Source organism: Onychomys torridus, chromosome 11 (assembly GCF_903995425.1).
Source record: "Onychomys torridus chromosome 11, mOncTor1.1, whole genome shotgun sequence".
Classification (NCBI taxonomy): Eukaryota; Metazoa; Chordata; class Mammalia; order Rodentia; family Cricetidae; genus Onychomys; species Onychomys torridus.
In genome coordinates, this window is record NC_050453.1 from 66,821,496 (window position 1) to 67,109,853 (window position 288,358).

Genomic DNA, 288,358 nt, shown 5'->3' on the forward strand with positions numbered 1-288,358 from the left:
TGGGGGTCACCACCACGTGAGGAGCTGTATTGAAGGGTTGCAGCATTAGGAAGGTTGAGGGCCCCTCCTCTAGAGGCATCAAGACTGACATATGAGGGGCTGGAGAGATGGCTCAGCTGTGCTCTTGCAAAGACTTGAGTTCAGTTCCCAGTACAGCTCATAACTCTCTCTAACTCCAGATTCAGAAGATATTATGTCCTTTCCTGGCCTCTGAGTGTACCTGCACTGTATGAACATACCCTCCAACACACACATAATTAAAAAAAATCTTTAAAAAATTGACTTATGGGGCTGGAGAGATGGCTCAGAGGTTAAGAGCACTGACTGCTCTTCCAGAGGTCCTGAGTTCAATTCCCAGCAAGCACATGGTGGCTCACAACCATCTGTAATGAGATCTGGCACCCTCTTCTGACCTGTAGTCATACATGCTATATACAAAACAAACGAATAAATCTTTATAAAAAAATTAACTTATGAAAGAAATCAACCACAGAACACTGGAAATCTCACTGACACCAGGGCTACATGTAACAAAACAATGTAGGTGTAAAACACTGTGGTGGTCTGAAAAAATGGCCCTAAAGGCAGTGGCACTATTAGGAGGTGTGGCCTTGATGGAGGAAGGCTTTGAGGCCTCTCATATGTGCTCAAGCCACACCCAGGGTCTCAGTTCACTTCTTATTGCCTTTGGATCAAGATGTAGAATTCTCCAGCACCCTGTCTGCCTGCACGCTGCCATACTCTCAGCCACCATGCTCTCTGCCATGATGATAATCGCTAAACCTCTGAAACTGGAAACCACCACCTCAATTAAAGGTTTCCCTTTATAAGAGTTGCCATGGTCTTGGTATACCTTCAGCAATAGAAACCCTAACTAAGACAAACACCTCAACTTCTGAAGGCCCTAGGAGAGTCAGGCCTATGTAAATAGCTTATAAAGTATCAGGATTCTCATAGCCCAGGGTCTTTGAGCCTGAGCTCTTTCTTAGCTTTTGGGATCACTTCCACTTTCAAAAGTATATTTTTTAATAAGCTGTCTATTCCTACCATTATGCATGTGTCCCTGGTCCAGTACTTTGTTCCCAGACACAAGAATCTGGGGGTCTCAGCAGGCTTCCTCTAGACCTGTCATATACACACCAAAGAGTGAGCGTGCAGCCTCAACAGACCCAAAGGGAACACACAGCACCTCGCCAAAACTACTCAGTCAGTCTGTACTGACACTCAATTGGCTCATGTTCAAGTTCTGGGCCTCAGTTTGCCCACAACGTGGGTAGAAACATCCCAGTTTTATTACCTCATAAAGCTCTAATATTCAAGAGCCAGTGAGGAGTTTCTATTCCTTTTAAAAATTGTTATCATAATTTTTGAAGAAAATTATTTCACGTGTATGAGTGTTTTATTTGCATGTGTGTCTACGTGCCACATGTGTGCAGTATCTGTGGAGGCCAAAGAGGGTATTGAATCCATTGGAACTGGTTTCAGACAGTTGTGAGCTGCCTTGTGGGTGCTGGGAATTGAACCCTGGTCTTCTGGAAGACCTGCTAGTACTCTTAACCAATGAGCCATCTCTCCAGCCCATGATTTCATCCCTATCTATCTATCTATCTATCTATCTATCTATCTATCTATCTATCTATCTTGAGATGGGTCTTATGTATGTCAGGCTGGCCTAGAACCTGCTATGTAGCTGAGGATCTTGAACTCCTGATTCTCCTGCCTCCACCTCCTGAGAACGGAGGTTGCAGGCATGCTCCACTACACCCTGTGTAGTATGGAGGCCCATATGGAGCCCACAGCTTTGTACTGACACTCAAATGCGCTACCAACTGAGCTGCATGCCCAGCCCCCATTGTGTGTGTGTGCGTGCACATTCTTCCTCACCTACTGGTACCTCTAGCTCCATGTGGGGACAGGGGTTGCTGGAACCTTCCCGAGTGCTCCCAGAGTGGCTGGGTTCTGAACTCCTTCTGTCCCTGAGAGCTCCAGAGCAGGGATGAGAGTGCTGTCCCACAACAGACACATTTGCAGCTGGTTGAGTCCAGTCCTGATGGTGAAATGAAGGGGATGTTTTCTTCTGTGATGGAAAGGCTTTAAAGGGGAAACACCGAGCTGCTGAGAGGAAGGGTGAGGAGGAAGATAGGATCATGAGGGACTGTCCACACTTCATCAACACATTAAAGAAGAGCCAGTTTCAATGCAACACTCTCCCAGCTGTTAGGACAGGGAGGCAGCGCTGGGGATGTGCGCAGGGCTGGGACAGGAACAGGAAGTGCCCGTTTCTGCCGTTCACTGCCTCTCTTGATAGTGTTAGGAACATCTGTTCCCAGACTCCTACCCAGCTTAGCTCAGCTTCCACCCAGTACCAACATATTCAAGACACATGCCTGGAGCTAGTGAAATGGCCCAGTGGGTAAGAGAACACTTGCTACTAAAGCATGAAGACACGAGTTCGAATATCCAGCACCCACAGCAAAGCTGGGCACGTGACCGTAATTTCAGTGTTGCGGGTTGGAGACAGGTGGATCTCAGGAGTTCCCTGGCTGGCCAGTCCAGCTAAAATCTCTAGCTTCAAGTTCAATAAGAGAACTTGTGTCAAGGGAATATGGTAGTGGGTGATAAAGGAGGGCATTGGTGGTACTCTGGTTGCCACATGGGTGCACACATCCTCATACACATGTGTATACCACAGCACACCAAATGATACATCAGAGAGAGAGAGAGAGAGAGAGAGAGAGAGAGAGAGAGAGAGAGAGGTGCTTGAATGCTCCTGCCTAGATTTCTAGATTATCTACATATTATTTAATATTTAAATCACTTCCATATTGGTTAATAAGCAGCCACTGCCTGGGGTTACCTTCCTAAAATCTCTGTATCTTCAGATCTTGGATAACCAAAGAGTTAACCACTGGCATTCCTGGGGTCCTAGCACTGGGTCTCTCTGATTAGTCATTACCAATGGCCCAGGTTTTAAGTATGTTCAACCCCTCTCCCCTTAATCTTCGAAGCCCCTCACAATCCAATTACCCTTTCTGCCGTACATGTGAGAGGCAGCCAGATGTCCACAAAAGTCAAGAATCCTCACATCCCTGTGGCAGACCTACACTCATCTTCTCTGAGGTTGCAAGAGGGCAACTCATTGTGAAATACCAGCCTGCAGCTTGACTCTGAGTTAATGCTTAACACATGACTCACTGTGGTTGATGAATAATGTTCCCGAATGCCCACATCTGAATCCTTGGGAATTCAGAACCTGTCAGTGTAGCTTTCCATACTTTCTGTGGATGAGGGGACTTTGTAGCTATGACTAAGTTAAGGATTGGGAGAGGGGTGGAGGAACCTGGATTAGCTATCCAGTGGGGCTAAGGCCATCACAAGTGTCCCTTTAAGAGTGGTGATGGGGAAGTGCCGCTATCCCTTGGAGCCTCTGTGTCCTTCCCCTCCGTTCTGTTATCTCTTCCAGTATTCCTCTCTTATGCAGCTTGTCCTGTGCCTCACAGCAAGTCCCCCTGGGCTGCCAACTTGCAGACATCTTCAGTAGCTTTCAGTTCCCTTCTCCCCCACTTCTGCAGCACCAAGACCACCTGAGGTTGCAGCCTCCCCATCAAATGCTGAAATCTTCTCCTTCCAGGGCCCCTTTCACCTGTCTCCTGAGAGAGCAGCTCTAAGTCCCATGCTCTAGTTTGATTTCTGCCACGGGGACAAAACACTGCTCAAAAGCATGTTGGGAGAGGAAAGGGTTTATCTGGCTCCTACTTAGAGGTCACAGTCCATCATTGAGGGATGTCACAGTAGGGACTCAAGGGGGAACCTGAAGCAGGATGCTTGTGGTGATGATGATGGTCTTAGCCACAACCACAGACAAACTACTTTGGGCAAAGGCTTCAACATGGTGATTGGAGCAATGCCCCTGGTTGGTTGCTAGGCAGCTTGGATATTCTTCCCTTGGGTCTGGGGAAAAGTGACAGATGTGCTAGTCCAGACTGTAGATGTATAAGTACTGCCATGGACCTACTGCTCAGGGATGCCTGTAGACTTTCAGATGAGGAGCCAGAAAAACCCACGTCACTACAGAACTGACATCCTGGGATTCTACAGCACCACCTCATTGAACATAGTTTGAAACACATCCATCAGTCTCCACTCTGCCTCTCCAGAGCCTGGGTGACACCTGTATACATCAGAAATGAATAGATCAATGAATTAATGTATGGATGGATGAATGAATGAATGAGTGAATGCAAGAGTGAGCATACACTGAACTGGACTGGGAGTAGAAAAGAAGAGGAACATGAATCATGTAAACAAGGTAGGAGATGTATGTGTGTGTGTGTGTGTGTGTGTGTGTGTGTGTGTGTGTGTGTGTGTGTATGTGTGTGTGTGTGTGTATGCTCATGTGCACATGTCTATGCCAAGGTCAGTGTGAGTATCTTTTTCAATCTTATTTTTTAAGATAAGTTGTGCTGGTTACTTTTGTTGGCTTGATACAGAGAAGGGTTATCTGAAGAAAGAAAACCTCAATTAAGAAGATGTCTCTCTTCATCAGGCTGGCCACTGCACTCAGTGCTTTCTTGATTAATGATTGATGTGGGAAGTAAGTCCTGCCCCACTTGGACAGCCACCTCTGAGCAGGCGATCCTGAGTGGATAAGGAAGTAGGCTGAGCAAGCTGTTGGGGTAAACCAGTAAGGGGAACTCTTCCATGGTTTCAGGTTCAGTTCCTGCCCCAGGTTCCTGCCTGGAGTTCCTGCCTTGGCTTTAGTCAGTGATGGGCTGTGATCAGCATGTGGAAGCCAAATAAACCCTTCCCTTTCCCAATTGTTTTTGGTCAGGTGTTTTGTTAGAGCAACAGAAACCACACTAAGACATGGGGTCACAGTGAACCCAGTACTCACAGATTTGGCTGAGTTTGTCAGCAACACCAGGAATCCTCTTTCTTCTGCCTCCTTGGCGCTTGATTTGCAGGCATGTACCTCCATGACCAGCCTTTTTACATGGATTCTAAGGGACCAAACACAAGTTCTCCTGCTTGCACTGCAAACATGTTCTGACTAAGCTCTCTCCCCACCCCCAGCATCAAGATCTTAACTAGTGTGTTCTTAGACTTAGATTCGGGTTATGAGCATTTTTGCATCAACGTTCATGAGGGAGACTCATCTGTAATTCTCTTTCTTTGTTTAATCTTTGTGTGGTTTGGGTATCAGGGTAACTGTGGTTTCGTAAAAATGAATTTGGCAATGTTTCTTTTGTTTCTATTTTGTGGAATAATTTGAGGAGTATTGGTATTAGATCTTCTTTGAAAGTCTGGTAGAATTTGCGCTAAAACTGTCTGGCCCTGAGCTTTTCTGGTTGGGAGACTTTTGATGACTTCTTCTCTTTCCTTCGGGGTTATGAGTCTGTTTAAGTTGTTTATCTGATCTTGATTTAACTCTGGTAAGTGGTATCTATTGAGAAAATTGTCCATTTCTTTTAGATTTTCCAGTTTTGTGGAGTGCAGGTTTTTGAAGTATGACCTAATGATTCTCTGGATTTCCTGGGTGTCTGTTGTTATGTCCCCCTTTTCATTTCTGATTTTGTTAATCTGGATGTTCTCTCTCTCTCTGCTTTTGAATTAGTTTCGATAATGGTTTGTCTATCTTGTTGATTTTTCTCCAAGAACCAACTCTTTGTTTCAGTGATTCTTCGTATTGTTCTCTTTGTTTCTATTTTATTGATGTCAGCTCTCAGTTTGATTATTTCCTGGTGTCTGCTCCTCTTGGGTGTGCTCACTTCTTTTTGTTCTAGAGCTTTCAGGTGTGCTGTTAAGTTGCTAGTTTAAGATCTCTGCAATTTCCTTATGCAGGCACTTGATGCTGTGAACTTACTTCTGAGCACCACTTCTGTTGTGTCCCATAAATTTGGGTGTGTTAGGAATTCATTTTCATTGAATTCTGGGAAGTCTTTAACTTCTTTATTTCTGCCTTTACACGGTAGTCGCTCAGTAGTGATTTGTTCAGTTTCCATGAGTTTGGAAGCTTTCTGTTGTTGTTGACGTTCAACTTTAATTTGTGGTGGTCTGATAGGATACAGGGGAGTATTTTAAATTATCTGTTTAGATTTGCTTTGTGGTTGAGTATGTGGTCCATTTTGGAGACTATTCCATTAGGTGCTGAGAAGAAGGTATATTCTTTTGTGTTTGGGTGAAATGTTCTGTAGAAATCTGTTAGGTGGAACCCTTTTCCTCATCCTGGGTCACCTCATCCAGCCTTGATGTCATGGTATATGCCTGGTCTTACCGTTGCATGTTATGCTGACTTTGGTTGATGTCCCTGGGAGGCCTGCTCTTTTTTGAGGAGAGACAGAGTCAGGGGTGGATCTGGGGAAGGGAACGTGGGGGCAGACAGACTTGGGGAAGAGGAAGGAAAGGAAACTTGTGTTGGATTATGTAGTTAGAGTTTTCCTGCCTGGCCCAGTCAGGACAAATCTCTCTTACCTGCCAGTCCCACAGTTGCTCAGACCCAACCAAGAAAGCACACAGAAACTTACATTGTTTAGAAACTGTATGGTTGTGGCAGGCTGCTTGTTATCTACTTCTTCTCTCTTAAATTAACCCATTTCTGTTAGTCTATACTTTGCCACATGGCTTGTGGCTTACCAGTGTCTTTACATGTTGCTTTTCATGGCGGTGGCTGGCGGTGTCTCTCCCCAGCCTTCTACTTCCCAGAATTCTCTTCTCTCTTGTCCCGCCTATACTTCCTGCCTGGCCACTGGCCAATCAGAACTTTATTTACACAGAGCGATATCCACAGCAGGATTATAATATGTGAGAGAAGAAAAAAAGAGCTTGATTGGTTCACTTTGAATGGTTTTAGTTTTCAATTATAGTCTAGTACATTCAGAAATGAGTACCTTGGCCAGGAGCTAACAGTGCAAACAGAACCTCCTTGGGGTGACAAATTCAGGTGTCTTGGGAAGGCAGTGTCAGGCAATGAAATTCAATTACAGATTAAGAACCGGGGGGGCGGGGCACACCAATATAAGTAAGATGAGCTAGTCCTTCAAACTCCATGAGGGACACAGAGGCTGGAGGCTCCTGGGAATGGAGGGGGGTCCACAAAGTATATTAACAATCTGGGGGACCCACCATCTATAGGATGAGATAGTCTTTCAAGCTCTAGGAGGAACATGGGAGCTGGAGGCTTCTGGGAGGGAGGGGGGTGTTTCACAGAGCACACCTCCTATGACTTTCTCACATAAGATTTTCACTGACCCTCCCACTCAGACTTTAAGCATGCACTCTAGCCATGCACAGGGGTGGGAATCATGGGGCCCACTAAAAGCCTACACATAGAGCAGATGCTTTGCTGAGTGTGTTGAGCTGGTGTGCAGATGGAGGGGCAGTAGGCTCAGGGTGTGGGAGACAGGGGAAGTCTGTGCTCTGGGACCTTGGCACTTGGCCAGAGTGGATTCTGAAGCAGGACATGGGCTCTATGAAGGTCTCTGGCTGCTATCACGCTGATCTTCCCAGAACCAGGCTGGGAGGTGAGAGAAGGAGCCCAGGCACTGAGGGGTAGCCCTGGGCTACAAAGCCACAGTTTCGGGCAAGTCCTAACCAGAGAATCAACATTTTTATTTATGCCCACAGAGGAGCAGAAATGGCATCAGGAGAACCCAGCAGGCCTCCAGCTGCTTCTGGGGGAAGATGTGGATCCTCTGGGGATGGGGCATCAGAGTGCCCATCTGGATGTGTCTTCCTGTAGTGGCTTTCCCTGGGGAGATGTGGTCAAGTGTGTATTCATGCCAGATAGAGCAATAGAGAGCACAAGGATACATCCAAGTTCATCTTGGTGAACCAGTGAGTTCATTGGGGTTCCTCATAGAAGCGGGAGTGACTTGGGCAGCTGCATCACAGGGAGGTTCACCCCAGCATGGCAAGGACTCAGGATAGTCATTAATTGTTACTGCTGGGTAACCTTGAGAAGGGGACTTGTGACTGTAACTTGTGACTGAATTCTTGAGCTCAGTGACTTGCATGAGTTTCCAGAGCCTTGTAAATTGCAAAGCGTCTAACCAGGAGGGAATGTTCTAGGTCACAGGAAATGGTTACAAAATATTCCTCCAACCATTCCGACTGGAGACTGGACTTTGGGCTTCATGCATGCTAGGCAGGGTCTCCTGCACTGAGCTACAGTCCTGGGAGCCTCTTAATTTTTTGAGACAGGGTCTTAATAAGTTACCAGTGCTGGTCTTGAACTCACTCTGCAGTCCACTCTGGCTTTGAACTTGTGATCTTCTTGCCTCAGTCTTCCAAATAGTGAGGATTATGGACCTGTGTCGCTAGGCCTGGTTCTCTGCATTCTTTCTTTAGTACTGTAGACTGAAGTATGTTCTCCTTATAGTCCTAAATTGGGCCAGGGATGTAGCTCAGTTGGTGGAGTGCTTCCTAAGCATGCATGCGGCCTAGGGGTTGACCCCCAGCATCACATAAACCCAGCATGGCAGTGCATGTGCTTATAGACCCAGAATTTTGGAGACAAAGGAAGAACAGAAGTTTAATGTCATCCTCCACTACATAGCTACCTAATGAGTTCAAGGCCATCCTAGACCACACGAGTTCTCAATCCCCTCGGTGTGGCTATATTTGGAGATGGGACTTACAGGGGATGAGTAAGGGTAAGTGAGGTCTGTTCTAGTGTCCTTTCTGTGTCTCTGAAACACAGCCTGACCAAAAGCAACTCAGTGGAGGAAAGGAGTTATTTGGCTCACACTTCTGGGTCACAATCTATCACTGAGGGAAGTCCGGGTAGGAACTCAAGGAGGCACTTGAAGCAGAAACCGTGGAGGACTGCTGCTTGCTGGTTTGTTCATAGGCTCCTGCTCAGGGGATTTCTTAGGCAGTCCAGGATCACCTGCATAGGCACGGTGCTGCCCCCATGAAGCTGGGTCTTCCTACATCAGTTAACAAGCCTGCCAATTCTTGCAGGTGTGCCTGCAAGCCAGTCTGATCTAGGCAGGCCCTTAATCCAGACTCCCTTCTCCAGGCTGCATCAAGTGGACAAAGCTTCCGAGGTCATAGGTCATAGGTGGGGCCGAGGTCCTGTAGAATTAGTGCCCTGGGATTCACTCTGTCTCCCTCTCTCCCTCTCTCCCTCCCTCCCTCCCCCACCCCTCCTCTGTCTCCCTCCCCTAGTCCTGCTACATGAAGATGGTCACCTGCAAATGGAGGCCCCTTGCCAGAAAGAACAGGCCCACATCTTGACTTAGACTGCCAGCCCCCAGAGTATGTATGAGACACTCATGTCTGTCTGATGTTGAAGCTCCCAGGCTACGATGGCAGCCAGAGCCAACCAAGACAACCAGCGATGTGTGCCGAGCACTCTACTCCCCTCAGCACTGAGAGAACTAAGCAATGGCCTGGGAAGAAGTAGTGGAGAAGAGATTAGCCGTGCCTGTGTTTCCAAGTGATGCACAGCTGTGGTGCTGGTGGTGGAAATCACGGGGGACATGACAGAGAACTGTGGAGCTGTTATCTATTCATGAGTTGTTTGTATGTGTGTGTGCAGTGTCTGTGTATGTATGTGTTAGCATGTATACGATGAGCACATGCACGTGTGTGCTGGTGTACATGCACATCTGGATATATATGTGAGTCATGGAAGCTGACATGATTGTATCTTCCCTAATCACTCTCCACCTTGTTTATTGAGGCAAGGTCTCTTGGTTGAACTCAGAGCTAGCTGATTAGCTAGACTCGCTAACCAGCTTGTGTCTGCACCCCTGTCTCTGTATCCTAAGAGCTGGGATTACAGCTACCATACACACCTAGCTTTTTATTTTTGAAGATTAGACTCCTGTTTTAAAATTACATGTGTATGTGTTTGTCTGAGTGTCGGTTTGCTCATGTGAATGCAGTGCCTGCCAAGGCCAGAAGATCCCCCTGGTGCTGGAGTTATAAGTGTTTGTGAGCTGCTGGACATGGGTTCTGGGGATTGAACATGCATCTTCTGAAAAGCAGCAGATGCTCTTAACTTCTGAGACAGCCCTCCTGCCCCCAACTAGCTTTTTAAGTGAGCTCAGAGGATCCAAACTTTTGTACTCATCTGGTGTCTTAGCTTGTTTTCTGTTCCTGGGATAAAACACCAGGACCAAAAGCGACTTGGGGAGGAAAGGGTTTATGGCAGTGCGGCTCGCAGTCCTTCCTGAGGGAAGTCAGGGAGGAGCTCGAGGCAGGAACGTGGAAGCAGGAGCTGAAGCAGAGGTCATGGAGAACACTGCTTACTGCCTTGACCCCCTCGCTTGCTCAGCCTGTGTTCTCGTATAACCCAGGTCCACCAGCCCAGAGGTGGCCTCATCTACAGTGAGTTGGGCCCTCCATTATTAGTGAATAAAATGCCCCACAGAGTTACCTTCAGGTCAATCTGATGGAAGATTTTTCTCAACTGAAGTTTCCTCTTCTTAAATCACCCCCCTTATGTCAAGCTGACAAAACAAACAAACAAACCAACAATAACAGCAAAACCCAAACCCCACTTCTGACTAACACATCTGCAGAGCACCTTGTCCATCGAGCCATGGCAAGTGCTATATGTGCCGAGCTGTCTTTTTATCCTGGAGCTAGTTCTTGAAGCAGGAGGGCATCATGTGTGGAGAAAAGACTGGGCTAGCAGAGGGGTGGGTGGTGGGTGGGTAGAGCAAGTGTGGGCAATGGCTCAGAGGTTCTTGGGCTATTCTACAATCCATCCTTGGCTCACTCCAGAGCCAACCGTTCTTCCTCACTATCTAGGGCAATGAACTGACATATGATGGCCCTGCTGCTTCCTGAGGGTGCAGCCTGACCATTCCACATGTTGCCCAGCTTGCTCTCAGCACTGTGGGGGAGGAGGGAACATGGAATCTGGAAACTCACATCAGTCACTAGACCCTGGCAAGAGGAGACACCCCTCCTACCCTACCCCTGCACCGCACAGCAGGGGCCCTGTGTGCCATGTATTCTGACCTCTGCTTTGTATGGGGTGTGTGTGGGGGGGTCTGAAATAGTTGGGACCCTCCATCCAACCAGCTCAGGAAACATCCACTACAACAGGGCCCCTGTCTTCCCAGGTTGGCTGCTTTCTGGGGACAAGGGCAACCATGTGGATCCTCTCCATGACTCCCAACGGGACAGCAGGATCCCATTGCTAGCAGAGGTGGACACCCGACTAAGGGACAGGCTATTCCGAGACCAAAGTGGGTGGAAATCAGCCTGAATGGTCCCAAGGCTCAGGACAGTATATAAATAGCACGAGATGAAGATTTTTTTCCCAGAGATATTATTTGAAAAAGTTTACATTAATTCAACATGTCATCTTTCCCGTGAGCCATCTCTGAGATCAGAAGCCTCGGCCAGGCACCCGTTCAACACTACGAGGGTGATTAGGCAGCATGTCAAGAGCTGAAATGATGGCATCAGGCAAGCGAGGACTCAGGCTTCAGGCTGAGGAGGCAAGATCCGAGCCCTTGGGCAGGACGCCTGTGCCTGCTTCCCAGTTGGCTAGTATGAGCTCGAGGAAGGTCTGGTTCAGGGGCAAGGTCTAGAATGCATTTTTCTGGGTTACTTGAACTACACAACTGCCCTCTCTGAGTTGTCCTCTTATCTAAAAAAATAATTGCATGCCCCTTACATATCTTCAAGGATCCATATCCGCCTCACCGTGTGTGTGTGTGTGTGTGTGTGTGTGTGTGTGTGTGTGTGTGTGTGTACAGATTTGTGTGGAGACCAGGGGTCAACCTCTGTTGTTCTTTGTACTTTATCGCTTTTACTTTATTTTTTGAGACAGGCTCTGTAATAGGCTTGGAACTTTGTAATTCGGCTAGGCTGGCTGGCCGACTCCCAGGGACCCATGTGTCTCCACCTCTCCAGTGCCGTGATGCACGCATACACCACTCCTGACTTTTTCTGGGGAGCCTGCTTAGGTCTTCACACTTTACTGGCTGAGCTACCTCCCCAACGCAGATTTTGTTTTTGATATTTCCCCCCCTCCTGTATTAAAATTATTTACATGAGGGCAAGCAAGAAGGCTCAGCAGATACAAATATTTGCTGCCAAGCCTGAAGGTCTGAGTTTGAACCCGGGACCCACATGGAGGAAGGAGAGAACCAACACCGTCAAGTTGTTCTCTGACCTCCATATGCATGCTATAACACGTATGAACACTCACATCCATAAATAAGTATTATACTAAGTATTTAAAATTTTATTTACACTACAAGAAAAGTTATACATACTAAAGCTTTACAAAAACACATGGGGTCATTTTCTAAAACCTAGTTTAGTGTTTTACTTAAAATGTTTCTCACTGGGTAGTGGTGGTGCACGACTTTAACCCCAGCACTCGGGAGGCAGAGGCAGGAGGAGCTCTGTGAGTTCGAGGCCAGCCTGGTCTCCAAAGTGAGATTCAGGAAAGGCGCAAAGCTATGCAGAGAACCCCTGTCTTGAAAAACCAAAAAAAATAAATAAATAAAGTTTCTCATTGCAGGATACATTTTTTAAAGTTCATTATATTGTTAAATAGCCATATACTAAATTTGACTTTATCTATCTATCATCTGTCTATCTATCTATCTATCTATCTATCTATCTATCTATCTATCTATCTATTATCTATCTATCTATCTATCTATCTATCTATCTATCTATCTATCTATCTATCTATCTTGGTGTCCAAGTCTATGCACTAATATTATATAGATTTATGTTACCACCAATAGACTCCAACCTGGGGAGGCAGCAGGACCAGCTGCCCAGCTTGGGCAGCTCAGTACCCTCAGATTTCAACTTCCGTCTTTGAAAACTCAGCACTACCTACAACGTTCTCCTCATCTGGAAGACTTCTCTGAGTGAGGCTGGTGTGAGGGAAAAGACCCCAGCCGGGGCATGTGTGCTGCCCCATTTAAGTCAAGGGGCTCGGTGGATGTCAGAGTCTGTCTCAGCCTCTGGGTTTTCTTCTAGAAATGAGTACTAGAAGTGTTGAGGATTTGATACACCTCAGGCAAAGGCTGGGCACAACACCAGGCACACCTTCGGCATTCAACAGATGGTGGTCACTCTGTGAATAATGAACACATAGTCTTGTGTGGGTAGATGTGTGGGGTATGGGAGCAAAATTCCATGTAGCAGGAGTCACCCTGGAGCCAGAGTTCTAGCGTGCTGTATTTCCTTATGGCAGATGCTTGACCAGTGTTTCCCAATGGACTGAACACTCAGCCAGAAGGCCAACACCAAGAACAGCTGGAGCCCAGAGGCTGGAGCCTAAGGACCTTGTTTCTCCTTGGTCACCTCTAGACCTGTCAGGCAGCTTCCTAGGACTCAGAGTGTGGAATGGCAGGTGGATGTCTAGGTAGCTCTCCTCTGCTCTCCTCTGACTGCGCCTCCAAGCTCCAGTCTGGGGGCACCAGGGCTGAAGGAGTAGCCTCTCCAACATTAGATCATCCCTACTCCGGCCTGATCTAACTAAGGTCCTAAGCTTTCAGTTTGTCTAATAACCTCCTGACATTAAATAAACAACCTTGCAAAAAGGAGTAATTTGTGAGACAGAAAGAAAACAAATACCAGGCAAGGACACGGAGCACAGTGATGGCGGCGGAGGCAGCCAGGCTAATTACATTCCTGGGCCCACCGAAGTCCGACACTGGCTCAGAGCATATAGATCTTGGCTCCTTTCCAATCTGGGAAGACTTCAAAAACACAGACCAAGGAAACTTTGCATTAGGCTGGTGGTGACGGCGCATCATTAGAATTCTGGGGGCATAGCTAATGCCATCTAGTTGCTAACACGATGCATCATTTTATGCTAAATAATTGATCATGGTGCAGAGATTGTGTTTGTGGAGTTTAAAAAAGTGATTAGAATGGAGAAGATTTCTGGATGGCAAGTTGCATCTGTAACCCAAAGCCTCTTCAAGCACACCTTTCAGGGGGGCCTCAGGACATTGGGGATTCTTGCCACACCAGAGCTGGGGTTAGCATCAGAGCAGATGGAACAGTCTGAAGCGTGGTGGTATAGATGGGGAAACTGGCCTCAAATAAAGCCAGCAAGTATCAGGGTGGGGGGCAGAGTCTTTGTAGTATCCTAGAGAGCTACACCAGGCTGCAACCTTCTTAGGAGCATTGCAGGAAGGCCAATGGTCTGTCATGGGAGAAAAGAAAATACTGTACCCAGCCACTGGTCCAAATGTTAAGTACTTCCCTAATGCCACGACCACAGGGTCTTGTTCTGAGAGCCGTTTGTCCTAAGGACTCACTCCCCTCAGCTTGGCCTCCTGTTTCTGCCTGGTGTTTCTCTACGGTCTCTTTCTCCTGCCCCTCTTTCTGTGAGGGTACACTCTCAGAACTGGGGCATACAACAAAAACAAACACTAACGCTGTGGGACAGCGGGCTATGGGAGCCTGTCAAGTAGCTGGGCTGAGGAAGGACTTAAATGGGTGGAGGTAGTGAGACAGACTGTCACTGCAGTTTCTAGGAAGCAAAACTATCTGGTACCCAACAGAAGTCACAATGTTTGTGAGATAAATGGCATGCCCAGAACACTGAGTTCAAGCTTGCACACCAAGTGTCCCCTGGGTGCCCTTGAGCAAACCTGAGCCTGCGTCCTTGTGAAAGTGTGAATCCTTTTGACCCTGACCTTGGGCTTCTCTGATGGTTAGTGTTAATTGTCTACAGGCCTCCAGGCACACCTGTGAGGGATTGTCCAGATCAGCAGTTCTCAACCTGTGGGCCTTGGCCCATTTGTCGGCCACATATCAGATATTTTACATGACAATTTATAACAGTAGCAAACTTATAGTTATGAAGTAGCAACAAAATAATTTTTTCGTTGGGGAGGTCACCACAACATGAGGAACTGTATTAAAGGGTTGCAACATTAGGAAGGTTGAGAACCATTTATCTAGATTAAAGTTAGCCTCTGAGAATATCTGTAGGGGATTTTCCTGGTTATGTTAATTAGATGGGAAGGTAGACCCACTGTGGGTGGCACCATTCCCTAGGCATGGCATACAAAACTGTGTAAGAATAGAGAAAGGGATCTGAGCACTAGCAAGCAATCATTCATGCTCTCTTCTTGTGACTGTAGATATAATATGTCCAGTTGCCTCATGTTCCAGATACCTTTATTTCCATTACATATGCACATATCCTAAAACAACCCCCTTTTAACCTTAAATTGCTTTTGTCTTCATCACAGAAACAGAAACTAAGGCAGCTTCTAAATCAACTATTTTCTGGCTGCCACAGAATCCCCCAATACCTTTGAAAGATGCTAATGTTGGGGCCCAACCCTTAGAAAGATTGATTGTATTGGTCCCAGACAGAATCTGGCCAAATGTCCTCTTAGGGTCTCTCTAACCATTTGTTTCTTTGGATTCTGTGTGTGTGTGTGTGTGTGTGTGTGTGTGTGTGTGTGTGTGTGTGTGCATACATGTGTATCTTAGTTAGGGTTTTTATTGCTGTGAAGAGACACCATAACCACAACAACTCTTATAAAGAAAAACATTTAATTGGGGCTGGCCTACAGTTTCAGAGGTTCAGTCCATTATCATCATGGTAGGGAGCATGGTGGTGTGCAAGCAGATGTGGTGCTTGAGATGAGAGTTCTACATCTTGCAGGCAATGGGGAAGTCGGCTGAGATACTGGGAGTAGCTTGAGCTAAGGAGACTTCAAAGCCCACCCCCACAGTGACACACTTCCTCCAACAAGACCACACCTACTCCAACAATCCACACCTTCTAATAGTGCCACTCCTTGTGAGATTATGGGGGCCACTTACATGCAAGCTACCACAATATGTATATGCATTCATATGCATGTGTGTGTGTGTACACATGTATGTAGAGGCCAGAAGACTCCTTCAGGTATCATTCCTCAAGGTTCTGTCTACTATCACCTTGTTTTTGAGACAGTGTTTCTCACTGGTGTGGAGCTCACTAAGTAGTTCCAGCTGGCTGCCAGGTAAGCCTGAGATCCCTCGGTCTCCATCTCCAGCGCTGGGACTGTAAGTGCATGCCACCATGCCCAGCTTTTTTCACAGTTTCTGGGGGTTGACTTCAGGTCCTCATGCAAGCATTTAATCAGCTGATTACTTATCCTTTTCTACCCCAGCCATTCTGATATGTGACATGAGTCTAGCCTCTGGAGGGGATGGGTGATTTGAGAAGGCCAATGTGGCTCTGGGCCAGTGTGCTCTGGCTGTGAGTAGGTCAACAGTTTTGAAGCATGAAGAAATAGAAGAGTGGTCATAGAAAGATTTTTGCTGGTACTGAGCACAGGGTGGAAGAAAAACACCGTTCTTCAATGGGTGCCACAGCTGGGTGGCTTGGCTGGAAAAATCCAGGGAGCACCCAGGACCCCCGAGACAGGTGTGAGTGAGTCTGAAGGAGGCAACCGTTCACGGCAGAGGCTTCCTGTGTAGAGTGGACGGAAGGAGGTCTTCTGTGTCTTGTTAGTGTGGAGCACACTGTACCCCAAGAAGTCAAATTCAACTACCTGCAGCCAAATTAATAGAAAGGGGGCAGAAAAGAGACTCTTTTTTTCACTGTGGCCACATTGGGAAGAAGGACAAAGGGCCAGTGATCCCGCTGGACCACTTTTGGTGTGCTGAAGCAAGATTAAAACTTAAATAGAGAGCCAGAGGCATGCACATCTAAGCAGTTCAGATGAGGGCGGTCCTGCCCACCATTGAGGTCATTGTTTGGACACCCGTCTCTCTCCTGTGTATTATCTGACAAGCTGTAAATCTCTTTTCTAGATGCCATCTTTTCTGTTTTTCAGCATGAGATTCCTGGCCAAACCCCTATTTCTTTGGACCCCCGATTTCAACAGTCTGATAGATTGAAGGACACAAGCATCTCTTTAAACTGTCTTCATTTCTGCCCAGGCGGTTTATAAGCACACATGTCCTGGGCAGGTGACCTCCTCATTAGCTGGAGCACTCCCTCAGGCCCCAGAGCTCTCTCTCTATTCCCTGGCATAATAAAATGTGGCATGCTTGTTAGTGAACTTGCTAGTAGTTCACTAAGACTGCCATCTCTGTGTCCCTGCCCTCTGAAAACCAACTGCTCAGGCCCCCACTGACTGTGATGGGTCCACAGATATGACCCCATTCCACAGACAGGGTAACAGAGGCTCAGGGAAGAGATGACTTGGCCAAGGTCATCTGTTCAGCCAGTAGAAGTCTCCTGAGCTCTGACTGACACAACCTGCAACCAGCAAACACCAGTGACAGGCCAAGATCCCTGGGCACCGTCCCAAATCTCCTGGGAGGACATGTGTTTGTTTTGAAAAGGGAACTTATTTTGGAATGGCCTTGTCCCTCTCAGGGTCTGACCTAACTGATTAACAACATGCTGGGATCTAGATGGTTCTGTCTTTTGTAGATACCACCCATCTGGGCTGCCTTTGTCCCCTGAGGGCCCATGGCCTGGCCACACCTCCAGCTGGCCTAGCTGGCCCAGTCTCTCTGTGATCTTGCTTTGGCCACCCACACAGTGTCTGGCAGAGATTGTTTTTAGCTAAAGGTCACAGCGAGTGGTACAGGGATCCCCAGGGAGGTAGTTCCAAGGATGCTTACAGGCGGCAGCCCCGTGTCCTGGGTCATGAGATCAGGAGGGAGGGAAGGAGGATGGGTAGAGTCAGGGTCAGAGCTCAGGCCAGAGAGCTACCCCAGCTGCCTTCAGGATATGCCCCAACAAGGTGGGCAAGGTGGTAGCCATCAGACTCCAAGCCTGACTGGGAAAATCACCCTCTGAGCTCATTCAGACTATCCTCTGGGCTCTGTTCAACTTAGGATGCAAGATTTGGATCCAGAGAAAGGAGAAAGGGAGTCCTCTTTTGTCCTCTGGGAAGGGCAAAATCAAGGAGACACTTGGTAGAGCAGCAAGAAATACTTGCTAAATGTTAGGATCCTCTTCATGGGTGCCACCCTGAGTACAACAAGGACATGGTGAGAAGTAATGGAGGAGCCATTCAGGGCAGGGCATCCTGCTGAAGACAGGCGAGAGCGAACAGTCATTGTTGGTAGAGGACTGGCTATAAAGGGTGGCCAGGAACTGAGGGCAGGAAGTCTCTCTAAATTGACTCAGGATTCTTTCTACAACTTGACAAGGCAGATGAGAGCATGCCCCCAAAGGAGGCTTGGCCAAGAAGAGGGCTCCAGGCTGGGAGATGGCTTGATCAGTAAAATGTTTGCTTTAGAAACATAAAGCCCTGAGTTCACCACATAAGAAAGCCCAGTGTGGTGGTGCACACCAGTAATTCCAGCACTGGGAAGGCAGACACCGGTGGATCCCTGGAGCTCACTGGCCAGCCTAGCCCAGCTGGTTGAGCTTCAGGTCTCAGTGAGAGACTGTTCCTGAGAAGGAACAGTAATCAGGGTTGTACTCTGGCCTCCAGAAGCACACATGCGCCTACACACGGGGACATATACAAAAACCACACAGCATATGTTTGTTTGTATGTGTTTGTTTGAAGAAAGCTCCAAGAGACCTGGAGCTTACAGGAACCAGAGCAGGCTAACTTGGTCTCCTCATGCTCAGTGTGGTCTTTTCCTGAAAGCCACTGTTGCCCAGCTCAGTACTTGTGTCAGAATCACAGATCCATGGCCCAGCCTTCAGAGTCCTGAGATCGGGGCCACATTCTGAGGACTGCTGTTCTGCCTCAGTTCCCAGCCTCACTGGAAAGGAATCCTGGGAAGAACGACCTTGGTCTTAGTTTCAAACAGCCTTACACTCCTGCCTCTGCATCTGCCTCTTTGTGCTACAGGCCTTGGATAAGACAAGACACTAGCTAAGTTCTTTACAGGGCCAGGAAGGCCTTCTCATAGGCTCCAGGTAAGAGCTAAATGGGTCAGCTGAGCATTTGTGAAGACCCTGGTCAGGCTGGTGCTCAAGATTCTTCTCTGGGAAGGGGAGGTCAGTGGTGCAGAGGTGGAGAGCATCCAGGCTTTCCAGTTCTCCCATGCTGTGCAAAGAGGTAAACTGAGGCTAGGAGAAGGCATGAGTCAGCAGGGGGCCAGGCTGGGAACTTCTAATGTCCTTTCTGCCAACATCCCCAGGCCCAGCTCAGTGAGTAACAGAAGGGATCCCCTCCATACCCACTGCCACCCGCTATGGAGATTCTCCTGGGGCTGGAACCACAGTGATGGAGGAGCTAGGTTCATAGTCCTCTTTCTGCAGGTGCATGGGACTGGCAGCCACCTGGAGCCTCTGCTGCCATGCCTAGCCCTGCAGCCTGAAGCTGCATTTCCCACGTGTTCTTCTTGTTTCCCACCACCTGAGTGAGCGCTGCTGGAATGTTATGGTGTTACCCTAGGGGCACCCCAGAACTATGACATTGACACCTCTGGCTTGATTACTCCCAAGATTTCATCAGCCCCTGCTCCCAGGCCGAGTGCTGGTCTGGGAGATCCATTCTTCACTGCAATTCCCTTGTCTGTGAGGGCCAGCAGTGCTCACTCAGAAAAAGGTTTCTCTGAATCTTTTCATACTCCCTGTAGGAGCATGGATGAGACTTGGAGTTGGGGACTCCACCTATGACAAAGAGGCTTCATGGAGGCCTCTTGTAACCTGGCGTGGCTTCCTTCTGATAAAAATTGGAGTCACCTGAACAGCAGCTGTACTAGACTTTGGCTGTCTGACTCCCAGGGTCCTCTGCTCTAGGATCCCTCATGCTAGCAAGCCTTCCTGGTTTCTACCTTCCCTGGGTAATGTTAGAATCCAGCCTGGGCTCAGCCCTTCTCTCACAAACACTGACAGGCATCTTACTTGTCTGTGAGTCCTTAGCGAACAGGTTTACAGGTGCCATGAAAGCTCACCTAGGGAGTGAACTCAAGTCTGAGGAAGCCACATCCCTATATCCTTCCCTGCCTCTTGCTGGGGAGCCAGTGATCCTCGCTGCCGGCTCTTGCTGTAAACCTGCCAGCATCCTCCAAGGGCAGAAGAGACATTCCTTTCTCTACCAAGTGGGCCTCTGACTTTCCTCAGAGACCCCAAACCATGCTGTTGCCTCTCTGTCTGTCTATCCAAGGGATTAAATAATTCTTCGGATAAATCCCTTAGTCCCCAGTGACCCATCTCGTGTCCTCTGGAACCACCTGCCCCATCCCAAATCTAACACTACCTTCCTGGAAGTCCCGCCCTCTCATGCTCCCCCACCCCGGGTTCTGTTTTCTTGGTTCTGATCTCACTGGGTTCCTCATTCCTTGGATTCTTTTCTTCCTGATTCTACCTTCCCTGAGTTCCATCCTTGATGATTCCTGCTCTTCTTGGTTCTGCCTTCTCGTGTGTCAGCCTCAATGGGTCTGCTCTCTCCAGAGAGGACCTTTCTGTCCTGTTGCACTCTGAGATGTTTGTGAACCCGGCTGCCCCATGCACTGCCCATGTGACCCCCCCCCCCCCCCCCCCCCCCCCCGCCTCCAGACTTTGCACCTGCTGTCACTTGTGTGCACTTGTCTTAGTTTGGGTTTTTATTGCTGCAAAGAGACACCATGACCATGGCATGTCTTACAAAAAAACAAAACAAAACCCACATTTAATTGGGGTGCTCACTTAACAGTTTCAGAGGTTCAGACCATTATCATCACGATGGGGAGCATGGCAGCCTGCAAGCAGACACGGTGCTGGAGGAACAGCTGGGAGTCTGACATCTGGCAGGCAACAGGAAGTCAGCTGACTGTCACACCTGGAAGCTTGAGCAAAAGAGACTCCAAAGCCCACCCCCACAGTGACACACTTCCTCTAATAAGGCCACACATCCCAATAGTGCCACACTTTTGGGAGGCCATTTCTTTCAAACCACAACTGTAACACAAATCTTAACAGGTCTTATTGATAAAAACAAACCTGAAGCCAGGTATTGGGGTGAATGCTGGAAGATCAGAGAAGCAGAACAAGCCACAGCCACTTCATCTCACCCAGTTCCTCAGTTGATCCTGTTTCCTCAGACTGGAAGCCTCTGAGTCCAAATGGATCTCAGCTGAACTGCTTCTCGAAAGCCTAAAAACGTAACCAGGCCCTAGTTCCTGGTCCTCACGCCTTATATACCATTTTGCTCTCTGCCATCATTTCCTAGGATTAAAGGCGTGAGTCACCATGCCTGGCTGTTTCCAATGTGGCTTTAAACTCACAGAGATCCGGATGGATCTCTGCCTCCAGAAGGCTAGGATTAAAGGTGTGAGTACCATAATTTTCTGGCCTCTATGTCTGTCTAGTGGCTGTTCTGTTCTCTGACTCCAGATAAGTTTATTAGGGTGCACAATATTTGGGAGAACACAATACCACCATACACAACATTGCTCTCTCTTTCTCTGCTTTGCAGGAAGCCCTTGAGGCCAGGGCATCTGCCTCAGTCTCTTGGGATGAGTTGTGGACAAGAACAGAGTAGGTGCCCAGGCACAAATAGAATCAGTGACCAGCACCCTGTGGTTTTGCTTGTTTTGTGCCCTGTGGAGTTTGTTGTTTTGTTTTGGAATAGCTGGGATGAATTCAGGCCATCATGTACTCTACCAATATGTACTCTACCCCTGTGCCACATCCCCAACCTAGGCTGATTGCCCTTGGAGAACAATTGTATGTGTTCAACACTTAGCTGTGAGCTATCTGCACCCCAGGATAGACTGAATGTGGCCCAACACAGAATCAAAAACTTACTTAAAACATTATGAGATACTCTTGTGGGGTTTTTGTAACTTGATTGTGTAGTCTTGAACATGAATTCTGTAGATGTAAAATAAAAAACCTAGACATTGGATATGGTTGTTGGTGCCTACACTCTGGAGATTATAGACCCATAGAGAAACTGGATGAATGTGTCCCCATGTGCCAGGCAGAACCTATACCTTACCTCCAAGCTTTATTGCATTTTTCCATTGCATCCTTTATTAAAGTGGAGATTGGGAGTCCATGGAATCCTAAAATTAAGCATTATGAGGCAAGGATGGGTCCTCATTTGATAAACCAACCCAGATTGAGATGACTCCATTCCCTTCCCTCTATACTTTCACCTACACATTTATCCACATCTATCCCTTTGTCCTGTCCTTAGTTAACCATCCTACACACACACACACACACACACACACACAGAGAGAGAGAGAGAGAGAGAGAGAGAGAGAGAGAGAGAGAGAGAGAGAGAGAGAGAGGTATCTTACTGAGCCTGTGGGTGTGCCCCCAAACTGTCTCCTTTGGGAAGGAGCCCACAGGGCCTGGGCTGCCACCACCAGTCACTGCCATCTCTATTCCAGGCATGTGGGGCTCCTTTACCTCTTGCAGTCCTCCAAAGACTCTCCAGTGATTTGACTCAAAGGAATCCTTTGATGTCCTAGATGACAAAGCCAGGCATCATTGAGGCTGCTGTGTGGTGAAGATGGCTCCCAGCAGACAGCACAGGAGGGGCAGCTGCCTGGCTGTCAGCACTCCTGGCCCTCTGAAGTATGTTGTCTCCGCTCCACGTGGATGTCTTTGTTGTCATAGCTGCTGCTTCCTGGTGTTGTTAGGTTTTCCTTAGGGATGTGCCTATCCCCGGGCCAGCTCAACCCCGTTCAGATGTAATAAGGAGGATGGACAGACTCCAGGTTGGCTTGGGAATATGAAAGCCCTACTTTGTCCACAGATGCCCTGGGCTCCTATATCCCAGGAAAAGCCCTCTGCCTAACCCAGGAGGCTAGTCCTCTGATCTCTGGAGACTGAGGTAGAGAGCATTGCTTATGAGGCCTTTTGCATGTCCTGGTTCTAAAGTCACCTCTAACCTTCCTGAGATGAATGTCTTTGGCTGTACTCAGTCTTGTTATCTGTAAAATGGGGATGATGATGATGATGATGGTGATGGTGATTACTATGATGATGACAATGCCCACCTACAAGGTTGCTGTTTAAAGATTGATAGAGCAGCATAATTCTGGCCCAGCACCAGGCACAAAGAGGATTCCAATAAGTTCCTGTTCCATCTTTTCCATAACGTAGGGGCTCTCCATCTGCTCCAGTTTCCTTTCTGTGCTGTGATAAAGCACTCTGACCAAAAACAACTTAGGAGGAAGGTTTATTCCATCTTACACTTCCAGGCCACCGTATATCATTGAGGGAATTTAGGGCAGGATCTCAACGAAGGAATCTGGAGGCAGGAACTGAAGCAGAGGCCATGGAGGAGTGCTGATTACTGGCTTGTTTCTCATGGTTTGCTCAGCCTGTTTTCATATACAACCCAGCACTACCTGCCTAGGGATGGCAGTACCCACAGTGAGCTGGGTCTTTCCACATCCATTAATAGTTAAAAAAATGTCTACCTACAGGTCTATGGAGACATTTTCTCAATTGAGAGTCCCTCTTCTAGTGACTCAACTTGGGTCAAGTTCACTCAAAACTAACTAACATACTTGGGGATCACTGGCTAGCCAACACAGCCTACTTGGTGAGCTCCAAGCCAGTGACGGGCCTTGTGTAAATAAAAACAAAAAAATGGCAGCACCTGAAGTGATGTTCAGTTATAGATTAAGTTATAAGAGATAGCTAGCAAGAAGCCTGCCATAGGCCATACATCTTATTTATTAACAAATCATAGCAACATATATTCACAGCATACATAAAGACATCTCACAGCATACAGAAAGACATCCCACAGCACCCCTACTGCTGGAGGGCCATGCACTCGGACATCACATGGGTGGTAGCGCAGGTCGCTCACATTAGCTTGTCTGGTCTCCACTTCTCTCCATAGCACCTGGGCAGCTCAGATTCTCTTTCTCTCCCATTTCTCCACGCATACTTGCTCACTGTAGTGGCGTCTGGTGGCCCGCACCCACTCATGCTGTGCTGTGGCAGGCTGGCTCTGCCCACACAGACTTGCTAATGGTCACTTACAGCAAAAGGAAGCAGTATAATTAATTTCAATAATATATATCCAAATAGGAGTCTTGGCATGTGATCAATATGTAATAACTTGATACTGTATTTTGTCTTCTGTGTTTGTGCAATGTCTCCAGATGCTGGTGTGTTGGTTATACCTTTAACACATATCAGTTTGTAGGGCACCCTCTGAGGGTCTGGGCTAAGCCAAAAGCATGTGTGGGCCTTTCCATGGTGGCCCTTTTATCAACTCACCTGTCAGTGACTGCCTTGAATAATGCAAGAGGTCCTCTTCTTGGGTCAGTTGCCGCTCAATCTTCCTATTGCTGCGACCCTTTAATATAGTTCCTTATGTTGTGGTGACCCCCATTCATAAAATTATTTTTGTTTCTACTTCAGAAATGTAATTTTGTTACTGTTATGAATCATAAATATCTGATATGCATGATATCTGACATGTGACCCCTGTGAAAGGGTCGTTTGACCCCCCAAAGGAGTTGTGACCCACAGGTTGAAAACAGTTGTCTTAGGACCTTCCCACTACCATCCGGTTCTCCTGCTGAAACATTTATGTGCCATAGCCCTGAGAAATGTGGTAATCTCGTCACTGGATAAGAGGGGCAAATGTGTCCATGGGAAAGGCGTGTGCACGCCATCTGATGCTGGCACCTGGCTGTGCACTGATAAAGTCATCACGAGTCACCAGAGGCCCAGGAGCAAGGGGGCCAGGCGGGAGATGGCGGTGACATGAGAGCCTGTAGTGAAAGGCCAGGAGCACAGAGCTGTCTGGGCTGAGAGATGAAGACAGTAGCGGGGATGGCAAGAGCGTCAGGGGTCCAGGAGGCTATGGGGACTTGCTCCAGGGCCAGGGCAGGGAAAGGAGGTCTCAGAGTAGGAGAAAGGCACCCCCTCTTAAAGGTGGGCCCCACCTGAGGTTTGTATAGGGTGTGGGGTGGTGAGAGAGCTTCCCACAGGATGTGTCTTTTGGAATCTAGAAAACGAGCAAGGTAGATTTCTGCTCCCTTCACGTTTCTGTTGTTTGAGTCTCTTACAGAAGTCTAGCACACGGAGCAGTGTTTATACTCTCCAGCTCCTAGCCTTGGAAATGGGAGGTGGGGCAGGCAGGCTGGTCTGTGGACATCCCTCTTACCTGGCTTCTGTAAATGGTGAGACCTCACTGTGAGGTACACTACTGAGACCATGAAGGAAGTATACAACTGGGACCATCTTTTCAGCTTGAACTCTTCTTACAAGGCCCTGTTCCTAGCCTGCCCCAGATCCTCCCAGCTCTGTGGAGCTTATTTTCCCAATCTCTCTCGACCCTTGACTCTACTCTTTCCGTCTCTATGGACTTTAGCTTGTTCTCCTTTCTTCCATTCCTCTCTCCCTCTCTCCCTTCCTTTTCTGTACTGGGAATTGAACCTAGAGCCTTTTGCATGCTAGGCAAGCATTCTGCCATTGAGCCACACTCCCAGGATTCCTCCTTTTGGTTTGGTTTTTGAAACAGGAGCCTCCAACTTTCCATGTCATCAAGGATGACTTTCGACTTTTGACCCACCTGTTTCTGAATGCTGCGGTTACAGGTATGCACCACCACCCCCGATTTGTGCAGTGCTGGGGATGGACCCTAGGGCTTTTTGCACACTAGGCCAGTGCTCCACCAACTGACCTGCCCCTCCAGTCCCTCAGCACTCTTAACTTTTTATCTTGAGACTAAACTCTCCTGCTTATTCTTGAATCCAAGAACTGTTCTCTGTAGCCCAAATGGCCTTGATTTTTACATTTTTCTTGCCTTGGCCTCCTAAGGCCCTAGAGGTGCAGACCTGAGCCACCCTTCCCAACTTTCTCTCTTCTTTCGTGCTCATCTCTGTGTCCCAGATTTGGATTAAACCACTCTCTCCTCAGCCTTTGGGACTTCTTGGTCCGTTGGCATGCTGTCAGCTTCTCTGACTTCCCCCAGACTGCCAGTGGGTAAGAAAATTGGTTCTGGGTCTCCTCTCTGATTGTCTTTGTGAGAGTGACAGTGTCAGGGAGAGTGATCTATGGCAGGCCTAGGAAAAAGATTCAAATCTAGAGACTGCTGGCCCGGGACAGCCATTCTTTTCATCCATCTGACGCATGCTCGCTGAGCACCAAACCTGGACCTACCGCACAGCATCCCAGATGACTGGTTACGCCTCCGTGGATGGGTTTTGGCTAATGGGCTAATGAATCAGGATCGTCCGAATGCTTCCTCCAGCACTGGTGCCCAAATGCCAGGCAGTTCTGTTCATGGACTCTGCGGGTAATGATCCCTTCCGAAAATCATAATCCATCAATCTCACCTCTCCACACCATCCATCAATGTTCTGGAATCCGCGGCTGTGTTCCCGTTCCAGGAGTTTTCAATCACTTTTCTTTCCCCCTGTGCCTGCAGAATAGTGCGCTGACACTGGGAAATTGTGTTTTGACATGAAATCATTATGTGTTTTCAAACCTCTCCTTCAACACTGGGCTTTTCCTGCCTCCTGCTCTGGCCTGACTTGTCCCTACTGTGAATGTGGTGGGAGCGCTGTACCTTTGTTGAGCCCGGGACACAGGGAAGGGATGCCTTCTGCCTGTTTTATTGCACCACTATCACACTGTAACTAATTTGTCTCCTCCAATCAGGGTCCTGATAGTCTATTTCCTCCAGCCTGTTAAGAGATTGGAGGGAGGGGCAGAGAGAAGGCATGAGGTTCCTGAACATCCAAGTCGTATCTTCAAGTAGGTGTGATTTTTAACTAAGGGGGAAGAGCAGTCAAGCAACCAATGCACAGAGGAACGTGGGGTGGGGGATGAACTGCTCAAGTGCACTGATGCTTTCTTGCAGCCCCTGCACCACCAGGGACGGTGGATCAGGGGGAGGATGCCTGCTGCCAGCCATGTCCCAGCTCCACTGTAGTGGTGCTAATAACTTTTTATGAGGTTTATTTTATTGTGGCACTTGCCTAACTTCTAGGAAACCATGGATTCAATCCCCAGCACCACACACACACACACACACACACACACACACACACACACACACACGTACAATATGTGTATGTGATATATGCACACATGTGTGTAAAAGAATGTGCACATGCAGAGACTAGAGAAGGACACTGGGCACCTTGCTCAGTCACTCTCTGTCTTTTCTCCTTGAGACAGGGTTTCTCACTGAACCTGGAGCTGGATTGGCAGAAAGTAAGCCACAGTGATTCCCCTGTCTCCAGCTCCCCACAAGACTGGGGTTACAGTCAAGTGTGAAGCCACACTCAGCTTTTTACAAAGGGGCTGGCAATTCCTGCTCCTGTCCTCAAGCAGCAATCTTACCTGTGGAACCATTTCCTCAGTCCCAGAGTCTAGCACTCAGATGAACGTTTCATCCAGTAATGCCTTAAATGCATTCCAGTTACTGACCTGGTGTCAGCCAAGGAGGGGTGCTTAGAAAAAGGTGAATGGAGCTGGGCTTCTGGAAAAGGATTGTGTGTCCATTCAATATTTTCCCCAATGTGTTTGTTTCCATGGGAAATGTTCTAAGTAATTCTCAGTAGCCCTGCTCTGCCAAATCTAGGCCTTTATGCTCCCAAGTGTATGATTGGACTGTATTTGGAGTCCTTCCTCCCCTTCTACATTTTGTGGGTACACTGGGATTGTACAGCAAGTCCCTTTACCCGCTGAGCCATCTTGTCACCCTATTTGGCTATATTTGGAAGATTCAGCACCATATCTCAGTGTCCTGCCATTTGGTGAGAAAAGTGAGCATCTTCTGGAGCAAATTACTAAACTTTTTTGAGCCTCAGCTTTCCAATCCAGGAAAAGGAGCCGTTAACACTACTTCTACAGTGTTTGATGTGAGAAGTAAAGATGGCAAATGTTCTCTTAGGGTCTACAGATGTGCATCAGTGATGGACCTGGCAATCATTACAGAGAAATGATTCTTGCCCAAAAGCACTGAGGTGTGGAAGTCACAGAGGTGCTCGGTTTAAAGCAGAATAGATGCCACTGGGTTAGTTTCTGCCAAATAACAATAGCTTACACCATAGGTGATGGATGTTGTGAGCATACTCCCAGAGTTCCCATCCAACTGGAGGGATGATGTCTCCCCATGTTAAATCGCCTTCTCTTTCTTTCCTTCCTAGAATAAATGGAGCCTTGGCCAGTGGTCAGACTGAAAGTCGAATTACTATGATTTCCAGTTAAAGTTCTTTGGGGGGATGGTCGCTGCTTGCTTCTTTTCTTCTGGCCTTGGAGGTGCCCTGGTTGCCCCTCTATTTTGTGAGGGGCTGATGCCATACAAGGCAGACTCCCAATGCTCTCCTTCCAGAGACCCTCTTGGCTTCAGACAATGCCTTCCTCCAGGGCTTTAACTTGTTTCTGCATTTGACTGAGAGGCTAAGCTCAGCTCTGTTCTCCCATAAAACGTATTAGTCTTAATCTTTTAAAAAAAAGTAAAAGACTGAGCATGCATCCCCCCCCCCCCTCTCTCTCTCTCTCTCTGTGTGTGTGTGTGTGTGTGTGTGTACATGTGTACACAGGTGCCCATGGAGACTGGAAGATGATGTCAGATCCCCTGCAGCTGGAGTTACAAGCAGTTGTGAGCTGTCCAACATGGGTGCTGGGACCTGAACTCAGGTCTTCTGTAAGGGTAAAATAAATACTCTTAACCACTGAGCCATCTCTTCAGCACCCCAAATCCATGACTTTAATATATATATAATTTTACATTTATGCATGTTCTCTTTGCATGTGAATCACATGAGTGGCTGGTGCCCAAGGCAGGCATCAGATCCCCTGGAACTGAAGTTCTGGATGGTTGTGATCCACCACGTGATTGTAGGGGAACTGAATTTGGGTCCTCTGAGAGAGCAGCCTGAGCTCTTCACTGATGAACCATCCCCCCTAGCTCCCTCATCCATGCCTATATTGGGTCCACCCTGATGACCTCGTCAAGTTAGGATTTGTAAGGAGCAGAGGTGAGGAAGCACTCTCCGCCTTTCTTACCTCTTTCAGAGTGATGGCCTCTCGGCTTTCCCAAGTCTTCGGGGGTCAGTACCACTCCCCCCCAGGAGGTCACTTCTCCTTTTGCAGGGGAAACCAGCAGAACTGGTGCTGAATCAAGGATGGGCTTCCAGAGCCTGTCTTGAGAATCCAGGCAGGTGGTGGGTGAAGCTGGCACCACAGGTATCTCCTCTTCTGAGCAGCAACAGTAGGAATCTAGTTTCCCACTCCAGTTCTGGGGATGCTGAGTCATCCAGTCAGCCCAGAGACATGCTGAGGATCCAGTGTTGAGCTGGTGAGAAGCTTGGACTTAGAAAATGGCTGTGGGATGGCTTGTGAGGGGAGACGAAACAACCCAGCATATACGTGTCTGTGCTTCTGGAGAAGAATGTGGACTAGCCTCTTCATTTTGGGTGTTGAGCTCCTTGTGGAAAGGTCCCACCTGAGGGCGAATGACTGCAGGAGACAGGGTGTTCAGTCAGTATGGCAGTCTGTGATGAGAGTTCTCAGGAAGGGGGTGCGGCTGGAGAGTTCACAGGATCCCTCATGGCAGCCTTCCTCTCCATGGCACTTTGTTAATTCATTGGGCCCTGGTTCCTGATTTCCACACTCTGACTTCATGATGGCACCACCTTTAGATGAGCGGGCTATGTCTCTTCAAGGGGAAGGAGTTGTCCAAGATCACATGCCTTGAAAAGGAGCAGCTAGAACTGCTTGGCTGTTTACGAAGCATGTCCCCTCACCCCACTCTTCACCATCCCTCTATGCCACAGGGGAAGAAGTGAGTGAGAGAAATGGAGGCAGAAGCCTTGTGTTGGAGACAAGACCAAGACATGGAGGGTTAGGCGGCAGGTGCTGGTAATGGCGGTCACAGCCCTGCCGAGGGACTGAGCCTCATGACGACTGCCTTCTGCCATGTGCCTGTTGCCTCCCGTCTGTCACCCGCCTCTTGGTGCCTTCAGAATAGGAAGGCTGTGTGCTCTGGCTGAGCATGAAACACGCAAGGGCGGATGCCAACCCTGGACATGGCCTCACAAAGCAGAAGTTGAGACAGCAGTAAAGAGGGATTCTGGAGAAGGCTCTTGGGAATTTCAGGAATCTTGGAGGGGTCCAGGAAAAGGGAGGGTTTTCCTTGAGGGGTCCCAGGAGGTGACCCCCCTTCCCCATCTACCTACATGAAAAGAGGAGGCTTTGGGTGCCCAAGGGAAGCCCCTGCTCTGCTCTGTCATGGGAACTTACCACCCCAGCATTCTTGTCAAAGCGCCAGGAGGGCTACCTGCTTTCTAGTTCAACGAGCCCCCCCTGGGGAAGGAACTTTAAAAAGGTTTCAAATCATAACAATGCTTTCAGCTGCTCAAACCCACAACTGTTTTCCTCCCCTCCATCACAGCAAGGGCACACGCAGAGGTGAGCAACATTGAGAAAATGCCTGTTTCTGCCTGTCAGACCAAGCAGGGACAATTAACCCTTCACTCTCCCACCATAGGGGAATCTTTAGATAACTGTTCCTGTAGTCACTTCACATTATTTCCTGTCTCTCTAGAGACATCAGGTTCCTGGGAGCTGGGGCATGTTTGTTTTCTGTTCTATGTGTCTGTTGTGAGCCATCCCCCATCACTCCAGGGCTATGCGCTTGGCTGTACTGCAGACTCCTCTTTGTACAGCCCTCTCACTTCCCAGCATGACCTTCCCTCAACTCAGTTTGCCTCTTCAAAGCCATGCTTGAACACTTTCTCTAGTGTGCGAATCACCATTTCCCTTGGGGATGTCCCTACCTCGGCACATAGAAACCTGCACAATAGCTGTTAATCACTGATTTCTAGGGCTGAGCACCAGGATCCACTACCATGGGATGTCAGTGGCGCTGTCCGTGGTGCTGAACCAAGGGATGGGCAAGCTAGAGCTTTCCCTGGGAATTGTAGGGGAGGAGGGGAACCCAGTGCCACAGGAGTCTGCTCTTCTAGGGCAGCAATGGCAGGGCTCTGGGTGCTGAGTGACAGCTGCAGAACCATGTCCCCAGGACAGTCTGGGACAGGACAGGGTTGTTGTTTAGCAGCGTCCAGATTCCACTCTGGGACCCCATTGAGGAAGCCGTGGGCTATCTGATTCATTCAGAAAAGTCTGTCACATTCAGAATGGATAGAAGGGGGTCTTCTGACCACAACTGAGAACCAACACAGATGGCACCCCAGGGATCCGGATGCTGCTGCATTCCATACCAGGTGTACCTCCAACCTTCCCAGACACCTGAGACAGCAAGCTGCTTCTATTTCTTATGAGATGGAGAGGGGCCTGCTTCTGGGACTGATGCCTGTAATGTGCTTGCGGACCTGAGTTCAACACCCCTCCCCCAAATCATGTTAAATAAGCTGGGTGTGGTGGCTTGTGGGTGCAGTGATCTTCATGTTGGGGAGACAGAGACAGGCAGATCCTTGGGGCTCATTGGCTAGCCAACCTACCTGCTTGGTGAGTTCTAGACAAGTGATATAGATCCTGCCTCAAAGCAAGGTGGACAGAGTTTAAGGAACTGCAGCTGAGGTTGTCCTTCATGTGTACCTGCACACACAGGCACAGCACATACACACCCTCCTCCCCATAAAGGATGTGTTTCTGAGGTTTGCGACCCCACATACTCTGGACAGCAGGGCCCCTCTTAGCGTTTCCTAGAGAAGTTCTAGGTCCTCCAGATGGCATTGCCGCTTCCAAACCTTCCATTTCTTTCCATTGCTTGTGTTGCTCACACAGTTCCTGTTGCCAGAAGGCTCTCCTCCCCATGCCTCCCTGCTCCCATGGTCAAGCTCACAGACTTATCCAGCCAGGCAGCAGGGAGAGCTCCTCCCCAAAACCTGGAGACTGATGCAACTGAAGCCTTCATTCTCTTTATGTATTCAGAGCAATATGATGGGTGAGGGTGCTACAGGATTAGACCCCCAGAGTGGGTCACGCTGTGTTATACTGTACCCTTGACCTTACACATGATACTGGAGTTGTTAGGTTCACAGACTGGGCCCTGCAGCCCTAACAATCCATGCTGGGCTACCATTCTCAACAGGGTAATTAAAGATACCAGTCATAGTGAAAAACAGAAAGAGTCATTCACTGTGGTGGCATGGGGAAGAGAAGCAACGAGGTCCAGTGTCTCTGGAAAATCCATGTTTAGGGTCCTGACATGAGGTTCAGGTTTAAACAGAAGGTGAGAGGTGTACAGAGCCAAACAATCCTGACCAAGGTGTGGCCCTGCCTATCACTGACCCACCATTGTCTGGGCTCCAGTCTCTCCTGCAAGGTGTTCTGACAAGTTGTCAGAACTGTGTGAACTATTCCTTGGAGACAAGCTGCCTCTGGCTGGCACCAGGCAACAGCCTTCTCCTTCTCCTGGCATGAGACTCCTGGGGAAGTTTCAATTCCTTGAAGTCTGTTGTCTCAATAGTCTGATAGTAGAAGGAACTGCACAGGTGTTTCTCTTTAGCATATTTCTGCCCCTGCCAGGATAGTTATGTAGAGGAGCAGGGAATTCCTGGCCACCTCTACACCAAGTTCCTCAGTTACACCTGCTACCTCCAATCGTCACAACTCACAAGGAGGAGTTCCAGTACTGTCATTTTGCAGTTGTGGGATTGGAGGTGTTGGGAGTGTAACTAAATCCCCGAGGGTCACATGACTCTAGGGTGGTAGAATCCTTTCTGCCCATGTTCTTCCCTGATTGGCTATACATGGGATCTGATCTGTATTGTTAAAGGGGCAGCATTCATAGCTGGCGCCTGAGAGGTTCCCTTAAATGGAGAGTAGCTACTGTTCTCGCCTTAGCAGACAGCCTTGGGTGTGGGCCCTGTGCAAGTGGTGGTTGTTTCAGTAGAGGCAAACAAGAATGGAGTGTAGTCTCTGATGCCAGGCAGTACAGCAGAGAGAAGAGGGCAGGCAGTCAGCGCTCTCGAACTCAAGATGCTGAGAACTAGCAGAAGCCAGCGGGAAAGACAATGACTCTAAACCCAGGAGTCCTCCACTGTGCCTTAAAAGCCACTTGGGATTGGATAAGTGACGAGGACAAGTCAGATGGATGAGCCCAGGTGGCCAGAAGCTGGGGGGGGGGGGGGGGGGGGGTCAGAGAAGACAGCAAAAATCATGTTAACTCCCTCTCATTTCTCTCACTGATATGAAACTTCTTGGTAAGAACTTGGATACATTTTAAAGAATAAAACACCGGTAATGTGGTAGAAAATTAAAAGCTGGATAAAGCTACATTAAGATTAAAATAAAGAGAGCCAGATAGATGGCTCATTGCTTAAGAGTGCTTGCTGCTCTTCCAGAGAGTATCCATACCAGGTGGCTCACAATTGCCTGTAACTCCAGCTCCAGGGGATCTGATACTCTCGTCCAGCCTCCTCAGGCACATGCACTCATAACTACAAACATCACACACATAATTAAAAACACATAAATAACTTTTTATAAAAAAAAAAAAAAAAGGTTAACACAAAGGACATTAGTTGGCAGAGAGAGACTGGGAGCCTTCCCTCTCCTGGGCTTGTGTGAGGAACAAAGTGTGTCTCTTTCTTATGCATCTGTAGAGAGTGGGATTTTCTTGCCCATTCTCTGTCAATCATGTGTAGCCTTTGGAGGTCTGGAGTGTGTGTAGTTTACAGTCTTTTTTTTTTCTGTCATCGACCTCTTTCATTTATTAATCTTGATGGCCCTCCTCTCCCTGTACTATTCTTTTTGTTTAATTTTTGGTAATTCATGTATGCATGCAATGCATTGTGAACATATCCATCCATTACCCCTCTTATGGCCCCTCCCACTCCTACAGACCCCTTTCTTCTTCCCTACTAGCCCCTCCCACCCCCATGTCTTACTTTTTGGGGCAGATCTTATGCAGGTAGCCATAGCTGCTGTATGTTTATGATTATGTTAGCTGTGTTGTATCCAGAAGGCAGGGTTTCATAGGACTCCTCTGTATCTTCTAGCTCATTCAAACTTTCTGCTCCTTTTTCTGTGATGTTCTCTTGGCCTTGGAGGGAATGATATGGCTGTTCTTTCCAGGGATGAGCACTCAACAGTCATTTACTCTCAGCATTTTGGCCAGTTATGAGTCTCTGTATTAATTGTTGTCCACTGCAAAAAGTGGCCAAGGCAGATAGTGGCATGGGTCTAAGGGTAGAAACATAAATACTTAGAAGGTAGATAGTGGCATGGGTCTAAGGGTAGAAACATAAATGCTTAGAAGGCAGCTGAGTTATAATCTATTTAGTTTAGCATCAGTAGTAAGCTCTGCCCTAAAACCTGTGACATTCCTCAGCTATAGATTTTCTCCCAGGTTTACAGTACCAGAATGCATTCCTTCCTATGGAGCAGGCCTCACATCTAATTAGAAAGTGGTTGATTGCCCCTGTGGTGGTTTGAAAGAAAATGCCCTCCAAAGGGAGTAGCACTATTAGGAGGTGTGGTCTTGTTGGAGGAAGTGTGTCAAGTGGAGGTGAGCATTGAGGTCTCATATGTGCTCAAGCCATGCCCAGTGAGACAGTTCACTTCCTGTTGCCTGCAAGATGTAGAACTCTCAGCTCCTCCAGCACCGTGTCTGCCATGCCCATCCTGATAATGGAGCGAACCTCTGAACTGTAAGCAAGCCACCCCAATTAAATATTTTCCTTTATAAGAATTGTTGTGGTCATGGTGTCTTTTCACAGCAATAAAAACCCTAACTAAGAGAGAAGTTGGTACCATGGACTGGGATATTGCTGTGATAGGTCAGACCATGTTTTTGTTTAGAGTAATATGGACTTTGGATTAGGAAAGCAGTGAAATGCTTTAATTGCTGCTTAATGGGCCATACCAGCAGGAGCCTAGAAGACAGTGGTGCTAAGAGTGATTTGAACTGTGGGAAACTGGCTCAAGAGGTTTCAGAGAAGAAGGATTCTAGTGTGTTGCCTAGAAATCTTTCTTGTGATATTTTGGTGAAGAAAGTAGCTGCTTTTTGCCCCTGTTTGAGAAGTCTACCTGAGGGTAAAGTGAAGAGTTTTGGATTAATTCCATTGGCAGAAGAAATCTCAAAACAGCCTAGTATAGATTTGTTGTGTGGTTATTAGTAATAACTCTAATGAATATTTATAACAAAAAGGAGCAAGCTGAGCAGGGTAAATTACAAAATGTAAAATTTGAGGAGAAAAGGAATACCAGAAAGTAGAAGGAAACTAAGTCCTGTGTTCAAGGAGATAACCAGATTAAGAAATGGAATATAGGGAGTGGTGACCTCAGGGCAAGATCTCATCCAGCTAAGTTTCCAATTTTTAAAAAAGGACTAAAGAAAAGCTTAGAGCCCAGTGTGATGGTGCATACCTGATAATCCCAGCACTCAGGGCAGAGGCAGGTGGATCTATGAGTTTGAGGCCAGCCTGATTTAACAGATTCAGTTTCAGGACAGCCAAGCTTAGGCAGTGAAGGAAACCATGGGCAACAGAAAGCTGGTGAAGATGTGATTGTACAAGGAAGCCATGTTCCAGCCCCACCAAGCACCAGAACTTGGCAGCTTCAGCATGTGATTCTGGCCTTAGAGTCAAGGATAAAAGAGAGGAATTATGGATATTTCTCAGTGACTAAGGAAAGCCACTGAGGCCAGTCATGTTTCAGGGGTATCCCTGAATGGAGGCCTAGAGAGGCCATTGATTGAAGCTGTGAAGTTGAAGCCTGGTTGGCCTTGGAGACCCCAAGATGTTGGAGATGCCAGAGCTGTAGGTATCTGTCAAGGAGAGCTGCTAACAGGGAGTGGGTCCAGCCCAAGAGAGCAAAATATGTTGTAGTCAACAAAGCTGAAAGGAGATGGAGATCTGAAGAGTGCTTTGATATCAGACATGGAGATGTAGAGTTTGGAGTTTGCCCAGCTCGCTTTCAGTCTTGCTTTGGTTCAGTATTTCCTCCCTATGCTCCCTCCCCTATGTTTAAGAATAGTAATATATATCCTGTACAACTGTATGTTGGAAGTTTATGATCTGTTTTTTGATTTTTATTTTGTTGGAGGATTACAGTTAGGAGATTGCATAAATCTTAGAAGAGACTTTGAACTTTAGACTTTTAAATAAGTTTGAGACTGTGATAGACTATGGGGACTTTTGAAGTTGAACTGAATGCATTTTTGCATTATGATATAGCTACAAGCCTTTAGAGGCCAAGGAGTGGAATGTGGTGGTTTAAAAGAAAATGTCCACCAAAGGGAGTGGCACTATTAGGAAGTATAGCCTTGTTGGAGTAGGTGTTGTCTTTTTAGAGGAATTGTATCACTACAGAGGTGGGCTTTGAGGTCTCCTATATGATCAAGCCACGCCCAGTGAGATAGTCACTTCCTGCTGCCTGCGAGATGTAACACTCTCAGTTCTTCCAGCACCATGTCTGCCTGCACACTGCCATGCCCATCCTGATAATGGATTGAACCTCTGAACTGTAAGCCACCCAGTTATAGATTTTCCTTTATTAGAGTTGCCGTGGTTGGGGCTAGAGAGATGGCTCATAGGTTAAGAGCACTGGCTGCTCTTCCAGAGGTCCTGAGTTCAATTCTCAGCAACCACATGGTGGCTCATGACCATCTATAATGAGATCTGGTGCCCTCTTCTGTATACATAATAAATAAATAAATCTTTTTTAAAAAAAGAGTTGCCATGGTCATGGTGTCTTTTCACAGCAATAGAAACTCTAACTAAGACAACCCTCAACCAGCTGTGCTAGTGTCCACCCATGGGAGCATCTTGCCTAGCAGGTCAGTGTTGCAGTACTTAGGACCCACAGCTGGGTAAGATCACTGTCTTCTTTCTTCCAGGAGCTGCCATAGCAGCTTTGAGCACTGTGAAGGCTAGCCAGCAGGGTAGAGACTTCCAGTTTCATTATGGCTTGGTTTGTGTGCCACATGCATCCCTCCTGCTACCATAAGTGCTAGATTGTCATAGAGGATTAACAACAAGGTTTAGAGTTCATCTGGCATCAGAGGGGTGCTCGGTGGGTGACAGATGCTTTGGCTGACCCCAGTGACTGTGAGGGCCCTGCTTGGTTGTCAACTTGACTACATCTGGAATGAACTAAAACCCAAACTACTGGGCATATCTGTGAGGGATTTATTTTCTTAATTAAGTCCTTTGAAATAGGAAGACCTACTTCTAATCCAGACCTTTGAGGTAGGCAGACCCATCTTTATTCCCTTCTGCTGGCAGCCTATATAAAAGACATGGAATTAAGAAGCTCCAAACAAGCTTTTAGCCTGCTGGTTCTCATTCTCACAGGCAAGTCCATTCCTTCACTGGCATTAGAATCCACTATTTCAGGATTCCAGCATATACTGAAGACCAGCTGAGACATGCAGCCTTGTGGACTGAACAGCTACTGGATTCTTGGACCTTCCGTTGGTAGACACTCATTGTTGGACTAGCTGGACCACAGCCTGCAAGTCATTCTAATAAATCCCCTTTCTATGTATATATAGATTTGTTCTGTAAGTTCTGCTCCTCTAGTGATCCTGAGTGGACAAAAGAAGCACTTCTCACTACAGGTAAGGACAAATGGGCTTCTTTGCTGACCCTTGGCTTCATACAATCAGAAAGGGACATCAGATGTGACCTCTCGACTGTCTTCTCCTCAGACTAAGTTAAAGGGCTTGATAGTCCTTGAGACTGAGATGATTTTTTGATGAGGTCAGTGGCCTGGTGATGGAGAGTTGGGGGACTAGTTGGCCCTGCCCAGGAAAGCTTCTCGACCCAGCAGCTGGTCAGCCTGGACAGGAGTCTGGGAAGCCGTGAGTTTGCTGGGGGAGTTCACCCAGGAACGAGTCTCAATTCTGAGACCTGAGGCCAGTGCTGATGTAGATGACAGTCACTGGTAGAATATGATAACTGAGAAGGTCTGGGTCATCATTCCTCCTTGAACTCAAGTGTGTGACTCCAGGGAGAAGCAGGACGAATGGCTATCACCTGGATCCCCAGTGAGACCAGACAGAAAGGGAAGAGAAAGCCCCTTCCTCTACAGTCTGGTTGAGGCTTCTCGCCAGCTGAGAACTGAGAATTCCAGTGCAGTTAACACTTATTATGACAGCTGCTGACATACAGGCAATACTCCCTTTCTACTTTCACATGAGAGTGTTCAAAGGGCAATGACCTGGGCTTTGAGAGCACATGTCTTGAGCATGGCTTTGCTTTTTTCCCAGGTATTTTCTGGGAGTCTTAGACTTTTAGTTGGTTTACACTAAACACAGCCTACCTCTCTGCATTGCTGTGACCTAGCCTTTAACCTCATCAGTTTTAACCTTGACAGGTACTCTAAGGATCTCACTGTGGTCCCATTCAGGTTCTTTGTAATCCTTTTAGTTCATTAGTTTCAACCCCTGTGCAAATCCTGGACCTGACTTTGAGTAGCCCGTGCACATGCTCTGGGGTGTGCCCTGCTCCCTTCTGAGCACCTCCCTTCCTGCTACCCCTCATGCTTGAGGCTATATTAAAATGCTTTGTACTGTCCAGTCCTGAAATTCCTTTCTGTGTTGAAGCCAAGGATTTGATTTTACCTGAGTTGAGGTCCCTAAAAGATCAAGGGAAGTCCTCAGGCTGCTGTGGGTGGTGGCAGGGGACTGGTTCCATTTCTGCCCTGACAGTGGTTCTGAGCATTCCTCAACTCAGATGTGTTATTTATATTTGGGATGCCTGGGACTCGGCACAGCAGCGGCAGTGCCGGCAACACCAGCAGCAAAGAGGAATAAAGATTTCTTCGCTTCCCTTCTCCTTTTCCTTATGTTGTTGCTTTGTTTTTAGAGGCAGGGTCTAACTGTGGACTTGAACTTGTGATCTTCCTGCTTCAGCCCCCGAGCACTGAGACTATAGGCATGTACCATCCATCACACTTGTCTTTTGCCCCTTTTAAGGATTTCTTTCTCAAAGGAAGCCAGAACTGAGGAGGAGACAAAGGACGGCTCCACAGGTGTCTATGGAGCCACAGAGAGGGAGAGATGTGAGACTTCCAGAAAGAAGAGAGAGGGACGTGGGGGTTCGGGAGTGTGTAAAGCAGTTTAAAGGAAGCCTCCCTGTGAGCTGGGGAGACAGCTCAGTTACTTGCCTTGAAACAACGAGTTGAGGCTCCAGAACCCACATTAAAAAACCTGCCGGCTTGTTGTCTCAGCTCTGAAGAAGCAACGACTAAGCAGTCCCTGGGGCTCACCGGCCAGCTAGCTTAGCTGAATTGTCAAATTTCAGGCCAATGAGAGACCCTGTCCTACAACACAAGGTGGGTGGTGCTTGAAGAATGAACATAAGATATGCTCAAATACACACACACACACACACACACACACACACACACACACACACTCACAGAGGGAGAGAAAGAAGGAGGGAGAGGAGAGAGAGAGAGAGAGAGAGAGAGAGAGAGAGAGAGAGAGAGAGAAGAGAAAAGAGAGAAGGGAAAAGATGCCTCCTTGCAAGGCTTTGCTCCGTGTGGGGCTGGGCACACAGTGGGTCCCTAACAGTCCTATCTAGCTAATGCACCGAATGAGGCCTCTCTCATTAGCTGGGAAGCACACACTGCTCCTTCCTGCATTCCAATCACAGGCAAGCCTGAGTGGAATGACAATCGAGGCTTCAGAGGCAGATGCAGGCATGGTGCCTGGGCGCCTCCTTCGGGAGCTCCTCTGCTGACTTCCTCAGCTATCTGGGGGCAGACTCTGCTCCCCCAAGCTGGAGCTGGATTGGGTCCCTTTGCTCTGGGAGTCCCAGCTACCTATAAGAGGGCTTGAGACCCTAAGGAAAGAGTGAGCCACTTGCAGGGGTGGAGGCCGCTCTTGAGTGAATTTTGTTTGCTTTCCCAGAACAGAAACTGAAAGCCTGTCCTGTCTCAGAATCCCTCTGGCCAATATGCCTGATCCCCTGGACTAAGGGCCGAGGAGTCCAGGAGTGTGGAGGGGGCTGAGGAGCCCGAGAGAACGGAAGAGGCTGAGGAGCAGAGCAGTGGGTGGCCCTGTCTTCCTCCTGGAGAGCAGCTGCTTTTTCCTTCACTCAATTCCAGTACATTTGATTCAGAGCCACAAGTGGCTGTTCCTCTCCAAAGAAGCATTTGAATTTTAAAAAGGGACCCCAGTGAGGAAACACTTAACCCAAAGGAATGAATATTTAATGCTGGCATTTCAGGTTCTGTCAGGGGAAAGGGCTCAGAGGGGCATTTCCCAAGGGTCCCAGCCATACCTCGGTCCCTGCCTTGGTGCTCAGCCTCCAGTCAACCTTCAGAGCCCTCTGGAGGCTGCAGGGGGCAGGAGTGGGCGATGGCTGAGACAACTCTTTGCTCCCCCAAGCTTTAAGGAACTTTTTGTTCTGAGGCAGGTGTCCAAGCAGCAGCTGGCTGCAGTGTTGGTGTTCTCAAGGGTAGCCCGAGGGCCACACTGAGTCAGATAGAAAGAAAGACCAGAAAGCTGTGGGCCAGAGAGATGGCTCAGGAAGTAAAGGTACTTGCCAGGGAAGCCTGATGGCCTGAGGTGGTTCCCTGAATCCTCTTAGTCAGACCTGACTCCACTGAGTCCTCTGACCTCCATACACATACATACCATGCTTGCCCCCACAAAACACATCATGCACACACACACACAAACACAAAAACAACAATAATAGAAGAAGATTGTGTTCCATGGTGCCTGTTCTGTCTCTCTGTTGGCCTTAACTACTGTCCTTCCCTTATGACCCTTTCTTATCTCCCCAAATCCACCCCAAAAATAATGATATAAGAGAGTTCACAGACAGCGTGGCTGGCAGGACCATTACCAGTCCCCCAAAATAATGACATAAGAGAGTTCACATACAGTGTGGCTGGCAGGACCATTACCAGTCTTGGAGTCAGGCAAACCCAGGGGGGTGAGATGCCCATCCTTTGGCTTACATTGTGGTATTGGCCAACTGACTCCACCTTGTTGAGATGTGGCTAGACTTTAGGTAGATGAAGTATGTATGGAAATACATTTTATGGCTGGCGAGATGGCTCAGTGCTGGCCTTGCAAGCACAGGGACCTTAGATCCATTCCTAGAGCCCATATAAAAAAGGCCGGCATGGCAGTGGGTGCTTGTCATCCTAGCAATAGTGGGCAGGAGGGTCCCTGCGACTTGCTGACCAGCCAGGCTCCCCTATTTGGTGAATTCCAGGCCAGTGAGAGACCTTGCCTCAAAAAAAAAAAAAAAGGTGGACAGCTTCTGAGGAATGACAGGTGAGTTGTCTTCTGGCCCCACATGTGCGCGCGCGCACACACACACACACACACACACACACACACGTCTACAAATTGTGGCTTTCTATTCTAGTCCTAGCCTTTCCCCCACTTTGGTCTTCCATTTTATAATATTCTATATTAGCACCAAAGGAGGCCCATCTACATATCTGTGTAAAAATGTATTTTTTATACTGGGTCTCATGTTTCCCAGAGCGACTTCCAACTTTCTATATTACTAAGGGCTGAGGATGACCTCGAACTTCTGATCCTTCTGTCTCCCAAGTGCTGAGATGACAAGTGTACAGCTCCAAGCCTGGCTTCTGCGGTGCTGGGTCTGGAACCGGAGTTTCATACATGGAAGGCACTGAGTTCAGCTCCAGCTCCCTGCCCCCTCCTTAGTTCTGTGTGCCTTCTCCTTGGAAAGGACAAAGCATGACTTATTTAGCAGTCCCCTTCTGATGAACATGGACACTGTTGACAATATGTCTGTGAGGAACAGTTCTGGGAAGACAGCTTTGTGTACTTGTGGTTTGGTCCAAATGTCTCATGGTTATGAGTCTGCTGACTCCTTGGGAATTTTTTCTTCTCCCTCCTCTGCCTGCTAAGGGTATCCTATGCACTCTGCTTCCCCCAAACCCTCTGGCTCTCCTCCATCTATATACAGGATACTACTCCCATCTTTTTTTTTTTTTTTCCTTTTTTCTTTTTTGTCAGGGTCTCACTACATAGTCCTAACTGCCTTGGAACTTGCTATGTAGATCAGGCTAGCCTCAGAATTATAGAGATCCGATTGTTTCTGCCTCCCGCATGCTGAGATGTGCCACCATGCTTGGCCTCCACCTTTTCTTTTTAATCTCTCTCTCTCTCTCTCTCTCTCTCTCTCTCTCTCTCTCTCTCTGTGTGTGTGTGTGTGTGTGTGTTGCCTATCCATTTTTTCTTGTGTGAATGCAAGTGCACACATGCCATGGCGTGAGTGTGGAGGCCAGAGAATAACCCTGGCATTGTCTGCACTTCCGCCTTTAGAAACAGGGTGTTTGGTTTGGACACGGTGTATGCCAGGCTAGCCAACCCAGGAGCTTCCAAGATTCACCTAGCTCCATTTCCCACCACACCAGAGGGATTACAGAAGCACACTGCTGTGTCCAGCTTTGATGTGGGTTCTGCATCTGGCTCAGGTCCTCAGGCTTGCATAGGAAGCTCTTTACACATTGAGCTGTCTCCCCCAGCCTCTCAATCATATGTCTGCTTGTCACTTCTGAACCGTGAACTTCTGGATGATAGAGGTTACCAATGTGTTCCAGGTGCCACCTCTTTCCACACAGTAGGGACTTTGCTCTTTCTTTTCCTTTTTTTTCCTTTCTTTTTTGCCATCATGAATAAATGCAACACGGGTCTCTGCCCTCAGGGAACAGGTGGTCCTCCAGAGGAAAGTCATGCACAAAGATAATTATCATTACAATGCTAGGCAGGAAACACTAAATGCCACCAGAGGTACAGATTAACTATTCTATAGGTGGTTCTTAGCCCTGACTGCAAATGAGTCACTTGGGGATCTTTTTAAAAACACCAGGACCTGGGTGCTGTCCTAGGAGTCTGCCTTATTTGATGTTGCATGGGGGCCTAGGGACTGGCAATTTATAACTGACTGAGGCCACAGGTGACAGGGTTCAGATGGGCTGCAATCCCATTCTACTCAGGGCAAAACAGTTAATGTAAATTCTCCGGTAGCAGAGCCAGATAGAGCCTGAGAAGGCACAATTTGTTCATTGTGAATTCTCTCATCTTCATTGAAATGCAGGCATTCAGGACATCATAGTTTACAGTTGGCAGCGGTCCCTTAAGAGTATTGTAGAGCTGAAAATTGCTATCACTTAGTATTTTCACTGTGGTTTTCCTATGGTAGGTACACAGATAAGCACATTTTCCCTACAGAAGCATACTGTGTGGCTTTGGAGCCTAGGAGCAAGAGGCTGTGCCATGCAGAGTTGTGTAACTGTGCCCTGCAGTGTTTGTGCAATGGCTAGATTGTCTGATGGTGCATTTGTCAGAGCACACCAGGCCTGGGAAAATGGCTCAGCCAGCAAAGTGCTTTTGCAGTGTGAGGATCCAAGTTTGGTCCCCACCTCTCATGTAAAAGGGCCAAGTGTGGCAGCACATGCTTGGAACCCCCAGTGCTGAGGAGTCAGAGACAGGGTATCCCCTAGAGGCTATTGACCAGCCAGTCTAGTTGAATCAGTGAACTCCAGGCCAGTGAGAGACTGTTTCAAAAAACAAGGTGATGAATCAGAAGTAAAAGGCCCTTGGTGCTCAAGAGGATGTGAGTTTGGTTCCCAATAGCCACATTAGACAGTTTGTAAACCTGTGACTCCTGCTTCAGGGGTTCTGACTCCCTCTTTTGGCCTCTGAGGATACCTGTACACATGTACACACACACACACACACACACACACACACACACACACACACACGTGGGGTGGGGGTAGGGAGATCTAATACAACATATCCAAGGCGAATGCTCCTAAGGGACACATTGACTCAGTCCCCAGGGATCTGCCTGCTCTGCCTACCTGTGGCTAGGATTTTAAGTAGGTGCTACCAGGCCCAGGTCCCTGTTCCCCACCCAGTACTTGTTGACCTAGGTCTCTGTGGGTCTTCATTAGGAATCCTGACTTTAATCTGATGCCCCTGACACCCACATGGGCACTTAGTGGAGTGTGGTTTTCATTGAGTTGTTTTATATGGAACATCCATCCATCACAGTCCTTTGGCCAGGGTGTGTAGAGTGACTCTAGAGGAACGGCAGAGAGAATTGTGGTCCATCTACCTGCCAGTGAAATAGGAATTCCCCAAACCAAGACTTTAAGCACTGGGCTAGCTGGGGCTGCAGAGCCTGAAATGGTGGTTTGCCCTTGGCCTATGCTGTCTGAGAAATGAGATGCCATGAAATCCCTACAGTCCTATACTTGTTACTCTTATTCCATCAAATCCAAACTGTTACACACACACACACACACACACACACACACACACACACACACACACAGAGAGAGAGCATGAGCCTAAGGGTAGGACATACACACCATTGTTCTCCCTGGAGTGATTTACATTCTATCCTACTGAAATTCTTGCATTGTTCAAAGCTATGATTCTTTCTCAACAGATACCTACTGAGTTTGCACCAACCTCAATATCATTAATGTCACTTACTCATTACCTGTTTCACCTGTGCCAATCCCATCTTTGAAGGAGATGACAGCTGTCTTGTGTTCAGCTCTGCTCCCTTAGCCTAAAGCTGGGTGCTAGAGTTTGGACCCTGAATGGCCTGCAAAGGACCATATAGTAAAGTCTTCCCTTTCAGGGTGGCACTACTGGAAAGTGGGTTGGGACATTAAGGAGGTGGCGCTAAGTGGGAGGTCTTTTGGCTATTGGAGGTGTGTCCTCTAAGGGGATTGGAAGACACAAGCACCCTCCACCCCTCTCAAGTAAACATATACTCACTCCTGCCATAATTTACAATCTTGCTCTAGGCCCAAAATAATGAGGCCAATCAGTCATGGAAAGCTTCAAAGCCACAAACCAAAATGACACTCTCTTCTTTTATAAGTTGATGAGTTCAGGCATTTTCTTACAGTAGCAGGGTGCTGACTAGCACACCTGTCATATGTGTAACTCACTACACTAATTGAAATAAGTTCCTATTAGCAAAACAATGTAATTAGTCATTCAGAAGGGCCAGTGCTCCAGGTGGGTGACAGGGATGATAAAGGCCTGGTGAGGCAGGGAGCACACATGGAAATCAAGAGCTTTCCAGAAAGCAAACCTCCTGATATTAGAATGTTATTAAAAAGAGAAATTGATCCCATTTAAAAGTCACTGAGTGAGTAACTACTATATAATCAGAATAAATTATATCCATGTCCTGTCTCCAAAGGAGCTCAGAACTTAGGTTAAAACAACCACAACAAAAAAAACAACAACAACAACAAAAAAAAAATCTCACACAAAACAAAGTATAACTGTTAGTTATTTGGCGCTAGAAACACGTCCCGAACACAACAAGACCACGGAAGAGTTTTATTAAAGTGGATAGAGGTGACAGGCCTGGGTGAAACACACGTGGGTGGGGAGAGAAGGGGGGGGAGGAAGGGGGAGGAGGTGAGAGACTGAGAGCCTGAGCGCCTGAGAGAGTCATGCAAGATGGCGCCGGCTTTTTAAAGGTTGGGCAGCGCATGCGTACAGGGACTCCTGTGTGTACTCCACGCATGCGCGTAGATTACATGGCTGCTCGCGTGCTTTACGCAACCACGTAAGGCCCGAGTCCCAGTCCCGCGAGATGTCTGACCCGGAGATGGCTATTCTACACCGGAAATAGTTAGGCGGTCCCCTGGGCAAGCCCAACCGTGTAAGCATGTAATTGTCTATCAATAACACAATGCAATACCCTGATAATATGATTAAGGCCTCTAGAAGCATCAAATGTAAACACGCAGTGCACGATGGTTGTTTGGTGTGATGGTTAATTGTCAACTTGACCTAACCTAGAACCAACTGGGAAGAGCCTCTCAGTGAGGGCCTGTGTGGATTAGGTTGGTCTGAGGACATGTCTGTGGGGTGTGTCTTGATTGTCTGAAAGGGCATGGCACTGTTTCCTGACTTAGGGCCCTGGGCTGGACAAGAGCAGAGAAAACTAGCTGAAGGCTCTGTGTGTGTGTGTGTGTGTGTGTGTGTGTGTGTGTGTGTGTGTGTGTTCCTTCTCTTTGCTCTTGAGTGGATGCAATGTGAGCAGTTACTTCAAGTTCCTGCCACTTCATTTCCCTGCCACGATGGGCTATGACTTGGAACTGTGAGCTAAAATAAACCTTTTCTGCCATGAGTTATCACAACAATAGACTCAGACTAGGACAATAGGCTTGTCTCAGTCATTGACTGAAGTCAAACACGTCATGAAGAGGAGATGATGGCTACTCTTAAGAAATTGGGAAGTCAGAGTAGGATGAGGTCACAAGAGATGACACTATGATTAGGAAGAGCCTAGGCTTTGAGATCAGCAAGACTGAAGTTAGAATTCCTGCTCTGTCCATTACTAGACATTACTCAAACAAATGCTTGTTAAGCATCTATTCAACAGTGACAGCAATGCTTATCTTCTAATGTATTAGTTACACCCTCACTGCTGTAACAAAATGCCTGACAAAGGCAATCGTAGACAGGAAGGTTTTAGTTTGGTCATGGTTGGAAGGTACAATCCAACATGGCGGGAAAGTCATGGAGGTAGTCATGTGAGGCAGCTGGTTACATTGCACCTACAGTCAGAAGCTGAACAAATGCCAGGGCTCAGTTCTACTTTCTCCTTTTTAATCCAGAGCTCGACCCATGCAATGGGACCACCCACAGTTGAGGTGAGTCTTTCCATTTCAGAAAACCTAATCTAGATGATTCCTTCCAGGCTCTCTTAGAGGCCTATCTCCTAGACGATTCTAGATCCTTTCAAGTTAACAGTATTAACCGTCATACCCCGTCTTTATGTGCTTGTGCCCATATACATGTCAGCATGCACTAATACATGTACCTTCTCCATACACATGTATGCACGAAAGGAAAAAGCCAAGTGCTTTTACACAGTGTTTGTAGTCTTCCTGAAGACCCCAGGAGGGAGGCTTTATAAATCCTCAACTTTGTAGATTAGAAGCTAGGGTTGGGAGAGGCTGAATAACTTACACAAAATCACATAGCTGGTAAGTAGTGGAGCAAAAGCCCATCTAGTCAGCCTCCTGTGTCTGTGTGAAATCCCACCATGATGCTGTTTCTAGAGGTGAGGACATGTTTGCTACGAGCCTGGGAAACTCCACCGTGAAACCGGAAATGCTTGCTAAGGAGAAATGCTTGGTGTGTACCATTGGGTTCTTCTCTAGACTCTGGGGCTCTGAGCAAGGTCCTGGCAATGCTCTGTCTTGGCCGCTGTCTGGGCTACTTGTCCTGTTGCTGTGGGAAAGTACTCCGACAAAAGTCACTTAAGCTAGAAAAGGTTTACTTTGACCTGCAGCTGGAGGGTGTACAGTCCAACACCACAGGGAAGACAGGAGTGTGAGCTGGCTGGACACCTCACTTCCATGGCTAGGAAGTACGGTGGTGCCCAGCTCACTTTCTTCTTTTTATACCTTCCAGGCCCCAGCCCCTGGAATGTTGCTGCTGCTCACCTTTCCACATCAATTGACTTGGTCAAGAGACTCCCTAATATTCATGCCTGGAGACTAACCTAGTTTATCGCTGAGAGGCGTGTCTGGAGGCTTGTGTCTTCGATGGTTCTAGATCAGCAGTTCTCATCCTATGGGTTTTGGTCTTTTGGGGGTTGAATGACCCTTTCACAGCAGCCTTATATCAGATATCCTGCATATCAGATATTTCCATGACAACTCATAACAGTAGCAAAATTACAGTTATGAAGTAGCAAAGAAATAATTTTATGGTTGGGGGTCACCACAACATGAGGAACTGTATTAATGAGTCACAGCATTAGGAAGGCTGAGAGCCAATATGCTCAATATTTTTAAAAATCAATACTAACCAACATAGTGTTGTGGAATAGAATAATTGTTTAACTATGTAAATATGTATTGCTCTTTCACCTTGCCTGCCTAAGGCACCTGATTAGTCTAATAAAAAACTGAACAGTCAATAGCTAGGCAGAAGTGAGATAGGTGGGACCAGCCAGCTGGTACCAGCCCAGCCAGCTAGACATGGAGGAAGCAGGAAAGCAGGATGGACAGTATATAGATGAGGTAAGCTAGCCTCAGGGCAGCACATAGATTAGTAGAAATAGGCTAATTTAAGTTTTAAAAAAGCTAGCTAGAAACAAGCCTAAGCTAAGGCTGAGCATTCATAATTAATAACAAGTATCCATGTCATGATTTGGGAGCTGGTGGTTCAAGAAAGCCTGTACAACACAGGTGTGTAATCAGTGTTGGGCCTAGTGCAAGGACACATTTCCCAGGTGAGGGTTTTCAGCTCTTCCCTCATTCTCAGGTCCTTATTCACAACTCATTCTTTAGGTCCTCATTCACAGCCAATTAAGAAACAGGATGTGAATTACAAATCAAAAGCTTGTGTCTATCAACAACTCTATCACCAAGAGAACAAGACAACCTGAAGTTCTTTTATAGATGACCTTCTCTGGGCAAAGAGAAACCAGCTACTTTTTGTGTTGGCAGCAAACTAGAGCTGTCCCATGCCCAGCTGGGGTGAGTGCCAACCCAGGATCCAACTGTAGAGCATCAACTCAGATAGGAATCCACTGTTGATTGTTCCACTTGAAGGAAGAGGCCTTTTACCTTGTAACCATACACGTCTGTAGCATTTGCGTAATCTATGTATGTCATTAGTTTTCTGGCTACAGTCCTGTTTTCCCACATTTACTTTTCATTTTCAAAATTCATATCCCAGACTTTCTTTCCCAGAAATATTTTTGTTAAGGTTAAAAATTTCAATTCCTGCGTGTATGTGTGTATCCCTGTGTATAGGTATGTGCATGTGGGAGTGCAGTTACCTGAGGAATCCAGAAGGGGCATTAGATCCCCTGGGGCTGGAGCTTCCGGTGTTTGTGAGCTGCCTTTTGTGGGTGCTGGGAACTGAACTCAGGTCCTCTGCAAGAGCAGTAAGTGCTCTTAATCACTGACATCTCTCCAGCTCCCCTGAAATAGTTTTAGTCTTAAGAGCAGTGGTTCTTGGGTTTTCCTTTTCCCAAAAAGCAAGTATAAAACATAACAAACTATTTTAAGCAAGCAAAGGAATGATTCTGTGTGTGTGTGTGTGTGTGTGTGTGTTATGTGTTATGTGTATGCACAGAGTATGGGGTTGTATAGTGTATGAGTGTGTATGCTGTATATGTGTGTTGTTTCACACACCAGTACATATGTCTGGAAGTCAGATGAGGGCATCAAGTATTCTGTTTTTTTTTTTTTTTTTTATCACTTTCCACCTTATTCTCTCTTTTTTAAATTAGGATTTATCTTAATTTTATTTATGTGTACATGTGTGTGCATGTTGGTGTGTGTAGTGCTGGCTGGTTTTATGTCAACTTGACACAAGCCAAAGTCATCTGAAAGGAGGGAGCCTCAACTGAGAAAATGCCTCCAAAGATCAGGCTGTAGGCAAGCCTATAGGACATTTTCTTAATCAGTGATCTGTGAGGGATGGTCCAGCCTATTGTGGGTGGGGCCACCCCTGGCCTAGTGATCCTGTGTTCTAGAACAAAGCAGACTGAGCAAGCCAGTAAGCAGCACTCCTCCATGGCCTCTGCATCAGCTCCTGCCTCCAGGTTCCTGCCCTGCTTGAGTTCCTATCCTGACTTCCTTTGAAAATGAATAGTGATGTGGAAATGTAAGTCAAATGAATCCTTTCCTCCTCAACTTGATTTTTTGGACATGGTATTTTATCCCAGCAATAGTAACCCAAACTAAGACAGGTATGAACAAATTCATGAAGTACCCAACAGAGGTCAGAAGAGGGAGTCAGATCCCCTGGAGCTGGATTTAACAGGCGGTGTGCGTCTCAGTAAATGGGTGCTGGGAACTGAACTTGGGTCCTCTGTAAGAGCAGAGAGTGGTCTTCATTGTTGTGCCATCTTTCCAGCATCTCTATCTTATTCTCTCGAGGCAGTCTCTCACTGAACCTGGAGCTAGGGTGACAACTAGCAAGCCCAGAGACCCTCCCGCCTCCACACCTTACTGCGCTGTGGTTTTAGGTGTACATGGAACCAAACGCCTGGCTTTTTATGTGGCTGCAAGAGATTCTAACTCAAGTCTCTAAGTTTGCACGCAAGCACTCTCTCATCCACTGAGCCAACTCCCCAGCTTCTGGGATTGAGTCTTGAGATGAGAAAGCCATATGAAGTGCATGTCAGAGTTTGCCCTGACTCTCTCCCGGGAAATGTCTTTTTTTGACTTAAGTACAAGGAGGTGGATCCCACAAAGAAGAGTGAAAGTGAGGATTTTATTGATCTGAGGAGGCAGAGATTAACGTGTAGGGGTTACAGATGTACCTAAAATTGGCAATGAATGCATGAGAGGGGAGGAAGGTATGCAGGAGGGTGGGGGCGGAGATCTACATAGGAGCAGCCCTTGTTTTCTTGGCTGAGGTTACATACACACAGGTTGTGATGCTGGCCACAGGCTGGCCAGAGACTGGCTTCAGAAGAGCTGAAAGCTTAATGGTGGGATCTGAGGTTATGCACTGCCTGGAAATAGTGAAGCTCTTTCACTGACAGCACTGGGTCACGTTTCAGGAGTAAGGAGCCTGAAGTCTAAGAAGGAAATAGAAATAAAGCCAACCAGCACTAGCTATACAGTTCAGTCAGTGGAGTGCTTGCCTGGCATGAGTGAAGCCCTGAGTTCAATACCCAATGCATAAATTGAATGTGGTGGTATGTGTCGGTAGTCCTAGAACATGGTAGATGGAAACAGGAGGATCAGAAGCTCAGGTCATCTTCAGCTACATGAAGAGTTTAAAGCCAGTCTGGGCTACATGAGATCCTGTGTTAGTAACAATAACAAGAATAATGTTAGTAATAATAACAAAAATAATGACTGTTTTAGTCAGGGTTCTCTAGAGGATCAGACCAATGGTGTGTGTGTGTGTGTGTGTGTGTGTGTGTGTGTGTGTGTGTGTGTGTGTGTGTGTGTGTGTGTGTGTGTCCTGGCTAGTTTTATGTCATCTTGATACAAACTAGAGTCATCTGGGAGAAGAAAACCTCAGCCTCCACAAGATCGGACTGTAGGCAGTCGGTATGTAGAGCATTTTCTTAATTTAGTGATTGATGGAGGCAGAGTCCAGCTCACTGTGGGCAGTGCCATCTCTGGGATGATGTAGCTGAAGTTTTCTCCAGTCCTGCCTGTCCTACAACCCTGCAGCCACTTATAATCACTCAGAAGCTTATATTAATTATTTTATATATAATATATATAATTATATTAATTAAAACTGCTCTGCCATTAGCTCAGGCCTACCACTGACTACCTCTTGCACTTAAACTCAGCCCATTTCTGTTAATCTGTATGTAGCCATGTGTTTCATGGCTTTACCTATGTGCCTGTTACATGTTGCTCCCTGGATGGTGGACTGGCGTCTGCCTTCCACTTCCCAGAATTCTCCTTGTCTGCTTATCCTGCCTATACTTCCTGCCTGGCTACTGGCCAATCAGCCTTTTATTTATCAACCAGTCAGAGCAACACATTCACAGCATACAGAACATCCCACTGCAGGATGATGCTTCTGGGTTCCCTAAGAAAGCAAGCTAGTAAACAGCACTCTTCTGGGGCTTCTGTTTCAGTTCCTGCCTCCAGGTTCCTGCCTGAGTTCCTGCCATGACTTCCCTCGGTGATGATGGGTTATTACCTGGGGGGTGTAAGTGAAAATAACCCTTTCCTCCCCAGGTTGCTTTCAGCATGGAGTTTCATCACAGCAATGGAAACCCTACCTAAGACAGCATGGATTTATTTTTAAAATAGTAAAGACTGTAGAATCTCACCCAAGAGCTGAGAATCTGGCTTTCTTGGTCCTTGAAGCTTAGCAGTCAGAGTGGCCCCACAGTGGCTGTCTCACTGGGGCATGGGGTGGCCTGCCAACTGGTAATGGCTGAGTCCACAGGGGCCCCATAGTCCCAGTGTGGCACCAGATGCCCAGAAGGTTCCTGGAGAGCTGCTGGTCCCTGGTTCACAAGGAGAGCTTGGAAATGCTGGCTCTGTTGTGAGGGAGGGAGTCAGAGGAGCAGCAGCAGCAACCGGGCAGATGCACTCAGGGCAAGAGGGAGGCCAAGCCAGCAAAGGGCCGAGTCCGTCCTTCTGACTTAGGCTTTTTATCTGAACTCCTGTCAGAAGGTACCCACAACCACGGTTTGCAAGGCAAACAGGACATTTCTTCAGCTGAGGCTCCCTACTTGGGTGATTCTAATTTTATGGCAAGTTGACATTAAAACCAACCCTAACAATCTACTCCTTGTCAACTTGATACACAAATAAATCATCATAAAGACTTAAACCTTAAGCAGGCACACATTGTAGTTAGAGTTTTCCTGCCTGGCTCACAGTCAGGACAAATCTCTCTTACCCGCCAGTCCCACAGTCGCTCAGACCCAACCAAGTAAACACACAGAAACTTATATTGCTTACAAACTGTATGGCCATGGCAGGCTGCTTGTTATCTACTTCTTCTATCTTAAATTAACCCATTTCTGTTAGTCTATACTTTGCCACATGGCTTGTGGCTTACCAGTACCTTTACATGTTGCTTTTCATGGCGGCGGCTGGCAGTGTCTCCCCCCAGCCTTCTACTTCCCAGAATTCTCTTCTCTCTTGTCCCGCCTATACTTCCTGCCTGGCCACTGGCCAATCAGAACTTTATTTACATAGAGCGATATCCACAGCACACACATACTCACACATAATAAATAAATAAACTAACTAACTAACTAACTAAATAATTAAATAAATAAATAAATTTAAAGTGACAGAAATAAATCTTGAAAACCTGATCTTGGCCAGGCAGTGGTGGTGCATGCTCTTAATCCCAGCACTCGGGAGGCAGGTCTCTGAGTTCGAGGCCAGCCTGGTCTGCAGAGCCAGTTCTAAGGATAGCCAGGCTACACAGAGAAACCCCGTCTTGGAAAAAGAAAGCAAACAAACAAATAAACCCCTCAAACCAACCTTATTCCTTAAGTCTCATGTTTATTTTATAATATAAGTGCAGTGTATGTTAAAATTCCTTCAAGTCCTTAAAAATCTCCATGTTTTAAAAGTCTCTGATCTACTCATTGTAAACTCATACGAATATCAAAACCAGCCACACATATTCCATACATGATGGAATATTCTTATATTCTTATTCCAAAAGAGAAAACAAGCAAAAAACCAAAAGTAACCTAGGCCATAGCAGTGAAACTAAATCTATCAAAGAAAACGCCAACCCTTGCAGCTCCAATGACCAGCATCTGGGCTCCAGAGAGCTTGGATATCAAAGTCCTTTGAGGGTGTTTAATCTTTTGGTGTCTCATAGCTTAAATATGATATATAGATTTGTGATGCCTAACCCCTAGTATTATCTCCATGGATGTTATATTTAAAAAAAAACACCACAAATATATACTTAATGTATGAACAAACATATTCTTAACAAATGGAACAAAGCATTCACTTTAATTATAATCCTTATTTCTGTGACTGGCCATGTGACCTAAGTTTCCTTCCTCTACTATGCACCCTGTATTTCCTCCACCCTCAGCAAGCACTTCCACAGATAGTTTTTCCATGGAAGGGTGCCCACACCTTCATAGCTGAAGGGTCTGTGCCCTTTGTCATCCTGCCTCGACTGGGTTGCTGTGGTTTTCCATTGACCTGAATCACTGCACGTGTAACAGCAAGAGACTCTAAAAGGATCTCCTCACTCCAGATGTAATCTTCCTTCACTGTGGAGAAGCAGAACAATTCCCCACTTAGTCTTGGGCAATCACCCCTCCTAACACTGTTACTCCTTTATTAGCTTGTGATTCAAGGACACCAGGAGCCCAAAATGGCCATGAGAACTTCTTAACTTCCAATTCAGTGGAATGTTTGTTGGGCCTCCTGGGAGAAGCATCCCTTCCTCGGGATCCAGAACACCTATTCCCCCAAAGTGCAAGGTTGCAGGAACATGGAGAAAATTGTTTCTACAGGTGACTAAGCGTGATAGTGGACCCATTCCTACCCATTTCTACCCCTTGATTCCTGGACCCATGAATCCCGGCTACAGGAGAAACAGTGACATATATTGGATGATGATTCAAAGCATAGGCTACCTTCTGGAAAGCCCTGCTCAGGTCCAGTAGGCTACTGACATTGGTGTTTTAGCTGTTTCTGTAAAAGGTCACTCCACCACTCTATCCTGCCTCAGGATGCTGGGGAACATCCTATGACCAGTGGATTCCATGGACATGGGCCCACTCTCACACTTCTCTGGCTGTGAAATGAGTTCTTTGAACAGAAGCAATGCTGTGTGGAATACTGTGATCGTAGGTAGGGCATTATGTAAATCCACAGACGGTAGTTTTAACAGAGGCATTACCTGTAGAAAAGTCAAACCCACAAGCAGAATAATTATCTGTTTCAGTAAGGACAGAGCATTGCCCTTTCTATGATGGAAGTGGTACAACAACAGTCAACCTGTTGTTAGGTCACTGACTGGCTACCCCAGGGAATGGTGCCAGATCAGGGGCTCAGGGTTAGTCTCTGTTGCTGGCAGATCTGTCACTCAGCAGAGGCCTTGGCCAAGTCAGTCTTGGTGAGCAGAAGTTGATATGTTGTCAAGCCCATACAGAATTTCCTTCTCTGCCATCATGGTCACTTTGTTCTTTGGGCAATGACAGGGATAGCTGGAGAAAGTGGCTGACTGTCCCCAGAAGGGGTCATCCTATCTACATGATTATTTACCTCTCTGCTCAAGTCACCTTTTGATGAGCATTTACCTGGACCCAAGGAAAGGATAACATCCTTTGTCCATTTGGAGAGCTCTATCCATAACTTTCTCCCTCAAATGTCCTTCCCACCCATTTTCCAATCACGTTCCTTCCAAGTTCCTAGCCATACAACCAAACCACAGGCTACAGCGCAAAACGGTAAACAATCACACATCTGGCCATTTCCCCTTTCAAATGACAAGCATGAGCATGTGTACTGCCCGAAGTTCTATGAACTACAGGAATTTCCTTTCGCCAGTGTCTGATGGGATGTGATGCTGCAGCTCTGTCCTTCAGAGTGGTGTCTGAATACCATCCGTAAACCCGGCCTTAGTCTTCTCTTCGTCCCCTCTGTCAACTGATCATAGGGCATATCCCATAAAGCCACAGGTGTAGAATTGGGGACATAAGTCACTGTAATGGAAATAAGAACCACAGACATTTGGGCAACTTCTTCATGTAATTTCCTTGTGTCCTCAGGACCGTCTTGGGCCCCATCACAAAAATGCCATTTCCATTTGGTGATATGTTGCTGCTATGCACATCCAACTTTATTACTTTATTACTCAGATAATAGATACCCAGTTCATGGCCAGCTTGGGTCACATGGTAACCCAGGAGCCCATTGTCAAACATTCAGTTTCCACTAAGGCCAAATAACAGCCCAAGAGTTGTCTCTCAAAGAGAGATTAGTCTGCAGGTGACAGCAAGGCTTTGTCCCCAGATCCCAAGGGCTTCTACTATGATTCACCTTTGGAAGACTTCCAAGCCTCCAAAAAGTATTCCTATCTCTCACTGACATCTCAAAGCCCATTGGGTCTGCTGAATCATATGGCCTAAGTGGTAGAGTAGCCTACAAGCAGCCTGGACCTGCTGAAGAACCTTCACTTCCAGGCTCCTACTCAAAGCCAGCAGATTTTCAAGTCACTTGGCATACGGGCAGAAGTAAAAAGTGAGGAATGTGCTGTCTCCAAAATCCAAATAGACCCACTAAGCATTGTGGTTCTTTCCTGGCGGTAGGAGGGGCCAGGTGTGACAACTTATCTTTCATTTCAGAAGAAAGATCTCTGCATGCCTCATACCACAGGGAAGAGGGAACATCAGCTGAGGAATTGCCTCCATCAGATTGGCCTGTAGATAAATCTAAGGGGCATATTCTTGGTTAAAGCTTTGTGTTAGAGGCCCTAACTCCAGCATGCTGTTGTAATTTCAGGAATGGCAGAAGAATCCTCATGAGTGATTTAGTTTGTTTTCTGTTACCATATCAAAAGACCTGAGGCCAGATACTACATAAAGAAAAGAGGTTTAGAGTCCTGAGAGATGGTGCCGAGGTTAGGAACACATTCTGCTCTTGCAAGAGGACCTGAATTCAGTTTCTAGCACCTGTGGGCACCCTGTGGGCAGCTCACAATTACATGTAACTCCAGCTCTAGGGGGGATCTGAAGTCTCTGGGCACCTACACTCCTATGGACACACACACACACACACACACACACACACACACACACAATGTGAATACCCCATGTGTGCCTATACTTATGCAAACACATACGCACACATACATACACACAAAAAGAGAAAAGACAGTCGAGAGCAAAGGGCCCTATTTAAATAGCCATTTTAGGTGCTCAAAGTCCAAGTTCCAGTGACTTCCTTGGTCCAGCCTATGGTGAGCCGGCCTTCTGGCTCTGTCACCTGGTGCAGGTCATCATAATATGAGCAAGTGTGAGAGGGACGGGCAGTCCCATGGGGAGACAGCCAGCTAAGGGGTGCAGAGGTCAGGCTTCCTCTTGCATGAAGGCTCTCTAGAGAACTAACCTGAGTTCTGTACTAGCTACTTCAGTCTCTTCAGGGGGCGGGACCTCCAATGTCATCGCTACCTCTTCCTCTGCCCCGACCTCTTAAGGGTCCCACCACCTTACCATCACTACCTTGGAGCATACGAATTTTGGGGAGGCTTCATTGAAGCTACAGAAGTAAACGAAGACATTTTGTTCTCTGTCACTGCCCAAGGTAGAAAGCAACATCACTGTAACCCCATGACTGCAAAACCACGCCAGCTTGAGATGTCCTAGGGCAGAGCTCAGGAGCCAGTCTCTGCACTTTCCTGGCCTTGATCTTGTTCATTGATATAAATGAATTAGTGAGCACATTGACCCGTCAGGTCACATCCATTTATTTGAATTTATAAGGGAAAGAGTGCAAGGTGGTGTTGAAAGGCTGCTGGCCAGTTGGCGGGAGCCTAGGAAGGGCTGTGTGGGCGCGGGCACAGAGTGCCCCATCAATCACATGACCCACTCTTACCCGGTGTCTGCTGAGGCCTGACACGGTGCTCACAAAAGTCCCTGGAAGCCAGATGACTGCCCTTAACCTTGCTGGGAGGGCGGTAGCCTCATAGCACAGGCAACTCAACAGATGGCACAGGTTGGAAGAGCCCATTGGTGTGATTGAATGCTAATAAGAGTTGTGGGCTTCCTGTGTCTTCCTCCAGCGGTGTGCTGGAACCATGGGCTTCTGCAGAGGATGCTGGAGCCATTGGAGGGTGTGGAGCGGAATAGGGGAAAATGCCTTTTCCTTCCTCCTTTGGTCCAGTCAGCTTCACCGGATGGATGGGGGAGGGGTGGATAAAACTCCACCCTAGGGTGTCCTTAAAGAAAAGAATGGGGCTGAGTAGATGGCTTAGTCGGCCAAAAAACAAACAAACAAACAAACAAAAAACCACCCTGAATTTGATCCTTAGAAGCCGCACAAAAAGCCAGGCGTGGTGCGTGTTCGCTATCAGCACCAGGAAGGTACAAACGGGGATATCTGTGTTCATGGCCAGCCTCGCCTACTTAGACTGTTCTAGGTTGAAGTGAGGGACCGTGTCTCAGAAAAAGGGGGTGCGGGAGAGAAACAGTGCCTGAGGAATGACTCTTGTGGCGAATTCCATGGCCTTCGTACACGTGTACCCCCTCACATGAACATGCATACATACGTGTGTGTGCACACTCACATAGCCAAAAGTGGCTGCAGAATCCCCAGAGGGGCTGGGTTCGACTTGCATTTTTGGCTGTGGAGCTTTGGGCATGACGAACTTAGAAAACAGAGCTGGCAGTGGGGGAGGGTCCCCAGGAGGGGGTTGGAGCTAATTGAATCCCAAGAACCCTGAATGCTCAATCCCCTAATAATGCCTTCATTCTCACCAGCCGGCACCTTCCACTGTGACACTCCTGAGAGCTGAACTGAGGGTGAGCAGTCTGGAAATGGTTCCCCGAGCTGGGGAGCACGTCTTTTTTTTTTTTTTTTTTTTTTTTTGAGTGGGGATAGACCAAGGTCAAGGGTCAGAACTAAGCAAGATGGGAATCCACCAGTCTGTCTCTGAGATGTGAGTCTCTCTATCAGATAGTCTCCTACTCAAGAGTCTGGTCCCTGCCACCCCTTGGGGGAGGGCTGCTGGAAGCACCTGACACCTCATTCCTTGTCACTTGTCAACTTTGGAACAATCAGTCTGCTACTTAACAGTTAACTGGCAAAGCACTCCGGGAGGCTGCATCCGATCCGTCTTTGTTAGCGCTAACAGGAGGTGGGTGTGGAGGTCTCATTGCGCCACCCCCCCTGCTGGTGCTGCACCTGGGGCCTGTGGAGCAATCACTTAGGCCCAGGGCAATCACTCTCTAGGAGCGGGGCACACTGTCACCTGGTACTTTGAACCATCTTCACAGAGCCCAGAGGGAACAGCCACTCTGTGTGTGTGTGTGTGTGTGTGTGTGTGTGTGTGTGTGTGTGTGTGTGTGAGAGAGAGAGAGAGAGAGAGAGAGAGAGAGAGAGAGAGAGAGAGAGAGAGAGAGAGAGAGAGAGAGAGAGAGAGAATCTCTGAGGAAGGGGTCCTGCAAGTAGCTGTCTCCCATGTGCATGTAGGATTATGTATAGTAGAGCCAGCCCCCTTCATGAGCAATGGGCAAAGTGTGGGTGCAGACCACAACCTTGCCTCCACAGCTCAGTCTAGCTGACAAGGGCAGACAAGCACCACAGTTAACCCCCACACCAGGATTTTAAGTGCTAGAGTAGAGCTTTGCCCAGGGAGGTCAGGAAAGGCCTCTGAGGTTCAAACATGGGCACAACACAGCCTGCAAAGGAAGTAGAGCACTGTGCTGCCAAAGGGGCACTGAGGTAAGGCGGCTGTGTGTGCAAAGGCCCAGGGGTGAGCTGGGGGACTGCATGTGTGCTGGCCAGGTGGAATGGTTTTTAACTATCATGTTTCCATTTGTTATATATACACGTGTGTGTGTTTCTACACATCATCAGTCATATTGTTCTCTCTTCATGGATTTACCTTGTTTCTCTGCCACCTATCCAATTGCTTCCCACATTTATCTATTGACTCATTCATCTATTTATCTACCAACCAATTCACCAGCCCATCTACCCATACATAATGTTCATCTATTGACCCAGCCACCTATGGGTCTACTGAGCTATCCATCCATCATCCATCCATCCATCCACCCATCCATCCATCTATCCATCAACCATCCACTCACCTATCTATTCATACATCCATCGGCCATATACCCACTTACCCACTCATCCACCTATTAGTTCATTTCTTAAAGGTTTTTTTTTTTTTTTTCCAAAATAGTTTAGCTCTAGCCACAGCTGGCCTGGAGCTACTGAGTGACCCAGGTTGGTCTAGAACTTACGGCAATCCTCTTTCCTGCACCTCTCCAGTATTGGGGCTATAGGCACAAGCTACTCTTCCTGGCCTAGAAGTATTGAACTTATGACTCAGGGTTTATGGGTCTTTGAAAAACTCTGATGCAACACTCAACATTTCCCCGACGTGGGAGGGGAGTACCTTCCTAACTTAGCTTAGTACCTCCAGCATTCCATACAGGCACCTCCCCAGGAAAAGGCAAAAGAACTCACAAATGCTGCAGCCTGTGCTGTTTGTATGAAATTTCGCTTCTCTTTGGTAGGTGAGGCCTGGCCTCTGAAGATAAACAGGGGACCTGGGAGGGGCTCAGGACAAACTTCAGCAGGCCACACCCACTGCTCTAGTTCCGTGTAATGGAGGCTCAGTCCTCAAGCCACACTGTTTCTGGAAGGTGCTGAGGCCTTTAGGAGGTGAGGCCTAGTGTGATGTTTAGGCTGTTGGCACATGACCCTGAACGGAGATTGTGGAACACTGGTCTCTGTCTCTACCTCTGCTTCCTGACCGCAACAACTGAACAGCATTTTCTGTCACATGCTCCCTCCATGATACTTTGCCAAAACCTGACCAAAGAGTAGTGGGGCTAATTGATTATGGACTGAAACCTCTGAAATGGAGCCAAAACAATGTTTTCCTTCTTTCATACTGATTGCCTTTGGGGGTTTGTTTCAGTAACAGTAAACTCTCCAATAGACTCATTATTGAGGACATTTTGTTGGTAGGGCCACATTCTTGGGGCCAGCTGGAGGCTGCTGTAGGGCCCATCTGCCTTGTCATTGTGGACCAGCCACAGTAAATAGTTTTGGTGTTGAACATACTTCTGAGCTGATAAATGCCAATGGAACTTTTGGGCAAGAGAAAAGTTATTACCACAACAAGGATGCAACCTTGTGCCAGGCTTGCCAACACCCTGGCCAATGGGTGCTGCACTATAGAAGCCAGGGGAAGCCTAGAATCCACTGAGGTGTCACATGAGTTCTGGCAGGTCTGGATTGGAACTTGACTACTGGGACTAGGGACTTAGCACCACAGGGACAGCACTTACCCTGAGAGGACGAAACCCTGAGTTTGTCCTCACCATCACATAAACTGGGCATGGTGGCACAGAGCTGTAAGTCCCAGTGCTTGGGAGCTCAGGCTCATCCTCTGCTACACAGCAAGTTTGAAGCCAGCCTGGGCTACATAAGACTCTGTCTCAAATAATTAGCCACAACAATTAACCAGCTGTATGGTTTGGGGCAGGATACATAACCTCTCTGGTGCTCAGTTTCCCAAACTGTAAAATGGTATTAATCTTGTGTGTTTGTGGGATCTCTGACTGTGGTGTCTTGAAAAACAAATCACTGCATAGCAAGAGTGGGCAATGGGGGTTTGAGTCAATACGATACATGTCATGGAAGTACAAGGGCTGAGTTCTACCCCAGGACCTGTGTATGAAAGTCAGGATTGGTGGCACATGCTTATAATCCCTGTGCCAGGTAGAGACAGCAAGATTCCTGTGGTTTGCTGGGCAAATGCATAGATGAGTTCCAGTCTTGTGAGAGGCTATCTCAAAAAACCAAGGTGGATGGTACCTAAGGGACATCACCTAAGGTTGGCTTCTGACCTCCATATGCATCTGCACACACGTGAACACATATCTGCACACATGTGTGCATCCACAAACACACACACACACACACACACACACACACACACACACACACACACACAGAGAGAGAGAGAGAGAGAGAGAGAGAGAGAGAGAGAGAGAGAGTGGGTATTGGCACATTTTATTTTTTTAATTTAATTTTTGTTTTTTTTTTTCGAGACAGAATTTCCCTGTGTAGCTTTGCATCTTTCCTGGAACTCACTTGGTAGCCCAGGCTGGCCTTGAACTCACAGAGATCCACCTGGCTCTGCCTCCCGAGTGCTGGGACTACAGGCGTGCGCCACTACCGCCAGCCTTGGCACATTTTATTTGTGGAGACAGGCAAGTGCATCAGGCCCCCTTTTGTTTCTCTGAAGGATAAGGAGAAATGCTACTGTGTACACGAGCCTGTGAACTGCCTCCCCAGAGTACTGGAGAGCGCTGTGGGCTTTATTTCAATGACGGTTTCCTTAGAACTCTAGATACAAAATGTTTGCAGCAAAGTGTGTGGAGTCCCACCACTAAGGGTTCCTACTTGAGGTCATAATCCTCAAGAAAGAATTTTCAGGGGCCAGGCGTGGTGGCTCACTCCTTCGATCCTAGTACTTGGCCAGGGGAGGTAGTGGTGGAGGCAGGCAGAGCTCTGTGAATTTCAGGCCAGCCTGGTCTACCTAGTGAGTTCCAAGCCAGCCAAGGCTACAAAGTGAGACCCTGAGCCTGTCTCAACAGCAACAACAATAGTAAAAGAAATAGATGAACGGAGGGAGGGAGGAAGGGAGAGAAGAAGGGAGAAAGGGCAACATACAAAAGAATCTTTTTAATCTGATGCAAGAATTCTGTAAGAAGTGGGTGCTGTGGGAGGGAGTAGGGGTGTGTATGTGCACGTGTGAGGTGTGAGCTGGGATGGGGAGAGGGGATAGGAGGACGAACAGCTGACAGTTAGCTACAGATCAAGGCCTTGTGAGGAGCTTTCTCACCTCTAGAATGCCTTGTGTAGGTAAGCGAGGCCAATGATGTGCCTTAAACACCCTCACATGCCAGGTTCTCCACAGACCTGTGTTACTTTGGGATCCAAATAGCAGGGAATTATTTGGAGCTGGGGACCCCAGGCTGAAGCAGAGTGTGTGGGTCTACCCACTGCTCTTTTGTGTCGGGAGGGGCTGTTCACACTCCTTAGTCAAGGAAGCATCTAGAACAGGAATTAGCACTCTTCCCGTTAGTGTCTTAGTTACTTTTCTATTATGGGATAAGACACTATGACCAAGGCAACTTGTGGAAGAGTTATTTGGGGCTTACAGTTTTGGAGAGTTAGAGTCCATGATGGTCGTGGCAGTGAGCATGGAAGTGGGCAGGCAGGCAGGAATGGTACTGGAGCAGTAGCTGAGAGCTACATCCCAATTGACAAGCATGAGGCAGACAGAGCTGCCTGAGAAGGGCCTGGACTTTAGAAACCTCAAAGCCCACCCCAAGTGACAAACCTCCACCAACAAGGCCACACCTCCTAATTTTTCCCTGAAGGTTCCACCAGCTGGAGACCCAAGTCATCTCCTATACAAGCCCTTTGGGGGCATTTTCATCACACCACCACAGCATCCCCCAGGGTACAGGAAGAGCCAGTGCAAATCGCAGGATCCCAGGCAAGGCAACCCTCGGTACTAGAGGCCTTCTGGAACTTCTCACCCACAGGATGTGTTAGTCACTTCCTTACTGATGTCACAAAAGACCTGGCGGAAGCATCCTAAGGAAAAAAGGGTTGTTTCGCTCACAGTTGAAAGTCCATCCAAGGGAGGCATGGCAGCAGCAACGTGAGCCAGCTGGTCACATAGTCTCTGCCGTCAGGAAGCAGAGAGAGCTTCTGTGCAGCTGTTGAGGAAGTGACATTGTGGATGTCTGTAACTGATGTGACCACACACCCACCCACCATCAGCATGGGTCTATCATCTTAATCAACTCCAGTGACACAAACCATCAAAACTGATGTATCTAGTCACATCAGCTATCTGATATTCCTTAGTCATTCAGTACAGTTGGCTGTGACTTGCCTTGTTAGAACCCTGGGGAAGAAGGCATAAGAACAATGGCATTTGGAGTCTCCCTCTAGAGCTTCTGACCGGGAAATGGCTAGAAGGCTTTGAAGAGCCTCCCTGGTAGTTCCTGTGGGCAGCCAGGGCTAGACATTCTGCTACTTTGGGACATGCCCTGACTGCCTTGTTTACTTGTTCATACACACACACACACACACACACACACACACACACACACACACACACACTTGTATGCTTCCTGCATGCGTATTTAAGTACACATGCTGTTTGCTTTCTCTCCTCTTGACTGTGTATGCACAGTGTGTGTCTGTGGCTATGGCATGCCATGGCAGCTGATGTCAAAAGATGTCTTTATGGAGTCATTCTATCACTTTACCTGGGCTCTGGGGACTGAACTCAGGTGGTCAGGCTTGCACAGCAAGCGTCTTGTCCAGCGGAGCCACCTTGCAGGCTAGGCCTTTTTCCTCCTCCTTTACTTCCCCGTTTTAGAAACTCTAGGCTTTCCCATGCTTTCCTCTCTGGGCTTCAGAGGGAAGGCAGGGCAGAGCTGTCTCTTAGGGGAAGGGTGGCTCCACTCTGCAGGGCCTTGCTCTTACAAGCCCTTTCGGAGGGGAGTCACTCTTGAGGAAGGCTCAGAGGTCATGTGTCCGGGTTTTGTCCGCAGCTCTTTTCTCCACAGCTCAAACCCAGTGACTCACAGGAGGGCTGAGCTGCAAGGTGTCTTCTCCGGAGCTCATCAAAAAGCAAACACTCAAGCACTTGAATAAGATAAGCAATTTGTGGCTTTGTAAAAAGTCAATGCAATTCAATTTAGGCCTCTTAAGGAGCGTGCGCCACTCACATTCATTGTTTCCATGTCTAACCTGCTTCGGTGGCGGTGAGACTGCTGTTTGCAGAGTGGGATAAAGTCCCCAGAACGAGTGACCTTCAAGCACCACACAAAACTTACAAATGAAGCTGTCGCTGAAAAACCTCATTGCTGCCTCAGCTCACAGCTCTTCACCTTAATATAGATTTGAGTTTTGCAAAAGGCAGATTATAAAACCAGCGATTCCCCACCCCCCACAAACACACATGCTTTTTTCTTCTCTCTAACCAAGAAGGATATGAATGCCATTCCGACTCCAAAGGCTGAGAGGCTCCATGTTTTAACCCCTGAAGACCCCTTTGGAGAGCAGCATAGACGCTTCAAGTAGACTTCCTCCCTTTCATGTGTCTTGGGGGCAGATGTGGGTTTTTCCTCTCCCGTCCCATCCCCTTTTGCCACAGAGCAGATTGCTCTTGGCTTCTTTATTTGTTCCTCATTGATTTTATTTAGAAAACTGGCTAATTTAGTCCCACCTTGGCAGACAAATTCAGGGTAAGCAAGAATATGAATACTAAAGATTTTTGGTAGACTCTTATCTGCTGCATAAAGTTTCTTTTTCTGTGTGTATGTGTGGTGTGCATGCACGTGTGTGTGCATGCTTTTGCATGTATTGGGGGCATATGTGTGTGGGTGTGCATGTACGTGGAGACCCGAGGTTGATCTTGGGTCTCATCCTCCACTTCCCTTCCACCTTACTCACTGACACAGGGTCTCTCAGTCAAACCCAGAACTCCTGGAGGCGGCTAGTCTAGCTAGCTGTCTCTCTCTGGGGATCTCTTGCTGCTGTCTTCCCAGGCACCAAGCTCACCTGGGATTTATGTGGGGTTCCGGTAGATTTGAATCCCAGCCCTCGTACTGGCACAGCAAGGGCTTCAACTGCTGAACACCACTCTAGCCCCTGCATCAGATTCTAAGCTTGTTTTTGCAAGTCTTTGAGGGCTACCCGAGTCACTTCACCAATGAGGCCTAGAGATGGTATTCAACTTTGCCAAGGTCACACAGCTCAGAGATGCCAAGCTAGAACAAATGTCTGGCAGAATCCTAAGCTCTGGTAGCTTTTTTTTAGACTCCACTTAAGTTTCTTCCTCGGTAACTCCTGGAGTCTCCATGTAAGTTAATCTTGGGTAGCCTGTTTTCATGGGAAATCTTCCTTCGGCTCATGTTCCTGGAGATCAAACTGAAGCCTTCTCAAATGTCTTTAATGATTGTTTTTTTTAGGTTTCTGCATCACTGTGAGGAACGGAGCCTAATGTGCCATGCTCCTGCCCTCCTTAGGAACCTCGTTTCCTCTCTCCCATCCCATTTGTGGAGAGCCCTGGCCACCTCCTACACACCTCCTGACTTCAGCAAAGCTGCAGGGCTCACAGTTGTGAGTCCTTAGTTCATGGCACAGCATGAGGGATGGGTCAGGTTGAGTCCTGCCTTTCTTCCTCTCTGTCTGCAGCCCAGGTGGCTCCGAATGGATGCTGGGGAGGCGAGGAGATAGAGATGAGTTCCTGTGGAGAACTACAGCCACAGATTGGCCACAGGCCTGATGGGCAGATGCCTGAAACTACAGTTAGCTCATTCCCACTCTGTCAGGAGCTGAGGCACCAGGGCATTCTCCACACACCCGCATCCTCAGGATGCCGATGTCATCATTAGGTTGTTTGCGTTGTGATTTTGAGGCCCTCTACTTTTATGGCAATCATGGGGAAAATGACCCTAAAAAGGTGATTTGGTCCACCATGGTTTGGGAGGGGAAAGGGTTCACCTTACTTCATGAATATTCCACAGACATCATAAATATTCATAAATTCCTTTAAACTCTACAACATTGAGCCCACTGGGCTGTTCTTTGCCTTGGATGGGACCACTACAGGGCTCTCTTTACATTGTTTGTTTTGCTTAGCCTTGCCCAATAAACTCTTGTTTAAACTCTATCTCTTTTACGTGTGTATAGTGTGTGTGTGTGTGTGTGTGTGTGTGTGTGTGAGTGTGTGTGTGTGTAATGTGCATGTATGTCTAATGAAGTTAGGGGCTGGTGTTGAGTGTCTTCCTCTGGCCATCTCCATCTTATTTTTTGAAACAGGGTTTCTTGCTGAACCTGGAGCTCACCAAATCAGTGAGGCTGGCTGGCCAGTGAGGTCCAGGGATTTGCAGCCTCTACCTCCCTGGCTGTGAGAGGCAGCATGTGCTGCCACTGGGGCCTTTTTTGTCAGTTCTGGGGATCAAAACTGAAACATTCTCTCCTGGAGGGTCCAGGAAAAAGCCTAAGATTCATCAAGGAAGTGAAAACAGGGCTCAGGAAGTCAACAAAATCACAGGCTGGAAGCTTCTGAAGTTACAGGATCAACAGGGTGATGTAAGCAGAGACAACTGCCAGGGAGTAGAGACTCTCTGAGAAACCACTATGTCTGCAGGTTGTCCGGGGGCTCTGGGGCTGCAGCTTTCTGTATTTTTGTCTGTGTGAATGTGTCAATTCCTGGAGTGACAGACAGTTTTTAGCTGCCATCTGGGTGCTGGGATTTGAACCCCGGTCCTCTGGAAGAGCAATCGGTGTTCTTAACCACTGAGCCACCTCCAGCCGCATGGGGCTGCAGCTTTCATGAGCTGCCACTCTTTCAGGACTGAACCTCTCAGTGGGGCCGCTGTCTTTGAGTCATCTGTGAGGATCCCCAGTAAATTCACGGGCTCACCGAGCTAGACTTGGATGGAATAGTGTTGTTGGTCTGCTGTTGGTGCCTTGTCTGCCAAAAATAGGTGTTTGTTGACTTCTTCTCCTGGAAAAGTCTTGGGGCAAGCTGGTGTGAGGCCCCATGATCGTAATAGCCCCAAGCCTGCTTCCCCCTCCCCTTCCTTTGCATAGAAAAGCTGTTTGATTTGGAAGCTATAGGGCTCTGGACATTCAGGAGTTCCCCAAATGGACTTGTCAATTGATGGATTAATTTGTTGATTGAACATTTTCCCAAATTAAACTTTCACAGTTTCTCTAGCAAAAGTCAATCTTTCTCTTGGGAGCATTCAAGTTTCCCTCTGGTCCTCTGAGGCATTCCAGCTTGTAGTATATGCAGCACACACCCCAATGATAAAGTCCTCAATAACTGCAGGAGGAGTTGGCAGGATGATTTAGATCTAAAGTCCGGAGCAAGGCAATTACATCTGGCTCCCAGCCTTACAAAATTGAAATAATCTTTATCTGAATTTTAAAAGGTATGCTAACATTATAACATCAAATGTCAAATGTGGCGATGACTTATGCTACCCATATGAGGGGTGACACGGACAGGGCAGAGCCTTAATATGCATGTGGCCACCCCTTAAAGGTTAAACACGCGTCTGCTGCGATCCAGTGAGCTAATTGTACTTTTATTGATCGAGGAGTTGGGAATCTGAATAGCAACAGGGAAATGAAATTCTTGAGGCCAGACTTGCTGCTGTGGGCCTTCCTCATCCTCCCTGGACAAATGAGACATTTGGAGAAGGAACACGTCTCTTGGGGCTTGCTGTCCTGCTAAATTATTTTCTGTTTCTCATTAATTCTTGTCTTCCTTTTGCCCACACCTCCCAGCCCCTTCATGCCCTCCCTTGCCTGTCTGAGTTGCATCAGCTGTCAAAATCTTCTGCTCTCCGAGGCTGGTCCTCGCTGCTCCCGGAGCTCCACCCTGTCTCAGCCCAGGGCTCCTGGGACCCAGTCATCAATGCTTAATTATATACCTCTGGAGTGGCTTGCTAATGATCTCATCTATGGTTCTTGGAACTCTGTCCATGGCAGACACTAGCTTTTGATAGGACAAACGTATTCTAAGTAATCTTTAGAACATATAAACTGATGCCTGTAAGAACTGCTTTACATCTTGCACAAGGGGTTGAGAATGTAGCTTAGTTGGCACAGTGCTTGCCTAGCATGCACAAAGGCCAGTTCCATCCCCTGCAGTGCTTAAATTGGGGGTACATGCCTGTCACCCTAACACTCAGGAGGTGGCGGCAGGAGGTTCAGAAGTTCAAGGCCATCCTTGACTACATGTTGAGTTCCTGGCCAGCCTGGGCATACCTTAGGAAAAAGAAAACAGGCAAAGAGCAGAAAGGGGTATTAACAAGGCTCAAGAGAGGCAAGTGTGTAGAGGATGTTATGTAGTTATTGCCGGTGAAGGAGGAGGAGGAAGGGAGGCTCCCTCTGGAAGCAAATAAAACTTACAAGGTTCTGGAAGCTCCTGGACCCTAACAATCTCAAGGCTCCTACCCAGTGCTATGTAACTAGTGATGATGGCTGGGGAGAGAGGATTCCCACCTTCTGGGGCACCTGTAGGGCGTGCTAGGAAAGCCAGTGATACAGCTTCGGTAAGTCTTCATCCAAGCTGGAGTGGGCTTTTCAGTGACTCAGCTGCCTTTGACTCTCCCACGCCCCTGTTAGTAACTCAAATATTCTCACCGTTTTACCAAACTTGCCTTGGGTGATACTGTTCCTTTGATCTGCCCTTGGTGTCCTATCTGGGGTGAACAGACATTTGTTCATGCCTCCTGGGGGAAAGTCAGACGGCATTAGAAGCTGGAGGTTAGAAGAGCTTTGCTTGTGTGAGAGACAGTGAGCTGCACTTTGATGTGTGGTTGTGTGTGTGTGCATTCGGGGGAAGATCCAGCAAATTAATGCCTTCACATACATGTACTTTATCATACATACATAGAACTTCAATAAAAATAACAATAATAATACAATCGTGCCTGTCTGTTGAGTCTCTCTAATGCCTCACGAGCCTGGAACTGTGTTAGCTTGCTTTCTTTCCTCCTTCCTTCCTTCCTCCCTCCCTCCCTTCCTTCCTTTTTTCTTTAGCACGCTCATGTGTGTGTGTGTGTGTGTGTGTGTGTGTGTGTGTGCACACTCAAACGTGCATGCATGTGCATCGAAGATCGATACCAGCTGTCTACTTCAGTCTCTCTCCACCTTAGTTTTTGAGACAGGGTCTCTCACTGACCCTGGCGCTCACCCCTTCAGCTAGACTGGCCGGCCAGTGAAACCCAGGATTCTTCCTCTGTCTGCCAAGGCTTGGATTACAAAGGCTTGGATTACAGAGTGTTAGCTTTGTATGTGGGAGTGAGGGTTCAAACTCAGGTCCTTGTGCTTGTGTGGTGACTAGTCTACCCCTAAGCCGTTGCCTCACCCCTGCACCAGCTTCCTTACCCAGGTCTCTCATCCCTCCCTTCTTCTCCCATCCTCAGCAAGCTGTAAGAATGGATTTCCTGCTTGGCAAGGTCATGCACGCCTTTAATCCCAGCACTCAGGAGGTAGAGGAAGGACATTTCTGTGAGTTTGAGGCTACAGAGAGAACTCCAGGAGAGCCAGGGATACACAGAGAAACCCTGTTTCAAAAAAAATTGTTTTTCATTTCTGCCTAATCTCTCTCTTCAGAGACCCCACTGTGCCACCAATCTGTCTCTGGGGCCTGAACTCCCCTCATAGCCCTGGAATGCCTCTCTGTCAGTCTGTCCAAGCATTGATAACTCCTCTAATAAACTCTGTAATCCCCTAGAACCTGGCTCAGTGCCTTCTTGAACCCCCACTCAAAACCTAGCTGGGAGAAGGGAGACAGGGAAGAGTTTCTCTAACAGCATTTACTGCTATGGCTTTATTAACAATAATGGAATTCTCAGTGTATCAAGATACGAGGACGAAGTACGAATATGAAGTACACAAAGGTTTTTCTAGCAAGTTGAGAACCAACACAGACGTTACTGTTGCCATGAAGTGTCAGTATGTTGGAGCAGACGTACTGGATTTAGCAGAGTCCATGGTTGCATCTGCAGATGGTCTAGTCTAGGAACCAGTAGTATTTGACCTTTCACCCCAGCAGAGAGAGTGGCAGAGGATGCTGTAGCTGAAGGAGAGAGGCTCCCAGCCTCTCTCTCCTTCCCCTCTTCCTTTCGCTTCCTCCTTCCTCCCTCCCTCGATCACATTCTTCCTCACTTTAATTCTTCCCTGCCTCACTGTCCCGCCTTCTTCTCTTCCTCTCTTTGACCCATTTCATGGAGCACTACCCATCGCCAGGCGGGCGCCAAGGGATGCGAGTGTGCTCCCTCCCGAGGCCAGGGCGCCACATCAGAGGCTCCAAAGAGTCAACAGCATGGGATACATCACGTGACTGCATTTGGAGGGAGAAAAGCAGAGCAGCTGAGAGTGTCTGCGGGGAGCTGGGAAGGGGGGGGGGCAGCGCCGAGGTAGTGCAGAGGAGATGAGGTTCCTGCAGGGAACAGACCTCTCCTGGAACGTGGGGCAGGAGCCTGAATATCTGCGGAGCAACAGAGAAAGTCCCAGATGAAGTCAGAGGAACGGGCCGAGACCAACTGCGAGGAGTTCGCTTTTACTCTGATTATCACAGGGCTATTTAATGGTTTGGGGTGGGCTGTGATGTGACATAGACCTTCTTAGAAAGGCCCCCAGCTGCTGGACATCCAGCTCATGGCTGGAGAGATGCAGGAAGGGGGCTCTACGGTGTCTGGGTAGAAGAGAAAGGAGCTTGGATGATGGAGAGATGTGGTGAGCACTTCTAGGTGCTAACAGGGTCCCCGAAAGGCCAATCCTGGGCCTTCTTTCAGCTGTAGATCCTCCGATGAAGGCCCCACTGCAGAAATTATAGTCACTCCAGAGACTTGACATTAACAGCAAGTCGAATGAGTTATTTTCTGATTCGCAGTGTTTCCAGTCTCCCACAACACCACAGGTCTCCAGGGATGTACGACACCTTTCATGACAAGAGCAGGATGATCTGGAACTTATATTCACGGCCAGTTCCCAGTCTGCTGCTCTCCAGAGCTGCTGATTATGCCAACGACATGTACAGAGCTGTAGAGCTGTGGGCATTTCTGGAATTAGGGTCTCAACCTGGGCCCTGGAAGCTCTTACAAGCAAGGCTCAGCCTCCTAGACCAATTATAGGCACAATTAATAGTGAAAGGCAGAAGAAAGTGGATTTATTCAATGTGACCACACTGGGAAACAGAACAAAAAGGTTCAATGACCCTTCCACAACCAAGTCCATCTTCAGGGTCCTGACACGAGGTCTAGGTTTAAACAGAGGGCAGGAGGCAGGAATGGCCAAGCCAGCCTGGTCAGGGTATGGTCCTGCCTGTCACTAACCCATTCATCCTCTCCTGCAAGTGTCCTGACAAGTTGTCAGAACAATGTGAACTCTCTTCCCAGTCTCCTCTCTGGCTGGCACCAGGCTTCAGCCTTTCCCTTCTCCCAGAACAAGATTGCTGGGGAGGGGTTAGAGGCCTGGCTCAGCAGTTAGAGCACTTGCTGCTCTTGCAGAGAACCCAGGTTCATATCCCATCACCCACAGGGCATCTGACAAACTATTTGTAACTCCAGGTCCAGGGGATCCAATGCCCTCTAGAGCCCCTCCCCCCCACAGGCATTGCATGCATCTGGTGCATAAACCCACATGCAGGCAAAATACTCAAACACATAAAATAAAATTCATTTAAAAATAATAAAATAAATAAAGATTCCAAGGGAAATTCTAATTACTGGAGGTCCATTGTCTCAGTAGTCTGAAAGTCAAAGAGAGAGAGACACAAATGTCTCTTTATAGTCTCTTTATTCCAGCTAGGTGACCACCATTTATAAATATGCATTTTGGAGGAGATCATTATAATGTTTTCTGGTGGGCTGGCAACAGAAAAGAATTTGGGTTTGTTAGCCTACAGGACAAACTCTGAAGTCTTCCAGGACTCCCAAGTGTCCCTGTTTCCCACCCCTGCTGAGCACTCCCTTGTATCGCCTCTCCTCCACCTTCCAGTTCCTTCCGTAGACACAGGACTCCTCCCCACCACCTGTCTGTCAGCTTGTCAGGCTTTTCCAGCCCATGAGACGGTGTCACCCACATGCAGAGTGAGTCCTTTCATTTTAATTAACTGGATCTAGAAATTTCTTCACAGACATGCTTGGAGGTGTGTCTCCTAGGTGATTCCCAGCGCTGACAAACTGAGAACGAGGGTTAATCATCACGGTTTTAACTTAAGATACCATTGATGGAGATTCTGTTGACTAGTGTCTGCATGTGTGTCAGTTGGCAGGGTGGAGGTCTGAAGCAGTCTTATAGAACTTCACCTTTTAATAAATTGTGCTGTTTGAGAGAGAGAGAGAGAGAGAGAGAGAGAGAGAGAGAGAGAGAGAGAGACTCCAGATCTGTCACTGAATAGGTCTTGCAGCAATAAGCAAGGCCTCCTTTAGAGCCATGAACACACTCTGTGCCTGTGTGTTCTTGTATCTGTATCTTGGTCTGTAACCATTATTCATCCCTAAAGTTTACCAAAAGAAAGTAGTGGGAACAGACAGAGGCAGCCTGGAACATCCATTTTTATTTTTGTCAAAAAACACAAGGGAGAGCTTAAATACTAATTGGGTCATGTCTAGAGGACACAGGACCCAGCTGGAGGAGGTTTCACTGCACAAATCTACGACAATTTGAGCATCAAAGAGGACGGTGTTAGTAATGGATATTAGCACACTGAAAAAAACTAATGAGTTTATCGTTATGAGAAAGGAGAAATGAGAAATGGGTGGGTGGGGGAGAGAATGAAAGGATATCAAGTTCAGTCTTCCCAGAAGAAAGCTGATTAATGAGGGTGGTAGGGACAAGAGAACTTATAAAATCACCGTATTACAACCAGCAATATAATTAATGATTTAGACGACCAGAATCAAGGAATTCTGTCAAAGGTCACTAGAGTAAATATATTCTCATGCACTGTAACTATCAAACACATTTGCCTACGGTTTATTGATGACAATATTCTCATGTTCCCAGTTGATGTCTGAGTCACAAGTAGTAATGAACCTTTCATAAACTATGTATTTTCTTCTGTATACATCTATGATAAAGTTAATTTGCAAATTAGTCACAATAACATGAATAACTCATAAAATATAACAAAACAAAAATAATATATAACTGAATAATATATAACAAAATCAATTATAATGATAAATACATTTTACAAGGCAAGATCTCCCCATGTAGCTGAACCTTGAACTCCTGATCCTCCAACCTCCATCTCATGATTGTCATCATGCCTGTTGTCTATGGTGCTGGGGTTAGAACCCAGGGCTTCATGCACATTAGGCAACCACTACCAACAGATGTGCATCCTCACCTCTGAAATGATATTATAATGAAAGTTATGTGAATGTGCTGTCTTCCTCAAAACTGTACTGTTACTGCACATTCTCACTTGAAGTAGCTACTTCCTGGCTTCTTCTTGGCTCCTCCAAACTTCTGACATCCCATTTCTTGCTCTCTGGGGACATTACTAAGTAAAGTGAGGGTTATTTGATTTCATGTACTGAAATTCAACAACAGTTGGTTTGGTAACCAAGAAGGCTGCTGAGTGGATGATAGGTAGGCAGTGTATACAGTGTGGATACTCTGGACAGTTAGGTGATTCAAATCTCAGGTGTGAAATCACAGGACAGTGCAGAATTTCATCAAGACTTCTCAGTATTACAAACAATTTGAAATTTATCTATTGTTGATTTCTGGGGTTTTTCTCTTAATATTTTCAGACAACAACTGATCATTATCTTAGGGTTTCTGTTGCTAAGAAGAGACACCCTGACCACTACAACTCTTACAAAGGAAAATATTTAATTGGGGCTGGCTTACAGTTGCAGAGGTTTATCCATTATCTTAACGGTGGTGTGCAGACAGACATGATACTGGAGAAGAACCTGAGAGCCCACAGGCAGTAGAAGCAACTGTGTGCTACTCTGAGCATGGCTGGAGCAAAGGAGACCTCAAAGCCCATCCCCACAGTGACACACTTCCTCCAACAAGGCCACACCTACCCTCACAAAGCCACACCTCCTAAGTGCCACTCCCTATGGGGTCCATTTTCTTCCAAGCCATCACAATCATGAACGACTGAAGCGACAATAGACGGGTATAAGTGCAATTATCTTGTAGAGAAATATCCTCCAACTGGAAACATTCCCTCCAGGAAGCAGGGGAGGCTCTTGAGCCTCAGGAAGTAAACACACTTCATTGTCTGGGGAAGGTGACCTTACAGGAGTCCAGAAGCCCTCTCCCTGGGGTTGTAGATTCACAGGAGTGCCTGTTGGAGTGGGACAGTCTCTGGCCAGCCTAGTCACTGAGAAGATTCTCAGGGCTTGGAGCTACCTGAAGTCCCGTAGAAAGCTCCAGAGATGCAGCACCATGCCCTGGACTCATCAGCTTCCATGAGCTAAAATCAACTTCTATCCATTGAGAAAAATGTAAAAGAGAAACTGGAGAGATGGTAAAAAGTTTGTAACTTCGGCTCTGGTGGTCAGGGGCGGGGGAGGGGGTGGAGAGACAAGAGGATCATGGGACTGGGCTGGCCAGCCCGCCTAGCCAAATTGGTGACTTCCAGGTTCAATGAGAGAATCTGTTTCAAAAAATAAGGTGGAGCACAATCGCGGAAGACAGCTAATTCCTGTCCCCACCCATGCACACAAATGCACACAAATGCACACGCATACACCACACAACATGATACACACACATGAACTGATAAGAAAAGGACTCTAAAGGGACCTAAGAGACAGATGCCATGGGTCAGCTTTGCTTAGCTGCTGGATAGAAGGGATAAACACTGTGGAACAATGGGAAATCAGCCTTGTCATTGCTAACTTAGAGTGAGTGCTGTGTGGTAATTCTGTAGAAGATTATCTCCATGCTCCACACATCTCCCTTGGTTCACCGAAGGCTGGAGTATCATGGCATCTGCAACTTAATTTCAAATGGTTCAGAGAGAGAGAGAAAGAGAGAGAGAGAGAGAGAGAGAGAGAGAGAGAGAGAGAGAGAGAGAGAGAGAGAGAATAATCTTGGTGAAGGGTTTTAAAATATGAAAAGTCAAAGGGGTAAGAGAAGAGGTATGGTGTAAGGGTATTTAAAAAGAAGTGGTCTAGAAGTCTGAGAAGGGCTGGAGATGGAGAAAGACGGGCCGAGTGTTTGTGGAATAAGGTGCCAAACAGGCTGCCATAAAGCAATGTTCCGAGACTGTCCCTCTCCTCCGTGTTGCACCCATGTTGCAAAGCCCCCACGCAAAACCAAGCTGTGGATGCAGAGGACACTGCAGCCCAGAGCAGAGCTGGCTAAGTAGTCAGAGAAGGCCAAGCCTGGTGGATCCAGTCCTCCTAGTCACAGCTGAGTACCTCGGAGGAGCACACTGCCCTTGAATACATGGCTGGGGAGATGGCACAGTGGGTAAGGGCATTTGCTTACAAGTATGAAGACCTCAGTTCAAATCCCCAGCACTCATACCAAAAGCTGGGCATGGTTATGTGTGCCCCTAAGCCCAGGCAGATGCAGAGTGGGTACAGGAGGACTCTGGGACCTCAGGGAGCAGCTGACATAGACAAAGGGCAAGCATCTGGTTCCATGGGAGTCCCTGTCTCAGGAGAGTAAGGTGGAGAGTGATTGAGGCAGATGCTGGCATTCTCCTCAGGCCTGTGCATGCATTCACATATCTGTACATTCATGTGTATATACAATGCACATAGCAACACACACACACACACACACACACACACACACACACACACACACACACGGAAATATGCCATCTGGTTCCCTTCAGCATCCATCTAGGCAGCTCCTGCCCAGCCCATCACAAATGACGGCATGCACTATAGGAGCAATGATCCCCTCCAACACAATAATTACCAAACACTTAGCGCTCTTTCTAAATGATTATATGTTTTATTTAAATATTTATCTTTCTCAAATTTGACTGAAAAATCTATAAGTAATTAGTTATCAGCCCAGTTACTTGGATGACAGGCAGTTCCCTTAATTTTCTATGCAGTCGACGGGGTTTTAACTCTAAAATTATTCTAGTCACAGCATCCTTCAAAGGTCTAAATGAAAAAAAAAACTTAAATGCCTTAATATCTTTGAGATTTGCAAAGATATTTGAGGATTTGCTGAGGGATTCGGTGTCGGATGAAGAAAGTGTTTTGTTAGTGCTGAGACTAACTTGCATCTCCACTTTGAAAGGAAATGTGGAATCGGAATGCACGGAGAGGGCTGAGATGAGAGGACGCAGCCGAGCAACCATTTGTATTTCTGCAGCCTGTGCCTTTGAGGCCTAGGTTACACTGGTTCAGAGGCATGTGGGAATGTGTGCTCCCTTCCTCTGGCAAGGGTAACCGCAGAGCACAAGGATAAAATGCAAACTAGCAGACACTAATTATAAGGGGTCTAAATTGTTATTGAAATGCAAATCCCCTCCCCAGCAAATGCTCACCCTGTAAGCAAGTGTAAGCGTAAATGGCAATTCTGTAGTGATGGCACTGTAAGTGTGTGTGGGGGTGGGGGTGGGGGACAACAGGCTTGTGCCCTGCCCTGAGTAGGGTTTCACCTCATTGGATATATTTTTAAAGACAGGGTCTCACTATATAACCCTAGTTGGCCTGGAACTTCCTATACAGACCAAACTCAAACTCAGAGATCTGTCTGCTTCTACCTTCCAAATGCTGGGATTAAAGGTGTGTGCCTCCATGTCTCGCTTCCCATCATTGGTTTGTCCTCATGATTTGCTGGTGTCCTGGGCTGGCCACCCTGGTCTGCTGTCCTGATCGGCCTGGCACTGGCCTCTGCCATTGCGAGAGGGGGTGCTTTAGGTTTTCATGCTCTGTCCTCATTTCCACAGAGTGGGGTAAAGAAACCCTAAGGGCTGAGGGGGGAGCCCCATAAGAAAGGTGCTGGTCTCGCAAGCACCAATCCTGAGTTGGATCCTGAGAACCTGCATATTTTTAATCCTAGCTCTGGGGAGGTGAAGTCAGGGGCATAACTGGAGCACCTTGGCCAGCCAGTTTAGCCTGCCTCTACTTAGTGTGCTCCAGGCCAGTGAGAGACCTTGTCTAAAAAAGAAAGGAAAGAAAAGAAAACGAAAGCAGAAGAAAGGTGGATGATGCATACCTGAGGCTGACCTCTGGCCACCATATGCTGTGTCTGTGCACCTACATACATATACACATATGTCTTACACACACACACACACACACACACACACACACACACACACACACCCCTTGTCTTTGGTTAAGTCAGTCAATCCTAGATATCTAGGACAGCTTTTGAGGCTGTGCTTCCTGTACAGCCAAGCCCACCCCCCCGGCATCACAGAGCCAGGAAGAAGCTCTGCGGCTGTGGCTCGGCTGTGGCAATGAACTTCACTTAGTTCTTCCAAACACCTCTGTCTGTAGATGTGCCTAGAATTATCGGTATCACATGATCCGGGTGTGGTAGTACATGCCTATAGTCCAGTACTTGGCAGACTGAGGCAGGAGGAGGACGACGCAAAAGCAACCTCCACACAAGCACTATTCTGTCAGGTAGGAGGTGGATATCAGTGGTTTTTGAATGGGCATTGTGGTACATGCATGTGCATACAAACATAAAACACCACTTCCTACAACGGCTAGGATTGTTTTTAGGGTCCTAAGACCCTTGTCTCAGTTATGTTTCTACCTGCTGTGGTAAAACCATGACCAAAAGCAACTTGGGGTAGAAGGTATTTATTTCAGTTTACAGTTCTCCACCCAGTCCATCATCTAAGAAAGCCAGGACAGGAACTCAGGACAGGGACCTGGAGGCAGGAACTGATGCAGAGACCATGGAGGGGTGCTGCTTACTGGCTTTCTCAGTCTACTTTCTTGTTGCACCCCAGGACCACCAGCTTAAGGGAGACATAGTCAGCTGAGCCCTCTCGCACCAATAATCAATTTGAAAAAATGCCCACAGGCAATGTGGTGGAACATTTTCTCAGCTGAGGTGTGCTGTCGAACAGGGTTGTGTGTTTTTTAAATCCCGTTTTGTTTTCTGGATGGTGGAGACACCAGCTTCTGGCAATTAGTCCCAAGGTCCACTGTGGCTCTCATAGGCATGAATGCATCTATCCATGCATGTCTGTTTATGTACACACACACACACACACACACACACACACACACACACACACACACACACATACTTATACACCTATGCCTGTATACACAGATGTGTGTGTCCATGTGTACGCATGTACTTATGACCTGTGTGTGCATGTAATACATGTCAGTTTGTGAGAATGCATACATACACATTTATGTACTCCATGCTCTGTCTCTTTGCATCCACAAAAGGGCCGGGATTGCTGTTGAGCTACTACTGTCTCTGAGTACTCAGTCAGAGAGCACCAGATTTGGGAGCAGGGCTGGGGCTGGTGTGGCAGAGGCCAAGGGGAAGGAGAATTGTTGATGATAGTGCATGCACTAGCCACTTGCACACACGTGTACCTTCCCATGTCTTAATGCATGAGTTCATTATTCCTCTTCACTCTTGTTTAGTAAATGATGAAACCGAGACTAAATCACCTATCCCAGGTCATCCAGCTCACAGACTCCAACAGTTAACACCGGGACCAGGCATCCTGGGACTTGAAATCTGCCCTACTAGGCTGTGAGCTGTGCAGGTAATCAGGTGAGGATCCCCACTGGGGGAAGGCAGCATGGGGCGACCACTGGCAGCCCATGACAGCCATGCAAGAAGTGGCCTTGCTGCCCATCAGGGCTTCAGAATTTCAACAAAGAAAACCATAAATCCAGATTGCAGGTTGTAAGGATTATGTCCTTAATTACATCACCAGCCTGTGATGGCGTCCCAGCCTAAAAAGCAGGCATGCCCTCTGTGTGTTCTCTCTTTTTGCTCTCTCTCTCTTTCTGTATTTTCTTCCCTCTGCGCAGTCTCTCTCTCTCTCTCTCTCTCTCTCTCTCTCTCTCAATAAAGCTCTAAAAAGGTAACTAAGGCTCATGATTTTTCCACCATCCAGCACTCTCCACCGCCAGCCACGAGTGCAGCCACTTAACCAACACAGATAAAATGCCCAGCTATAAGAAGGGCTGTGCAGGGCCCTAACAGGGTCAGCAGAGCACATGCCTATCATGCCTGAAGCCTGGACTTCCATCCCCAGCATGACATCAAGCCAGCATGACCCTTCATACCTGTAATTCCAACACATGGGACGGCAGGAGGATTAGAAGTTATCTTTGTTTACATAGTGAGTTTTGAGGCCAGCCTGGGCTACATGAGACCCTGTCCCAAAAAAACAAACAAACAGCAACAACAACAACAACAACAAAAACTTCACCCTGTGACCCCAAAAGTCAAAACCAAAAACAAAGCTTTGCAGACCAAATATGTCTACAGGCTTCTAGGCACGATGGCCTCCCAATTTACAACAAAGCAGATAAGCTCAGCATGTGAATGTGATTTTCCTTCAGCCATTCAGCCTATACCAGAACCCTGGAACCCAGTCATAATGCATCAGCCTGGCCTGGTACCAGCTGAGAGACTCCATTCGCTTTTCCCAGAGCACTTCCTTCTCTGTCTCCCTGATAACAGGAGTCTGAGGGGCCAGGCTTCTCTGTGTCTGGGTCCTCTAAGCCTATGTGTTGTACAAGAAGCGTACGTACACTGACCATGGTTTTCTTTTTCTTTTTCTTCTGGCTGTTAATCCACAATGTGGGCCCGAGATCTCACCTTACATGCCCCACAGCCTCTTTCTTTATGGCGGAGGTTGGGGCGGGGGCTTCCCACGCTCTAACAGGAAGGAGTAGGTCTTCCACAGCTCAGGGCAGGAAGCAGGAAGCAGTTTCACAGGTGAAGTTCTACACCGGGTTTTGCTTGCCCTTTCATGCACCCCAGAAGTCCCATTTCCACTGTGAGCCAAATGTCTGGAGAAACAGCTTTGCCTTCTCTGACTTCACTGAGGAGGAGTTGGGGTGCTCCGATGTGAGCAGGTGGGGAGAAGTGGATGGACCCGGGACGCATAGTCAGGTGATCCAGGTGACAGAGTATCGAAGTGCCCCCCACATGAGGGGCAAAGAAAGACTGAACCCCTACACTCCCTGCATGGGCTGCCTCCTGCCTTCCTGAGCCACCGGGTCAACTCTCCTGACCCAGATTCCTCAGAAGTATGGGCCAAGCAGAGAGACTTGGTGGAATGAGGATGTTGCTGAGGCTCCGCCCTTGAGCCGGACCTGCCACTTTTGAGGGTAAGAGGAACCTGCTGACATCCCCCCATAATGTTAGCCCTTTACCTTCATTCCATCCCCCAAACCTCTCCCTCCCACTTCCAGCCTCTCCAGGCCTCCCAACTGGCGGATGAAGCCACTTCCGGACCTGTCCTCATTCTGTTTACTGTCCGCTCCAGGTTCCGATTCGGCTCCTGTTCCTCTCGTGTATTTTCTGATCTATGTGGTTTTAGTTTTTGTCATCTGAGCACTGAATCCCGCTGACTGGCTGGTAAAGGCTTGGGCAGCCCAAACTGTGCCCTCAGGGGTGTGCCTTCCCTGCAGACCAGCCTCTCCCCTTCACTCACCCCTGGGTGTCTCCCTTGCAGGCTTCTGCCTACTGCCCAGTGTTCTCCTGCTTCTTCAATCCAGCCTACCCCCGCAGAACCCCACCTGACCCTCACTTGTCTGTTTGTCCGCCGATGGGAGCCTGGTTATCTTGCATCAGGTAGACTGACTCCAATCTGGTCTCTGGTTGTTGAATGGAGTATCTGGTCCCAGGGAAAGGGAGGGAGCTGGCTTCTGTGTGGTTGATTGGCTCCTGGGTTGATGGACCTATCATAGCTGGGTTTATTGGGTTGGTTCTAAAAGGCGGGCCTGCACTCCCTAAGAATCACCTGGAAGGCATAGCTCCCATCAGCTGTTGGGTCTGCAAGACTAGCTGAACGTTGTAGCTGAGCTGTGGAGTACCAGCTACGCAGGGGGAGAGTACACCCTGAAGCCGAAAGCAGGGAACACTCTCCATCCATCCTTATGAGCTTGCCTACCATAGGGTAGACAGTCAATAAACAAGGAAGTAATTAGCTACATGGCTCATTAGGAAGGGACTTATTCCAAGAACAACAAGAAGGAGGAACGGGAATGAAAGCTTGAGAGGGAGCGATTTTCCAGTCAGGTGGCTCGGAGAGGAATGGAGGCTGGAGGCAGCTGCCTGGGAAGGAACATCCTAAGCCAATGCAGCCATGGGTGCAAAAGCGGGACATGCCGAATCACACGTGGTACAGAGAGGAGGCTGGCAGCCAGCACGAGACTGAATGTGGGTATCTTAGTTTCATTTCTGCTCATCATGAGAAAATACTCCAATGAAAGGAACTTAAGGAAGAAAGGATTTATTTAGCTTACACCCCTAGCTGCTGGGATGTCAAGGCAGTGGGAGCTAGTCACACCCCCAGTCAGGGGTAGAGAGCAGTGGATCGATGCCTGGCTGCAAGGCCATGGCTCACACTCTCCCTTTCATTCAGCCCTTGAAATGCTGCTTGCATACTTTCAGGGTCTTCCCACTCAATTAACCCAACTAAGAACACCCCCCCCCAAGCCGGGCCTCCCCCCCCCCCCCCCCCCTGCACAGGCATGCTCACAGGCCAACCTAATCTAGAGAATTCCTCTTTGAGATTCCCTTCCCAGGTGATTCTAGATTGTCAAGTTGACAGTTAAAAGTAGCCATCACAGCAGATGTGCAACAGGACAGGAGCGGGTGGAGACAGGATGGCAAGGAGGACTTGTACAGGGAGAGAGACATGATCTGACTGATGCTGGAACAGGGCTGCCTCGACCTCTGTATTGAGACAAGATGGCGGAGGACAACGGCTACTTCTCTGATCCATGCAGTAAATGATGACACCCCTGTGTCAAGGGTGGGCAGGGGGTGATGAGGGCACCATTTGAACTCCAGATGTGATGAAGCATATGGGGTGTACGGCATGGAAGACTCCGGGATTGGGGTCCACAGAACCTGAGCAAAGGAGTTGTTTGTGTCTGATGTGGGAGACTGCAAAAGGAGTAGGCTTGGGAGGAAGATGGGATTATTGGTGGGCACTGATGAGTTCTCAGGAGTGTGCCCCAGGGTGGAGATAGAGGGGACTCATTATTAACTTGGCCCAGTGGTCCCATATACCAGCTAACAGATCAAATATTATTTACCCCAATGTCAACTCTGGAGCAGAATGTGGACTCTCAAGGATATGTAGTTGGCAAGCTAAGCTAGTTTGGAGAGTGGTTGCTGGCTGGAGGAAGGGACAACCAAACGTTGGTGTGCAAGACAAGGAACAGCCAACTACGTGAAAAGTTCAGTGTGGGAAGAATGTCCCAGTAAGAGGAACTGTGTTGAGGTCCTGTGGTCATAGGAAGTGTGGGGGCCCAGCGCATGTGAGAATGTGTGCGCTGTCTGGAAGGGCAGGAAGGAGCAAGGCAAGAGGAGAGGCTGGGCAGCCCAGTGATGGGCAAGGCAGGCAGAGTACTCAGAATCTGTACGTTCAGTTCATTGGTCATCATTTTAAGTCACGAGGTTTCCTTTCAGTGGCGAAAATCTGAAAACAGAGGGGAGCCAGCAGGGGTGCAATTTGGAATGGTCACATCTGAAGGGACGGTCAGCAAAGCAGTTAGTGAGAGAACCGGCAACCTTTGCAATAGCCAGGTGCGACTCAGACAGAAAGGGAGTATTGTGTGCTTCAACCAGGGATAAAAGCAGAAGGAGGCTGGGAGCTGTTACTGGGGCTGGAGAGATGGCTCAGAGTTTAAGAGCACAGACTGCTCTCCCAGAGGGCCTGCCTTCGCAACTGCCTGCAACTCTCCCTCCAGGTGATCTCATGCTTTTTTCTGGTCTCCACAGGTGTCCTTGAGCGCACGCTTATACACACACACACACACACACACACAAAAAAAAAAAAAAAAAAAACAAACAAACAAAAACAAAAACAAAAACAAAAAACCAAAAAAAAACGAAAAACAAAAAACCAAAAAAACAAAAAAACTTGACATCTTTAAAAGAAGTTGTGCAGCCATTATCAACCAACTGGCCACAGATCCTTATGCAGGTCTGTGTTTGTGCTGGTGCGCATGGGCATGCGTTCATCCAGAGGCCTGAGGCCAGGGTCTCTCATTTGATGAGAACATGTAGCCTATTTACAAATGTCCAAACAGTCTTCTGCTGGTTCCTGGAGTGGCAGTCCTGGCTTCTAAATGTCTGTCCACAATGCTGATCTGAGGTCACAGCTTGGAAAGCAGAGGGCTGGGTCCAGGTTGGAAGTTGCCACAAGTAAGGCAGCCTGTGAAGCTCCGCCCTCCCACATGCTAATTACCAGGTGCTGATGAGTCGGAAAAGCAGTCCGAGGCCCACCCAGTCCCTGGATGAGGGGTTAAAGGAGGTGGTTGTCTTCCTGGAACAGAAGCTGGCGAGATGCTGAGTGCCCAGGAGACTGAGCAAACAAGGCACGCTCACTGCAGTGAGCCAGGTGGGAAGAACAGAGGGGCAGAGTGCAGCTGGACCGTGCACTGAGAAGGATGAGGCGGCTTGGGGTACTCTACCTTCGCAACAGTTCTCAGAGAAACCTGAGGGTCCATAGCAATACTTTCCTGAGTTTCCTGTGACCCTTTTATGAAGGAATCTGGATCAGAGGTGAGACAAAGCTGAAAAACCCGAAAATGAAGAAACAACCAAAGCAAAACCAAACAAAACCAAAAACCCATGGAGAAGCTGGAGAGGTGGCTAGTCGGTAAAGTATGAAGACACAAGGTTGATTCCCAAAACTCATGAGAAAAATTGATGGGCATAATGGTGCACATTTGTAATCCAAACACTGGGCGGTGGAGACAGGCAGATCCTGGGGGCTCAGTGACCAGCCAGCCTAGCCTACTTGATGAAATAGAGCATCCTGAGGAAGGACACACCCAAGGTTACTCTTCACACACACATTCATTAAATCATCTCTTCATACCTAATGCAATAGGTCACACACTTTGAAAATAGGCTTCTGTCTGGAGCTGAACGTAGCCATGTACCTAATCATATTCTTAGCTGTACTTAATTGAGTACTTCTCATCAAGGGCCAGGATGTGCTAATGGTTTTACAGGCATTGTGACGTGATATTCATGTCAACTTGGTCATGTGGATTTTCCTTTTCTCACTTGACTGAAGTGGAAACTGTCTGTGGAGATGGGGCACAGTGTCCACAGTTACCCAGTTCACAGGCATTTGAACTTACACCTGCCTTGTCCCGAGAGTTCTTCCCTTTGGAAGCCTTGTGAGGGCAAGAGGCAGGTTCATCAATGACACTGACACTGAGGGAGCCCAGGGCATGGTCAAGGATGTAAGCTGGCACTCTGAGGTCTGCCTCTGAGTTCTGTGTGTCCTGCAACAACCACATTCCCATGTCTCCCATATGCTAGCCTGCTGGTCATTTTTTCTCCTCGATGTGATGGCTATCCAATTAATCTCCCCTGACAGGTGAGGAAGGGGTCTCCCCTGCTGTGGTCCTCAAGATGCCCTGATAGTAAATATTGATTTTGGGGACTGGGAGGACAGATTCTGAGCCAGACTGTGAGTCGGTTCTGAGCCAAACCACATCTTGAGTGGCATCCCATGCTGAAGGATGGTGTCGTGTTCTTTTGGCTGGCACACTGGGTGTGAGGGGAGGCTCAGCTCTCTGCAGACCACCAGGAAAAGGTTAAGATCTCCACACAGCATCCCTGATGCATGCTGTGCCCACTCTGTGAGGAGGGTGTCTGAGCAAAAAGTGGGCACTTCTGATTAATAGGCACAGGGTTCACCTCTGTGAGGACTGCCTGAGGGGCAGGCTCTTCATCTGTTGAGCTGTGTGCTTGGCACTGGAGCACAAGGTACCTCTCCACACTCCTGTCTGCCTAGGGAGAAGCTATGTGTCCCCAGTACTCCAGAGGGCAAAGCTGTTCATTTTCTGTTCCTGGAGTTGGTCTTCAGCTTCCCTGGAAAGACTAGAATGGCTTTCCCTAGGGAAAAGGTTCCAGTAGTGCCACCATTAAACGGCTCTTGGGGGCAATACTGGCATGCCCCTGCAGGGATAGCAGAAGAGTGGTCATTTCTGAGTGGTGCCTTCTGCCCTGGGGGTGGAGGAAAAAGTGACAAGAGGCCAAACACACCTCAGGGTGAAATGAAGTGAATTACTAGACTTCACTCCCTTTCTCAAAGGAATCAAGGGAGAAAAACCATAGTCCTAACAATTCCCAACTGCAGCCCAGACCCAGAGCCAGGATGCCTGGCTTGAGGAACAGGTGTTGGGCGAGTCCACTGGTCAAAATCTCAAGTGCATTTAAGGTGCTGTGTGGTTCTTTTCTACATACTGAAACATTCTCTTTTGGAAGAGGGAGGAGAAAGCAAAGAGGAAGGAGGTGGGACCAGGGACCAAGGAGCAGGAACCAGAGAGGAAGGAAGAGGGAACAGGGAGGAAGGAGGAACAGAGAAAAGGGAGGAGGGCAGAAGGAGAAAGGACCAGGAACTGAGAGGAGGAACCAGGGAAGAAAGAGGAGGGACCAGGGAGCAGGGAGGAAGGGAAGGGGAGGGGTAAAGAGGAAGGAGGGACTAAGGAGGAAGAAGGAGAGAGAAGGGAGGAGGGAGGATGACACAGAGAGTAGGGAGCAAGAAGGAAGAAAATCATAGGGCCCAGGAAGCAAATGCAACTCAAAAGGCTCAGGAAGCTCCTGAAACTTACAAGACTTCCAACTATCCTCAAGTGTTGGGTAAGCAGTAAGGATTGGTAGGGAGAGGAGACTTCTCAGTGGAGCTGCCTACATTTTGGATAGGGAACTCTAGGGATGCAGCTTTGGTGAGTCTTCACCCATGCTGGGTGGGTTTTTTACTGATACAGCTGTCATTCAGTCACCCATGCTTTTATATGTAACCCCAATCAACTCACTGCTTCAGGGGGGCTTGTTTCTTCAGTCTGTTGTCAGTGCCTTATCTAGGATGAATAGACGTTTGTTCACATCGTCACAGGAAAAGACATACACCACTGCCCTCTTGCTTGCTTAGTAACTTCTTACTCTGGGAAGTCACAGTCTGCTAGCATGAGCTGAGGTTCAGTCATTATCAGGCCTAGGCCACCACTAGACCAAAACCTAAGAGATGTACTTTACTATGTGGCCAGCAGAGATCAGAGGTCACGGCAAAGAAAGATAGACACAAGTCACAAGGGCTGACGTGGCAGCACACACTTTGTGCTGGCTGGTTTTATGTCAACTTGACATGAGCTGGAGTCATCTGAGAGGAGGGAGCTCAACTGAGACAATGGCTCCCTAAGATCAGGTTGTAGACAAGCCTGTAGGGCATTTTATTAATGGTTCATGGGGGAGGGCCCAGCCCATTATGGGTGGTGCCACCCCCTGAGTTGGTGATCCTAGTTTCTGCAAGAAAGTAGGCTGAGCAAGCCATGGGGAGCAAGCCAGTAAGCAGCACCCCTTCATGGCCTCTGCATCAGCTCCTGCCTCCAGGTTCCTGCCCTGTTTGAATTCCTGCCTTGGCTTCCCTCAATGGACTGTGGCTCTGGATAAAGTAAGCCAAATAAATCCTTTCCTCCCTCAGTTACTATTGGTTATGGTCTTTCACCACAGCAATAGTATCCCTAGGTAGGACTCAGCTGTAATTACAGGACATGGAAGGCTGAGGTAAGAGGATGGCCATGAGTTTAAGACCAGCCTGAGCCATGGAGTGGGACCCTCAAACACAAAAGCAAAACAAAAATATGCCTTTGATTTTTTAACGTTTTTGGTTGAGATTTTGGTTCTCAATAAGACAGTTTTGGCAGGTTAGATTAGCCACTTCTGTAGGAAATGGCCCTGCCCAAGGATCCTAGCCCACCTAGGGCGGTCACAGGTTGGTGCTGGTGACGGCCATCCTCTTGCAGCCTTTTGAGGGAGTCAGCTGGAACCACAGCACCCTCAAGCCTTCAGATGACAATTCCACTTGTCTGCTGACTGTGAGACCATTTCAGTCCCTGAGAAGATCAAGCACAGCCCCTTGCAGAAATCAAGACCCACAAAACAGTGACATGAAGCAGTTGTATTGAGCAAAAACACAGACATGAGGAAAACAGCTTTTATATCACTAAAGGGTTTTCAGTCTCTTAGACTGCATGTGTTTGTTCACAAGAGTCTTAAATTGGGGAAGTGGGAGAAAGCCTCGGAGGCTGACACCATGGGAGAAGCTTGCTCTCCAGGCTAGCTGTTTACCTCCAGGGTATGGATTCTGCTCTCTCACCCCATTCTCTCATATGCTGCCAGCTCATCAGACCGACATCGGAGTGTTGGGCCACAGCCCTCTCCCACATCATTTCTTAGTTTCATGGATATCGATGTCTACCTACATGTATGTCAGTGTATGTATGTATGTATGTATGTATGTATGTATGTATGTATGTATGCTTGGTGTCCAAAGAAGCCAGAAGAGGATGTGGGATCCCCTAGAACCAATACTTCTCAAGTTCCTTGTCCAGGGATGCCAGCTGTCACTCCAGACTCCGGGAGCTGTCCTGTTTCAGTGCTGACAGGATCAGAGGCAATTCACCCCTATTCCTGTAAATCTGCTTTGTTAAGATATTGCTGTTCTTGAAAATGTGCGTCTATGTCAATCACCTTTTAGTTTTGTAAAGACAGAATGTAGCTGGCTCCATAGTTGGCCAAGCTAGCAAAATGATAAGTGTTGTTTGTGGTTTTAAAGATGTTTTGATGTAAAAGTCGGGGTGGGGGGCACTTATTTGACATATTTGTTTTTGCCGGAGGTTAATGTTGAAGGAGGGTAAATTCTTGTTTGTTAGTATGGAAAAGCGTGCTTGTTTTTGATATGTAAATAAAGATGGCTGGAGCTATTCCGGGCCAGCCATTTGTGGGAAACTCATCTCGTCATTGGATAATTCATTTCTTTGTGCCAGCGCCTGCAATGACTGTCTCAGGACCCGAACCCAGGCCGAGGCTGGACCGCAGCACTAGCTAATAAGACTTGACACTCTGTCTTCTTGTTCTTTTCTCTGTCTCACCCCCCCCCCCCCCCCCACCCCCCCACCCCCCCATCCCCCACCCCCCGCCTGCCTGATGCTTCCTCCCCTGTGCTCACAAACTGTTTTTCCTGGCTGTCCTGGGGTGGGAGGAAGCTTCTGGGCCTGTCAATCTTTCCCCAAAGGGCAGAGGGCAGAACTAACCCCAGAGGCTTAAAAGCCCATTTGTGGCTGCCCGCAGGCTACCGAAAACTGCCCCACACCAGGAAGCCCATGGCCTGTCTGCTTGGCTGGGTTCCACCCATGCTTGCATGCTTGCTTACTGAGGCTGCGGCTCAATCCTGCTCCCAACTTCTCTTCACCTTGAGGACCCTTCCCCTCTGTTCTCTGACTCTGTAGCTGGATAGCCTGATCCTGGAGAAGATTCCAGGTTGGATCTGCCTAGATGGATATGAGAGGGGTTCTCGTGTATGCTCCCCTGCTTAGAGAGTTCCTGATTAGTCTTTTGTGAAAGAAACAACACACAGCCTAAAGAGATGGCTCAGAGATTAATAACACTGGCTCCTCTTGCTGAGGACCCAGATTCAATTCCTAGCATCCACAGAGTGGCTCACAACCATCTTTAACTTCAGTTCTATGGGATCTCACATCCTCTTCTGGTTTCTTTGGACACCAAGCATACATACATACACCGACATACATGTAGGTAGGCATCGACATCCATGAAACTAAGAAATGACATGGGGGAGGGCTGTGGCCCAACACTCCTATGTTGGTCTGATGAGCTGTCAGCATATGAGAGCATGGGGTGAGAGAGCAGGATCCATAGCCTGGAGGCAGACAGCTGGCTGGAGAGCAGGTTAAAAACAGAGGAAAGCTGTTCATAGCTAAGTGGTCCTGATCAAGGTGTGGTCCTGCCCAGCATTGACCCAGCATCATCTCAGCTCCAGTGTCCCCTGCAATGTGGGCTAAGAAGCTGTCAGAACTGTGTGAAATCTTAGTCTAGGAGACAAACCCCTTCCTGGTCTGGCATCATGTTTCACACTTTCTCTTCTCCCAGAATGAGATTCATGGGGGAAATCCCACTTTCTTGGAATACAGAATACCCCTGCCCTATTCCAAGCCCTTCTGGGGGTAACGTAGGCTGGCAGCTGGCATGCATCATGTGTTCTTCTGTAATTTTCACTCAGTGTGTGTGTATGTGAGTGCACACACACACACACACACACACACACACATCCCTAAGCACAATAGAGTGATACAAAAGCACTCTATTAAATGGCTGCCCAGCAGGCTATTAGGCTAACAGATTATGGAATGAAATAACACATCACCATTCATTCAGCTGCTCTTAGCTGACAGCCGTTTACACTTTGTGTCCTGCTATTACAAACATCAACTACGCTTGTAGAGATCATGTCCACTTCCTAATTTACTAATGCTTTAATTAGGAATGCTTTTACTTCCATGGGATAAATACTGAGAAGGAGGGCTCTCTTAGTTTTAGCACCTTAATTTTTAATAGGTGGTTTGAAAATGGCCCCAATAATGTTGATTTTTCACAGCTGAGCCAGCAGGAGGGATTCTCCTTTCTTTTGGGGTTGTGGGGAGATGTGTATATGTATTGTGTCTATGTGGGTGTAGATACAGTGCAGAGCCCTCCGAGTCCAGAGTCCAGAAGAGTCCAATCCTCAGAGCTGGTTGTGAGCTGCCATACCTGAGTGCTGGACATTGAACTCAGGTCCTCTGCAAGAGCAGCAAGTACTCTTAACTGCTGAGCATCTCTCCAGTCTGGTATTCTCAGTCTTTTAACATTAGTTTACCTAACAGGTCTAGAATAACTTCTCATTTTTATTTTATATGTTGGTAACTCATACAGCATTTGGGCGTATTTTATATTTATTGGTCATTTGAATCTAAGCCTCTGTAGATTTTCCTCCGTTTCTTAGTTTATTTTATTGGCTGTCTGACTTAGCAATTTGAAAACAACTATGTGTGTTTGGGTGTGAGTGGGTTGATGGGGATGGTGTGTGTGTGTGTGTGTGTGTGTGTGTGTGTGTGTGTGTGTATGTGTGTGTTGCTGTTGTGTAGCAAGTTCTACCTTGACATATTCCATGCTAGAGGTAGGCTCATTAAAACTCAGAAAGGAAACAACATGTGTGTCTCGGGAAGTTCTTAAAACTCACAAGATTTGAGTCTTGTAAGATTTACAAGGCATTTACCTCCTCAAGGGCAAGCTTAAGTATTGCTGGAAAAAGAAGTCTCTAACAGTCAAGTGGCCTGCAAGTCCTTTGGAGAGCTTCATTGTGTGCAGGTTTTGTGAGTTATCACCCATGCTGAGGTGTTCTTTTGGTCCTGTAGTTACCTTTGGGCTGTTCACAATCCTGTAAGCATCCCCGTACCTATACTCTGTAAGTAAACCCATTGGTTTGCTGAAAAAGTCACACAGCGGGTGCATGCACACAAGTATATGGGTGCATGTGCCCATGCATGCAGAGGAGGGTAAAAGATGTCTTCATCTATCACTTGCTACTCTACTCCCTCGAGACAGGGTCCCAAAGCCAGGGTTACAGGCACACAGAGCCAAGCCCAGCTGTTCATGAGTGTTAGGGGCTCAAACTCGGATCCTCACTCTTGCAAGCAATTGCTCTTACCCACCAACCTTGTTTGGTATCTGTTGCTGTGACAAAGCACAGCATGGGGAGGAAATAGTTGTACAGATTATAGGTTGCAGTCCACCAATGAGGGAAGTCAGGGCAGGATCCTGGAGGCAGGAACGAAAGCAGAGGCCATGGATGAACGCTGCTTATTGTCTTGTTTTCTGTGGCTTGCTTTCTTTTAAAAAATTGTTATTTGTTTTTATTTTTATCTTTTGCTTGCATGCATGTATGTGTGCATGTGTGTACCTGTTGCACAAGGAGACCAGAATAGGTTGTCAGATCCCCTGGAACTGGAATTACAATTGGTTGCAAGCCACTATGTGGGTGTTGGGACCCAAACCTAGGTCTTCTGCAAGAGCAGCAAGTGCTCTTTATCCCTGAGCCATTTCTGCAGCCCCTCAGCTTGCTTTCTTGTACAACCCAGGACCACCTGTCCAGGGGTGGCACTGCCCACAGTGCGCTGGTCCCTCCCACATGAATCTCTACTCAAGAAAATGCCCCCACAAATACATAGACCCCTCTGAGGAAGGCGGGTCCTTGGTTGAGATGTCTGCTTTGCAGGTGGTTATACTTTGTGTCAAGTTGATACAAATTAACCAGTGCGTCCACTGAGCTCTGTCTCTAGCCCAATTTGTGGAAAGATTGTGTGTGTTGAGTGGTTCTGTGCTACACGTCCTGGTGGTGTGTTTTAAGTTGCTCTGTTCTCCTGTGCTCTAAAACCTTGGCTCTCCCTCTTTGCTTTGGAGGATTTTCCTTGTCCTTACACCAAGTGCATAGGCATGGGGTTTTACTGGGTAATCTCCACTTCTCAAATCCTTAAGAGAATCTCCTTGGCTTTGGTGTCTTGGGATGAGAGTGATGTACCTCACATGCTGAAGGTCTGGTCCGGCTATGGAGCTGCTTTAGGGAGTTCTGGGGCCTTCCTCTTCCCACTGCAGAGACACCCAGATACCTAACCTGCCATCTTCCCACTGCCCCTGCTTAGTCGGGAGTACTAAAATTGCTCAGTGCGTTCAGCTCTAGACTGGATAAAAGCTCCCTTTGAGATACAGCCCTTCAGTTTCCAGATTCTTTGCTCAAGAGATTTTACATTCCCAGAGAATCCAGGATTTTCTTCATTCGGGAATATTTCCCATTGTTCTAGTGGTTTTCTTTCTGCTGGGTGATTCTGTTTTTGTTTCTAGAACTCCCAATATGCACCACGTCATCTTTTGTGGCTCTATCCTCTAGCTTTTTGTTTTAAAAAAATATTTTATTGATTTATTTTAAGTGTGTGTGTGTGTGTGTGTGCGCGCGCGCGCATGCGCGCGCGCGCGCGCGAGTGCATGTGAGTGCAGATACCTAAGGATTCCAGAAGAGGCTGCCAGAACCCCTGGAGCTGGAATTATAGGCAGTTGAGAACTACCCGACATGGGTCATGGGAACTGAGGTTGGGCCTTCTGGAAGGTAGCAAATACCTTTAACCTCTGAGCCAGCTCTCCAGCTTAACCTTTCACCATTTCCTTCCTAATTTTCATAACCCAATGTGTGTGCCCTGTGCACTGTCAGAAATCATTGCTGTGTGACTGACTCTCTGGGCCACTGTTGCAGGTGTTATGGGTTAGAATCTAGAAGGTACCTTTCAGAATTCCCAGGTTCTTGAGTCTTGGAACAACAACAAAAACCAACCAAACAAACAAAACCAAAAAACAAACAAACAAACAAACAAAATGGATCATGGATGCATACATAGTGGTAAAATAGAAGCAGTTTACTTTATTTAGTTAAAACATTTTACTTATAGGTAAGTGTGTGCAAGTGTGTATTCAGACCCATGTGCAGGTGCCCATGGAGGCCAGAAGAGGGCATGGAATCCCTCTGCAGCTGGAGCTAGAGGAAGTTTGGACTAGAACTCTGGTCCTCTTCAAGAGGAACAGGTGCTCTTAACAGCTGACACTCCAGCCCTGAGATCCGGTATTAAGGAAGAGAAAGACACTCCCAAGTGTGGAAAAAGGGACCTCGGGAAGGTTGGAGGCTCAAGAAGAACATTGGTTCACTAGACTCCTGACCTTTTAGGGAACATTTACACAGCTCCCACTTTCTCCAGATGGAATTCTGATTTTTTTTTTTTCTCCCTCACACATGCTCTATTATGAAGAGAGGGTTTCTGGTCTTTATCTGTGTCATTGATAATCCCCCTGCCTCCCATCCATCTCCTCTCCCTCCCTGCTCTCCTTCCCTGTCACAGGGGTTTTATACAGCGGCCATCTTTTCCTTTTTCTCAGCTATCATGTGTTGGGGATGAGGAATCCACATTTTCCCTTCAGAAAAGCTTTCATGTGTGCCCTACTCTTGGTGACCAAAAACTGCTCAGCTTTTCTGATTAGTACCAGAAAAATGGCTACAAAAATAGAGCCACAGATACGAAAGAAATTAAAGTATTTACATGCAAATTTGGGCCATCATTTGTGAAGTCTAGAAGAAATGGATAATTTCCTGCCAGACTCGTTTAAACGTTGACCTCAGAAGTGAACCACTTGAAGAGAGGATTAAAATGAAGAGAGAAGGAAGTGCCTGAGAGCCCCTACTCAGCAAGTAGCCGGCGCCATCCCAGACTTGCTGAGTATCGGGAGAGCCGCAGTCTTCCACTTATTCTCATGGGCTGCCCCGTCAGTGGGACCTTCGAACAATAGGAAAGGGGGATGCCTGAAAACACGCTGAGCTAGAGAGTAGCCTACATCTGGTTCGTCTAGAGGTTCTCAGGGTGAAGACCGCAGGAAGGGAAGACTTGACCTTTGCACTGGAACCCTCTATCGCCATAGTTGGATTGGGAGGCACCTTGATGCTCTTATGGCCCTTCAGGGTCATCCTAACCCACACAGAGGGGCTGGGCTTTTTCACCCTTGCTTCACCTGGGTAACAGACGGTTGTCTGTCCCGAGGAGGGCCACAGCTGTGGATATGCCAGGGCAGTTCACAAAGCGGTGTGCTGAGTGCCACCGGACTCCCAGGGGAGTCTGGGAACGCACTGTGGTACCCACGGCAGAAGTCCCTTTGCTCTCAGTGTCTGTCACTTTTCCGTCTCTGTGGCAAAGTTGCTGAAAACTCAAGGAAGGAATTTAAGGAAAGGGTTGTTTTGGGTCACGCTGAGAGTACAGCCCATGGCGGCGGCGTGGTGGCAGGCACGTGAGGCAGCTGCTTGTATTTTGCTCAAGTCAAGAAGCAGAGAGATGAAGGCTGTGCTCAGCTCACTTCCTTTTTACTCAGTCCGGGGACCCCAGGCCACGGGATGGTGCTGCCCACATTTAGAGTAGGTTTTCCCTGCCTATTAACTCAGTCTACAGAGTTACTTGTAGACCTGCCTAGAGAGATGCTTCCATGGTGACTCTAAATGCCATCAAGTTGACAATGAAGACAAACCGTCCTGTATCTTCAGCATCTCTGGCCTGTGGTTGGAAGATCCCAAGGGTCAGCAGATCTAGCAATGGGGAACAGGGGTGGGGTCGACCCTCACTACAACAGCAGCTGGAGGAGGGCTCTTCCCACTTCCTTCTGTTCTTCCAGTCCCAGAAGCTGGGAGCTGCAGCCACAGCCTGACAGGCTTGAGGAAGCAGACACAGAACGGAGTATCTCTGAAGGGGGACACATTCAATGGTGTCACTGTCCTTGCCATTGGGTGCCTGGAGGCGAAATTACTGTGTGAATTGAAGTTTTCAGGGGGAAAAATAAGCCTATGGAAATGATTCTATGAGCCTGGTTGGCTGGTTTCTTTTTTTTTCTCGTGTGTGTGTGTGCGTGTGTGTGTGTGTGTGTTTTCTTTCTGTTCTGGTGTGTTGGTTTTTGTTTTATCTTATTTTATCATTATCCCTTAGAAGCCTATTTGTTTTCTAATGAGATGGAGAAGGGGGTGGATCCTGATGGGTGGGGAGTAGAGGGAGGGGAAACTAATCAGGATATATTATGTGAGGGGAAAAAAACCATTTTCAATAAAAGGGAACAATGTTTTTAAAAACCTTCAGCTTGTGAAGGGTTAAATGTAGCAGATCAAAGCCAATGACCTTGGACTGTCTTTAGCCCTCCCTGATATCGGACCTCACCACCTGTGGCTGTCTAATGTGAAATCTACTAGATTGTGCCTGACAGAACCTGAAGCCTGTAGGAGAGATTCCCCCTTTACTACACCCACTTACAGGGTACTCCCACCATGTATTTGAAGTGCCTTGATTTATTGACTTATTTGTTCTGTTACCATAAAAACTTCACGAAATTGTTGCCACTGGAACACGGGATTTGGGATAAGCTGAATCATGTCCCTAGCTCCAGTATAAACCATCTCTCACTCCCTTTGAGGTGAGAGCTGTGCTTTGGCATTGACACCTGTGTCTGCTTCCCTGACCACGACCCTGGGAGTCACCTGACTGGAGTAGCCAGTGGAGGGAAAGAACAGTGAGCTAGCTCCTCCCCTGAACACCCCCTCTTCCATCGCCTCCTCCCCATCTCTCTCCCTTGTCTGTGAGAAACATTTTAATTTTTTTTTCTGTTGCTGTAACAGAATGCCTGAGACTGAGAGATGTATAAACCAAGGAGGTTTCTTTTAATATCTCAGTTCTAGAATCTGGGAAGTCCAAATTGAGTACCCACCTTTGATGAAGGCGCATAATGTACCAATTGGCAGGAAGTGGAAGGGAGGGTGTGTAGCTGGGGAGAGGGGTGTTTATGTCCTCATGTCACAACTACCTGTTTCCAGGGTAACTGATCCAGAACTCCCTCTCAGAAGCATCATTAACTCCTTGATGTGTTTGTTGTTGTCATTGTTTACAATGTCTTTTTGGCTCTTGTTTCGAGACCAGGTCTTTCATATTCTCCAGGCTGGCCTTGAACTCATTGTGTAATCAAGGGTGGCCTCCAACTTCTGAGCCTTCTTACTCCACCTTCCCAATGCTGGGATTGCCCATGTGCAACTCCACACTGTGCTGGTGCTGGGGGATGTCTGTCTGTGTGCTGGGAATATATGTTGTTCCCATTGGTTAATAAATAATCTGCTTTGGCCTATGGCAAGGCAGCTTACAGGCAGGTGGGAAATCCAAGCAAGCAGAGATACATGAAAGAGACAGGCGGGAAGCAGAGACCCCAGCCCGCTGTCCAAGGAGCAACAAGATGCTAGCAGACCAGTAATGCCACAGCCAGGTGGCAACACATAGATGAATAGAAATGGGTTAGTTTAAGATGAAAGAGCTAGCTAGCAAGAAGCCTGGGCCATAGGCCATACAGTTTGTAATTAATATAAGCCTCTGAGTGATTATTTTGTAAGTGGCTGAAAGAACTCAGGTAGGAGAGATTCATCTGGACCATGAGGCTAGGCGGGACAGAGAAACTTCCATCTAGTTACATGCTGGGGTCAAACAGAGGGCTTCATGCAAGTTAGGCAGTCAACTCTCTCCACTGAGATGTATCCCTAGCCTCACTAATCCTGTTTAACTTAGTCACCTCCTAAAGGCCCCACCTCCCCTTCCTACTACAGTGAGAGCAAACCTCAGCAGGAGTATCCAGGGAGAAAACGTACCCAGCCGCAGTCATGGTGTATTGTGGTAGCAGAGCAGAGACCACCAGCATGTAGGGCCAGTAGCCCTGATGGAAGCACAGGGGGGCAGAGTGGGGTTGGAAGCAGAGAAAACACTCCCTTTGGGGCCAGGGGGACATTTACTCAGTCCCCAGACAGGCTCCCTGGCTGGGAGTTCCAGCCCTGGACTGGGACCTGCAGGGACCTCAGGGGTTAGTAAGTGAGCTTCCACAAGTCCTTCCACATACAGCCTCAGTGTGAGTCATTCCCTTATGCAGAGCCCCCTGCCTGCCTTACACAGGAGCAGGTTGAGGACATGTTTGCTCAGTCTGAAGTGCTCACAGTTCTCAGTGATTTGGGTCCTTTGAAATTCAAACGTATTTGTGAGGCTGAAGTATGGAAGCACTTTTTTCAAGAAAAGGAAGTTTCCTCCAACCCGGCTGCCAGGCTATTCCTAAGCCTGGAGACAGCTGTGTTCTCTGAAGTATTCCTGACAGGGAGGAGCAGCGTGTGTCTGCCACACACAGACCTGCCTGGGCTTCTGAATGCACAGCTTCCTCAAGCTTCGCAGGAAGCGTGTGGAGAAGATGGAAGGGAAAGGCTATCGATGTCCAGGAAGCTCAGCCTGGATTTCAAAAGACCCCAAAGCAGACACCAAGTCAAGGACAGAATGCTTCGGTGTGCTCTGGGGCAGGGAGAGCTGTGTTTGCAACTGTTAGAGCAGCAAATGAGCTGAGGTTTGGGAAGGAAAAAGTCAAGGACAAGAGAAAATTAATTTTTCCCATTTTGTATGAAGCCAGAAAAATCCAAATGTGGATAGTTTTTAAGAGTGGTTGTGGGTCCCTCCCACAGGTGACTGTTTCTCAAGCCCATGGGGCAAGCAGGTGTGTGGCAAATGAGCTGTGATCAGAACATAGAACACAAAGGGCCCCCCTAGCCATGAGGGAGGCAGGTAGTAGGAGGACGTGTGGATGAGCCCTCCCCATAGGTCATGCCTGTGGCTGTCATTGCTAACATGTCAGCCTGTGTTGTCATCTCTGGCATCAGCTCCAAGTGTGAAAAGAACTCATTCACAGGCTGGAGAGATGGCATAGAGGTTAAGAGCACCAACTGCTCTTCCAGAGGTCCTGAGTTCAATTCCCAGCAACCACATGGTGGCTCACAACCATCTGTAATGAGATCTGGTACCCTCTTCTGGCCTGCAGCCATACATGCTGTATACATAATAAATAAATAAATCTTAAAAAAAAAAAAAAAAGAACTCATTTACGTTACCTCAAAGAACCCATGGTATAGCATCCCCAAGGATAATCAAAAGGGAAGTTGTCTTAACCTGGAATGATCTGTAGTGGTTGGCACAGGACCGGGTTGAACCAGGCAGTCTCTGTGTGATTCATTATGGAGCTGAAGCTCTTTCCTCCAAATGAAACCTTCCTATTTGAGGAAGGGCATTGGGATGGGGCAGCGGGGGACATAACACTCAGGAAGAAAACAAAACAAGCTCAATAAGCTCCTGAAAAGTACAGGATTCACAAGGGCCCACCAAAGGTTAGATGAGCAGTAACAGTGATGGGGAGAGGAGATTCTCTGTGTGGCAGAACTGCCCCCAAGTCAGGAGCTCCAGGGATACAGTTTTATGAGTCATTGCCCAGGCTGCAGTGGGTTTTTCAGGGATGAAGCTGCCTTTGAGTCACCCACCCATGCTCTTGTTGGTGACCTCTGATTCATATTCTTGTAAAGAACCTCAGAAAACACTTGTTCATCAAACTAGACTTAGGTAGAGTCCTTTAACTGGTGCCCTCTCTGGGGTGAATAGACGCTTGTTCACGTCTTCCCAGAACAGGTCACACAGCAAGGGCAGGTGGGCACAATGATGAATCACACCTGTTCTTACTTGAATGAGGTTTTTATGCTTAGATATTGGCTCAATCACACTAGGAGAATCAAAACAATAAATTAGGCCGAGGCTGCCGCTCAGTAGAGTATGTGTGTAGCATGTGGGAAGCCCCTGGGTTTGATCCCCATCACTGCTACACAAAGTCAATCAACTTGCTGTTTCTCTTCAGCTTCATCTGTAAAATTGAACAACATATTTATTTCTATTTAGAAAATTATTCGCAGGCACATACACACAAACTGTATACACACACACACACACACACACACACACACATACACACACACACACACACACACACGTGTGTGTGTGTGTGAGTATGCAAGTATGCATGTCTGAATGTGTGTATATGGGCATGGACTTTGTATGTGTACGTGTGAGTGTTCAGGTGTACACACAAGAGTGCACGTGTATGTGTAGGCCAGAGGCCAAATTCAGATATCATTTCTCAGGATGCCATCCATGTTGGTCTTTGTAAATGAGACAGTCTCTCACTTTTACCTGTAACTTGCTAGTAGGCTAGGCTGGCTGTCAAGGGGGCCCCAAGGATGCACCGACTTTGCTTCCCCCGCATGGGGATTTTAAGATGCATGGATTCTGGGGCTTAAACTCAGAGCCTTATGTTTGTATGGCAAGCAGTTCACTGAATGAGTCCGAGCCCCAACATATACTTTTGATATTTGTAAAATACAGAATTTGAATGTGTGTGTGTGTTGGGGGGTGCCTTTCACAGTGCCAGATGCCTTTAATCCAAGCACTCCGGAGGCCAGGGTAGGCAGATCTCTGTGAGTTTGAGGCCAGCCTGGTCTACATAGGGGATTTCAGGCTAGCCAGGGCTACCTAGTAAGACCTGGTCTTTCTCAATTATATCTGTGTATAGATACGATATGTGTGCATATATAATATACACGTGATGTTGACATACACACATAATGTTTACACATAAACAACACTCTGGCAGACTGAAACAGTGACTCTTGGTGGTGGCTGTTTATGTTTATGTTTGTGATGGGGTCACCATCATCTCTCTCTTCAAGAGGCAGGGATAGGCGCTTATGTCAAGGGCAGGTGGCAGAGGTCCCCAGGGCACCAATGTATTTGAACATCAAGGACTTTATGAAAAGGGAAAATTTAAGGTTGAAGTCAGTCTAAAAGGAAATCGTAAATCCTAAGTGGATTGACTAAATGAGAATGGATTGCCTTGATCTGGCCAGAGGGAAATTTAGGAGTTAGTGCGGCAATTACAGCACTCCCAGAGTTATAGGGTGCACCAGAGAGTCTTTACCCAATGCCCTGTAGCTGTAAGAGTAATTCACCAGCCTTGGCTGTATGTCTAAAGAGAGACTGGTTCAAGACCAAGCAGTTTTTTTCTTCCAAATTAAAAAGCAATTTACATCCTTAAATCACAAGCAACTCAGTTCTCTCTCACACTATGCAAATCTTATTCTATAGGCAGACAGACTGAGGAAACAGGGAAAAGAAAGAAAGAAGAAAGGGAAGGGAAGGGAAGGGAAGGGAAGGGAAGGGAAGGGAAGGGAAGGAAAGGAAAGGAAAAGAAAGGAAAGGAAAGGAAAGGAAAGGAAAGGAAAGGAAAGGAAAGGAAAGGAAAGGAAAGGAAAAGAAAGGAAAGGAAGCAGGCCAGAGAGATGCCTGAGTGGGTAAAAGCATTGTAAAGAATCTAAAGAAGAGCATAGAAAGTTAAAGGGAAGCTGGGCATTCTAGAAAGCCATCTAGGTGACCCATCAGCTTGAGATGACTGTCTTGATTGTGTGAACAGTGAAGGTGCTTCTTAGCCCAGCTTGGCTCTGCTAGACAAAGGCTGGCATGCCGTTCAGATTTAATTGTCAACTTCCCTTGACTTAGAATCACCTGGAAAGAAACTCTTAATGATGTAGATGGCCTGCCACCATGACTGTGGAGGGTTGTCTTAATTGTTGATTGATGTGGGAAGTCCCAGCCCATTGTGAGCAGCACCATTCCCTAGGCAGGGGTCCTGAATAGTGTAAGAGAGGAAACCACGGCCTGTATGCATTTATCTCTGCTCGGCTCTCGACTGTGGCTCTCTGCTCTCGAGCATGGATGCGACATGACTAGTCGCTTCAGTGACTGCCTTGACTTCCTCTCACTGATGGACTGCAACCAGGACTTGTGAGCCAGATAAACTCTTTCTCACGTTAATTGCTGGTTGTTAGGGTGTTTCTTTAAATCACAGACAACAAGGCAGCTCAGAGACTCATGTGTGGTCTTTGGCCTCTGGGCTGTGCTGGCAATGAGACTTTTCTTTGGGGTGCCTCAATGCCTATTATGGAAAACATCCAGTTGGCTTCTTCCTGCTCACCAGCCTCCTGTAGCTAATCACAATGCTGGAGAGAGGTGTTGGAAACCAAATCATGGGCTCGAGAGGAGGCTTGGTCAGTGAAGTGTCTGCCTGGCAAACACGATCTAAATTTGATTACTAGAACTCCTATTAGAACAACCCCCGCCCCCAAACCCCCAAAGCTGGCCATTGCAGTGTGCACTTGGTTCCCGTGCTGGGGAGGTGGGGATAAGTGACTTTTTAGGGCTCACTGGCCCACTAGCCTAGCCTACTTTGTGAGTACTAGGCCAGTGAGAGACCCTACCTTAAAAACTAAGGTACACAGTGCCTTTGAAACAACATTCCCCAGGTCTCTACATGCTCATGCAGACGTGTATTACCTTGTTGATGTGTGTTCAATTCACTGTCTTCTTTTTATTTAGTCTGGGATTACAACCTAAGGGACAATACCACCCACATTTAGTGTGGCTCTTCACCACTTAGTTAAACCTTTCTGGAAACACCCTCAAAGGCACACACATATGTACGTTTCCATGGTGATCCTACATCTTATAAGGCTGACACCGTGCGTACACGTATTGCCAAAAACACAGGCAAAAGAGAGCAAGAAATCTCTTTGCTGTCAGGTTAAATCCACCACTTGTAATTTTGAAGCATAAACAGGACAGCCTAGGGACGTCTCTCGAACTACCAGGCTGCAAGAGACATGCCCCTAGAATAAGAAAGCTGTCATTGTGCCCTGCACCCCGGCCCTCGTGAGAAAGATTGGTATGTCTGTGCAAGGAGACTTTGTCCTCTGTGGGTCACTGTAGGAAGCTCCAGGGAGCCTGTATCACAGCATCCATCAGTGACAAGAACACACATCAGTTGGAGAGGTTCGTTACCCTGGGCCCACATGTGCTAGGGAAGTAGGCATGGCACCCTTAGAGGCTACCTGCAAAGGAGGAGATGGGGACACCACCTGGTGCCAGCAACAGGAAGCACGTGAGTCACGGATGCCTGCTACCACCCTTCACCTTTGGGTATCACAGTCTTGAGATCCACACACAACCCACAAAAGTGGCTTGTACGAAAGGAGCCTGGAACAAGTCCTCCAGCCAGCCTGTGTCAGAATCTCCCAAAGTCAATTCCCCAGAAGATTCTGAAGGCCCAGGCTCCAGATCTCTGGGTCACCACCCCTCAGCACACCAACCCCTATCTAGAGCAGGGACAGCACCCCTGAGCCTGCGCCCTGGGGCACCTATGGTGGCCTCTTAGATCTCATGAGTGGGACAGAGGGTCTGTGAGCTACAGGAAGGGGAGAAATATGGGCAGCAGCCCATGGTGGCTCAGGTTTGGCTCAGGAGCCCTTTGTAAACATCTCCACAAGCCCTAGAGGGTCTTGGGTGCCAGATGGCACTTCAGAGAATTTCAAGAAGAAACCCAGGACCCACATGGGACCCAGTCTGGACTTCAGTGCCCTGCTTCAACAGAGCCCCCAGCTCTGGCTGGCCCTAGGGATCCAGGTCTCTTGTTCCAGGCTAGGTTTCAGTTGGGCAAATGGACCTGGTGTGGGTGATAATGGCTAGCTCTCTCAGGGGAGTCTGTGAGCTGCATAAGGTCACTCAACAGGATGGGTTGGACTCCAGGCCTTAGTACTCTGTGCAAGGGCAGGACTTCTAAACTTAGAGGTTTATCAGTGAGAACTAGGAATGTTCTTAAACCCATGTTTTGTCAGTCTGGGGACTCTGTGCTCAGGAGTATGTCAAGAAAGAACAGCAAGGTCTTAGGAGTCATCAGTCAAGGTGGAAATCCTAATTCCCTCACTTGCAGGTTGTGTGAGATCAAGCAAGCTCATTTGGTCCCCTCCCCCATGCTCAGGGTACACAGGTGTCACAGGGCTGTAACAAGCGATGGAATCCGGAGACTTGGAGTTCAGGTGGATGTGCTTCTGCTCTTTACGGGCTGTGTGACTTTCGTGAGGTACCTAAACTCTCTGAACCTTCCTTTCACCAGCTTCTAAATGAACTGAAGAACGCTCTCTCCCGGCAGTGTGACACTGAAACAGAATCAGACATTTTAAATACACACCACAGTGTCTAGAATGCTAAAAACATTTTTTCCATTTTCCTCTCATTTTTGAGATAACAGAATTACCTCATTTCTCCCTTCCCTTTCCTCCCTCAAATCCTGCTGTGTACTCCTCCTCATTTGCTTCCAAGTTCATGGCCTCTTATTTTTCATTGTTGTTACATGCCTACATGTATAGGTATATACATGTATATATTCCCGAATATAATCTGCTCAATCTGTATAATGTTACTTATATGTATGTTTTAAAGCTAACCATCTAGTGTTGGATAACCAATTGATGTGCTCTTCCCTGGGGAGGACTATTTATCCCACTCTAATATTCCTTAGATGCCCATGGTTCTCTGTGTGGGATTGAGGCTTCATGTACCCCCTCTCCCATCTGCTTTGGCATGTTTATTGTTATCCTTGTTCAGCTCACGTTTAGGCTTAAAAACTTTTTTTTTTTTAAAGGACAATGTCTCATGTATCACAGGCTGGCTTCGAACTCTTTGTATGGATGAGAACCACCTTTAACTTCTGATCCTCCTGTGTCCACCTCCCTGGGATTATAGGTGTGCTCCACCACACCTGGTTTATGTGGTGCTAGGCATGGATCCCCAGGGTTTGCGCCTGCTAGGCCAGCGCCATACCCACTGAGCCGTATCCCCAGCCTGAGCCCTCCTCTCCTTCCTTTTCCTCTTCAACCAGTGCTGGGGAGGGAACCCAGGTCCCTATGCATGCTGTCAGCAAGCACTCGACTGTGGAGGTTGGAGGACAACATGTGGGACCCGAGGACTGAACTCAGGTCACCAATCTCGGTGACTTTTACCTGCCAGCCATCTTGCTGGCCCACATACATTTTTAAAAGAAGGCTCTTCAGTTGCCTGAGAGGAGTGGCGGCTGGGAGTTCTCCATCCAGCCCTTAGCTGTCTCCCCTGCGGCAGCCTGCGGTCTCCTGCCCTGACAGCACGCACACTCATCAATCCTTCTCCCCACTAACTGCTCCAGTCATATTAATCTTCCGTGTTCCTTCTCATCTCTGAGCCTTGGCTCCGGTCAGGTGCAACTGAAGGGGCCCCCTCCTCACTGCCAAACCAGGATGAGCACCCTTTTCCCGAGCCTTTGTCAAATGAGACCGCCATTCTCCAGGTAGCAGAAAGGAAACAGAAGGACAAAGCCAGGAACCAGATTTACATATTCATATCCGTGCCATTGGAAGGGGGAGGCACTTAGAAATTAGTAACGAAGAACAATGCATCAATTTAGAATCAATAGGAAATGAACACACGTGGGCAGCTCTCAACCAGGGACAGGGGACAGTCAATAAACATATGAAAGAGGCTCCTTCCAGCTCATCACTCGGTGGCACAGCTTCATAGAGACACACGCTTTCCATAAGTTTATTTGCAAAGTAATGATGACAGTGCTCTGTGAGTCAGGGATCGGGAGGCAACACCATGGGGCACTGTTAATGGGCTGTCAGTCAAGTGAGCCTCTCTGGGGGTGCTGTGGCAATATTTACCAAATAGCACTTTACTTTTTAGTTTTTAAATTCCATTTTGTTTATTTTTTGCAGTTCTGGGAATTGAACCCAAGGCTTTTGCAAGCAAGGCAAGCAACTTCCACCGAGCTACATTTACAGCCAGCCTGCTGGCCTTCCTGCCTTTCTCTCTTTCTTTCTGTTTCCCTATCTGGTGCTGTCTGTCTGTCTGTTCTCTCTCTCTCTCTCTCTCTCTCTCTCTCTCTCTCTCTCTCTCTCTCGTGTTTGTTTGTGTGTGTGTGTGTGTGTGTGTGTGTGTGTGTGTGTGTGTGTGTGTGTCTTGAGACAGGGTCTCACTAGGTATCCCAAGCTAGCCTGGAATTTGTGATTTTTCCTGTCTCAGCCCCTGAATGCTGGAATTATAGATTTGTCACCACACCCGGTTTGTGTTTATGTTTCTGCCTCCACAGTGCTGAGGTTACAAGCACTTACCACTGGCCTTCTTCTCACATAGAGTCTGAGGCTTGAACTCAGGTCCTCATGCTTTCAAGGTAAGCACTTTACCAATAAAGCCATCTCCTAGCCCCAAAGGCCTGTTTGTTACTGTTGGACTTGAAGCTTGCTATGATACACCCATTTGCTAGAATGTCAGGTACAGGGGCATGCAGCCTATGCCTCCACGCAGGCACTGTGCTAAGTGGCAATGTGACAAGCTGAATTGTGATCTTATGCAGAGCCCGGAAAGGTAGGTACTTATGCCTTTATGTGAGCCGAGCACATCTGGAATGACTCATGGGAACCTTTCGTGGAGTCTGAGCTTGTGAATGAAGCAAGTGAGCAGGGCAAGGCAGAACCACCTCAGTCTATTCCATTGCGATGCTTTCGTTTTCTTCTTGTGTGAGAATCACTTTTGCAATGAAGGAATTTGGCCTCTGAGCTTTATGCAGCCCCACTATCCCCCCCCCCCCCAGCTCTGACAAAATGCCAGACAGAAAGCAGCCCGAGGGAGGTGGGGTTTGTTTGGGCGCACCTTCCAGTCATCAAGGTGGGGAAAGTATGATGACAGCGGTGTGAAGCAGCTGATCACACCACAGCCACTGTGGGCAGGCAGAGAGAATAATGAACATTGGAGCTCAGTACGCTTTCCCCCTTTTACACAGTCCAGGACCCCAGCCCAAGGGATGAAGCTGCCCACATTCAGGGGGAGTCTTCGACCTCAGTGAACCGATCTAGAAACTCTCCAACAGAGATGCCTGCAGATTCTAGATGCCATCAAGTTGGTAATCAAGATTAATAGTCACACCAGCATGTCTGAAGACCCTGTTTAGATTCTCTTCCACCTGGACCTCTCCTCCTAGGTGCCCAGGGACCAGCTATCTATTCGTCTTTTAACAAACCCAGGCAGGCAGCAGCGATGGGCAGGCCCTGGGAGGCAGAGCTTGGAGTCCCTGGAGTGGGGAAGGGTGCTTCCTGGAGCCCACATCACTTTAGAGTTCCTGTTTCACAGCCAGGCCTGTTCAGCCCATGGCCCACAGGCCACATACACCTCAGAATAGGTGTGAACACAGCCAGACATGAGGCTGAAAATGTACTTAAAGAATTATAGACTGCATCTTACAGTTTGGTTTTGTAACTTGATGGCATGGTCCTTGAGTGTGAACTCAGCAGATGACAGTATTAAACAGTCAGTGTCAAAAGGTTGGCCACACCTGCAGGTTCAGGCCTTTAAACATGGGTGCCCACGCTCTGCTTGGCCCTGAGCTGGATGAAGGAGCCATGACATCCAATGAAGGCTTTGGAAAACGCCAGCTACAGAGGAGCAGAGAGATTCCAAGGGGTCTCCTGGACCCGCTGGGGGGTGTGGTTGGGCTAGAGGGGACAGAGGTCTGGATTGAGACAACGGCTTCTAGGAATAAGAAATGATCTCAGCAGAATCTGGTCACAGAACCAGAAGCACTGGAGGAAGAAGACGGAGTCCCATGGTTTTCTATCTGAGTTTTCATGAGTGGATCATCTTGAAGGAAGAGAGGAGATATATGAATGAGAAGGAACGGCCTCGGCTTGTGTTGGGAAGTGGTATTCAGAGGATGGTGAGGCCACATCGCTACACAAGGTGGACAGTGTTCAGTTACAGGAAAGTTACCAGAAGCAATGGCAGTGGGAGGGCCCTTGCTCAGCTCCCGGTTGTAAGAACATGGACAATGACCTGTTTCTGCTTGGATGACATCAGCAGAAATAACGAAGTCTCTTTGTGCTGAGTCACCTGGGAACAGTCTTAATGAGGAGGTGTCTAGATTTGGGTGTCCTGCAGGCACGTGGAGGGATTGTCGTGATTGTTAACTGAGGTGGGATGACACCCTGAATGTGGAGGCCACCATTTCATGGGCTGGGCTCTGGACTGTTCCAGTAAAGTTCCTAGCTGAGTGCTGAGAAAGCAAGCAGGCAGCATGGGTTTGTCCGTTCCTCTGTGCCCTTGACGGGGGCTCTAGCGTGAGTAGCCCTCTGCCTCCGTGACTCACCTGCAATGATGGGCTGTAGCCAGGAATTGTAAGCAAGCCCCCTTCTTCCCCAGGCTGCATTTGCTCCTATCACAGTATCACAAAGGAAAGCAGAGCAGCCGTCAAGACACTTTTTAACGCAAGCTTTACTTAGGAACAAGAAAACACACGCTCGCTCTGTTTATTTTTCCTTTCGTCCTCTCTCCTGTCTTTGAGGGGAAACAAAGCTGGGGGAAACCACCCATCCTCCGCGGGGCACCATCCGTGCTGGGGACGTGGGGAACAGTGAAGAGAGAGGATGTGGATTGATGTTATTGTTAAGGGGCAGAGGAGAGGAAGGAACTAAAGAGGAAGCCAGAGGCAGGGAGCAAATGAAAGCCTTCAAGACAGAGCCAGAAAAATCAAGGAGATAGGGTGTTTCAGGAAGCATTTTGAGTTTAAAAACATTGTTGGGAGTGGGGCTAGGAGATGGCTAAGTTGATAAAGTGTTTGCTGTACAAGCATTTGGACCTGAGTTTGATCCCCAGGACCCATGTGAAAATGTGGTATCACATGCCTGTAATCCCTGTCCTGGAAAGGTGGAGACAGGTGGATCCTTGGGGCTTGCTGGTCAACAAGGTTCAGTTCAGTAAAACATTCTGACTCAAAAAATATTTTTTTAAAGCCCAGCCTGATGACTTAGCAGGTAAAGGCAGAAGTCAGATGAACTGAGTTTAATGCCCATAATTCACTGAAAGTTGGAAGGAGAAAATTGACACCACAGAGTTGACCTTTGACCTAAACATGCAGGCCATTGCATGTGTACCCCTCATCATAAACACACACACATTTTTATTATTTATTAACAATCATCATTCAATAGTTTTATTTATTAATTTTTACCAATATTTGTCATTAACATAGTCTTATTATTTAGTTTTATTATTTATTATTATTTGTAAATAATAAAGAAAGAAAGAAAATGTGGAACATGATTGAAGATGCTTGACATCAGCCTTGCGTTTCCACAGGCATGAGCACACATGTCACTTGTATCACTGCGCTGGTTAGTTTTCTGTCAGCCTGATACAGTCTGGAGTCATCTGGGAGAAAAGATCCTCAGTTGAGAAAATCAAACTGGTGTACAGGCAAGTCTATGGTGCATTTTCCTGATTAATAACTGACATGGGAAAGTCCCACCCACTGTGGTCACAATGCCCCTGGGGCAGGTAGTCCTGGTCTTATAGGAAAGCAAACTGAGGCCAGGTGGTGGTGGTGGTGACGGTGGCGGCGGCGGCAGCACAGGCACACGCCTTTAATCCCAGCACTCAGGAGGCAGAAGCAGGCGGATCTCTATGAGTTCAAGGCCAGCCTGGGCTAGAGAGTGAGTTCCAGGAAAGGCACAAAGCTACACAGAAAAACCCTGTCTTGATAAACAAACAAACAAACAAACAAACAAACAGAAAAGCAAACTGAGTGAGCCACAGAGAGCAAGCCATTACACAGCATTCCTCATGGTCTCACTTCAGTTTCCGCCTGCAAGCTCCTGTCTTAAGTTCCTGCCTTGACTTCTCTTTGTGACAGAATACAAAGTTGCTTTTGATCATGGTGTTTATCATAGCAACAGAAAGCTAACCCATGCACATATATGTGCAGACATCAGCTCACACACACCCCTGGATTTTTGAAAAGGGACATCAGTTAAGTGTCAATCACCTCTCCTCTCTTCTTCACCTTCCTCTCTCTTTATCTACAGATAAATTTATGATTTATCCATCTAGCTAGGTACCTACCTACCTACATGTAGTTCATCCATTGATCTATTTATCTGTTGATCTATTGATGTGTATGTCATCATCTATTGATCTATTTATCTGTTGATCCATTGATGTGTATGTCATTATCTACTGATCTATCATGTCTATCATCTCTGTCTGTCTCCACTTGGAGGCATGCTTGACAAGCATAAGGCGTTGTGTTTGGACCTGAAGATAATGCTTGGAGCAACTTACGTTTTACTCATATGAAAACTGCAAGGGAGCTATAAAATATTTAAGTAACAGCTTAAGGCTGAATGAAGTCACAAGGGAAAAGAATGATACATTTGATGGCATAAAAAAGGTAAAAGCTGTAGTAAAGTCTGAGGAGAGAGCTTGGGGACAAAGAGTAAAGGTATCTGCGGAAGACAATGGCCAATTTCTTTAATTTATGTTGAAAGAGTCATTGAGAAAAAGACTCTGGATGAGCAGATGTGAACAGGAAGCTCTCACTGATGAGAGTTAGTAGGAAAACAACTTGAGCCCAGCACATAATCGGAGACACATTCTAAACAGCTGAGGCTTTTTCAGTCACCTCTTAGGGGCAAATGAGCTTGCTGGGTCTTACCTGGGACATCAAGGCCTGGGGACAAGACACCCTCTGCTGCCTGGGACATCAAGGCCTGGGAACAGGACACCCTCTGCTGCAGGAGCCAGTGATACCATCCATGTTGTTGACAAGGTCTCTCTCTCTCTCTCTCTCTCTCTCTCTCTCTCTCTCTCTCTCTCTCTCTCTCTCTCCCTCTTCCCCTCTCCTTCCCCTCCCCTCCCCCCTTCTCTCTCTCTCTCTCTCTCTCTCTCTCTCTCTCTCTCTCTCTCTCTCTTTCTCTCGCCATGGCTGCCCTGGAACTCACTATGTAGACCAGGTTGGACTTGAAACTGCAGAGATCCATCCACCCGCTGCTGCCTCCTGAGTGCTGGGATTGAAGGTCTGTGCTACCACGCCTGGCAATACCATCTTTTTAGAAGGTAATCTGGGAACAGGTTAGCCAGCCCTTCAAATCCACATTCCACTTAACCCAGCAATAACTCCATCCCTGGCAGGGAGCCCCCAGGTGTGTCTGCACAGGTACTTCAGATTTGCAAGGACAATTGTAACAGCACGGCTACAGTTTCAATGACACCAACCCAGTACCTCCAACCAGGAGTTCTGGGGTGACTCTGCCACATCTATATTTCAAAGTGTCATATGACCATTTAGGGACACGACTCTTCTGAGCAGCACATGCTTAGCGTTATACACATGGATGTTAAGGAAAAGCTGATATTCTGTCTGGATTATCCCAAAGCCTTTTGGGCAAGTGTAATGCTCTTGGCAGGAACAAAGCTAGTCTAAAAAGGCATTTGTGCTCTTCCTTTTGGCTATCAGGCAACTGAGGTAATTAATGTACCCCAAGAAAATAGAATTTCCTCCCCAAGAAACTCATACTAGAAGAAGGAAAGGATGAAGCCTGGTGTCAGCCGGAGGGGGAGCTTGTCACCTTGCAGCACAGACTGATGTCTGGATCACACCCTCATCAGGACTGCTTGGCTATAAATAAATAGAGCTTGCCCCCTATTGAAACTTTTTTTTAATTTATTTTATTGTATGTATGAAAGTGCTATGCTTACATATATGTCTGTGCACTGTATGCTTGCCTGGTGACCTAGGAGGTCAGAAGAGTCTGCGGCAAGCCCTGGAACAGGAGGTATGGACTTGTGAACCACTATGTGACTGATGTGAATCAAATCTGGGTCCTCGGCAAGAGCAGCAAGTGCTCCTAACCACTGAGCCATCTCTCTAACCCAACTCTGGCCTTCTGTAAACCTACTCTTATGTCAGGACCCAGGATATGGACTTGGGAGTCACTCTTCTTTTGCATGTTTAATTGGCCTGTTGAGGATGGTGGCCTAGCCTGGCTAGTTACGGCTGCAGGGCCCAGGCTCTGACCCTGACAGCTCTGGGAACAGGAGCATTCGTGTGAAACTAGTGACCATTACGGCTGGAGGCACCCAGGAAGGGTTGGTCCATCAATGTGATAAGCAACTAAGAAATAAGTATTTGGGTTAGAACGTGCCTCTGTTGGGTTGTTTCTTTTTATTTAGAGACAGAGTCTCATGTAGCCTAGGCTGACCTCAAAGTCACCGTGTGTGGAGGATAACCTTGAACTTCTGATACTCTTGCCTCTAGCTCCAGAGTGCTAGGATTATAGGCATGCACCACCATGCCTGGTTTATGTAGTGCTAGGTGTTGAACTATGTTTTGTGCATGCTAGGCAAGTGTCCTGACTAGTTTTATGTCAACTTGATACAAACCAGAGTCGTCTGAAAGGAGGGAGTCGTAATTGAGAAAATGCCTCCATAAGATCTAGCTGTAAGACATTTTCTTAATTAGTGACTGATGGGGGCAGGCTGCCCATGCTCTGTGGTACCATCCCTGAGTTGATAGTCCTGGGTTCTACAAGAAAGCAGGCTCAGCAAAGCCAAGGGAGCAAGCCAGTAAGCAGCAGCCCTTCATGGCCTCTGCATCAGCTCCTGCTTCCATGATCCTGCCCTGTGTGAGTTCCTGTCTTGACTTCCTTCAGTGGTGAACAGCTCCATGGAAGTGTAAGCCAAGTAAACCTTTCCTCCCCAACTTGCTTTAGTTATGGTGTTTCATCACAGAAGTGGTAACCTTAACTAAATGTGGTGGTTTGAAAGAAAATGGTCCTCAAAGGGAGTGGCACTATTGGGAGGTGTGGCTTTATTGGAGGAAGTATGTCACTGTGGAGGGCTTTGAGGTCTTTTGCTTAAACTTCGCTCAGTGTTACACTTGACTTCCTATTGCCTGCAAGATATACAGCCCTCAGCTACTACTCCAGTACTACATCACATCTGCCTGCATATTGCCATACTCTGCCATGCTCTCTACCATGCTCCCTGCCATGATGATAATGGACTAAACCTCTGAAACTGTAAGCCAGCCCCAATGAAAAGTTTTCCTTATAAGAGCTGCTGTGGTCATGGTGTCCCTTCACAGCAATAGAACTCCTGGGTAAGACATTAAGACAGCAAGTGCTCGAGCAACAGAGTGTCATCCCTAGACTGTCTTCTGATGGAGCAGAGCCACTCGTGAGGGTATGGACGGTGTGAGGAGGCTGTCTAGGCAACTGATGAAAGCAGTGGCCCCTCTGTCCCCTTGCCCAGTGGGAACTGGGTCTTGAGCTACATGAGGCTCTGGAGACAGGCGACTCCATCCATCCGGGAGATAAAGACCATCAAAGGCAGAGCAGGAAGCACCTATCAATGAAGTTTGCAGGGAGGAAACTAGCTTTTAATTAATGGCAGCCCCTTTTATCAATGACAGCACAGCCACAGTCCATGCAGTGGAATCCTGGGATTCTTGCTTTGATTGCCTCTGAGAGCTCTCCTCACTTCAGGCTGCCTAGAAGAACCTCTTCAGTGGGTTTAGGTAGCCTCAAAGGGTCCCTCTTATCCCTGCCTTTAGATAGCTCCTCTTAGGTCCATTGTTCTGTGTGGCTTTTCCTGGGGTGACATGAATAACCATAAACTCACCTTAACTAGGGCACTGATGACAACTTCCCCCCAAACATAAGACAAAACCCATCCATGGCACCAAAGTCCACCTTAGTGAGCCAGTGAGTTTACTGGGGTCCCTTGGAGGAGTATAGCGAAGAGTTGCTCAGAAAAAAATTGGGAATCAATCTTCCTCAAGACCCAGCTACACCATTCTTGGGCATAGACCCAAGGAATACTCATTCATACCACAAGGATACATGCTCAACAATGTTCATAGCAGCATTATTTGTAATAGAACCTGGAAACAACCTAGATGCCATTCAACTGAAGAATGGATAAAGAAAATATGGTACATATACACAATGGAGTGCTACTCAGCAGAGAAAAACAATGACATCACGAGGTTTGCAGGCAAATGGATGGATCTAGAAAAAATCATCCTGAGTGAGGTAACCCAGACTCAGAAGGACAAACATGGTATGTACTCACTCATAAGTGGATACTAGATGTAAAGCAAAGGATAACCAGACTGTAACCCACAGCTCCAGGGAGGCTCCTAGTAAGAAGGACCCTAGGAAGGATGCATGGATCACCCAACAATGAAGAAATGGATGAGATCTACATGAGCTAACTGGAGGTGAGGGGGTAGGTAATGGAGGGCAAGGGATAGGGGAATGAGAGCTTAGGGGAGTGGGAGGTTCGATCTGGAATGGGAACAGGGTGGGAGAACAAGGAAAGAGATACCATGATAAATGAAGGCACCTTGGGAATAGGGAGAAGCAGAGTGCTAGGGAAGTTCCCAGGAATCTACAAAGATGACTCCACCATAGACTACTGGCAATGGTCAAGAGGTTGCCTGTACTGACCTACTCTGGTGATCGGATGGCTGAATACCCTAACTGTCATCATAGAACCCTCATCCAATGACTGATGGAAGCAGATGCAGAGATCCATGGTCGGGTCCCAGGTGGAGCTCCAGGAGTCCAATTGACGAGAGAGAAGAGGGATTCTAGAAACAAGAGATATCGAGACCATGATTAGAAAAAGTGCAGACACAACTAGCCAAACTAGTGGAAATGCATGAACTGTGATCCAATAGCTGAGGAACCCACAGGGAACTGGACCAGGCCCTCTGGATAAGTGAGAGAGTTGTTTAGCTTGAACTGCATAGGGGGCCCCCAGGCAATGGGATAGGGACCTGTCCCTAGTGCATGAGCCGGCTTTTTGGAGGCTAGTGCCTATGGTGAGGCACTTTGCACAGCCTTGGTGCAGGCAGGAGGGACTTGGACCTGCCTCAACTGAATGGACCAGGCTCTCCTGACTCCCCATAGGAGACCTTGCCTTGGAGGAGGTAGGAATGGGGGATGGGATGGGGGTGAGGCTGGGGGATGGGAGGAGGGAGGAAAGAGGAATCTGTGGTTGATATGTAAAATGAATAGAAAATCTCTTAATAAAAAAGAAAACAAGGGGCTGGAGAGATGAGTCAGAGGTTAAGAGCACTGGCTGTTCTTCCAGAAGTCCTGAGTTCAATTCCCAGCAACCACATGGTGGCTCACAACCATCTACAAAAAGAGATTTGGTGCCCTCTTCTGGCCTGCAGGCTGAACACTCATTGTATACATAATAAATAAATAAATCTTAAAAAAAGAAAAAAGATTATTTTGAAAAAAGAAAACAAAGAAAACAAACAAACAAACAAACAAACACCCCAGCCTCACCGTGGTGACACTGTGAAAGCTGTATCCTTGGGGCTTCCTGAACAGCTTGCTTGGCTAGAGGGTCTCTTCCCCCAGCAACCTTGACTCTAGTGAGTTTGAGCTTCTGAGATGTGTAAGTCTTGTCTAGAGTCTCATGAGCTTCCCTCTTCCCTCCAGGAGGAAATGCTTTGCTTTTCAGGAAACTGCTGCATAACAAGGTCCCACGGGTAAAAGCCAAGCTAATCTCTGTCCTGCCTCTGCAGGGAATCCTCTGCTTTGTGATTTGTGGCTCTGCTCCTGGGCCACTAGCCAGTACGTCATCAATCAGTCCTGCCCCCTCCCCTGCACTTCAGGGGTGTGAGAGCCCTCCATCCTAAGCTCCTTACTCTGTCCTTGTCCGGCCTTAGCTAGGCAGCTGCACTGGCCTCCTTGCTGGTCTTACCCTATGATCAGCCCACTGGCCTGGGTCATGCAGCTCTTGTAAAGTCTTGGGTCAGCCCTTTCCTTCTCTTGCTTTTCCTTTACCCCCTCCTCCCTTCCCCCAACCCACATTCAGTAGCCTCTGGGGTTGGATCAATATGAAGAGGCGAAGCTTCTTGTGTTTCCTCTTCCTGTGTCCTTGGACAACACCATTCCAGATTGAACTAAACCTTCAGGCCAGCTGGACCAAGAGCGTTTTGAAGATCTGGATGGCTCAAGCCATATCTCCCTGTTCCACGTCAAACACCTGTTGCATGGCATGGCCTGGTAGAACGTGCTAGGTACAATCTGTTGAAATACAGACTGGAAACACAGGAGAGCCTGAGGAGAAAAGTCAACCCTTGCAAAGCTGGGGGGTCTCCTGTGTCTGGGGTGTGAAGGTATTAGGTAGGGAAAGGGGCAACTTCCTTTCTCTTCTCAGACCAATGCTCCCTCTAGCAGCTCTGAGGCAGGGGCACTTCCTGTTCTCTGCGCACCACAGCCCCACTTCCAGATGTAGTTGCCTCAAGAAAGTATATATACAGGCTTTCCTCCATCCTTCCTGGCCAGCACTCACAGGAGGTCTGGGCAGGTAGTCCTCTGTGCAGAGCTGATGAGTGATGGGAAGCTCTTGAATTTATGGATGTGAGGGTTTGGGCCAACATTTCTTCTCTCCTTGGCCACCTCTAGGGTGGTCTGGGATGGCTTTCTTCTTGGAGAAGGCAAAGGTGTCCTTAGAAGCCATCCTTACCCAGCATTCAGTCTGTTATAATTAGATGTATTGCATACAAGACTATGCAGAAATGGGATGGGGCTGCAGTTAAGTTGGTAGAGTACCTGCCTAGGATGTACAAAACCCTGAGTTCCACCCCCATTACCACATAAACTGGCCATGGTGGTGCATGTCTGTGATCTCAGCACACGGGGTCAGAAGTGCAAGCTTGCTGGTCAGGCTAAAGATTCTGTCTCAAAAAAAAAAATTACTATATGTAAAGTTCAACTACCCATAAAGTTGAGGAGTTTACAAGAGGAAAGAGCAATGGTGTCTTGTACCAGTTTCTCAAGAGGTCTTACGGGCTGGCACATGCATGGAGACAGACAGCTTTGCTGCTTTGCCAAGGGCTCTCTTCTTCCTCCTATCCGAGCATCTTGGCAATCTCTTACCTAGCTAGCAAGTTGGAATCCCTCTTGTACATCCCCACCCCCACCCCGTCGCCACACTGGTGTCCCAACTTCTCTGTGTTAACGCTAAGATTTGTTTTTAGTCCTAACAAGAAGACCTAGTCCAGCCCTTTCTCATCTGTGGGAGGAAGCTGGCTGGGAAGGAAAGAGACCAGGATGCCACCTGGGGCCACTGTTTGAGCAGTAGGGATTAGAGCTGGGCCCTGACTGGCTGGGGTTGGTCTCTCATCAGCCACCTGGAGAAGTCATATCTTCCTGCCCAATGCTCTTACCATAAGCAGAGATGTGAGAAGGCGATGCCAACTCAGGAGGTGAACTTGGAATTCAGAGTCAGCCCCAGTTTCAGACTGACATCAGCCTGATGAGCAGCTCACTGAGTTGTGGGAAATAGTCTCGACTCTAAGCTTCCATTTTGTTCTTGGGACTGTAGAAGCTCATGGTATGATTCTGAGAATTTCATGTGTGTGAGAAACTGGTCATGGTTGGTGCTTAATCATAATTGGGAATTGCCTTTGCTCTCTTTTTCTGTGCCATCTGTCCGGGTAACTATGGAACCTGGGGAGGGGAGGCTAAGGAGGGAGTTTGTGGAAAGCCTGCTTGGATACAGATTCAGGGGTGGTTTTCTTCACGGTTGGAAGATCCACAGCCCGACAGTGCCTCCAGAAGAACCGGTGCGGTATCCTAGCCTCTCCTTTTCCTCTCCAGTTTAGATGTGCGGAGGGTGCGCAGCAGGGAGACCCAGGCCGGTGCATGGAGGCTGAACGCGGCCTGCAGCGCCCCCGCGTGCTAGGAGAGGGAAGGCTGATGACCTTTGCTAACTCGCTGCAGAAGGAAACCTAGGGAGGTCTTCAGCCAGTAAGGGAACAGCAGGCTCCAGGTGACATTTGGGGAAGCCATAGCCTGTAGCCAGGCTGGGGACCCAGCAAGGGAGATGGAAAGAAAGTAGAAATAATTAAATTAAATTTAGTGAGGTACCCTTGGGGTAGACACTAAACCGTCCCCAGTCACTGATGTATCAGGGCTCAAGGACCTGAGGTTTTGATCCAGATAGGTAGGTAGTGGCCGGATGAGGTGCCCAGCGAGGCTGAGAGAGCAGGCAGGGCATGAAGGTGCAGCCAGGAATCTTCTCCAGGACCCACGTCACCATGGCGACCCCGTGAGCCCACACCCTGCCTCTTCCTCTCTCCTGTACCGTGGTGCCCTCAGCGTCTTCCTCGCAAGTTCCTCTGTACACTGAAGGAGACAGTGTGAACCTGACTACTGACATTTCCAATCAAGACAGCGAGAGTGCACCCTCCCTTGGCACCTGTCCCTCCAATCTGCAGGGCTGCTGCCCTTGGCTTTTGTCCTTTGAGAAGACATAACAGAATCAGAGAACTCCCTGGTCCCCGCCCCAGATCTACCGGATACTGCATCTTCATTCAGTTTTGCCCTTGCTCTCTCCAATTGCCAAGAACCCTTTGCCTTCTATCTCTTTCTCAGAAGGACTCTCCTCCTAAGAACTGATGTCTTTCTCCTTAGTAATTGAGCCTCACTCTTACCCATCGACACACAAACAAAACTTACTGTATCATGTTATCAAATGCCACGCCCTCCCCACACCCACCTCTCTGTCAGGTGCATCCCATCTCTGCTCTTCACCCAAAGGTTTTCAAGACCTTGTCCTCTTCCTGTCTTCTGATGGGCCTATCGTCAACCACACACAGGAGCCCCAGGGAAACCAGGACTGAGAATCTGTGCTTAGGAGGGGCAGGATTCTAGCCTTTTTGATGATCCTAACTATATCGTTAAGAGTCTACTTGAACTAAAAATATTTTTCTACATATAAATACATATATTTCTATTTATAATATTTTATTGATGCATATTCTGTTTATAAATATTATAGCAACCAACTATAGAACCATGAAAATTGTTTTAAAATGGAAGAGGGCTAAATTTGGTGACCACACCTTTAATCCCAGCACTAGGGAGTCTGTGAATTTGAGGCCAGCTTGGTCTACAGAGTGAGTTACAGGTCAACCAGGGCTATATACCTTGTCTAAAGCAACAACAATAACAACAACAAAACCCCAAAACATTAAACACTCATCAATGGAGGAAAGCAATCATAATCCAAACACCAAAGACAAATGTGTGCATATGTATATGTGTGTGCAGGTGCACTTTCCTGTGCTGGTATACGTGGAGGTCAGAGGTTGATATGGAGATGTCATTGCTCAGTCACTCTCCATCTTATTTATACTGAGACAGAGTCTGTCAGTAAATCATAAGCTCCTTATTCCAGCTAGACTGCTAAGCATGGAGCTACAGAGATCCCATGTCTATCTCACCCAGCCCAGCCCTGGGGTGCAGGTTCACATCACCATACTGTCTTTTCTTTTGACACAGATTTCCCCCATACATGTAGATACTGTAAATAATCCATTCACACAGTGCACACCCACATGCATGAATACACAACCACACCCACACACATGAATGCATGCATGCACACACCCCTACATCCACATCCATGAACTCTTGCTTATACACACACACACACACACACACACACACACACACACACACACACACGTTGCTGCACCACAGTTATAGTTTCTGCCCTCAGTGCACTTAGGTAACAGCTACCCTCTATCCCAAGGTTGTCCCATTGTGGGTAGCCACTTGTTTCAAGCTCAGAGGACAGAGGAGTTCTAGAGATCTGGTCTGGTGGCTACATCCAACAAGGGATGGAAGGAAATTCCTCAGACTGGAAAGTAAGTTCTAATTCAAGGAAAGTAACAATTTAAGCCTAAAAAAGATCAATAGGTTCTGTAAAACACAGCACACTGTGTCTTTCTTCTAATGCTAGTTGTTGGTCTTTGAAGGAAGTTCCCCCCTGAGACAGGGTCTCCTTTGTCATAGGTTGGCTTTGAACTTGCTATATAGCCAAGGAGGACTTTAAACTTCTGACTGTCCTGTCTTCACCTCCATAGTGCTGAGATTACAGGCAAGGTCACCAAGCACAATTTATACAGTATTGGGGGTTGAACCCAGGACCTTGTGCATGCTAGCCAAGCACTCTACCAACTGAGCCACATCCCCAGCTTTCCATCTAGATTCTTAGACCATGGTTAATACTTGCTACCATCTCCAAAATCAGCACCAAGGATGTGTTTTAATGCCAGTTTTACATGTATGTATATATTATTTTGTTAGTATTTCTTTTACAGTAAATAAAAATGTGTATATAATTACTACCCTATAGGCTCTTTTTAAAAAAGATTTATTTTCATTTTATGTATATGGGTGTACCACATGCATGCAGTACACACAGAGTCCAGAAGAAGGCGTTAGATCCCCTGGAACTGGAGTTAAGGCAGTTGTGAGCCACCATGTGGGAGCTGGGACCTCTGGAAGAGCAGCAAGTGCTCTTAACCATTGAGCCACCATACGTTATTTTTTGTGTGTGAATTGGTGATTTGTATTCTTTGGGCATGGCCTCTTTTTCCCTCTGAATACCCCATTACAAAGGGGAACTGAAAAGTGTTTGAACAAATCCATGCATGTGATCATCTGCCGGTTGCCACAGACCTAGCATAACCTCATCAGGTGAGTTCTGTTTGTGTATGGTATTAACAAAGATCTCTGGGCCCTGTTTCACTCATTAGCAGCAATGCAAATCTGAATGCTTCTGGAGTCCAACATCATGCAAATGAAAAGGCACTCACTCAGAATTCCAAGCATGGGAGCTGGGTCCAGTGGACCGAGATACAGGTGCTGGGCCAGTCTGTGAGATGGAGGTACGAATGGAATGAAGGACCAGTGCATCACCGCTGTGCTCCACAAACACAGCACAGCTAGCTAGCACTGGTGAACATCACAAGCACACAAGTCAAGCCTTAGACTCAGCATGGTGTTTCTCTTCTTGCAAATGGGTTATGACAATATGTAGAGGGTGGAAACTACTCTTTAGGGGTGATGGCATGTGGATTATTTCCTAAAGGAGATGCAATTCCACTTGGGTCTTAATTTTCTAAAAATTGAGATACAGTCTGATGTAACCGAGGCTAGCCTTCACTGTGTAGTAGAGGATGAGCTTGAACTCCTGACCCTGTACCACCACACTGCATTTATGTGGTGGTGGGGATGGAACCAGGGCTTTGTGCATGCTAGGCAGACACTCTTTTAACTGAGCAAAAATTAGTTAAAATAGCATTTTCTTTTCATTTACTATTTCAGGTTATTTTCACAAGGAGGAACTGTTAGCAACATTTTACAGCCTGGGAAGCTAGGATCATCTAGTGACTTATTGTGCTGCTGTTGATGAATTAAAATGTGTGTGTGTGTGTGTGTGTGTGTGTGTGTGTGTGTGTGTGTGTGTGTATGGTGGGGGGGGCATTTACAGTTGAGCACAGGTGCCTGAAGAGGTCAGAAGAGGATGTCAGATTCCCTAGAACTGGAATTGGGAATGGTTGTGAGCTCCTTTATAGGAGCCGAGCAGTAAATGTTCTTACCTGCTGTGCCATCTCTCCAGCCTCTGATGATGCCCAGGGAGGCCAGAAGGGGTATCAGAGCCCCTGGAACTGGAGTTTCAGGTAGTTGTGAACTACCTAGTATTGGGGTGCTGGGCATAGAACCTGGGTCTCCTGTAAGAGCAGTAAGTGCTTTTGATCACTGAGTGAGCCATCTTTCCAGTTCCCTAACAGTTTTTAAAAGTGAGTTCCGGGGTTTCACACACTCAGGCCCACACACTAGCATAGTAAATGTTTTTTTTTTTTTTAATCCACTGAGCTATCTCCCTAGCCTTCAATAAGTGTTTTCTGAGTTTCTACTCTGGGGGGGGGGGGGGGGGTGGGGTAGGGTGCTGACAAAGGTCCTCATGCTTCTGGAGCTCAGAGCAGCCCTCAGGTGAAAAAACGATAGTTCACATATATCCTGTAACCTGGCACCATCTGCAAGCTAACCCCTAGGCAGCAGATGGCCAAAGACAAAGCCATGTGATAGTGATGGAGGGAGGAAGCTCTGACCAGCGATGAATGACTGAAGGGATGCTCAGGATGAAATATGGCCACAGTAACTTTCACGCGCTTATGAGTCAAGGGCATGTCCAGGAGCCTAGCCTGTGCATTTTAAGTGGGCAAAGCTATAAATAACAGGCCTACTAGCTCAGTGACACTCGGACACAGCATATCCCTGGTTGAGCTTTATTAATAACCCCAACAGAGTTAGGGAACCCACAGATCTCCATGTGGGCGGAGTCTGAAGACACTTGGGACCACAGTGTGACCTCTGCCGCGTCAGCGGCATTCCACACCTGCATCTTCATTATGGTTGCAGTTGTGAGAACCCCAGGCGCTCGTCCTGCAGCTCCACAAACTGTTCTCTGTTCCCAGGCAATTTACATCATCCAGCCAGATATTCCCAGAGCCTGAGACAGAGGAAGCAGGAGAGAGAAAGGAAGGGTGTTAGGTGAGAGGTCAGGATGGCTTACCAGTTCTCAGGAGCTCCCAGCTAGGGTGAGAGTCCAGTCGAGCCCAGGGCTCTGAGGATCTTATAATATCACTTACAATATCTCCGATTCTTCTCCCACCTCAACCACATCATGAAGGCCTCATGCAAATATTTACTACTTGATCCACACACTATGTGTGCACACAGCCTTCCATTGTCTCCCAAGCAGCTCGGCTCCCTTGTGTTACATCTGTATTTCTGCAGGGCCTAAGGTCTGCCAACCCCCCTCCCTCTGATAGGATCGAAACCAGATCGTTTTTGAGGCCAGCTAGACCCTTATTAAAGGCAACTACGGAACTAGGGAGATGGATCGGTGTGTACAGAGTGCTTGTTGTAAAAGTATGAGACCTTACACACAGGTGTAGCGAGAGACCTTGTCTCAAAGGAATAAGGCAGAGTGGCCTCTGCATGAGCAGAAGGTCTGTGCTTTGGGATGAGGTAAAGCAGAAAACACCCGAGGAGAGGAACAAGGGGAGCCGGCCTTGTGCCCTGCTGTCCAGCCCTGGCCTTTGCTGAGGCAGGAGTGTGGGGTGTGTAAACTCATTCCGAGTTCCTCAGGGCAGCTTCCCCGAACTGAGAATAGTTAGTCTTGCCACGATCTTTCTTTCTTCTCTTTCTCTGCTTTTGGTTTTGTTTAAGACAGAGCTCAGCTATGTAACCCAGAGCCCCAGAATGGCCTCGAACTGTCCATCACCCTGTCTCTGCCCCGAAAGAGTTGGAGTAACAGGTGCTTGCCATCATACCTAACTTCTCATGTGTTCTTTAAAAAGATCTTCACAGGGGCTGGGGAGGGCTCAGTGGGTACGGTGTTGCCACTCAAGCAGAATCCGTGTCAAAAACAAAACAAGACAAAACAAACAAACAAACAAACAAAAAACAGACACAGGACATGGTGGTGTGGGCTTGTAATCTCAGTGCTTAGGAGGTGGAGACAGGTAGCTCCCTAGTGCTCACTGGCCAGGCAGCCCAGTCAGATTAGTTACTCTGGGCCAGTGAGAGACCTTGTGTCAAGAAAACAAGGACCGAGAAACTTCTGAGGCCATTCTCTATTTTCCACACACATGCATGCTCATCCACATGTATACACATGCACATGTATATGCACACTTGTGCACACACACAGAGGTGGGGGGATCTTCAAGGCTAAGACCTCTGGCAGCTATGGATTTGGGTTTCCAGGTGTGTAAATGAACATCTGCCTTTGCTATGGTTCCATCTTCTCCCTCAGCTTTCAAAAGTCACACTTGTCCCCATTCCATAAACAGTCCTGGCCATATGGCATTTGGACTCCAAGTCTGGATAGACAGTGACCCACGGCAGTATCCAGAGCCCTTTGAAGCCTTTGCTGTCATTGCTGGGAATGTAACGGTGTCCTTCAGACAGGTGGCCAAGCTGGAAAGGGGTAATCCCAGAGCCCAGAGCTGCAGCTACTGCCAAGGTGCAGGCCTTTCCAGTTCCTTGAACCAGTGGTTTTCTTCAGCCCCAGCCATACTACATCACTTCACCAAAGGGCCACTTGGACATGCCTAGCAAAAATGTCCCTGGCTGCAGTCACTTACCACCTCCGAAACTGGAAATTCCTTTACCACTGGAGTAGCCAAGCATGCGGCAGAAGACAGTGGCGTCGTTATTATCCCAACCATCATCACAAATTGTGCCCCAGACGTTATTATAGAAAACTTCAGCTCGGCCTCGATTTGTGCCACCCGCAATCCGGACCATTAGGAAGCCTTCGCCTGCACAAGAACACAAATGTGTAAGGTGAGGTGAATGCTAGCCCACATTGGGGTGCGTTTTTCTGCTGCTCTTAGAGGTTCTACAGCTTTGGAGGAGGACGAGCCCTGCTTGCAGAATCTTGTCATTGGAGCTGGCAAGAATCCCCCCTTCAGCACCAACACTTCCTGGGGTATAGCTCTCCTTCATCCTGGCCTAGAGGTAACAAGTCACAGGGGCAGATGCCTCTGTGGGACTATGTCTTACCATGTGTTGTGGAAAGGGAAAAAAAGGTTGAGAAATGGAACAAAAGGAGACTGTAGAGGGAGGGATGGGGTGAATAGAAAGAGAGAAATGAGAAGATGAGAAAAAAGAAGGAAAGAAGTGAGGGAGGGTGGAGGGAAATGGGGGGGTGGGGAGATGAGAGAGAAGAAGGAGAAGAAGAAGGAGGAGGAGGAGGAGAAGAAGGAGGAGAAGAAGAAGGAGGAGGAGGAGGAGAAGGAGGAGGAGGAGAAGGAGAAGAAGAAGAGGAAGAAGAAGAAGGAGGAGGAGGAGAAGAAAAAGGAGGAGAAGGAGGAGAAGAAGAAAAAGAAGAAGAAGGAGGAGGAGAAGAAGAAAAAGAAGGAGGAGGAGGAGAAGGAGGAGGAGGAGGAGAAGGAGGAGAAGAAGAGGAAGAAGGAGGAGGAGGAGAAGGAGGAGAAGGAGAAGAAGAAAAGGGGATCGGAATGAGGAGGGGGAGGGAGAAAGGATGGGAAGAAGGGAGGGGTGCTGTCTGGGCCTCTGTCCACACACAGGTTCAGGTCAGAGATATAGCAGTCCTTGGAAGATAAGTACCCTCTCTCCAAGATTTTGCAACACTGAACCGACTCCAAAAGAAAAGTGAAAGCCAATAAAAACTCCAATTACCTTTCTGGCCCTTTTCTCCTGTTCGCCCTGGCTGGCCAGCAGACCCTGTCATGAAGAAAAAAACCCATACAATTTGATCCAAGATCTCCCTCACCCTTTTTTCCCACATCAGAACATACAGAGAGGGATGAGGGGTCAATTACCCTCCCCCAGCTCTGCCTGTGACCTGGCAACTCTGGGAACGGCTATCGGTGTCATGTGCACCAATGGTTGGCTAAGAGGACACAGGCCTCAGATGTAGCTAAGGGCTGGGAGTTAGGTTAGGGACAGACGTTTAGTGAGCAACAAGGCTGCGGGGAAGAACCATGGCTGGAGTGCTGCCCGAGGAGGCCGAGCATGAGCGGGAAGGCTGCGTGCTTGCTGGGGAAGCTTGGTTGTGCGTCCAGGACAATTTCTAGCACGGAAATTGACAGCTCAATAAAGATGCCTCCACCAGCCTCGGTTCTGAAGACCCCTAACCTTTAAGTCCTTGTCAAAGGCAGCACCTACCTTTTATCCCAGCATCTCCCTTGAGGCCTGGCCGTCCAGGTTCTCCTTTGGGGCCTATCAGCCCAGGGTTTCCAGTGTCTCCTTTTCTGCCTGCAAGGCCTGAGAGAAGATAGTTAGCCCCATAGATGGCCCACTCTGCTCCCTAGGTGGATACAAGGGCCTTGCTGATTAATAGATGAGTGACCCTTGACCATCAGATCCCCAGGTAACGGGCTGTGCAAAACGCAGCCAAGAATTTGGTCCAGTGGAGGGCTATTCTTGTTATCTGTTCTTCCACCTCAATGCCATTGAGAATGCACAGAAAAATATGGCTGGTAGAGCCCTCAGAAGATGACATAATTATGTGGAAGTTTCAGTCTTTCTGTGAGAATTTGCTGGAATGTTTCTAGGTTCCCGTGTCTAATTAGTAAGCCAAGATTGCAATAGTCTATATAGCTCACATGGGAGAAACCTCACTCTAGAAGTCTGTCTGAGTTCTGTTGTAGCACTTGCTGTGGTGTGGGTATGGTTTGCACACACCCAACTAAGTTTCTTGTATTGGAGATTAAGCCTCAGGCAAGGGGTGTTAAGAGGATATGAGCATGGCGGGAAGTCCTCCAGGCCATGTGAGGGCACTGTCTGCAGAAGAGAGCCTGGGACCCTGCTTCTCCAGCTTCCTGTCTTGCTTGAGGTAGTTCAGATGGTTAGTGGGCTTTTAGGCAACATATGAGAAGAGCATACTTGTATCCTTGTAGAAAGGAATCCCCACAAACACACTGTAAACAGCTCAGCAGGACACCCAGCTGCACAGAGAGTAATGTCAGGACAGAGGCATCCGCACCATGGTTCTCAGAGACCAGGCTAACCTCCTGGCTAAGGGGGCAGGACTGAACTTTGGACTGACCACAATTCCTCCCATGCTCTATAAAGTTTGCCAGCTGGAGATGAGGGAGCAGAGAGGCTGCGTCCTCTAGGATGTTGTTCCCTATGTTCCCAGCTTGCTGGCTGGCTGAGTAAATGTCAATCAGCTTAAAGATTCAGTTACAACAGTTGGGAGGCAGAGGTAAGCAGGTCTCTGTGGGTTTGAGGCTATCCTGCTCTACATAGCAAGTTCTAGTCCAGCCAGCACTACATAGTGAGACCCTATCTCAAGAAAAAACAAGGGCTGGAGAGATGGCTCAGAGGTCAAGAGTACTGGCTGTTCTTCCAGAGGTCCTGAGTTCAATTCCCAGCACCCACATGGTGGCTCACAAGCATCTGTAATGAGATATGGCGCCCTCTTCTGGCCTGCAGGCAAACATGCAGGCAGAACACTGTGTACATAATAAATAAATCAATCTTTAAAAAAAAAAAAAAAAGAAAAAACAAAACAAAACAACCAAAACCAAACAAACAAAAAACAAAACAAAAAATAAATCAAAACAAATAAGCAAATAAACAAAATGAGATTCAGCTCTTATCTTTGCTCATTGGTGTGTGTGGTGACAGGCAGTATGAACTTGGGTGTTGGCGACTGTGCCATGATCCTCCATTTACTTGTTTGTGTCTAAAGTAGACTGCTTTGGGCATTGTGGTGATGAAAAAGAAGAAGATGATGAGAAGTAACAGCAGGAGGGGAGGAGGGACTTGGGGAGCCAAGAAGGGCAAACAGATCAAGGCAGGGATGGGGGAGCCTTAACCCCCAAGAGGAGAGGAGATCACCCAGTTCTTTGGTGGCAGCATGGCCTGACATGGCTACATGCATTGCCCACCCTCCCTGGGCTCTGCCTCACTTCCTAACCATTTTAGAACACCAAGTTCCAGACATTTCCCCCTGGATCTTCCAGGGCAGGAATGGCAGCATGGGTGCCAAACCTCAGAGTCTCTGCCTCAACTTTGAGGGGTAAGGTCACAGTGTTCAAAGTCAATGAGGTTTTTATTTCCTCACACCCAGGCCTCCCCAGCCACCAACCTGAGAAATTAAAATAAAGCCAGCCCTTTACCTGGGACTCCTGATTCTCCTTTTGTGCCTTTCTGTCCTTGAATTCCTAAGATGGAAACACAGGGAAGGGGAGAGGATAATAAAACTTAGATATTAGACACTTTTAATCTTAGACAGCCTCTACCTTTGTCTGATTAATGCAGATGGAAGGGTACACTGCTCTCCCTGATTGCTTCGAACTTCACGGTGGTACGGAAGGGGAGACGGGCTGCAGACCGAAGACCAACGTGCTTGGCTGAGGTGGCAATGCGCTGTGTGAAAGCCTGAGGCACACAGACTCCGAAAGCCCTGGCCTGCCTTCCCTTCCCACTAGTGACCTGATTTGACTTTGAAGCCAACCCTTGTCCTCACTGTTTTATCTTTCATGAGATTTGCAGAAGATAGACCAGAAATATTTTGTAAATGAACATTTTGGTTCCAAAGACTGTGGTGTGGCCACCCAGAATTTTGGAGGTCATCATCTATAGTAGATGGGTTAACATAATTTGTGTGTTTGTGTCTGTGCCTATGGAGGCCAGGACGACAACCTTCAGTGTCCCCCTACAGGCTCTGCCCATCTTGTATTTCGAGACAGGATCTCTCACTGGGACCTAGAACACTCAAAGTAATTTAGGCTGGCTGACCAGTGAGCCCTGGGGGGCCTTCTATTTCTACCCCCCCAGCTTTGTTTATAGGAGCACAACACCATGTTTGCCTAATTTTTAGTGTGGATTCTGAGGGATCAAAATCAGGTCCTCATGACATGCTAGGCCAGCACTTATTAACTAATTTTTGATTACTCCCTGTGTCTCCAAGATGTGTAAAGATTCACGCGGAAAAGGAGTCTCAATGTTCAGAAAATGAAAAAATAATAGAGCAACCATGGGTCATTGGTGATTATTCCCTTTGAGGTTGAAGTGAGAGGTCCTCTCTCTGGCTACTCCATCTCTTCCACCCACATGTTTTAGTGTGTGTGTGTGTGTGTGTGTGTGTGTGTGTGTGTGTGTGTGTACCAAAGGACAACTTTCAGAAGTCAGTTCTCTCTGCCGTATGAAGACTGGGATAAAACTCAGATTGTTTGGCTTGGTAGCCATCGAAATTACCCATGAACCATCTCACTGGCCCCTCCTTCCCTTCTTTATTCCCCTTCTCTCCTCTCATTCCTCTATGAACTAACCTTTCACAGAAGACCCACTGTCTCCAGCACCCTTCAAGCATCCCCATGGTGGGTCATACTCTGTTCCTTTAGCACTTTACAAGTCCACACTGGTTTCTTTCAGATCAGTGGGGCTCCCCCTGGCAATTCTGCAGACCTCGGGGAGTACAATCTTACTGTGGGCCATTGAAAAGGAACAGATGATACAACTGCTATTAATGGCCACCTGTGTCTGCCCGGCCTCCCACCTGTGACATAAGGCAGCCTTACCATAGACCCACCCTACTACATCACCAGAAACCATGTGGAGCCATCACCTCCTTGCAGTGGCCTGAGGGAAGTTCCTTCCTGACCACCCCACCACTCCTCTACTTGAGTTTCAGACCTCACACAGTACCAGCAAGGAGAGCAGGGGAGGGGATTGGGTGGTCTCTTGAAGGGATTCCTGATAGAAGTGTTGGTCAGCAGCAAGTCCCTAACTGGCCCAGAACTCACTGATTCAGGCTGGCCTTTGGGCCCCTGATTCAGGCTGGCCTTTGGGCCCCAGGGATCTCCTGTCTCTGCCTTTGCCATGTTGAGATTACAAATGGGTGCCACCAAGCCCAGCGTGTTTTCACATGGGTTTTAATGACCCAACTCAAGTCCTCAAGAACTTTACCAATAGAGCTCACAGCCTAGCTCTGCCTTCCTTCCTCATTCCCTCCTCTGAGAATTCCTGCTTTTTCCTGGCCTCACAGAGGATGGAGTTTACTGATGACTCTCAGGGGCATGAGGTGATCCATCCAAGATCACAAAGGAGTGAATGGTATAATCTGGCAGTTCCCCAGACTCCAGCTCCCACTGTGCCCTGATCTGTCTTTGTCCACCAGTGAGCCCAGCTTGCCCTTTCCTGGAGCATCACTTAGCTTGGTCTGAATGACCTCTTTAGGCTCCCCTGAATGATGTCACTATCTAACTTCAATGTATCTCAGAATCCTCTGCATGTGGCTTGTGTGGGACTAGGAGATGGTTCAACTGGATGGGAACAATTCCTGTTGAAGCATGAGAACCTGAGCACAAACCCCCAGCTCTCATGTGAGAGTCAGGCCTGGACTGTGCACAGCTGTAACCCTGTGTCGGGAAATGGAGAGAGGCAGACCCTAGTAGATGATCTGCCAGCAGACAGTCTGGCTGAAACAGCAAGCTTCCGGCTCAATCACAGACTCTGTCTCAAAAGAAAAAAAGGTCTGGGATTGATATGGGAAGTTACCTAGCAAGCTCCTTTGGTGGCTTCTATACACACACACACACACACACACACACACACCAACATCCATGTAAACACTATTAACACCCATGCTCACAAGGGCACCCATATACATGAACACCACACACACACACACACACACACACACACACACACACGCAGACACACACACAAACAGCACACATGGACCAACATCCATGTAAACACTATTAACACCCATGCTCACAAGGGCATTCATATACATGAACACCACACACACACACACACACACACACACACACACACACACCACTCTCTCTCTCTCTCTCTCTCACACACACACACACAGCACTCACACAAAAACATCTTACCAGGTCCCTTCAGAGATGCTGATGAAGTGGGACTGGGGTGGGGCCTGATGGTCCAGGAACCTTCTTAATGTGACAGCCCTAAACAAGGGAAACTTGATTTCTCTTGGGTTACAATCTATGTTACTCCATATAACAAAGTCGGGAAAGTGTATCTTTGGGATCAGACATTGGGATGGACTTTCGGATCCACTGGGCACTAGCAGCCAGTGTTTAGTGAGAGGTTAGTCTCTCTGAGCCTCTGCATAATGTGCACTAACATGTGGGCACACATGTACATGGAGTGCTCATGTGAAGGCCACAGTTCATGTCAAGTGTTCCTCTTTATCACTCTTCTTTCAATCAAGGGAGGCTCTGGCTGAACCAAGCTTACCAGCTCAGGCTTGCGGAGTTAGCCCTGGAAATTCTGCCTCTGTCTCCTGAGGGCTGGAATTACATGTGGTCTCTATGGCAGCCTGGTTTTTACATGGATTATGGGGATCTGAACTCAGGTCCTCATGTTGGTCCTTATAGACTGAGCCATCTCCCAGCCCCATCTTCACTTCCTGATTACTAGGCATAGAAGATAAAACTCAGATGTGGGGCTTGATAGATCAAGAGCGTGGGGGTAAAGTTCCAAGCTCAGCAAACAGATCTCCCCTTGCTTATCATTAACCCATACCAGTGAAACTCAGGCCAAGCCAAGGCAATGTCAGTCCTCTGTCTTCATCCGAATCAGCTAGATATTCGCTTGAGAGATTCATGGCTTTATTTACAAAACGGGAAGGTCATGGCCTTGGAAACCTGGAATGCTCTATCAAAACTGGATAATTGCCACTGAAGCTCTAGTTTGGGGATTACCAACCTCCTGACAAAGAGGATGCTGTCCTCAAACATGAGGGTAACATCTGCATCACATCTGACAACTACCCCTCTGGATAATCATCCCAGAAATCACCAAATCTAATCTCTGTAGCCATTCATTAGCCCACAGAATTCTGGGAAGTCTGTGGAAGGCTCACATAAGGCAACAGATGCTGCCCCGAAGCAAGGTTCAGCCTTGGGTGAGCTGCCAACCCAAATGGTAATCATCCGACATTGTAAATTGAATATATAACTCATCCTTTTTACCTAAGGAGCCACACTTAATGGATGACTCATCAGATTGGACTGATGGTATTTACCACCTGCATGAAAAATGGGATGTAGACACACATTTAGACACCACATGAAGATGTTTGCCAGGCCCGTGAAGACCAATGAGCCACAGACTAAAATGTCAGTAATAAAATTGGCATGGTGTCTTGTGTATGTGCAGGTGCATGTATGTATGTGGGCACTTGTGTAAAAGTTAGTGTGGGGTCTGTGTGTGTGTACACATGTATGCATGTGACAGACAAAAGACCTCAGCTGTTGTTCCTCAGATGCTTCCTACCTTGATTTTTGAGACAGTGTCTCCCACTATCCTGAAACTTGCTGAGTAGGCTAAATGGGCTGGCCAGTGAATCTCAGGGATCCTTCTGTCTCCACCTCTACAGAACCGGGATTAAGAGCAAGTACCACCAAACTTGCTTTATTTTGACATGAGTTCTGGGGATTGAATTTAGGTCCTTGAGCTTGCTAGGCAAACATTTTATCCACTGATCTGTCTCCCCAACTCTGGTGAGGGGTATTGATGGAGTCTGGGGCTGGAGGGACTCAAAGGATAGAAAAATATACAGATGAGATCATGGCTCCTAACTGTCTTCAGGAAAGTCACAAAGATCACTCACTCAGAGTCCAAGGCTTGCTAGGAGGTACTGATGCATGAGTTAGTGAATGAATGAATGAGTCAGCCAACCACTTGACCAGTAGAAACTGGGATGGGCCAACTTTTACGTGTGTCCATAGCCCTGCCAAAGGCAGGGCACCCAAATTGTTTGACCCTGTTCAACCTTATTCTCTGACAGAGGGTCCTTGGACACTCTTGGAGACAGGAGCCTAGTCTCACTACTCTGCTCTCCATCCTCACAGAACTCTCAAGACTGCACAGGGCTTTCCAACTGGCATTTAGAGACTCTTCACTTGGAACATGTCTGTAGTCAGTCTACTGTATCCACCTACAAACCTAGCATTGCCACTGCACCCAGTGCAGTGGCCTGAACTTTCTAGACTAGGTGAGCATAATGCAGAATCCTGACATCAGAGATCAAACAGATTATCTCAGGGACTTAGCAAGTGGCCCACACTGATGAGAGGCCATGTGACAGACAAAACTGGCAAGTTGTTTACAACCCAACCACAAAATAGGAAGACTCTATGTTAGTCTGTACAACAGACTAGACTAAGTCTGTTAGTCTACATGACAATAGGATAGAATGATTTCATGTTAGTCTACATGACAAAATAGAATGTCTGTGTAAGTCTACATGACAGTATAGAATGTCTGTGTTAGTCTACATGACAGAATAGTATATCTGTAGTCTACATGACAGTATAGAATGTTTGTGTTAGTCTACATGACAGTATAGAATGTCTGTGTTAGTCTACATGACAGAATAGAATGTCTGTAGTCTATGTGACAGAATAGAATGTTTGTAGTCTACATGACAGTATAGAATGACTGTGTTAGTCTACATGACAGAATAGAATGTCTGTGTCAGTCTAGATGACAGAATAGAATATCTGTAGTCTACATGACAATAGAATGTCTGTGTTAGTCTACATGACAGAATAGAATGTCTGTGTTAGTCTACATGACAGTATAGAATGTCTGTGTTAGTCTACATGACAGAGTAGAATGTCTGTGTTAGTCTACATGACAGAATAGAATGTCTGTCTGTGTTTGTCTATATGACAGAATATAATATCTGTAGTTTACATGACCATAGAATGACTGTGTTAGTCTACATGACAATAGAATGTCTGTATCAGTCTACATGACAGAATAGAATGACTGTTAGTCTACATGACAAGAGAATGTCTGTAGTCTACATGACAGTATAGAATGTCTGTGTCAGTCTACATGACAGAATAGAATGTCTGTGTTAGTCTACATGACAGAATCTGGGAAAAAGGATCTTTGGGACCATACTTCAGGACAAACTCCCAGACCCACTGTGTATGGAGAGCTTCAGCTAAGCTGTAGAAAGGCTTGTGAACTGGCTTTCATGAGTTCCCTGGATTGGATCAGTGTTTCCAGCTGTTCCCAGGAGAGAACACAAGGGAAGAGTCTTTGCCCCCTGTTCTAATCCTAGGTGCTGATGTCACCATAGGTAAGCCCAGCTGGAACAGGGTTTCAGCTTCCTTCTGTGATGCTGCAGGTTTGGTTGTGGCATTCAAGGCTCTCTTGGAAACATAGGCAGAAAAGAACAATCCAGAGACCTTGGGCTCAAGGAGACTTAATATAGGAAACTATTTTTCTTTATCAGGAGCATCTGGAGCCAGAGGACAGGAGAATCTCTGCCCCTTGTGGGATGCTGGAGACAATCCTCCTTCCTGTCCATCCAGAATACCCAGCAACCCCACTCTCTACCCCTCCACACCCACTCACCTGTGTCTCCTTTGCTTCCCTTCACACCTGCAACCCCTGGACTCCCGGGGATCCCTGGAGGTCCTAGACAATAGACACCACATGGGCATAAGAATTGGGCTGGATAGACATTGGAATACCACTCCCAGTGTAGGGCTAAAGGGCCTCACCTTGTGGTCCAGTAGGACCAGTGCGGCCTGGCTCACCCTTGGCACCTGAAGATCCTACTGCACCAGAAGGACCTGGCATACCCCGCGCTCCAGGTGGTCCTAGAAGGTAAATGGTGAAGGCAGGGCTGGGGGTGAGTGGCACAAGGGCTCCCTACCCTCTGTGACATACATCTTCTAACACTATCCAGCCATGGTCTTGAGAAGTCACCTACTGCCCTATGGGTGAGAGAGACACAATGCCACAAACGTGGTCTCCTCCGTCACAGCTGTGGGATTGAAGATGGTAGACAGATTGAGAACTTCGGGTGGGAACACTGAGCTCTGCTCCTCAGCAGCCAAGCAGGTACACATGTAAAGAGGGTTATCATTAGAGTCTGTGCTCTACCAGCTGCTCTCTTCCTTTTAGGAACAGTCAGGTTTCTAAGCCCCTGTGGTACTCTGGGCTAATGCTATGATGAGATGAAACCTGGCATGGTGGTACACGCCTGTGATCCCAGCACTTGGGAACTGCAGAATCAGAAGTTCAAAGTCATCCTTAGATAAGTAGTGAGTTTTAGGCTAGCCTGGGCTACATGAGACCCTGTATAAGAAAGCAAGGAAGGAAGGAGAGAGAAGGAGGGAGGCAGGGATGGAAGGAGGAAGGAAGGGAAGGAGAAAGATAATGGGTAACTTTCCTTTTTTGACTCTTTCTGGGAACCACAGCCACTTTGTCCAGATGCCCACAGTTCCTACCTTGATCACCTTTGGCTCCAGGAGACCCAGCCAAGCCTGCAATGTACAAGGATTCCTAAGGATTCTGTACTCTTACGGGCTACCAGAGAGAAAGGCAATGCCTCCAGGTCTGCAACCCTACAGTGCAACCTCTTACCTGGTAGGCCTGGTTTCCCAGGGTCACCTTTGTTTCCCTGTGTTCCAGGGAGACCTATGACCCCTGTGTCTCCCTTCATGCCCATGTCCCCTTTGCTTCCTGCAACAAACAAATAAAAAAGAAATCAAGGTTGGACATGGGAGGAGGGTAAAGCAGCCCACTTAGGCGTTTGCCATCTTACTCAAATTCCAAGCTAAAATGCCCTGTGTTGGGGGTGAAACATCTGGTCACATCCCTCCAGGAATGAGCCCCTTCCCCAGTGACAGGGCACGAACTCATGATAGATTGGCCAGATGACCTGACACCAGTGACAGGTGGGATCCCGGGACCCCAGTCAGAACCACCACCCCAGAGAGAAGGATCACAGCCTAGGGTCACCCAGTACTTTGGGGGCTCATTTACTGTCTCCATTTTGTGGATTATCTTTCATAGCCTCTCAGACTGAAATCGGCACGTTCTGGAAAGCATCTCCCAGATGCTGAGAATAGCAAAGGTCGTTGGGAAAGAGAAAAACAATGCAGTGATTTCTGTGCCCGTCTGCGGTGCAGACACGGGCTTCTCTGGCACCCAAGATTTCAAATTTTCCACTTATCATCAGCATTCGGAACTCATTCAGCCAGTCCTCCCCCATGCCTCTGTCTCTCCCTCCTCCTTTCCCTTAGCACCTTACGCATATCAAGTGAGGGCAGCTGCCTTCCTGAAGGGCAGGTCAGCCAGGGTGTGGGCTGCACAATGGGCTTCTGAGAGCCACTGAGGTCACTTGGTTGACTGGGTGTGGACACTCAGCTTTGTTCCCACTGGGACCAACATGGGGTGAAGGTCTTAAAGAGGACTGTCACCCCAAAGCAAACTTTTCTGCTCTCTATTAGACTGGCTGGCAGAAATTTTACCAAAAAAAAAAAAACTCTATTCTCTAATATTGAAATGCACTGGTTTTGTAAAGTGTGTACCTGTGTATACATGTTCAAATGTGTGGGTACATGTATATGTGTGGTGCTCGTGGACATGAGTTTGGAAGCCAGAGGACCTTGGGCATTGTTCCTCAGCTGCCATCTACCTTTTTTTTTTTTTAGGCAGGGTCTCTCACTGGCCTTGGAACTCATCAGACAGGCTGGCCACTTAGTCCCTCCCAGTGAAGTCAGAATGGGGTCCTGATTAATTAGTGAATGACTCTGAAGAGGACAGCTAGAGCAAGAACCCTGGGTCTGAGTGAGTGAGGCTAGTTCAAGGCTTGGGAAGGAAGCTAGATGATTAGATGTAAAGAAAGAATGTTTCCTGGGACCAGGGAGCTGGTTCAGTGGGTAAAGTACCTGTTGTATAAGCCTGAGGTTCCAAGTTTGAATCCTAGTACCCATATAAAAAGCTAGGCTTGTAATTCCAGAGTTTGGGGGGAGAAGGCAAGAGATCCCTGGGACTGACTGACTAGCCATTGAGTGAGCTCCAGGTTCAGTGAAAGACCCTATCTCAAGAAACAAACCATAATGGAAATGTGTTGAATAAAAAAAATATTTTCAATAAAAAACAAAGCAAAAAGACAAAAAAAAAAAAAGAAAGAAGGTGGAAAGTGATGAAGACACTCAGTAGCAACACATGTACAAACATGTGCACACACATAAACATGATACACCACACATACATTAAAAAAAAAAAAGAGGGCTGTTCCCTGATGGGACATCAAGTGCTAATTAAGGACTGAGTTCCATATGCACAAAGACACCACCAAGGAGCAGGAGACACTTGGGTGTCCTTGCCTTATGAGTCCAAACAGTTCCATGAAAAGCATCTTGAAGGCTCTCACCACACAGAAATAAAAATGCATGGGCCACAGATAAGCCAACTATCTTGGGTCTATTAGCAATCACATACGTATCACACTGTCACCCACAAAAGTTTCAAAAGAACTGGAGTACAGTTGAGGCTTCTCTTAAACAGGCGGGCAGGAAGTTCTTGAGTCCTGTTCTCAGCCAGAGTGGGTAGACACAGGCTCCTCGACCCCTCCAGCTTCCCTGTGAATGCTAACACCCAATACAACCCTTACCTGGAAGGCCTCGGTCCCCTTTGTCTCCCTTGGTGCCGTGTTCCCCCTTGGGGCCGATGAGACCTTTGTCACCTTTGCTGCCCTTCTCTCCTTGAGGTCCTGGAACACCTGTGCAAGAACAGGAATGAGGTAGGCTCCAACTGTCCCACTGGGGATGGGCCCCTGGAGACAGAACAGAGTGGGAAGGGAAGGGATCTCCAGGGAAAAGCAGGGGGACACATTCATTAGCTCGTCTCTTTGATGGTCTCTGCGAGCTCTTTGAAGACTTGAGACAAAAAGGAGGGCAGGGCAGGGCTGCAGAGAGAACACATGGGGACAGCTGCCCTATGGGAAATGGCAGTGCATGGTTCCAGGAGAGGAAGCCACATGGATGCAGTCACCCTATGGGAAATGGCAGTGCATGGTCCCAGGAGAGGAAGCCCTAGTTACCAGTTGCTCCTTGCTTCCCTGGTGCACCCGTAAGTCCCTGGAGGCCTGTGAGATGAAAAGAAGGACTCAGTCACTGTGGTTTCTCTAGTTAGCTGACATTCTGGGGGCCCTGCAGTGGTACAGGCACCCCAGCATAAGCTCGGTATACCCTATACACAAATGCACAAGCAAGCATATGTGGCAGAGTACCAGGCAGGTTCAGATGGAGGTGATTGTTTTCCCAAAGGCTTGGGGTCAGTGCATGGCCATGGAAGGAAGGCTCTAGAAGAAGTCAAGTTGGTTTGGATCACAGCTGTCTCTCCAAGCAAGGTAAATGACCTTAGAAAAGACTCCTCAGCATCCCTTGCCTCAACACTCTCATTTGTAAAATGGGGCTGGTGATGACTGGGGCTCTCTGCAGGTGCCTCACTAATGCTCCTGTGCCGGGGACAAAAATGGAGTTGGGAAATAGCGTGCCTACCTGGGACACTGAGAGTTATAGGTGAGCATGCAGCACACAGCCTCAAGTGCAGGCCATTCCTGGGGGTTGGGGGGAGGACTGGTGCAGGATTGTGAGCCCAAAGAGAAATGGAGAGCCCCTGGAGGGTGGGTGAAGAATGGAAGGGGGAAGAGAGGCTGTTTGGCAAGGTGTGGAGATGGCTCCCTGGGATGCTCAAGCTCCAGCTTTCCCTCGGGGTGCCAGCTGCTCTTGGCTCATGAATTCCATGCCACCATCACACGTGCCAGCATCCCCCTCCTGTTAGGTTTGTGGTCCCAGGGAGCCTGAGAAGGTGCTGAGAGCCAGCGAGACTGCCCAACTTTCTCCTGAACTCTGCAGAGGAAGAGTGGGCCTCCAGACTCTGCCTCCATGGATGGCCTGGGCCTGCCCTTCCAAGTGGCCTGGTTGGCCGCAGTCTCTGGGATCTGGGGAACCTACTCCATGCCCCTTTCTCTCTGGGTGGGAAGAGGGGAGCCTAGCTCCCCTCTGAGTGACCTGCCTGCTGTGTGAGTGTGAGGCTGTTTGTGCATAGGGCCTGTGAGTATCTGCAGGTGCACACTCATGAGTATCAGTATACTGTGCATACATGTGAGCACTAGAATGTGTGCAGAATCCTACATGTGTGCATGAGTGTATGAGCACCTGATTGTGAGGATGTATGTGTGTGTATAAAGGTGTGCTCATACGTGTGCATCATTGCGTAGTGTGAGGATGCATGTATGCCAAAATGTGTGTCTATGCATGCATGAGTGCATGAGTGTATAGTGTGAGTATTCATGTGCACTTACACATGTGTTCACACATGTGCATGAATATGTGGCTCTGAGAGTGTGTGGTGTGAGTGTGAAGATGCATGCATGTGCAGGCCCCAGTGTTCACGTGTGTGCATGAGAGAATGTGTGGCTCTGTGTGTGTGTGTGTGTGTGTGTGTGTGTAGCATATGAGTGTGAAAGCACAATGAAGTGTGTAGACATGTGCTTACAAATGAATGTGTGTGAGTGTGTGAGAGCACATGGTGGTGCAGTGTGTGTGTGGGGGTAAGTGTCTGCGCATGATCCTCACCACACCTTAATCTTCTTTTCCAGTGTTTAAAGCCTCTTGGAAGAAGCCCTGCCCAGCCACAGAGCAGTAGGTTCCCCGGGACCCTGTGCACAGCCTTCCTAATGGAACCTGTTCTGGAAGTAGCTCTCTCTGCTCACCAGGCCCCCTTTTGTGGCTGCTGGGGCTCTGGAGGGGTAAGCCTGCTGTTCCATCTACTTCCCCTCTGAGTTAAACCAGCCGGCTCTGCTCATCCTCTGTCATAAGGTCTTAGGACTCCGATTACTCCGCTGCAGCAGGTTCAGCCATGGGGTACTGGGAGAGTTCCATGAAGGCTGACAGTCACTCCCCAGGCTTTTGTCTCCTGCAGAGAGAGCTCTGAATCTACTACTCTCCAGAGCCATGGTCTCAGCCTCTTCCTGAAAAACAGAAGCTAATCCATGGCCTAGCAGCCACCTCTGACTTCCAGCCACTATCTGGAAGCTGGTGTGGTGATGTAATCCCAGCACTCAGGAGGCTGAGGCAGGAGGCTGGGTTCAAGGACAGGCTGGGTCATTACTGGGCTCAAAGAACAATGGGCTGGGATGGCTGCTCACTCAGTAAGCAGGCACAAGGACTTGAGTTTGACTCCCCAAACCCATGTAAAACAGTTAGGAGTGGTGACATGTGCTTGTAGTCTCAACAATGAGGAGGCAGAGACAGGTGGATCCCTGGGGCTCACTGGCTAACTAACCTAATCTATTTGGTAAGTTACAGGCCACTGAGGAACCTTGTCTCAAAATAAAACCAAAATAAAAACAAAAGCCAAGGTGGACTGCACTGGAGGCATGCCGCCAAGGTTGACTCGGGCATCTACATGGACACATGTGTACCAGGACACAACACATATGTGCACATGGAGAGAGAGAGAGAGAGAGAGAGAGAGAGAGAGAGAGAGAGAGAGAGAGAGAGAGAGAGAGAGAGAGAGAGAGAGAGAGAGAGAGACAGAGAGAGAGACAGAGAGAGAGACAGAGAGAGAGACAGAGAGAGAGAGACAGAGAGAGACAGAGAGAGAGAGACAGAGAGAGAGAGACAGAGAGAGACAGAGAGAGACAGAGATAGACAGAGAGACAAAGAGAGAGACAGAGAGACAGAGACAGAGAGAGGCAGAGACAGGGAACAGCACCTCGCAGAAGTCTCAATTCCATCTTACTTATAAAGAAACCGAGGTGCACGGAGGTGAGGGAGGCAAGGTCACAATGGCAGGATGTGTGTGGATATCTTGGCCCCTGCTGGAGCTGCACTTTTCCCAGCAGGCTACAGCCTTGCAGTCCTCAGCAAAGCAGGTTCAACGGGTCTGTCCACACCCTACAGCCTGTCCAGGCTGAGGCACCATTGGGCAGTACTCCTGCTTGTGACTGCCCTCCCCCACAACCTGTGAGCCCACCCCAGGTCTCATACAAGCTGTCTCCCCTTGTGCAGACCCATCCCGGGGGTTTTAGGGGTTGGTGTGGGTCCTTGTCACTGAGAAAGCCCACTGTGACATCTACTCACCTGCCTCTCCCTTGATGCCTGGTGGGCCCTGGGGTCCTGGGACACCTGGAGATGTTAGGGTTAAAACATGAAGTTAGGAACCTTGGGGAAGATAAATATGAGGGCTTGCAGCTGGCTGGGTACAAGACAAACAAGTTGAGCAGTTAACAGGGAGAACAGGATTCTGGGAAAACCAAAAGCAGCAGGGCTGGTCTCAGCAGGACCTGGATCACCTCCCCTGAATCCTTCCTCAAAGTTCACACACAAGGCGCCATTACCTTTTGCCCTAATGAACTTCTCAACTTCACAAGTGAGTACACCTTGAAACCCATTTTCTACAGATAACACAGCTAACTGCAACAAACTCCACCTCCAGGGCTGGAAAATGGCTCGGCAGTTAAGATGTTCTTGCAGAGGATCTGAGGCCTGTTCCTGGCACCCATGTTGGGCACAGATGTCTGTATCCCCAGCTCCAGGGCATCTATCTGGCTTCTTCCAGTACATCATTCACATGCACATACTCCCCCCCCACCCCCCGCCCCACACACATACTCATATATACCACCAAAAACCCAAAACTTATCAAACCAATAATAATAATTTTTTAAAAACCAAGGGTTTTTAAAAAAGCAATTTTCTACCTATCTCAGGAAAAGGAATACCCCAAGGCACCCAGGAAGGCACAGAAGGGAAAAATGATAGACTGAGACACTGAGTCCAGACATAGGAGTGGCCAGTGTCTAGTGCCCATGGCTGGGACAGCTCTCTTCTCTTGAGGGTGTATTTCATTTTCTCCCTCAAAAATTATTTATGAGCCAGCGGTGGTAATCCCAGCACTCGGGAGGCAGAGACAGGTAGATCTCTGTGAGTTCGAGGCCAGCCTGGGCTACAGAGCTAGTCCAGGACAGGCTCCAAAGCTACAGAGAAACCCTGTCTCAAAAAAAAAAATTTTTTTATGTATATGCGCATTTGTCTGTGTGTGTATGCCACATGTAGGGGTACATTGAGGCCAGACAAGGGTGCTGGGTCCTCTGGAGCTGCAGTTATAGGCAGTTGTGAGCCACTCGACATGGGTGCTGGGAACCAAACCTGGGTCCTCTGCAAGAGAAACCAGCACTCTCAGAACTGAGCCTGCCCTCAGACCCCCTTTCTCCTTCCTTGCTTGGAAAAAAGAAACTTTAGCCACTTCTTCTACCAGGGTCCTGGTGTGATTTCTTCTTCCTGCCATGATTGGGATCAGAGGGAATTCAGAGCAAGACGTCTCTCCATTCATGACAGAAGGAAGAAGGATTCAGAGTATAGCTTGGAGGAGACGTTGGAAGAATACAAGGTCAGAAAGCAGGCTGAAACTGGGGTTCCATCGAGACCCACAACCCCCTTTTGCTCTCTTCTAGGCAGGTGGCCCAGGCAGGCCGGGGATCCCAGGAATACCTGGGGCCCCTTTTGGACCTGGAGGATGAAGAAGAGCAGGGATACCAACTGGTGGAGCAATAGTATCTCCTCGGCCTCTCAGCACACATCCACTGAGCCTCACAGGCAGACTAGCCCATGAAGGAAACCAAAGACCTGGGTGATCCTGCTTTCCTACTGGAGACAAGGAAGAAATGAAAAAGAGCAGTGTAGATGATGTCTGAGGGAGACTCAGCCACAAAGACTTGGCTTCAAGCACCGCTCAGGCTTGGCTGGGAGGCTGTGTCCCATATCTGTGTCGGGAAGTCTGTGGCTCTGGGGAGAGATGCTTGTGCTTGTAACAACTGCCTATACCTGAGGCAAAGCCAGGAATTTTGAGCCCCGTGCCCTTCTTCTGCCCTCTGTAGCTGTCAAATGAGCCTTGGTGTGTGTGTGTGTGTGTGCGTGTGCGTGTGCGTGTGCGTGTGCGTGTGTGTGTGTGTGTGTGTGTGTGTGTGTGTGTGTGTGTATGTGCTTGACCAAGCAAGGCAAACCGTGAACTAAGGAGAGAGACGGTAGCCTGATGGATGGGACCTGAGAAGCACAGACACCCATAGCTCTGGCTCCCAGCAAGCAGCACTGCTTAGCTCTTATAAATGTGAGCTGAAATTCAGGAATAAGCCACACCTATGGTGAAGGCTGTTGACCAATTAGAACATGTATGGTTGTGGAGAGTTAGAATGTTGCAGGTCCAGAGCTGAATTATCCTGAATTATCTTTAACCCCTCAAGAGCCATTTATTACTCATCTCTGTGTTTAGTTTAACATCCTGTGACTATTAGGTAAAAGCCTTCTGGAATGGACTATCAGACTCCTAAGCTTCTATCAACCCAAAGGCTAAGAATGTCATCAGATAGTGTGTGAGGCCTAAAGCAGGAGTTTTCCTGCTTTGCAGTTACCTACACACCCACCCGGTGTTCACAGCTACATTAAAATTTTTTTTTAAAGATTTATTTATTTATCATGTATACAGAAGAGGGTGCCAGATGTCATTAAAATGGTTGTGAGCCACCATGTGGTTCCTGGGAATTGAACTCAGGACCTCTGGGAGAGCAGTTGGTGCTCTTAACCTCTGAGCCATCTCTCCAGTCCTGCAGTTACATTTTTTTTAAAAAGTACATTTATTTATAATTTTCTTTTGCTCTGTTACTATCAAAATTTCAGGAAACTTATCACACTGGAACATGGTATGTGAGGTCATCAGAGTCTCACACACCATCTGTGGCTCACAGGCCACAGCTGCTTATATTTGGTTTCAGAATAAACCTTCTCTTTTCCCCTTTGATGTGCGAGTTGAGTCAACAACGCACACGCTGTTGTCATCACAACTCTCCAGGAGGGAGAGCAGAGCCTAACACAAGTAAGTCAAAGGCACTCGACAGGAGTGCTTCTGGGAGACAAAGAAGGTTCTGGAAACCTGGGACATTTGGGGAAGATGGGAAGAGGAGACAGGTGGACTGTCCCAGGAAGATGGCAAGGTTTGGATGCTGGAGAGAGGAGGCAATCATTTGGGACAAGGGGGAAGGCAGAGGTCCAGAGCTGGGGGTCCTCACTCCATGGGGTAGAGAGGTGGTCCCATGGAGGAGACAACATAGGGACTGAGCAGATCCCTGGAAGGTGAGCTGAACTTAGAGAAGACATAGAGGGCTCCCAGCTCAGGAGCCTTCCCGGGAATGGCAATGTAGGACAGGAAATGAACATACCTGGGGAGCCTCGTTCACCCTTAATCCCGAACAGCTCTGTGAGAGAAAAAGAGAGGGTTGCAGGCTGACCAGGGTGTGGAGTGGAGCTTGGGTTTGCTCCTGCGCCCCACAGAGAGCCCACAGGCTCTGCATTGGAAGGCTGGGCCCCCCGTGGGTCTTCCAGCCTTGGAGGTTTGAACAACACCTGGATTGTTTAGGAAGGTAAGCTTCCAAAGACCAGTAACCGGATCCCTGGAAGTTGAGGAAGTACAGAAATATTCAGATTGCCCCCAAATCAGTTTGCAGAGGTTCCCATGGTTAGGGGAAAGCTTGTCTGTGTTGGTCCAAAGGGCTCTTTTGCAGGCTGGGCATGTAGCTTGGTTGGTAGAGTGCCCACCCAGCATGCATGGAAGCCCTGGGTTTCACCCCCAGCACCACAGAAAAAGGTGTGGTGGTACCTGGATTCCGAGTGAGGTTGTTGACCTGCTGAAGTAGTTGCTCCTGGCCAGTGTGGACCTGAAGGAGCTGGGCCTGCAGGGCTCGCAGCCCCAGTGCTCCTGGTACCAGGTGTGTTTTGGGATGTGCCAGCTGCAGCGAGAAGAGTGGTTTGTCCTCAGCAGCCAGGGTTCCATTGTCTAAGCACATCTCCAGGATCTGGAGCCGCTTCTGCAGATGGAGAGCTGGGACCCCACGCCAATATGTCATTTAGGGGCCTCACTGAAGCCTGAGACACTGGGGCAGGTTCCTGGTATTTTGTGTCACACGTACATGACTTCTGTAGGGCATGGAGTTTCAAATACAAACTCTGTGTGCTGTGGGGAGAAGGAGACAGGATGGATCCCCCACAGTAGTGGATCCCTGGGACCTTTTGGCCAGGCAGCCTAGCCATCTGGTGAACTCCAAGCCAGAAAGAGACCCTGACTCAAAATAGACAATGCCTGATGCATGATCCTCAAGCTTGTCCTCTGTCCTCCACACATACGTGCATATGTGTGTACGTATACCCTCTACACATGCACATGGAGAGGAAGTGAGGAACAACCCAAAATTGTCATCTGGCTTCCATATGCACACACACACACACACACACACACACACACACACACAGACATGCACACACACATTCACAAACACACCTTCACTCTTCCATTACCTCGGTGGGTTTATAAGCACTGTGCCCTAGCAGGAGGGCAAATTACTCTCAGATGCCTCCACGCAGCCTGAACTCTGCATCCAAGGTGCGTAGGTGGCCAGTCTGTGAAGAACCACACAGGGTCAGGACCAGGAGCACCTCACCTTGAATGAACAGCAGGGCGGTACCTGCCGTGAGCAGGATCAGGTAGATGGCCATGACTGCCATGCAAACGGTCCCCCCATTTCTCTTCTTGGGCGCTGGACCTGGAATACAAGAAGAGAGGCGGTGACTTCCAAGGTGCAGAGACGGAGCCAGCCTGTGCCAGGTCACAAGCAGGACCGCAGGGACTCCGTGGAAAGTAGGAAAGGCATCGGAATCTTTCGCATCCCCCCCACCCCCGCCTTTTTACCGCAAGGCAAGAAGTTTTGCCATAAGGCAAGAAGTTCCCCAGCCATATGTATGGCTGGGGAGGTCTCCAGGACTTGCTGGCCAGCCAGCCTTGGTATTGAGCATCTGTGGAAGAACACCTGAGGTTGACTGCTGGCCTCATGCTCACGTGTGGATAACCAGATGGATAGAGCTTGCTCAGTCTTGAGCATCAGTGTGATGCCTGATCTGTGCTGCAGTCACCAGCGCTTACACAGTTAACCACTGAAGCTACGGATTTCATTTGCACAGTCTGGGATAAGGAAGAAGTTTATTCCTGTTTCCTAAACACTGTGTGAGGCTCAGGGAACTGAGTGATTTACTAGGACGTAAGCTGCAGGTATGCAGTTCATGACTTTACTTCCCTGATCTTTGGTTTCGTGTGTGTGTGTGTGTGTGTGTGTGTGTGTGTGTGTGTGTGTGTGTCGTCTGTCTGTCTGTCTCTTTCTTTCTCTGTGTGTATGTGAGTATGCCTGTGAGCATACATGTATATATGTATGTGTTTATGTACATGAAGCTATTGTGCATGCAAAACATGCTTGGAATAAGCAATTGAACAGAACAAGCATGACAGGGGTTCATGACCTTGCCTCAGCTCTATAAGGTCCCAGCTTACAGAATGTGCATTATGAGCGATCAGGAGTGTGCTCTTGTTATTGTCTCTTCTGTGCTCACTGTATACAGTGGTTCCTTGATATCTATGCAGGATGGCTCCAGAGCCACATAAACGTATCAGAAATACAGAGATTATTGCGTGCTGTGGGTTGGCCTTTTTGTATGCTGTGAATGTGTTGTTACCATTGGTTAATAAAGAAGTTTCTTTGGCCTATGGCAAGACAGGTTATAGCCAGGCAGGAAATCCAAGCAAAGATACAGGGAGACAAAGACAGAGTCAGAGCAGATGCTATCCAGCCACCCAAGGAGCAAGATGCCAGCAGACCAGTAATGCCACGGCAACGTGGCAAAATATAGATTAATAGAAATGGGTTAATTTAAGATGTTAGAATTAGGTAGCAATAAGCCTGAGCCATAGACCAAACAGTTTGTAATTAATATTAAGCCTCTGACTGGTTATTTGGGAACAGGTGGGTGGGAGAGAATCGTCTTCTGCAACTGACAATTTGTACAATATGAAGTGGGATTTGTACAATATTACGTGGGATTTTTTTTTTTAGTTGCCACACACAGTCCTGTGCAAGAGGTGGTGTGCAATGGGATGGGAAAGTAAACAATGCCAGTGTTGCAGGCATCAGAAATCAGGTGGGGACAGTAAGAGCAGTCATGAAAAATGTATGTTGCTGGAGCATGGAGGGGAACCTTGGAGAGAAGATGAACTGAACGGAACTGAAGAACTGACAGAATGTCACTGTGGAAATGGTCATGGGTGTTTGAACGCTTTCAGGGACAGCTGATTCTCCACCTGAAACCATGGAGCTCAGACCTAAGTGGCACCCTGTGTTCTCTGTGCTGAAAGGAAAGAATTGCCAACCACGAATTCTCCTGTGAATGAGAATATCTTCAGGAATAAATGGGAAATATGGATGGTCTCAGATGAAGGGAGAGTAGGAGAATTTAAAGGAACATATCAAACAGGAAATGAGAATAGGAGGCCTACAGCTTTAAAACAGAAAGAGAATAATAATGGAGTGGTTAGAAACAGGAACACACACACAGATACACACACACACACACACACACACACACACACACACAATCTTCGAGTTTCTAAAATCACACTTCATGGTTGAAACAAATACACTGCCTTCTTACATTGTGTGCAATGCATGTCAAGGAAATTCTTAAGATAATTGTATTTTTAAAGTGTAGAAGGGCATAAATGGAAATAAAATTCCTATACATGCCCTTAAGTGGGAAAAATACTAATCCCAACAGAATGCTCAGGCTTATTGCTACCTAGCTCTAACATCGTAAAATACTAATCCCAACACAACAACACATTGTGTGCAATGCATGGCAAGGAAATTCTTAAGATAATTGAATTTTTAAAGTGTAGAAGGGCATAAATGGAAATAAAATTCCTATATATGCCCTTAAGTGGGAAAAAATACTAATCCCAATAGACAGTGGCATGTTCTGTAAGTATATTACAATGCCCAGGGAAACCCCTAAAGAAACTACTGTGGTCTAAACATGCCGTGTGCCCCATTGCCTCACGTGTGTGAGCACCTGCTCTCAGGCTGGTGATGCTGCTCTGGATACCGTAGATCCTTTAGGAGGTAGAACCTGGCCTGAGGAAGTGAGTCGCTGGGGGCGGGCCTTGAGGCTTAACAACCTGTCCCTACTTTCTATTGACTCTGCGCTTCCTGAGCATGGATGTAATGTGGACAGCCAGCCACCTTCTGCTCCTGCCGCCATGTTTTTCCAGTTGTGGTGACTCTGTCCCTCTGGAATTCTAAGCCAAAATCAACTCTTTCTCCCTTAAATTGCTTTTGTCAGGGAATTTTATCACAGCAAGGAAGAAGCAGTCAAGACAAAAAGCACTCCAAGCGATACATTCAAATGGAATTTCAAAAGGTATTCAAATAATTCATTGAAAAGAAAGAAAAACCAGAAAGTAAGAAAGGAAAATAGGTAAAGCTAAAAACAGAAACTGTATGCTAGGATGGTCTGTTTAACCTCTAACATACTGATAACCGGTATGTCTGTAAATGGTCTCAGTCTACCAATCTGAGCACACACACACACTGGCAAGCTGAGTCACACAGCATGACACAACCATTTATTATCTAGAAGAAACCACATAGCAGAACTTAAAACGACAGAAAGAAAAACTGACACAGCTAAAAGGAGGAAGATACAAATTGATAAATACAATTGGAGATTTTAATTTTAGAACTCTGCTCTCAACAGCTGATAAAACTCAGCAAAGACGCAGAAGAATGGGATGCCATCAACGAACACCTAATGAACATTTTCAAAACACTCCATCCAATAACAGCCAAAGGCACATGCTTCTCATCACACAGAGAACGTTTACTCACCAAGACTGATCATATCTCAGGTCAAAAACAGACCTCAATAAGATGTGAAGAAAAGAAGGCTGGGGACTTGGGAGATGGCTCAGTCAGTAAAATGCTTGATGCACAAACATGAACCTCTGAATTCAGATCACAAGAACCCAGGTAAAAAGCCAGGTGCAGTGACGATTTTCCCTAATCCCAGCGCTGGGGGGGACAGACAGGAGGACTCCTCTCAGCCAGTCAGTCTGGCAGAGTCTATTAACTCCAAGTTCAGTGAGAAACTTCCAAACAATGGGGGCTGGAGAGTTGTTCTCTTCCAGAGGACCTGAGTTCAGTTCCCAGCACCCACAGTGGATGATTCACAACCACCTCCTTCTCCAGATAATATGACTTTTTTTTCTGGATGCTGTGGTTATACACATGTGTGCATACATACACAGGAACACACACACACATACAAAGATGAAAAATAATTTTTAAAAATTAATTAATAATATTAAGGCACATCCACATATCTAAAGCTAGTAGCACACAGTTGTGAGAGATACAGTGTTTCTCCCTTGAGACTTGGAAGAAACGATGTCCATTCCTGACCTCTTATTCAGTACAGTCATGGAGCATTCCAGTGCAATAAAACACAAAAAGAAACTAATAGACACAGCTTGGAAAGGAACAAATATATTCCTATTTGCAGAAGCAAGTGTCAATACAACAAACTCTTAAATAATCTTTAAAAGAAATCCATACACCTAATAAGTAATTCATTAAAGCTGTAAGATACACGATCAACAAATAAAATTCAGTGACATTACTATATCCTAATAAAAAGCAGTTGGTAACCAAAATTAAACATAGTATTGGGCTGGAGAGATCATGGCTCAGTAGTTAAGAGCACTGGCTGCTCTTCCTGAGGGTCAGAGTGCAGAACCCAGCATCCACATCAGAAGGCTCATAACCATCTGTAACTCCTCTCCATGGGATCCGGTGCCCTCTTCCAGCCTCCATAGGAACCCACAAGCACATACACATGCACACACACACACACACACATGCATAAATATAACAAAATAATTTTTTATCATTTTAATTTAAAATTTTATTTTAATGTAAATTTTTAAAAATTAACTTTAATTCAGAATTTAATTTAAAATAATATTTAATTTTTAATTTTTTTAATTTTAAAATTAAACTCCCCATAGTAATATTTTTGGTTAGTCCAAAGAAAATAAAATATTCAGATGTAAATCTAACAAAACAGATGCAGGATTTATATACTGGAAATTTCAAAATTCTACTTTGGAAAAATAAAACAAGAAGTGAAGAGATATACTATGTTCATAGGTTAAACATGTATGGGGTAAAGATGTTAATTATTCATACATTTATTTATAGATATAACACCATTCCTACCAACACTGCAGCAAGATTTTTAGGTAGTGATAGGTAGACATGCTAAAATGTGTGTGGAAAGGTCAGGCTATAGAACAAGTACAACAGTCTTGTAAAGACTGGAATGTAAGGAACAGCTTTGTATGATGTCGTAATCAAGACAGGGTGGACTTGGGAGAGGGCTAGTCATAGAATACGTGAACCATTGTTGAACCTTCCTTGAATGCCGAGAGTAAAGCCCATTTTGGGGTAGCATGTCATTCTCTTTATCTATTGCTTAATATGTTTTGTGAATATGTTTCCAAAACTTTTGTGTCAAAGATCATGAAATATATCGGTTTTTAATTTGTGGTCTATATGACCCTATTGACTGTAGAGGAACACACTTATCAGTATCAGCAAAAGGTTTCTCAGTGCTCAGTGACCAAGACTTAATTCAAAATGGTGCTATGAATCCACAGTGTGTCTGGTAGGGTTGTAGATGTTGCATGGTCTGACTTGGTCACATGACTTCCTTGAGCATGCCATCCTGTCACACAGTGCCAGTAAGCACCACCTAATGCCCCTGTGTGAGATCTGAGAACTTGTATGTTGGCTACCTGGTTTTAGTGTGCATGTGCCGTGTCAGTCTGTTCTTATGTAATGGATCAATAACGACGGAAAACAAAGATGGGAGATCAGCACTAAAGGAGTCTGTCCTCAGACGCTGTGGAAAGGAGATGCATATTCACATGGAGGTTTTTCATAAATAGCTGTAGCAACTTTACTTGTAGGAGCCCCAGGGAGGAAACAGTTGAACTGTGGTGCCTTCATACTGTGGGTCACTACTTATTCAGAAGAACCTACTACCTGGATCCCACTGTCTGAAGGCTCTCAGGTATGTGATAAAATTGGAAGTTCTGGTAGGAGAAACGGCTGAGTGGATCCGACGCTTGCCGTGAAACTGTGAGGATTTGAATTGGAATCTCCAGAGTCTGCCTCATGTTGGCTGCACATAGTGCTACTACTGTGGGAAGGGAGGAGAATACAGGGGGATCCCGAGAAGCTCAAGACCCCGTCTCAAACAAGGCAAAGGCTGAGACCTGACACCTGAGGCTGTCTTTGACCTCCACTTGCATGGCATGACATGTGCACATGCATATACAACATACACAAATGCACACACATGCATCGCACATAATATACATGCAAAAACAGAAAAAAATAAAAGCAAATCGTATTAATTTTTGTGTATGTGTCACACACACACACACACACACACACACACACACACACACGAACTTGCCATGGCACACGTGTGGAGGTCAGAGTACAACTTGTTGGAGTCAATTCTCTTCTACCATGTGGACCCTGGAGTTGGAGCCCAGGTCATCAGGCTTGGCAGCAACTACCTTTACCTACTGAGCCATCCTGCTGACCTCAAAACCAGTCTTTAGAGAGTTATATATGGGGCTGGAGGGATGGCTCAGGGGTTAAGAGCACTGGTTGCTCTTCCAGAGGACCCAGGTTCAAATCCCAGCACCCACATGGCAGCTCACAACTGTCTGTAACTCCAGCTCCAGGGGACCCAACACCCATGGCAAAACACCAATGAATGTTAAAAAAAAAAAGCAAAAGACAGTGGCAATATGATGCCATTTGTCTGGTGTTCCCAAATTAACACAAGAGTAGAGGTGGCCTTGGCAGAGTGAATGATTGCTTGTGAGGGGCTGAGGACTACCTGTGGCTTAAAGCAGAGTGGTAAATACACATGTGCGAGTCTGCCACCGCTGGGGCAGTGTGTCAGTGTCTGATTGTGGGGTTGTACCGAAACTGTGCAAGAAACTGCCTGAAGGGAACTGGGTGAGAGGTCACGAACGGCCTTCTTAGACGTATGTCCTTACTTTCTGTGACTCTAAATTATCATTTCACAACAAAAAGGTTTTTTTTTTTTCTAAGCTTCTACGGTAAAGACAGATGTTTCAAGACTTGAAGACAGAGCAACCAGATGCGGTGGCGCACACCTTAGTCCCAGAACACGGGAGGAGAGGGAGGAGGAGCTCTGTGAGTTCAGGGCCAGCCTGCTCCACAGAGTTTGCTCCAAGACAGTCAGGCCTATATAGTGACACCCTGACTCAAAAAAACAGAGGGGGGAGGGATGGACAGATGGAGGGAGGGAGGGAAGGAGGGAGGGAGGGAGGGAGGGAGAGAGAGAGAGAGAGAGAGAGAGAGAGAGAGAGAGAGAGAGAGAATGACTGTAAAACCACAGCAGCCACATCACCAGAGCTGAACTTGAAGGGACTTTGGGGTGAAGATGTGTCGGGAGAAGGCTTCAAGGTATCTTAGGTTATCTTTAGATCGGGAAGAAGGGGCATCTGGGGGTTGCTGCTGGGGGTTAAAGGTCAACATTATGGCAAACAGTTACAAAGCCTTTACTTCTCCATTAGCATTTGGGGTAGGTTCTCTCTGTCAAGAAAATGTGGAGACCCGGAGAAGGCTCAGCTGGTAAAGTGCTTGCTGGGCAAGTCTGAGGACCTGCGTTCATATCCTCAGAAGCCGCTTCAAACAGGACGATCAGAACATATACCTGTGAGCCCAGTACCCCCACAGAGAGACTGGAGGGGACATTAGGAAATCTCTGACAGCTGTGACCAGCTGGCGTGGAACACACAGTGCGAACAGCAGGTCCTGTATCCAACAGAATGGAAGGCAGGGACCATCACCTGAGGGTGAGTCACACCCAACACACACACAGTATTTGAAAGTGTGTGTAGGCACATGTTTACATGTGAGTTCTAGGAATTTTGGGGCTCAGGTCCTCATGCTAACACAGCTTCATAGCAGACTCCTGTGTGATTTCCCTCTCGCTCCCTTACTCTCTCTCTCCCTCCCTCCCTCTCCTCCTCTCTCCCTCTCTTTCTCTCTTCTCTCTCCCCCTCTCTCTCCCTTCCTCCCTTCCTCTCTCCTTCCCTCCTCTCTCCCTCTCTCCCCCCCCATAGAAGATGTCCTTGTTTTGTGTATGTTCCCGTTTGTAGGATGTGAGTATGCGCATGTGTGTAGATGTAAGTGGAGGCAGGAGTTGAAGTCAGGTATCTCCCTCAATCGATCTTCACCTTGATTTCTTAGACAAGATCTCTCATTTAACCCAAAGCTCACCAGATAGCTAGGCTTGCTGACCTGGGAGCTCCAGGGATCCTCTTGTCTCCACCCATCCCCAGTTCTGGGTACAGACTGATCAACACTGCCCAGCTTTTAACATGGGCGCTGGAGATCTGAACTCAGGTCCTCGCCCTTGTACAGTGGGCACTTAACCTGCTGAGCCATCTCTACTGCCCGTTCTGCTTCTTCACAGCTACTGCCTCCTTAGTCATTCTTGCTGCCAAGTACCCTGGCTCTCACCTGCTCTCTCCACCTGTCTCCCACCCACCACAGTGAGCAACCTCAGCTACAGACTGCACTCAACCTCTATGCAGCCCTCCAGCCTCTCACTAACCTCAGGGTAGGGTTCAAAGTCCTCCATCCCACCCTCAATTCCACTGCATGGAGCTTTTTAGATTTCTAAGGGCATTCCTTGAGTGTGTGTGTGTGTGTGTGTGTGTGTGTGTGTGTGTGAGAGAGAGAGAGAGAGAGAGAGAGAGAGAGAGAGAGACCTAGACATGTGTCATCCCTCCCCAGCCGCCAGCTGCCTCATCTCTGTGCCTAGTTTTTTCCATCCTTTCAATATCTGTGGTGTCCTGTGAAGTTTTTCAGCCTCAGCCAGTGTTGTTTAGAAAGGCCAGCTGAGGCAAAGCTTGCTCTCCCCACCCCAGTGTGTTTTCCTGGAGGCCGGCATCCCTGTTTATCAAGTATCCTTTCTCTGTGCCCAGTGTGGTGTCCAGAAGGTAGTAGGCACTGAATATATCTGGTCAGCTGAATTTTCTAGAATAGTGTATCTTAAAAACAATTCAGAGGGTGAGGATATAAGATCCGTCAGTGAAGGGCTTGCCTAGCAAGCATGAGGACCTGGGTTTTATCCCCAGAACCCGTTTGGGAAGCCTGCCATAGAGGCTGCAGAGAAGGCGCTGTGGTCAACAGCACTTACTGAACTGTCAGAGGACCCGAGTTTGGATTCCAGCACCCACATCAGGTGGCTCACAACCCCCTTTAACTCTAGCTGATCACTGTTGAAAGATGACTCTCATAGAATGTTCTAGAATGGGAAAAATCAGAGCTCTGCAGTGGCAATCAAGTCCACCCCTAACTTTAAATGCTACAAATGCCTGTAGATGTAAAAAGATACCTCGCCTATATAATGCTGAGAGGCCATTTAAAGCATCTTCAGAGGGCAGTGGCATAGCTCAGTGGGTAAATGCGCTTTGCCACCAAGACTGACCAATTGAGTTCTACCCCAGAATTCCATGGGATAGGAGAAGAGGACTGATTCTTAAAATTGCTGCCTGACTTCCATTCATTCACTTTGGCACACGCAACACACACACACACACACACACACACACACACACACACTCACACAATACGTAATAAACACTTTTTAAATATTTGAAAGTTGTACCCCATCTAAGTCCAACTAGAAAATGAAAAGTGTGTTCCCCGGTCAGCACATCAGCTATCACAGAAGCCCCTGGAGGGATATTAAAGGACTTCCACCCAAATGTATACACAGCTTTGGTTTCAGGGCTATGGATTTTCTTTTTGAAACAGAGCTTCACATAGTCCAGGTTAGTCCCAAACTGCATAGACGAAGATGGCCTTGAACTCCTCATCCTTCTTCCTCTGCCTCCCTGGAGCTGAGATCACAGGCAAGCATCACCCATTATGTGCTTGAGATCAAACCCAGGGCTTCATGCATGCTATGTAAGCCCACTACCATCTGAACTGCATCTCAGGCCTGGTGGGACTTCTTCACATCCTTTGACCTGTAGCATCATCTCTACACACACAGAGTGTGTCCTCATGAGACCCGCATTAAAGAAGGGGCATTTCCTTAATAAGCATCAGCATTTACACCAAAGAAAATATTTAAATATGACTTTTAAAAAGGACCAGACTTGAATCAAAAACCAACTACACACCAAGGGCACAGCATCTGTGGTCGGCTTCCCAGGAATTCCAGCCTGATGCCGTCTCACTAGTGAGAGTCAGGTGCAAAGTGCACCGGGTTACAAGCCTGCATCTCCTACAGTTTGGTCTCTTCTTGCTTCCCACCATCAGAGATGAAGTTTCTGGGCAATTGCATACTTTACCATTGATTTCGAAGGTCTCCATCATAGGGCACATGGCTTGATCAAACCCAGCTCCTTCTTCCGTTCTCCCCAAGAAGGCTTCTTCTTTAAGGGTTTATTTCCCATTGCTGCATTTTATAGGTGGCCGAAGCCCTGGAGCCAGCAGAAATGCTTCCCCAAGAGGAAGCAGGGCTCCCATTTAACTGCGGCAGCTAGCTGGAGACCCGCGCGACTTCCCTTTGGCAATGGTTCTTTAATTTGCACAATGTTTCCTGACTATGGGGATAAGGCTGTTCCTTAGTGTGTCGTTGATTTTTGCTTAAAAACCAGGCTGCTGACATGTGGAGCTGTTATGTGGGGAAGCTGACTATTCAGGGGAATTGAAGAGGCTTGGGGAAGACCCTCTTTGTCCTCAGGACCCTAGGTGACACCTAAGGAGCCCTTCTCTTCCTTTCCTCTGCCTTCCTAACCCCTGCATTCACACAGACCCAGCTAGCTATCCCAGGTCTTCTCCAGCCCACACTGGAATCCTCTTCTGACCCTCTTCAGGCTGAGTTCATCCTTAGACATAATGGGGCCCTGGATCAGCCTCAGGACCACGATTTGGGACATGCACCAAATCCAAACCAATAGTTTAATAAGGTCCCCATGTGGTTTATAGCACATTAACGTTTAGAAAACGGGCTGAAAAGATTAAAGTACCTGCTGGGCAAGCATGAGGACATAAATTCAGATCACCAGAACCTATTAAAAACAAAACAAAAACAAAAAAAACAACAATCAAAACCAGGTGTGCTTGCCATGTCTGTAACCCCAGAGATGGTAAGATAGAGATGTCCCTGGCCATCAGTCTGTCTAGACAATCAATGAGAGAGAGAGAGAGAGAGAGAGAGAGAGAGAGAGAGAGAGAGAGAGAGAGGTGGAGGGCCAAAGAGATGGCTCAGCAGGTAAAGACCCTTGTAGCAAAACCTGGCAACTTGAACTTGATTCCCAGGATCTGCATGGTGAGGGGAGAACCGACCCCTACAAACTATCCTCTGGCCTCCACACACATGTATGTGTACCATCACATACATGTGAACCCACATACACAACACACACAAAGTTAAAACACTATTACAGTCACCTGGGAGGAGCTTTCTTTAGCATACCAGTAAGGTTTCTGTACAAGCTTTCCATACCACACTCCTGTGTATTTGTGTGTGTGTGTACATGTTTGTGTACACATGAGCATGCATATGCATGTTATGCTTTTCTGTGCACTCTGTGAATGTGCATGCATGGGTGCATGCGTGTGTGTGTGTGTGTGTGTGTGTGTGTGTGTGTGTGTGTGTGTGTACATGCATGTTCAGTGCAGCTCAGTGAGGCCAAAGCTCTTTCCTCTTGTCCCTGTTGAACCTGTGGCAGGCCATGGCAATTAAGATGCAGATGGAGGGGTATGGTGTTTGCAGCAAACCCCACTTGATCCTCATGGCAGCTGTGGGATGGTAGAAACATCACTGTGCCTACCTTCCCCACATTTGCATAATAAGGGAGACACTGATAACTGCTGTATTACTGAACAAATCGTGTGAGTTCAGGGCTGGGCAATAAGGAGGGTCTCTGGCAAGTAGAAACAGCTAATTTGATGGAGATGTTGGTCCTATGCTCAGAGTATCTTGTTCTACACTATCCTGCAAGTGTCAGGACCTAAGTTTAATCCACAGAACCACATAAAAAGGCTGGGTGTCAGGGTTGGGGATTTAGTTCAGTGGTAGAGCACTTGCCTAGCAAGCACAGGCCCTGGGTTTGGTCCTCAGCTATGGCAAAAAAAAGAAAAAGAAAAAAAAAGGCTGGGTGTCATGGTGTGTCCTTAAATCCCAGTGCTGAGAGACAGAGACCAGTGGGTCTCTGATGCTCATTAGTCAGTCAGTCTGGCCTGCTTGGTGAGCACCAAACTCTCAGTCGGTAGAGCATAAGACTCTTAATCTCAGGGTCGTGGGTTCGTGCTCCACGTTGGGCGCCAGATATTGGTGAAATTATTAAGGCCACTCCACGTAGTTAAAAGGGAGGTTTATTTTGTGGGGTAACTTACAAATGAAGGGATAGGTAACAGGGTCTGGCAAAGGTATGGCGCAGTCCGGCAGTGTTCTCTGGAGAACTCTACTCAGTCTACCTCCAGCGTCCAGGGTCCCAGAGCCAAGAGAGACCTCTCCTCTCAATCCTGGGTCTTCAGCTTCCTCCCTCAGTGCTGCCTTGTGGTCGTGACCATTACTGAAGCCTCAATGGGGGTTGGAACTTCCAGGCCAAGGCTGGGATGGCTACCCACTACACTAGACCAAGCAGAGAGCCTGAGTAAAGAACAAGACGGATGGATGGTGACCAAGGGATAACGCTGAGCTTGTCCTCTGGCCTCTGAACACACATGTACACCCATGCACATTAAGATAGTTGGGATAGAAAGAGTTAAAGGAGAGGACTGGGTCATATGGAGGCAGCCTGCTAGCGGCAACCAGAAGCCCGGGGCTGTCACTGTTTGGCAGGGTTTGGGGCCTCCCTCAGGAAGGGAATTCCCAAAGCAGAGAGGCCTGCTCCTGGACTGCCCAGCCCCTGCCTTTCCCTGGCTCAGTGCCGTCCTTTCAGCAGTGGGTTGGGGCTCAGGCAGAATGCTGTATAAACCACCAAGCCCTGAGTCTAGAGGGACCACATAAAGAATGTCAAGTGTTCCTATGTCCACTGTAGCTACAGAGCCGGGCAGAGCCTACTTGGTGAGCTTGGGTTCAGTGTGAGATCCTGACTCAAAAATAAAGTGGAAAGGGCAGGAAGGTTTCACAGGTAGAAGGCACTTGCTGCTAAGCCTGATGGCCTGGATTTGGTTCCCAGGACACACATGGTAGAGAGAAGGAGCTGACTCCTGAAAATTCCCCCCCCCCACATGCTGGTATGCATACATGCACACACACACACAAATATACATACAACACACACAAAATGAAATGAAATGTGAACAACAGCTCTCTCATGCACACACGCAAATATACATACAACACACACAAAATGAAACAAAATGTGAACAACAGCTCTCTCATGCACACACGCAAATATACATATAACACACACAAAATGAAACGAAATGTGAACGACAGCTCTCTCATGAACTGTACAATTTCAATCAACCTGCTTACTTTCTCTGAGCCCGGCACAAAGCTGTAGTCCTTGAATACTTTGGCAAGATTTGTTATGGAGACAGGACTCATCACCCACAGCATGTAAGCTGCCTGTCACACAGTAGGTACCAAGAAGGTGTCCGATTTCCACTCAGAACACCACTTCTATAGCCTGTTTAAGCCGGTTCTCCACCATGCGTCCTAAGCCCTGGTCCCCCATGAGTTCCCAGGTTGAACCTAAGAGAAAAAAGTTGAGGTTCCCTGAGCAGAATCCTAGAGGGTTCCCATATAGAGGGCAGGTGGGGTGTCTCAGCACCTCCATCCTGTGTGGATTCCTTAGTTGATGGAATCCACTAAGAGACTTGCATATGTTCCTTTACACTCACAGTGACTGGATTCTATATGATGCGTGTGTGTGTGTGTGTGTGTGTGTGTGTGTGTGTGTGTGTGTGATGTGCCAGAGGACAATCTCGGTTGTCATTTCTCAGGTATTGTCCTGAGAGACCGGATCTTCTCTGGCCTACAGGTCCCCAAGTAGGCTAGGCTGGCCGGCCAGTGAGCCCTAGAGAGACAGCTGACTTCACCTTCTCAGCACTGGGATTGCAAGCACATGCCACTGTGCCTGATTTTGGGGGAGGGGGTCAAAGTAGGTTTTGAAGTCATGTTCTCACACCTATAAGGCAAATGCTTTATTAACCCAACTATCTCCTCAACCCTAAGATGAATAGCATTCTTATAAAGATTTATTTGATTATTTGTGTGTGTGCAGGCCTGTCTGTTGTGAGTGTAGATGCACACATCTGTACATGTGATCGGAGGCCAAAAGAGTGTATTGGGTATCCTTCTCTATCACTTTCTGCCTATTGCTTTAGGTGAAGTTTCTCTCTGAACCTGGGCCTCCAGTTTTTCCAGCTAGTCTAGAATCCAGTAACTCCTAGTGGTTCTTCTGGCTCCACCCATCTCCTCTTATAGACGTGTGCACTATGCGTATCTTGTTATATGAATGCTGAGCTCCAAATTCATGTCCTCATCATTGTGCAGCAAAAGCTCTTAACCACTGAGCTGTGTCTCCAGCCCAAGTAATATTTTAATGCAATATTTAAAAAATCCAATTGCATGTATGCCACCAGCAAATTACTATCATTTAAATAACAGCAGCATCGCCCTGTACTGAGAAATTCAGTCCCTGTGGGCCCTGGTCCTGTCCTCATATAAGTCCTGGGTTTTAACATCTTCATTACAGGGAACTCCAAAAGTTGCCCTGTGTGCCTGTAGGCTAAGGTAAGGATCAGAGGGGCTGATGAATGCGTGGAACATCTGTAAAGGGAGCACTCTGCAGAGGCTGGCATCACCTGTGGAGCCAGGCTGTAAGGGGCACTTCATACCTTGTCAGAAGTACCCTTCACAATCCTTTATACTCCCATTAGGCACAGAGCACAGGGTTCCAGGGATAGGTACAGTCTCTTCCCATGCTCCACTCAAACACTTTTTTTTGTCCAGGATCACAGGTCTGACTGTTTCTTCCCCAGATGAAGTAGCCTGTTTGTACCTGGGGAATGACTTGTTCAAGATGTCCAGGGTGGGGCTTTACTTTCCAGGCAGAGTGCATCTAATTGGACTGGAGTGTTGTGATGTGTTCCCAGAGGCCCCAGTGGAGTTATGTCCAGTTTTCTGATGTTCTCAGAAGTGACAGCCAAGGGCCTCACACTGCTTTGGTAAGATGGTAGGAATGAGGAAGGGACCCCAGACAGGTGTGACCCTACTGTGGGAGTCCTCTGCAGAGCTCAACATCCCACTACTGAGTGGGTCCCAGATTTGTTCACTGGTGAACTGCCTGTGTGTCCAGCAAAAAGAGCCCTGGGGATACTGTATGATGTGGTGTAGAAGTGACTAAGGCAATGCCATTTTGTCTTCATTCCATTTCGTGCCTGCTTAGACACTCCTCAGCCCTCTACCTCCCAACAGCCACACCTGCCTTGGCAACGAATTTGGGATTCCCATGACCTTGACTGTGGTCCTGATGTATTCATCAAAATAAGTGATGTTTATATGAACTAAGAATGACGGAAAAGGGTATAAATCTAAATTAATTGTCATGCTGTGTCTGAAAAAACTGTATTCTGCCTAAACAAATGTTGCAAGGCTACTCTGACCTTCATTTGATGTTGACAACATTGTGATTTTCGCTTGAAAAGCACTGTCCCCTGAGCTTTGAAGCAAAGAGACTCTGAGGCATTATCCTGCTCTTGATCCCTGGCCAAAATCAAAGGACCCTTGGTCTCTTGATTGGCTTAGTTATCGTGGTAGTCTGCATCTTTCCTGAATGGGCTATTTCAGTGTAAGAATCACCCCACCCAAGCCTCCAGCAGGTGGGCACACAACGCCTCTGCATTGACCCCATGTCCCCCCATCTCCCTCCACTGTCACCCCACTTGTTCTGTCATTTGTCTCAGGCCACCAATGCAGCAGGCCACAGGACCTGCCTGGATGAGAAACATACACAGGAAGTACACGTTGGAAACTTCTCCCCAGGGCCTAAGGGTGTGGCTCTGCTGCTGCTGAACAGGTGAAAAGCTGGGTTCTGTCTCCAGCAGAGCATACAGTGGAGTACCGTGGGGCACGCCTGCAATCCTAATGCTCAGGAGGTGGAGGCAAAAAGACCAGAAATTCAAAGTCATTCTAGGCTACACACTGAGTTCCAGGCCACCAGGGCTCTATGAGATCTTGTCTTTCAAAAAGAAACGTTGAAAAAGAAATCAGCAACACAAACAGCCATGGACAGTGAATACACTGAGTTATATCCACATCCAAACACCATGGGATAAGACCCACCAGGGACAAATCTCCAAACCTGGCCCGTTCTGTGTGAGGAGATGCAACTCAGAGGGGGCATAGGATATGATTTTATTCCTAGAAAGTTCCAGAACAAGCAAAAGTCATTTTCAGGATCTGAAAACAGAGCCCTGCTTTTGATGGGATGCTAACAGTGCAGAGTGTCCGATGTGATAAAGATATGCTGTATGATTAAGGTGCTAGCTTTAAAATACATTGAACTTTATGCTTGAAACAGAATGCATTTTGCAGTTTACCGTGGAAGTTAATTAAAACAGAAATTGAAAATGAGAGGCTGGAATCCTTGTCACTAGACTAGTTCAACAGAAGTTTGTCTTTTGGGCCGCTGGGATGGCAAGGTGATGGGTGGACCTTGGCATCCTGGAGCATTCCACCTGGTGTTTTGGGTTACAGCCCGACATTGTAGGGAGTCAGCGTCCTCCATACATGGGAGGGGGCAGGGTCCAGACCACAGCTGTGCTCAGACACCAGAAGAAGGGACAGAGAAGCCCCTGCCTAACCTACCACTCCTGGGTCTCTGCCAGGAGCACTTAGTCAAGAGTCACAGGGATCCTTGCACGTCAATATTCACTGCAACACTATTCACAACAGCTAAGTTACAGAACCAACCTGAGTATCCAGGAACAGGGAGATGGGTGAGGAAAATGTTTACACACACACACACACACACACACACACACACACACACACACACACACGGAGTTTGTCCAGCCAAACACAGTGAAGCCATGCCCCTTGCAAGAAAATAGATGGAACTAGAAACAGTTATATCCGTGGATTAAGCCAGCCTCTGAAAGACAATTATATGATGTTCCTTTCTCATCTTTATATGATGTTCCTTTCTCATCTGTGGCTCCAGTATTTTATAGAGATGTATACAATTATATTTGTATGTAGGGCATGAACAGAGAAGTGAGACTGCCTAGTGAGTGAAGGATGAAGGTATGAGAGGGGAAGAGGGGGACCAGGGAAATATGCTCAACACACAGTAGCGTATACTTGTATAAGAATTTGAAAATAAAATTCAAATAATAAAGAAAGAAGAATTAAACTGGTCTCTATGGAGACTCTCTGTGTGCAAGTTTCCAACTAGGGCTGCCACAGGGCAAGGCCAGTGTGGTCTTTCTATAAACTTGGTAAAACTTGGAGTCACCAGGGAAGAGAATTTCAAGCACGGATCATCTAGATCTGACTGGTCTAATGGCAGGTCTGTGGGTGACGATTTTGATGGTTAATTGATGTGCCATGACTCAGTCCACTGTGGGTGTCACCATTCTCTAGGCAGGGATCCTGGGACTGTGTGAACGCAGAGAGGGGGCTGATCACAAGCAAACCCGAATGCATTCATGATCTCTCTTCTTGACTGCAGATGTGATGTGACTGGGTGCTTCTCATTCCTGCTTCGACTCCCCTGCCGTGAGGGGCTGTGACCTGAAACTACAGGTCAGTTAAACTCTTTCTCCCTCAGGCTGCGTTTGGTCAGAACATTTTATCACAGCGACAGAAATGAAACCAGGACAGTCAGGAAGGCAGCTCCTCCCACGCAGATTTCAGAGACACAAGTTCTCCTGAGCCCGCACACCACACCCTTCATTACTGGAACACTTGATGACTTCATGGCTGACCAAACTTTTTATTACACCACTTAGAAAAGGGATTGTCAAAATGCGTTTTCATCTGTAAGAGGCACTGACATGTAATTCCATGAACAATATTGACCCTTCCCTGGAGCAGGTTTAGGGCATTATAGGAAACATGGTGTGGGAAACAGTAGCCATAAGTTACACACTCATAGAGTCTCACAATCCCTTATTCTCTCTCTGTCTCTCTGTCTCTGTCTCTGTCTCTCTCTGTCTCTCTGTCTCTGTCTCTCCCTCTCTCTCTTTGTGTGTGTGTGTGTGTGTGTGTGTGTGTGTGTGTGTGTGTGTGTGTATGGGGCAGTTACACACATGTGTGTATTGTGTGGATCCAGAGGACAAGCTAGGGTGTTATTCCTCTGACAACATCTACCTCTTTTGAGACAGGTCCTTTCACTGGTCTGGAAGTCAGTGACAAGGCTAGACTGGCTGGCCATTGAGCCCCAGAGACCCTTATGTCACCCTTTCCCCAGCACACATCACCACACATGGCTTTATAAAAATTGGATTCTGGGCTGGAATCAAGACACATTTGCAAGGCTCTACTGACTGAGCTGTCTTCCCAGGCTCTGTGCCCTTCCCTGTACTGGTCTTTTCTCCCTGCTGCACACCATGCCCTCCTTTGCTGGGACAATCCCAGCCACCAGGGAAAGAACTTCTCCACACTCTCTCTATTGGCATCTGATCCAAGGATCCTGCCTACTGCTCTAAAATTTCGTGAAAATTTCCAGGCTTCCATCAAGACCTAGCCCTCAGTGTGCTCTCCTCACTGGTCCCCATCACCTCCTCAGTGGTGTGGGTTTTTCTTTCCTCTACTTGGGTTTACGATCTCAGCTGGAGCACTCCTGATCTCAGAGCACAGCCCCTGGTATTTCTTCCATGATAAAGCATCAGCCCCTGGACTACTTCCCTATAACCTAACACCCAAATTTTGTTCACCTTTCTAGTAAACATCCTCAAAAGTCATCTATCCCACTAGAGTTAACTCCTCTGCTCCTGTACTATTGTCTGTCAACTGCTAAGGGGTTTCCCACCATCATTTGGCTGAGACTGCCTTTGCTGTTACACCAAAGGGCGCTTCAGGCAGCATTCATGGCTGACTCCTTAGCAGAGGCACTGTGTGCAGAGGTCACTCTCCTCCTTGACATAACCTCTTCAGTTCCTCCCAAAGACAGTACTTTTTGACAGTCTTCCAACCTTACTGATCTTTCTTCACTCATTTTATTATATTATTATATTGTTACTTTATATTATTACTTTTTTGTGGGGGTTAGGGGACAGGGTCTCATGCATCCTGGGCTAGACTTGAACTTGCTATGGAAGTGAGGATGACCAGGGAAATTCTGATCCTTCTGTTTCATCTCCTGAGTCCTGAGAGTGTAAGCGTGTGTCACCATGCCTGTTTTATGTGGTGCTGGAGATGGAACCCAGGAGTCTGGCAACCTGAGATCTGTGAACTTTCTTGGGGAGGTGAAAATGGAGCCTGATATTCTCCTAGATCCAGGGCCTGGAGCCGGGAAGTTACAGGCAGACTGTCCGTGGGTGGCTCCACATTTCTTTACAGCCAGCTGCTGTGGCTGTAAGAGGCCTCAGCAGCAGTCTGGTCTGGCTGTATGTCGATGTGTAAGGTGCAATGGCATGCAGGACACCTAATGACACCTCTGTCCCTGCATGCACAGGAAAGGGCCGGTGTACCCACCTACATTCCCATATAGTCTCAAGTACAAAGAGAGTCAGGCTGAGGGCTGAGGAGTGGACTCAGTCAGGAAAGTGTGGCCTGCATTTGACCCCTGAAACTGCATTAAAAACAAACAAATAAAGACCAACAGGCTGGGTTGGGGATTTAGCTCCGTGGGTTCAGTCCTCAGCTCAAAAAAACAAACAAACAAAAAAACCCCCAAAAAACAAAAACAAACAAAAACAAAAAAAACCAAACCAACAGGCTGAGTGGGGGATAGTGGCACATGCACAGGCATGCTTGTATGCACACCCATACCACACATACAATACACCCCCCCATATATATACACATCATACATATATAAAAATAAATTTTAAAAATATGTATGTGGTCTCTATTTCCCCTTCTCAGAGATCCATGTGTCCCACCTCTGGGTTCGTGGGTTGTAGCATGGTTATCCTTTATTTACAGTTAATATCTACTTATGAGTGAGTACACAGAAGGCTGGTCTTTCTGGGTCTGGGTTGCCTCACTCAGGATGATTGGGTGGAGGGGGACAGTGCTGAGAGAGATAACTGGAAAGGGGGGCTTTGTGGAGCTGGGTAGAGGCCCAATGCAAGGGAAACTTCCACAAGTCTACAAGGGTGGCCCCAGCTAAGACTCCGGGCAGCAGTGGATGCATAGCCTGGACTGCCCATCCCCTGTGATCGGATTGGTGACTCTCCCGTTGTCATAGTGACTGATGGAGGCAGATTCAGGGACCCAGGGCCAAACACTGGGCCACCTTCGAGGAGTCCTGATGAGGAGAGAGGGATTGTAGGAGCCTGATGAGGAGAGGATCAGGAACATGGCAGGAAAACCCACAGAAACCGATAGCCTGGCTCATGGGAACTCACAGTCTGAACCAACAACCAGGGAGTCTGCATGGGACCGACCTAGGCCCTCCGCATATATGGGACAGCTGTGTAGCTTGGTCTATAAGTGGGACTCCCAGCACTCAGAGCAGGGACTGTCCTGGTGCTTTGGTGGCTCTTGGGAACCTACTCCTTACGCTGGATTGCCTTGCCCAGCCTGAATACAGGGGGAGGTGCTTGGTCTTATTGCAACTTGATATGCCATGCTTTGCTAAAGGCCATGGGAGCCTGCCCCTTTCTGAGTGATTACAGAGGAGGGGTGAATCGGTAGGGGGGACAGAGGGGAGGAGAGGAGGGAGGGGAGACTGCAAAATACATTAATTAAATAATTTTTAAACAGGGAACAAATGTGTGTGTATGAAGCAAAACCTGAGAGAACGGAAGGGAAAATGGGTCCTTCAGCTCACTGCTTTCAACAGCAGGTCAGTCAGAGACACGGCCAGTGTCCTAGCTGGCATTGCTGCTGTGATAAAATACCCTGGCAAAGAAATTTAGGGAGAAAGTGGTTATTTCAGCTCACGACTCCGAGTTATAGTCCATCATTGTGGAGAAGTCATGACAGGAGCCACATTACATCTATGGTTGAGAGGAGGGAGGAAGGGAGGGAGGGAGGGAAGGAGGGAGGGGAAGAGAGAGAGGGAGGGGGGAAGGAGAGGAGGAGAGAGGTGGGGAATATATGCATGCCCACTTGTTTGCTTGTGCTCATCTCCATTTCTCCGTTCTCAAGACCCCTGACCTAGGGAATGGCACCTCCCACATTGGGCTGGATCTTTCCACAGACATGCCCACAGGGCAGCCCATGGTAGACAGTCCCTCACTGAGTCTCCTCCTGGGCGATTCAAGGTGTGTCACATTGACAGTTACAGCTAGCCAGCACAGAAAGTAAGGAGATTCTGGATCTGAACATCACAGTAAGCCAACCAGGCCTAACAGAACCACGCAGAAGCTCTACACACAGCGACAGAATACACATTCTATTCAACAGAGTGAGGGATGTTCCTGAGAGATGTTACAATAGGCTGGTCTCTATTGGCTTTACAAGGTAGATAAGCCAAGCATCTTCAATCAGAAGATGAAATTAGAAATCAATAAGTAAAGGGAAACTGGAAAATTCCTAAGTATGTGGACGTACTCTTAATGAATTACGTTGAAGAAAAGAATTACATGAGATACTAGAAAACACTGAGAGATGAGTGAAGGCAAAAAAACAACACGCCAAAGCTTACATATACTTACAAGTGGCTAGAGTTCAACTATATATTTGTGTATAGAAGGGGGATGACTATAATTGTGTGTGTGTGTGTGTGTGTGTGTGTGTGTGTGTGTGTGTGTGTGTGTAGTGCTGGGTAGATGGCTCAGTTGGTAAAATACTTGCTGCCTGAGCATGGAGACCTGAGTTCAGAATTCCACAATCTATGTAAAAGGCTGAAGGAGTCAGCACCCATCTATAATCCCAGCACTGGGGAGCTGGAGATGAGAGGATCCTTGGTGCTCTCTGGCCAGTCAGTCTAGCTGAATTAGTGAACTTCAGGTTCATTGAGAGACCCTGTCTCAATAAACAAGGTGGAAAGTGATTGAAGAAGACAGTTGACATTACACACACACACACACACACACACACACACACACACACACGCATGCACACGCACACACCACAAGTGACATTGACCAATATGGCCTCTTTCTTACCATTCCTTATTGAGTAGCAGGTCTTTAACCTCAGATAATATGCAGGGTGAGAATCTGTCTTCCTCTTTTCTCTGCCCACATCTCCATGAAGTCTGGGCTGAGAGGGACACTCCCTTGGGGGAAGAGCAGAGTTCATTCACTAGCTGTTTAGTGTCATATGACTCTAGGGATGAATAGAGTGGTCTTAACCTCAAACACGGAAGTGGGTGCTTGTGAAAGCGGACCTGGGGCTGCAAGTCTTGCCCAGGGTGGCTTCTCCTTTCATTTCTGGACACTGCTAGCCAGCAGCCCCGGCACCGTGAGAGCTGAGCTAGTGTGTGCAGTAGCTCTGTGTATAGAAGAGTTCACTGTAGGCTCACGGAGACTTGGTGTGCTGGCTGGTTCATAGGTCAGCTTGCCATAAGCTAGAATCACCTGAGACAAGACTCCCAATTTCAGAATCATCTAGATGAGGTTGGCGTGTGGCATGCCCGAGAGGGACTTTCTTAGTTGGGTTAATCGAGGTGAGAAAACTCATCCTGAATGTGGATGGCAACATTTCACAGGCTAAGTCCTGTACTGTGCAAAATTTATTTTGTTTGTAAGTGGGGGTGGGTGTGCAGGTGCCCACGAAGTCTAGAAGAGGGTGTTGGAACCCTTGGTGTTGGAGTTATATTTGTGAACTCACCAATGTTGGTGCTGGAAACTGACCTCAGATCCTCTTAAAGAGCAAAAATCTCTCTCAGCCACTGAGCCATCTCTCCAGCCCCTGAGGGGCTGTGTAGGAGTAGAGAAAGTTCACTGGGACCAAGCAGGCAGGTGGCATGGGGACATCCATTTCTTTCTGTGCTTGACTGTGGATGTGATGTGACTAGCTGCTAGAGTTCCTGCCTTGACTTCCCCACAATGACGCACTATATATTAGACTCACGGGCCAAGTCAACTCTCTTCTCTCCTAAGTTGCTTTCGGGCATGATCTCTTCTCACGGCAAGAGAAATGAGGCAAGGGTGCCTAGAGAGCACCAGGGAAATGAGGGAAGGAGGGCCAGATGCACATCATGTGACTAACATTTAATGTAGCTTTGTGATCAGCGTTATGATAAAGAGAAACCTGAGGTCATACTGCCTTCGTGTTGGCTGAGGCAGGGGCCTGGGTGCCTCTGGGAGATCCAGGATGAGGTCAGCTGAAGTCAGTAGATCAATGCTCACTGGGTAGTTGACCTGCGAAAGCTCAGAGGTGGATAAAGAAGTGCTTAGGCTTCCAAAACAGATAAAGATGGGATTGCATCCTTTCCTGGGGTTGCTACAACCAGCTGACACCACAGGGTCTTGGAGCTTCCCGGCATCCATCTCCCCTTCTAAGAATCTCCTAATTTCCTTGATGAGAATTGCCTCTTCTTGTCTGGGGATGTAGATTAGTGAGGAGAGTGCTTACCTAGCATGTACAAGGTCCTCAGGTCAATTCACAGCACCAAGTAAACTGGATGTGTTGGATCATGTCTGTACTCCCACATAGCAAAGCCAGCCTTGGTTACATGGAACTCTATTTCAAGAAATGGAGGGAAGAAGGGAGGGAAGGAGGAAGAGAGAGAGAGAGAGAGAGAAAGAGAGAGAGAGAGAGAGAGAGAGAGAGAGAGAGAGAGAGAGAGAGAGAGAGAGAATCAGCCCATCTTCCTGGCCCAGCAAGCAGAGTTGGGCCAACGTGACTCCTCACCAGTGTTAACCCCCTTCGCAGACAGTGGTCTAAAGCTCTCTTTCCAAGCAGCCTGCACTTGACCTTGGGCTGCCCGGGTTCCTGCCCTTGGCTATGACCTGCTTCTTTCCTTCCTAAGCTCAGTTCTTTCTGTCATGTGGAAGTCCCCAGAAACGATCACAGTCATTTCCTTCTGTCAAGTTGGCTAAATTTCATTTCTACTGCATGGAGGTGAAGAACACGGAGCCCTCTCCCTCGGCTTAAGGGGCTTCCAGGGTCTTGAGCCCTCTCTCTTCCTGTTCACCTCTTAGGTCCACATGCCTGGTGACTCTGGATTTCCCTTGGCTTTGTCTAAGGAAACCCCTCTACCAGGAGGTGGGGCTCAGAGTACTGAACAAGTATGTTGACTCAGTCCCCAAGAATCTTATTAACTACCCAATTCAAAGCCCAACATTACATTTGCTAACAGGTCCCAGTTTCTGAAATGAATGTGTGTGTTTGTTTGCATGTTCATGTGTCTTAGGTACATGTATGTTTGTGAGTGGAAGTCAGAGGACAGCCTCGGGTGTCATTCCTTAGGTACCATCTACGTTGCTTTTGAAGACAGCAATTCTCACTGGCTTGGAGCTTACAACATGGGCTAGGATGGCTGGCCAGCAAGCCCCAGGGATCTGCTTATCTTTTCTTCCTCAGCAGCAGGTTACAAGCATGGGCCAATTTAAAAATGTGTATTCTGGGGAACTGAACTCGGTTCCTCATGCTTGCAAGGCAAGCACTTTATCAAGGGAGCCATCTCTTTAGCCTAGTAAGGTTTTCTATTTTGTTCTAATAGTAGAATATTAATTAATTAATTAATTACAACAACAACAACGCAAACCTTTTAAGAAGACTACAATATCAGGAACAAATATCAAAGGGGGATGGGTAAAGGGTCACCTCCCAAAGAACCCTGAGGTGAGCTTCAGAGACAGGCCCTTTCTCTCTTCAGAGATGTGTCAAGCCAAGAATACTCCAAAGGTCCCCAATAGCTTTCTTTTCTGCTTGTTTCCACAACAGGTGGACACTGGGGGCGACTGACCTGGATTTAAGTCCCGTTCCTAGGGCTGGAGAGATGGCTCGGTGGTTAAGAGCACTGGCTGCGCTTCCAGAGGTCCTGAGTTCAATTCCCAACAACTATATGGTAGCTCACAACCATCTATCAATCAATCATCAATAAACAAATAAATACATAAATAAATTGGATCTGATTCCTCCTTCTGGCCTGCATGAAGACAGTGTTCTCATATAAGTAAGTAAGTAAGTAAGTAAGTAAGTAAATAAATAAATAAATAAATAAATAAATAAATAATAAAATAATCTTTAAGCCACATTCCTATGTCTGGGATCTTCCTCACCTCTGGAAGGCCAATAGAAGCAAAAGGCATGATGTATTAATATTGAAGAGCTAGTTCCCAGCATCCCTTGTTAATAGGTGGGGCCTGCTGCCACTGGAAACATCATGCTCCCTTAAAGGAGAAGCAGGAATTGCCCCACACCAAGAAAGGGTGATCCCATCCACCCCTCAGGGGGTCCCATCCACTCCTCAGGCACAGGCATCAGGAATGGCAGCCACAGACTGTGGGTCCTGCATGCTTTTGGCTCCTTTTCCCATGCCTGTTTTCCCAATTTGACTGGAATTTCTGAGAGTTCCCAAGGATCTTCTGGTCATTTCCTTCTCATATTAAATTAACTGAATGTGTGCAGATGTTAGTCACAATGTACTGCAGACCAGCACATGAGAGCTACAGTAAGGCTGGGAGGTGTAGTGTGGTGGTAGAGTGCTTGCCCAGTCTCTGTGCAATGGGAAAGCACAAGGCTTTTCTTCAGTCCTGGCTAGAATAGTCTGTGATGCTGGACCATCTCAGGCAGCACCCTTGAAGCTGTTCTGGATGCAGAACTCTGAGGAAACTGCAACAGAGGCACTCTGAGAGGTTGGATCACCTGGACCACCCATTTTCATTGGTGTCTGGTCCCCTTGCTCTGAAAACACACAAACTTTCAAAGGTAATATACATAATCTGCATTAACACAAGTACAGACTGTGCATTGTTCACAAACTGGTCAAAGATGTTGTTTTGTTTTATGTTTGAGCAGGTAAAATATACATCACCTGTCTTGTAGTTTTTCTTTTCTTTTTTTTATATGTATGTAGCCTAGATTTTCAGGAGATATCCCCCAGTCAAATCTAATCTTGGTTAACTTTGAAGGAGTTCATAGCTTTTTATTTCCTATGGAAACAAAAGCACAACCTCTCTCCCATCACAACATATTTTTTTTTACTTCCAGTGTGAAGCCTATACATCTCTAAAGAATATAGGCTGATTTAATTCAGTAGTCCCATCATAGTACAGTGTCTCTCAGCAGCTGCCATTTGCTCATCAGTGTTCAAAAAATTCAAAGTCAACAAAGCACCATCCAGGGTCCAGATAGCCTGTGTATGTCCTATCTTTATCTTTTTATCACTTTACTCTCTCTTTAAAGACTTTACTATTATTTTTAAACCATTCTTCTTTGATTGTCTATACCCATTTTTTTTTTTTTTTTACTGTATCTGTTTAAAGGTTTTCTTGTTCTGGACCTCTTTACTAAGTATCTGTAGCATTCTCTGACTATGTGAAACAGATCTTAAACTGCCATGTCAGTCACTGTGAGGTTCAGCTTATTGAATGGCATTGTCAGCTGACTCCGGCCTGCAGGTAGCAGCCAGTAGCCATGCCTCTGTATGCCTCTGAGCACCAACCCACCTGAGAGATCGCAGGACTAGGAAGCTACATCCACTCCTTGTCCAGAACCTTTCTTAGCTTCCTCGGGCCTTATGTTTGGATATTTGAACCCTCAAGTTGGATGCCATATGTAGATGGATTTTCTTTCAGCTGCTAGCTCACAAAAAATGACATGGAGACTTACTATTAATCACAAAAGCTTAGGTTTATCTCACTAGCTTTTATAATTTAAATTAAGCCATGTATATTAATCTATGTTTTGCCTCGTATTTTTTTTATCTCTCTTCCATCTTGCACCTCCTGTTTCCTGTCCTCTGGCATCTCTCTATGCCTAGATTCATCTCTTCTTCTCTCTCTGCCTGGAAGTCCTGCCTAACCTCCCCCGCCTAGCTATTGGCCATTTAGTTTTTCATTAAACCAATCACAGTGACATATTTTTACATAGTATAACAAAGTATCTTGCAACAGAGGGGAAGATATGCTGACAGGCCAATCTGATGTAGGCAGTTCATCAGCTGAGACTCCCTCTTCCCAGATATGTCTAGGTTTGTGTCAAGTTGACCAAAACTAACCAGCACCAAGACTCCCTTCCTCAGACTTACAAGCATGTCCAGCCAGCGAAGAATTTCTCCTCAGTGCAAAACTGTAAATTTACTTAAGACAGTGAGACTTTGTGTCATTTTTTTAAAGCTCAATTGCAGGTCTCAAGTCAGTGTTGCCGAAGACAAGATCTTTCTCAATGTCAGAAGATTAGACCTATCATATAATCGTTCAGCCTCATCCCAAGGCCTCTTACATGCTTCCCACCCCTTAGTAGGAGCAGCTCCATGCCCTGACCTGCTCAGATGTATGTGCTGCATCCAGATTCCTTAGACAAGCAACCCTGTGCTGGTATTTTCAGGGCTCCCCACTCAACTGCTAGCTCCCCACAGACAAACTGAAGCACAAACTTCAGGGCTTTGCTCCAGTTCAGGCAGAACTACAGAGCTAAGAAATAATTGAGAAATATGCAGGTTCCAAGAAGCAGCCACCATGAAATTTTCCAGTGGCCCAGACTGTGCATGCCCGGTATAAAGGGCAGAAGGAGGAAAGGGGAGCCCCACTTAGTCTCTTACTGACTGCTGAGACAGACCAGAAGCGTGTCCTGGGCTGGGTGTGGTAGCATTCATCTTCAGTGCCAGCACTGGGCAGGATGAGCTGAGGCCAACCTTGTCTACATAGTGAGTTCCAGTCCAGCCTGGGGCTACATAGTGAGACTTTGTCTCAAAAAAAAAAAAGGCCAATCTCACAAAGAAATCCAGATGGGCATTCTGGAGACCTGAACCCTGTTTTAGTCCAACACAAAAATGATCCCCAGGGCTGGGGAGACACTCGGCAGTTAAGAATGCTTGCTCTGGGCTGGAGAGATGGCTCAGAGGTTGAGAGCACTGGCTGTTCTTCCAGAGGTCCTGAGTTCAATTCCCAGCAACCACATGGTGGCTCACAGCCATCTGTAATGAGATCTGGCGCCCTCTTCTGGCCTGCAGGCTTAACACTCACTGTATATATAATAAATAAATAAAAATCTTTAAAAAAAAAGAAAAGAAAAGAAAAGAATGCTTGCTCCACCACCCCAAGGACTGGGGGTCGGGTCTCTGCACTCACACAACAAGCCAGGTAGCCCTGAAAATGCCTGTAACCTCAGCTCTGATGGGGAGCAGAGCTGGGGGACCATTAGGGGATGCAAGCTTCCAGACTGGTTTAGAAAACCCAGGCCCTAGGCTTTCAAAGGACTATTATGCAGAGTATGGAAGAGAAGGAGGTTTGCTGTCCTCTTTTGGGGCGAGTAGGCCTCACCCCAAGTACATATCCTCACACAGACATATAGATACTAAATAATAAATAAATAAATAAATAAATAAATAAATAGCCTTTGTTTTAAGTTGAAGAAAATGTGATCCTTTGAAGACTCTAAGGAAACATGCAGTGTCTCAAACCTGCATCCTTTCCCTGGCTGTGGGGGATAGTTCAGTCAGTAAAATATTTGCTACATGAACAGGAGGACCCAAGTTCGAGACCCAGAACCAATGTTTATAAAAACAATGAACAAACAAACTCCTGGATGTAAGTGAGCATGTGTAATCTCAGGACCGAGGAGCTGGAGATAGGAGCATCTCCTGGGCTTGCTGACCAGACATTTTAGCTGAAAAATGTAAGCTCAAGGTTCAGAAGAGATGCTGTCTGAAAATGCAGGGTGGCTGGCACCCGAGGAATGACAGCTAAATTGTCCTGTGGCCTCCATACACATGTGCAGTGACCCCAACCCCACTACATACACAGACATACACACAAGAATCACACACTTTCATAGGGAACCTGGACTATCAACTCATTAAACTAATGCAGGAGAAAGATGAGGATCTGACAACCATGACAGAGGGTGTACCTCCTCACTCCTCTGCCCTGCAGGAAAATCAAATACGTACAGATAGACATGTACAGCCATTCAAACCAGCCTGTACCCTTAGCTCCCCATTTTAAAGATTTTTGAGTGGGAAATGTAAAATAAACAACCAAGTGAGCTAGGGAAATGGCTCAGTTGGTAAAGCGCTTCTCTTGCAAATACAAGGTCCTGAGTTCAGTCCCCAGAACACAGGTAAAAACACTGAGTGTAGCATGTGTCCCTGTAATCCAAGCACTGGGGAGGCAGAGGAGGCCGGTCGCTGGGGGTTGGTAACCAGCTGGCCTTTGGCAAATTCAGACCAGTGAGAACCACTGCTTCAAAGAAACAAGATGAACGGCATCTGAAGAGACTCCTAAAGCTGTTGTCTGCTTCCACACGCATGCATGCATGCACCTGCACACACACACACACACACACACACACACACACACACACAGAGGGGAGGGGCTTGATCCCTTCCATCATTTGGTCTGACCCTACTTTCTCTTGTATGAGGCTGAAGTCTGGAGACTCACCATTCTGGGAACTGTACTGAGGATGGCGAAACCATGGAAAACCCACATGCAGAGAGTTCTGTTGTTGCTCGTCTACAAAGTTCCCAGGCTATTATTATCTCTCTTGTGCCATCTCCGATGGCGGAATGGAGTTAGTTGATGATGGTTATGCAAACTAGCTGCAGATAAGGAGGGAAGCAAAAAGTCCTGATGCAGAGTTTTGAAGAGCTGGGTGGAGGGAGCTGAAGTCAGTGCGTTTCCGTGTGCTCATTCTGAAACATGGCTTTAGAGTCAATCCCCCAGGACGTGGAAGGAAGCTATAAGCCAGCACTTGCTGGGGCAGGCTGGACTAGGTGTTGACCCAGATTCTTCACTGCAAACCTACCCTATGGGATGTCACTGGTTTGCAGAGGAAGAAACATCCATAGAGGCTAAGGTGATTGCTCATGGGATTGAGCACGAAGAACTGAGTTCCGTCCCTAGCACCCATATGAAAAAGCCTGAAGTGGTGATGCACACATGGAATCCCAGTGCTGGGGAAGTGGAGATGGGCAGATGCCTGAGCTCACTGTCTGCCAGCCGAGCTTACCATGTGAGCGCCAGGCCAGTGAGAGATTGTCTCAAAAGACAAGGTGGTAGGTAAAGTTCCATTCCTGGTCCCTTTGTGGTAAACAGAGACACAATTCCCACAAGGTCAAATTTCCTTTGACCTCCCTACATGCACTGTGGCAAATGCATGCCCCCTCCCTCACATTCAGCATAAATCCAACATAAATAAGTGAAAATACGATAAAAAATTTAGTGTTTGATTTTTTGCCGTTTTTTGTTTGTTTGTTTTTCAAGACAGGGTTTCTCTGTGTTTCTTTGGCTGACCTGGAACTCACTCTTTAGACCAGGCTGGCCTCAAACTCATAGAGATCTGCCTGCCTCTGCTCAGCTGTGAGTGCTGAGATTAAAGGCATGTGCCACCACCCAGCTTAAGTGTCAGGTTTTTAAGTGATGAACCAGATTTTTAAGTGATGGACCTGGTGAGACGGCCCAGTGAGTCAAAGTGGATGGTTCCTGAGGAACAACACCTGAGGTTGACCTCTGGCTGCCACACTCAAGTGCATACTCTCTCACACACTCACTCTCAGATGTGCACAGGCTGCTAGTCTTGGTTCAGGAATTCTAGAATGGAATCTGTCAACGTCTTGTGATGGAAGCTGAAGCTGAGGCTCACTCACTTCTCCTTTTCCTGCTTTACCAACAGGTGACTCCTTTATAAATCTGCAGTCAGCGCCAAGGTTACGCTGGCCATGCCCCTGTGTACACAGCTCAGCCCAGGGCGAGTGTTGGCTGGAACTGTCTCTCCTCTCTTGAACCAGTTTTCCTGTAATACTTGGCTTGTTTTTTCTCCATCACTTTCATTTCTACGAACCCACCCACCCCTAAGCTTGACAGACTGTTCTGCCAAATGTTTTTAAATAACAAATACTAGCTTTCAACTACTCAGATATGCTAAACAAACAAACAAACAAACAAACAAACAAAAATGAAAAACTTCAAGATTTTTGTTTTGCTTAGAGAATTCCCTCCTAAAGTGTTTTAAAATTTTCAATCAATTTATTATTAATAATTTGATATTTTTGTGTCTGTGTGCATGTTGTGTGTGAGGGGTGTATGTGCCATGGTGTGTTTGTAGTAGTCGAAGGAGAACCTTGGGGTGTTGATTCTACCCTTTATGTGGGTTCCAGAGATCAAACTCAGGTCATCAGGCTTGACCTTTATCTGCTGTGCTGTCTTGCCTGTCCTTCTTTATTGTTTGACAATTGCATACGTGTCTAGAACAGATTCTGATCGTATCCACCCCTATTACCCTTCGTATCCCTCTCCACTCTTGCTGACTCCTGTCTTCCCAGTAAACCCCTCCTCTCCATGTGCGTGCACACGCCCTTGCACTCACATGCTGGTCTTGAGCAGAGAGCTGTGCGTTTGTGATTACAAGCAGCCATTTCACGGCCCCCTCTCCACTCTCTGGCTCTTACTCATATATCTTTATACACCATCTAGACAGCATCCTTTTAAAAGTAGTTTAAAACATGTATTGTATGTGTGGGAGGTACATGCACATCATGGGACATGCCTGGAAGTCAGAGGATAACTTGAGTGAGTAGGTTCTCTCCATCCACCATGAGGGCTCCAGGGATTGAACTCAGGTCATCAGGCTTGACAAGTGCCTTCACCCACTGAGCCATCTCTCACCCTAGACACTTTTTTTTTTTTTAGTGTGGTTTCTAAATTAGATGGTGAGCTTTCTTATTATTCAGTTTTGAAAGTTCTTTATTATACACATGTTCTACAAAGATTTTTTTTCTCAGACTTGCCTTCTTTTTTTTACTGTCTTCTAAGTTTTAAAAAGGGTAAAGTCCACAGCCAGGTTTTATGTTGACATCCATGACCCATGTTACCACCAAAGGCCACAAGGATGCCTGGGATCTGGGCTGTTACCTGTGGCCATGTTGATGTCCGTGGGCCAAGTCACCACCCAGACCGTGATGATATGAGTGGCCTATACTGCCACTCAGCACCTTGATGACATCTCAGCCTGAGCTTCTTCCATAGACCACGTCTGGGTCCATGGCCTTACAGCAGCTGGGGAAGGCCCTGCAGATGCCTGGGGTTTGGTCAGCCACCTGAACCCATGCTGGTGTCTGAGAGCTATGCTGCAGCTGGGGCCATGGTGACATCCAGGCCTGAGCTGCCAGCAAGGGCCATGTCTGGGTCTCTGATCCTAATGCAGCTGGTGTCTGTGTTGAAGTCTATGGCCTGTGTTACCACAAGCGGCATAGGAATCATGCAAGTTAAAATCCAAGGACCATGCTGAGCTGGCCCTGCCCTTCACTGGCCCTGGGATAGCTAGTCTTGCCCCTTGATGGACACTGTAGAAGGAGAGCTGGCCCTACCCCCAACTGGAGAGCTGACCCTCAAACTCTGGAGAGATTGCCCCACCCCTCACCATGGGCACAGGAGAGTGGGCCCCAATGGCATGGGCATAGGAGAGCTGGCTCTATCCCTCACCTGAGGTAGGTGGTCCAAGGAGCCTGGACTGACCACCCAAGTCCACATCCTGGACCTTGGGTTGGCCCACCCTAACATCTACCCCATCTGTGGACCTGCTGGAGCACATGAAGGGACTGGTTTCGCAGAAAGATAATCACAGGATCTCCATGACTCTGGGCAAGAGCAGGATATCTGAGAGGAATTTCACTGAGGGTCCAGTGATGATGGTGTACCAGAGGCCAGGGGCCTTGAACCAGACCAGTGACTTGTGGCAATGAACATTTGCGAGTAGGGCTGATTGGATGAAAGGGTAGACTTCAAGACACACCACTGCTCCCAATGCCACTAGGACAAATGAAGAGGGGCTGGAGAGGCGGGAAGGTTACAGGATGGAGGTGGGTTTTTTGTTTGTTTGTTTTTTTAAAACTAAGTTGTTTTTCTTTTTGAAACACTGCAGAGGTGAGGGGCAGATGTGGAGGGACTGGGAGGTGAGCAGGATTTAGGTGCATGATGTGAAATTTCCAAAGAATCAATAAAGAATTGTGAAATGTATGTGTGTGTGTACACATATACATATGCATGTGTATACCCATATATGTGTGTGTGTGTGTGTGTGTGTGTGTATGTGTGTGTAAAGTACTAAAGACAAATCATATGGTTCTTTCAGATACAAAAAAAAACCCTCCATAAGCTAAATGATGCTCAACAAATTTATTATAAAAGGAAAATTCTTTGACGTTAAAAGGCATCTCTCAAAATCTGTATTAAATATCACACAAGATGATAAGGATGGGATGTTTTCCCTCAGCATCAGGCTGGAGGCAATCATGTCTAGTCTTACTGCGTCCACTGGAGGGCCTGTTGATGCCCTGAAGCAGTAAAGTCAGGGAGAAGCAAACCATGCTTGGGATAGACCGTGACGGAGCCAGAGTCACACCTCAGCAGCAAACAGCTGTGGTGGCGGCGGCAGATTCAAGGCTTGTGATGGCGAGCTTTCACTAGAATCACCCTGGAGGACAGTCTACATGAGAAATTGTCCTCCTTAGGTTGGTCTGTGGGCGTACGCATACATACATACATACATACATATATATATATATATATATATATATACATATATATATACCTATATATGTATATATACCTATATAGGTGTGTGTGTGTGTGTGTGTGTGTATACCTATATAGGTATACACATGCATATGTATATGTACGCACACACACACACTCACACACACACACACGTCTTGATGTCTTGATTGCCATTTGAATGTGGGAAGCTCACTCTGAATGTGAGCAGCACTGTCTGGTAGCGTCTCAAATAAAGGGACGTGGAAGAAAAGCTTTGCTCTTTGGCTTGGTTGTCCTTCACTCTTGCTAGCAAGTTCATCTACTCTGTTGCTGCCACCGCTAACTCCTTCATATTAGAAACAGTAAAGACTGAACACAAGAGGCTCTCCAGGAATCCTCCAGGCCTGCATTGCCAGACTGGGGCTGCTGAGATCTCCAGCCCCATGAACCTAGCAGCTACCAGACTCTCGGCCTCTCCCAGTGTGAGTTGGCCCTTGTTGAAGGATGTCCTATGTCCCAAGAGCGCCCATCTTCAGGTGGTTGAATTAAAACAATAGTGACCCTGAGGCTCGGCTGCCACATGGTCAATGCCAGTGGTCTAGTTCACAGCCCAGTGGTGCCAACAACATAGCCTTTCTGCTACCGGTTATATATCCATAAATACTGACACTTCCTTAATCCTGCACAGGGGGTTTGACCTGCACTGTACCCCAAATTGGGCCACATGACTATTTCTGAGTGTGTAGCTAAATCCAGAAGAGGACGAGGGATCTCAGTTACTTCAGGTGTGGGCTTCAGGCCTTATCCTTGTGAAGGAATGAAGGCTTTCCAGAACACATGGGCTTTGCAGGTTTGGGGTGCTGTGGTAGTGCAATTGGAGGCAGCTCCCACAAAGAAAAGTGGATGTTAGGGTTCTGGATTTGAAGGCAGGAAAGGGGACAGTTTAGTGGTGTAATATCTGAAGTGATCATTTCCAATGAAATTACTATTATCAACATATATAATTACATATCTAAGAAGCTAGAAATAAATAAAAGAACTGAAATACAATAAAAATATTAAGAAAATGTGCATGTGCGGAGGTTGACAACAAAATTAAAATGCAGTTACAATTTCTTACTGTAAATAGCTATCAATTTGAAATATGATAAGTAAAATATAAGAAGCTATCTCACTAATATTGCAAACAAAGAGATGAAATAGCTAACAATAAATGCATCAACAACAAAAAGTCAAGCCTTAGTTGGGCGATGGCGGCGCATGCCTTTAATCGCAGCACTCCGAGAGGCAGAGGCAGGCAGATCTCTGAGTTTATGGCCAGCCTGGTCTACAGAATGATTTCCAGGATAGCCAGGGCTACACAGAGAAACCTTGTCTTGAAAGACAAAACAAAAGAAAGGAACCCAGCTGGGAGAGGTGCTCAGCAGTTGGGGCCTGCTGCCCAGCAGGGGACTGGAGTTCTGTTCCCAATAGCCATGACTGGAGGCTCAATTCCAGCTTCAGGAGATCCAAGCCCTCTTCCCACCACGGGCACAGCACTCATGTGTACGTGTGCACACACAAGTGCACACACATTAAAAAATAAAATAAATCTTTTTCAAAAATAAATAAAGCCTCTGTATAAGAAAAAGTTCAAAATTCGACTAAAGTACATTTTTAAGAGATGTGGATTAATGATATGGAAAGAAGACCCAATGCTAAAATGCTGTCAGCTATTACTAGATAAATTTATAAATTTAATGTAAATGCCAAAGGACCTGAGGGTGTAACTCTCTGGAACACCATTCACCTTTAAGCAAAAAGGGGACAGATTTCAGAAAAGATAAACTTTTTAATAAATTACATTGGGGCAATTGGTCAGCAAACTGATGTCTCAGCTGCAGAAGCAAAAATTGAAAAACCCAGAAAAAGCCAACTCTTTTAGCAACTTTTAGAGACATTATTGGAGTATAAAAGAACTTTCCAAGCCAATTCAAAACCCAGGAACTATTTGAACACGTTAAAGTTCTAGCTAGCCAGAGAGGGAAACAGAAAGTTTTGTTTTAAAAAGATAAATCAAGAATAATTTTTTTAACAAAGCAATGGTTTCTCTTGGAATTTCCAAACAGGTGTGGGTTTACATTGTGTCGATTCACCCTTCTCCCCTCACCCTGCACTGTCCCATGCATGTCTCCCCACTGTCCTGTGCACTGTCTCCCCCACTGTCCTGTGCACTGTCTTCCCCACTGTCCTGTGCACTGTCTCCCCCACTGTCCTGTGCACTGTCTTCCCCACTGTCCTGTGCACTGTCTTCCCCACTGTCCTGTGCACTGTCTCCCCCACTGTTCCATGCATGTCTCCCCCACTGTCCCGTGCACTGTCTTCCCCACTGTCCTGTGCACTGTCTCCCCCACTGTTCCATGCATGTCTCCCCCACTGTCCCGTGCACTGTCTCCCCCACTGTCCTGTGCACTGTCTCCCCCACTGTCCCATGCATGTCTCCCCCACTGTCCCGTGCACTGTCTCCCCCACTGTCCTGTGCACTGTCTCCCCCACTGTCCTGTGCACTGTCTCCCCCACTGTCCTGTGCACTGTCTCCCCCACTGTCCTGTGCACTGTCTCCCCCACTGTCCTGTGCACTGTTTCCCCCTCTGTCCTGTGCACTGTCTCCCCACTGTCCTGTGCACTGTCTCCCCCACTGTCCTGTGCACTGTCTCCCCCATTGTCCTGTGCATGTCTCCCCACTGTCCCATGCATGTCTCAATTCCCCCTTCTCCTCCACTGTCCTCCTCTGTGCTTCTTGAATGCCTCTTGCTGGTCCCTTTTCCCTCAGATTTTCTCCTTCTGTTTGCATGTCATATGTATTCCATCGCCATTAAGAAAAATATTATAACATTTTTGCAAATGGCTAACTTTCATAATATATGAAGAGCACAAATAGAAAAAGGGACAAAACTTTTTCAGGGTGAAAAATTAGTCATAAATTACAAGATCTTAGAAAATGTCAAGGTACAAAAACAAAGAGCTGGGCAGACCATGAGTAAACATGTAGGATAGGGATTCTCTTGACTGAAGTTCTGGGGTGTGTGCTCCTTAGCCTCTTTTGATGGGCAATTTGGCTGTATGTCTAAGAGAGCGTTTATGTCATAGGTTTTTGGATATGAGTACAAGGACACTCACAAAGCAATGCTCACAAAGACAAGACTGGACACACTCTGCCTCCTCTGCCCCTAGGCAGATCTCAGTCTGAGATCCTAGCCTGCAAGAGTACCTGGCCTTGTCTCGGGCAGGGTCAAGCCTGGTAGAGTCTGGAACAGAGAAGTTGTACGTCATTGTTGATTTTCCACTTCGACACAGCTCAAAATAAAACCACAGGTCTGGAAGCCCAACGCTTCCATAAATAAAAATCTGCAGACTCATAGTTGGGTTTCCTACTTCAAGCGCCACATTTTAGAGAAAACAGGGGACAGAGGAAGTAAGGGTGGCCCCTTGTGGGGCCAGAGGACAGCATCTAGAAGTCTGCTCTACCTTAAGTGTCCCAACCTCTTGGCTCTCCAGTAGGCAGCAGGAAGCATCCCTGTGCAGTGAGGAGGGAGAGCATCTCACTGGCCCCTGGTCTCTAGGGGGCTTCTAGTCTAGCAAGGAGGCAGGCAGCCATGCAGAGAAACCAAACAAACAGCTCAGATGGCCTCTTGGTGCTCAGAGCACAACTGGTCCCATCCACTGGCTTTTCCTTCTCGTCAAAGTGAGGTGGTCAATGAGATGTTCAAATTAAGATGGTAAGAGTGTGGGTGTGGAAGAGAGGGTGTCTGAGTCAGGGGGCAGAGTGGGAGGTCAGAGTGAGGGGGGCAGGATGGGGGCATAGCAGTGGGGGATCAGCATGAGGGGGTCAGAAAGGAGGGTAGCAGTGGGGTGCTCACAGGGAGTGTGGCAGAGTGGGGAATCAGAGTGAGGGGGCCAGGAGAGGGGTAGCAGTGGGTAGGGGTCAGAGGGAGGAAGTCAAATGACATGTCCAAATTAAGGTGGTAAAAGTGAGGATGTGGGAGTGAGGGTGTCTGAGTCAGAGGCCAGGGTGGGAGTCAGAAAGGGGGTGTAGCAATGGGGGAACAGAGGAAGGGGGTCAGAGGGAGGGAGCGGCACTGTGATGAGAAGCACAGTAGCTTCCCTCTGTTTGGGAATCTCCCTTGTGGGTCCCGGAGCACCAGTGCAGGCTGACTGGGACCCCATCTCTGGAGCTTGGGAGCACTGCGTGTGGCCCTGTGAACCAGGCACATCAGCAGAAGAGATCTGTGCAAACCCCTGTGAGGCCAGGGGTTGTTTTCACATTGCAGAGGAGCTGCGGCTCCAGAGACATCGGACTGTGGCTTCAGAAGTGTTTGGGGGCAAAGTTGCTGCTCAGTCACAAACCCCCCGTTGTGACGTCAGGGGCTGCAGAAGGTGGTGGCCAGCCAAGCTCAGCGGAACAACTGTGCCTTTGAAACACCCTCCTGAGGCAGGATAGAAAAACAGAAAAGTCGTGGGGACCTGGGAAGGAAAGTGTCTCCCTGGTCAGACTTGCTGCCCAGGAGACTTGGACACCACTGCTGGAGTCCTAAGAACCTCTCAATTAGACAATGAATGAACTGTTGTTACCTGCCATCCAAATGGCCTAAAACCTTAGTGATGCTGACCGCGCTCCCATCCCTAACTCTAACAATGCCCTTGTAAAACCATCTTAGAGCTTTTTACAGGGAAGTTCTTTAACTCCTCACCTTGCTATGACTCTCTTTTGAGCAGTGTTAAAGAGGAGGAAGGATGCTTCTCCGCAGTTTAAAAACAGTTCCCTCGGGTGTGGCTTTATTCTGCCTCTGAACAGCTTTCTATTTTTTTTTAAATAAATGTTTTAATTGAAATAGAATTAAGTCACCCTCTGCCCCTTTATATTTTCAATAAATGCCAACTCAGGCTGGTGAGGTGGCCCGGTGGGTAAAAGTGATTGCGTACAGCCTGACAACCCATGCCTGGAACTCACCAGATGACAGGGGAGAACTGACTCCCAAAAGTCGTCCTCTGCTCCCCCACACGGGCCAACACACGCACCTTCACTCACATATACACAACAAACAAACAGACCCCCCCAGCTCCACTTCCTACCAGTTTGTCCTCGAATTGTTTTCCTCATGGAAACCAGAACCTAAGGGGAAAGGAACTCTTCAAGCCACTAGTGACAGGGGAGTTGGGCCTCTCTCCCCCTGTCTGCTGACACCGTCTCCCAGGGCCTTCCCATGCTTAGGCTCGATGGGACAGGATGTTCATTCCCTGCCCTGTGCACGTGTTCACATTTGCAGGCACCATCTACCCTTTCCTGAATGCCTCTTGGTACAGAGGAGTACACTGCACTGTTCGTGATGCAGACTGAAAGTCTTTTTTAGAACGACGTTCTTACTTCCTCATTTTGTTCAGTTTTGAGTCCTGTGAAACCATCTGTGGAGCTGTACAAACATGCAGATATTTTTCAAAACAGTTTAAAAGAGCCGGAGAGAGAAAAAGGCCAGTGATGGAAAGTGGTAACAGAAGTTGATAGCCAGTGGTGGCTGTGGCGTGTGGGCACAAACCTCGTCTTTAAGGAGCACCTGACATCAGTCCACACTGATGGACCTGCAAGTGCTTAATGTACCAGCTGATGCAGGCCAGGTCAGTGAATCTACCTTCTTCTGAGCATTTGCTCAGACAAGCACAGAGAATCAGATGTGTGAGTGTTTGTGCGTGTGTGTGTGTGTGTGTGTGTGTGTGTGTGTGTGTGTGTGAGAGAGAGAGAGAAAGAGAGAGAGAGAGAGAATGTGTGTGTGTTGTGTATTCTTGTGTGCATGTGTCTGATTAATTATACACACATGTCAGTTCACCTGTATACATGAATACATGAGCCAGAAGAGGATGTCCAATGTCCTTGTCTACCACTCTCCACCAATTCCTTTGAGGCAGGCTCTCTCCCTGAACTTGGGGCTCATGTCTTCTCAGCTAGGCTGGAAGCCAGCAATCCTCAGGGGATTCTCCTATGTGACAGCTCTTCTTGGTTGTTGACCTGACCACATCTGGAATTAACTAAAGCCCAAGCAGCTGGATACATCTGTGAGGGATTTTTCTTGATTAAGTCATTTCAAGTGGGAAGACCTACCTTTACTCTGGATCTTTTGGAGTAGGAAGATCCACCTTTAATCTGAGCCACACCTTCTGGTGGCAGCCTATATAAAGACATAGAAGAAGGGAGCTTCCACTCTGCCTGCTTGCCCTCACACTCACAGTCAAGTGCATTCCTTTATTAGCATTAGAGCCTGCTTCTTTGGGATTCCAGCATATAATAAAGACAGTTGAGACATCCAGCCTTGTGGACTGAATGACTACTGGATTCTTGGACCTTCCATTGGTAGACAGCTATTGTTGAACTAGCTGGACCATAGCCTATAAGCCACTCTAATAAACACACACACACACACACACACACACACACACCACACACACACACACTCTGTCTCTCTGTCTCTGTCTCTCCCTCTCTCTCATTCTGTCTCTCTGTTCCTCTAGAGAACCCTGACTAGTAAGTCCTGTCTTGGCCCCTTTGTATCTGAAGTTACAGGCATGCACATGATACCCAGCTTGTAAAGTGGTCATTGAAATCCAAACTCCAGTCTTCATGATTGTGCATCAGACAGTCTTAACTGGTAAAGCCACTACTCCAGCTACAAAGCAAGACTCTGTCTAAAAACCAAACAAGCCTGCTTTGTCTTTCTGGGGTCCTACAATGCCTTCCACATTTCTTGTGGTTTGGATAAGATTTATGCTCATCTCAAATTCATATTCTGGAAGCTTTGTCCCCTCCACGTGGCAGTGTTGAGGTGGTGGACTCTCTAAGGTGGGACCTGGTAAAAGAGAGGTGAGTGGTAGAGCCTCTGCCCCCATGGATAGATTAATACTGGTTTTGTGGGAATGGGTTGGGTCTCACAGGAGTGAGCTGGCTCTCAGGAGAGCAGGCTACTGGGAATCAAGTCCTGCCTATCCGTAGTCTCTGCCGCATAGTTACTGCTTCCTTCCTCTTTGCCATATTATGAGGCAGCCATGGTGGCCTTTGCTGGGATCCTGGCACAATGCTGCCCTGATGCCCCAGCCACCAGACTCATGAGCCAAATAAGCCCTTTTCTTTGTACATTACACAGCACCAGGTTTTTTGTTATAGCAAAGCAAGATGGAATAAAACAGCAATCACATAATGACTCATAGTGAATCAAGCCTCTTCTCTTTGAACTCTATACTTAGGCCCAGGCTTAGAGGTTTCTGGAAGCTCCCAGACATTACATATCGGCTCGGCACAACATCTCCATATCTACCTGAACTTGTCTGTGTTCTAGAAGATCTTCCAGAATCCTAGGTATACCCAGTCTATTTTTGGTATGTGACTGTGTGTAAAGTATGTGTTTATGTGCCTATGTCCATGTGTTCACAATGTGGACACGCACACAGAGACCAGAGCTCAGTATGCAGGGGTCCTCATTGATCACTCCCCACCACATTTATTGAGACAGAGTCTCTCATTGAGCCTTGAGATCACAGGTTTGGCTCTCCTGGTTGAACAGTGAACCCTGGGGATTTGCCTGTCTCGACTCTGCAGTGCTAAGATTATAGACACATGCCACCACACCTGGCTTTTACATGGGTAGTGGGGATACAATCTCGGGTCTTTACATCGGACAGTAAACACTTCACAGACTGAGCTTCCTCCCCAGGCCCTGATTCAGCCTTTTGAGATTGTGACAAATGTCTACAAAGTTCACAATTGAGAATTGGACAGTTGACCCCCCCCCAAAAAAAAAAGTGAAACAAATAAACACCCTATATTGTTTTAAATAAGTTGACAATTTCCTGTTAGGCCTCCTTCATAACTAAGCTGTGCTTCCTGCAGTGGGTTGAACGTGCCTGTACATAAAGGCAGAGATGTTGCTGGATTACCAAAAAGGCCCCTATCTTTGTAGGAACTAGAGACTTTCCAGGGCAAGACTTGCTAACAATGGCTGGTTTTCTTACTGGGACTGTGGGACCTTAGCCCCCTATACTGTGTCACAGCCATGTCCTCTCTTGCTCTGCCACAGTGGCTTAGAAAGTCACATGAAAAGATGGTAAGGTGATCAGAAAGACTAAGTCAGAACTGCTTACTTGTCAATGGAGGTCACTGCACTCCAGGACGTGGGTAGTGTGACATCCTGGGTATCCCGGTGCTGGGTTGCAGCCTTGGCATGTACCCACCTGCTCTGACTTGTCATCACACTCCACAGTTCTGATGGAGTTGCAGAGGCCGGGGGAAAGGAGAGCTCGGGGTGCGGGGGGGAACACTTGATCTCTTATTGGAAAATCAGGCAGCTCCCTGGAGTTCATTGTCTTCATATCCAATGTCACTGTCTGGTTATGTCTCTTCCCTTAAGTTTTAGCTCAGTAGCAAGGCTCCGGTGGGTGGGGAGGCCCCTGGGATGTGTCTGAGGGGAAGGCTGTGGCTCTGATCTGCACGGCACATGGTTCTGTCCTCCTGACCCTGGGCATTCAGTTTTGCTCAGCAGGAGAAGCTGGGAGAGAGAGGCGGGTTCCTCTGAGGTCCTCAAGTCTGTCCTATACATGATGCGCCAGTCACCTAGCAATGAAGAAATAGGTGATTGTGGCACCTAGTGCTCCCTCCTGTACCCATCACCTTGGTGGGCCACTTCTGATATTCGAGAGAACCTTCAGCAGGTAGCCAGAAGCCAGAATTGCTTTCCCATGCCTCTTAGTCACCCCTTCTAATCCCAAAACCTAGCCTTCCCAGGTGAGAGTTAAATGGTGTGACCCACCTAGGAACTTGGAAGTTTATGTGTGCCCACCTGTGTACCCACATGAGGAAACCAGAGGTGTCTTCTTCAATCACTCCCCACTTTACATATCTATTTGTTTAGAGACAAGGTCTCTCTCTGAAACGAATGCACAAAATCAGCCTGACAGGCTTCCTGCTGCACCCCAGGGATCCCTTGTCTCCACTCCCCAGGGCTGCAACTACAATAGCACAGTATTGTGCTTGCCTTAACCCTGCATTTAAGACAGGGTCTCCTGTGTACCACCAGGCTGGCCTTGAACTGGGTATATAGCTGTAGATGACCTTGAGCTTCTGGGCCTGCTTCCTCTACCTCCCCAGTACAGGAATAACAGGCATAGGCAGCCATGTTTAGTGAGGCACTGGGGATGAGCTCAGGGCCTTGAGCATGCTAGGCAAGGGCTCTACCCACTGAGGGTCATATCTAGCTCCTGCCTAGGAATTTCTCTAATATTCTTGGTTGACTCCTTTTTTTTCCCCTAGCAGTGCCTACAGACCCTTGAAGATGTCAGACAGGTGACCTACCCTGACCCCCACCCTGGGTTGTCCTGGGCTCCTCACTCCTCCCGGAGCCTCACTGGGGTTCAGGGAAAAGTTCAGGTTGCTTGTCCGGGTTTATTCCTCACGGCCTCACCTGCTGTTTGTCATTCAGCTCGGGCCTGAGACAGGACAGAGTGGGTTGGCAGTAAAGCAGCCGATTTATATTCTGAGCAGAGTTTAAATGAACTGCGCAGAAGTCAAATCTTGAATTGTTCTTGTTTACTTTGAGCAGTGCTGAAGACTTGGGCTTGGGTCCATCCAAATTCCTAATGGGCCGACTGCCCCAATTACAGATGAAACTGTGAGAGTCTGGACGCTTCTGGAGAGGCTCAGTGTCCTTCAGCTGGCTCTGGGCAAGTGACGTTGCAGAGCGCAGGGAGGGTGCTTGACTTCACAGGGGAAGGGCGTTGGGCCAGGGAATGACTTTCACAGATCTTCTGCTCTCCCCTGCAGCAAGAACATCAGAAGACAGCAGGATTCAGAAGGGACAAGACTTCACCAGGGTACAGTGGGTGGCACTGGGAGGGGCCGTCCATGGTGCCGTGGATGAAACAGCATAGGCTAGTATTTGGAGGGGGCTTAGTTTTTGAGACAGAGTCTCATGAGATAGAGGCCAGCTTTGAACTCCTTATGGAGCGGAGGATGACCTTGAACCTTTAACCCTCCTGCTTCCACCTCCCAAGTATGGGGATTACAGGAGCACACCACCATGCCCATTTTGGGGGGTGCTAGGGATTGGTCTCAAGACCGCCTGTGTGCTAGATCACTCTCAGCTTTGCCTGGGGCGCCTCACTCAATGTTGAGCTCATGATCATGCCCCGAGAAAAATCTGGAAGGAAGCATAACACTGTGTTTACCTCAGCCACAGAGCCAGATGGCCAGTCTTGAAGCAGGACACTGACCTAAGAACTCTGTCAGGGCATGGGCAAAGCAGAAGTGCCAAGGCCACTGCAGGATAGTAGTGCTCACCCAGTCCCAGAAGGGGCTACAGGGAAGGGATCTGAGTCAGCTCTTGCTGGGTGGGAAGCTTCCACTCTAAACTCTAGCCCTGCCCTGGGCAGTGCCCAGCTTTCTGGCCCCAGGGTCCCCCACCTAAACAGAAGCAGGAAGGAAATTCTGAGCTAACTTAACAGCCTAGCACCCATGGGATGTTGGTGTCTTCACCCAGCTGTCCCTATGGCCTGGGTCTTTCTAGTGCAGCTCTGGCTAGTGGGGACAGAGGAGTATTTAAGCCAAGTATGTTATGGGAATTCCAAGTGTCACCCTAGGCAACTCCTGGGGTCTGCATTATTAGAAAAGGTGAGAAGTCGGGTTACTTACTACTTCCTCCTCATCCTCTCTCCTCCCAGGAGGTGATGCACAGATATGCGTGCACACTTCCATGCACACAATATGCATGCCTGCACAGCTGTGTTACCTATCAACCTAGATGTGCACACACAAACCTATAGCAGCTCTCATGAGAAGCTTGGATTTCTCTCTATGTCAAGAATATGTACTGGGGCTATAGATGCAGCTCTGCTCAGTAGAGTTCTTGCCTAACAGCATTGTGGGGGAACAGAGTTCAAGGTCATCCTGGACTGCATACGGAGCTTGAAGCCAGCCTGGGATACATGAAACTGTCTCAAAAACAAAACTTAAAGTGTTTCAGGAAAAGTTATTTGGGCTCAGAAATCCCCTGGCCTGCACCCCTGCCCTACAAGGGGTCAGAACTGTCACATAGGGTCAGCTTCTTGGCTTATCCAGACTGAAATTCTCTCTCTGGTGGAAGTCCAGAGAAATAGTGAGAGGGTGGGAGTGTTTTCCCTGATACCAGATCCTGCCTGTTCCTGATGTGACTGTGTTAAGTTTCCCTTGGTAAGTTCCAATCTGGTTCTGTCATCCTTGTCTTAAATGTAGTTATAATTTCAGCTGTCAGTTTATTTCCCAAAGTGAAAATAGCAAACAGGGCTTTAATGAATCAATCACCCAGTGCTGTTGTGCAAACAGGAAGCTGAGAAGTGATGGCTAATATGCCGGGAAGCCAGTCCTGTCTCCCGAGCTCCTGTCACTGATGGCTATGTAGATGCTGGGGATCCAGGGCTGCAGCAGAACACATCGGGTATTCACCCACACATGTGGGAACAAATATGCCTCTACGGTGGCTGGGAGATGACTCCATCAGTAAAGGATTGCTATGCAAGGACCCCTGTTTGGATCCCCGACAGCTACATAAATAGTGAGCGTGTCAGCATGTACCTGTAAGTTCAGCACGGGGGAGGCAGAAACAGTCACATTGGTGAACTGCAGGTTCGTGAGAGAGAGAGAGAGAGAGAGATTGTTTCAAAAAACAAAGAAACAAACAAATATAACAGTTGAGGGAGACACCCAAAGTGAGAGCCCACAGTGACTCCAGCTTGTGTCTTGATTCCATCTGGACTCAAGGTCAGAGAATTCAAGCTTATCTTTGCTCCTTAAGGCTGGATAACAAAATGTTTGGCCAAATGAGTGGTTACTATGTCTTGAGAATTAAGGAGGTGTTTACATTTGTTTGTTCCTTGAATCATGGTGTCCTTGGGGGGGTGGGGAGGTTGGCTTTTTTTTTTTTTTTTTTTTGGCCTCCTTGCTTTTGTATAAAAAGGCAGTCAGAAATAAACTTGGGGCTGCTGTGGTATTGAACCTCCTGAACCTATCCTGTGTCTCTGCCTTTTCTTTTATGTCAGTTTTTCCTGTCTACTTTTTCTTGGTCCTCACTCCCCTATTTGGGACCGTTTGAGAGGTTGGGTGGGACCCAACACCCAGTGTTGGCCTCTGGCCTTTACATGCATATGTGTGTGCACATACATACACACACACACACACACACACACACACACACACACACATACACACACACACACACACACACTATGCTTCTGTCCCAAAGGGTCCTCACATTCCTCTGGGGCTCAGTAATCTGTCTGGTACTATATTCAATGACCACGACTGTGCCAGTGGCCTTGTGCCTCCCAGAAGTGCTTAGTCTTTCTATGTCTATCACCACGTAGTAGTGTTGGTTGGGGGTTTGGGGTCACTGGTGTGTGAGCCCCAGGTTGTCTAATCACTGAACATGGCTATGTGACACAACAGCTGTCCACATCCCTCTTCTAGGATCCAGAATTAGATGGTCATGTCCCTCAGGGAGGATGAGACAGAATAAAGGGTCTCTTCATTTCATGAGTCAATGCTGACTCACCTTAGTGGACAGTCCAGTAGACACACAACACCTCTGTGTTCAAGGAAATTCCATTGGTGAAGGAGTCCTGGAAATTCCATGGTCATTTCTAAAGGATGTATGAAAAGCGGAGGCATGCTTTCCCCAACTCCTCTAGTAGGAGGAGGGAGGGGCGACTCATAGGACCCTGACTGGGAATTCCATCCAGCTCCAAGCAATCTTGGGAGATGCTCAAGTACATAGGAAGTAGAAGTTGACTGGAAGAGGGATTCCATGTTGCAGCTTCCATGAGGTCATGATCTCTGATGGGGTGGAACTTTGAAATGATGTAGCTGTTTGTGGGTAAGCCACACTCCTGTGAGTAACCCTTCCCCACGCTCTGTAAAGGAAGCCCAATAAACTCATTGTCTCGCCAGCTGGACTTGGGTATGATCATTTACTTTGGCCTGTTGCTAGAACCCTATTTGGGATGAATAGGCATTTGTTTACAACTCCCTAGGATGTTCATGCAGGAGGAGAGTGTTGAAATGGCAGGTGGAAAAATACCTATGTCCTTGAGGCTGCCCCTGGCGCTCAGAATCATCCAAACTTGCCATCATTTTCTTCTTCAGGTCTTTTGTTTCAGGGGATAATAGATGGTTCTGACTGAAGACAATGTCTGATGATGTAGTTCTTCCTACAGCTGATGACTGCTTCCTGTGCTGGTCAGGATCCATCACGTCAGGCATGCTGGCAGACAACTAACTCCATTTCACAGGTTCACTTCTCACTCAGATCAGGAGGCCCTGGGGGTCTGCTCATCACAGACACCAAAGCTCTGGCTGCTGAAGGTTAGGAAAAAATGACTACTCAACTCTCCCTGGTCCTGGGAACTTCTGCCTTGAACCAGCACCTACTGCTTGCAGGATTCATTGATTGAAGCAAGTCACATTGGTTGCATATTAGTGTATGTGTGTGTGTGTGTGTGTGTGTGTGTGTGTGTGTGTGTCCCCATGTGCACACTTGCACATGCACCATGTATGTGTGTGCATGTAGAGGCCAGAGGACAACCTCTATTGTTCCTCAAAGGCTGCTCACCTTGTTTTTTGAGACTGGAATGCTCACTGACCTGAAGCTTGCCGAGTGGACTGGGCTTACTGGCTGATGAGTCCCAGAGATCCTCCTGTATCTACCTCTCCAGTCCTGGGGTCTTAAGCACATACCACCAAGCTAAGCCTTTTGGCTGGGGTTCTGGGGATCTAACTCAAGTCTGCATGCTCACATACGGCAAGCATGTTACTGACTGTACTGTCTTCCCAAAGCCTGCATGAGAAGCCCCTGGGAACTACAGCCTCACAATGTGCCCAGACAGAAAAGGCTGGAACATGTGGTGAACAGCATTATAGCACACACACTAAAATCCGCCCAGTGTGGCTGTGTGGACTGGTACCGGCCACTTAACCCCCTGGAAGCTTGTTTTCCTCACTATAAGATTTTACTTTTACTGCTTTGGATGCTTATTTGTTCTTCCACCACGGTCAGAATAGCATACACATGGATGCATGTTTAAAGCCCAGTGTAGCCCAGGGGAATGGAAAGCTGAGGGGAAGTCTTCTCGTTACCAGCAAAGATGGTAAAGCTGCCTGACTCTGGGGAGTGAGGACACTGGTGATTTCCCATTCTCATGACGAAGGAGGGTCCATGCTGCACTGGGGTTGTGGAGGTGACAATGGGGAGGCGAAGAGGCAAGGACTGTTTATCCAGTGCCCTCCCAAGAAACTCAGTGGTTCATTACCCATCCCCTTTGGCTGCTGAAGTTCAAGATCAAGGCATAGTCAAGGAGACCTGAGGCCTCTCTGAATTGTGGAGGGCTCGTCTCTCCTAGGTTCGCCTTTGGCTTCTTCTCTGCGCCTGCCTCTCCCGGATGTTTCTGTATGAATTCAAATCTATACTAGTCGATTAGAAGAAGGAATACCTAAAGCACCAATTTTAACTGGATCACCTCTTTAAAGATTCTCCCTATATGTCCAGTTGCATTCTGAGGTTCGTGTGTGTGTGTGTGTGTGTGTGTGTGTGTGTGTGTGTGTGTGGTGATGGTGGTGGTGGTTCTTGTAACAATATATAACTCTGGTACTGAGTAAGGCCCATTTTGCCTGCATGGAAGTGAGGAGTTTTACAAATGAGAAGGTGTTTATGGGACAGCCAACCATGAGGCCTGAGGCCTGTTCTTAATCCTTACCTTCCTGAGGAGCAAAGCCAGGGTTATTTATGGGCTAAACAAGCAGGGCCAGGGGCTGGAGAGATGGCTCAGTAGTTAATGAGCACTGGCTGTTCTTCCAGAGGACCTGGGTTCAATTCCCAGCACCCACACGGCAGCTCACAACTGTCTGCAATTCAAAGTCCAGTGGATCTGACTCCCTCACAAAGATATGTCGGTCAAACACCAATGCATATAAAAATAAAAATAAAATATTAAATTTTTAAAAAGCAGCAGAGCCAGCTGAGGTATGAAGAAAGAAACTGGAAGTGGAGGGTCATAATCTGTAGTCTGCACATGTATTTAAAAAAGTACACGCATAAACAAATACAGCGCATGCATAGCCAAACATGATGTGTGCACAACCAAATACTACTGCTTGAAGAGAGTAAGAAACAGGCAGCATTGTTATCAAAGTGACCCAACAGGACTTCCCTTTCTGCAGTCAAAGGTTGTTCATGGGGTACATAGGGAGCTTAGGCCACCTTTACCAGCTGGGCTCACACATCAAAAGTGTCATCTACACCCTAGACTTGACATTGCCAACACAACATCGTCATCTACAAAGTTCACTGCAGGTCCACACAGGTAAGTTACCAAATATAAGCAGTCACAAAAATATCTCATAGTATTTTAAGTTTGTGTCTTTGTGCTGGACCACATTCCTAGTCTTCCTGGGATGCATGTGGTTCGTGAGCAGGGGGCTGGGCACAAGTGTCAGCAAAGCTATCGGAATCCACTGCTCAGTTACTTGGGCTCTAAAATCAGAGCAACTGATCAGGGGATGGAAGGCTATGGCTGGTAAGATCACCTCTTGCAGAGGATCTGAGTTTGGCTCCTAGCACCTACATCAGGCAATAACTTCACTTCTGAGGGATTTGAAGCCTTCTTGCTGAACACATGTGACATACACACACAGACACATGAATAAAAATAAATAAATCTGCAAAACAGCAACAAACAAACAAATGGGCCCTGGCTCAGTGGCTAAGAGCACTTGCAGAGGACCTAGGGTCCCAGAACCCACATAGCAGCTCACAATTGCCTATAACACCTGTTCCAGGGGATCTGGTGCCTTCTTCCACCCGCTATGGGCACCAAGCACACACTTGGTGCAAATACATGCATGCAGACAAACCCTCACGCACAGAAAATAAAAATAAATAAATCGTAAAAAACAAAAATAAATGATCAAAAGCCAGGTTGACACTGTCAGGTTTGACAGTATTGACACTATGTTCCAATGAAGGTTAACAGAGACAGTTCAGCTATTCAAAGAGAACATTCTCGTCCTCTCAGAGAGGAGACTGAACAGGAAAAGGCACACTACCAGGATCCATGAGGCAGACAGAGAAAGTTAGAGAGAGAAGACAGTAGGGGGAGAGAGGGACTAGATAGAGAGAAGGGACAGAATCTAGCAAAGCTTGAACCCTTGCAGCGGGAGTCAGTAGGGCTTGGGTGTGTATAGGTATCACCCCGCTGCGAGGATCTACCCCCCAGTACCAAGTCTGTAGATGACAGCAGACATCCTAAGCGAAGACAGCCAGCTCAAACCACTCTGGCCAGTGATGGTTGCCAACTTGTTGTGTGCAGAGGGATTGGTGGGCTAATGAAGCCCAGTGCTGTGGAGTTTACTTACAGATAAACTCGAGGAAGATATTCATAATTAATTGTGTAGGTTTAAATGCTTAGGAAGGTTTATTTATAATCTTAACTGTAGTCTTTACATTCTGTTCACCTTAGAATCCTAATTTGAGGAAGTCGGCACGCCCTGTTCATTTTATCAAGTCTCATCAGACCTCCTACCTTCCACCACGAGGGATGTGACAAGACTTTCTGCCATCGGCTCTCAGGGGCTGATGTGCCTGGCAAAGAAAACAGGGTGCAGAGAAAGAGCCTCCAAATACAGGATGCATGAAGATGATTTTCTCCAGAGGAAAATGCATGTTTTGTCAGGTTTTGCTTTGCAGTCTGTTCTGTGCGCTCAACTGTGCACTCCTAATAGTCCTACTGTGGGCCGACAAGACAGCTCGGTGAGTACAGGTGCTTGCAGCCAAATCTGACAGCCTGATTTTGATGCCTGAGACCCACCTGATGGAAGGATAGATCTGAATCCTGAAAGTTGGTCTCTGATGCACGTAAACATGTATGCATGCACGAGTACACGTGCTTACACGAGTGTGTGTGTTCGAGTGTGTGACACACACACACTAAATAAATAATGCAATGGTCACATTTCAAAATCCTAGCTGCAGCACCTTAGTACATGGTTTTGTTTAGGGAGAGGGCCTTTGCAGCGGCGTGTGGCACAAAGGCCTGAGTTCCATCCCCAGCACCTTTGCTGAGGAGGCAGAGGCAGGAGGATCATGTTTTGACTACACAGGACATCTGAGGCCAATCTTGGCTACAAATGCCCCTTTAAGACACGGGAGAGGGAGGAATAAGGGAAATGGTGTGAGCGGGATGCGTCGTGATCCTTTAGGACTAATGTCCTCCCAACAAAAGATTAGGACACACAGTCCCCAAGAGAGGACACGAGGCGATCATGTGCAAGGAGAGGGCCTTTGGGAGAAGCCAGCCCAATGTCCTCAGCCCCCAGCACTGTAAGGAAGTCAGTTCTGGTTACTGAAGCCATCCAGTCTGGGGTACTGTATCATCACAGCCCTGGCAAACTGATACAGTCCCCGAGATCTGGGGACCTAAAAGAGATGGCAATGGACGGGAAGGGAGGCATTGAGAACGTTGCAGTGGGCAGACTCTCCTCTGAGCAGCTCCCCGGAAACAGTTTTGTGTGTGTGTGTGTGTGTGTGTGTGTGTGTGTGTGTGTGTGTGTGTGTGTGTTTCTGTCTCTCTTTCTCCATCTCTGTTTCTCTCTGTCTCTCTCTCTGAAGGAGAGGGGCATATGTGGGTGGGTGTATGCACATGTGTGTGCATGTGGAAGGCAGAGGTCATCCTCAGATGTCATCCACTCTGATTTTTGAGTCTCACTGGCCTCGAACTCAATGATTCAGTTAGGTTGCTTGACCAGCGAATCCCAGGGACCTGCTTGTCTCTGTTTCCCAGGGCTGGTATCACAGACGTATGCCACCATGCTACCTCATTATGTGGGCCCTGGGGATCGAACTCTGGTTCTCACACTTGCGCAGCAAGCACCTTATGGCTGGGCCCGTCTCTTCAGCCCTACAAATAGCATTTTGAAAACACGTGATGCTCAGTCTCTCTCCCAAAAGTTGTTCAAGTAGGCAAGAAGACTTTCCTGGGCTTCCCTGCTTTTACTGTACAGTGCCAGTGGGACACCACCCTCGTCATTAAGGCTTGTAGAAGGTTCTCCTGTTAGGTGATGCAGGTTAGCTACATCACCACAGGGGATGGTTTGGTGGAAGCTTCCACTGTGCAACCCTGCAGATGACAGCTATACCCATATTCCCTTCACCATCCCAGCTGTCCTGTCCTCTGTTCTTCGAGGGGGGAAGGCCTCTGCCTGGCACGGCCTCACAAAGGACTTCGTCTAAGTGCTCACAAAGTGAGGATGAAGCGGTTTTTATTGTTATTGTCATCATTAATCCTTTAATTAAGGTCTCCTTTATTCGTGTCAATATCCGGCCGCTTGCTCCCCTCCCTCTCTTTGAAAGCGCATCCGTTGGGCTGGCTTCTTCAGGCTCTCCCGGCTCAGATTTTAATTAAAGCCAGTCACCAGACTGGAATCTTTAATGAGCCCCTCTCCCATGCTCTGCTAGAAATCAGAATGGCTGCTCTCTCCATGCTACGGTTTATTCGCGTGATGTCATATAAATACAAATGGCTCCTGTCCCATGTCTTCTTTCTTTGGGCTGCTATTCAGATGTAGAGGTATCCCCTCTCATGTTTCATAAAGGGTTACATGGCCATGACATTGAAGAAATTAAAATGGTGTGTATCTATTACTTCTCTCATCGCTGGGACGAAATACCTGACAGACAACTGAAGGGAGGGAGGGCTTGTGTGGCTCACAGTTGGAGGATGCACAGTCCCTCACAGTGGGAAGCCACGGCAGCAGGGGCGTGAGGCAGTGGGCACATGGCAACCATCAGGAAGCAGAGAGCCATGAATGCTGGGGCTTGGTTCCATAGCTCCTTTTTTTTTCTCCCCAAAATCCAGGACCCCAGACCATGGAGTGGTACTGCCCAGTTAAGGAGTCTCTCCTCACCCCAATTTACCTGATCTCGACAGCCCTTTGTAGGCATGGCAGGGGCTCATTCCTGTGGTGAATATGGATCTGGTGAAGTTGACCATCAAGATTCATGCATGAAGTGAGTAAAAGCGTAGGAGTGGAAGCCACTTTACCCCGAGAGGACTCAACCATTCACCCTACATTATTGGGGTGTAAGGTGCTACCTTGGGGATCTAGTCAGGTGACTGAGTCCCATCCTTCTGGACACGAAGACTCTGTGTGTCTGTGTATGTGTGTCTCTGTGTGTGTGTGTACATGCATGTGGAGGTCAGAGGTCAATAACATTGGGCCTGAATCTCACTGATGAAGTTAAGCTGGCTGGTCAGCGAGCCCCAAAGATCTGCCTGTCTGTGTCTCCCCAGTATAGGGATTATAAACATGTGCAGCCATGTCCGACTTTCACATGGGTGCTCAGGATCAAACTCAGATCCTCATGCTCACATGGTGGGCACTATACTGGCTGAGTTGTCTCCTTGGCCCCAGGATTCTCTTTTCAGCAGAGGATCTGGAACACATGTCCATGTTTTCTAGATGTCTCAGACATGTTTCATGGTGAGCGGGCAACTGAGGGTTTGGGCCCAGCTATCTTGTAATCATGTACTGGCTTACAACATGCACTGGAAAATAGAGATGTCCACAAGCTGAATGTCTTAGTTAGGGTTTCTATTGTTGTGAAGAGACACCAGGTCCACAGCAACTCTTACAAAGGAAAACATTTAACTGGGGGGCTTACGTTTCCAGAGGTTTAGCCCATTATCTTCATGGTGTGACAGGGTGGCATGCAGGCAGACATGATGCTGGAGAAGGAGCCAAGAGTCCTACATCTTGATCTGCAGGCAACAGGAAGTGAACTTAACTAGGAGCAGCTTGAGCGTAGGAGACCTCAAAGCCCCGCCCCCACAAGGCCACACCTCCTAACAGTGCCACTTCCTTTGAGCTTCTGGGGATCAATTACATTCAAACTATCACACTGGGTTTGCAAAAAAAAAGTCTGAGGAGAGGGGTTCCAGTGAGAAGAGAGGGGGCTACTGCATTTGCCCCATATTTCAGTCTAGTGTGAAGGATGGATGGAGCAGCTACATCAGGTGGGGGGTTGAGGGTGTAACACCACAATGTCATGGGTGTGAGGCAAAGTTCACTGAGATGGTTAAGGTTGAATGCCTGACAGGATCTAGACTCACCTCGTGGACACAGCTCTGGGGAAGACCCGCCCTAAATATAGGGGCATCATCCCACGGGGGCGGAGTCCAGATTGAGTAACAAGGAGAGGGAGCTGGGCACCAGTGCTCATCTCTCTGCGTCCTGACTGCAGATGCCACGTGACCAGCTGCCTTGTGCCGCTGCCACCACGCCTTCCCACCACGCTGGGCTACTGTACCCTCAAACTAGAAGCCCAAATAAATCCTTCTTTAAGTGTCTCTAGTCTGGGTTTGATCACATCAGCAAGGAAGTCATCTAGTCATGAAGCTGTGTCATGGAGTCTGTCCTGCTTCAGAGAACAGTTCACCCTGTCAGCAACCATCCTCCAGCCTCACCACCAGCCCCCATGTAGACCAAAGAAGTGGACCATCACTGGGGGTCCAGAGCCAGGGAACAGGACCATGGGATTGTCACTGTTGGAGGAAAACCACATTCTCAGCTCCCTGCTTCCTGTTCCTCTTCCGTCAATACAAGCTGTCATGAGTTGTGGATGGGATGGGAAACGTCCCCCAGAGACTCATGGCTTTGAACACTTGGTTCCCAGCTGGTGCTGCTGTTTGGGAAGGTTGGGAAGGTGGAGTCTTGCTGAGGAAATGGGTCACTGAGGCCCTGAGGTCTTAGAGCCGCCTCCTGACTAGGGAGGGGTGAGGTAGGGTCCAGCCTTCTGCTCCTGCTGCTGTAGGTTCTAGAACTGTGAGCTCAAATGAACTCTTAAGTCGCCTCTTGTCAGGAACTTGGTGGGGACAAGAAAGCAAGGAGAGTCACATGGGAAATGCATCACTAGGATACCAAATGGAAAGACCAGAATTCAGTCGTGTGTGAAAGGTGTCCACAGCAATGCTGGCACACGGTATCCGACAGGAGCTTCCTGGGAGGTCGGTCACTTTTGAAGTTTCACATACTGTGTCCAGTACTGTTGTGACATGATTTGTGGGAAAGACTTCTCATTGTGTGGGTCTGAAAAGTGACCAGACAGAGATCAGATATCACGAGGGACTCCAGGGCCCAGAGGTCTCTCTGCCATGTCCATGGAACTCAAGTAGAAAATGGTCAGTGTTCCAAGAACAGGAGAATCATGGTTGAGCTGGGAAGGGCCACCTCTGTTCAGCGCTGGGATTGAAGGAGCATGCTTTGGGCTAGAGACATGACTCAGTCAATAAGGTGCTTGCTGCAGAAGTGTGAGGACTGCCAGTTTGAGCCCCTCAACCTATGTCCCCAGAAACATCCTGTCAATAAATAGATAGATAGATAATAAATAAAAGGGGGTGTAGAGTTAATGAAGAAGATACCTGGCATTGAGCTCTAGTCTCCACATGGATGACCTGTTCATACACACACACACACACACACACACACACACACACACACACTCACACACACACACACACACACAGACACACACCCATATCCACACCTACACAAGCCACCAGACACAACAAAAAAGAAACATGTTTGGTCAGGATTTCTTGACCTCAGCACTGTAGACATTTCAGTCAGGTAAATTTTTGTTGTAGCTGATGTCCTGTGCATTTCAGAATGGAGACGGTGGGTGATGGAGAGGTTTACTGGGGCAAATACACATGAAGAAGGCCAACCAGGAGACACCCCCACCCCTTGCCTTGTGGAACTTCCTGAGGAAGTTCCTAGGAAGATGCCTACTCTTGAGCTAACCAAACAGCCACACCCCGATTCCGTGGACACTCCTGGGGGAGGTTTCTGGAAGTGCAGGGACCTCCCAGGAGCAAGTTGGACAAAAACAGAGTTCAGGAACAGGAATGGCAGCCTTTTATCCTGAAGCGTGCCTCCAGTGCCCTCTACCGGCAATGCTCGGCATCTCTCCAGTCAGCAAGGTGCGGAGTTGGTGAGATTTCAGTTCCAGTCAGGAAGGCTGATTTGGAGATGTGCAGCAATAAACTGACCTGTAGCAAGTTCACAGCCAGGGACATGGTCACAGAAGTGGCGTGTAGGCACACATACACACAGTGGCGGCGTCAGCAGACTCTCTACCCAGAGAACCCAGGGACTACAGGTGTGGGGTGGGAAGGGTCAGTCACACCAGATGACCCGATGAAGGCTGTGGAAGCCGGAGCTTGTGATGCCCATTCGCATGCAGACTGAAGATGAGTGGTAGGAACAGGAGAGTGGTATAGCCACCTAGCTATGGGACCTTGGGACCAAGCTGGCACCCATTGTCTGCTTGTCTGTCCTGTGAGCACCTCTCTTGCTCTTGGAAGTGGCTTCCCCATTCACCTATCCCACCACATGCTACCAGCACCCTGTCTCTCCTGTGTTGACGGATGAACCATCTTTCCATACCAGGACAGCGGAAGGGGACTGCATCCACAGGTAGAGAGTCAGATGCGGGGGTAGCTCCATTAAATAGCTCCTCTGCTTGTCACTCCCCTGTGGTGGTATTGCATTCCCCAAAATATTGCACACCCTAATAAACTTATTTGGGGTCAGAGACAGAACAGCCACAATATTAAACATGGAGGATAGGCAGTGGTAGCACACGCCTTTAATCCTAGCATTCCAGAGGCAGAAATCCATCTGTTCAAGGATACAGCCAAGCATGGTGACTCTCGCCTTTAATCCCAGGGAGTAATGGTAGAAAGGAAAGATATATAAGGCATGAGGACCAGAAACTAGCAGCATTTGGCTGGCTAAGCTTTTAGGCTTTGGAGCAGCAGTTCAGCTGAGATCCATTCGGATAAGGACACAGAGGCTTCCAGTCTGAGGAAAACAGGATCAGCTGAGGAACTGGCAAGGTGAGGTAGCTGTGGCTTGTTCTGCTTCTCTGATCTTCCAGCGTTCACCCCAATGCCTGGCTCAGATTTGTTTTTATTAATGAGACTCTCCTGCTCCCTACCACCGCCTCTCAGTCTGCAATCCAATGGGGACAACAGCATGTTTCTTTTGTGGTAGAGCACTCTAGAAAGTCACCGCCAACCAGGAAGCCTCCAGGAATGCTAGGTAGAAAGGGGTATTGAATCTTTTCATTTCCTTCTGTCTCTCTATGTCCCCACTTTCATTTTAGGTGATTCAGGTTAGGAGCTTGGGGCACCACCTCTGGGGGAGGTGGATCTAGAACAGGGCCAAGGATTCCGATAGATGAGTGTCCCAACTTCGCCACCTGGTGGCCAAAGTGCAGAACACAGCCTCCAGTCAAACGACCCGATGGAAATACTTGTAAGCCACTCAGAGCCAGCACCCTGTGCCTGTGGACTCAAGGTGGCTGCTACCGAATACTGCCTAGAAGCATGTGTCTCCCTCAGGCTTCAGTAGGATATGGAGTGAGAGAATGCTGAGTCCAGACTAGGGTTTCCCTAGGATTCCACAGCCTAGGTGTCATGTCAGTGAACTGTCCCTGAGAGAGGTTCTACTCTGCATTATAGGATGCATACATGCATGACAGTCGGATATGCCTTTGGATGTTGTCATATGTCCCTATGGAGTAAAGTGGGGTGCAAAACTTCACCACTACCCCAAGTGGGAGCCACTGGGGAAACTCAATCCGCTAAGCATTCCCTTCACAAACAATCCAGCTCTTAGCAAAATGCTGGGGTGGGGGAGGGGGGTATGGTGACTGTCCAGTTTGTACCACTGTTGGGCACCATTGGCTGGGGCTTTAGGAAGCAGTGACAGTCACCTTCACCCCACACCTAGATGTGCCTTCCTTATTAAGCTTGCCTATAGGCTCCTCAGCCTCCCTTTCTCCCCATCTGGCCTAGCTCTCTCCCTCCCCCTCCCTCCCCTCCCTCCCCCTCCCTCCCCCCCTCCCCCTCCCTCCTCCTCCTTCCTCTCCCCCTCCTTCCTCCCTGCCTTCTCTCTCTTACTTCCCTCCTTCATTCTTCTGTACCAGGCTTTTTCTTTGGGGCCACCAACCAACTCCCAGATCATGACACGAAGACTTGTTATTAGTTTTGAGTGCCTGGCCTTAGCTTAGCTCATTTCCAGCTAGCTTTTTAAATGCAACCTGTTTCCCTTTATCTATGTTTCTGCCTCGGGGCTTTTTACTTCTTACTTTCTTGCTGTCTCTATGTCTGCCTGGCTTCTTGCCCTGGGGGCGTGTCTTTTTGTCTCTCCTCCCCCTCCTCCACCTCTTCCTCCTCCTTTTTGAGCCTAGATTTCTCCTATTTATCCTCTCTGCCTGCCAGCCCCGCCTATCCTTCCTCTGCCTAGCTACTGGCCGGTCAGCTTTGCATTAGACCAATCAGGTGCCTTAGGCAGGCAAGGTGAAACAACTGCCATCTATCTTTACATAGTTAAACACACATCCGTACGCTGTAAACAAATGCAGCATAACGAAGGTAGCACACCTTTACACAGTTAAAGTGATGTTCCAGAGCGTAAACAAATTAACACATCTTTGCCTAGTTAAAATAATATTCTACAACATTCTTCCTCCTCCTTTTTTTCTCTCCTTCCCCCTTTCCTTCCTTCTCTCTCTCTTCTCTTCTCTCGCCCTTTCTGTTCTCTCTTCTCTCCCACCCAACCTTTTCTCCCCCTTCCCTCCTCCCTTTCTTCCCTCCTCCCTTTCTTCCCTCCTCCCTTTCTTCCCTCCTCCCTTTCTTCCCTCCTCCCTTTCTTCCCTCCTCCCTTTCTTCCCTCCTCCCTTTCTTCCCTCCTCCCTTCTCTCACCCTCTCTTTATACTGTCCCCTCGCAGATGCTGGGCCCATTCTGGCCTTATCCTAAGTACTGACCTCACATGAAAGCCAGGTGAGCTCTTGGGGGCTGCTGGCTCAGAACCAGCAGGACCCTTGGGGAAACAGAACAGTAAACTTCCATTCAGTCTGAAATAATACTCCATGCTTGTTTGTCTTAATCCACCGAATGTGTTTGTTTTCGAGACAGGATCTCTATCTTAGGCTGGCTTCAAGGTCTCAGAGGACCACCCTGAACTTCTGTCTCCACCTCCCGAGAGCTGGCACACAGGTGTGGGCCTCCACACGTGCCTTCTGGGCTCGGGTGAATGCCAGAGCTTTGTGCATGTCGGGTAAGCACTCTACCTGCTCTCTCAGCATAGTTCCAACAGGCAGATGTCCTCAGACTGAAGAGGAGTCACAGATGGGTTCAGGAACTTCCCAAGGTCTGCGCTGGGGTTCCACACAGCCTTCTTCAAGCTCTCTAACCTCCTGCAAGGGCCGTGGAACTTGTCACTATAACCTCAAGGTTTAACTTTTTCTTTGGCCATGGAGCCCAGATTCTTACATGTTCTGTTCTTTCCCAGTGAGGGACATCCTAAGACCTTTAAGAGGTTCTTCTGAGGGGCCATTAGAGATGGCTCAACAGTTAAGAGCACACGCTGCTCTCTCAAAGAACCCAGGTTTACCTCCCACATGGCCACTCACAACTGTAGGTACTCCAGCTCCAGGTGATCTGATGCCCTCTTCTGGCCTTCACAGGCCCCTCCATGTACATGGTACCCATAAACTCACACAGGCAGGAACACATAGATATAAATTTAAAACAAATATTTAATTTTTTAAATTTTGAGACAGGTCCAGTTAAATTGCTCAGGCTGGCCTTGAATTCACTCTAAAGCCTAAGCAGACCTCAGACTTGTGTTCCTTCCACTCAGCTTCCTGGGTAGCTGGTGTGAAAAACACATGCCATCACACTCATATATATATATATACATATATATATATGTATATATATATGTATGTATATATACATATATATGTATATATATATATATATATATATATATATATATATTGTGTGTGTGTGTGTGTGTGTGTGTGTGCGCATGCACATGTACTTGCACCTCTGGGTGTTAGGTAGCCTGCCCTACTGCTTCCTGTCTTATTCTCTTGAAGCAGGTTCTCTCACTGAACCTGGAGTTAGGCTAGCAGCCAGCCAGCCCCGTGGTCCTCTACAGTACTGGGTTTATAGGCATTTGCATAACTGTTCGTGTGGGTGCTGGGATCCAGACTCAGGTCCATATACTGGTTTGGCAAAGGTTCTTATGCACTGAGCCATCTGTCCAGCCCCCAAAGTCTCCTTTTTCTGTACCTTGGGTGTGTGACGTTTGTCTCCTAGAACTGGAGGTATCTCAAGGAAAAGGATGGCCACCTTTGCTCTGGAGCCAGCATACCGCTGGACCCGTGACTCTTAGAGGCCCCCCGGCCTCCCAGAGGCAGAGTCTAAGAAAGTGATCATCCTGTCTAGAAGTCTCTTCACGAGCCTTCCTGTGTCGTTTCTCCTCAGAATCAGAGTTAATGAAGAGATCCGTGGGATCTCCGCCTCCATCTCCCGTGAGTAGAAATCTAATTAGGTACTTCTCTGCAATTAATGATTCATAATTAAAGAGGAGCTAAGCCCGCGTGTCATTCTTGGGCTTCATCCATTAAACAACAGTGTCCAATCTTGAAATCCCCCCTCCGACAGGCAGAGATGGCACTCGTGTGGGCTGGGAAAGCTCCTGCCCTGCTAACCTAAATTGAATTATGCAGGGAGTGCAGAGCCTGGACTTCATCCTTCTTAGAAGTGCTGTAATTAAAACTCAATTAGGGCCAGAGCTGGATGACATCACTGCTTGGGTGTCACCCTGGTGAAGAGAGAACTGCTCGGTGCTGCTCACAGGGATGCCAGCGGCTGCCTGGAGCCTTCGCCAGTGAAGGGGTTGTTTGGACCATCCTGTGTTCCATCACGCTTCTGGAAGCATCAGATGTGAGCTGCCTTCTTTTCAGCAGTACTTTTCCAAATGGTTCTTGGGGCTGGAACAATGGCTCATGGGTAAAGCACTTGCCTAGCAGGTTGTAAGGACCTGAGCTTGGGTCTCCAGCATCCATGTAAAGCCAGACACTGTAGCATGGCCCTCTCTGCTGCAAAGATGGGAACCTGGGATGGAAGAATCCTCAGAAGCCCACAGAGAAGTTAGCCTGGTGAATATAGTTATGAACAAGAGACCCTGTCTCCAAGCAGCCGAAAGGCAAGGACCTCCACAGTTTCGTTATTTCACCCACTGGCATTCACACACAAATGATACATCTGCACATAGAGAAGAAGGGGGGGATTTAGCATAAGACAAAATTGCACACATCTGTGACAGAAGATGGAACAAACCCCATCCCATCTATCAGCTGTTTCTGGTGGCATGGGTGTTTCAAGCAGTGTGCCATTTAGTCTGTGTATCCGCCATAGTGCCATCCTTATTCAAAGACAGTGAGCTGAAAGAGCCTTCAGGATACACCAATGTGAAACAATGTAGCCAAGATTGAAGCCAAACACCAATTACCACGTGGTTTTTGTCATCCTGTTTTGAAACTTGTTTTCCTGGGCTGGGGGTGCTGCTCAGTTAGTGGAGTGCTTGGCTGGCATGCACAGCCCTAGGTTCCATCTCCGGCACCTCATAACGTGGATCTGGTGTTTGACTTTGGAGACAGGCTCCAGCTGGAGACTAAGAGAGCAGTACAAATGAGAGCAGGCTGTCCGCTTCTGCATGGCCCATGGCCCATGAACCTCTGCTCACAGATGGTTCAGGCGTCCCACTTCTACAGTGTCTGTGGCCGACTTCACCTGCTGCATCTCTGGGCAGGTTGTAAGGCTGGAGTCACCCAGCCATCCCACACAGGAGTTCTTAAGCTGAGCCTGTTTTCCCGCCCTGAGGGCATGTGGTGGCTTTCCCACTGAGTAGCAGGCTAACTTTGGCTCCCAGCCAAGAGCAGAGTGGAGGAGGATGCCAGGACACCTGTCAACACCCTATGAATCACGGGAGTCAGATAACAAGGTGGCTCTTCAGGGCCAAGCTCAAGAGCCTGCTGATGCTTGTAAGTGTATGGTCCCCACCCTTAGCCCCATCTCTACCTCTCAGGGCCCTAGTGTCAACCAGGCTGAGAAGGGAATACCAGCAGATACCTACAGCTTATGGATGCCCACAGAGTTTAAGGGGGTGACTATCCCCACCTCTGTTGTGTCCAAATGTCCCAGCATTGTGCTGGAACTTCATAGGGGAGTTAGTTTGTTCATCCAGTGACACACACATAGCTTGTCAGGGGACAAGAATAGAAAAGGTCAGAACTGCACAGTGGTCAAGAGGCGGCTGTGGAAACTCTGCTGCATCCAGGCCGCCTGGACCAGGCTCATCGTTCCAGTCTCCAGGAGACTTCCATTTCCATTTTAGACATGCCAAATTGAGGCACACAGAAACCCAAAGCCTGGGAGCTGGGGAGATGGCTCACTCAAAAAAGTGCTTGCTCTTCAAGCATGAGTGCCTGAGTTTGATCTCAGAATCTATGTGAAAGGCTGGGAACAGTGGTCACATGCCTGCAGTGTTAGTGCCTGAGAGGCAGAGATATGTGGATCCCCGGCATGACTTCAGACAGCTAAGGCCAATGAAGAGACCCTGTGGCAAAAGGCAAAGTGGTCAGCACCTGAAGAACGACAGCTGAGGTTGACCTTTCACTCCATTCACATGCACACACACCCCAAAATCCTTTCTCCAGTCTACACACACAACTTATATGAGGGGGACTGGATTTCTTGTCCAACTACCTTGCTTTCAATGTCCCAGAAATTGCTGGGCTTAATCCCAGCACTCTGGAGGCAGAGTTAGGCAGATCTCTATGAGTTCGAGGCCAGCCTGGTCTACAGAGCGAGATCCAGGACAGGCTCTAAAGCTACACAGAGAAACCCTGTCTTGAAAAAACAAAACAAAACAAAAAGTTCCAGAAATTGCCCCTGATGGTTTCTTACCCCATGCAACCCACTTGCCATCTTAATATTGAAACAGGGCAAAGCCACCCCAAAGTCAAGGAGTGAGTGGGGAGGATGGGAAGATGGGAAGGTGGTGGAGAGACAATGACAGGGTAGGGAGAGGATCTCTCCTCATCCCCTGGGTCGGGAGATCCACTCAGTGGACTGTGGAGAGATGCCACGGTGCACTTGTGGAAGTCATAGGACAAGCTCCAGTGTCCAATCTTATTTCTCATCTTCTTTGAGGTGAGTTTCTTTGTTGTCTGCTTCACACCGCAGAACTAGGTTAGCCAGCCTGTGAGCATCTAAGGACTGACTCTCCTGTCTCACACTAGAGCACCAGGATTACAGCCCCACACTACCATCTGGCTTTATATGGGTTCTGGGCATTCAAACTCGCATCCTTATAATTGCACAGAAATGCTTTACCCACCGACCCTTCTCCCTAGCTACCTACTCCATAGTCTACCTCACTTCTCGAGCCCTGCACCCCTCTGCACCTCTGCAGCCCAGCTTCTCCAGGAGCTCATGAGTCCACTCTACCCCTGCCTCCTGCATCTCAGCCCCACTTGTCCCTCCCTAGGCCACACAGATGAGCCTCACTCTCTGGCAGGCCACAGGGGCTTTGGTCTAGTTGTTGACCTGGTTGCAGGGACAGTGTTTCCCGTCTAAACTTCTAAGACATCCCCCTGCCCCCTTGGGAGGACTGGTTACTCCAACATGGAGCCATTGAATTTAGGCAGACCACAGACAAATAAGGAGCCAGCTTCTGTGACAGGACCGTGAGGTCGCTCTAACGGTATTCTCAATGCTGAGGATTGTGAACTGTGTGCAGCTTACGCCTTCTCCATCATTGAGGGGTGAGCACTCAGCTCCAGGCCTCTTCTTTCCATCAGCATCCTCAAGTGTTCTCTTCTAGTGAGGAACACCCTTGTCCCTGGGGCCGGGAACACAGCAGCTTATTTTCCCACTACCAGATGGTGTGAATACAACGTGGTCAGGGAACTAAAAGGGGTCTGAGGCAAATGACCTTGTTCTGTCAGAACCAGTCAGTACCTTCTGCAAGCCAGTCCATCACTCGGGCTTCTGCTGTCTGGGCCTCTACAAAGGTGAGCTATGGCATCAGTTGGTCCTTCTGTGCTCTTTTCTCACTAGAGAGTAAATGGCTAACCCAGTGATCTGTACTGGCCTTCTAATAGAACAAGCTGTGGTGTTGAGCTCAGAAAGGGGTAGGCTGGAATACTGGACTGGAGATTTTCCACCTGTGGATGAAGAGAATGAACATATGGAGGTTGTAGATGGATTTTAACACTTCTCCAAGCCGGGGGGGGGGGGGGGTAGGGTAAGTCAGCTACCGGAATCACCCTACCCAGTTCTCATTTCATAAAAGGGGACCCTGGAGCTGAGAGGGGAAGTGATGTGCCCATCTCTTTTTCTTTTTCCTTGAGATAGAATCTCACCATGAAGCCTTAGTGAGCCTGGACTCGCTAAGTAGACTGGCTGGCCTTGAACTCACAGAGATCCACTTACCTCTGCCTCCAAGTGCTGGGAGTGAAGGTGTGTGCCACCATGCCAGGCTTTGGTCCACTTCTTGATACCTAGTGTCATAAATAACATGATTTTGACACAGGGACCGTTCCTGAAGGACCTCATCTGTTCCTTGCAGCGTTATGCACATCTGGGTCTTTCATCTCAAACCCCTTAGTACACACCCGCCCCCTGCCCTGCTTCCTGATCTATTTCTACGAACAGCTCCACTCACAAGCAGGAAAACCACAAGAACACACCCGGAAGTAGAGAGTAAGCTACAGGAAGCTATCAGCGTCTAGGAAAGAGGTTTGCAAACCACACAAGGCTGTGAACAGAGAAGGTGATGAGCTGGGAGGGAGTCGCCAACAGCTGCAGCAGTAGAGTGCTGACCTGGATAAGGAGGACTAGGAGCACGGGGAAGGCAGATGCACAGCTATGCTTTCCAGCAAGACACTCTCCACCCCACATGAAGAGCCTTCTACCAAAAAGGAGCCTGATTGCTCACTCTTTGGGGGTGAGTGTGTGTGTGAGTATATATATATGTGCGTGTGAGAGTGTGTGTGAGTGTATGAGTGTGTGTGTGTGTGTGTGTGTGTGTGTGTGTGTGTGAATTTGTGTGACTATGTGCATTCTCTGCTGTGCATGTCTGTGTATGTCTGTATATGTGTGTGGGGGGTGTGTGCACACACATGCATGTGTGGAGACATGGAGAGCAGAGTTCAGGGGTCTTCCTCAATCACTGCCCACCTTGCTTTTTGAGACAGAATTATTGGTTAAATTATTAAGGCCACTCCACGTAGTTAAAAGGGAGGTTTATTTTGTGGGGTAACTTACAAATGAAGGGGTAGGTTACAGGGTCTGGCAAGGGTATAGCGCAGTCCGGCGGTGTTCTCTGGAGAACTCTGCTCGGTCTACCTCCAGCGTCCAGAGTCCGGGAACCAAGAGACAGAGCTCTTCCCGATCCTGTCTTCCGCTTCCTCCTCTGCCCCGCCTTGTGGGCGTGACCATTACCGAAGCCTCAGTGGGGGTTGGAACTTCCAGGCCAATGCTGGGATGGCTACCCACTACACAGAATCTCTCAATGAAGCTGGAACTCACTGATCCAGCTACAGTAGCTGGCCAGTGAGGCTGAGGGATCTTCCTGTCTCTGCCTCCTAGTGCCAGGATTACAGCAGAGACCAGCTTTTCATGTGGATGCTGAGGACCGGGCAGAGATCCCCACGCCTTCACAGCAAGTCCTTGGCTGGCTGAGCAATCCCCTGTCAGTCATTCTTTAGCTCACAGTCTTACAGGAACGTCCTACTACTCATGCTGGGAGTATCTTCCATCCCAGCTTCAGCAGCCCATCCATCTCTGCCTCTGCCTCTGCCTCTCTTCTCATCCTCCGGGTCACAGCTATGAACTACTCCTCACTGGAGGGCCTTGACATGACCTAAGCTGCAAATCCAGGTCACAGCTGACCTGGCTCCTGCCACATGCTCCAGCCACACCTCACCCTTTACATCTTCCCATCTCATCCAGACTGTCATGGTAGACCATTTCCCTGCTGGTCTAGAAGCTGCACAGAGATCCTGGCTTTCTAGCTCTCCACCATAGACCAGTGCCACCAACAAGCACTCCCTGGATGAAAAGTGTACACCTGAATCACATCCACTCTTTGAAACCAGGGAAAACATTCTAGTACAGGGGCTGTGGAGAAGGCTTAGCAGTTGAGAGCACTTATGCTCCTCAAGAGGAAACTGGGTTTGGTTCCAGCACCCACATTGGACAGCTCACAATCACTTGTCATTCTAATTCCAGAGGATCTAGAGCCCTCCTTGACCTCTGCACCTACAGGGTATTCATAAACACACACATATATAACAAAAATAAATGAATTTGTCTTTGGAAAATCTGTTGCAGAAATAGACCGTAATTTGGTTACCTGATAGTTGGGTATTTTGGGAGCTGCCACGGTGTCAGTTCGTTTCCTTGTGGCTGTGACCAAACACTGGTGACTTGAGGAATTCTTTTGGCTCACAGTTATGGGGGGCAGTGCATTGCAGCAGCAGCAGCTCTGACAGCAGGAGTGTGCAGCTGGGACTCCTCAACAGCTCACATCTTGGCAGACAGGAAGTGAGACCCAACTAAAGAACCCCAAGGCCTGCCCACCAATGACTGACTTCTTCCGGAGAGTCTCCACCTTCCAGTGATTCCACGACTTTTCAAAACAGCATCATCAATTGAGGATCAAGATTTCTTTTTCTTTTTTTTCTTCTCTTCTCTCTCTCTCTCTACCTCCCTCCCTCCTTCCCTCCTTCCCTCCTTCCCTCCCTTCCTCTCTTCCGCCTTTCCTCTCTCCCTCCTTTCCCCCTCCCTCCCCCCCCTCTTCCTCCTTTCCTTTCTCCCTCCTTCCCTCCCTCCCTCCTTCCCTCCTTCCCTCCCTCCCTCTCTTCCTCCTTTCCTCTCTCCCTCCCTCCCTCTCTTCCTCCTTTCCTCTCTCCTTCCCTCTCTCCCTCTCTTCCTCCTTTCCTCTCTCCCTCCTTCCCTCCCTCCCTCCCTCCCTCCTTCCCTCCCTCCCTCTCTTCCTCCTTTCCTCTCTCCCTCCCTCCCTCTCTTCCTCCTTTCCTCTCTCCTTCCCTCTCTCCCTCTCTTCCTCCTTTCCTCTCTCCCTCCTTCCCTCCTTCCCTCCCTCCCTCCCTCCTTCCCTCCCTCCCTCTCTTCCTCCTTTCCTCTCTCCCTCCCTCCCTCTCTTCCTCCTTCCCTCCTTCCCTCCTTCCCTCCCTCCCTCTCTTCCTCCTTCCCTCCTTCCCTCCCTCCCTCTCTTCCTCCTTTCCTCTCTCCCTCCTCCCCTCCCTCCCTCCCTCCTTCCCTCCCTCCCTCCCTCTCTTCCTCCTTTCCTCTCTCCTTCCCTCTCTCCCTCTCTTCCTCCTTTCCTCTCTCCCTCCTTCCCTCCCTCCCTCCCTCCCTCCTTCCCTCCCTCCCTCTCTTCCTCCTTTCCTCTCTCCCTCCTTCCCTCCCTCCATCCCTCCTTTCCCCCTCCCTCCCTCCCTCTTTCCCTCCCTCCTTCCCTTCTTCCCTCTCTTCCTTTATTTTCCCCCCAAGAACCAAGATTTCAACACAAGAACCTTCAGGAGAGATTTCTCACCCGCAGCACACCACTTTTCTCTAGTTTTACGAATATAGAATTACATTGAGAATTTTTCAAATTACTTAGTGTAAGCACTAATTCAACTTCTTGAACCAGAATCCTAACAATGAAGCTGCTGGGCTCCAACATACATCTATTTAAATAGGTTTTACTCACACCCCCAGCATGTGCTTTGGGAAGTCTGGCTTCCTCAGGGGTTAGTCTCAGTCCCTCGCTTGTTGCTGTGACAACATGTCTGACAAAAGCAACTTAAGGAGGGAAGCATTATCTGTCTCACGGTTTGGGGCCCAGTCCATCATGGCGGGGAAGTCACGGCAGCAGGAGCCTCAGGCGGCGGGTCACATGGCAACCACAGTCAGGAAGCACAGGACACTGTGCTCAGCTCACTTCCTCCTTTTTACCTACTTCAGGACCCCAGCCCATGGGATGGTGCTGCCCACATAGGGCAGGTCTTCCCCCTCAATTAATCCAGTCTAGAAACTTATTCATAGAAATTTCCAAAGGTTTGTTTCCATTTTAATTCTAAATCCCATTAAGTTTACAATCAAGATTAAACATAGCAGCCAGTTTGTGATACCTTTTGTGTCCATTTGCCCTCATCTTCAGTAACATTGGCTTCTTTTTTTTCTTTTTGCAAAGAGAAGCAGGGACGTTGATGCAACCCAGGACCCTCTGCCTAGGGAATGGTGCTGCCCACAGTAAGCTGTGTCTTCCCATCTCAGTAAGTCAGTCAGAGGCAGTCTCCCATAGACATGCCTCAGGGCAATCTGATCTAGACAGTTCCTCACTGGGACTCTCCTCCTGGGGGCTTCTAGATTGTGTTGTTCACAAGTAAAGCAACATATCACTTTCCTTATTGTTTTACACAGGGTATTAGCATTAACCATCTTGTTGAAACCTTTCCTGTCACAGACCTTAGGAGGAGTTACAGGACTGTGGGAGCTCACACCCTTTCCAGAGTACCTTGAAGGAGTTACTGCTACCTGGGGAGGAGAAAGTTCTCCAGTCACTGAATTGTCTGCTGAGTGTCCCATCAGCCCTCACAACCACCAAGCTCAGAAGAGGTAGGGTGCGTCTATTTGGCAGAAAGCTAACAGAAATGATTATACATAATAAATTAACATTATAAACATGCAAATATACACTTGTAATTACTGTGTGCATCCATTTGCAGAGTGCTTTCAAAGTCCCATTTAATTCCCCAACAGCCTACCACACAGATGTTTATAATGTATAATGTCTCTATATAATATTTATAATTTATATTCAAACTTTTAAAATTATTTTATTTTATTGATATGTGTGCAAATATATCCCCATGTGTGGCATTTATGGGTTTTGGGATCTGAACTCAGGTCCTCATGATGGAGCATCAAGTACTTCTAGCCAGTTAACTATGTTTAATTAAGAGAGAGACAGAGACAGAGAGACAGAGTGGATCTCATGTAACTCAGGCTGGCTTTAAGCTCACTGTGTAGGCAAGAATGACCTTGAACTTCTGATCCTCCTGCCTCCACTTCCTGAGTGCTGGGGTTACAAATGTATACTTCCTGACCTGGTTTTGAAACACTGGAGATCAAGCCCAGGTCTTTCTACACCCTATTGTACATTTTCAGCGTTGTGTGCAAATTTTTGGTGTATTTGTGTGTGTGTGTGTGTGTGTGTGTGTGTGTGTGTGTGTGTGTGTGAAAACACCCTTGCACACAAGTAGGGCCTAGAGAAGGATGCTGAGTGTTCTGCCCTGTCACTCTCTGTCTCATTCCCTGGAGACAGGGTCTCCCACTGAACCTGGAGCTAGGTCGGCAGCCCCAGGATTCTCTTGTCTCTGCTCCTCACAGCTGTGGGGTTAGAGGTGCTGGAAGCCATGCCCAGGTTTTTAACCAGAAATGGGGGATTTGAACTCAGGTCTCATACTTTCACAGTAAGACCCCTAACCTAGCAAGTCTTCTACCCAACCACTCATACATATAAAATGTCGACAAGTTCATTAATGTTGTGGGGGAGAGATGATCTCCTCACCAAGTGTACTGAAAAAATTGGAAATGGGTTTTCCTAAGCCTCAGGACTTTCTTACCATCGTCTGAAGATGTAACTAGATGTGGATCAGAGGCATGACTACAATAGCTGGTAGTTTTAAAATGATATAAGGAAACATGGGGGGTGTGGTAGCCTTGAGCTAGTACAGAATTTCTTGAATAAAATGCAAGAAGAATACATGGACCATAAAATAAATCAATAAACTACAGAGTTTTATCCCTAGAATTATGGATCGGGAGATGGAACATTTGCTCAGCATAGTGAGTCCCTGGATTTGAACTTAACACCAAGAACAAAGATTTTTTTTTTTTTACATTGTTTGAGAATTTATACATGCATATGTATTTGGATCCAATCCAGTCCCATTTCCTCTCTGGTAACCACCCCCCACCCACCAACTTCATGTGCTATTATTTTAACCCACTGAATCTACTGAGTACTACCAATGTGTGCACAGGGTACCACCATCTACTGGGACATGGGTAGCCTCTTAGGAGCCAAATCCCTGAAGGAAACTGATTCTCCTTCCCTCGGCAACCATGAGTCACCAGTGCCCACTGTGTGTGTGGGTACTGCTTGAGACCCTCCTTCACCCCTGCTGGGATTCAGGGTGGCTTGATCCTATGCTGGTCTTGTACACACAGTCACAGCTGCTGTGAGTTCATGCATGCAACTCATGTGTCGTCACATCCTGCAAACACTGCTTTACTGACGACATCCCTCCAACAATCTTCCCATCCATTCTGTGATGATCCCGGCTCACTGGGAGAAGGCCTGTGATAGAGCTGTTCCATTGAGAGCTAGTACTCCATATTTTCTTCTTCTCTGTATGTTCATCAGCTGCGGTGAAAAGAAGCATCTCTGATGAGCGTTGAGAGATGGTACTGATGTATGGATATAAAAATAAAATGCATGGAGCAGTTTAATGCTACATCCATTTGGCAGAATAATAGTATTAGGTTCTTCCCTAGGTCTTGTGACCTAGCCAACCACAGATTTTTGGCCCATGCAATGAAACCAGACATGAGCTCTGTCTTGTGGAGCAGGCTTTAAATACAATTGGGAAATAATTGATTATTCCTGTAACATTTGTGCCACTATTTCCTAGTGGGCATATCTTACCAGGCCCGTTATTACTATAGCTCACCGTGTTTGCAGCTGGGTGATAATTATCACGTGTAGAACCTTGCAGCACTTATGGAAACCAGCTGGTAGGCATGAAGCTTCCAGGTCAGTACCATCCTGATTTCTTCATGTTCTATGACTCAAGTATGTGGTGTCTTCAGAAATGGACTCTTATTGTCAAGTTCTGGAGGGTAATCCATAGCAATGGCAATAGCCTGTAATGTTAGGGGGCAGATTATGGGTTCCTACTTACCAACAACTGGGAAAGAGATAATCCACACCTGGCCCTGGCTATGCATTTAATAGACCATGAGAAAAACAAATTAGCCAGGCACTGGTGGTGCCCACCTTTAATTCCAGCACTCTGGAGGCAGAGGCAGGCAGATCTGAGTTTGAGGACAGCCTGGTCTATGTCGTGAGATCCTGTCTCAACAAAACAAAACAAATGATGATATATGTTGGCATAGACACAGGGAAAGGAGAGTCTTATCCAATATTGGTGGGAGTGCAAACCAGTACAGCTACTATGGAAATCAATATGGAGGTTCCTTAAAAAGCTAGAGACAGACCTTCTTTATGATCTATTTATACCACTCCTGGGCATAGTCCCTAGGGACTTCACAGTGTACTACAGAGATACCTGCTTATCCACATTCTTTGCTGCATGAGTTGTAATAGCCAGGAAATAGAAACAGCCAAAATGTCCATCAGTAGATGACTGGATGAGAACGTGCTATGTATACACAATGGAATATTACTCAGCTGTAAAGAAAAACAGAAATTATTAAATTTACAGGTAAATGGATGGATCTGGAAATAAACATTCTGAATGAGGTCACCCAGACCCAGAAAGATAAATGCTGGTCTGTGTGTCCTCTCTTTGAATCCTTAGATACATGTTTGAGTCTGAGTACCCACAGAAGGCAGGAGATTAGTAAGAGGGGGGAGGGGTCTTAAGGAGGGACACTAGAACACAGGTTGTATGGAGGAGGAAAGGGGAATAATGGAGCAGGAAGGTTAAAAGGGATGGGAAAATGAAGGCAGGGTACTGGAGGGTATATAGAGAGTGACAATGAACACTGGAGACCTTTGAAAATGTTATGTGAGTGTAGAAATACAGTTACTCTGAAAACGGTTTTCTTCCAAAGATGTTATTAAGAAAATGAAAAGACGGGGGATGGGGATGTAGCTCGGTTGGTAGAATGCTTGAGTAGTATGTGGGCTAGTTTTATGTCAACTTCACACAAGCTAGAGTCATTTGGTGCTGTGTGCTGTCTTTATGTATGCTGTGAATACGTGTTGCTCTGATTGGTTAATAAATAAGCTGCTTTGGCTATGGCAAAGGCAGCTTAGAGGTAGGCAGGAAAACCAAGGAGAGAGACAGGAAAGAGAAAGGCAGAGTCTAGAGAGACACCAGCTGCCTCAAGGGAGAAGCAAGATGCCAGCTGACCAGAAAAGCCACAGAACATGTGGCACAACATAGATTAATAGAAATGGGTTAATTTATAAGAGCTAGCTAGCAAGAAGCCTGAGCCATTAGGCCATACAGTTTGTGAGTAATATAAGCCTCTGTGTGTTTACTTGGGTCTGAGTGGCTGCAGGACAGGCAGGAAAAGAAAACTTCTAACTACAGTTTGGGAAGAGGGAATCTCAGTTGAGAAAATGCTCCACCAGATTGGCTTAAGGGCAAGCCTGTGATACATTTTCTTGATTGATGTTGGTGTGAGAGGAACCATTTCATTGTGGGTGGTGCCATCCCTGGATTGGTGGTCCTGAGTGCTCTAAGAAAGCCATAAGGAGCAAGTCAGCGAGCATCAGTCCTTCACAGCCTCTGCATCAGATCCTGCCTCCAGGTTCCTGCCCTGACTTCCCTGGGTGATGAACTACGAACTGTAAGATGAAATAAAACCTTTCTTCCCCAAGTTGTTTTTGGTCACAGTGTTTTATCATAGCAATAGAAATCCTAACCAAAATACCTAGCATGTACAAAGCCCTGGGTTCTACCCCCAGTACTGTATAGACCAAGTGTGGTGATGCACACCTGTAATCTCAACACGCAGGAGGATTAGAAAACCATGGTCATTCTCTGACATACAGTAGGTCCAAAGCCATCCTGGGCTACTTGAGACCCTGCCTCAGAAAACACAGGAAACAAGGGAGGGAAGGATAGGGGTGGGGGAGAAAGCAAGGGAGAGAAGGAAACTACTGAAAAACTTTAGCATGAAGGACTCTCAAGATAAAGCCCCTTATAGAAAGAAATAGGGTACAAAGTGCTAGAGTGTGGGCAGCACCATTTGCTCAAACTTCTAGAAGAGGCAAAACTAGAGACAGAAACTGAATGAGTGGTGGCCAGGGACTTCTGGTTGGAGATGCTGATTGCCAGGGATGAGGAAGGAACACCAGGGTCATGAATAATTCTCACCTTGATAACAGCAGTGGCAATGCCCTTGATATATTTATCACAGCTTACCACGCACTGCTAAACTGATGGGTTTGGCCATAGTCTGTTATCATCAACTAAGCTATTTACAGGAGAAGAGGAGGGGGGAAGGAGAGAGGAAGGAAAGAAGAAAAACTTCATTCCTATCATAACCCAGGCACCCCACCTCACAGAGAGCCATGCATATGCACCAAATGAACATTCACTGACATTCACAGCAGCCTCATTGGTTACGGTCTCAATCAGGAACCAAGCTGCAAAATGCTCTACAATGTCTGCACACACTAGCATGGAGGAAGGCCCACCTTGGCAGTGTGCACCATCCTAGTCGGCTCTCAAATCCACAATGCAGTGTACTCAACACACAAGGCTGTGTGTCATACATATCGTTGTACTCACTGGAACTTCAGACACAAGCAACGCTAGTTGGGGTGATGGAAATCTTAATTGCACCAACTATAGTGAAGATTCATGAATAGGGAGGAAGGGGAAGCCTCCGAGTGTTGCAATGCTGGGTGTCCAGATCTAGGTGGACCTCACCAGGTATGGCATAAAGCACACTTTGATGTAAGTCAGACCTCAATAAAATGATTTCCTTAAAGATGTGTATTCAAGAAATACCCAGAGACGGCTCAGTGCCTGCCACATAAGCATGAGGCTCTGACTTCAGTCCCCAGAACTCATATAAAAAGCTGAACATGATGGTGAGCCTTGAAATCCCAATGCTGGGAAGGCAGATCCATCCAGGGGTTAGATCTCTGGACCTGCTGACCATGCATTTTAGCTACTTAGTGAACTCCAAGCTAGTGAAAGATCTCAGTCTCCAAACCGGGTGGACAGAGCCTGAAGTTAACATCTGGCCTCCACATTCAAGCACATACATGTATGCACACCTATACACATGCGTGCCCACATGCACATGCATATATACTCTCATACATACTAGGATATATATATATATATATATATATATATATATATATATATATATATATATACTTATAAATGCATACACACACACACACACACACACACACACACACACACAAAAGGCAGGTTTAATGTAAATGGAGTGTTTATCCATTCCAAGTCCTTGAATTCAGACTTAGCAGACAGCTGGGCACAAGTTTTTATCGGCTGCTTTGACTACAAGGAAATGGGTGCGACAGGGAACGAACTGGGCCTCCATGTGAGCGAAGACTTGTTTGACAGTTTTGCTAGAGCTGAGAAAATGACAATCTGTGCAGTCATGTGTTTCGTGTTGAATGTGCTAATTATAACCCTTTCTTATCTGCTCATGGCATCTGATTTCCCAACCCCTGCCTCCAGGGCCCTGGAGCCTCCCAGGCACCTAACTGTCACCTGGCAGTCTCAGGGGTGGAGGCTTGGGCTGCTGAGGGTGGGTTGTTCTCCTCTCTCTCCTGCCGCCACCGTGCCTTCCCCACCACAGCGGGCTGTACCCCGTAACTAACAGTGAGCCAAAACGAACCTTCCTTCCACCTGCCTAAAGTTCCCTCGTCCGGTATTTTGTAAAAGCAATAAGAAAAGTAGCAGAGAGAGAGGAAGATGGAGTTTTTGGAGGGGGGCAGGAAGGGAAGAAAGCTCTGAGTTCCAGATCCCCTTGAGTCTGGAGGAGTGAATGAAGGAGTTTAATATCTCACGGTGAAGATTCTGGGTGCTGCTCATGCGTATTGTTTACTATTTAATTAAAAGAATTATTACATCCATTTATTCAATGTGTGTGTGTGTGTGTGAGAGAGAGAGAGAGAGAGAGAGAGACAGAGACAGAGAGACAGAGACAGACAGAGACAGAGAAAGAGAGACAGAGACAGAGAGAGATCAAGTTCAGGTCTTTAGCTTTAGCAGCAAGTGCCTTTACCCACTGAGCAATCTTGCGGGCCCAAGGTATCTACTTTGAACCCCTCAGTGATCTTGTTTAGGAGAAATAGCAAAGGAAATACCCCTTCTGTGGATATATATACATACATTCTCTTGGTTGCGTTCCTGTAGAAAACCCTGGCGGAGGGCGGGGGGGGGGGGGGGGCTACAGCTCATTTGCTAGAGGGCTTGTTTTTAATATGTGTGAGAGTGTGTGCATATGAGTGCAGGTGCATGTGAAGTCCAGAAGAGGACCTTGAGCCCCCTGGAGCTGGAGTTACAGGCACTGTGAGCTGTCTAAGGTGGGTGCTGGGAACCAAACATGGGTCCCCTGGGAGAACAGCAGGTACTCTTAACTTCTGAGCCATCTCCCCCGACCTACCTGCCAGCAGCCTGGGGTTCGAAACTCTGTCCTGTCACTTTTCCAGCTGTGTGACTGCAGGAAGATCACAGTTGCCTGTCTCTGACAAAGCTTGTTAGTAGGCTCCTTCCTTTCCTCACCCCTTCTGAGACAGCATCTCACTGTATAGCCCTGGCTGGCCCAGAACTTTCTATGTAGCGACCAAGATGATCATGGACTTTTTAATCCTTTGCCTCTAAAAGCTGGTTGTTATGATTTTTAAAGATTTATTTTTATTTTTAATTGTGTACGCACATTGGTGCAGTGCCCATAGAGGCCAGAAGAGGGCAGTGGATCCTGAAAATGCAATATGTGCTTTTATTTATTTGTTTGTTTGTTTACTTTCTTACTTATTTATTTAATCTCTCCCCACTTCCTCTTCCATCTGGATTCACTCCTTTCTGTCCCACATTAGAAAAGAACAGGGTTCTAGGAGATAACAACAAAACATAACAAAATAAAATATGGTAACATAAAACAAAAGTCATCATATCAAATACAAACCAACAGAAAAATAAAAGGTCCCCAGGAGCAGGCACAAAAATCAGAGACCCACTTATTTGCACATTCAAGATCCCACAAAAGCACCAGACTGAAAACTAAATACACATACAGAGGACCTGGTGCAGATCCATGCACGCCCTGTGCAGGATGCTTCAGTCTCTATGAGTTCACATAAGCCCTGCTCAGTTGTTTTAAAGAACCTTCTTCTGATGTCCTCTGTCCCCCTGGGTCCCCCACTCTTTCTGCCTCCTCTTCTGCAGGGTTTCCTGAGCCCTGAGGGGAGGGATTTGATGGAGACATCCATTTAGAGCTGTGTGTTCCAAGGTCTCTCTCTGCATAATGTCTGGCTGGGGGTCTCTGTATCTTCCCATCTGCTACAGGAGGAAGCCTTTCTGATGATGACTGGACAAGGCACTAATCTATGAGTATAGCAGAATATCATTAGGAGTCATTTATCGCTTCATTGTTACTATTATTTTTAGATCTGTAGTATTTGGTTTTGCCCTAGGTCTCTGAGCTATCTTGGCTCTAGTTCTTGACCCCAATATATGCTCTTAACAGCTGAGTGCCTCTCTAGCCACGCATTATTATGTTGTTAAACTTGTTCATTTATAGAAGGACACATAGTTGACATGTTTTGTGTATCAAATAAGCATTTCAAAATTGTCACAATGCTGCATAATGTTTGGGACTGTTGTGAAGAATAAACTCTAAAATATATGCAAAAGCTAGGTATAAGGGTGAATACCTTTAATCCTGGCACTTAGGAGGCAGAGACAGGTGAATGTCTGTGAGTTTGAGGCCAGTCTGGTCTACACATTGAGTTCCAGGACAGCCAGGGTTATGCAGAGAGACTGTGTCTCACAACACAGACAAACAAATACAAAGAACTGGCCTCAAGAAATGACAATGATTATGTCTGTGAATAATGTCATCCCCTTTAGAAACCATAGTCTACCAGCTCCAATCTATAAATTTAGATGCAAGAACACACACACACACACACACACACACACACACACACGCACGCACACACGCACGCACGCGCGCGCACACACACACGCACGCACACGCACACACACACACACGCACACACACACAGAGCTTCTGTGTGTTGGCATATGGCAGATTTAAAAGGAAGTGGAGGGGACATAGGGCTTGGTGAACTCGAAGAAACCTGTAACTCTTGAACCACCTGCACATTGGTGGCTGTTGATGTAGTATCTCAAGATGGACACATGATGGCGCCAGAAACCATTATTTAGAAGTTGGTTCACAGGGTTCCTAGTTTCCTCCGCAACCGTGGTCCTCACCTACCAGAAAGAAAATGTTACTGAGATTACATGAGCTGCCCCCTATCTATCAACTCATGAGAAGTCCCACAAATCTACAGAAGCATCCGGATTACCTAGAGGCCGGGAACTATGGCTCATATGAAAAGAGAGCTTGTCTAGCATGCATGAAGTTCTGGGTTTTTTACCAGCAGGGCATAAAAACAGGTGTGGTGGCGCATGCCTATACTTCTCGCACTTTGGAGGGAGAGAAGTTCAAAGCCATCCTCTACTACATAATGCGTTGGAGGCCAGCCTGGGCTACATGAGACCCTGTCTCCATAAAAGAAGGATCAGTTGTTCAATATGTAATGTGAAGGTTCTAGCAATCACATTGCAGAAAAATGAGGGGAAACACAGAGTTAACTGCATAATGCATTGTTTTTAACTCTGAATATTCAGTATGATTCGATTAGTATATAATCACATAAAAATGTTGATATACTCTAGGTGTGCGTGTGTGTGTGTGTGTGTGTGTGTGTGTGTGTGTGTGTGCATGTGCTAGAGAACAACCTCAACTAGTGCCCCTCAAGCACTGTCCTCTGTTTTTCTTCAGCTTCTCATTGGCCTGGTGCTTGGCAGTAGGCCAGGCTGGCTGGTCATTGACTCCAGAGATCCTATCCTGGTCTACCCAGCATTGGAATCATGAACAAACACCACCATGCATGGCTTTTTAATACATGGGTTCTGGGGATTGAACTTGGGTCCTTGGGCTTGCAAGGCAAGCACTTTACCAACTGTGCTGTCTCCCCAGGCCCCAACTTGTTGATTTCTATGGACGTTTGACCCAGTTTCCTCTAAAGATCCCCAGCCTACCTCGGGCTGTTGTGATAACATGCTATTACATGGAGGAATGCTTTTGGCTTCCAGGCCCCGCCCCATGCCGAGGAGCCTCCCGTGTGGAAACGCCTGAATTCAAGAAGAAATCATTTTCAAAGGAAGGCTGGTATTACCCTGAGAGCTGACAGTGGGCTTCTGGGGGGGGGGGGCTAGGGAGTGGTGGGCTGGGTAGCCACATTGGAATAGAAGCTTCCAGAACAGCTTCCACAAAGAAGTATTTTCCCTTTCCCCCTTTTATTGAAAATAGATTTTTTGCCTCACGCAACATATTCTGCCCCCAGTTCCCCTGTCTCCACTTCTAGCACTCCCCCACCCTTTCCGTTCTGATCCACTTCCTTTCTTTCTCTCCTTAGAAAACAAACAGGCTTCTGTGGGGTAATACTTCATATAGTATATTACAATACAATATGGTAAAACGGAGACTAACACTTTGGAATTGGACAAAACAAACAAATGGAAGAAAAAGAGACCAAGAGAAGGCACAGAAAACAGAGAACGACTCATTCTCACACTCAGGAATCCCACAAAAACCACTAAGCTGGAAGCCATAAAGTACATGGAAAGGACCTGTAGGGTAAAAAGAGAGAAGAAACAATATCTAAATAAATTAAAAATAATACCCTGACAGACATTATGAGAGAAGGAACCTCCAGAGGTGTAGTTGAGTTTGTTTTCTGTTGGCCGTCTACTGCTGATGTGCAGACACCCTTGAGAGTGGTCTGTTTCCCGGGTAAGACTCCGGGGGAGGAAACTCAATTTTCATTCACACGTGGTTATCAATTAGAGATAGTTTCTGGGTTGGGGAAGAGAGTATTTTTCCAACAGTTCTCCTGGAGTACTAAACACAGAGATTCGGTGCTCAGCACCAACAGTGACAGGCAAGCACAGGTACACAGGTGCCACACAGACCTGGGGAGGGGCCCAGGGGTCTTCAGCCCGGGAAGCATTAGTAAAGCCAGCATCCAAAAGCACCCAGACCACCGAGGGGCCAGAACACCTCCACAGACCCTTCATTTGCTGGCACTGCTGTGTCCACCTCTCTGCCTGTGACTTAGCACCCAGTCCCTCTCCAAATCCTCAACTCCTTCATTCCCCTTCCTGGAACCAAAATGCCATTTAAAAAAATCTCTCTCAGGGTCAGGGATGTTTGTCCAACATGCATGTAGCCCTGGGTTCCATCCCTGCCTATAAGTCCAAGTCCTGAGGTAGAGGAAGGAGGACCAGAAATTCATGGACATCCTCAGCCATACAGAGTTTGGGGCCAGCCTGAACTACATGGGGCCCTGTCTCAAAACACAATGGAGGTAGCTCAGCCATTAAGAGTTCATACTGTTCTTCTGGAGAACTGAAATTCAGCTGTCATTACCCAAATCAGGTGGTTCCATCACAAACTGTAACTTCATCTCCAGGGGGTCTAATGTACCATTCTGTATTCACAGGCACCCACATGCACAAGGCAGACATTCACACAGACGCATGCACACGCGCACGTGGACACACACACACACACACACACACACACACACACGCTCACGCGTGCGCACACATGTATAAAAATAAAACCAAAAGAAAAAGCATATGAAAGCAAAGTTGTCATGTTAATTACCCTTTCACCCTTTCTTCCCAGATGTCCTAGGAACACAGACTCCTTTTAAGAAAGGCGATTGCTGTATGAAGCCTCAACCAGGAGAAGAAGCAGGGGACATGGAAAGGGCATCATGGTTGTCAACCCGATGGTCCTGGATGTGTATAATCTCCATGCAAACCACCTCCACCCTTGTAACATTGAGAGTAAGAATACATTTTTAAAGATTTATTTTGTTTTTGATTGTGTGTATCTATGTGCCTAGATGTGTGTCTGTGCATTTGCGGGTGCAAACTCCCACTGAGTCTACATGAGAGTGTTGGATGCCCTGGAGCTAAAGTTTCAGGCAGTTGTGATGTGCTCAACATATGTGTGGGGATACTAATCCTGGTCACCTGGTAGAAGTGCCCATGCTCTTAACCTCAGAGCCGTTTCTCCAGCCCCAAGAATATTTTTAATTTGTAAGATTTATGTGGGTTTCCCCCTCCTTATCTGAAGAAGCAGATGGATACCTATGAGAAGAATGCTGGCCGGGAAGCCAGCTCCTGCCCTTCACTAACTGGCTGTGGGAGTTGCACTGTGCTGCAGCCCCGTGTGCAAGGCTTTGTTTGCTAAGCAGAAGGCAGACAGAAAGACCCTGAAGCCTGTATTCCTCCTCAGAAATAGAAAATGAAAAGTGGTATTCTGGACCAGGCATGTCTCTCAGTTGGTAGAGCGCTCACCTCACATGCTGACTGCCCTGATCTCCACCCCCACTACCACATAAACCAAGTGGAGTGGTGCAAGGACGTGAAGACCTGAGAATCAGATGTTCAAAACCATCCTCAGCTACACAGTGACTTCAAGGCCATCCTGGGCTACAGAGACTCTGTCAAAAACCCTAAAGTGTTACTTTGAAAGAGAAGGTATTTCAAGTTAAAACAAATTGGTGGCTGATTTAAATGGGAAAACTTTGCATTCAAAAGCGAATTCACTCTTTTGGAATAAAACCTATACACTCTTTTTGAAGAGGGGGTGTCCCCACAGGGCAGGAAAAGCTGAATCATAAAGATAAAAAGAGGGAGCAGTGAGCGGAGGAGACTTGAATTTACTATTGTTCCCCAAATGGAAAGTGAAATCAGAGCAAGCTCAAGGGTAAGGATCCCCATTAAAGTCTGGTGGTGACTCTTAAGGCCTCAAAGGCCCAGAGATTTCTGGGTGGAAATTCCCCACAGCCTCCGTGGTGAGTCACAGCAATTAGCTGCCCTCAAAGCTCCACTGGTTTGGCAGGCACTGGGGACCCAAATCATGGGTCCAGTAGTGAAAAGGAAGCTTCTAGAGAGAAGACAGAAGAGGGAGATGGGCAGTGGAGGGAAAGTCACCTTAAAAAGAAGCTGCTAGTCCCGAGGTCTGGTGTTTCATCAAACTAGAGAAATGTGAGGGGCAAGTTAGAGGGCTTTTTCCATCAAAAAAATCCCAGGACTAGAGAGATGGCTCAGCAGTTAAGACCACTGGCTGCTCTTCCAGAGGACCAGGTTCAATTCCCAGCCCACAAAGGGCCATTCACATTTGTCTCTAACTCCAGTTCTAGGGGATCCAATGCCCCCTTCTGACCTCCAGACGCACATGTGATGTACAGATATAAATATAGACCAAACATTCATACACACAAAATAAAATTAAAAAGAAAAAAGTTCAGAGAAGCTAGGTGTGGTGGATGGTACAAGGCTTAAACCTCAGAACTCAGGAGGCAGAGAAAGACAGGAGGAATGTAAGGTCAAGGCTATCCTGAGCTACATAGACAGCTTCCAGGCAGTAGTAAGCAAAGAAAGAAAGATGAGAGGAAAGGATAAATGGATTTGTAGGCCATCCATTAGTATTTAAATGTTAAACGTGAGTGGGGAATGTAGATCAGTAGTGGTCGGCTTGCCAACGTGCACGCAAGAAGCTCAGGGTTCCATTCAACAGAGCACAAACCAGATGTGATGGTGCACGCCTGCCCGTGCTTGAGGGAGAGGGAGAAGGAAGGGTAAAAATTCAGGGTCATCCTTGGCTACAAAGAGATCAGGATGCCAATCTGGGCTTCATGAGTCAGTGACTCAAAAAGAAAGCAGAGAGTGGTGGTGGTGTGCGTCTTCAGTCCCAGCTCTTCGGAGGCTGAGACAATCCCATCAAGATGAGTTTGAAACCAGCCTGCTCAATGCAGCAAGTTCCAGGTCAGCCAGGGCTATACAGTGGGAGCGGGTAAGGGGGGGGGGGGGGGAGAGGGAGGGAGGAAGGAAGGAAAAGAAAAAAGAAAGAGAGCGGGAGAGGAGGGAGGGGAAGGTGAAGAGAAGAAAGAAATGAAGGAAGTTGAGATTATTTTCCACAAAATGGGTGCCCCAGTTCCTCCCCCACACTGTGAGAACAGAGACACTGGGTTTGTGTGATCTGGTGCAAATGTGACTGAGGCCACAAAAATGCACTCTGAAGAAAGCAAGTCAGGGATCAGAGGCAGCCACACTCTGAGCATCCCAGGGTGCCTTGTCCAAGCTCCTCCAGAAGACTCCAAGACCAAGCCATCCGGCCATGTTCACATACCTCTAGAAACAGAGTGTTCTCAAAGTCTTCCTCCACTTAGGACTAGCTCTCTGGCAGAGCCCTTCCATCAAGTCATTGTAACTGGGGTAGGCAAACACAGAAGGAAAGAGGCAGCAAGCAAAGAGCCCAAGGCTTGTGCAAGCCTACATCCCACACCTTTTCATTCACCAGCAACTTGAGTTGGCCTTCTTAGAGGAAAGATCAAAAAGCAGGATTACCTCCAAGCCCAAATATGAACAAGAACGCAGGATCCCAAACAACAGGTCAGAGCTGCACAGTCTTGGAGGCAGGTAGTATCTGAGCCAGTTACAGGCAGTGGTGAGGCCCTGGATGTGAGTACTGGGAAGAGAACCCAGGTCTTCGGAGCAGTAAGCTGTCTCCATCCCCAACTAGTTCTATTTTATAGGCAGCTTGGCTCCAGGGTCAAAGGCTGCAGTTACTTGGCGAAGGAAGCCAAGGTCCAGCCAGTGTTGCCTTCCAGGTAGTTTTGGAGTGGGGGTATCCATATGGCTAACTCAGCACCTATGTATGCTGAACTTAGCCTTAGAAGAAGTGAGGTTCCCCAACCTCCTCCTAAGACACATTTGGTCTCGGCATGGGGCTGTCTGTGAATGTGCTTCTTAGAACATAATTACCACCATCAAGATTATTGTTCGAATTAGGCATTTACATGACACTTAATATTTCCAAAGCATTATACTCCCGTTTAATTAGTTTTTTCTTGTGACATTCCTGTCGCGTCCCCACTTGATAGCTTGGAAGACTGACAGACTGAAGAGATAAACAGCAAAGCCTGATGAAGAGGGGTCACACCCTGTACAATCTCTTAGCTTCCAGTCTCTCTGGTGATCCAGTCAAGATAAGTCACACACCCCCATCTGCAAATCTCTCACGTCTTGTCAACCTCCAGCTGCCTGGGGTCAAGGCAGCTCCAGGAGAGGAGGAGAGGCACAGAGTCTCTTCCCTGGTAGATTTTTGGCAAAAGGTCCAAATACCATTCAGAAAACGTCCAAGTTCACACTGCAGACACCCTCAGTGTCTTTCCAAACCTCTCTATTAAAGTGCCCTATAAAATCCAGGGCTGTGATTCCCAAACCAGAGTCTCCCAGAGGGAGCTTTTAGCGTCTCCCAAGCCTAATGGGGCTGTTAAATGACAGAGCAATGTGGGTCAGCCAGCGCAGGGCTCCTGAGACCTGAGATGAGACTTCTCTGCCTTGAATCCCAGCAGGATGCTCAGAAGCCCTGGATCCTTCTCCTCCCTCCATCTCTAGGTCTCTTTTTCTTCTTCTCTGGTTAAAGGAGAAATTTCATGGAAAATGGATACTAATCTTTGGGGGCCACCACCCTAAGAATACAGCAGCCCCTCTTCTCTGCTCTCTACTGCAGCAAGCCCCCTGCCTCATCTCTCTGCCCAGAAAGTCCTTAACCTAGTCCTGTGTACTGGAATCAAAAGAAGCTCCATGTACACTAGTTCTGGGTTGATGCAGGTTCTGGGGACAGGTGGGGTGCCCTCCATAGGTAGGTAAGCAGTGTCTGCTGGTAAAGCTGTTCCTTGGTCTCTTCCTTTCTTGTAGCCTGAAGATCCTTTCTTCCATACCTCATGCCCACCCACAACTCCAGGCATCAGGGATGGACAAGATACCGATAGACATGTGGACAAGTACAGGGACAGGATTGCCCAGCAGGACTGGCAAACTCCAGATTCTGTTGCCCAGAAAGCAATCTGGAAAAGTCTTGAATCCTGGCTACAATCCTACAGTAGGGAAACCAACCGTGAGCTGAGGGGTCTGCTCAGAGGGAGTGTTTCTGGCCAGATACCTGAAACTCTAAGACCCATGCTCAGCCTTTGGGGCCTCTGATCTTGGAAGCCAGTGGCAAGAAAAGAAGCAAATGGCATTATTAATGTGGAAGGGCGATTACGACCTCTTCTTTCACTGGGCCACTCTGTATGACAACTGGAGGGAAGATCTGCTTTTGTACTTGTCCAATCCTGTTCCTGGGGCTCACAGTGACATCTGAACCCTGGGAAAAGAGGCGGGACTGATGGACTTAGTTAGATGAGTCAAGGAGCATAATACCAACCACTAGAATGGGCCTGCAGGACCACTGGTCCCCATCTGGGCTCTTCATTTTTTTCTTTCTTTCTTTCTTTCTTTCTTCCCTCCTTCCTTCTTTCCTTTCTTTCTTTTGTGATGGGGTTGGTTTGTGTAGCCCTGGCTGTCTTGGAATTCACTCTATAGACCAGGCTGGCCTCAAACTCCAGAGATCTGCCTGCCTCTGGTGGGATTAAGGGAGAGCATCACCGCCACCTGGCGTTCTTCACTTCTTACAGGCATGCCCTTGGGGCCGGTTATATTTCTCATCCAGTTTCTACCTCTCTAGACAATGGGTCCTCTACTGTTCTGAGCTGTACAAGAACAAGTCCAGACACATGCTGGTTAGTCTTCCAAAAGGAGTGATGGTCAAACCAACCCCGCCCCATCCCTCTCCTGTCTCTAGTTCTCTAGACCTATCTATCGCTACATTCTTTCTATTTTTCCATCTCTCTTCTAAGCACGGGCATAGAAAATTCTCCTGCTGCCCACTGGGGACGGCAGTGCCTGAGAGGAATTTTCTGGGCTCTGGATGGTCCTGGTCTCAGACAAACCTCTTCTGTCTGCTTCTGTCTGGGTTCCAAGGGACCCGGAGAGTGAGTGCAGGCTGCTCTCTGGAAGGCCCCTCTCAGCCACTGCTGACCCCAAGGTGCCTCGGCTGGAAGGCCTTAGATCTAAAGTGTAGTTTAAAGTCTCACCAGTGGAATGTTGAGAACAGGGACTACTAACCACACAGGTGCAGTCAAAGGCCTCAGTTTTCTTGGGTATCAGCGGGAGTTCAGGTGGCCGCTGGAGAGGGCTAATTACTAGAAGCCTGGACCCCGCCCCATCACCTCCACCCCGCTTCACACACTCCAAGCCCTGTGGGAGCCGGCCTCCTGGACTCTGGAATTCACTGCCTTCGGAGGGGTGGAGGATGGAGCGTAGGTGGCCTCAGAACGAGAGTCTCTCAGGTTGGAGAAATTCGACCGGGGTCCGCGGCAAAAGGTCCCAGGTCTCAAGGGCCGCCTCGCTGAAGGTTTGTGAGCTTTGTGGGATTTTGCTTGAGCACGTGGGCCATCCCAGCTACCTTGAGCTTCAAACCCAGATCTGACCTTTAAAGCCAGAGCCCCTAGGTCAGCACACAGAGATTCAGCCGGTCAGGTCCAGTGCAGAGCGCCCAGGGAGGGGCACCAGAGACTTCAGCTCCTAGGGCTGGAGGCCAGCATCCCTGAGAGCTGGCTCCACCCTCGAAATTCTAGAAGGTCAAATCGGCTTGAGCCCCTAGTAACGACAGATACTGACCCCTTCCCCGCACCTAGTTTCCAGGCTTCGATAATTTGAGGCAAGCCGAGAGAAGTCAGCTTTGAAGTTTGAGCTATTCTATACGGCTCTCCACGCAAGCTTGCTCTTTTCTCCTGTCCCCAGTCGGTCTACCAGCTACCTCCGGACCTCAGACACTGGGTACCCTCCTCCTGGGGACTTTTCAGGTCCTTGCTCTCTGCTAGCCTTGGCCCTTCTGACTGCTGCCTGGGCCTGGGTCTTCTCATCTAAGCTACCCACACACGCATCCATTGCGTCTCCACGACAGAAATTCTGGCCGCAGTGCGCATAGTGAGTGCAAGGTGAACGAAGTTTAGTCCGGCTGAAAATAATTAAGTTAGGGGCTGGACAGATGGTTGAGCAGCTTGAGAGCAGAGCGCGGTTGAGAGCAATTGTTCTTGGCAGGGGACCTGAATTTGGTTCCTAGCACCCAAGTCCAGCTACAGCCTCTGGCTTCAGCTCCAGGAGGTCTGACGCCCTCTTCTGGCCTCAGCAGCCACAAGTACACACATACACACGAATAAAACTAAAGTAATTAAGTGTTTTCACGGGCCAGCAGAACATTCTAACCCCGCTCAGAAGAAATCTTGGGATCGTTGAGGAAGGGTTGGCTGGCACACTTGAAATGACTCTGCATCAAATAAGCACAAGAAATTAGGTTGTAGAGAGCATCTGGTTAGTGGAAAAATAGAAAAATCAGGCACAGGTTGTCTATAGTAGTACTGTGTGAGGTCGTGTTTGGTTGAAAGTCAGGGTTGGGGGCAGATCAATCCAGTTCAGTTCTCTGCGTTTGAGAATAAGGAAGGTAAGACTCAGAGGCAATTGGCATTTCATCCAAGGTCACACAGCACAGCACAGGCTGACTGGGCATGGGGACCTAGTCCATACCATTCATTGTCTTTTAAGAATTTTATTTTTAGGGCTCTTTTCTCTCTGATTTTGCCTCTATTGAGGTGAGAGGATCCCAATGAAATCGTTTACCAGGGGATTTTGGTCTCTTTCCTTTTGGATATCAGTTGTTACCAAAAAAGCCAAAACCTGATTCAAACCCAAACCCTGGCTCACAGCCGCACCCGTGCAGTTCTCCAAATGTGTCGACAGGTGGCACTTTCCTCACAGGCAAAAGGGCAGGGGAATCCTCCGGGCCACCCCTCAGCCTAAGGGATGCTCTCCCAAAAGAAAAGGGGAAGGCGCTCAGATGTCCCGACTGAGTGCGGAACTGTTGGAAGGCAGCGGGTATCCTGCGGGGAGCTTAGGCATAGTGGTCCATAGGGTCACCCTTAGAGGTGTCAGCAGCATCTCTCAGCTAGCAGACACCTAACGTCACCGGGCAGGTCGGTAGCTGCCATCTAGGCTCCAGCCCCAGCACCCACCCACCTCCTAAGGTTGCCTTATGTAGGAAGGGGAAGAGTAGAGGGAAAGCGTGGCGACCATTGTCCTAGAGACAGGTCGCTTAATCTGTTCATTCATTATTGACTTCGCCTTTAATATTTGGCTTGGCTGCTTTGATGGCTGGAAGATCGCACTCTTGACTTCTTTGCATAACAATTTTGGGGCTTGGGGCGGGTGCCTTCGGTGTGGGAAAGGAGAGATATGCTAGGAACCGCTTGGGGCCTGTTTTCCAGCCCTCAACCCCACCGCGTCCCACTCCCCTCGCCCCCCCATCTCTCCTTCACATCCTCCAATCTCCCCTCCCCCACTAGCTACCATTCAAGCCAGGAAAGTACTAATTAATGATGCTGCAAAGAAAGGGGCAATCTTCGGTGGTTGGAGAACCCCCCCCCCCCCCCCCCCCCCCCCCGCCACACCTTCATCAAGACAGGCCTCCCTTCCACTTGCCACACATCAGAGGAAGTGATACACTTTGGGGGGGGAGAATGGAGCTCAGTGTACTTGCAGGAGACCACCTCTCCCTGCATTCTCCTGGGACTTAGACCGGAAGACAGTCCACAGCTCCCCTGGCTGCTAACCAGGAAAGCCCTGAGGCAGGCAGCCTTCTCGGTGGAGGTGACCTAGGTTCTCCCCTCTCTGCGTCTGTGGGCAAGGCCTTTGGCTTAGCCGGGTCTGGAGGTCTCTTCTGCTCTTGACCTTGGAACATGTTGCCCAGCCCTCCCCACAATAAAGGCCACAGTTGCTGAGGTGAGTCTGGGTTAAAAACCAAAAAAGCCAGTGACAGTTTAAATCTTGGTTTAAGCATCCTCTTTGCACCTTTCAAAGACAGTCAGTCATGGGGGAGCCGGGAAGGAAAGAAAGGATTAGGCCTCCAACAGCTAGTTTGGGTCAGAGGTCTAAGGTCCTTGCGACTTCACAGGCTTCCAGGGCTCTCGGTAACAGAGAGACGCTACCTTTTCCTCAAAAGTGCACACAAACACGCAGATGCTACAAGCATAGACCCTACAAGCGTAGACCCTCTATCCACACCCGACCTCAGGCCCATGTAAACACCAACCGATGGGCACAGCCCACAAGTGTAAACCAAGCACCCCAAGGTGTACACACACACACAGACATACATACATACATACATACACACACACACACACACACACACACACACACACACACACACGTGCACTCAAACCAAGTCTTTTACTCTGAGGGTTACATACAAACACCCCCACCTCTGCTGGAGCAGGCCCAGGAAGGCCACCACCGTGAAGTGACTCCTTTGGCTGAAGTCTTGATCCTAGTGAGGAAGGAGATAGGACAGGGTGGAGGAAACTCGGGAGACCTCGGCCCTCCTTCTGGTCGTGCCCCTTAGTTTCTGAGGCTTTCCTTTCCAGCATCCTCATCTCCCACACAAAACTTTTTCAAGTTCCCCAGCCAGTGACCGCTGCAGCACTGTCTCGAATGGACATCTGAGTTTATCCAGCACCTTGCCGGGAAGAGGGTCCCGACACTGCAGCTCCGGAGGGCTTAAGGGAGGAGCCGCTGTGATTTCACCGAGGGCCTGTCGGGAGGGAGACGGGAAGGCGCTGGCCTGAAGCCCGGCGTTGGGAACGGGTTCTCGGATTTCTTCCTCCTCTCGGGTCGGTGGGAGAAGAGCCAGACAGCCTAGTCTCTGAGTGCCGAGAGAAAGACCCCTCGGCAAGCAAAAAGAACGTCGGATTTGGATTCTCTCTCTCTCTCTCTCTCTCTCTCTCTCTCTCTCTCTCTCTCTCTCGTTGATTCTTATTTATTTTTTTATCTCGGACTTTGGAGAAGGGTGTAGATCTCCTCCGGAGCACGAACCCACAACAGCAAACCCGGAAGCTGCTCTGCCCCCCCTCGCTCACTCCCACCCTTCACCCTCCTCCGGTTTGCAAACACTCAAGCCAATAGGTGTGGACCCCGAACCGAGCCCCCTGAGCCGGATCCAGGTGCAGCAGCCACTCAGACAGGTGGGGACTGGTGTAGGTGAGCGGGCCCATCGGGCCTGGGGGGTACTAGCGTTCCCAACCCTTCTAAGGAGGGGAGGAAACTAAAGAGGAAGGGAGCCAAAATAAAATAAGAGATGGAATGTCTAGGTGAATTAACTCGAAATACTGCCTCCCCCCCAGAAAGAGAGAGGAGTTGGATCCAAATTGGAGTTTAGGTGCTAGGGTTTGGGTAGGGTTCCCTGTACGAAGACAAACGGGATATTTGATTAAAGATATATATATATATATATATATCTTTAATATATATGAGAAATGTGTGGAGTCTGCTTGATTTCAGGTGTTACAGGGTTTTTAATCCTTGGGACCAGGGCCAGTCTGACTGCATAGTTCAGCTCCAGAACCATTTGGAGGGGGTGGGGACGATGTGCTGGGAGACCAGGGGCCCTGCATCTGGGCTCTATACTCACACACAGCCTGGAACTCGGGTGGAAAACTGCTATCAGCAACCGGCTGGCTTCAGCGTTCCCAGGGACTGAGAAAGCAGGACGGCAGTAGGTCGGGCTCCTGAAACTCAGGGCCCCAGGAGGAAATCACAACAACCCTCCACCCCCATTTCTCACAGCCAAGGGAATGGTATGTGTGTGTGTGTGTGTGTGTGTGTGTGTGTGTGTGTGTGTGTGTAATTAGAGAGAGAAAGAAAGAATGTTTCCAGAATAAAAGGTCTGGGTTGTTCTAACATGACAACCCAACCCGCGAGCTTTTTCTGAGGCTTTCTAGGAAAACAGATTGGGGGGTGGGGGTTTATGCACAGAGGCGGTAAAAGAAAGAGGGAAATTATTCTCTCAAAGCCCCTCCCATGCCCAGGACTTTCCTGAGGCTTACAAACAAAAACTGCCATCCCCAATTCGTGGGTCAACTAAGCAATGTATTTTTCTGAATTTCAGCACCAAAGCCTGCACCCAACTTACTGACCCCCACCCCCACCCCTTGACGACCTCTCCCTGTGCCACTTCCTGCTTCTAACAAAATTCCTGAAGATCCTTAACCAGTACCCAAGGAATCCCCCTCCAGCACCCACCCACCCCATATTGTTAGACCCTCCAAATGAAGACCCAAGCCCCGAGCGAGCGCTAATTGAATTAGTCTATTGAAAAGACTGTCAGGTACAATCACTCGGCTAGAGGCCTCACATTTCCCAAGGTCTATAGGCTTTGGGGACCTGCAATGTATAGTCTGACCTTCTGGCTCATGATAATACCCGCACTTGTACCAGAAATCTCCTCGTATTCACTCTCAACAAAACCGCTGGTCACCCAGTCCCGGTAGGAAGGCTGTGAGCTATTGTGTTGGGACAACTCATTCATGTCCCGCATCGCGCATCGCGCGGCCCCACCGCCATCTGATCTACACTGGAAATGGGATTACCACCGCGTGCAGGCCCACTGAGCTCACTTCCGAGCAAAGAGGGCTGGCTTTCATATTTCCCCCCCCCCCCCACTTTTAAGGTGGGAACTGGAGGGAACCCTCAGGTTGTCTCTACCCTAACAAAATCCAAAATTCTTCAGAAACCCCTAAATGACAGGAGACATCCCCCTTCTGAAATGTCACACACAGTGAATGCTCAGCAAACATGTACTTCTTAGTAGGCACTTGGACTTGGGTCCAAGGCATTTGAGGGTCTCCTGTCTCCTACACATACAACACATAAGCAATGATTTTGCAGACTGGGTTTCCCCGTGAGTGCCTCTCACCTACATGGGTGAACAGACACAATACAAGGAGTTAAATGTTTTGTTGTTGTTTACTAGATTTGAGATAAACTTTCTTGGTTTCTCCCCTTGGAAAACTCAAGTCTTCCCTTTGTCTGATCTCATACTTCCCGGCAGACCCCCCCCCTCCCTTTCCTCGGGCACATATGCAACTCTTCCCTGTAGCCAGATGTCTTTTGCATGGAAGTCAGAGTTGAGCCTCAAGGAATGGAGGATGCTTAAGGACAGGAGATGGTTGGAGGGCTTAGGGTCTCCTTATTCCATGTACCATGGTTCCCAGCCTAGGAGGCTGCTTTTGGGGTCGAAGGACTATCTACACTCCCATTCATTTTGGCCTTTGAAACTAAACAAAGTATTTTTCTTTGCCGTGTTTTTCCCTCCGAGTTCACTTAGGCTGGGTATGAAAAGGTGGCAACGGGGGCAGTCGGTCTATTGAGGCGATAAAGCCCAGTCCGTAGCCCTTTTGCACAAGTAACTACGCAGCTTAAAACTGTAAGGCAATGGAAGAACATGCTGAGCTCCACTAGTTCCTATACTTGGGACCCTGGAGCTGGTGGCTTTTGGAGAAAGGGAGCTGCATTCCATTCTGGTTTGGTACCCACACTTGCTTCCGGCTGCCTTACCTGTCTGCCTTACTGGCCTGGGCATCTATCGAGTGGCAAGACATCCCTTAACTACCCAAAGCAGAAGAGAGTATCTTGAAAAAACGCGACGACTCCAATGCAGTCACACTGGCATGCATCCCTGCACACAGACACCAAGCCCCTTTACCCAGATACTTGAACACACCACTCACCCTGCCCCTGCTGTAGCTCCTCACCCACATGCCAGCCCTGGGCTCCGAGTTCTCCGGACCCCTCACACAAGTGTCTCAGCCAATATTTGCTCACTCAGCCTGTACACACCTCACGCCAAGGACGTCAGCACAGGCACATATAGTTCCCAACAGTAAGTTCAGTTTTAGGAGGGAGAGGAGGGCGTGGAGCCTGGGTGGGGGTCGTGGAGCTCGGGCGACAAGTCTAAAGGAACATCCGTCCTGGGCTGGATCTGGGGGGTGGAGTGGGGGGACAAGCCAGTGCGCTGCAGAGGAGCTTCGCCTAATCCAGCCGGAGCTCGTGGGCCGCGGGTGCATTTATCATCCTATTACTGTAACAAATCCGAGCTCTACTACATGAAAGGTAAAATGAATTACCGACGTTAAGCCGTCAATAAAGTCATTTCTGTAAATGGTGTCTCCAAAGGGCCGCCGCATTATTCAGCTGGCTTTATCAGCTGGCTGGAAATTACGTACAGGACCGGGCCGCGCGGCGCGCGGGGCCGCTCACTTTGATTAAACGTCTTGCCAGCGCTATGTGACAGAGCTTTTGACCAGGGTTTTATTCACAGGCCTGTGATGAACGCCAAGCTGATCAGGCGGAATGAAGAGTAATTAAAACCTATAAATTATCTTCCGCAGCCCTTCTCACGGCGTCTCCTGCAGGCGAGATAAGGCGTCGAGACCCTATTTACGGCGCTGAAAGGGACCGCGGCGCACAAAAGCTACGCGGCTAAATAGGATATTGATAGTGTCCTAATTAGAATTTAATTAAGTACCCACGGTCGCTTGCGGGATAAAGATTTCAATTTTGCGAACTTAAATATAAATAAAAATCCCACCTCTATTTCGGGGGGAAGGAGTGAGGGCAACTGGAGATTTCGGGGAGCCCTTGGGTTAGAAACAGAAGGGAACCCACGAGACGGTACAGTGAATCTGGAGTGGCTTCAGAAAGTTCGGGAGACCGAGGTGGCCCCAGAGATGCACTCTGGAGAGGTTCTTGCCATCAGGCCTCAGCCCAGTACGTTTTGGAAACTCCGCCCGGGAAATCGGGAGATCCTCGGCTGAGCCGAGATGCAACTTGGAATCCCGGCTCCTTCCTTCCTGTCTCCGGGACAAACTTCGACTCACTGCCCGGTTGGACTTGTGGGTTCGGTTGTATATTCTTCCGAACCTAGCCTCGGTGGCATTTATTTTTATTTTTTTTATTAAAGAACTAGGGGGTAGAGAGTTTAACTCTTTTGTCCCAAAGAGATAGACAGAAACTATACCATTTGGGGACGGCGATCAGGGAAGCGTAGTAGGTGGGGAAAGCCTCCTTTGCAGGGGTTCAAGTCGCCTTTCTTGGGCCAAAGGCTTCAGCAGTCTGTCCATCTGCCGACGCTCCAAAACAGCAACTAGGCAGATCACCCCCTGCGCTTAGCACCACCTTTCACTCCCTGGCCTTGGGTATGGAAAACTTCTGAAGCACTTTCACTAGGAAAAAGAGGAAATGCCCAGAAAATGGGACCTTGGGAGCTACTGGAGGCGAGAATACTCGGGGCTCCATCCCCAGTAGAGTTCTGTGAATTCAGCTATCCTAGAATTGGGGTAACCTGTTGTCCATGGTCTTCAGTCGGCCAAGGCAAACATTTGAAGTGGTTTTGTTGGTTTGATTTTTTAAAAATTTATTTAGCAGGGGAAATCTAACACAGAGATTTCCTTGAACTTGAAACTCAAACCCAGGCCTTGCAAGGCGGCACAACACATCGCCGGGATCAGGGGCTCCCTTGAGACAATTCTACCGGGCTATGACAACCCGAATTCACGACAGCCCAGGAAGGATCGGGCGGCAGGCGCTGGTGCTCTTCCGTGGCCTCTGGGCATGGCTCCACGGCGTCCAGGCAGCTCATGGGTGTTGATGATCCAGACAGAGAAGGACATGGCTACGGATCTCTCAGCAACAGGGTGGCTAGCCAGTGGCACAAACCAGCAGTACCAGCAAGGTGTAGCAGGCATCTTAGGTTTGCAATTAGTGGCAAACAAACTGCATATCTCAAAGTAGCCACCCCTAAGTTTTTTTGTTTCATGCTTGATATCTTGGTTTCATTCCTTCACACACACACACAGAGAGAGAGAGAGAGAGAGAGAGAGAGAGAGAGAGAGAGAGAGAGAGAGAGGGAGAGAGAGAGAGAATATGAGCTAAATGTTTCGGGCCGTGCTCGGGTAGGGGGGTGTGCATAGTAACCCAAGTCCCTGCCGCCTGTCGCTGTCCCCAGCGCTCACGAACCCATAATCCTGTATTTCTCCAAGTTGTGGAGTTGCTTCTCTTATCTGCCTACATTCCAAATTCTAGTTCTCTTGGATATCTTCGTGCCCTCTTCAGTCCGGATCTGAAGGAGGGGGAGGGGTGTGGGCACAGATGGGGGCAGGGCGGGAGGACGTACGGGGCCCGAGCCTCTGCACCCCCTCTCCACCCACGGCCGCCGCCCCCGGATTATTTATCCGCAAAGTCCCGCGCACACCCATTGGACCGAGCCCTGAGTGTCAGCGCGAGTCGCGGCTCGCCATTGGTCCCGCACACGTGCGGCCCTGACTCACGTGCTTCCGGTTTGAAGGCAAAAAGTGTGCCTGGGTGATTTTTTTTTTTTTTTTAAGCGAGAGAGTTTGTGCAAAGATCCGAGCTGTCAGAGATTTCAGGGGGGAAAAAAAAGAAGCCCGGCACTGGCGGAGACGCACTCTCCCTGCAAAAAAGCAAAGGCGATTAAAGGCTCTGCCAGCCTCGCGCTCTGGGCACAGCTGAGCATGATACTGGGGAAGTCAAACCCCTCACTACTGCCTAGGAAGATGGGTAGACTTTAAAGACTATTTTTTCCCTTTAAGAAAAAACATCTCGGAGCTTAAAAAAATCCTTTTTCTTCTTTTTTTTTTCTTTTCTGCCCCCCTCTTTTTTTGGGCTGTGGTTTACTCCCCCATTAAGACCAATCACTGAAATCTGGTTGCTGAAAGAAAAAAAAGAGAGAGAAAAGAAAAGAAAAGAAAAAAAATAGCCAAGTGTCTTCTCTGTATCTGGATGTCTACAAATTAGAGAGAGGGAAAGAGCGAGCTCTGCTCCACCAGAGCGGGCGAGAGCCAGGCCAGACGCCCGGCTTTCTTTTTTGCCTCCTGCACCCGCCCTGTGCCTTCGCTGAGGCTTCGCCTTGACTCCTTCCTCTCCGCGCACCCCCACGGGCCCGCTGGCAAAGTGGGGTGGGGAGCGAGGCGCGGGGGGCGGGGGCCGGCGCGGCGGCCAGGGCTGCCGGGCGGCCGAGCATGGAAGAACAGCAGCCGGAGCCTAAAAGTCAGCGCGACTCGGGCCTCGGCGCGGTGGCGGCGGCGGCGGCGGTGGTGGCGGCGGCGGCCCCGGGCGGCCTCAGCCTGAATCTTAGCCCAGGAGCCAGCGGCAGCAGCGGCAGCGATGGAGACAGCGTGCCGGTGTCCCCGCAGCCCGCGCCCCCGTCGCCGCCGGCAGCGCCCTGCTTGCCGCCCCTAGCCCATCACCCGCACCTCCCCCCGCACCCCCCGCCCCCGCCGCCGCCGCCGCCGCCACCGCCGCCGCCGCCGCAGCATCTCGCGGCGCCTCCTCACCAGCCGCAGCCCGCGGCCCAGCTGCACCGCACCACCAACTTTTTCATCGATAACATCCTAAGGCCCGATTTCGGTTGCAAAAAGGAACAGCCCCTGCCGCAGCTCCTGGTGGCGGCGGCTGCAGCCGGAGGAGGCACAGGAGGAGGAGGAAGCCGCGTGGAGCGTGACCGAGGCCAGACTGGTGCAGGTAGAGACCCTGTCCACTCGCTGGGCACGCGAGCTTCGGGCGCTGCCTCGCTCTTGTGCGCCCCAGATGCGAACTGTGGCCCACCCGACGGCTCCCAGCCAGCCACCGCGGTCAGCGCGGGAGCATCCAAAGCCGGGAACCCGGCTGCTGCGGCGGCGGCAGCGGCGGCTGCAGCGGCGGCGGTAGCGGCGGCGGCTGCAGCGGCATCGAAGCCCTCGGACAGCAGCGGCGGCAGTGGAGGCGGCGCAGGGAGTCCCGGGGCGCAGGGCGCCAAGTTCCCGGAACACAACCCCGCGATCCTACTCATGGGCTCAGCTAACGGTGGGCCGGTGGTCAAGACTGACTCGCAACAACCTCTAGTTTGGCCCGCCTGGGTCTATTGCACACGCTACTCGGACCGTCCGTCCTCTGGTGAGTACCCCAGCCATAATGTGCCTCTGTCTTTGGCCGGACGCCCTGCCCCAGAACTCCAGCCCCGCTTCCAGAGAGAGAAAACCCAGTTTGAAGGCTCTCATTTCACATCTGACTTCTCCTCCAGCCTCGGGTCCTAGTCACTGTGGAATGTGCGCTCGATTCTGCCTTGCTGGCCTTTTCCACCACTGGGGAAGTTACAGCTACTGGCAAGCACAGGAGATTCCAGTTTCTGGCCCTTGGCGCTCTGAACTGAGCCCTAGGGGTTTTTTTTTTTGTTTTTTTGTTTTTTTTTAATGTTTTATGTTTATTATCTTTTAGAAAGATACAAAATTACTTATTGACTTATTTTTTAGGGAAAGGGTGCTTTGAGCTGGCGGGAAGATAGGCCTAGTGACTTAAATCTGCAATCTACCACTTTAGTCCAGTCAGGGCCAGGTTTGGCATGGGAACTCGACCACAGAAGCAATCTTTGCCGTGTGTTCGTAACAAACACTATAGATATTATTTATTCTGTGGAGAGTTCATTTACATAAAGACAGATAAGGGAGAGAGAGAGAGAGAGAGAGAGAGAGAGAGAGAGAGAGACTCCATCCGTTGCTCCCAGCCGGGGTATGGTGAGTCAACCCGCGTGGGTAGAATGTAGAGCAAGCCTATAGTCAGAAAGGTGAGCAGTCACTGCTCGCTGGCAGGCCGTGGGAGAGGGAAACAGGCAGGCCAGAGTCAGGCTTGAAAGCTGGGCTATGGGCAAGAAAATCAGCGTTTCCCTGGCAGGGCTCCCCTGACCCTTCGGCCTTGGCTTCTTCCGTTCACCCTTCCGTTCACCTCTCCTTCGCAAACCTGCCCGCCAGTGGCTATCTACTAGTCTCAGGGAAGTTCTCTGCTTTCTTTTCGTGAGCTAGAAGCACATGAAAGGCTAAGACCTACCCAGGGACAGCTGGGGGGACCCTAGAAGAGGAGGCTCAGGCCTGCGGCCCCTTGCACGGACCAGGAGTTCCGGTGAGGCCAGCGTGGGCCGCAAGGAGACCAGCAGGGGCTTGGGTCCACTGTGAGCACTGAGCCCGCCAGGGGGCCCGGGCAAAAGGTAGCCACAGGCTCGTCTCCGCTTGCTGGTCTCTTGCAACCGTGCTGCTTCGGGCCGGGTACGGATCGATGCGCGCTATCAGCCCCCGCCATCTCGAGCCCCGTTATTGACACGTCGGGCTCCCTGAACCTCCGAAAAGCTGCTTTGATTGACTCGCCTGATGGATAGAGTGATTGAGCTGTCAGGCTGAGTGGGTCGGGCCGGCCAGGAGGCTACGATTTTATTACAAGTGTCCGTGCCTCCGCACACACGCACACAACAACAACACTACAACATGCTCCAGACGCACCTCCCGCAGCGGAGTCTCCTGGAGGATGCGCACATTTCTTGGGCAATCTCTGCCTGCTCGGTTCATCTAAATCCCAGTCCTGCTCAGGAGCAGGCCTTGTCTTTGTTCGATGCCCCTTTCCTTTTTATAGACCAGAGAAGGCAGGAACCAGATATTTCTATTCGAAAGGCAGTTCCTGGAGATGAGCGACAACCGAGACATGATTCCTACAGTCAGTTAGGCCTGGACTCCTCTTGACAAACAGCTAGTGACCCTAGGTGCCGCTGGTCTGCTACAGGATCTAGTAGCCCAGTTTATCCTGTGGTCACTAGTTTTGGAAACGCCAGCAAAGACCCTCCTTTCAGATAGCTTTAGGTAATAACAGGCTTGGCAGGGACCTCCCTCGAGTCCATAGGCCTCCCCAGTTCATTGCCAGCATCCCAACAAGAATGCCAAGAAGCAGGCTTCAACCTTCCAGGCAGCCTCGTACTCTCTTCCTTGTTCTCCCTGCCTTTCCCAGGCTGGACCCCACAGCAGCCTTCCCTGATAGCATTTGAGAGATTTCATCTTAGGGGGTGTTCTTAACGGCCTTCCTACACTTCGTTTCAGAGTGATAGCACATGTCCCCACTGTGAATGTCTCTTGGTCCTTGTTTTGCTTATGGGTGGGGACAACAAGGCAAGGGTCATCCCAATCTCCCATTTGTTTGTGTTACTTCAGGACTTTTGCTCCCCGAAATTGGAGCATGCAGATGCAGAAGAGAGATAACAGGGCCTTCCTCCCCTCCCTAGTCCTGTCTGCCCCTGTGTAGAGGGGTCAGAAGGGTCCTGCTTTTCTTCTTGGCATCGTCTAAGAAGCTAACTAGAATGTCCCAGGCAGGGCTTAAGCTCATAGACTAGACGCTGCAGCCGCTGCAGCCCCGTTAGGGAAGGGGCAGGCATTGTCAAGCTTCTTTCCAGAAGGAGCTTCCTTCAAGTCAATCAGAAAGGAAAGAAGGTAGAAAAAGCCTCCAGTTTCTCTGGAGCTGGGCGATCTCAGCTTCTCAGGCCTCTCTGGGGTCCATGGTGAGAATAGATGAGGCTTTGCATGGGCCTGTTTGTATATGGGTGTGTGTAGCTTCCTAAGAATGAAGGAACCAAAGCAGCCCAGCCATTCTCCACAGGGCCTGCCTTCATTTTATTCCAGGGCTGGGAAACCATTCCTGCTCAGGGACCTCTAAGTCTAGATTATTCTGGTTGGGACCCCAAAGCTCACTCTATCTTGTTCCTTCCCTTTTTTGGCTTTCTTGGCTGGGAAGAACTGGGAGCTAGGTCTGGTAGCTTTCTTGAATTGGGGTGTAGGGTGCCTCCTGCAATCCCCACCCGTGTTCCTCTTTGGCTTCTAAATCCTTCCTGCAGGGGCGCGCGTGGGGGGAGGTAGAGATCTCAATGGCTTAGAGAGGGGGCTCTTCAGTGGAGGTAGCTGGGACCCAGCAGCGGGCCTCCACAATCTCCCCCAGAAGCTCGGGACCCCTGCGGTGGGCTCCAGCGTAGCCATCCTCAAGGCTTACTCTGCCTTCTCCTCCTTCCTCTGCTCCCGGCCCCCTTCCTCCCCTCCCCGGCCCTGTCTGCCCCGCTGCAGGTCCACGAACCAGAAAGCTAAAGAAGAAAAAGAACGAAAAGGAAGACAAGCGGCCGCGAACGGCGTTCACGGCCGAGCAGCTGCAGAGACTCAAGGCGGAGTTCCAGGCAAACCGCTACATCACGGAGCAGCGGCGACAGACCCTGGCCCAGGAGCTCAGCCTGAACGAGTCCCAGATCAAGATCTGGTTCCAGAACAAGCGTGCCAAGATCAAGAAAGCCACGGGCATCAAGAACGGCCTGGCGTTGCACCTCATGGCCCAAGGACTGTACAACCACTCGACCACCACGGTCCAGGACAAAGACGAAAGCGAGTAGCTGTGGCCAGCCCGGGCCCCGCGGTCCAACGGCCCCGTGCCACCTCCTGGCTCCGCGGGGCTGCGGCATCACTGGCCCCATGCCGCCATGCAGAGACGATCGCTAAGGAAGGAGGCATCAACCAGGAAGACAGAGAAAGCAAGCGAGAGAAAGCAATCCTCCGAGTGGACATTCACATTGGAATGAAACGGTTTTTGAAACGGGAGAAAGACTCGGACAGGTGCTATGGTGAAAAAAAAGATCTATTCTCTAACTCACAGTATCAGACGAAACTGCGAATTCCTTAAAGCTCTATCTAGCCAAACTGCTTACGACCGTGTATATATTTAATTTCAGGTAAGGAAAACAAATATGTGTAGCGATCTCTATTTGCTGGACATTTTTATTAATCTCATTTATTATTATTGTTATAATTATTATAATTATTATAATTATTTTATCCCTCCTCCCCACCTTGCTGCCCCCCCAGCCCAGTTTCGTTTTCGTTGCTTTTATCTTTTGAATGTTTTTGCTTCTCTGGGTACCTCCCGCCCCCCAACGCTGGCCCTGGTTTCTCTGGGACTTTTCTTTGTGTGCGTGTGAATGTGTTCCCTTGCGTGTCTGCCCTTCGCCTCTCCTCTACCCACCCAGGATTCTTCCACTGGTCTTGTCTGTCTTCCCAAACCCTGTTCCTTTTCTGGAGACTCCTTGAGAAATACAACCCCACAGACTGCGAGACTGAACCGCCGCTACAAGCCAAAGATTTTATTATGTTCAGAAACCTGTAGTCTGAAATAAAATGTTCACTGTGTTCATCAGTTGCTGACTGCCCTCTTCTTTGTGGGATGGGGGAGAGCTTGTCCGGGCACTGTGTGGCTACCACTCTGGCTGCCCAGGGTGGGTACAGAGCCCTGGGAATCTCAGGGCAGGCCATAAACATCACTACCCAACGAATAGCAGGGTGAAGGAGGTTATGGCACAGATTTGCTTTGGCCTTCTTCTGGAGGGTATGCCTGGTTCCTGGATGCATTCTAGGGGACCCAAATGCCAAAAGGTGCAGTCCTACACTTCCCTACCCCCAGCGGCCCCAGCTGGCTCCCTAAGCTCATGCAGGATCAGCCAACTGAGTCCTGCTGTTTAATCTGCTTCCATGCACCAAACAGACACCCTTTCTCCTGGCTTTTTTCTTCCCTCCTTTGTATTTTTTTGTTTTGTTTTGTTTTGTTTTGTTTTTTTCCTTTTTGGTGGGAGTTTGGCTGGAGGTTTTTCTTCGCCAAAGGCTAGAGGCCTTACCAGGGCCTGCAATGGTGGCAGACTGTCTGTGGAGCTGCCCAGCTTTAGCCCAAAGTCTCTGCAGCCTAGATTTCACATCTTCCTTTGGGCATGGGACTCTCCTTGGCAGATGGTTGCTCTGGTGTGATACACAAGGCTTCACTGGGCAAGGGTCTCTTTCACAGTACTGCAAAGAAAAAAGCCTCAATGCTGGGAAGCTGGAACTAGTAACCCTATCCTGGGCCCGGAAGCCCCAGACAGACACAGGTCTATCTCCCTCTGACCTGAAACCTAAGTATGGGGGTCGCTTCCCCAAATCCAACAAAGCCTTGTCAATTTCCTCATTACAAGGCGAGGAGATTTCACACCAAAGACCTTAGAAGAGGCTGGATAACTGGACAGCCCAGAGGACACTGTGGATAGTTGTCAGTGACCCTGGGACAGCTCCTCCAGGACTAGGTGGTGGAAGAGAGACAGACGAAGAGCCTACTTAAAGGCTACCATCTGTTTGTCCTTTGTTTAGAATTTTATAAATTGTGAATTATACCTTCCTCGTTTTTTTCTAGATGCAAGATGGCTGTAACACATATGCAACTGTGTATATGTATGTAGATAAATATGCTAGATAGGTGTCCATACATATTTGTGTGCATGAGTGATAATATTGCACATCATGGTGAGCCTCAGTTCCCACCCATTTTGTGTGTATTCTGCATGTGTTTGCATTGTGCAACAGAGCGACTGTTACTCTGGGTCAGATGCATGATTGGACATTTGTGAGCTCGTGGTGATAGTGCATGCACTCATCTGTGTTTGCACACCAGAATGCTTGCCTAGTGCGCTTAGGGTTTAGATGACTATGGGGATCCTCTTCTCTGTGCTTTTCTCTAGAGTTTGTTTCCTGTTTATTATTTTTTTCAGGATTAATTTTGGCAGAAATGAGAATGGCCCAGTTATCCCACCTTTTTCTTGAAAAAGTCCCCCTAATTTGGCCCAACACCCTGCTCCTGGCCAGGGAACTAAAAGTGCTGGGCTCTGCACCCCAGGAGGCCAAGAGGCCCTTGCTGGTCTCTGCACAGGACTGAGGAACTTGAGGTTTGGTGGCCTGGAGAGGAGTCCGAAGTCCATTAGATATTTCTATGGGTCCCTGTGTCTTACTGTTGTGTGTATCGTCTGCACATAATAGGTGTTCAGTATCTCCCAGTACAGAGTTGAAGCAGGGAGAACCTGCCCTCCTTTCCTTCTCTTAGGGAGTGAAGCTGGGCGTCTTTAGGTGCTGCAGGTGAAGGAGTCATGTCTGGAATGCGGTCCAACTCAGAATCTGGGCCAGACACCCATCCCCTTCTCCTGAAGCACTTGGGGATGTGATGCTGAGTTCCACAGAGAACCTTGCCATTTGGAATGCTAGAAATTGGATTCTCCTGCCTCCTCCTTTCCCCACCGTGGTCCCTTACAACACTGAAGCATCCAAGGCCACCTATTTCAGGGGCTAGGACAGAGGCAGCTCCAGGAAGTGTCCCATTCCCAAAGGCCCTTGTACAAAAAGACCAAAGACAGGAGATCTCCACCCCTTTACGATCAGGGACAGCAGAGGCCACTGTTTCACCTCCTGGATGTGTGGCTGAGTGTCTGGTGGGAGCGGTATTGTGATGTAATTTGATTTCTTACCCATTATCTCCCTTTATCTTCTAATCACGTGGGCAAATAGAGATTTCTTCATTGTTCAGCGGGAGAACCAGGCTCTGAGAACTTGGAAGCTTGTGGTCCTCTGCGCCTGTGTCTTTTTGTAGCCTATACTTCAAAGATACAGCCTTGTAGTCAAGGTCAGGACTGACCTTCCACTCCTCTCTCCCTCCTCTTTCCAATTTTCCTTCTTCCTGGTTGGGGCAGTGAAGAAGGGGAGGAGGGCTCTGGTCAGACCTTGTTCTGGCACCCCTTCTTTTAAAAAGAGAGAAGGAAAGAGTAATAATGATCATAAATAGGCATTGATTTCTCTGATTTATGGGGCTGGCTTGGCGAGCTGCCTGTGTTAAAGAGCGGGGCCACATGGAGATAAATACTTGGAACTGAGCATACCATCCCAACTTCCTCATCTTTTCCCTTCCTCCCCCTCCCTTAAAGATTGGATTGAACCGTAGACTTAAATCTCCCTCGGACTAGAAGGAAATACAAGCTACAGGAGTCTAAACAATATCGATCTCAAGCTCTTTTTGAGGGCAAAGGTCTCTGTTTTTTTCCCTGGAAAGTCCTTTTCCTTGGGGGGGGGGGGTAAGGCGGCGGGAGGGAGAGGATGGAGAGGGGGGAGCTGCATGGAAGCAGAAGGCATTTTGTTGTGCAGGTCTGTGTGTGCACATGTCTGCAATGGGCTCATTGTCTGGGCATTTTGACTTGCATATTGGCATATATTTATTTAGGCTTGGGAGGTGCTTTGGGTATATAGGCTCCAACTGATAATCACTGGTTGGTGTTTGTGGGTTCATGCAGGTGCCTGACTCATAGGCCCCCTAAGTGGGGCACCCAAGGTCTAGAGGACTGGTTCTGGCTATCATAACCCTATTAGTCAGAACAGTTTTCTTCCCTCATATCCCCCAGTGAGACCAAAGCACTGAGGCAGGGGTGAGCTCTGGCTGCTCCTAAGGATACATCAGGCTGAAGCTAGAGACTGGAAGAAGGTCTGTCCCAGTGCTGGGCCTTCTTTGGGGTGACCCTGGATTTGTTCAATGGCCAGCTTGGCTGTTTCTTTGTGTGCTCCAGACAAGCCATTCCTCTGGCAGTAGACATGATATGATTTGCTCACTTGTATGAAACTGAGGCAAGAGAGGCAGGAAGGCCATGCTTCCAGCAGACTCTCCCATTTGCTGTACAGCCTGGTCTTGTTTAAGCTGAACATGACACTGTGTTCATATTAAAGACCATATTGGCCCTCCCCTCCCCCGCCTCCCAGAGTTAGAGCAGGGTTCCATCTCTCTTGAGGTTTCATCTCTCCCCTGGATATCTCAACTCAGCTAAGAAGACTCCTTAGCTTGGTGACTTATAAAAGGAGCACTTGCCCATGGTGTTGCATACTGTTAATCCCAACATCCACAAAACACAGAGAGACAGAAGGATCTCTGTGAGTTTAAGGCCAGCCTGGTCTACAAAGTGAGTTCCAGGTTGACCAAAATTATGTAGTCATATTCTGCCTCAAAAATAAATAAGTAAAAATAAAATAAGATAAAGTAAAGAGAGGGTAGTGGGGAGGCTCTGGGTGATCGTCCCCCTACCTTGCCCCCTCAAACACGCAGTCTTTTATTGAAGCCCCAGTCTTGGAGTGGTCCCCAGGAATGCTCAAATAAAAAAGGGTTACTTTGTGTGTGGAAACAACAACAACAACAACAAATCCTGAGATGGAAAGGGTCTTTTTGAGAAACACAAGTGGGAGGCAAAGCCCTCAGTCATGGTCTGTGTCCCATCAGAAAAGTGGTGTCAATGCACACACACACACACACACACACACACACACACACACACACACACACGTTTCTACACATGCAAATGCATATGCACATGTATGAAGTGTGCCCATGTGGAAAACAAATATACTTGATTCTTATGTTCAAAGGTGTGATCACAGCAGGCATGGAGACACTACCAGGGTGATACAGCATGGGCAAACATATTGACCAGCAATACCAGGACTGTGATAGAACACATACTACACATCCAAGTCCCAATGTGTGGGCTTTGTTCCTGGCCAGGGTAGGAAACAGTGGTCTCTGCATGGTTGCCACCAGGGAGTACTGGGGCTGAGAGAGGTGGGTTGTTTGGGAGGATGGTAGATGGGAGTCAAGGCAACCAGCAACGGGGTCAGGTGGCTCTTCCCTTTTCCCCAGGGTCAAGAGTCTCAGGCTCAGACCCTTACTAATACTGGTTGTGGACTGAGCCTGCCCAACTCAGCTGGACCTCCCGGGGATGGGTCAGGCTGGAGAAGTGGGGGACAAAATGATAGGACCCAAGAATTTCTCAGAGATTCTGGCTTGTAGCTGGCCGCACAGTTTACTTCTGGAGCATGTTTCCTCACTCAGCCTTTGCTCACCCTGGCTATGGGACAGTTTCCATTCACTATCACAGAATCTGGGAGTCAGAAGTAGGGTGCTTTGTAGGCGTTTGTGGGGTCCTCAGCTGGGAGGGTGAAGGACTAGGGTGAACCTTAGGAAAAACAAGACGCACTGTGGATATCTGAACACTCACCCACATCTCATCCTGAAGAGAACTCTCAACAGCTACATACTCAACTTTAGGCAGTGGGGTGAGTGAGTTGAGGGGTTATTAGCTGGATGAGACACAGAGGAGCCCCCTCTTCCACAATGCAGTGGGTGTATAAACCTATCAAAACTTAGGAACTAACACCAAGAGTTTTCTTCCTGCTCCATGCAAGCACATCTATATCACTGATGAGGATGGAGTGGAATGGAGGAGGACGGGATGATGGGAAACTCTCAGCAAGCACTCCATTCCACCTGGAACCTGGAACTGAGATGAAGAAGGATTCAGAAAGCACAAGGATTTTGGCTTCCTGGGCTACCCTTGTTGCAAGTGGTCAGGATTCCTAACAGACAGACAGCTTTTCCATAGGAGACTCCTTGGCTTTGGAGTTAAGGAAACCTGGGGACCCGGCTTGCCAGATCTCTAGGTCTTAGAATCTTCTGTGTTGGGCCAGATTTTCTCTGCAAAGCACTGTGAAGGAGAAAAAAAGCCACCCACTAACTTCTCCTCAGCTGGCCCCTCCTAGCCCTTTCCACCCCTTTTACATCTGGACATCTGGCAGAGCGGATTCAGGAGAGGGCATAGCAAAAATTTTAAATTATTGCCAATATACTCACTACTTCCTGGTGGGTGATTGAATACATCTGACAACATTCAGTTCATCCAACCACACATGTTTCTTTGAGATCGGTATCTGTGTATTTATCTATATCACCATGCCCATTTTACAGATAAGAAAAGGTCACACTCAATCTTCTTAAAAGTTTACATTGCTGGGTCTTCCCACAGCTAGAACCTGGCACTTGATAAGGAGCGGCGGTAGCTGCTTTTCTGGGGCTTTCGATCTTAAGTACCAGAATGCTTCAGCTCTCCCCACCCCCATCTTCATACCTTCTCCAGATAGTAAGGAATGCAAGACGCAAGGCTCACATTAGCTTCCTGCCATCCCATCTCCTCTACCGTCAGTGTTTCCATCAGCGTCCTCGCCACCAGAGCTCGGACTAGGCCAGCATCTTACTCCTCTGGCCACCCTCCAGTCCTGCCGCAGCGGCCTGCGTTCCCCACAGTCACCCGAGGGCGCTGTGCAATGCCTTTCTCATCAGCACAGCCCTGGTCGCAGACCGGGAGTCCCCTCTCCAGTGGGTGGGTGAAAATCAAAACTCTCTGAGGCTCCACTGAGGCCTCTGAGCGCGCCTGCTATCTCCGCAGGGAGTCCCTAGATTTGTCAGTTCAGCACGCGCGGCCAGGGCCCTGACTCTGCTGGGGACACACTGTGAGAGGCCACCCGGGCCACTTCTCCTCCGGGTTGGCAGTGACAGTCAGCGGGCCGGCTCTAGTCTCCAGCCTGCTGGCTTCTCCCAGGCCACTCTCCTTTGCAGGTTTCGGTTTGCCTTTGCCTAGCTTCTCTCGGGGGTTTCTTTTTGTAAGTTTGGGTCTGGTCCCTTCCTAGTCCCCTCACTCCAAGGTCTCTGCAGACAGCTTCTTCCAGCTTCCCCCAGCGGCTGGGACTAGGCCTCCGCTACCTAAAGCACCCTAGAGGAGTTGCTTCGGTCACCAGCCCTCCCTCTCCAAGGGTCACTGGACCCAGCTTCTGATGTAGCTCAGCCGTCTGAGTCTCAAAGATGCTCCTCTGGAGGTCCACTTCTATGGTAGTCTCCTTCCCGCTCCTGGTGCTAACGCGGGGGGACACGGCTCTGACCTCCAGTGCGGCCAGGCTGACCTGTTAATGTTTCCCAGCCACCCTCAACCCTCCGTTGATCCAGGTGGTGGTGGTTTCCAAGTGGGAGCCCCCGGGGCCCTGCCTGGGTACAGCGAGGATCACCTTAGCGATCCCGCGGCTACACAAGCAGGACCTGGAACTGCGGCCAGGCCTGGAGTCAAAAGAGGTAGGGGGAGGGGTGGCCTTCAAGACTCAGGAAACTAGACTTTATTGGTGTTGCTGCACCGCGTCCGGGCTGGACGACTCGCCACACTCTCTCCAACAATCCCCGACGGCCAGACCCGTCGCGGGCTGGGTCTCCCGGTTTTAGCCTCTGCCCGACCTCTGCTGGGCCCGCTTCAGGAGAGTGCTTGCTGGATGCTTGGCTGGGGGGAAGGGCTGTCGATCCACTTCAGACTAGGTGAGCGCTTCGGAAATTTTTTTTTTTTTTGGCGGGGTGTGTGTGTGTGTGTGTGTGTGTGTGTGTGTGTGTGTGTGTGACAGTGAAAGAGATAGACCACCCTTGCCACACTTGTCCCCTTTCGTCCCAGTAAAACTTTGCTAGGCAGAGACCCTCACATCTGTCCCGTGTTTCACTGGAAGTGTCTTCTGTCCAGTACTCTAGCGGGTACACAGGCTCCCATACACAGTAGAAGTTTTCCCCGCAGGTTCTGGGCTTACCTAGATTTTTTTTTTTTTTTTTTTTTAAAGAACAGAGTCAATTTGTCCCTGCAGCTGCCCCTTCCCACTCAGGTCCTACAGAGAAGGGCACTGCCTTTTCTGAGGGTTTCAGAGTCTGGATGAGTGCGTCTTTCCATTCATTGCTTCACTCTGATGGACTGAACTCTCTGATCTCCACTCCTGGGCTCCTGACTTCTGGGGTCTTCGCAGCTGGCAGAGGCTACGAAATCTTGAAGGAAGATGGACACAAAGGGGTGGCAAGCCCCCTCCCCCTTCAGGCCTCTGAATTTCTTCAGGGATGACAGCTGCAAAGTAAAAAAGTTGAGTGTTTGTTCTTCCGCACACTAGCCTGGAAGTGAGAGATCCCAACTATCTAGAAAACGCTGAGGGAATGGAGAATAGAAAGCTATCCTCTCCCTTGAGCCAGGTTCAACCCCAAACGGCAAACGTTGCCTGAGCTTCTTGGACAGAACTTCCGAATGGGGGATAGAACTCAACATGGGGTGGGCAAACCCTGGGCCTCTAGAGAGGGCTCACTTCCATTCCTCCTGGGCTGGAGACCTGTGAGCTTGACTGCTTTACTTTCCAGGGCAAGCTCCAAGAGTCTTTGGATGTGGGCCACCCATCTTGGAAACTCACGGCTTCCTGGCCACCCTCTGAGCTTCCCCAGGAAGGAGTAGGGACTCCCTTTTCCCTAGACACCCTCTAGGGCCAGAGTGTCAATGATCATTACTTTAAATTAAAAGTCTCTCATTCCTTTCTGTCTAAGCTTCAACTTAGTTTCAGAGAATGAAGCGTGAAAGCTTTGATAGAGATTACCAATGCTTCATTTATTCCCGCAAATGGCAAACACAGCCCAGGAAAACGGAGCACCCTTGTGCAAGCTCCTTGTCTTGGATCCTCAGCCATCTCAGCCTTCACAAACTCACTTGGCTGTGAGACGCCCTGGGCAGGGACAGCCTTGCAAAGCGGGCTTCCCCCCTGGAAAGGAATCACGCAGTCTAGGGCTGAGACTGCATGCTGTAGTCACAGTGTAGCTGCTGAGACCAGCCTGAGAGCTGAGGGATTTGACCCCAGGGAAGTGAGGAGGAGTGGGCCAGAGTGGTAGCTAGTTCTAAGAGTCACTAACTGCACACAGGCGAGTGTGACTGCTAAGTGAGTCGTACTCCAAACCTACCTTACCATTCCCTATTTGTGGAGGAATCCAGGGAAGCCTCCTACTAATTGTATGGAGAGATAGATAGAGAGAGGGCAAGGAGACCCCAGGTCCACCTTCTGACCCATTAACATCCTATTCAAACCCCACACCAGCCCCTGGGCACCTTATGCTTGCTTGCCTATATGGTTGAAAGCACAGGGAGGGTTGCTTCTGTGGCCAACGTTTACATCTTTGCTAGTTCACACAGATCACCCTTCATGTTTGGGATCCGCCCCCCCCCCCACCCCTGAAAAGCTTCGTTATTTTGGCTATGGAGCCTTCAAACCTTTGCTGTACAAAGCTCACCCACCTGTGACCTGGATAGCAAAGCTTGCTAGGACCATTTCTTAAGAAGGCAGTGATGGAGCCCCCCGGAGTTTTATTCTTTTGAGGACAGCAGGGAGGTTTGAAGCAGAAAAAGTCGGAGCCCCAGTGGGAGTTCAACCTTAAATTCCTTTGTGACACTGTGTTATTAACTCCAAGGCGATGACGTCTCCACATTCCAGCCACCTGGAAGCCCTTGTAATACAAAGATACCTTTGGGGGGAAGGTGGCCAGGAATGACAGCAGCCTTCTTACTGGTCACTTTAGCCAGCTCCCAGGTTGTGAGGAAGCCAGAAGTGCTTTGGTGTGAGGGGTTTGCTTGTCTCAGTAAGACATATTGCAGAAGTGAGTGTGAAAGTCAACACAGACCAAGGTGACATTGACCCATTCTCCCTAATTGTTCAGTTAGCTGTTTGTCTACACCTTTCAAGAAAATTTGACCTATTATGGTTTATACAATTTTGCTATAAAGGTCCTGAGAGGCCAAGCAGGGTGATCTAGAATATTTTTGCAAATGAGGATTTAAGTGCCATCTTCAGACTCCAAGGTTTTTTGTTTTTTTGTTTTTTTGTTTTTGTTTTTTTTTTTAAAAGCCAGGTGTGATGGTACATGCTTGTAATATCAGTGTTAGGGAGGTCCAGACAGGCAGAACCTTTGGTCAGTTAGCTTAGACTACCTGACAGGTCCTAGGCAAGTGAGAGACCCTGCCTCAAAGTAACAAGATGGACAGTATCTGATGAACGATAGCTGAGGTTGTCATTAGGCCTCCAGGAGCACAGGCACACATGTACACCTGAGTCTACACACACACACACACACACACACACACACACACACACAGAGAGAGAGAGAGAGAGAGAGAGAGAGAGAGAGAGAGAGAATATCTTTGAAAGCAAGATGACCCCTACAGAGTCCAGAGAGGTTGCACCATAAGGGAAAGCCTAGTTGATGAATGAGGGAGTGTCGCATGGGAACACCCAGCACTGTATTGGGAAAGGAAGAATGGGGTAGGGGCGGAGTTGGAGATCTTGTGAACTTCCTGAACTCTTGCTCGTTTTTCATTAATTACTCACTAATTTCAGTGCGGAAAGCAGGAAAATACAGTTGCCACCAAGCTTGACCACTTGAGTTTGATCCCAGAACCCACATGGTAGGAGAGACCAGATTCTCCAGGCCTGTCCTCTGAGTTCTAGAAGTGTCAACCATGGCACACTCATGGCCATATGCATATGCACATACACACAAAAATAAATGAATAAAATGTAATAATATTAAAATAATACTTTCCTGTCATTTTGGATTGATGGCCTGCAAAATTAAATGAGTGGAGGGGTTCAGGAGGTAGTCGATACTTCTTTCAAAGCTAGAAAGTACCCCTCTGTCCGGTGCTAAAATTGCTGGACCATGAGTTGAAAACAAGTCACTTGGAGAACAAGGTTCAGACCCTAATGATGACAAACACCCAAACAAGAACACTCCCTGTGCCCTCTCCACGTCCTTAGTCACTCAATGTGATCTAAACAGAGCGCTTCTGAGTGGGCGTCAGAGTGGCAAGTTCGGCATTTCCTTGCCCACCATGGGTATGAAGTATCTCAGATGGTTTCATGAGCCTAATGCGTTTGTGCAGTCCCTGTCTGGGTGTTTGGATTCCTGCGCACAATAGTCCTAGAGCCTGCCCCTTAACTTCTATGAGGTCAGGGGCTGCTCCCCAGGCGACCTGCGTGGGTTCCAGCTAGTTGAACTTGAGATCTGTTAAGCTGAAAAAGAAAAGTGGGATTTTGGCACATCTACCTTAGGATATCAAAAGCTTCAAGGGCCAGGTTGCAGCTCAGTTAGAATGCTTGCCTAGTGTGCCCTGGGTTCAATCCCCAGCACCTCCTGAACAGGATATGTTGGTGCACACTTGTAATCCCAGCCCTTCTGGGGGGATGGGTTGGGAGGGGAAGGAATGTTAGAAGTTCAAAGTCATCCTCAGCTACAGAGTAAGTTTGAAGCCAGCCTGAGCTACCTGAGATCTGGTCTCAAATAAATTAACTAGCTAACTAACTAACTAACTAACTAACTAACTAACTAACTGCTTCGGGAGTGAAACTTTTCTTCCCAGTTTCCTCAGTACTCGAATTGCTGGCCAATGAGAACTGTGGATTCCTGGAACTTAAGGTGGCTTTTGCTTGTCCTGGATGCCCTCTCCTTCATTTTCCTCAGCAGTTCTCAGGTGATTCTGACATGTGTGCCTGTCTTTCCGATGGATGTATTTTCTGGGGAAGTGTGGTGATAGGGAACATGCATTTCAGACATGTGACTTTTGGAATGGGGAACTCAGGGATGGTTTAGAGAGTGCCTTGTTTGTTCTGGTATCTTATAGAATTGGTACAAACCCAGAGGGGCAGTATTGAACTTACTCTGGTCGTGCATTTGCCTTGGTGTGTGGTTTTGTTGTTCAGTTATTATTAAGGAAAACATCATTTAAAAAAATCATAAGCATGCTGGGCATAGTGGTACACACCTTTAATCCCAGCACCCAAGAGGCAGAGGCAGGCAGATCTCTGAGTCTGAGACCAGCCTGGTCTACAGAGTGAGTTCCAGGACAGCCAGAGCTACATAGTGAGACCTTGTCTTGAAAAACAACAACAACTACAACAACAAGAAGAGCCAAACCAAAGCAGTAATAAAATCGTAAGCATTACCTTTCTGTATGAGCACAACTTGGGCAGAAATTTGAAATAACATTCTACCAGGGCACTTTTCTGTTTAATTACTTGTAGTGAAGTCACCATTGTAGTTTGTAAAATTTATGTTCTTGGAGTTCCTCTTCCTAGGACTCTTTTGTGCACAGTTTATAAACATTGACCGGTTTCAGTGAAAATGACGTGGTGAAATGGAAAGTGCACGCTGCCGTGGGGCTGTTGAGATTGCCCTCCCCCATTCTTCCTTGAGCAAACTGTAGACAGGAACAAACTGGTGGCCAGTGTGTGCAGCCAACCCTGTGCCACCAAAGTCCAGGAGTCCGGGACTCTGTAGGTCAGAGATGGGACTTCCTTCTAACTGTTTTTTTTTATTTTGTTTTTCTGATTCTGTAGCTGGAATCCATACCCGTTCTATGCTAGGCAAATGCTCTACTACTGAGCTACACTTTCCACTCTGTAATTTTCTTTTAAAATAAAGTGGGAACTGGGGAGATAGAGAAGTCAATAAAGTGCTTGCCTTGCAAGCACAAAGACCTGGATTCAATCCCCAGAACCCACATAAAAGGAAGAAAGAAAAGAAGAAGGAAAAAAAAAAAGAAAGAAAGAGCCCAGTCTGGTGGTTTGTTCTTGTTTTGTAATCCCAATGCTGGGGAAGTAGAGGTAGGTGGCGTCCTGAGGCTCTCGCCCACCCGCCTAGCTTGCTGGGCTAGCTCTAGGAAAGTAGGAGACCCTGCCTCAAGAAACAAGGTGGGTGGCAAATGAGAAGCAATACTTGAGACTGTCCTCTGTTTGCCAGAGAGTGGCAACTCCTATACATGTGTGCCCAAACACACTGGAACTTGGGTGAGTTTGTCCTCAGTGAACACTCTGAATGCAACCCATGGATACAGACTCCCTAAGGAAGAACTAAGCTGCCTCTGAGCTGAAAAATGACTGTCTTGCCAGTGTTCAATCCAAATCTATGGGGGGTGTGTGTGTGTGTGTGTGTGTGTGTGTGTGTGTGTCTGTGTCTGTCCGTCCGTCCATCTGTCCATCCAGAGGTTGCAGTACTTAAGCAGAGGCTGGGAATGAATTAGTTCAACTTCAAGGATAGTTCCTTTCTTTTTGTTTTTTATCGAGGGATTTACCAAAGAAACCTGCCTTTTCATACTTAGGCACCTGAGACCACAAACTGTAAGCCTCTTTTGGAGGTCAAGAATTTCACACATATGAAATCTAGACACCCCAACCATTGAACTGAGCAAACCCCAGGACCAGCTAGATTTATGATAAACAGCAAAAAAAACCCCAAAACAACAACAACAAAACAATTCTTGGATTATTTGACTCAGTGTCTTTGGTACCAGGACCAAAAAGAGTTATTAAATCCTCCCCACAATTTCTGAACTGTTTTACAGTTTCGTCACTGACATCCAGAGAGACAGTGAATTCACCATTGTTGGGGAGATTGTTAAGTTGGCAATGTGCTTGCCATGTATGTATGAGGACCCGAGTTTGGTCCACAGTGCCCATGCACAAAAAGCCTGAGTTGCCTGTAATCCCAGTGCTGGGGAGGCAGAGGCAGGAGAGTCCCTGGGACTCTATGACCAACCAGTCCAGCCAGATTGGAAGGAAGCTCCAGGTTCAGCACAAGGTTCTGTCTTAGAAATAGGTGGGGCAGGACTAAGGAAGACACTTGATGTTGACTTCAGGCCTATACCTGTACATGTACACACACACAATCACACGTGTACACACAACACACACTCATGCATATACACAAATACACATGCAAACACAACACACAAACACATGTGCACATATACTAACACACATGAAGACATAACACACACAAACACACATGCATACACACTCATGCACACACACAAGTACACATTGCACATATATCAAGAAAACAAAAGTTTATGTCACCACCAGACAGACCATCTACATCTATCTGTCTGTCTATCTGTCTATCTATCTATCTATCTATCTATCTATCTATCTATCATTTATTTATTCCTCTAGGGAGTCATGGGAGGCAAAAGTAAAGAGTTTCTGGGAATCTTTATCTGGAGACCTAAGGCTGATCTTTTTTTAAAGCCGGAGTTTGCTGTTTAATAAATAAAACTTCCACATGTCAGACTGGGAGACGTGACGTTCACCTGAGTGGATAAAACATTCATGAGAGTAGCATGGGAGGATGCTTGGGGTGCAGCTCCATTCTGTTCCTAGACAGGATTGTGAGGAGGCAGGTGTCTCAGCTCAGATGTCAGAATTCCCAACCAGGCCTGGCCTTGGGAGAAGAGGTCCAAACTCTCAGGTTTAGGGACAGGGGTCCTCCACCTTCCGGTTCTTCAAGAACCTGTTGGGGTGGCAGGAAATGAACCCAGATGATTTTTTGAGGAAAGGAGGAGAGAGGTGACTTGAGCTTCTGGTGCTCAGTCTTGTTTTCATTTCCCTCCTTTCTGTCCCCTCATCTGAAGGGAAAGAATTATGCTCCTGGACAACTGTCAGTCCAACCAGCAAAGTATGTCTGGCCTCTAAAAAAGAGAGCTGCCGGTCTCTCTTTGTCCTAGGTTGGGAAGGCCTCCTGGTCAATAAATACATATTAATCATGTGAGAGAGAATTGATATGCAAATGAAGGGCACCATTGACAAGCCCCGGATGGTGGAGGGAGAGGCCCCCCCACCCCCCTGCACAGCTGCGGTCCTGCCTGGAGAAGCCAGGGCTATGCCTGGCCATTTGTTGGGTGTTTTCTGGGGGCCCAAACCTCCTTTCCCAATAAGTCTGAGAAAGAGGGAGCTGGCCCTGGAGGTGACTTCAGGATCTTTTGCTTACACGTTTCTTAGCTCTGCCAGCTCTACAGATTTTTCTTTTTTTTCAAAAATTAATTGAAGTCTGCCAGTGGCAGGCCACCCTTTTGGATCGGTGTGTCTCTCGGCCCAACTGGAAGTCTCCAAAGGTACTTTGTTCTTGTGATCAAAGAAAAGTTGAGCCAACCAGAAAAAGATTTAAAAGCTTAGGTGCATTTTTTTTAGAGGAACGCTTGATAGTGCAGGAATAATTATTACCTGCCATTGTGAATTACTGCTTATAAAACAGCATGCTGTGTATTGTTGTGGCTTTGTATCTGGAACAGGCACCTCTAAACAACCTTGGTAGAGGCAGGACTACGCTTCAACTCAGTGTTCGGAATGCCTGACACCTGTGGGCACAAATACTCCGTATTTTAACCTACAGTGGTAAAATATGACGTTGGTGTTAGGGAATTATACATAGTCTGATCTTATAAAAACAAAACACAGATGCGTTATGATTTGTACCCAGCATATCACTGCAGTGAATACAGTCGCTTTATCCATCAAAATCATTGGGACATAAACTATTTGTTAACACTGGTGATGGACCAAGATGCTGTGTGTGTTGAAATAGAAATGAAGAGTGTTATTTGTACCCACAGATGATCGAGCTTCAGTGTTCTGCTTAGGGGTACGGATGGAGTTTTTAAGAGGTGGGCAACTGGATTTTCTGTGCTTTAGGTTCTGAGTTCTGTCTCTGGGCTACTATCTGGGAGACATGCATTATAACTTTAGAACCAGACTGTAAACTATTGGCTTTGGTGATACACCTTGGGCCACGAGTGTCAAAATGGACCCTGGTTTGGTAAAGACCCAGGTTGTCTGGTGTTCTAGCAAGTCAGGTCCTAGAAAAAGCTTTTGGGGATGTGCAAGCTGGGCTTGGTGGCTTTCTTCCTTTGCGTCCTCTGTCTGATCTGACCTAATGCTCTGCAGCTGAATATAGGACCTTAACTCACAACCTGAAGGGAACAAATAGGAATATAAATATAAGAGAAATGTCTTCTTCTGCAAGAAACAGTAATCGGGATAGTTGTGAATTAACTGTCTATGGTCACGTGTGGACCCAGCCTTTTATGTGTTTTGGGTTATATTAATCCTGATCACGATACTGCCTTGCTAAAACACCCATGTTTTCATTCTAAATCCACCATGATGTTCTTTGATAGAGGTGTGTTGATCTCAAAACCCCACAGCCTGTTCAAAACTCAAACACAGACTCTCCTAAATTCCTTCGACCAATATATAATGCTTAGAGCATTCTGCTAATATTCACCTAGCTTCTAGGTGGATTGAGGATTACCTGGAATTGGAATGCAGAAAACCTGTTGTCTGTTGGATTTCTCTGTGTTCGTGTTTGTGTGTGCACACAGGGAAAGGGGCTGCTACTGGAGATAAATTATTTAACATGATTTTCCTGTATTGTGGAGAGGGAGGCTGAGCCTCATTTTTCGGATTATGATTTGTGTTATGAAATGCTTATCAAATGTTTTCCAAAGATTAGTTTAATTTTAATTAAATAACCCTTTCTCAAGAGGAGACTCCCAACTCTTCCTGTACCCAGAGGCTAACGTACTTGTTGTTTTTAATTATTTTGTGCTGTTACCCAAACTGCTTTGGGTACTCCTGCCCAATTAAATGAAAGGCCCAGGTTCCTTATGCACAATATGTTTAATATTTAATTTTAATTAAATTAATTAAATTGTTTATTTAATTTTATGTGCATTATTGTGTGTTAAATAATGTAAAATTCATGGGGTGGAGAGGTAAATCAGAGAGCTTCCAAACAGGCTTATTACAAGGTTTCTGGGAAACTTCTTTCTCATTTCCAGGGGAGATGTTCCAACACTAGGCAATGTGAACCGTGAACTTCTCTTAGGTGTCCTTCTGTAGTAGCTTCTGGAGCTTGTAGGTCTCCCTCACCGGTGCGGCTGGCCTTGCAGTCTGCAGGTGTTTGCAGCTGCTTGGCAGAGTCAGAGTGTGCGTGCATGCTGTTGTCACCGTGGAGACATTGTCTACTTTGCTAAGGAGACAGCCACTGACACAGACACTCCCAAGAAGGTCAATTTAAAACAACAACAACAACAACAAACAAACAAACAAACAAAACAAAACAAAACAAAACAAAAAACACAGACAGGCCTTGGTAAAACTTCTGATAACATCTTGCCCTGTAGAAACAGCCCAAGCCAGCAAGGTTTCAGAAACCCATCCCAGGCTGAGTATAAAAACCAGCAGGTGTGTGTATTGGGGGTGGGAGGGGACTTACCCTTGGCCTGGATCTCCTTTCACAAAAGTGGTCCTTGGCCTGACTCATTTTACAGTTTTCATCCCAGTTTGCCTCTGTAAGACACAGAGCACCCAGGAATGCTTTCCTGTGCAGTGATCGGCTTACTGTCTCTCTACGGAGGGGCTTAACTCCCAGGGAACCTGTTTTCACAGAAATGGGAGGTAGATAGATGCAAACAATAAAATAATAAAAATAGAAACCCTCTTCTAATAATGCTCCTTTGCCAAAGCTCACATCTGAGTTTGTGAAACATAAGCCTGGAGTCAGAAGTTCTGAAGTGCCTGAGCTGAAGAAGCCACTGAAACCTCTTTGCTATTTACTGACTAGAGGGAGCACTGGCTCAGCGCGGGCACTCTCAGCATGACCTGGCTTTGGGGGCGTCTGGACCAAATTTCTAAACTTGACCTGGCGGCACAGAGTGGAGCGTTCACCGAAGTCCTTTTCATCTCGAGGGTTTGCTCATCTGGACTGTGGTTGAGTACTTACACCTCTCCTCCCTTCTACAGGTTTTGACAGAGGAGATCTTATCTTTCTGGTGCCTCTTGCTTATTGAGACGTGTTAATTGCGTTTAAGGAACTTTGATTAACTCAGCCAGGGGCAAAACACACAGACAAGGAGAAAAGAGAGAGGGGAACCTGGGGAAGAACAGGAGAAGGGAAAGGAGAGAGAGAGACAGCGTTCTTGGGCTGGTCTTGGTCCTTCCCAGACTCCTTTCACAGACCGGAGCTGCTAACATGTAAACTGCTAAACTGCTTTCTCTTTACTCCTGTTTGTTTTTCCCCTAAGGCTGGTTTTGTTTCAGTAGATTAAATATTATCATAAAAGTAGCTGGTGATGCAGTAAATTAAAAATCAAGTTGTGGAATATTTTGCAAAAGCTTTTTTTTTTTTTTTTTAAACTTCTATGGCCCTTAACCAGTCACGGCAAACATTAGTTTAAATGGATTTTCCCAGACAGGACTTTCTGCTTCAAACAAGAGTTTGGAAAATTCAAAGCAGCCCAGTTAGATGGAATAGACCTAGTGAAAAGGCCACTCGGAGTTTAGTTAGAGCGTAATGATTACTAGTGTTGCTTACAACAACAACAGCAACCAAACAAAACCCAACCCCCTGGCTTTCTACTTATTTGGCACATCTGTAAGCTTCTGGGCATGTCTAGTTTTTAGCGTAAAATGTAAAGCTGGAGAGCTGGAGGAAAAGTACGTGAGGACAGATGGAGTAGAATCTAGGGCAGGGCTGTGCCACCACATTTAACATCAAATTATGAATTAAACAAGAAGAATGAATAACAAATTAGGATTCTCTTAAGCCTAGCTTTGTGCAGCAGGACAAAGAAAATTTATTAGAATGCTATTCCTTGATGAGGCTACAGAGTTTTCCCGGCAGAAGGTACCCATTAATACTGTGAGGACAATTATTGGAAGTTCATTTTCTGGGCACATCTTAGAAACCTTTGGATGACAACAGAAATGTCTGTGCAGATTTGGATTTTTCTAAACCCTCCCCTAGTCCTACTCAATGACTGCTTCGGAACTCCCAGTGTTGAGGAGATTTGTTGAGCGTGTTTTGGTGGGGGTTATCGAACAGGTTTTTTTTTTTTTTTTTGTGAATGTGTGGGGAAATTATTGAACACTTGACTATTTAGGACTTCTGCAACACCTTAAGGAATGGCAGGCTCCTTGCAGTCCAGCTGTTTGCTGAAAAAGACCTCACTTTGCACAGCCAAGTGCTTTTCACAAGTACAGCTGCCCTCCACCCCCCCCCCCCCCCCCCCCCCCCCACCTAGTCACAACCTCCAAATGAGGCATTCTGGCCTGGCTAATGCCTTCCCCACATGCTGAAATGCTGGCAAAGAAAGCGAAGGTGTCTGGGATATGGACCAATGGAACAGACAAGTTTAGATATACTAGGAGCTGTTTCCAGTGTTGCTGGGTGTGGGGAAATTTTTCAAGCCACCAATATAACATACAGGATATCATCACTCTATGTGTATTGAGACAAAACATAGAAACATAAGAAAATAGACAGCAGTATATAGCCTGCGATACCTAAGGTATTCGGGGAGACGAAACAAAACGCAGTCCAACATGATGGATGGTTCATGTAGGTAGACGTTATATCAGAATGATGCTCCTTTTTATAATCATTATTATTTACAGATAGAATTTTGGGACAGGGACAGATGGCACATATGTGGGGGGATAATAGTTATCGGGGAGTCAATTCTTTCCTTGTAATGTGGATTTGGAGGTAGAGTTCAGGTTGTCAAGCTCACTGGCAAGTACGATTACTGAGCCATCTTGCTGGCCCTTATTATCACTATTTTTAATAATAATAAAATTTTTGTTTTCAAAGGGTTTTAGATTTTTGAGAAGTTAAAACAATAGTTGTCTTATTTTTACTGTCCCCATGTAAAGGTTTACCACCTCCTCAGTTCTTTCATCAGACTCCAGACAAGAGGAGTCTCCCAGGAGGTGTGGGCTTGATCCAGCTTCTGGAACATTCTTCCCTCACAAAAATCTCATAGACAATAAATTAATAACCAGGGGAACCAGCTCAGTCAAAAGAATGCTTGTCCAGCACGCACAAAGTCCTGAATTTCACCCCTGTTCTATTGTAAACTTTGTGAGATGGAAGCAGGAGGATCAGAAGTTCAAGGTCATCCTTGGCTACGTAGGGATTTCAAGGACATCTCGAGGATGTCTGAGATCATGTCTTACAAAGAAGGAAGGAAGGAAGGAGAGAGAGAGAGAGAGAGAGAGAGAGAGAGAGAGAGAGAGAGAACATGAAATGAAATAAAATAGTAGTTAAATATGTTCAACTAGTACATTGTAAAATTAAAAAAAGAAAAAGCCCAGTTTGGTCGAAGAATGGGCTTTGCATTTTTTCAAAGTTTAGGCAGCTGGTGTCTCACCTCTGTCTTGCTCCTGGCCTGTTTGCTTTTCTACAAACTGAGTATTAACTTTAAAATGAGTACTACGGTGCTCTGTGTGCTCGTGACACCTTTGAGATTTTGATAAAAACTGGGGCAAAATCCAGAGTCTGCTTTCCTTCCCCCACCTTGGGCTCTTCCCCTCCTCGTCCTTGGAAGATTCACTCAGCTCCAAGGCCAGCCTGGTGCCCGCCGTAGTCATTCTGTTCTGTGCCCTTGAGCGGTAGGCAGCTAATTTCCTGCGTTTGGTTTCATTTCAAAATGGGCTTCGTTTTGAAGAGTTGGGGGCTAGGGAGGTAGAAGGGAAGGAGGAAAACCGTCTTGGAAATACATCACCCTAAGCAAAACCGTTTGTCAGAGGTCCTCAAGGATGGCCGACCCCCTCCTCTGGCTGCCTCTGCCCTACCTGCCCAGGCCCAACATGCTAATTACATTCAGGCCAAAAGCAGCAGCAACGACCTGGCTGCGGTCCAGAGGATATTTTATTTTATTTACAGATGAGCTGTTCCCCCTGAAATCTCGATTGTTCTGGAAGCTGGGACAGAAGGCAAGCCAGCCTCCATTTTCAGCAGCTCCGGCTCAGAGCTGGAGCAGGACTTGCCTTCATTACACTGTGTCACCAGCCAGCAGGTCAGTGTCCTAAAGCCTGCTTCCAGACTTTTCCATCAGAGGGGATGCCGTACACCTTTGCAGAGCCCTGACAGGTTCGACTACAGACTCCCATGCCCCCTGGTGCTCCCCAAGTGGGACTCAAAAGTTCACACCTGGGTGTGTGTCCAGCCCCATCCCTTCTGCAAGCAATGGCAGCCCTCATTCCTGCTTACTAAAATTGCATCAACTTTCTTTTAAAAATCTTGTGGTTTTTTTTTTTTTTTTTTTTTTTTTTCTCGAGACAGGGTTTCTTTGTGTATCTTTGCGCCTTTCCTGGAACTCCCTTTGGAGACCAGGCTGCCCTCGAACTCATAGAGTTCCACCTGCCTCTGCCTCCTGAGTGCCGGGATTAAAGGCGTGCGCCACCACCGCCCGGCTGTTTTTTTTTTTTTTTGAGACAAAGTTTCTCCATGTAGTTTTGGTGCCTGTCCTGGATCTTGCTCTGTACACCAAAGCTGGCCTCAAAATCACAGAGATCCTCCTGGCTCTGCTTCCTGAGTGCTGGGATTAAAGGCATGCACCGGTTTAAAAATCCTTTATTTTTTTAACATTTACTTATTATTTATTTGTGCGTGTGAGTGCTCTTGTGCATGTGCATACCAAGGTACACAGGCAGAGAAGTCCCGGGAAAAATTAAGAGTCAACTCTCTCAACCACGTGTGTCCTGAGGCTTGAGCTTAGGTCATCTGGCTTGGTGGCCTGTGCCTTTACTCATGGAGCTATCCTGTTGGCCCAGAAACCGTTTTAAGAGTTAGTTTACAAACAGGCTGGGGATCAGTGTGTGAAGTTCTAGCCATGCAAGCATGTGGACCCATGTGCAAAACCAAGTGTCTCCCACCCTCAATGCTGGGGAGCATGGTGTCAGTGAAGAGTCACTGGCCAGCCTATCAGGCTGAATCCATGAGCTCTGCCATCTGCTGGAAATCCTGTGTTGGAAAAAAAAAAGTAAAGTGGAGAGTCAATGAGAAAAACATCTTTGACCTCTGACCTCCACATGCACATATGTGCACACGCATTAACATGAACAAATGCATATAGTGCACATATACATACATACATACTCTCCATAGACTTCACACACATGTCCTCCTCTGAACACATGAAAAGGGTCTTGTTAGTTTATGTTTGAGCCTCACTTTTGCTCAAAACAGCCCTTCCCAGCCTGTGACCATTCACCTTACTCATCATACTTGGCTCTGTACCTTTCGGCTCTTTCCCAGGCTTGCATCCCGGAACTTGCTCTGTCATTCTGGCTTTTCAGAAGGGTTCACAGGCTTCCAGGAGAGTTTTGAAGGAGTGGTCAGGGCAGAGGGAAGAAAACAAACCTAGAACTCTCAGGGTGTCTCACTGGGAGGGGACAAAAAAACGTTTGGGCCTGAGAGTTCTGGGTGGAAGTTGCATTCATGAAACATTACCATCGACCTGACACATGCCATCCCACCCACCCCGAGAACTAGCTCCAGTGGGCGCTGGTGAGCTACTGAACACTTCCAAGTGGATGTCTGTTTGAATTACAAGGCCTGTAGGCCAGGCTATGGGACTCAAAAGAAACCTCCCTTTTAAGGGTGGTAGAGATGAGGGATCCAACCGAAAAAGCTTACAGCTTTTTATGCTTTGCACCCAAATCTTTCCTCTTTTTTTTTCCCACCCACCCTCCTTGAGACAGCATTTCACACAGTCCTGGCTGTCTGGAACTCATACCGTTGAGGACGACACTGCATTTCTGACTCTCTGTATTGCACCACCATGCCCAGTTTATTCTGTTCTGGAGATGGACCCCAGGGCCCTGTGCAGGATTGGCAAGTACTCTATAATCCACATCTCTAGGACAAAAGGGGACTCTGGATGGAGGGAGCCAGTCAGGAGGGCAGCAGAATACTCCTCAGCAGTCCTGAGTGAGCAGTGGTAAGTCAGAAGCTCCCAGGACGATTTTGGGAAGAAAAGTGTGATTTTTGACATTTGAAAGATGGTGTTTAGGAGCTGTGGAGATAGCTCAGTTGGTAAAGTGCATGCTCTACAGGCTCGAGGACCTGAGTCTGGACCCCTCCCCACCCCAGCACCCATGTGAAAGTGAGAGTGAGCCCCGTGAGACTAAGCAACTGGAGAGAGCTCCAGGTCCAGTGAAAAATCCATCTCAAAAACAAGATGGAGAGCAACTGAGAAAGATATATTTGAAGTCACACCTACATGCAAATGTATGTATGCACACATGCATGAGCACATGAATGCTCCAGAACACACACACACACACACACACACACACACACACACACACACATACACACTCACTCACTCACTCACTCACTAGGATTTCTCATTACGTACATTGCTGGTTTTGTTTTATTTTGAATTATGTTTTGTGGGTTCTCTGCTATAGTTAGAAGGCAGGTACTTCCCCGAACATGCCCCCCCCCCCCGCCCCCGCCTGCTTGAAATAGAACCTAGTGCCTTGTATGTACAAGGCAAGTTCTCTACCACTGAGTTCGACCCCCAGGCCCTAGATTATCTTTTTGGGGAAAACAATGTTTCAGAGAAGGGCTAGGTATGGATGCTCAGTGCTCTCAAAGGAAGGGAGTCCATGGAGTTGGACAGTATAGATGAAGAGAGGTATTTGTGAGGTTTGGGCCAAATTTTACCTTTGTTGTGATCGAACACCCCAACTGAAGCAATTTAGAGAGGCAAAGGTTTACTCAGCTCTCAGCTCCAGGTTACAGTCCATCTGTGGAAAGTCAAGACAGGAAGTCAAGCTGCTAGTCAGAGCACATGTGCAGTGAAGAGCAAAGAATAGACACGTCCTTGCTTCCTGCTTGTTTCTGCTTTGCCTAGCTTCCTCCAGTCCTAGGTAACTGAGGATTCCCGGACTAGGGGATAGTGCCACCACCCCCAGTGAGTTGTGTCTCCGTTCATCAGTTAATACCCACCCTGACATGCCCATCAGGGTAACCTGATCTGAATAATCCCACAACTGAAACACTTTCCACCTAATTCTAGATTGTAGCAAGTTGACATTTTAAACTGATCACCAAAGAAGGGTACATCTATTGGGACAACTTCTGGCAATCCTAACCACCAGACCTAGGCAATCAGGCACAGATCATAACACTGGGGGCTGAAGGCTGGGGTCCAGTCCCATCTCCAGCTTTGTGACCTTGGGATGGATTCTTGCCATCTCTGGGTGGGAGTCTATTAAAGGAAATGCCAATCAGTCGGGTTGACTGGGCATTCGCTAATGTAATTGGGATCCTGGTTGTGGGGATCAAAGACTCCATGATGAGCTTCAGCATCAGTTCTCACCTCACCAAAGACACCCTTGCCAGCCACAGGACGTTTCCTTGTCCCGGGGTGGAGATGCAGCAGACTGCCCATGAGTACTTCATGCTGCTTAGAAGATCTGGCTGTCAGTCCCATGCATCTTTGATTAATACAAATGGGAGAATGAATTTATTATTATGCAATGAATATTTATAAGGTAAATACCATTTATCAGATACCAGGCATATTGTTGGTCTTCAGTAAATGGGAGTCATTATTAGCACTGATATTATTATAGATAGTCTGGTTGGTCAGCATTTTCAGAAACACAAGCCAGAGCAGCAGTGTTACCTCATTGATGGAGAAATGGTGGGTGTTCACTGTCTTTCCTTCCAGGAAGTATGGTTTCAGGCTCCTGGGGCCAAGACTTCCAAGGCAGGAGGGAAGGTGTAGGGTATTCATGGTGACTTGTGGTTGGTCCCTCTACTGGCTTCTTTTTAGCTCATAAGCAGGCTCTAGCTACCACATGAGTTGGGCAGGGCCCTGGGGCCCTGAGAGTGATGCCTTGATGGAGGCTGGCTTGGGGTTAAAGAGCGAGGCTTGGTGGAACGGGTCTGCACACAGCTGGGGGATCCACAGAAAGGAAAGAGGGGACAACTGGAATGGTGACTTTGACTGACAGCGGCACTGAGCTCCTGTGGGTGTCAGGCTAGGAAAGGTCTAACCTGCCAGCCTCTCTCCAGATAGGCAGCAGGTGCTAAACAAACACCCTTTTCACTTCCATGCCTCTAGCTACAGATTCTTTTCTGCCCATGATTGGTAAGGCCTACTTCCTTACTTTCCCTCACAGACAGTAGTCAGACCAAGGAAAAACCTAGAAGTCTGCTTGCTTATCCCCCTCTGCCTCTGTTGTGTGTGTCTTCCTTCCCTCCCCCTCCCTCCCCCACACTGTGGTACAGTGTTCCTCCCTCTCTCTCTGTCTGACTCTCTCTCTCTCTCTCTCTCTCTCTCTCTCTCTCTCTCGCCATCCACCTTCTTTTTTTGTGACAAGGTCTCTCACTGAACCTGAAACTCACCGATTAGGCAACTGACTGACCGGAGATAAAAGTAGCCACCATTGCCTGGCTTCTTTATATAGGAGCTGGGCATCAAACTCGGGAGGATGCTAGTACAGCAAGAACATAGACAACCAAACTCCTTCCCCAGTGCCCCCTTTTCTTTAATATTTGCTATTAAAAACTAACAGTTAAGCAATCATTAAAATTTAATTTAAAAAAGATCACTCACAATGTTAGTCAAACCACATAGCCATTGAACTGACCCTTTCCAAAGCCTCTTCTTCTTCTCCTGGGTCCTGTTTGCTGGCTTGAAAATGTGGATGCCATACAGTCTTGGAACTTCTGTTTACTCTGACCTTGATCCTAGAGCATCATTCTCTGCATTGTCCTCATGTGCTCAAAGGCATGAGTGGCCATTGTCACACTCCCATACTGAGGGTGCCCTGTGGCATGACAGGTGCCCCATCATAGTTGTGTGTTCCAGTCCCTTCCCCATGCTAGATCTGGTCACTGAAGAGTCTGGAGATGGGCTAGGCCTAGGGAATGCAGAGGAAGAGGAATCTAGATACATTTGAGCAGGAGGGGCCTGGGCACTGGGCAGGTGACTAGCTAAGGTCTGGGCACCTTTGAACTCTAAAGGTGTGTCTGTTAGGGAGTCACCTTGTGAAGGTGGTGTCCCATCTGGTTTATAGGATTCTGATAGAAGTCTGTCGATGATGTTGGCAAACTCTAAACCCCCTGAATCTCAAAAGTGTCATCTGTGAAATGGGGTGCTGGTACTTAGTTCTTGAAATTAGTATGAGATTAACTGAAACAATGTTTGGAAGTGTCTGCATTGAATAGTCTTCCTGTTGTTCCTCCTCTGAATGCTTGGAGATGTTCTTATATTTTAATTTTATTATGATTTTTGAAGTTATGAGGGTATGTGCATGCGAGCACAGGAGCCTGAAGAGGTCAGAAGAGGGCTGGAGTTGCAGGTGATTGTGAGTGACCTAAAGTTGGTGCTGGGAACTGAAGCTCAGGTTCTTGGCTGATCCATGTCTCCAGTCCAGTGAGTTTTGCTGCTGTTGTTTGTTCTGTTTTGTTTTGAGACAGTGTCTCATGTACCCCAGGCTGGCCCCTAACTTTATGTAGGTGAGAATGGGCACAAACTTCTGATCCTATGAGATGCTGGGACTACAGGTATGCACCTGGTTTATACAGTGCTAGGGTCCCTGAATGCCAGGCAAGCACTCTAAAAATGACATCTCATATGTGCGGATGACAGTATCTTGCCAAGTTACTCAAGCCTTGAACCAAGAGCCCCTTACCTCAGCCTCATGAGGTCTAGGATTACAGACCTGTGCCACAGGCCAGGCTGCAGGCAAGCTTTCAGGTTCCCATATAACACTATTATGTACCATTGTACACAGGAACCTGGCTCTCCAAATCCAGAAGGACACAGATGTGAACATATTTTTGGGCAATAGCATGAATCCGTGTATCCTGTCTCAATGATTAAGTTCTCACCCAAGTTTTGATCACAGAGGCTGAGGTATTGTAGAAGAATGTGGATGAAAATGCCATGCAGCAAGCACACTAGATCTGAAAGCCCAGGGAACATCTGGAAGTGTGTTGGCAGGTAGGGCTCTGTGTGGCTGATTTAATGGTTCAGTCAGGTTCAGGGACATGCATCCCAAACCATTCAGAGCCAGCAAGAAAGACAGCAAAGTTCAGTACAGGGAGACTCTTGGGGGTGTTAGGAGGTAGGTCTGAACCACTGCGACATCCAGACACTTGACCTCTAATGTGGACTTCGGGTCCCCTGCCTCCACCTCCTGTGCCTTTTGGAGCATGTGCCACGAGCACCCTGGTTTACGTGGTGCTGGGGATCAAACCCAGGACCTTGTGCATGGTAGGCAAGCACTCAACCAGCTGAGCTACATCCCCAGCCCTGCCTCATCTCCTGGTAGAGTCATAAACAGTATCCTGAAGACGCGTCTAGGCGTCTGTCTTCTCCAAAACTCACTGATGGTGCCGTTAAAGTGAACCACTAATCTTTGCCTGCTTTCTTCCCAGCTGGAGCCACACTTGAGCTCTGCCCCTCCTAAACAAAAGTATAAATATGATCATGGTTCATAATGAGAGTCAAAAGGGCCCTTTTCTCTGCAGCCCATCTCCTTTCTGGAAGAGTTATCTTTTCTCCCATTTCCCAGCCTTTCCTCACCTTATTCTAAAACAGTGGGGAATTGGAGGATAGAGAGGCACAATGTAGTAATTGACTGAGTAATTGTTGGGCCCTCCAGCGGGCATGATGCTACGGTTACCCTGGAGACCAGGAAGAACAACTGGCCCAAGGTGCCTGACTTCTGGTACATTCCCCTGGAGTTCTTAAAATCCAGGTTCCATGGTTCTGTGCCAGACTTCCTCAAATCTTCAAACTGGGAGAACCTAGAATGGTCTGTTAAGAGTATTCTGTGGGAGATCTGTCTCACATGGAACGTAAGAACCCCTGAATGGGGGCTGAGGAGCACACACATGAGGTCCCGAGTTCAAATCCCAGCTCTTCTGTGGAACAGCTGGGTGGACTGTGAACGTGGCCTGTAAACCTCCATCACTCTGGGTGGACTGTGAACGTGGCCTGTAAACCTCCATCACTCTGGGTGGACTGTGAACGTGGCCTACAAACCTCCATCACTCTGAGGCTCCATATAGGAGGGTACTGAGGCTTGCTAGTGGCCACCTTCAGGCTCAGTGAGAGGCTCTGTCTCAAGAAGCTAAGGTGAGGAGTGATAGAGCAGGCTATCTCATGTTCTCCTCTGACCTTGGGTAATACAGGGACATGCACATCCCTGTCTATGTACCCCACATGTATAACACATACACACCTTACTTACTCTCCACACACACTCAGACTATAAAAACCAAAACACAGAAAAGAGCAACAGCCCCTAAAATGATTTTCTTCCCAGGAGAGAGTGGGGTGGTGTTGAGATGAAGCTGCAGAGATACCCAGTCAGGAGCACTGACAGCCTCAGGAGGGGTGGGTGGGAAAGAAAGCATGGGCCTTACCAGGTACAGTGAATCTTACATGTGGGCCCTTGGAAGTCTGAGACAACAGACTGGATTCAAGGCCGACTTGAGAAAAGAAAACAGACACAGGTGTTCAGTGGTGGGTGTGCAAACATTTGGCCCTGTGATATTACATTGTCAGTTATAAATATGCTAGGCTGGATATGTTTGTAGTCATATGCTATCATAAAGGGACCTGCACATAATAGGTACGACGGTGTTAGAAGTGACTCTGAGGAAGTCCTAGAGGGCATGTCTTAGGGTTTTTATTGCTGGGAAGAGACACCATGACCATGGAGACTCTTTTTTTTTTTTTTTTTTTTTTTTCTGATATAGGGTTTCTCTATGGAGCTTTGGAGCCTGTCCTGGAACTCGCTCTGAAGAACAGGCTGGCCTCAAAACCACAAGGGCGTGGCTTGAGCACGTATGAGACCTCAAAGCCCACCTCCACAGTGACACATTTCCTCCAACAAGACCATTAGTGCCACTCCCTTTGGGGGCCATTTTGTTTCAAACCACCACAGAGTCTGTGTCTGTTCAGGAGAGCTTGGACCAACTTCCATTTTAAGGCTAGATACCTTAAGTAGGAAATAAATTCCAGTAAAGAGTGATTATGTGGGGACCATGGTGAAAACTAATTCAGTAAAGACAAGGCAAGGTGTCATACAGAAAATAAGGTGACTGGGGTGGCAAGATGGCTCAGCAGGTGAAGGTGCTTACTGTCAAGCCTGCTGGGTTGAATGAGGCCAATCCTTGAGACCAACATGATGGAAAGGAGAGTCCTTTAACTTCCACACGTGCACAGTGGCATGCACACACATATACACAGAAATTAATATGTAAGAGTGTAAAATAGAGAAATAGGGTGGATCATGACAGAGGTCCACACACATGTGCCTGTGCATATGAACATGTACACACATACAACACACACACACACATACACACACACACACACACACACACACACACACACACAAAGGGAGACAACCTCATTGGACAGTGTTGGGTCGGTGTGGGGCTTTCTTCAGATTCCGTGAGGTTCAGGAGAGAACAAATGGATTAATACTGACAGCAGTCATTCATCAAGCGTCACGACGGCAGGTGTGTCATCTGTTGTGCTGCTATTACTGCAAAGCAGGTAGGGAGTCTCTTCTTGGAGAGACGGAGTGACTTCTCAAGGTCACATAGGGAAGGGGCTACAATAAGGGTCTAAGTCTCTCGAGGCACAACAGTGGCTGAGTTCTGCATATATCTGAGATCTCAAGTTTCTTAGACGGTAATCTGTGCCTCAGTTTCCACACCCGGAAAGCATTGAGCTTCCTGGTGGACCTGTTAGAAGACTCAGGGAGGAACCCTTGTGCACAGTTAGTCCCTGGTCAGGAGCAGTGAACAGGCCATCACCGTGAGGGATGGTCATAGTCATCCTCCAGCCTAGACCACTGAGATGACAGGCATGAAGGTCTTGGATTTGACAATGTCAACGCTGACAAACAGCTCTGAAATTCTACTTTTTAAAATGTATGTGTGTGTGTGTATGCCTGTGAGTACATAGAGGTCAGAGGCTGGTTGTGTGTGTGTGTGTGTGTGTGTGTGTGTGTGTGTGTGTGTGTGTGCCTGTGAGTACATAGAGGCCAGAGGCTGATGTTGGGTGTTTTTCTCAATCATTCTCCACCTTAGTTTTTGACTCAAGGCCTCTTTTTTAACCAGGAGCTCACTAATTTAGTCAAATCGGCTGGACAGAAAATTCTAGGGATGTGCCTGTCCCCACCTCATCAGCACAAGGATTATGGTCTATGCTGCCATCCTGGTTTTTACATGGGTTCTGGGAAATGAATTCAGGTTCTTACGCCGTCTCCTCAGTCCCTCAACTCTGAAATTCTGGAATGGACCTTGAGTTTCAGGATTGACAGCTAATGTCCTAGAACAGTTTACCTAGAGGCAGGAGGGTTATTCTTTGACCTTCCTAGGCATCCAAATTACCCATTCCTGTCACCTGAGGCAATGGTAGGGATGTCTGTCTCCCTGTCCTGTTGGGGATGGTGTCAAGCTCTGTCAGAGGATGGCCTTGCTAAGGAAGCTGTGGGGACACTCTGCTTGGAAAACCACCATGGGCTGCTGTGAGCTGGGTCCTAGCCAACCCTTACCTACCTTAGAGGCAGGCAGGCAAGCAGGCTCACACTCTGTAGATACTCAGCTATGAAGCCTCTTTGCTAGGACTTCCAAGAGCCTGTGTGTAGGAGCACGCTCCGTTTGGATGTGGAGGTCTTTAGAAGGTAGCCAGGGCATGACTGAAGGGCCGGGAGGCATCCACTATGGACTAAGGAGCATTGCAGGGACCAAGAGAGCCACAGCCAGCAATGCAGATGAGGCTTCATCCACTAGAGAACAAGAGCACAGAGTTTCATAGCCAGGACAGTTAAATTACTCAGTAGTGACATGCCAGCAGTATTGGTGAAATACAGTATGTAAGAAGTCTCTGGTACAAGCCATTCATTCATATGAAAAGATGAAGCAGGTAGGGTTATTGACTACATTTTACTAAAGGGAAACTGAGGCAGGCAACAGGAGACCCCAGTCACATGTTTCAGGTCCCATCGTTAGTGCTGACTAGTTTTGACTTCATTCATAGTGTGTGATCTGCTGCTAGGATGCAGGTTTTCCCAGAAGCACAGGTGTTCCTGCTGGCTCTTTGTGCTTGCCAGGCTTGGGGGTGCTGCTGCTGTACCTCATAACCTCCTTGGACAGTGGGCTTCTTATATGTGCTCCAAAACTGAGGGTAGGGCCAGACCAGAGGGCATTGGCAGAGGACCCTGACGTCTTTGGACAGCACAGCACAGCTGCCCCTGTTCTTCCTGTTCCACTTTGACATGCCTCTTGTCTATGCTAATGACTTCATGGGCAAACAGGGTTGTGATTGCCATAAATGCATTTCAACACATAGCTCCTCCTCTCAAGGCTGGTCTCCCAAGATGAAAATCCATGAGTCTGTCATATGGAACTCTTCTACCCAGGGGGTCTTGACTAGTCAGTGTGCAGGAAAGGTTGGTGGGTACAATGACCAAGTGCCTACCTTGCTGTTCTCAGCATGTAGGCTTTGCCCTGGACATTGAAGATACAATCTAATTTTAAATACAATCTAATTTATTGTCTGTCTATCTGGTTATCCATTTGTCCATCTATCTGTCCATCCACCCACCCACACATCCATCCATCCATCCATCCATCCATCCATCCATCCATCCATCCATCTATCTATCTATCTATCTATCTATCTTCTACATATTTATTTATTTATGGAGCTGAGGGTTGAATCCAGGGCTTCACATTAAAATCACATGCTTTACCACTGAGCTATAGCCCTTGCCTTAAAACAGCCACAGATTTTTTTTTTGTTTTTGTATGTTTTGTTTTGCTTTGCTTTGCTTTTTTTGTTTTGTTTGTTTTTGTTTTTGAGACAGGGTTTCTCAATGTAATAGCCCTGGCTGTCCTGGAACTTGCTTTGTAGACCAGGCTGGCCTTGAACTCACAGAGATCCACCTACCTCTGCCTCCCACGTGCTGGGATTAAAGGTGCACACTGCCACCACCCTGCTATAATTGTGTGTGTGTGTGTGTGTGTGCGCGCGTGCGCACACACACGCGCGCGCGCGCATGCGCATGTTCATGTATGGGCATGTGGAGGACAGAGGTCAACTTTGGGTGCTGTTTTTCAGAATGTCATTCACCTTGTGTCTGCGGATAGCATCTCTCACTCTGTGGGACCTGACCAAGTAGGCTAGGCTGGCTGGCTAGCAACCCCTAGGGGCTATCTCTCCTCTTAGTACTGGGGTTATAGGTGCACACAGACATGTTCAGATTTATATGTGAGTTCTGGGGACCAAACTCAGGTCCTTGTGCTTATAAGACAAGTCATTTACTGACTGAGCCTTGTCCCATCCCCAAACAGAAAAATGTTAGTGGAAGATTTAGACATCATAGTCTTATCCACCTCTAACTGAAGCGGGGGTGGGGGGAGGGGGTGGGTGGGTGGGTGTTAAATTCAAAAGATAAAAGTGCCCCCTTCAACTGGTTCAAGGGGGGACAAGAGAAGCCTGCCTTTTGTAAATGTCCCCCCTGCAGCTGCTCTCAAATGTTGCAACTTATTGGCTGGCTGGCCTGTGTGAGAAGGCTTGTTTGTTTTGATTGGGACAGGGATTTTTTAACATCAGAAGGTATCTGATTAGAGACACCATGGCTTGGGGTAAGAAGGGGAGGAACTGTCTTATACTACTTAGTTCAGGGCCTTCTTTGAAAGGCTAGAGAGGTATCCTTTACTAAGAGAAGCATCCTAAGCTCCAGGGAAGAGTTCTTTGTCTCTGGTAGCCAGAGAAGAAGTGGGATGGATGCCAGGAAGAAATTGGAATTTCCCAGGGGAGGAGCACAGAAGGGTCTGAAGGAGATGAGTGTTTGTTATAGGGACTATGGCAGTCACCACTGGCCAGGGTGTCGGTGACTACCTGCCACTGTCTGGGTCCTCTGAAGTCCACTACTTGGACCCTGGCCTCCAAATCGATGTTAGTTATACTATCCACATACTGAAGCAAAGGTGGGTGGCTGTTTTTATGTGCATGGTGAATACATGTGTGTGGAAATATGAAAGCAGATGTGTGTGTGTGTGTGTGTGTGTGTGTGTGTGTGTGTTTGCACGTGCATGGGTGTGGAGGCCAGAGGTCAATGTCAGCTGCTGCTCCTCTGTTGGTCTCTACACTATCATCTATCTGTCATCTATCTATCTATCTATCTATCTATCTATCTATCTATCCATCTATCATCTATCTATCTATCTATCTATCTATCCATCTATCTATCTATCTATCTATCTATCTATCATCTATCTATCCATCTATCATCTATCTATCTATCCATCTATCATCTATCTATCTATCGATCTATCTATCTATCATCTATCTATCCATCTATCATCTATCTATCTATCTATCTATCCATCTATCATCTATCTATCTATCTATCTATCTATCTATCCATCTATCTATCTATCATCTATGTATCTATCTGTGGAGACTTTTCTCTGTGTGGATGCATATGCACAAGTGACACAGCACACTTGTGGAGTGGTTCTCACCTTCCACTGTGTCTTGAGACAAGGTCTCTCTTGTTTCTGATGCAATGCCTCATATGAGCTTCTGGGTGATTTGCCATAGGAGTGAAGGAACTAGAGATGCAAGTCATGGACTCTTTTTTTAAAAATATGGATTCTGGGGATTCAACTCAGGTCGTCAGACTTGCTGGAAAACATGAGCCTCCTAGTGGAGCCCACTCCCTGGCCCCCACCTTGGTTTGTGAGACAGAGCTCACCAAGTGGTTAAACTGGTGAGACTCCAGGTGTCCTCCTGTCTCAGCCTCCCTGGTGCTGGGATTAGAGGTGTGTGCTGCCACATGCAGCTTTGTTTGTTTGTTTGGTTTTCAAGACAGAGTTTCTCTGGGTAGCCCTGGCTGTCCTGGAACTCACTCTGTAGACCAGGCTGGCCTCGAACTCACAGAGCTCCAGCTGCCTCTGCCTTCCCAGTGCTGAACACTCAGTTCTTTACATGGGTGCTGGGGATGAACTTAGGTCCTCACACTTGAATTGCAAGTATTTTCCTCGGTGAGCCAGCTCCCCAGTCACCAAAGCAGGTGTCTTTCTACGTGCTTATTGGTGTTTTTTTTATGATTCATCTCTCAAAATATTCGATGTAGTTCTCATTCTAGAGGCAGAGCCTGGGGCTCCCTTAGCAGGGAGAGTTGTTGAGGAGTTTGGGACATGGAAGGTAGAAGTTAAATGCTGATTCAGATTTCCTTCAAACAAGGTGAAAATCAGAACCAACTCTTCAAAGTTGTCTTCTGCCTTCTATGTGTATCACACACACACACAAACACACATACACACACACACAAACACACATACACACACACACACACACACACACACACACAGAGAGAGAGAGAGAGAGAGAGAGAGAGAGAGAGAGAGAGAGAGAGAGAGAGAATACATCCTTCATTCTCTATCTGTTCTATCCCTAGGCATTCTTTCTATAAAAATGTTACTGTACCTACAAACTGGGCACATATAAGGATTCTCACAGAATGACTGAAAACAGCAAAGGATGAAGACACAAGGACTCTGGGAGCAGGAGTTAGGTATGCTGGGACAGCTACAGGGCCATGCAGACATCAGGAAGAGTAAGAGCGCTGTGTTTGCATGAGTGGGACAAGCCCTAACACACAATGCTAAGTGAAAAGTTGTTACAGGGCTTTTGAGATGGTTCAGTGGGTAAAGAGGCTTGTCACAGGAGTCTGATGACCTGACCTTTGGTCCCTAAGACCCACTAGGAGGAAGGAAAGAACGGACTCCTGTAAGTTGTCTTCTGCATAGGTTGTGACATGAACCCAACTGCATACAATAAGGAGCAAGGGTGAGAAAAAGGTAAACACTAATGAAGGTGACTGGGATGGACTATCACTCTCTGAAAGTGAGCTTGGGTATGTTTCCCAGGGAGGCTTAGCTGTGGGCCACAGAACACTTGTGAGTGTGGAGGAGGCAGGGCATTCAGAAGTGGTGGAGGTGCCCCTCCCCAAATACAATGTAAATAAGACAGAGTTTAAAAGCACCAAGAGTTTTGAAAACAAACATTAACTGGACAGACTCAAAGTTCATTTCCAGGAGTCTGTTTGCCCAATTCCCCACTCCCCTCCCAGTCCCTCCTGGCCCCAGCCCCTAACAAGCAATCTCTGAGGCCTGGGAGGCCACTTGGCACTTTATAAAATCTTTGACTAGGTCCCAAATGGTGTTGTGAGCTGCAGCTCTTCCCAGCAGGTGGGGCTGGAGCAACCTGGCCTCTCTGAGTTTGGAGCAGGTGGGATAGCATTCAGGAGTCATGTGAGGACTTTGGCTTGCTGGTCACTGGAGATAGTTAGATCCACCTTGCAGGGCCAATGACAACCTTTCCTACATGCCCCCCTCAGAGCCTGGTGTCACAACTGCTACAGCAGACGTTTAAATTAATTCATGGATTCTGGGCAGGTCGCCTGAGTTTGAATCCCAGCTGGGCAAATTATAGACTGTGGGACTTAGGATAATTTTCTTTACTTCTCTGTGTTATATAACCAGTGAAAGTGGGCTGCTTGTAGTCAAGAGCTCAGTCAAACGGGGAGGGCTACACATGAGACAGAAGCAATGATGCCACAAAGCATTTGCCATTGAGCCTGACTGGGAGAGAGTGATAATATTAGCTACCACTGTGGCTGTCTGTGTGTCTGTGCACATGAATGGATGTTCATACAGGTGTAGCTCCACATGTGTGTGGGCATTTATTGAGGTTGGAGGTCAACCTTTATCATCTTGTTTTTTAAGGCAGGGTCTCTTATTGGCCTGGAGCTCACTGAGTAGACCAGACTGGGTGGTTAGCAAGCCCAAAGAGTCTCCTGCCTCTGTCTCCCCAGTATTGGGGTTATAGGTGCATACCATCACACCCAGTTCATTTATTTGTTTGTCTGTTTATTCATTCACTAATCCACTCATTCATTTTATTTATTTATCATTCATTCGTTCATTCATCTATCTATCTATCTATCTATCTATCTATCTATCTATCTATCTATCTATTTATTTATTTATGTGTGTAGGTTGTCAGATTTCAAACCTGGGGCAAATGGCTGAGGTGCCTCTTTAATACATCAAAGTGGACCTGGCCTCCAGGTTCTTCCAGCATCCCTCAGTCCCTGCCTGTTACAGGGGATAGCTGGCATACTCTGCCCTCTCCCCTGAACTCTCCAGCCCAGGGGCTGGGCTGCCAGTCCCCCAGAGGCTCTTCCCTATATAACCCGGCCATTTTGGTTACTCGCCCCTTTAGTACCTGTGCCCTCCTGGCTGCTCCTGGTTCCTCTCTCTCCCTTTTCTTTTCTTCTCCCCTTCTCCTCACACAGCCCTGATCAGTCTGCTTGGGTCTGTTCTGGACCCTCCCAGAGCTCCCTGACTCTGGCTGCGGTTTCCCTTTTATCTGTAATAAACTTTCTCTTCCACCATACCTAGGAACGGTAACGTCCTCTCCTTCCTTGTAATTTCTTTCTTTCTTTTCATTCCTAGGTCAGAGGGTAATTTGCAGGAATTGGTTCTCTCTTTTCTACCATAGGAGTTCTGGGGATCAAACTTAAGATGGTCAGGCTTGGTATCCTTATCTGCTGAGCCATCTTGCCAGTCACACTCAGCTTTTTTTGTTTGTTTGTTTGTTTTTTTTTTTTCCCTATAATTTGGGCTCTGGAGATCTAACTCAAGTCCTCATGTTCTCATGTTTGTGAGGCAGTCTATCTCCTAACCTACTATTCTTATCCTTTTCTTGAAACACTCGAACAGGGAGCCAGCCATTTGCTGATCTTCAGTGAGTTAGGCTCTAGGTTGACTACAAAGGTCTTGACACACAGGAGACGATGCTTAAATCTAATTAATCTTATCAATAAAAACCAGGAGTCAGGTATTGGGGTAAAATCCTGAAAGGTCATAGAAGCTGGGAGCAGCCAAGTCGCTTCCTACCTCTCTGGTTCCTCCGACCAGAAAGGCCTAGATCCTCTCTTACCACACTCCCTGTCTCCTCTCTGTACAGACCTCCAGACTTCTATAGTTAACTAGTAGCTAGCTCTGCCCTCCAAGCAAGCTTTATTTGTCAGAATACAAACAAAATATCACACAAGGAGAGATGTTGGAACTGTCACTTGTACTGTGGAGACTTGAGCTTTCTGGATCTATAGATCCCAGAAACAGACAAGATACACCCAGTTAGGCCGTCACTTTCTTACAGGAAACTCTTTCTCATCTGGCTACTAACTATAAGGGACCTCATTAGGGAGGATCCCCTAGAGCTTGTTTTGAAGAAAACCCTGTTCCAAGGGCCAGGGAGTGCTCAGCCAGCAGAGTGTTTGCAGTGTAAGCATAAAGATCTGGTTTGAATCCAGATCCAGAGGCTGGGTCAGGTCCCTGGGAAGACAGACATAGGTACATCTCCGGGACTTGTTGGCTGGCCAGTCTAGCTGAAACAGTGAGCTCCAGGTTCAGTGAGAGATCCTGTCTCAAAAGATACGGTGGAGAGAGACTGAGGAAGATGCTTGGCATTGACATCTGGCCTCTACACACACACACACACACACACACACACACACACACACACACACACACACACACCCTCTTCTGCTAATTTTCCTTTTGTTTCATTTGCTCATTTCTTTTGAGACAGGGTCCCATGTATTACAGACTGATCTGAATCTCTCTATGTAGTGGATGACAATAGACTTTAATTTTCCGAAGTGCTGGGATTACAGGTGGGTACCATCAATACCAGATTTCTGTGGTGCTGAGGATGGAACCCCAGGGCTTCTTGCATCCTGGACAAGACCTCTACAAACTGAACTGAGGGCATCCCCAGCTCCTCGCTGGCTTTTTAAAATAAGCAAACCTACAGACTGTCATGTCTCAGCTGCTCACCTCCTCACCCTTTCACAGGCCGAGTGTCCCTATATCACCTCATGTGGGAAGAGGAATGTGTGAGTTACTACCAAATTCCTTGGGTCAACTCCACAACCAGTACCCGGTTCCTCCATCCTTGACTTTTTGTCCCTGCTGACCCCTCAGATCCTGACTCTCCATCGTCTGCTGCTGTGCATCTTCTTCTGTTGGCTCTGCCTGTCTTTTGTCCTAACTTTCTTTTCATATTTCATTATGTTACCTACCAAGAAATAAAGCCACAGTACTGCAGCTTCCTTAACATGGCCTCCCCTTTTCTTAGCACCTAGTATCTTGGAAAAGCCTGCAGTTTCCCTTGTGGTGGGAGCATTGCCCCCCCCTCTCACTGAAGTCTTGCATACTTAATTTTCATTATCTTCTTGGGTTACTCCAAACACTCCATGTTCCTCAATGACCTAAACAGGGTGTGTGTGTGTGTGTGTGTGTGTGTGTGTGTGTGTGTGTGTGTGTGTGTGTTTCTGTGTGTGTCTGTGTGTATGTACCATGGTACATGTATGGAGATCAAAGGACAATTGTCAGGGGCTGGTTCTAGAATTTTTTTTCCAGTATGTTGGGGCCTGGAGATGGAACTTAAGGTGTCAGGCTTGGCTGCAAGTCTCTTTACACAGTGAGCCGCCTCATCAGCTGCTGCATTACTGTTTTTATCTGGAAGTTCCCTATATTCTATGAGTGGATGAGGCTAAAACTCTAAGGAAGTGGCCCTTCCCAAGCCTGTTGCTTAGCTTACTTTTCAATGTTTGTGTTCCTCCTTTGTGTGTGTGTGTGTAAGCTCTCTACCACTGAGCTGCATCCCCAGTGCCTTGAGTGTTTTTTGGGGAGAAGCATGAAGGGCTTTTGGCTGCATGTTCCTGACCTCCGCCTCCTCTTCAGATGCTTCTTCCACCACTTCTAGGTCGAAGCATCTGCTACAGTAAAGTGTGGGTTGGTGATGCAAGCTTTACCAGGAATCTGAAGGTTCCTGGGCCAAGCTCTTCAGTATTAGGCTAGGGCCACTTTTCCCATATCATTGGCTGTGCAGCTTAGCACACACGCAGGGGTCCGCTGCTTAGCATGCGGAAAGGTGCAGGTGTGTGGTCAACAGAGAGCCAAGCATGGCATTGACCAAGCCTAGCCAGGACCCTATCAGGGCAATCAACACCTCCCTACCCCCATGTCATCAGGGAAGTGCAATTGAGTCTCAGTGTGCTAAGAGAAGAAAGGAAAACAAGATCTATGATGATCTTTTTTTTTTTTTTTTAATTTTTTTATTTCACCACAGCAAAATCTCAGATGCAGGAAAACCAGTACCAACTCCTCCCCCCCCCCAACACGCACACCCTAGGAATCCAACTTAACATTGTAAGCATTTTCCTTACAGCCTCCCAAAGTTTAAATATTAATTTGCCTGTAATTGGCGGAGAAAACAAACAAGCAATTAAAAACGTTACAGAACTGACTTTCTCTTTCCTGCGCCTGGCCCTTCCCTTTCATTTTGCTCCCACCGCCTAGAACTGGCTGTAAGACAATAGGACCCCAGGCTGTGTGGAATTCTAAGCCCCGCTTGCCTTAAAGCTACAATATGGATTTAATTTATATGCAAATGAAAGCAATAAAAAGGCAGACACTGTAGAAATTATAGGGTTTCCCCCTCCCCGCCTTTCCTTAGGAGAGCACAAATCCTTTCTCTCCTCTTCCGACTAAGACCTAATTATTATTGGTTCTCGCCACCCTCCACCCCCCCCCCCAACTCTGAGTGTAAACTGGGCCGTTTAAGGAAAACAATAGAATATTGGAGCATTCCGGGAATTTCACAGTCGGACTGTCTCCCCCTCCCTGCCCCCCACAGGGCACGCAGGGGTTCTTCTGTTGACCAGCAGAACGCAAACCTGATCAAAGGCTACCGGAAGCCTTAAGTAGACCAAAATGGAGGCTCAAATATGCTAATGGACGAGCTAAATATACTTTAATCCTGTTATAATACAAGGTAACTTGGAGGCAGGGAACAGGCCTGGTGGCTTTAGCCAGGGTGGAGGGGGCCCCTGGGGCACCCCTGTGAATGTTGAATAGAAGTTGCTTCCTATTCTTTCTCCAGCTGGGGGTGGGGTCGGGGACTTCCTTCCTCAGATGCCCACAGCAGCCCCTCCTGTCCCGTTTACAGAGTGTCAACAGTTGGGTGAGCAAGCCCTCAGTGTTTAGATCAGTACCCTGTGACCTTCCACATTGAAGGGCGCCATTCAGCCAAGCCTTCCAGCTGTTGCCTGAATGGTGAGAGGTTTTGTTTTTTTTTTTTTTTTTCCCGTCCCTTCTTCTTTCTTCTTCTCTTTTAGAGGAGGGCATGGCTTAGGAGGACACTAGGCAACAGTTTTAAATTAGGACCTCCCCACCCACCACCCAGCTTGTGTTTTCAGAGCCGGGGGAAGCCTGGCTACAGGGCTAGCAGATGTATTTCGGAACAGAATTAAGCAGACCTGGAGGGAAATGGGCCTCTCAGCTCACTGTCAGGACCCAGACTTCAGTCTTCCAGCAGCCTAGGGCCTTGACTTCTGGCAACTTAGGCCCTATCTGCTTTAGACACAGTTCGAGTTGGAAGGTCTATGTCAATTCTTATGCAGCCAGGGCAACTGCTGATACCAGAAGATTGGGGGGGGCGGGGAATGGTCACTGTGAGGCCTACCTCAGAGACAGGGGCTCAGCTTTGAAGTGGGGATCAGAGGTGCTGGGAAGGGACCCACATAGCTGTCTGTTAAGTACAAATTACATAGTGGCTATGTAAAGTCTCAATGGTGTATTTTGAGTTGCCCGGTTTTGTGAGATCGTCGGCTTGTGCCCTCTGAGATACTAAGCCTGTGACAGGAATGGAGCTCCTGCCTCATTTCTGTTTGTGCACGGTTGTGTTTTTCTGTCTTCTATTTCTTTCCTTGTTCCTCTTCCTTCTCTCTTCTTTCTGCTCCCATCGAACCCTCCATGCGAATGCTGTTAGCAGAAACCTTCCTGTGCACTCCATCTGGAGGTTGTCCACCTCATAAAGTCAGCCACAAAGCGAATGAACTACAAGTGAAATGAACCAGTGAAATCTCAAAACCAGCGTTGAGCAAAGAGAATATTCCTCTTTCCCTGTCACTCAGGCCTTGGTTTCCAAACCCTAACCCTAACACTAACAGTTAGAGAAACTGTGTGCCCTGCTTCCTCAACCCTCCTCCACCTGAGGCTTGGAGGCCTCTGTCCAGCAGATGTTCAGGAGGATGAGCAAGGACTCAGGACTCCTCAGCTGTGCCATCTCTGTTCTGCTTGGTCGCAAGGAATGTTACTCCCAAAGTACAGAGGAGACCTTTGGGGGAGGGAAGGAGCCACAGGTATGGAGAGAAGTCTGGAATTTGACTCCCGGTCCTACGACAAGGGAAGTTGTGATTTGGGGCAAATTCTTATTTTTCCGGCTGGGGTTATTTAATCTGTAAAATAAGGGTAAAAAGAGCTCTCGCAGGCTGTTGGGATAAGGTGTGATAATCTCTGCAGAGTGCTTGGTGTGCAGAGCCTGGAAGAAGCTGCTGACAGGTGACTCTCTTAGGACTGAACTTGCTCAGGCAGGATGTCATTATCCCTGGTCAAGAAAGAGTCACTTTGGTACTTTCAGGACAGCAAGAGGAAAAATCAGCTCTCTGTTTAAAGCTCCTCAGCATGGTCCTCTAGCCCAATAAATTTTTCTTACTTAAGGCACTGATGTTTGCTGAGGCCTGGCTCAGGTGTATGAGATCTGTGGTTTCAGGCGTCTCTAAGGTTCCCTCTGACTTCCCTTTTCCCCCGAGTTCTGTCTTTCCTTTTGAATATTTTTCTCAAATCCTGCCTAGAGTTAAGACCTCCTGAAGTCTACCAGGGGCAGGGAGGGGGGGAGGAGAGGGTTGGGGGTGGTGACAACTCTGTACAAATGTCTTCTGCAGACAACATGTTCTTGCCTTGAACAAAACACTCACCCCCAGCAATGGATCATGGAGCTCAAGGCATCTTTTCTGGGCTTATAACTTATAAAATGGTTTTAACTATATAGTAATTTTCCAAGTAAACAACCCAACTGAAAAAGGAAAACAACATTAATTTTTGTCAAAGTAAGTTAGGGCCAATCCCAGTTGATGATGTCAGTGACTGGGCATCTCATACTGCCCTTGTTCCTGTGTCTGACCCCTTCTATCAGTAACACTAGAAAAACAGAAACCAGTTCCCAGAGACACAAGAACCCCAAACCATCTCAAGCACAAGAATCTGACCCACAGGGAATCCAAGAGTCATTTTGGTAATACATTTGTCAGGGTAAAATTATGCAAAGATCTTTGTCCCCATTACAGACTAACACAATATTATCCCTACTATAGTATGAGCCATGAAATATCTTCCAGTTCACTTCCAAAATGCTGTAGCAAATATGTGGATAACGACAGCATCTCCTGAGCGATTCCTCTGCTTCCTTTATTTAAACTCTCCTTGTCACACACATTCATTAACATCTCCCCCCACCATGTCTCATTACTATCTCATCAAACATTTATTATCACTTGAAGATAGATAATTAAAATTTTATACAGTTATTTCTCCATATGACAATCTAGCAGATTTCCAACCTGCCTCATCCACCCCAACACTCAACACACACCCTAACCACTGGATCAAAAAACTCACGAACTTTCGATTTGATGTACAGATAGCTTCGGAGCAAGTTCTAAGATACATTTTTGGATGGAAGTGTAGACGTCTGCCCAGACAGAGTTCGTTCTTCATCAAATAAATAACTGGACTCCACTGATAATATTGTAAGATTCATGGACAATGTAAATGGGCGATTTTAAGGCTTGAACTGGATTTGTTAGAATCGAGTACTCCCAGACAGCAGAGGCAATAAATGTAAAAAGATCAGCTAAGAATTACCCTTTCCAGATGCCTGTTACATTTAGGATTAGAGGCCCCGATACGTGTTACAAATCACACAAACTGCCCAGAGCATGCAAGTATCGGGTTCATCAAGAGGAGTGAGAGGTCTTTCTTGCCTGGAATTTAAGAGTGGAGGCTGGATTTTCGGCTACTTAGAGCTCGGAAGGGATTTCCGGATGGTGGGAAGATCCAGCATTAGCAAAAGGGGATCCTCTCACCCTTCCTGTGCAGTTTCTCAGCTAGACTTCTAGCAGAACAATCATCTGAGACCAAACTGCCTAAGGGGCTTGGCTCAAAAGTTATAAAATTATATGAACTTGGTTTGGGGGAAGCACAATTCCTCACTCGGATTTTTCTGTTACCAAAACAATTATTGCCAAGCTCTGGCAAGTCTGACCTCTCGCTATTTCCCCCCCCCCCCCATACATAGGCAAACCAGAGATATGTCGGTTTAGTCTGTCTAGATTGATTCAACTGATTAATGCAACTTTTTAAGAACAAACAGGAGTGGTGCCTTTCAAACACTTTTCACCTAGTCCAAAGAAGGGGAAGCTCTGGGTTACCGAGCCGCAACTCTTACTTGGTGAAAAACACACTCTACCCAGCCCCTCAAAATCTCAGGGATCCCAGGCTGGCCTCAAACTCATTAACTAATCGAGGATGACCTCGAACTCTGGAGCCTTCTGCTCCCACCTCCTGAGTGCTGGGATTACAGGCGTGTAGCACTGTGCCTGGTCTCTGCAGTGCTGCCCCTTCCCCATAGAATCAAGTTTTGTGCCTGCTAGGCAAACACTCTGCCCCTTTTCTTTTCTTTTCTTTGTGGCTTTCAGTTCCTTAGTAAGATGCTTGACATACACTGGACAGGGGCTGGCTAGCTGAGGCAAGCCTGCCGAAGAGGCCAAGGGCCTACAGTAGACTTGTGTTCTTGTATGTACGATGGTGCCTTAGCAGGCACGGGACTTAACAGGTTTTTGGAGGAGGGCTTTGTAGCTTTAGCAGATGCTGTTTGGTACTTCTGGGGAGATGCTTGGGTCTGTGTAGGGACAGATGGGCTACGGTACATCTGAGGCTGTATGTTCACCACTTGACATCTTCTCTCCTAATCATAGAATCTTAGCAACAATCAAACACCCCAAACACCCCAGGTACAAGTTTTTTTTTAAACCACCCTCTCCACTGTGTGTGTGTGTGCGCGCGCGCGTGTGCATGTGTTTACATGGGGTTGTCAGTGTGGAACTCAGCTTGTCAGAAGTGGCAGAGAGCACCCTTACTTGCTGAGCCACAGCCCCCCATTAGCATGTAAAAGGCAGGGAGCCTACCTGAAGTAGCTTCATTCCTTGGCTTCTTTGTGCCTCTGTGCATGGAGCAAATGGAAGCTGAGGAGCTGCATGGCAAGAGCCGCAGGTGATTCATTCTTAGCGATTTCCAGACTGTGGTCCTGGGAGGCCTGAGAGAGTGGGAGGGCTCAGGATGGGAGCACTGGGAGATGATACGGTGGGGAGGGAGTGCTGGATACAGGGTGGTCCTCCCAGAGTAACACCTTGATCCAGTCTTTATTGGGCACACAGAGGGATAAGCAAGGCGGAGAGCTTCTGAGGTGGGGTAGTTTTGACCTCTCCAGGATGAAATGTGAGCCCTCTGAGGATGGTGCCAGGGTGCTCTTGACCACCACCCAGGCTTTTGTCAAGAACTGGGTGCAGCTGAGTTTAGTTCAAGTCTACCTTCTAGGCACTCTTTCCAAAAGGCCATCGGATGCTCCTTTCGTTCCAGCTGTTTCCGGAGGCCTTTCTCTTCTGTCCTTGGACTGTAGACACTTGAGGTTCAACCATGCCCCCTCAGACCTTGAGACACAATGCCCTGTGACTTTTTGTGAGTCTAAGGACTGTTTCTGTCTACAGCTTAGTTGGTTTCTTTGGGGTGGAATACTGAGAGAAGGATCTGCCTTCAAATGATTTTATATTTGTGTCTCTGTGTATACAGGTACAGGTGTGTGTGTGTGTGTGTGTGTGTGTGTGTGTGTGTGTGTGTGTGTGTGTGCATGTGGTCAGAGGTCACCCCTGGGTGTTTCCCAGGAGGTGACAGCCTTTATTTATTTATTTATTTATTTATTTATTTATTTATTTATTTATTTATTTAGACATGGTCTCTCTATGTAGCCCTGGAACTTGCTCTGTAGACTAGATTGGCCCCGAACTCACAGAGATCTGCCTGCCTCTCTTCCCAAGTGCTGGGTTTTAAAGGTGAGTGCCACCACCCAACTGTTGGATTTTTTAAGCCAACCTTCCTTCCTTCCTTCCTTCCTTCCTTCCTTCCTTCCTTCCTTCCTTCTTTCCTTCCTTCTAATAGTTTTTGAATTATTTTAATTTTTTCTTTTTTTGTTTTTTTCTGTGTAACTTTGGAGCCTGTCCTGGATGCTCTGTAGCCCAGATTGGCCTCATACTTACAGAGATCCACCTGCCTCTGCCTCCCAAGTGCTTGGATTAAAGGTGTGCGCCACCACTGCGCAGCTTGAATTGCGTTAATTTTTTATGTGTTCATGTGCACCACAGCATGCCCATGGACATCAGAGGACACCTTGGAGTTGTTGACTGTCTCCTTCCTTTATGTGGGTCCCAAGGACTGAACTCAGGTCATTAGACTTGGTGGCAGGAGGAGCCTTTATTGTAGCTGAGTCATCTCTTTTTTCCTACACTCTGATATTTTAAAAAGGGTCTCACAGAGTCTGGAGCTCACCATAGGGCAAGGTTGTCTGGTCAGCTAGCCCCAGGGATCTGCCTGTCTCTGCCTCCCCTGTACTCCCCAGTACAAACAGACTCTACCACACCAGATTTTAACATGGATGCCGAGGCTCAAACTCAGGTCCCCATGATTGCTTACACATTAAGATGTTCTTCTGGACCAGATCTTTACTTCTGATTGGAAACATAATGAGTTTTGTTGGTCAGTGTTCTGAGGGGGTCATTGTCATAATGAATCTGTGACATAGATAACACCAAACTACCATGTAGGATGGAGGAAAAGTGGGTTCAAGAGTGTTCTGAAGCTTGGGAGTGTGTGGGAACTGTCTAACACAAGTGTCCCATCCCAGGACCTGTATGCCACATGTGACCAAGGATGGCTATGAATTTGGCTCAACTCCAAACTGGATACTTACTCAAAACATTGAGAATTTTTTTTTTAATGTCCCACCCCATTTTTGTAACTTTTGGTGAGAACTTAAAATTTTTGGTACATTTTTTTGTTAACTTTGTGTGTGTGTGTGTGTGTGTGTGTGTGTGTGTGTGTGTGTGTGTGTGAAAGAGGTAAGAAGACAATTTTCAGGAACTGGTTCTCCCCTTCCTCCATGTGAGATCCAGGATTGAACTTAGGTGGTCATCCTGCTGAACTACCTGGTTGGCTCCCTAGTCTAAACTTTGCAGATAACAATTTCGTGCTTGCAATGTCAAACATTTGGACTTGCTTACAATGTGCTTCTTTTTCTTTTCAATCCATGGAAAGCTAATGTATATGGTGATATTTTATTTGTGCTGAAATGTGATTTGATTTGTGTGCTAATAAAGTTGCCTGGGGATCAGAGCTAAGAGCAAGCCATTAAGCAGAAGTCTGGTAGTGGTAGCACACGCCCTTAATCCGATCACATGGCAGGCAAAATCCTAAAGTACATTCATGACAGTCTGTCTGTCCTGGGACAGTTCAGTACTTCACTGGATCTAGATGTGACCCAAAGGAGCATCAAGCAGGTGAGACGACAGAGTTAGAACTGTGAATGCTGGATCTTGCCCCAGAAACAATAGAGGGTGAGGAGGTCTAAGGTAAACTGATGTAGCCAACTTTCTCAAGAGTCATGACACACAGTCCTTGAGGACTCCCTCACTTAGACTGCAGAGGGACACCTTGAGCCTTTTAGGGTGTGTTTCCATGTCTGTCCACCCTCAAAGGTCTATGGGTTTCTCCTTGGGTCAAGGTTAAGTCTCTGTGTCTGCTGTACATATCTGGCACTGGTAGGGACACAGTGAGCCAAAGAATAGACCTCTCATTTTAATGGGGTCTGGGAGAGTAGAGGTCATCCAGACTGGAACAGGAAGAGCCTGCCAGGATCATATAGCAGAAGCAAACGAATGTAGTCTTCAGCTTGCATTCTTCCCTTCGCTGCAGTGGTGTCACTGAGAAATGCACTACTTTGCAAGCCAGACACAGTCTAATGTCAGGCAAATCTGAGCTCGCCTTCAGTCCTAGCCCCGTTAAATTGGTTTGATCAGCCTGGTGGCCTGGAATGTCTGAGGGCTTGCAAAAGACACAAGGGTATTTGTTGGGAGGTCTCATATACACTCCCAGATTTGACATGGCTCGACAGTTGCATGGCTCCTTCTGTCTGCCTCCAGGACAGACTCAGCTCCACTGCCCAGCCCCTGCTTCCCCACACAGGACAGTTAACACAGGCTGGCTGGCTCCTCTAGACAGCACCTGATTTAGAACAAAATTCTCATTAAAAAAAAAATGAAGCCAGGGGTTGGGGAGATAGCTCACACAGTGAAGCATGAGGGCCCGGGTTTCATCCCCAGAAAGGGAAGCCTGGTGTGGTGTGATGGCACTTGGTTGGATGTACAACACTATGAAGTGGAGACTGTTAGGTCACTTGGGCTCAACTGGCCAGTCACCCAAGTACACTTGGTGAGTTATAGGACAGCCAGACCCTACCTCAAAAAGAAAAAAAAAAAAGGTAGGCAGCACTTTGAGGTTGATGTCTGACCTCCACAGTACGTGTTTGCAAATGCGCGTGCGTGCGTGTGTGTGTGTGTGTGTGTGTGTGTGTGTGTGTGTGTGTGTGTGTATGTTTGCATGTCTCTCTCCCTCCCTCCCTCTTGATCTTCCTGCCTCAGCCTCCTGAGTGCTAGGATTATAAGCATGCCCTACCACAGCTGGCCTTCTGAATACATTTCTTAAAGATTTATTTTTATCTTTAACAACTGTGTGTATTCATGTATGTCTGTGTGT

General features: G+C 47.8%; 2 protein-coding genes across 2 annotated transcripts; one reads left to right on the top strand and one right to left on the bottom strand.

Moving 5' to 3' along the window:
- Positions 1-119,944: 119,944 nt before the first annotated feature.
- On the bottom strand, positions 119,945-232,055 carry Marco (macrophage receptor with collagenous structure). Its single transcript, XM_036201988.1, is given in 21 exon segments — positions 119,945-120,075; positions 121,718-121,894; positions 122,778-122,822; positions 123,267-123,365; positions 125,228-125,272; positions 131,466-131,528; positions 131,615-131,713; positions 132,347-132,382; positions 132,483-132,581; positions 134,521-134,628; positions 134,950-134,994; positions 137,999-138,043; positions 139,328-139,426; positions 141,130-141,165; positions 141,567-141,788; positions 142,405-142,506; positions 152,262-152,350; positions 228,397-228,564; positions 229,945-230,009; positions 230,199-230,384; positions 231,921-232,055. Coding segments are annotated over 21 exon segments (2,094 nt in total).
- A 3,881-nt stretch (positions 232,056-235,936) lies between these two features.
- On the top strand, positions 235,937-241,556 carry En1 (engrailed homeobox 1). The gene is made up of 2 exons (XM_036202558.1): positions 235,937-237,469; positions 240,442-241,556. Exons 1-2 carry the CDS (start codon positions 236,557-236,559, stop codon positions 240,756-240,758), a joined length of 1,230 nt encoding a protein of 409 aa, XP_036058451.1. The 5' UTR covers positions 235,937-236,556; the 3' UTR covers positions 240,759-241,556.
- The last annotated feature ends 46,802 nt before the right edge of the window (positions 241,557-288,358 follow it).

What these genes read in the sequence shown, in the direction of transcription:
- En1 (XM_036202558.1), top strand. Translation starts at nt 236,557, where the DNA reads ATGGAAGAACAGCAGCCGGAGCCTAAAAGTCAGCGCGACTCGGGCCTC. An exon ending in CTCGGACCGTCCGTCCTCTG is followed by an intron (nt 237,470 to 240,441) that starts GTGAGTACCCCA and finishes GCCCCGCTGCAG; the next exon opens with GTCCACGAACCAGAAAGCTA.